Source organism: Bos grunniens, chromosome 11, assembly GCF_055505025.1.
Source record: "Bos grunniens cultivar Pamir isolate PY7600 chromosome 11, Bosgru_T2T1.0, whole genome shotgun sequence".
In the NCBI taxonomy this organism is placed as follows: Eukaryota; Metazoa; Chordata; class Mammalia; order Artiodactyla; family Bovidae; genus Bos; species Bos grunniens.
This window is the reverse complement of record NC_141175.1, coordinates 93,421,050-93,695,887: the sequence shown is the minus strand read 5'-3', so window position 1 is coordinate 93,695,887 and position 274,838 is coordinate 93,421,050. Positions and strand designations below refer to the sequence as shown.

The following is a 274,838-nucleotide window of genomic DNA, read 5'->3' as shown; positions in this document are numbered from 1 at the left end:
TAGGACTCCAATGACCTGGAGCAGGCCAGAGGGAGAATGTGGGAACCAAACCCGCCAGCCTCCTTGTCTGTAGGTAGAATCACAAATGTATGCTAAATTAGAATCCTGGATGTCTGCATCAGCTTTTGCAAATATGCCTCTTTTGAGAAAGACTAGGAGGTGGACACTTCTGTTTGCTACCTCTGTGATGACCCCTAGAGGGGAGAGCCACAGTGAGTTCTCTTGAGCCTATTAAGAACTGTTTCTTGTTTGCTATCATCAAGTGGGTTTTGTGGACACAAGCCCCAGTGGCTTTTAAAATAGGTGTTTGGGGGGCCCACCCTTCAGGTGGAAGTCTTAAAAGTTGTGGTGCTAGATTCAGAGTCAAAACCTTTTGCTCCTCCGGGTTTCCCTCCTAATTGTATGCTGATGTGATGAAGATAAGGTTTATGGCAAGAGGACTCAGTCTTTTCTACCTGTTTTGATGTATTTTCTTATTTGCTCAACACGTAGAAATCATTCAGCTGGTTTCTAGATTTTTTTTCAGAAGGAAATGATCCACGTGCAGATATAGATTTGGTGTGTCCATGGGAGGAAATGAGTTCAAGAGCTCCCTATGTCACCATCTTGGACTGGAACATTCAAGAAGAGTTCCTTGACATATGTCTTGTGTGGACAAAAAAGAATTGCCTACCATATCAGTAAACAAATGATGTTGGGACCAACAAGTCTTCAGTCACTGCAGCCACCTCCAGTAATGCACACTGAGAGGATTCAAGATGGAGAAAACAGAATACTGGACCCAGATAGTTAAGGCACATGTGAAAAGAATGATTTCAATGAGCCCAGACGTTCATCTTCCCATACATAGAACAGTACTAAGTTCATTAACTCGAGACATCTGTTCTTTCTTTAATTAGCGATAATCTTTTGATGTTCAACTACCTGTTCCTTTCTTTCTTTTCTTCTTCTTCTTCTTTTTTTTTTTTTTTTTACAAAAAGTCCTATATATCCTAGCTCCTTCCTTACCTCTTCGGAACAGCCCTTCAGAACTATCTGAGAGATGATATCCCAGACTTAAGTCCTCAGTAATAGCCCAAATAAAACATAATTCTCAACTTTTAGATTGTACATTATTTTTCAGTTGACAATTTGCAACAACTTTTTTTTTTTTGGATACGACATCAGATGCACAAGAAACAAAAGCAAAAGTAAACAAGTGGGATTACATGAAACTAAAATGCTACTGCAGAGCAAAGGAAGCCATCAACAAAATGAAAAGGCAACACACACAATGGAAGAAAATATTTGCCAATCATGTATCATTCAAAATGTATAACAAACTTCTGCAACTCCTTAACAAAACACCAGATTTTAAAATGGGCTAGGGACCTCAACAGACATTTCTAGAGAAGATTTACAAATGACCAACAAGTATATACAAAGGTGCTCAACATACCTAATCATCAGAGAAATGCAAATTAGGGCTATCATGAGATATCACCTCACTCCACTATGATGGCTTTAATTATTTTTTTTTAAAAGCTAAATGTTGTTCAGGATATGGAGAAAGGGAATCCTTATACACTGAGGGTAGGACTGCAAATTGCTATAGACATTATGGAAAACATTTGGAGGTTCCTGAAAAAATTAAAAGTAGAGCTACCATATGATCTAGCAATCCCAGTTCTGAGTATTTATCCAAAGGAATTGGAATAAAAATCTTGCAGAGATATCTGTACTCTCATGTTCATTGCAGCATTATTTACAATCATCAGGATATGGAAACAACCTAAAGGTCCATTGAAAGATGAATAGTAAAGGAAAGTGATATATGCATATTGCTATAGATCGAATGTTTGTGCCCCACCTCCACTCATATGTGGAAACTGTAACTCCCAAGGTGATGATATTAGGAAATATAGTCTTTGAGAGGTAATTAGGTTATGAGGGCTGAGTCCTCATAGATGAGTTTAGTGTCCTTATAAAAGAGACCCAAGAAATCTCCCTTTCCCCTTCTTCCATGTGAGGACCCAGTGAAAATGCACCAACTATACCAAAAAGTGGATCTTAACGAGACACTGGATCTGCCAGCATCTTGATCATAGACTTCCCAGCCTCCATAATCTGAGAAATAAATCTCTGGTGTTTATATGATACCTACTCTCTGATATTTTGTTATCGTGGGCCAAACAGACTAATACACATACAGAGGAGTATAATTCAGCTTTGTTTTTTAAAAAAGGGAAATCTTGCATTCGTGACAACAAGAGTGGCCCTGGAGGACATTATGCTAAGTGAAATAAGCCAGACATAGAAAGACAGATACTGAATGATCTCACTTATATGTGGCATGATCAATCTCATAGAAGAAGAAAGTAGGATGGTGGTTTCCAGAGGCTAGGGGTGGAGGAAATGAGGAAGTGAGGGTCAAGGGGGACAAAACTTTAGTTGTACTAAAAGATGCTGCTGCTAAAGTGCTGTACTCAATATACCAGCAAATTTGGAAAACCCAGCAGTGGCCACAGGACTGGAAAAGGTCAGTTTTCATTCCAATAGCAAAGAAGGGCAAAGAATGTTCAAACTACCACACAATTGCACTCATTTCACATGCTAGCAAGGTCATGCTCAAAATCCTTCAAGCTAGGCTTCGACAGTGTGTTAACTAAGGACTTCCAGATGTACAAGCTGGATTTAGAAAAAGGAACCAGAGATCAAATTGCCAACATTTGTTGGATCACAGAAAAAACAAGGGACAAAGAATATCACCTGTATTTCAGTAAATAAACGGTGTTGTGGCCATCAAGCCTTCAGCCACAGCAGCCACTCACAATGGTGCACCCTGAGGGAAACTCAGGATGGAGGTAAACTGGCCCTAGATATCCAAGGTACATATCAAAGGAATAATTTCAATAAACCCAGAATCTTGCACCTTCCCATACACTAAGAAAAAGCAGTAAATTCATTAACTTTAGATGTCTGGGCTTTTTTCCCCCCCTTTAATTAGCAGCAATATTTTCATGTTCGATTACCTGCTTCATTATTTATTTATTTATTTTTTGCAAAAACTCCAGGGTACTGGCTCCTCCCATATCTCTTTGGAACAGTCCCTCAGAGCTACTTGAGAGGCTGTATCATGAACTAAAGTCCTCAGTAATGCCTCAAATAAAAAATGATGCTTGGGAATTCCCCTATACTCCAGTGGTTAGGACTCTACACTCTCACTGCTGAGGGCCTGGATTCAATTCCTCATCAGGAAACTAAAACCACATAAGCCATTGGCATGATCAAACAAACAAAAAATCTCAACTTTTACAATGAGCATTTTATTTCAGTCAACAGATAAATAAGTTCTAGAGATTTACTACACAGCATGTGCCTATTACTAACAATATTGTATTGTATACTTAAAATTTGCTAAAAGAATAGATGTTATGTTAAGTGTTCTTACCACATGCACACACACGAGATAAACGGAGGAAACTTTAGGAGGTAATGAACATGTCAATGGCCTTGATGGTACTGTGCTTTCACAGGTGTATACTAATCCTCAAACTTGAGTTGTGTATATTAAATTATGTATAGCATTCTATAAGTCAGTAATACCTCAATAAAAAATTAAAAACAATGTAGTGACTTAGAATAACAACAATAATTTCATTATCTCCCTTGGTTCCTGTGGGTTAGAAAAGCAGAGAGGGCTTAACCCAGTTTCTGGGGTCTCATTCAATTGTAATTGGATGATGGCTGGAGCTGGAACATCAGGGAACTAAGGTAGCTGGGGCTAGCCTGGCATCCATATAGTTATATCTTCATACAGATTTGGGGTCTGTCTATGTGATCTCTCCACATAGGCCAGTTTGGGCTTCCTCACAGCATGACTTCCTGTGGCAACTAAAGTCTAGAAGACTCATTATTCCAGTAAATACTGGAAATGCAATGCAAATATTGACGTTGCATTGTCATTTACCCCTGCCTAGGAAGTCATATGATTACACAGTGGAAGTGAGAAATAGATTTAAGGGACTATAGCTGATAGACAGAGTGCCTGATGAACTATGGACGGAGGTTTGTGACATTGTACAGGAGACAGGGATCAAGACCATTCCCATGGAAAAGAAATGCAAAAAAGCAAAACGGCTATCTGGGGAGGTCTCACAAATAGCTGTGAAAAGTGAAGCGAAAAGCAAAGGAGAAAAGGAAAGATATAAGCATCTGAATGCAGAGTTCCAAAGAATAGCAAGGAGAGATAAGAAAGCCTTCCTCAGTGATCAATGCAAAGAAATAGAGGACAACAACAGAATGGGAAAGACTAGAGATCTCTTCAAGAAAATCAGAGATACCAAGGGAACATTTCATGCAAAGATGGGTTTGACAAAGGACAGAAATGGCATGGACCTAACAGAAGCAGAAGATATTAAGAAGACATGGCAAGAATACACAGAAGAACTGTACAAAAAAGATCTTCATGACCCGGATAATCACGATGGTGTGATCACTCATCTAGAGCCAGACATCCTGGAATGTGAAGTCAAGTGGGCCTTAGAAAGCATCACACGAACAAAGCTAGTGGAGGTGATGGAATTCCAATTGAGCTATTTCAAATCCTAAAAGATGATGCTGTGAAAGGGCTGCACTCAATGCCAGCAAATTTGGAAAACTCAGCAGTGGCAACAGGACTAGAAAAGGTCAGTTTTCACTCCAGTCCCAAAGAAAGGCAATGCCAAAGAATGCTCAAACTACCACACAATTGCACTCATCTCACATGCTAGTAAAGTAATGCTCAAAATTCTCCAAGCCAGGCTTCAGCAATATGTGAACCGTGAACTTCCAGATGTTCAAGCCGGTTTTAGGAAAGGCAGAGGAACCAGAAATCAAATTGCCAACATCTGCTGGATCATCGAAAAAGCAAGAGAGTTCCAGAAAAACATCTATTTCTGCTTTATTGAGTATGCCAAAGCCTTTTGAATGTGTGGATCACAATAAACTTTGGAAAATTCTGAAAGAGATGGGAATACCAGGCCACCTCACCTGCCTCTTGAGAAACCTATATGCAGGTCAGGAAGCAACAGTTAGAACTGGACGTGGAACAACAGACTGGTTCCAAATAGGAAAAGGAGTACATCAAGGCTGTATGTCGTCACCCTGCTTATTTAACTTCTATGCAGAGTACATCATGAGAAACGCTGGGCTGGAAGAAGCACAAGCTGGAATCAAGATTTCTGGGAGAAATATCAATAACCTCAGATATGCAGATGACACCACCCTTACGGCCGAAAGTGAAGAGGAACTCAAAAGCCTCTTGATGAAAGTGAAAGTGGAGAGTGAAAAAGTTGGCTTAAAGCTCAACATTCAGAAAACGAAGATGATGGCATCTGGTCCCATCATTTCATGGCAAATAGATGGGGAAACAGTGGAAACAGTGTCAGACTTTATCTTTTTGGGCTCCAAAATCACTGCAGATGGTGATTGCAGCCATGAAATTAAAAGACACTTACTCCTTGGAAGGGAAGTTATGACCAAGCTAGATAGCATATTCAAAAGCAGAGACATTACTTTGCCAACAAAGGTCCATTTAGTCAAGGTTATGGTTTTTCCAGTGGTCATGTATGGATATGAAAGTTGGACTGTGAAGAAAGCTGAGTGCTGAAGAATTGATGCTTTTGAACTGTCGTGTTGGAGAAGACTCTTGAGAGTCCCTTGGACTGCAAGGAGATCCAACCAGTCCATTCTAAAGGAGATCAGTCCTGGATGTTCTTTGGAAGGACTGATGCTAAAGCTGAAACTCCAATACTTTGGCCACCTCATGCAAAGAGTTGACTCATTGGAAAAGACTCTGATGCTGGTAGGGATTGGGGGTAGGAGGAGAAGGGGACGACAGAGGATGAGATGGCTGGATGGCATCACAGACTCAATGGACATGAGTTTGGGTGAACTCTGGGAGTTGGTAATGGACAGGGAGGCCTGGCGTGCTGCAATTCATGGGGTTGCAAAGACTCGGACACAATTGAGCAACTAAACTAAACTGAACTGAGGAAGTCATACAGCCAATCTAATTTCAAAGAAAAGAGAATTAGACTCCATGTATTGATAGGGAAGTGGCAAAGTCACATTGTAGAAGAGCATGTGAGATTTGGATTGGGAACACCACCCAATTTGGAGAGAATTGATATCTAAACAATGTTATGTGTTTTGACCCATGAAAATGGTATGTTTCTCCATTTAATTTGGTCTTCAGATATTATTGTTCAATATTTTATAGTTTTCAATAGCTTGAATATCTTGTTATATTTATTTCTATGTATTTGATGATTTTGATTCACTTTTTGCTTCATTTAAAATTGTTTATTGCCAGTACATAGAAATTAACTGATTTTTATATTTCCCTTGCTAAAGTCACTTATTAATTCTAGTTGTTTGTACACTTTATTGAATTTTATATGTATACAATCGTGTCATCTACAAATAATGGAAGTTTTACTCCAAGCTTTAAACGCCACCCCTCCTCCTGAGACTTTCAGTGCTATGCTGAATAGAAATGGTGACAGTGGCCATCATGGCCTTGTTCTCAATGTCAGAGGGAAAACATTCATTATTTCATCAGTTTTATAAGCTGTAGGTTTTCTGAAATACACTTTAATTCGATTAATGAAGTTCCCTTCTATTTCTAAGAGAAATTTCTATTTCTGAGAGATTTACCATGAATCTATGTTCAATTTTATCAAATTATTTTTCTTCATTTATTGAAATGTATTTTTTCTCTATTCTGTTAACCGTACATGAAACACGTCGACATTTGCCATGTTAAAACAAACTTACATCCTTGGATTAAATCCCATTTGTTCAGGATGTATTATCTTTTAAAATACCCTCTCTGGGTTCTGTTTGCAAATTTTTATTTAGAATTTTTTATTTTTATGAGGAATATTGGCTCATAACTGGGATAATTATTAATAGTGCTTCCTTTCACTCTGAATAAGTCAAATTAAATGATCACCCTAGGAAATAGTATATCTTCTTTCATTTTATTATGTATATGATTTTATTTTATTATTTACATTTTATTATTAAATTGTAACCTTCCTGAGTTTTTCTTCTGTTTCTATAACAGGTTATTTTGAACAGTCTTCTGAATTATATTCCCTTTTCTTTGTTCTGTAGGATTTTTCATACAAGCCTAGTTTCGAGGTATAAACAGTAGGATTTGGTTTTGTTCTCACCTCCAACTAAGATGAAGTCTTTCCAGACTAGATGTTGGTTATCAGTGAGTGTAACTGTGGTACCTTAGGCCACACTGCCAATCTACTGCATGATGAGCATCTTTCTTTCAGACCTGGAGTACAATTTGACATGCAGAATGTCCAGAGCAATTTTCTGTTTCTAGCAGGCATCACCTACCACGGTTTCATTCTACTGAGATAGCACATTCCTCCACCCGTTTCTCTGTTCCCCTGACCCACTGCTCACCTGCAACACTGCAATTGATACTGTGTACTGCTATTAGAGATCTTCCTGTCTCCACCCTTGCCTCTAGTGTTTGCCTTGTAAATATTGCACCTCCCAGGATATAGTACAAAATTGCTGGTTCTCCTGCCTCCTGCCCTCCCCCACATACACATACACTTCCTACCCAGTTATTTCCTAGGAGGTGCTGGCAGCAAATAGACAGCAGCGTTAGCATCCTCAAAAAGCAGCACTTCCATGGCACATGGTACCTACTTTGTGTTGTAGTTGGTTCAGACCTTGGATCTCTGGGCCTGAAACAAAACGTAGGGGCAGCTGACTTCCTATTGAGCTCAATTATTTGAGCCGTAACCTGGATCCGTTACGTGTGTGTAAAGTCTGAGTAGGACACATAAAGTCTGTGTCTGTCATCTGACGTCACCTGCTGCCTCTGGTGGGTCCTATCAGACCACCCTTTTCTTTCCACTGTGTCCCACTTTATGATTAGTGAAAATGCCTCCCAGAATCTGGTCAAGCCATTGACTGGGTTGAAGTTTCTAGTGTTCTTTTAAGTTCTTGTCTTTTTCTTTGTTTTCATAAATAACATAAGGAAAGTTGGGAGAGGCTGGCTCATACACTTCTAGCCAAATGGCATTAAAGCCATAAGTTATTTCTTTGTGGTTACCTTATTTTTTAGCTATGTATTTAGATCTGTCACTAGGGAGAGGGGAGAGGGGTCAGCAATCCTTGAAATAGGACTGTCTGGCTTGGGTTGGGCATAAATGGTGTAAAGAAATAGAATCCAGGCCTCAGAAAGTTCTATCTTGTGACCTGTAGTGAGCTGTTTACACAAGACCTGTTTTTCTGCACACACATTAGATGTCACTGCATTGATTTCAGCACAAAGAGATCCTCTTCCCTGTCTCTCCTTTCCTGGTTCCCTCTCAACAAGTCACATTTCCTAACCATTGGGCCACCGTCTTTCCCATCAGTTGAAATGTCCACTCAATAAGTTCTCTGCAAAGTGAAAACTCCAGTCTTGGCTGCTTGTTTCTCAAGTCTTCTTCCTGGGTTTATTCTTTCAAAACATTTGATCAGGCAATTAAGGCTGGAGAAATGCAAGAGAGAAGGGTGGTCTGGTAGGACCCATCAGAAGCAGAAGGTGATGAGTTAATTAAGGTTTTGTACCTCATCCACAGAAGCTTGAGGTCCACCCCTGGTGAAAGTTATTCTTACTTTTGTTGTTGCTCTTTCATTGTTAAGTTGTGTCCGACTCTTGTGTGACCCCATGAACTGTAGCCCACTAGGCACCTCTGTCCATGGGATTTTCCAGGCAAGAATACTAGAGTGGGTTGCCATTTCCTTCTCCAGGGCATCTTCCCATCCCAGGGATTACAAACCCACTCATCCTGCATTGGCAAGCAGGTTCTTTACCACTGAGCCATCAGGGAAGCCCATTCTTACTTTTATTCTTATCTTAAAAAAAACTTGTTTTTCGAAAACTGTGATTTCAAACTTGCAGGGCTAACATAAAGATCTCAAAAATAAATTGTGTGGTGATAGTTTTACAATTTCATTTTGGTAAAATTTTCCAAAAAGGGATTTGGGGATTATTGAAAGATTTAAGAATTTTTCAAAGATTAATTCACTCATTCATTAAATGAATATTTATTGATAATCAACTATGTTTGAGACTGAACTAGGTACATAAACTTCTACTGGGGAAAGAGACATAAACCCAACAATTTTGGAAGTCCTTGTATGTTGTAATTGTGGTATGGGTATAATATTTATTGTTAGGAATTTAGATGAAGGAAGAGATCTTTTACTTCTCCTAAATCAAATTAAATCCTACTGGAGAGATTGCCCAGGTTGATGAAGTTCAGCCTGATGACCCCTGATAACAAGCAGAGCAGGAAAATAGCACAGGGCCCATTCCTCAGGCTCAGTGGCTCCCACTTTGACTGACATTGTCCTGCAATAGTGATGCGTCCTTCTGGAGAATCCATTCTTTCTACGCAAGCTTGACCCATGAGCGCTTCCACCAAGGGTTCAGGTGTGCAAACTCAGTGCCTGGATTACATAGCACCTTAGCAATGGTCTCCTGGAGGTCTTAGCCCTCCAGAGAAGATGGTGTTATGTGGTCAGGCTCACAGAATCAGCAACCTTCTCCTCTAGCCCGGATACCCCCAGAGCAACAGGTATTGGTTTTTACTTTCCAGGGAATTTGCATATGTTTCCCAAATTTTAGGTTGTGTAGAATGATCTACACATGAAACATGTTCCAGAATCTCCTTTGTTCTGACTATGATTTCTTTCAAATCACTCAGCACCACCACACATGTGACAACACGCTTAGTGCTGATTTCTGTGTGTGGAAATCTACACAGGTAGAACCCCTCCCAAAGGGAGGCATACTCATCATTCCTCATCCTCTTAGTCACTGGGTTCTCTATCTAGCGCCTTTATAGCTTCTTTTGATTGCAGTGTTCTCAAACAATTTTAAAAAATCATTCTTTCTCTCTTCTTTTCACAAGTTTTAAAAAATAAAAAGGGGCAAAGTCAGATTTCTTTTCAGAATCAAAATGCAGAACAAATGGAAAAATAATGGAATTTAACCTTCCCAAGCTTGAATATACAAAAATAATACAACCAGCTCTTATATTTTCAACAGCTCTCGACATACAATCCATCTTCTTTGACTTGGTTCAAGTTCTATTCTCATTTCCAATTATGCCAATTCTCCTGTTACTCAAAAAGAAAAAGCCTTCTTGGTTATTTTCAGAAACTGCTATGTAGCCTACCCACACCAACACCCAGCAAACTACAGAAGGACAGAGTGGAATGTGGGCGAGACAGAGGCGGAGGCGATTCACCGGGATCTCTTAGTCCTTCCATAAATCTGATTGTTAACATTTCTATTATATCATGACAGTAACTACTGACTGTTTTTTTTCTGAGAGAAATGGGGGAATTCCTTTCTTTTTCATGCAGCTAGTGCATAAAACAGTGGTGTCATCAGCTGAGCTGGAAGAGAGACTCCAAAGAGGCCAAGAGAGCTCTGAGATCTGAATAGTTATTTTTATAGCAGGACGGTGTCTTCAATGCCCCTTTGCCAAGGGTCCTGGTGGTGGTAAGGTTCTATGATATTGTGGTTGGATCACACTGAATAAGATAACCAGCCATTTCAGGCACAGGAAAAGGCTAGGCTGTGGGCAGGAACCAGATTATGGTGAACTATTTATTGCTAAATTTGCAAACATGCACTCTTTCTTGGAGAGATGGCCCTGCCAGAGAGAAGCAATGACCTTTGTTTAGCTTGTGGCGGGTATAATGAGAGGGCCGAATGTTTACTGAGTCAACTCTGTGCCAGGCCCTGGATTTGAAGTTGACTGGCCAGAGTTCAAATTCTTGCTCTGACCCTATACAAATCACTTAATTTATCTGGTCTCAGTTTATACATCTGTAAAAAGATGCGAAGAGTTGACTCTTTGGAAAAGACTCTGATGCTGGGAGGTATTGGGGGCCGGAGGAGAAGGGGACGACAGAGGATGAAATGGCTGGATGGCATCACCGACTCGATGGGTGTGAGTTTGAGTGAACTCCGGGAGTTGGTGATGGACAGGGAGGCCTGGTGTGCTGCGATTCATGGGGTCACAAAGAGTCGGACACGACTGAGCGACTGAACTGAACTGAAAACGGGGATGCATTGGTAGCTTCATTACACAAGGCTGATGGAAGGATCAAATGAGATAATGATTCAGAAGCACCTTGTAAGTGGTACCAATGAGAAGGAATGGCTGGTTATCTTATTCAGTGTGATCCAACCACAGCATCATAGAACCTGCTCCACCTGGAGGTCCTGTCTGGGGGAATTCCAAGGTCTCGCCCAACTGGAGAAGCAGGTCACTTGGCAGATCCCCGTCTGGTATCTGGAGACCCATGATAGCTGGCAAGCCAGATCTCTAGTGATACGTAAGTAAAGGACTGGGGAAGAGACACCGTGGGCAGGCATGGCTGCTTTTAGAGCTGGGGTGCCATTTCAGGCACAAGAGAAGGCTGGGCTGTGGGCAGGAACCAGACTATGATGAGCTACTTCTTACTATATTTGCAAACATGAGCTCGAACGTTTATACAAATCCTCACAGGAAAAAAAAATAATAATAAAAAGTTTCAGAGAGTAAGATCCAGAGATCCAGACGGTAAGAAATAGAATGACAGGATCTTTCAGACCAGGATAGAAGGCAAAGGATTTTTGTTGCTGTTGTTAATTTAGAATGACATTCAGACTAAAAGGGCAAAAGATGTGAATCATGCGAATCACTGAATAAAGGCCAACTAAATTTAGATTTTTCAAATTAGAAAAGATAAAAGATCAACATACGCTCTTTCATTAAAATTAAATAAAAAATCATTTGACACCCATATGATATCACTTACGTGTGGAACTGAATATATGACACAAGTGAGCTTATCCACGAAACACATACAGACTCAGACACAGGGAACAGACTTGTGGTTAAGTGCGAGGCGGAAGAGGGATGGAATGGGACTTCAGAATCAGCAGATACAAACTATTACACATAGAATGGAAGAATAACAAGCTTCTGCTATATAGTGGAGGGAACTATATTCAATATCCTGGGATAAACCATAATGGAAAAGAATATGAAAAAGACTACATATCGTATGTATAACTGAATCACTTTTCTATACAGTAGAAATTGACACAACATTATATATCAACTATATTTCAATAAAATACATTTTTAAAAAATAATTTGAATGCTCAGTTTCTTTTACTGCCAGTAAAGAAAAGGAGAAATGGACAGTGAGAGATGGGCAGAATAAGGAAAAGAACAGGAAAAGCTGGCTGGGAAGGGAGGCAGGGTACGGGGCACGAAAGGGGAGCAAGGAGGGTAAGCGGAAATAGAGCCATAGAAATTGCTCTTGTTACTTGAAGCATGGACCTCCAAATAAGTTATTACTGACTTTGGTTTTCTGATTATTTTTCAGAGTCTAGAAATGGCTCATCTATCTGTATTAGGGAGAAATGTTTGTTTCCACTGGAACTCTTGAAAACTGTGATATGAGAAGCAATGGCTCAACTTTTAGGTATTTTCTTTGGGTGATGGTAGTTGTAGCTTCAGGCTTCCCTGGTAGCTCAGCCGGTAAAGAATCCTCCTGCAATGCAGGAGAGCCCAGTTTGATTCCTGGGTTGGAAGATCCCCTGGAGAAGGGATAGGCTATCCACTACAGTATTCTTGGGCTTTCCAGGTGGCTCAGATGGTAAAGAATCTGCCTGCAATGTGGGAGACCTGGGTTTGATCCCTTTGTTGGAAGATCCCCTGGAAGAGTGCATGGCAGCCCACTTCAGTATTCTTGCCTGGAGAATCCCACGGACAGAGGCGCCTGGTGCGCTACAGTCCATCGGGTCACAAAGAGTCAGACAGGACTGAGCGACTAAGCACAGCACAACACAGCTGTAACTTCGAATCTGTTGCCTTACTTTTTTTCTATGTTCCTGTTGATGGCCAATAAAAACTCATCAGAGAGAAAGAAGTGGGCATGTCCTGCCCTACTGGACAGCTATTCCATGGTTTTGTGTCAAATCTTCAGAGATTCAGCTCAGAGTAGCATCCCTAGAAGAGCTGACTAAGGAATCCTTAGGATCTGAAATGTGACAAGTACATGTCAGTTCAGATGTTTACCCCTGGTGATGTTTGTAACAGATTTGACAGGTCAGAGGAGGACAACATGGATCTAATGGTACACGTGCATGACTCACCTTTCCCTTTTCCATACCATTTATCTGCATACCACTCCCCTGCTGGGGACATCTCTCATCATGGGTGGCTATTCTCAATCTGTTCTTACTGCTAGAAGAGCAAGTCCAACTCAGAGCAGATCAGATATGAATGTAAAAGCCCATCCCCAAGGGGATTTTTTTCTATATTCACCTCCTTTACTGATATCATTGGTAGTTACTCGAGAACAAGCCAGCATCGAACAGAAAGTCACTGTGACTGCAAATGGTACTTTGCTAGTCCTGCACATGTAGCATTTTAACCTCATCTTCCAAAATCGGGCAGACACTGCACCTTTCTATCCCATACGAGGTGATAACAGTTGTCAGTCATAGCAGTGACATCCACCACGCACTGAGCGGTTTCCATGCAACTGGCTCTGATTACACCTTTAACACAGGTCATCTCATTTAATCTTCCTTAATGACTGTATGTGCTGAGTGTTAGGATCATCCCCATATTATAGGTAAGAAACCTGCCAATTGGAATGTTCAGAAAGTCGTCCTTGGGACATTAGTGCTGGAGCTAGGATTTGAACTCAGAAACTATGAAAGTCTATACGATTCCCACCATACCTCTGCGGCCTTCGAGAGCCCATGCCATACAGTCCCAGCCACAGTCTTTCAATATAGAGCCACCCTGACTTTTATGATTTAAAGACTCCTTTGATAAAATTTCTATCCCTCCATAGGTCTAATCTTCTAAGAGGTGGGGGTTTGAATGAGTATCTGAAAGGAAAGAGGATTTCACTGTGTAAGGGGTTGGGCGGAAGGAAAGGAGGAGGAGGCATGGCCATGAATATGTGGGCGCTTCCAGCCTAGAATGAGCTTATTGCAAAAGGTCAAAGGCCACCTGTTCCAGCTGACTGAGGCACTGGGAATGCCCCATTTCCTGGGAAATGAATGGACAATTCAGGGTCCTCGTCGGTCACTGCTACTTCCCAGCCTTTAAGCCATAAATCTAAAACAAATAATAAACAAGGGAAGCTCTTTAAGACTCCCTCAGCAATCTAGTCTGATTGATTTTTATTCAGAGAAGATGCCAAAAAATCCCCGACTCACTACAATTTGTTTTTTTGTAAGAAACTGAAAAGAGGGAAAACTCAAATGTTTTTGCTGTCTCTCATTTGAACGTTTCTAATCCAAAGTAAACAGGGGACCTCTGTCCTTTGTGTTGGACGGTGGCAGACACAGGGCCCTTGTTCAGGAGTGCGGTATCTGCCCATCACAAGCCCCAGTGCACACTGAGGGCCCTGTGTCTGGGCCCGCGGGATAGGCCCTCCATTCCACCACATGCTACAGCAGTGCAAACAGTTGATGCTCAAACTTCATCTCTCCCCGACCCCCGTAATCATCTCCCCTCAAGAAAAAAGAGAGACACCCTCTTATCACTCACTCTAGGCCGCTCTGAAACCCGTCAAACTGTGCTCACTGCCTTTCTTTCTAAGATAAATCAGTTTGTTTTCTTATTACAAAAGTGAAATAAATTCGCTGTGGAATGTTTAAGTCAGGAGAAGACAGAGGAATAGACAAAAAAAAAAAAATCACTCAATTTAAACACCCAGACATAAGTGTGAAACATTTAGTATATCTATAGCCATTATCTGTTTCTCTATGCATGTATAGTAATATGTTTATGGGGCAGGGGCAACATTTGGACCACACCTTACATTGCTTACAGATGTATTGTAAATTTTTACCAAAAAAATGTCAACTGGATTAAAGAATTAAATGTAAAAGGTGGTAGAGTAAATATAGATGAATATTTGTTTCAATTCTTAACCTGGATTGCATGCATAAGCTTCATTATGCACAATTTGGTATACAAATAGAGATACAGATAAGGACATGTTGTTGTTCAGTCGCTCAGTCATGTTCAACTCTTTGCGACCCCATGGACTGCAGCATGTCAGGCTTTCCTGTCCTTCACCATCTCCCAGAGCTTGCTCAAACTCATATCCATTGAGTCTGTGATGCCACCTAACTGTCTTGTCCTCTGTCATCCCCTTCTCCTCCTGCCCAGTATCAGGGTCTTTTCCAATGAGTCAGCTCTTCGCAACAGGTAGCCAAAGTATTGGAACTTCAGCTTCAGTATCGGTCCTTCCAATGAATATTCAGGACTGATTTCCTTTAGGATCAAATTTAGGTTTGATCTCCTTGCAGTCCAAGGGACCCTCAAGAGTCTTCTCCAACACCACAGCTCAAAAGCATCAATTATTCAGTGCTCAGTTTTCTTTATGGTCCAACTCTCACATCCATACATGACTACTGGAAAAAACATAGATTTGACTAGACAGACCTGTTGGCAAAGTAATGTCTCTGCTTTAATATGTTGTCTAGGTTGGTCATAGCTTTTCTTTCAAGGAGCAAGTGTTTTTTAATTTCATGGCTGCAGTCACCAACTGCAGTAATTTTGGAGTCCAAGAAAATAGTCTTTCGTTGTTTCTATTGTTTCCCCATCTATTTGCTGTGAAGTAATGGGACCGGATGCCATGATCTTCATTTTTTGAATGTTGAGTTTTAAGCCAGTTTTTTCACTCTCTTCTTTCACCTTCATCAAAAGGCTTTTTAGTTCCTATTTGCTTTCTGCCATAAGGATGGTATCATCTGCATATCTGAGGCTACTGATATTTCTCCCTGCAATCTTGATTCCAGCTTCTGCTTCATCCAGCCTGGCATTTCGCATGATGTACTCTGCATAGAAGTTAAATAAGCAGGGTGACAATATATAGCCTTGATGTACTCCTTTCCCAATTTTAAACCAGTCTGTTGTTCCATGTGCGGTTCTAACTGTTGCTTCTTGACCTCCATACAGATTTCTCAGGAGGCAGGTAAGGTGGTCTGGTATTCCCATCTCTTGAAGAATTTTCCATGGTTTGTTGTGATCTACACAGTCAAAGGCTTTAGCGTAGTCAGTGAAGCAGAAATAGATGTTTTTCTGGAATTCTCTTGCTTTTTCTATGACCCAACAGATGTTGGCAATTTGATCTCTAGTTCTTCTGCCTTTTCAAAATCCAGCTTGTACATCTGGAAGTTCTTGGTTCACGTACTGTTGAAGCCTAGCTTGGAGGATTTTGAGCATGACCTTGCTAGCATGTGAAATGAGTGCAATTGTGTGGTAATTTGAACTTTTTTTGGCATTGCCCTTCTTTGGCATTGGAATGAAAACTGACCTTGTCCAGATAAAGACATAGATAAAGACATAGTTATGGAGGGGAGCAGGGGTGATGATTCATAGTTTTCATCAGATTCTGCAAGATATATGGGCTCCAAAAATCAATAATTTATGTTAACTTAGCTTGGGGAAAAATTCCATGTAGGAAACCATCTACCACAGCTGGTAGAAACATGAATTGGTTAAATGCTTCTGTAGGGCAATTTGGGTAATCCTGTGTATGTGTGTTTGTGTGTGTGTGTGCGTCTGTGATTTAAAATATCCATAAAAACATAATAAGTTAAAATAATGCAAAGAGTATAAATTGAAGAGCCTGCCAGTCTCCTCTGTCCATGGAATTCTCCAGGCTAGAATACTGGAGTGGGTAGCCATTCCCTTCTCCAGGGGATTTTCCAGACTCAGGGATTAAACCCAGCTCTCCCGCATTGCAGGCAGATTCTTTATCTTCTGAGTCACCATGGAAGCCCAACTTGAAGAGCAGAGATAGAAAATTATTAATGCAGAATATAAAACCTGGGGTGGCTGGAGTCAGGAATATTATAAATTAGTGGTATGATAAATGTATTATTTCAATAGGGAAAGGATGGATAAAGTTAATAAGCATCAAAAACCTTAAGATTCCTCATCAGATCAAATTATGTGGAGAATGTTACAGAATAGCAGTTAGTTTAGGATCCTTGTTTGATTCCTGCCTCTAATGTTTTCATATGAAGAATTTTACTCATGCTGATTTGACATAGATACTCTTTATGTTAATGAGGTTGCCTATATCTAAGATTTTTCCTGCAACTATAGAAATTATTATGTTTTATCTTTGATTTGAAAATATAAAGAAAAGAATTTATGTATAGGATGGATGTGAGCTAAATGTATTGTAGTGATAATTCACAATATACATAAATATCTAATCATTATGTTGTACACCAGAAACTAATATGTTATATGTCAATTATACGTCAACCTTAAATGTAATTATTTATTAAAAAATACTACCTGAATTACCAGAACAAATCCTACTTGGTAATACATAGTTTTAAATGACATTTTGGATTTATTTATTTTATTTACTTTTTTCATCTTTGCTCTTAAGTCAGATTGGTCTTTACAGATTTTTTTTTTTTCTTTTTTGTTTGTGCTTGCTTCTTTTGTTAGTTTGGGGGTATTAGGGTTGCTTTAGTTTGAAAAACTGAATTGGGACACTTCTCAGTCTCCTTCATGTTCTGGAACACTTAAACAGCAAAGGCATAAACAATTCTTTGAAGTCTAAAAGAAATATAATACTTTATAACTTTGTGGAAACGGCATCTTTTATGGAGTAATTATTTTAAAACTTTTCCATTTCTTTTTCTGATTATTAGTCTTTTCCAATTTCAACTTCTTCTTGGGTTGATTTGGCAATTATTTTTCCCAGAAAATTTATTCATTTTAATGAGATTTTTCAAATTTATTGAGTTATACATACTATTTTCTTATAATTAAAAAAATCTTTTCTACATGTGTTCTATTTCACATCTCATTCCCAAAAGAATAAATTTTTTTATTTTCTCTTCACTCATGATTTGGGCTTCCCCGGTGGCACTAGTGGTAAAGACTCCATCTGCCAGTGGAGGAGACATAAGAGATGTGGGTTTGATCCCTGGGTTGGAGAGATCCCCTGGAGAAGGCCAAGGCAACCCACTCCATTATTCTTGCCTGGTTAGTCTTGCCATGCTTTTATTATTCTTTTAAAAGATTCTCTTTCATTTATCCTCTGATTTTTGTCCAGTGGTTAAAGCTCCAAGTTTTTGCTGCTGAGGGCCTGGGTTCAATACCTGGTTGGAGAACTAATCCCCCACAAGCTGTGTGGCGAGGCCAAAAAGAAGCAGGGTTGAGGGTGGGGGGGATGGAGTAGAGGGGGAAGGGATGGTGGGGGAGGGGGGCCATGCCAAGCAGATCTTAGTTCTCTAAGGAGGGATTGAATCTAGGCAACTGCAGCGCAAGTTCCAAGTCCTAACCATAGAGCCTCCAGGGAGCTCCCTGATTTTTGCCTTTTCTGATTCATTAGTTTCTGCTTCAATTGTGACACCACATTTCTGCTTTCCTTAGATTTATTTTTATTTTTTAATTTCTATTTCAGTTGTTGCTTCATTTCATTTATTTCTTAATAATAAAAGAATTTGTGTCTAAAAATTTCAGCTTTGGCTAAATTCCAAATATTTTGACTTTGTGCTTATCACTATTTTGAAGTATAATTTTAACTTTCTCTTAGATCCAAGAGAAATTTAGGAAAAAAATGTCTTCATTGTATGCTTAAGTTGTTCTTTGTCGTTAAGTTCTAATTTAATTGAATTATATTTAATGACTTAGCCTAAAAAGTTTTTCTTCATGCAGTTTATTAATGTTTCACTTGAAAATCAGCATTATGTCAATTTCTTAAAGCTCTTCTAAGGATTTTTTTAAAGGAATGTATTTAGACTTATAGAATAAAAAATCTTGCTTTGTGCAAATTAAATTAATTATATTAAGATATTAATTTCATTAAATTAATATTAATCAAGCTAATTAATTAATCTAGTCATATATTAGATAGATTATCCAAATTCATTGTAAGCCTGCTGCTGCTGCTGCTGCTAAGTCACTTCAGTTGTGTCCAACTCTGTGTGACCCCATAGACGGCAGCCCACCAGGCTCCCCCGTCCCTGGGATTCTCCAGGCAAGAACACTGGAGTGGGTTGCCATTTCCTTCTCCAATGCAGGAAAGTGAAAAGTGAAAGTGAAGTAAGCCTGCTAGGTTTCTTTTACTTTTGAGGTGCCGCAGACAGAGATGCTCCAATTTCAAAAGGATATTCCTTATCTACTGTTGCATAGCAAACCATCCCAAAATTTATGTTTCAAAACCATGACATGTAACTATTTCTTAGGACTCTGAGTTGGCGAGGCTCACTCTTAAAGCTGAATTCAACAGGTGGATCAGATAGGGACTGGGTTAGGACTTAGGGCTTGTTTCTGCTCCACGTGGCCTCTCATTCTCCAGGAGACTAGACTGGGCTTCTGCCCTCGGTGGTAGAACGATTCTAAGACAGCCAGCTCTAATGTACAAGGGTGTTTCAAGTCTCTGCTTGTAACCTCCTATTAACTAAAGTTCCATTGAACTAAGAAAGACACATGGCCAAACCTGGACTTAGTGCCGGCAGGGACAACCCAAGAGCATGGCATCGGGAAGTATGCATTGTTGGTGACCATCAGGTGACAATCTCCCACACAAAAGGATGACAATTTGTCTTTGCAGTTCTCCTTCAATTTCTAATAGTTTTGACCAAAATAATCTTGTTTATATATGAATTCATTGTTTTGCTACAAATTTTAGTTTTCTCATTACTATGTCACTAGTTTTCTTGTGGTTTGTACTTAACAGTTTTTTATTTTATATCACTGATAGGTGAGTTTCTCAGCTCTAGTTGAATTTTATATTTTAAAAGTGCAATTAAAACTATTCCTTTTAAACTGGAATATAGAGATTTGTGATTACTTCTGTCATCTGATTGTTCTCTTTTCCTTCTAACTCAGTACCTCTCTCTCTGCTCCTGGTTTTCCACTAGAAATTTGGATGTTAAACATTATATTTTAATTCTATTACTAGTTATCTTTAAAATTTTGAAAGAATTTATATGTCTAAGAAAATGATCTTATACTAGTTGTTAATTCTCTTCAATGAGCAATAACAAAATAAGCACATATTTACTTTCCCTTCTATGCCATCCTGTCCTCCCAGTTTCTATAACAATAATCTGGGGCTTCCCTGGTGGCTCAGAGGTTAAAGTGTCTGCCTGGAATGCAGGAGACCTGGGTTCAATCCCTGGGTGGGGAAGATCCCCTGGAAAAGGAAATGGCAACCCACTCCAGTACTCTTGCCTGGAGCATCCCATGGAGGGAGGAGCCTGGTAGGCTACAGTCCATGGGGTCGCAAAGAGTTGGACACGACTGAGCGACTTCACTTCACTTTCACTTTGGATCTAGATTATTACAGTTTGATCCCTATTCCTAATCCATGTATATATGTTTTTTTCAAGAATTATCTTCAGTAGTTTTATTAAATTTCCAACCATACTAGCTTTATCTGACAGTGGCTTAGACGTTAAGGACATTTAATTACACCATATAGAAAGGCAAGTGAATGGAGGCAGGTCTATGGTTGGTGCTGCTGCTGCTGCTAAGTTGCTTCAGTCGTGTCTGACTCTGTGCAACCCCACAGATGGCAGCCCACCAGGCTCCCCTGTCCCTGGGATTCTCCAGGCAAGAACACTGGAGTGGGTTGCCATTTCCTTCTCCAATTCATGAAAGTGAAAAGTGAAAGTGAAGTTGCTCAGTCATGTCCGACTCTTAACGACTCCATGGACTGCAGCCCACCAGGCTCCTCCGTCTATGGGATTTTCCAGGCAAGAGTACTGGAGTGGGGTACCATTGCCTTCTCTGATGGTTGGTGCAGTAGCTCTAAAATCTCAAGGTCCTATGTGGGTATCTCTCAGATTCTCTTGGTCATCTCCTCAGGGTCACAAAATGGATATCGCACTCCAGATACTTCATCCTTAGACAACCATCTTCAAGACAAGAAGGAGGTCAGGTTATGCCATTGTCTGTCTTAATAAAAAAGCAAATTCCTAATAAACTTAACCAAGAAGGCAAAAGACCTATACTCTGAAAACTACAAAACACTGATGAAGGAAATTGAAGATGATACAAAGAAATCAAAAGATATCCCATCCTCTCGGACTGGAAGAGTTAATGTTAAAATGGCCATACTACCCAAAGCAATCTATAGATTTACTATAATCTCTATCAAAATGACAAACCTAGACAGCATGTTAAAAAACAGAGACACTACTTTACCGACAAAGGTCTGTATAGTCAAAGCTAGGCTTTTCCAGTATGGATGTGAGTTGGACCATAAAGAAAGCTGAGCACTGAACAATTGATGGTTTTGAACTGTGGTGTTGGAGAAAACTCTTGAGAGTCCCTTGGACAGCAAGGTGATCAAACCAGTTAATCCTAAAGGAAATCAGTCCTGAATATTCATTGGAAGGACTGATGCTGAAGCTGAAGCTCCAATACTTTGGCTACCTGATTTGAAGAACTGACTCACTGGAAAAGACTCTGATGTTGGGAAAGATTGAAGGCAGGAGAAGAAGGGGACGGCAGAGGATGAGATGGTTAGATGGGATCACTGACTTGATGGACATGAGTTTGAGAAAGCTCCAGGAGTTGGTGAGGGACAGGGAAAATCTCCTGGATTTATTTTATTATAAAATAAAAAACTGGTGAGCTGCAGTCCATGGGATCACAAAGAATCAGACATGACTGAGCAACTGAACTGAACTATCAAAATACCCATGACATTTTTCACAGAACTAGAATAAATAATCTCAAAATCCATACAGAAACACAAAAGGCCCCAAACTGCCAAAACAATCTTGAGATAAAAGAACAAAGTCTGGAGGTTATACCTTCCAGACTTCAGACTATACTAAAAAGCTACAATAATGAAAACAGCATGGTGCTGGCACAAAAACAGACACATAGACCAATGGAACAGGCTAGAAAGCCCAGAAACAAACCCACACGTCTACGGTCAATTAGTCTACCGTAAAGAAGGCAAGAATATACAATGGAGAAAAGAAAGTCTCTTCAACAAGTGGTGTTGGGAAAGTTGGACAACCACACATAAAACATTTCCTCTTATCATATACAAAAATAAACTCGAAATGGTTCAAAGACCTAAAATGGAAGCCATAAAACTCCTAGAAGAGAATACAGGCAAAAATACTCTTTGACATAAACCATAGCAATATTTTGTTGAATTGGCCTCCTAAGGTAAAAGAAATAAAATAAACAAATGGGACCGAATCAAACTTAAAAAGTTTTTGCACAGCAAAGGGAACCAAAAACAAAACGAAAAGAAAATCTATGGAATGGGAGAAAATATTTGCAAATGATGTCTCTGACAAAGGGTTAATATCCAAAATACAGAGGCGTTCATACAATTCAATGCGAAAAAACAAACAACACAATCCAAAAAAAATATGCAGAAGACCTGAATAGACATTTTTCCAAAGAAGACATATAGATGGTCAATAGACACATGAAAAGATGCACAATATCACTAATTATTAGAGAATGCAACTCAAAACAACAATAATATATCACTTCACACCTGTTTGAATGGTTATCATTAAAATGACTGCAAATAACAAATGTTGGAGAGGATGTGGAAAAATGGGAACCCTCCTACACTATTGGTAGAAATGTAAATTGGTGCAGCCACTATGGAAAACAGCATGGAGGTTTCTCAGAAAACTAAAAATAGAACTACCATGTGATCCAGCAATTCCACTCCTGAGTGTTTATATGCAAAAAAACCTAAAACACTAGTTTGAAAAGATACCTGCTCTGCAGTGTTCAGATTGGATTAAGAAGTGGTGTACATACGTGTGTGTGTGTGTGTGTGTGTGTGTGTGCATGCGTAGATATATATGTTTTCCATAATGGCTGCACCAATTTACATTTCCACCAACAGTGTAAAATGGTTTCCATGTGTATATATATATAGTATGTATGTATATATATATATGCACACATACACATACATACCATATCTTGTATACACAGTCAGCAAAAACAAGACCAGGAGCTGACTGTGGCTCAGACCATGAACTCCTTATTGCCAAATTCAGACTTAAATTGAAGAAAGTAGGGAAAACCACTAGACCATTCAGGTATGACCTAAATCAAATCTCTTATGATTATACAATGGAAGTGAGAAATAGATTTAAGGGCCTAGATCTGATAGATAGAGTGCCTGATGAACTATGGACGGAGGTTCATGACATTGTACAGGAGACAGGGATCAAGACCATTCCCATAGAAAAGAAATGCAAAAAAGCAAAATGGCTATCTGGGGAGGCCTTACAAATAGCTTTGAAAAGAGGAGAAGCGAAAAGCAAAGGAGAAAAGGAAAGATATAAACATCTGAATGCAAGTTCCAAAGAATAGCAAGAAGAGATAAGAAAGCCTTCTTCAGCGATCAATGCAAAGAAATAGAGGAAAACAACAGAATGGGAAAGACTAGGGATCTCTTCAAGAAAATCAGAGATACCAAAGGAACATTTCGTGCAAAGATGAGCTCGATAAAGGACAGAAATGGTATGGACCTAACAGAAGCAGAAGATATTAAGAAGAGATGGCAAGGATACACAGAAGAACTGTACAAAAAAGATCTTCATGACCCAGATAATCACAATGGTGTGATCACTCACCTAGAGCCAAGTGAAGTCAAGTGGGCCTTAGAAAGCATCACTATGAACAAAGCTAGTGGAGGTGATGGAATTCCAGTTGAGCTATTCCAAAGCCTGAAAGATGATGCTGTGAAAGTGCTGCACTCAATATGCCAGCAAGTTTGGAAAACTCAGCAGTGGCAACAGGACTGGAAAAGGTCAGTTTTCATTCCAATCCCAAAGAAAGGCAATGCCAAAGAATGCTCAAACTACCACACAATTGCACTCATCTCACACGCTAGTCAAGTAATGCTCAAAATTCTCCAAGCCAGGCTTCAGCAATACATGAACCGTGAACTTCCTGATGTTCAAGCTGATTTTAGAAAAGGCAGAGGAACCACAGGTCAAATTGCCAACATCCGCTGGATCATAGAAAAAGCAAGAGAGTTCCAGAAAAACATCTATTTCTGCTTTATTGAGTATGCCAAAGCCTTTGACTGTGTGGATCACAATAAACTGTGGAAAATTCTGAAAGAGATGGGAATACCAGACCACCTGACCTGCCTCTTGAGAAATTTGTATGCAGGTCAGGAAGCAACAGTTAGAACTGGACATGGAACAACAGACTGGTTCCAAATAGGAAAAGGAGTTCGTCAAGGCTGTATATTGTCACCCTGTTTATTTAACTTCTATGCAGAGTACATCATGAGAAACGCTGGACTGGAAGAAACACAAACTGGAATCAAGATTGCCAGGAGAAATATCAATAACCTCAGATATGCAGATGACACCACCCTTATGGCAGAAAGTGAAGAGGAACTCAAAAGCCTCTTGATGAAAGTGAAAGTGGAGAGTGAAAAAGTTGGCTTAAAACTCAACATTCAGAAAACGAAGATCATGGCATCCAGTCCCACCACTTCATGGGAAATAGATGGGGAAACAGTGGAAACAGTGTCAGCCTTTATTTTTCTGGGCTCCAAAATCACTACAGATGGTAACTGCAGCCATGAAATTAAAAGACGCTTACTCCTTGGAAGGAAAGTTATGACCAACCTAGATAGCATATTGAAAAGCAGAGACATTACTTTGCCAACAAAGGTTCGTCTAGTCAAGGCTATGGTTTTTCCTGTGGTCATGTATGGATGTGAGAGTTGGACTGTGAAGAAGGCTGAGCGCTGAAGAATTGATGCTTTTGAACTGTGGTGTTGGAGAAGACTCTTGAGAGTCCCTTGGACTGCAAGGAGATCCAACCAGTCCATTCTGAAGGAGATCAACCCTGGGATTTCTTTGGAAGGAATGATGCTAAGGCTGAAACTCCAGTACTTTGGCCACCTCATGCAAAGAGTTGACTCATTGGAAAAGACTCTGATGCTGGGAGGGATTGGGGGTAGGAGGAGAAGGGGATGACAGAGGATGAGATGGCTGGATGACATCACTGACTCGATGGACGTGAGTCTGAGTGAACTCCGGGAGTTGGTGATGGACAGGGAGGCCTGGTGTGCTGCGATTCATGGGGTCACAGAGTGTCGGACACGACTGAGCGACTGATCTGATATATATAAACACATAGAATTGAATATTATTCATCTATAAAAAGAATGAAACTTTTCCACTTGTAGCAATGAGGATGGACCTAGAGAATATTACGCTTAGTGAAATAAGTCAGAGAAAGAAAATACTGTGATATCACTTATATGTAGAATCTTTAAAAAAATACAAATGAATGTATATGCAAAATAGAAACAAATTCATAGATACAGAAAATAAACTTGTGGTTACCAAAGAGGAAAGGGAAGAGGGGAAGGACAAATTAGGGGTATAGGATTAACAGATACACAGATAACAGATTAACAGATACACATAGGATTAACAGATTCCTATGTGTAAAGTAGATAAGCAACAAGAACATGCTACATCCATGTGTGTTAAGTTGCTTCAGTCGAGTCCAACTCTTTGTGACCCTATGGACCTTAGCCTGCCAGACTCCTCTCCGTGGGATTCTCCAGGCAAGAATACTGAAGTGAGTTGCCACGCCCTCTCCAGGGGACCTTCCGGAGCCAGGAATCACCCCGCACGTCTTATGTCTCCTGCATGGGTAGGTGGGTTCCCACTAGTGCCACCTGGGAAGCCATAGCACAGGGAATTATAAACCTATAATGGAGTATAATCTGCAAAACTACTGAATCACTAAGTTGTACACCTGAAACTAATATAATATTATAAATCAACTCTACTTCAATTAAAAAGAAAAAGAAGCAGCAGCAAATGTCTTCCCAAGAAGCCTAATAGGAGACTCTCCCTAACATTTTATTGGCCAGAACTTAGTTACATGCCCAGCCCTAAGGCAACCATCAACAGACAAGGAATTGTCTTGCTTCATCCTCTGGGTCATAGCCTGCTGTCAATCACACAAAATTGGGATTCTGTTAGTAGGAAGAAAAGAAAAATGTTCATTCTATTGGGATCTAACAGTGAGTCCACAATATATTAAAAATCAGGAGTAAGTCTCAACAATAAGTTTTGATACAGCTTTATCAGTCACTGCTTTATCATTCTTTTACATTATTTCTTATACATAACTGAGTTTATTTGCTTGACTGAATATTTTCTGTACAGTCTATTTATTTTTTCCATTAGGGTGGAACATGAATGGTTTACTTTTTTTAAATAGCTTCTTGTCTGAAATAGCTGGATAAGAAACAGAATTTTGTGTTACAATCATTCCCTGCCCCCAATGTATTTTCCAGGCCAACTGCTTTGTTGATTTTGGCATTTATGTAGCAAACATGACGATGATGTATTTCCTTCAGAGGTTACCTGATTCTTCTGCCTGCATGGCTTCACAATGAAGAGACCACTTAATTTGTCCATTGTTGAATCCTTAGTGCTTAACCCAGAGCCTGGAACATAACAGGCTTGTCATGGACATGTGTGTGGAATGAATGGGTGAAAGAAAAAAAGAACCAGTTGTCTGCGGACTCCTGAAAGAGCCCCTGCATTTCACCTGCAGGTTGAAGAGTGTGTGTGACCACGTAACACTAGCTGGGAGCCTGTGGGCTGCCCTGACCACTGCTCCCACTCGGCGATGCTCTCTCTGTGCCAGGCACCAAATGTGAGCCCCCCATTTGGATGGGTCCCTGCCCTGTGTGCGCCCCAGTACGAGGACACTTCCTGGATGCTTCAAGAGGATGGAGATTTGCCCATCCTGACTTTCCTGTGATTCTTTTTTTTTTCTTTCTACAGCCTTTGTCACAACCAACCTTGGAAGCATTGTTGGGTTCCAGCGGGGGGCCTCCCTAGAGATGCCTTTCTTTTCTGTGAGGTGAATTGAAGGTTGTCAAAGCCTTCACTCAAACTGGTCTCATCTGCGCTGTCTTAGAGAAATTCCTTGAAATGTCTGGTATGTGGGTGGAATCCTTTTTCAGTTTTGAACAATGACAGATCTCCCCCATTATTATTTGCCTTTGCCCGTTTCAGTGGGGTTTGGAAGACAGGCAGGCCAAGAAGTTCAGTGTGATGGTTCAAATGTATGTCACAGCATAGAACACTGTCCTTGCTCTTCTTATCTCAAAATCTGCGCCCCTCCTTATAGATCTATGGGATGTATACCCCCTCCTCTTACCACTGACCCCTCCTGTCCTGGGGCACAGAACAGTTTCTCCTCTATCAGCAATATGCTCCCTTTTTAGGCTCTCTATTAAAAATATTTTGGATATCCTGGCTTTGTGTTTCTCTGCCTCATATCTTATCTCTCATATTTTTTTCCCTTTTCCTCTGAGTGTGGGGAGAATTTCTTGAGTTTATCAGGCAGACTGATGCATCACTAAAAATAGTAAGCCCCCTTTGCAGTTCTCTTTGACTTTTCTTTCTTCAATTCTGTACATTTCTTTTTCCTGTCTCTCTTCTGCATCTCTTGGTCATCACTATCTTTTCCCATCACCATTAGTTTCACCTGCCTAAGGATTTCTGGTCATTTGATTTAGAACTTCCCCCCTGGCACTCCTGAGGATTTGGGGGCCAATCTTCCCAGCCTTTAGCATGTTCTGGCTATAAACGTGTAGCTCTTCTCCCTTCAACTGTGATTAATGGAATGGTTTGACATCAGCTGGGTTGATACTCTGGGTACCTCTCCTGAATGCTGGTCAGCTACACAGCTTGTGAACTGTATGAGGAGATTATTTTAGTTGTAGCAGCCATCCAGTAACTCTGAGTCTTAGATACTCTAACTAGTACCTTGACATCTTGGAGCTGCTTGGACTACCCATGGAAGCATCGACCTCCAGACTTCAATATTGGGTTTTAGAGCCATCCTGTCATATCCTTTGGGAAGGAAGGATTCAAGCTGAATATACAACTTGAATGTGAATTCCCAACGTAGATCTGAGAGCAGGGGAGTGGAAGATGTTAAGCAGAAGGTCAGACCAATCTTCAGACAACACCGGCATGAAAACCACTCAGGTAGTTGAGAACAAAGCAAACGTCTCTGATGGCTTATTACCTCCCCCATTACACTGGTGATGAAAACTGTAAAAATGGACTCAGCATAAGGTTTCCAGCTTTTTCTTTTGGCTGGAGATAAGGAATACACTAATAGCTGAGGTTTCACAGGGGGCTGGTACTGGAACAATACCTTACTTTGGATTAGATTTCTTTTCCTAAATCCCTTAACACATTAAAGTCTCATTCTGCCCAAACACAGCTCTCCAGAGTCCTTTACAAAACCTCTCTCTCTCTCATACACAGATGACGTCAGATCTTTGACATCGTACTGAGTCAGGCACCCCTTCCTTTTCCGCTTTGAGTCCCCCTGTCTACTGCTGCCACCAAGGCAGGTCCTGCAGCCACCCGAAGCCGTCTCTGCTCACTGCTTTCTGAGGCTTGTCTGCAGGAACTGTAATTCCTTCAAGGCAGTGGCCCATGACTGTGCTTCCTCCCTGAGAATGTCTGGGCTGTTTACTCACTAATATCTGGGTAATTGCCAATCTGAACAGTGGGCTCTGCTGGCCTGAATCATTCAGGGAAGACTCCAGTGCTTGTGGCCCCACAATCACTTCCACAAATGAATCCGGAAGGAGGGGGAGGCTGATTACAGTGAAGAAGGAGGCTCTTTAAACTGTCTGTAATAAGCAGGTAGAAGAAAGGACAGGGGAAACTGACAGTGGGGTGGTACTAGCCTCTGAGTAGAACGCGCTGTGGTTCTCCTGTTTGCGTGGGGAGGAGAGGCTGTGACTGGCTCATTACAGAGGGATCGTCCTTGAGCCCAAGGCCAGCCGAATCAAGTGTTCAGAGGCAGCCCAGACATCATCCTAGCAGGAAGGCCACACACTGGTCAGGCTCCACACACACAGAAATGGGACCTTCAATGGCCATGGGAGACAGCTATAGCACCTGTAGGTAAAGGACCGCAGTGGCCTATCTACGAAGATTCCAGGGGATACTGCTGGAATTCCAATCAACTTGGACTGCCATGTATTCCATACTGCTAAAATACAAAAACATCACAGCATCCTCTAGGAAAAATGACACCCTCCCTCTAAATCATATTCTGTAATTTTTTTTCTCATTCCTCTCACACCACAGGTTGAGAAACAAAGTCATAGCTTCTGATTTTGAAACTATCCTCTCTAGGAAGGTATACATGTGCACCAGCAAAGGAACTGATATGGAAATGTTTTGTTTTGGTTTTTTAAAAAAGGTAATGGTAGAACATTGAGAGAGGGGAAATTTATGTTCACTAAGAGTTTTTCTTTAAACAATAGTGATATTCGTTGATATTAAATAATGTGCTAAGCATGCAAGTAAAGTCTTCCATTTTGTCCTTGTATCAACCCAATGAGTTCAGTATTATCCTTGTTAAAAACATTGGAACTGAGGCAGCATAGCACAGAGCCCAGTACAGAGGCCCTGGAACTAGCTCAATTGTTTTCATACAAAAGGAGGATGGACTCTTACCTCATAGGGTTGTTGTAAAGATTAAATGAGATATAAGATGCCCAAGTCAGAGTGTTAATATTTTAGTATGTTGGGTTTCCTCCTAGCCCTATAAATGTTCAAAAATCATTTTTCAGTTTACAAAAAATGGTGTGGATATTTAGAAAAAAACTTCAACACTTGATTATCTGTTTGACTTGTGTGAGTTGAAAGGTTGATAAAACTACAGACATGAACTGGCTATTGAAAATATTGGGGAAGAATCAATGATTTCCAAGCATTGGAATGTCCTTTGATTTGGGTACTCTTTAGGCTGCAAGGTATCAAATTATCTCTTGACTTATAAATTTTACTGCCATGAAGGGGACAAGCTCATTGTCTTGATTCTGCTGCTACTTCCCTCAAGCCATGACTTTATGTGCAGGCAGGGGGCAGAGGAGGGGAAACTGCTGAACCTGACTCTGAACTTGAAGTGTGTGTCCCAGCAGGAAACAAGGGGCCAGGTCAATTCTCCAGCCCTAGCTGAGGGTCCTGAGGAACAGGAGAAGGATGTGGACAACACTTGATTTCTTTCCTCCTGTAGCCAAGGCAGGCTAGCCTAGGAAGGAGACAGAAGAGCCACAGGCACAGGTAAGAACAGTCTGAAGGGTGAAGACACAGATGCTGAAGGGAGTCAGGGACTGCTCACCAAAGGCAGAGTGTGTGCCCTGTGCATGCAGAGATGTGCACTTAGGAAAAGATGTACCCCAGGACTTAAACCCTCACCTCCCGTCACTGAGTTGAAAATGCAGCAAAGCAGCCTTTGACAAATGTATTACAAGGAATGGTTTCTCAAATTAAATTTACATTGTTTCCCCAGATCCTTTTCTACACTGGTATTTTCTGCTCAAACGTCAAGGCCAGTGGCCTGATGCTTCCTATTTGAAACTAGGCCCCTTATCTCCTATGCTGCTGCTGCTGCTAAGTCGCTTCAGTCGTGTCCAACTCTGTGCAACCCCATAGATGGCAGCCCACCAGGCTGCCCTGTCTCTGGGATTCTCCAGGCAAGAACACTGGAGTGGGTTGTCATTTCCTTCTCCAAAGCATGAAAGTGAAAAGTGAAAGTGAAGTCACTCAGTTGTGTCCTACTCTTAACGACCCCACGGACTGCAGCCTACCAGGCCCCTCCATCCACGGGATTTTCCAGGCAAGAGTACTAGAGTGGGTTGCCATTGCCTTCTCCTATCTCCTATGAAATAAACTTAAACATCAACTCTGAGTTTCTGAGCCTTGGGCCAAGGGAACAGCAAGCGATTTTGCCCTCTTCCCCTTCAAGGAGAGTGGGTCTACCCTGAGGAGGTAGGGTAGAGGGATTGGATATGCAGATAACATCACCCTTATGGCAGAAAGCGAAGAAAGAGCCTCTTGATGAAAGTGAAAGAGGAGAGTAAAAAAGTTGGCTTAAAGATCAACGTTCAGAAAACTAAGATCATGGCATCCAGTCCCATCACTTCATGGCAAATAGATGGGAAAACAGTGGAAACAGTGGCAGACTTTATTTTTGGGGGCTCCAAAATCACTGCAGATTGTGACTGCAGCCATGAAATTAAAAGATGCTTACTCCTTGGAAGGAAAGTTATGACCAACCTAGACAGCACATTAAAAAGCAGAGACATTACTTTGCCAACAAAGGTCCATCTAGTCAAGGTTATGTTTTTTCCAGTAGTGATGTACAGATGTGAGAGTTGGACTATAAAGAAAGTTGAGCACCAAAGAATTGATGCTTTTGAACTGTGGTGTTGGAGAAGATACTTGAGAGTCCCTTGGACTGCAAGGAGATCCAACCTGTCCATCCTAAAGGAGATCAGTCCTGGGTGTTCATCAGAAGGACTGATGTTGAAGCTACAACTCCAATACTTTGGCCACCTGATGCGAAGAGCTGACTCATGTGAAAAGACCCTGATGCTGGGAAAGATTGAGGGCAGGAGGAGAAGGGGACAACAGAGGATGAGGTGGTTGGATGGCATCACTGACTCGATGGACATGAGTTTGAGTAAACTCTGGGAGTTGGTGATGGACAGGGAGGCCTGGCGTGCTGCAGTCCATGGAATCCCAGAGTCAGACATGACTGAGCGACTGAACTGAAGTAATCCCTGAGCTGGGGGCATCTGGAGAATACACTGATCACTGCCTCTCTGGAGCACACTGTCGCCTATCCATGGTCCTCAGGGAACCTATGAGTCTTCCTTTCTCTACCCAGAAAGTCTTCCCTCTGCCTCTCTAACTTCTCCAAATTCCAGCACCTGGGGCCAGCTAAAGGCCACAAATCCTTGAAAAAACCATCCAGGTAGCTCCCGCCCATTCACCCCTCTCTCAGACACGGGGCTGCATGCCACCTTGCTCTTGGCTTCAGCTGACTGTGGCAGGATGGGGTGGGGTGGTCTGGGGTACTGGTGGTGATGGAATACCAGGTGACCCATCTTCATCATCAGCACCAGACCAGGTGCAAGAAGGTCTACTGATCTTCACAACGTGTCGGCCTGAGAACTTGGGGTGGCCGCGCTCCAGGCGGGAGGCATCCGGAGAATCCAGTGTTCTCTCGGATGGGGGCGCAGGTGGGGAATCTGGTTGAATTTGTTCGATTGTGGGGCGCACTTTCCCTGAGGCACGTCTTGGCAAGGGCAGGCGAAGCTCGCAGGTCCCCTTCCGGGCCGCGTCCCAGTTCTTGCCAGGGAGAGCCCTCGGCAGCGGCCGTCGGCGCAAATGACAGACGCCGGGGCGGCTCCTCTCCAGCGCGGAGATCCTGGAAACGGCCGCTGCGCCCGGCCGCTCGGGCTCGGATCTGAGCGGCTAGTCTGAGGGTGGTGTCTGAAATCGGGCTCTTCCTGCCTTTCCTTCGGCCTGGATGCCCGGCTGGCTCGGCGGGCTCCGAGATTCCCGCGCCGCCCCGCCCCGCCGCCCGCGCCCCGCACGGTGCGCGCCGCGTCCCCGCCCCAGCCCCACCCCACCCCGTGCCCTCAGGGGGGCACCCCCACCGGGGCGGGAGGGTGGTCTGCCGCGCCCGGTCGCCGAGTGGCGGAGGTGACGGTAACCGCCTTCCCATTTCCGCCCGGCCGGCGGCGCGGCGCGGCTAGTGCCAGCAGAGGCGCGCGGTCCTCCCTCCGCCCGCCCGCGCCGGGGGCTGGCCCTGCCTCGCCGGCGCCTTTTTCCCCCGCACCGCGGCGCCGCTTCGCCACTCGGGCACCGCAGGTAGGGCAGGAGGCTGGAGCGCCTGCCGCCCGCCGCCCGTAAAATGGTCACCTCGGCTGGACAGCTCGCCCTCTTCGCGCTGGGTACGTACGCTGCCTGTGGCGCGCCCGGCGCCACCTGCCCTCCGGGACACCCTGCTTTCCCCTCGTCCCCTCCATTTCTGTCTTGGGGGTGTTCTGCGCTCGCGTAGGAGAGGAAAGGGAGGCGAATGCTTTTCGAGGCTTGCAAGCGAGGAGGCAAGGGGAATCACTTGTGCCTACTAGGGATTTGGGGAGCCTGTTCCAAAGAGGGGGACGGTCGAGCGCTCAGCCGTTCCCCGGGAAGTGGCCGGCGGGCCGTGCGTGAGAACGCCCGCCAGGGAAGGGGGAGCGGTGTGTGAACGCGCTTGAACTTTAATCCGCCGCGGCTCGTAGACTTGCCAACACCTACCTGCTTACCTGGCTGCTTCCAAGCCAGTCTTCACCAGCGTACGGAGCGCGTAGATTCGGAGAGGGTGGCCGGGGTTCGACCCTCCGGCCAGACCTTGGCTGCTTCCTTTTCGTACTCTCTGCCTACCCCTGAGCCCCAGCGACCCGCAGATATTCATCATCAGCAGCGGCGCCTCGATCTTCTAACTTTGCGAGTTCTGAAGCTTTGGGGTGGGTTTTGGATTTTTGTGCGGATTAATTGTTCTTTTGATTAATTTAGGGAGAAGTGGTTTAAGTGTCAGCCGAGGGCAGGAGTGAAACCCTAGACGAAGTGCTGCCAGTTTCCTTTGAGTTTGTTCTTGGAAGAGAACGAGGGATGGGGGAAGGGAGGGGAAGTTAAGCCCGGCAAACCTGGGCCGGGTCTGGGGAGCCGGTGAGTTTTTCAAAGGTGAAGGTCACTGCCCGGCCAGCTCTTGCCCCTTGCGGCGCCGGGTCTCTCTGGTGTTGAGAGAACAGATTAACAGCCCAGGTGTCCTGGTCATTGCCTAGCTTCCGTGAAGTGAATTGTTCAGTCACTGTCTCCTCTGTAAAGCAAGTTGCTTGCTACAGGATGATTTATTAGAGCTCAAGAAAAGCTATGGAACCCTTCCCCTCCCCCTCTAAATGCCCAGAGCCTCAGCCCCACCCAGTTCCGTGTACAGTTTCAGGGGGTTCACAGACCCGCCCGTAATCCTGCCCATGAAACGCTGATTAAGAAGTGGAGGCATCATCTAAGGGAAATACGGGGCAGCCGTGGAACCGGATTCCATAGCAGCTCTGAGGTGTACCCTCACCTGAAACTCACCAACAGGTGGCATGACTCCGAGTGGCTTTTTTTTTTTTTCCTTTTCCCAAGCCTTTTTATATTTTTGTGTTAATAGTTCTAATTTTAGATTTTTTTAAAAGCAGTTACATTACCAATACAGTAGAAGTCTCCTGTATTCGGGTCCCTGTTATGATGTTGTTTGCAAATGCTGAAAGTAATAATAATAACCTAACACTATTTGAGCACCTACTCTGTGCCAGGCACTGTTCAGAGTACTGTATATGTATCAGCTCATTTAATTTTCACACCAACCTGATGATGAAGACGGTATTACCATCCCCAGTTTATGGAAGGGGGAAGTGAAGCATATAGGCCCTCAGTAGGTAGCTGGGTCAGAATTATGAGTGTAGAAGGAATGTTGATATTAAAAGTCAACTTACTGTGGTCACTGTAGTCCCATCTCCTGGATTTGGGACTTTTTCTCCAGTAGAGATGGATGAATACCCTGGAACTTGCTTTAAACAGGGTTTTCTTTTGGATTCACCGGATCTCAGGGCAATCTCAGGTTATTCAGTGAACAATGAAACAAGAAACAATGAAAGTAAGCAAATTCGAGGAAGCTTTGTAAAGCTGCTCCTGCCCTTCAGCATAGGACTTGCCCATGAAGACTGCATTCATTCATCATGGAATTTTTCTCTTTGCCCCAGTTCAACTTAATCTTTGTTTCTTTCCTTAACAAAAGAGTGTATAAACTTAACAAAGATTTATCAACTGGCCTATACAGTTCCAAGCAATGAGCAAATGAAAAAAGTAGAGGAGAAAGAAGGCAAGAGTAATTTACACCAGTAAGGATTCCTTCATATATATATATATATATATATATATATATATGTATATAGGCTATTAGTTCTGTGCATTGACCACAATTTCTGCCTCCCACCTCACTTTCCAATAGATTGCTGAATACCCATCAATGCCACATGCATCTTTATTCTGCACATTTCCTCCAGAGTTGCTTTCCTCTCTAATTTTTCTTAAATTAGTTGAAGGCAGTTCTAGGCGAATCAGCCAGTGTTCTGTCAGTAATCAAGATCTAGAAAAATGAGGTCTTTCCCCTTCTTCCCCCATGTCAGTGGGGACAGTCTAAGAAGGAACTATTAGGATTCCCTGTTGATTCTTCTGATTACTTGATTGGTGTTTTGGTGGTGAGAGTGTGGAGACTTAATTCAGTGCAACATTGGGAACTTGATCTGGGTTCCTGTGGTGGCTACCCTCTCATGTCAGGCTCCCCTCATTAGCTGGGCAAACTACTTAGGGTCTTGGCTCCTCCAATCCCAGGTCATCCTTAAGGGAGCAAGATGTGTAATTTTGGGCAAGTTACTTAGCTTGTACCTTGTTTTCCTCATCTAAAGAATAGTGATATTAATAGGATCATTGAATATAATTAATGAACCTCGAATGGTGCCTGGCACATAGTAAGCATTTAATCAATCATTATTGTTGTCACTTTGAACTTCATAGCATTCCAGATATGTCCATCCCATAACTGAGAGTTTGTCTTACTTATCTCCCAGTTCCTCACCCTTCCTAAGACAGAAAATACTACCTAAACTAAAAACCTTAGAGATTTTGGCAAATCTCTTTTGGCAGATGACAAATTCAAGAAAGTTTGGGAGTTCTCTTGAATCTAGTGAATTCTTTAGTTTTTGATGCAAAACATTTGTATTTCCTCCTTACTGTTCAGTGGTCGGTTGTTTATTGAAGTTAGCACTAAGTTCTAGTTTCCTTATCTGCTCTACACACCTCTACACAGTGGGTTGTTATGAGAATCAAATGAGATGGTAAATATGGAAGCTACTTATAAACTTTAAAAATAAAGGGCTACACACAAAATAACATTGATTTTGTAATATATCTTATAATCCAGAAATAAACATCATTACTTTTATGGCAGCTCCCAGAAGTAAGACTAGATGTAGACTAAAGAAGCATGTTCCTGGACACAAAATGCCATGAAGGATGGGGAGAGAGGAAGCGAGTCAGCTTCCCAGTGGATTTGGGGTAGAGGGACCAGCAGGGGGCATGAAGTAAGCTGGTTCTCTTCTCCATTACATAGAAATGATGTCTTTCAGAGTGAACAGTGGAGCTTTGCCCAGGACACATGTTTTCCTTATTGGACAGTCATAATTAGGGAAAGTTCACTTTGAACAAGGGCTGTAAAGGTGTATATGGAAGACTTAGAGGCTGAGTTTCCTGTATTTACTTTTCCAAAATTTGGTTTCCTAGGATAAAGTGAAAATCTTTCTGCAAATACTCAGTGTCCCCTGCAAAGAGGACCTTTCTTATAGGAGTAAATGATGCTTCATGTTCCGTGGTAACATATGAAAAATAGATGGTTTTTCCATTAGACCTATCTCTAAAGACCTTTTGAAAGTATACTTTGAACAGGGTCCTGCTCTTTGGGCTGCTGGCTAAAAGGGACAGGCAATGGGAAGTGGAGATTGGGCCAGCCAGAATGGAACTGGCCTAACGAACTGGGCGTCTTGTGCCTGCTTCTCCCTCAAAACCTCTGTAGTCTCTTCCACAGCAGTGCCCTCAAATCACAACCACTTGGAGGACTTGGTACCCTGTTGGCTGGGTAGGAGGCGGGCAAGTGTGCCCGTCTAATGAGAGTTCCCCCCGTGTGGCTTGTGACTGCTGCTGGTGGGGAAGAGAGGAAAAGGACCCTTTGAGAGCCATAGCTGTGCAATCAGTACGGTTAGGGAAACTTCTCACTTCACCAGTTATGTTTTGTCTGAAGTACGTTTGGTGTTATAAATGCTGCTGTGTGTTTATGAGCGTTATTGAAGGCACTTCTGCCTGTCCTGTTGACCAGAGCAGAGTTAGAAGTCATGCTGAGAACTCTTAACTGTCCTACATGTTCTTGTACTTTACCTATGGAAAATGTAATGATCAACTCAGTATTAAACTCCAGCAGACCAACGCTAATCATGCCATGCTTTTTTTTTGGTTGATCACCAAAAATTGACCATTGTTTTCCTGCCATTTCAAATGTTTTTCATCATCTCATTTAAAGTATAAACTTAATTCTATGCTAAAGCTAATATGTTTCAGATTGCATCTAGATAGAGGATTGGGGCACTTTTATGGTGACTTTTGTTTTGCTTTTTTTTTTTATCTGTGAAATGTTAAATATAAAAATCCTTTTGTAGAATCAGGAAAGGAGCCAGAAATCTAGACTACTAGAACCATTTCTTAGGAACTCTTCATTTCAAACATAAATGCATGTTTCCCTTCAGACCAATTCTAAAAATGTGGGTAAAGTCTTTTGAAGCATAATGAATTAGTTGGGATAAATATGACTTAAATAGTTATCTGGGCTTAGAAAAAGTTGGAAGTTCATTGAAATCGAATTGTATAGATTTGCTAGTACTTTCTCTTAAGTCAGAGGAAACAAACTTTTTCTTCACTGGATTCCCTGATGGCTCAGACAGTAAAGAGTCTGCCTGCAAGATGGGAGACCTGGGTTCAGTCCCTGAGTCAGGAAGATCCCCAGGAGATGGAAATGGCAATCCATTCCAGTATTCTTGCCTGGGAAATCTCATGGATGGAGGAGCCTGGCAGGCTACAGTCCCTGGGGTCGCAAAGAGTCAGACACGACTGAGCAACTAACACACACTAGCCTGCTGTATTATATACCCAGTGCTTTTGCCTTTAATAGTTTGCTGTCCTCTTACCTTGAAAATCTTTCCGTTTTCCCCACTTACATTTCTGAAGTACTTGTAGCTGGTTAGGGCTTCCTCAAGGAGGGATTTGACACATAACTCCTTTGTGTAACAAGCTTGTATAACTTTGTGGAACTCAAACCTGCTATTGCCTCTCCTCTTTTGGTTTTAATTTTTGACCTGTTGACTTTTCTGGCAGGGAACCCTGATACACCTCCATGTCCTGTCTTGAACTCATGTGGGTTGGTGCTTGCCCCCTCTTCCCTGCTGGTTTGAGGGCTTCTGGAAGGCAGAACCCCTTGGTCTTCATCTTTGCCCTTGGCACCCAGAGCACAGGCTGACCTTCCAGGGAGACCAGTGAGCACTTGATGATTCCTTGGGATGCCCTGTGCTGAATACTCCAAGTGTAGACTCAGTTGGCAAACACTTGGCTGGGCAGGTAACATTCATCCTGAAAAGCTCTTTATTATGATCATCAAGGTTGGGTTGCATATAAATGCTTGTATGCAACTTGCTTTCAGATAGTGTTTTATTGTTTTTTAGTAGATGATGCTGAGAAGGCAATGGTACCCCACTCCAGTACTCTTGCCTGGAAAATCCCATAGACGGAGGAGCCTGGTGGGCTGCAGTTCATGGGGTCGCTGAGTCGGACACGACTGAGTGACTTCCCTTTCACTTTTCACTTTCATGCATTGGAGGAGGAAATGGCAACCCACTCCAGTGTTCTTGCCTGGAGAATCCCAGGGACGGGGGAGCCTGGTGGGCTGCCGTCTCTGGGGTCGCACAGAGTTGGACACGACCGAAGCGACTTAGCAGCAGCAGCAGATGATGATTTGTTTTAGACTGCAAAGGCAATTTTTTTTCTCTAGAACATAGAAAATCTAGGAAAGCATAAAAGAAAATGTATTTTAATGGCCTGTAATTCCACCACCCAAAGATAACTATGATTAACATTCTGTTGCACAGTCTGATGGATGAAAGTGTGCGTGTGTGCACGCATGCTTAGTCGTGTCTGACTCTGCTACCCCATGGACTGCAGCCCACCAGGCTCCTCTGTCCATGGGATTTTCCAGGCAAGAATACTGGAGTGGGTTGCCATTTCCTCCTCCAGGAGATCTTCCCTACCCAGGGACCGAACTGGCATCTCCTGTGTCTCCTTGCATTGGCCGGGAGATTTTTACCACTGGGCCACCTGAGAAGCCTTCAGATGAATGTATAGATCAATAAATATTCTGTAAAAGCTAGTATGAATTCTGAGGGACTCACACTGTTTAATTTATTTGCCTTTTAACTTAAAAATCTTTCATAATAAAGCTTTTATGTTATTAAATATTCTTCCATAACATCATCCATAGTAGCTGGGAAAAATAATCCCTTGATTGTGTTTACTATAATTTTGAAATCCTTTGACCATATAGATTTTTATTTCTCACTGTTATGAATAATCCACACACTGTTATTGGGAATATAAATTGATACAACTTTTCTTGGAAGTCAACGTGGCAATTGCTATCAATTTTAAGTGGGTATAATTTGGGTCATTGATTTCACTTTTTGATATATATATTTATATTATACTTATATAAATACTTACCTGAAGGTACAGAGAAAAATGTAAATGATGGTGGTTGTTGACTTGTTTATAACAGTGACAAGTTGGCAGTACCAGTTATTTTTTTTAAGGAGATTCCTTACATAGGTATTTTTATATATGAATACAATGATTTCCTATGTTCAGTTCAGTTCAGTCTCTCAGTCGTCTCTGACTCTTTGCGACCCCATGAACCGCAGCACACCAGGCCTCCCTGTCCATCACCAACTCCTGGAGTTCACTCAGACTCACGTCCATCGAGTCAGTGATGCCATCCAGCCATCTCATCCTCTGTCATCCCTTTCTCCTCCCGCCCTCAATCTTTCCCAGCATCAGGGTCTTTTCAAATGAGTCCACTTTTTGCATCAGGTGGCCAAAGTATTGGAGTTGGAGCTTCAACATCAGTCCTTCCAATGAACACCCAGGACTGATCTTTAGGATGGACAGATTGGATCTCCTTGCAGTCCAAGGGACTCTTAAGAGTCTTCTCCAACACCACAGTTCAAAAGCACCAATTCTTCTGCACTCAGCTTTTATAGTCCAACTCTCACATCCATACATGACCACTGGAAAAACCATAGCCTTGACTAGATGGACCTTTGTTGACAAAGTAATATTGCTGCTTTTTAATATGCTGTCTAGGTTGGTCATAACTTTCCTTCCAAGGAGTAAGCGTCTTTTAATTTCATGGCTGCAATCACCATCCACAGTGATTTTGGAGCCCCCAAAAGGAAAGTCAGCCACTGTTTCCACTGTTTCCCCATCTATCTGCCATGAAGTGATAGAACCAGATGCCATGATCTTAGTTTTCTGAATGTTGATCTTTAAGCCAACTTTTTTACTCTCCTCTTTCACTTTCATCAAGAGGCTCTTTAGTTCTTTTTCACTTTCTGCCTATGTAACTATTTTCAAAAAATAAAGATTTCTTCAAAATTTTAAATTCAAAAAGGCAGGTTCTAGATATATAGTATAGGGCTACAGTTTGAATTGATTAATTTTTTATAACAATTATATATTAAATTTGTAAGGCTAAAGTCAAGGAACATAAATGATACAACAGAAATTCTTGTACATAAATGTTTGGCTCATCTTTGTTTAAGGGTAAGTTTCTAGAAATTACCCTTCTTTCCCACTAGCAGTGTGTGAATGCTCACTTTTTGGGCCCTTCTATAAGCAGACATTAGTTCTAACATTTGCCAACTTGACTGGGGGAAAAAAATCTCAGCCCAGTTTCATCTTTAATATTTGTTAGAGTAGGTTGTACATCATCTTGTTATTTGCATCTTCATCTTTTCAAAATTTTTCCTATTGATGGCTCATCCTTTTCTTAGAGCTTTATAACACACTGTATATAAAAAAGGTTATTAATACTTGGCAAGTAGTCCCCATTTATTGTCTTTTACTGTTTTGTTTGTGGTATTTTTGACATGCCTATTGTTTTTGTTTTTATGTAGCAGAAACTATATATCTTTCCCCTTAAGCTTTTTACCTTTGCTTATGTAATTAGTAAAACCTTCCCTATCTTCTAATTCTTTTGTGGTCTCATTATGTTGAACTATTCTACCTAGAATTTGTTCTAATGTGTAGTGTGAGGTCAACTCATGTTTTACTTTTTTAAAACAGTTAACCAATTAATATTCTCAGTTGTCATTTGTGGAATAATCTATTCCTTCCTACTGTGGTTTGAAATTCCATTTTTTATCATATGCTAAATCCTTCTAAGTACTTGAATTTGTGGAATTTCAGTTTGGTTCCTTTATTTTATATTTTTGTCGTTATTCTGAACTTGCTCATTCATGTAGTCTACAAATTTTCATTGAGTACCTATTCTGCACTGTAACTGCTTCTAGGTACTAGGAAATCGGCCAAGAATGATTCCTGTTTTCATGGATCTAGTGGGTGAGACTTTTTCCCCTGCTTTGGTTATTGATGATATCTAAAAGCTTTTTAGATATCTGTAAATTATATTTACAGTTGATCCCTGAACAACACAAAGGTTAGGGGGCCAACACTCCAAAAATCCACCTTTAATTCATGATTGGCCCTCACATCACAGGTTTCTCTATATCCAGGGTTCCCCACTGGCAGACTCAATCAACGCTGACCGTGTAGTTACTCTTAGCGACCCCATGGACTGTAGCCCACCAGGCTCCTCCATCCATGGGAATTTCCAGGCAAGAGTACTGGAGTGGGGTGCCATTGCCTTCTCCGAGTTCTTCGGTATTTACTGTCAAGAATTCACACATGTAAATGGACCCACACAGTTCAAAGGTGTGTTATTCAAGGATCAAATGTAATTTGTAATAGGCTTTGTTAATTTTAATATTCCTTCAGCTGATTCTCTGAGGTTCCTTGCATCACGTTATCTTCAATAGAGATAACTTTGCCTCTTTCCTTTTATATTTTCATCTCACTGCACATGTGAGTGCTCAGTCCATCCGACTCTTTGAAACCCCATGTACTGTAGCCTGCCAGGCTCCTCTGTCCATGGGATTATCCTGGCAAGGATACTAGAATGCGTTGCCATTTCCTCCTCCAGGGATCTTCTCAACTCAGAGATCGAATCCATGGGTCCTGCATTGACAGGCGGTTTCTTTACCACTGAGCCACCTGAGAAGCCCTTTCATCTCATTACTTTTTCTTATCATGCTGGCTAAAACTTCTAAGAACAACACTTTTTTTTTAAGCAGTTGGCTATCCTTGTATTTTTCCTGACGTACTGTAATGTTTGTAATGATTGCTTTTAGCAATCAAATAATAGACTGATTTTTCAGTTATTTATATATAATATACACATGTATATTATGTATATTTTTCTATGTGTATACATACATATAAACTTTCATTTTAATAAAATATGCTTCTCTTCATAAGTTACTAAAAGATTTAGTATTTTGATTTGTTTTTTAAGGCAGGGGAGATAATGTGTTGGGTTTTTTTTTTTTTCCTGAAATGTTTTGAGGATATTTGACTCAATTAAATTAAAGCCATTCTTTTAAATTCTTGGAACGAACCCTTCTTGGCCATGTGTATTATTCTCTGTATCTACTGCTAGATTTGATCTATTTGAACCCTTTTTTTCTTTTTTTAGGTTTTGATATCAGTGTTATGTCAGCTTTGTAAAATAAATATTAAATTGTTCCATCTGTTTTATTCTTGGAGTAGATGAATTATCATGGAAATCAAATGTTGGTCTGAAGGTTTGAAAGAAATTGCTTATGAAACTTCTGAGTCTGGTCTGTTTTTAGTGGTCAGTTCAAGTTTTCTACTTCTTGAATCATTTTTGGTAATTATTTATTTTCCTCACAATCTATTCAATTCAGATTTCTAAAGCTTTAGCATAGATTAATAAATGATCTCCTTTTAATTAAAATTTTTTTTTATACCTGCAACCTCAGTTAATATGGCTTTACCAAATATGAAACAAAAATAAGCACTTTGGCCCCCAACATACATTGTTAATTTGTTTTTCTTAATAATTATAAAAACTTCATTTTAGTCATTAACCAAGTTCAAGTCAAAGTTTCATATCTGATAGTTTATTTGCATAAAGGCACGTCCAGTGTTGTTATAATGATGTCATTTCTGATTTGGATGATGAATGGCACTGTAATTTCTAGCAGAGGCTGCTAACTAGCTTCCTGATGGTTTCTTAAGCTTAAAAAAATTTTTTTGTTGTTGTTCAGTTGCTCAGTTATGTCTGACTCTTTGCGACCCCACGGACTGTAGCACGCCAGGCTTCCTTGTCCTTCACCATCTCCTGGAGCTTGCTCAAACTTGTGTGCATTGAGTCGGTGATGCCATCCAACCATCTCATCCTCTGTCGTTCCCTTCTCCTCCTGCCTTCAGTCTTTCCCAGCATCAGGGTCTTTTCTAATGAGTCAACTCTTTGCACCAGGTGGCCAAAGTATTGGAGCTTCAGCTTCAACATCAGTCCTTCCAATGAATATTCAGGATTGATTTCCTTTAGGATTGAGTGGTTTGATCTCCTTGCAGGCCAAGGGACTGTCAAGAGTCTTCTCGAACACCACAGTTCAAAAGCATAAATTCTTTGGTGTTCAGCCTTCTTTGTGGTCCAACTGTCACATCCATACCTGTCTACTGGAAAAACCATAGCTTTGACTATGTTTTTAAAAGTTTTAAAAAGTTTCAAAACCTCCAAAAACACTGTTGTGTTCATTAGATGCTATTGTAGTGTTTGGAACAAGATAGGAGATTTCTATTGCTTGCTCATTTGCTTTTTGTTGATTGATTGATGATTGATTGATTGATTTGCCTTTAAGATCAGTACTTCTAGTTGAAAAATGTTGTGTTCTTACAAAGAGACCATGTCTTCATCTTGGATTTTAGGTCTTTAATCTGAGTTTGAACGAGGTTAGTAAACAATTCTCCTGGGTACTTGGAGACTAGGTGTACCTTGACGGCTTTTTCGTCATCCCTCTCCAGGGCTGAGGCCCTCTCCGTGTAATTATTATATTTCCAAGAGGTCTGGGAGATTAACTGGCCAAATGGCACACATAATGCGGTGACACAAAAGCGGCTGAAGCTGATAAACGAGAGGTTTGCAATTACACACTCTGCTTCCCTCTGCCAGGCCTTGGCAACAGGGAAAAGACAAACTTCAGATACTTTTCTTGGTTGAAAGAAACCACATAAGACCCGTAACTTTCACCGAGGCCGTGGCTCTGAGGAATTGGCACGGGAGCTGTGGAGGAACGTCACCTGGTCACTTTGTCACTGAGCCCAGCGTGAAGCTCTGGGCTCAGGAACCTGTCACCTTGGGCGGGTTTCTGGGTTACCACTGCTGCGTTGAAGGAGCACCTCAACAGGCTGGTTTGCATGCTGTACACACTCCCTGCCAGCACATTTGAACAATGACAGGTGGGTTTTTGCACATAGCAGACCTTGGGTGTTATAATTAAGGTTTTGGGTGATGACTCACAGGTCCCTGAACTAGAATGAAAGCAAGCCCTGGACCTGAGCATTTCTTTTAGGGAGATGAGGTAAACTCACAGATCATGTAGGTGGGGAATCCTTCTGGATCTGGACACTCCCTAAACCTCATCAACCACTCCTGTGTCCCTCTGCCCCCCACAAAGAAAACCCCCCAAACAAACACACCTTTTGTGCTGACCCAAGCAGACCACTTACTGTTACCGGAACACGTACAGCCTCTGGTTGCTACCTCCCCATGTGGGCCACTCAGGACACCCTCCTTCTCTGTCAACCTTGCTAAATCCTACTCATTCTTTTTCCACAGTGAAATAGAAAATCAGAATCTACAAACAAGAGTCTGGAAAATACCCTCACATTCAATTCACCAGACACATTCTTTTTCGAGGCTTAACTGTCAGGGCTCTTACCATATCGCTTTCTGTGTGTGGTTACAGATTTATTTGTATATTCACTCTTTTTCCTTAAAAAATGGCATTGGGTATTTTAAAATCTGCTTTTCACTTAACAGTATATAGGGAAAATGTTTTTGTGGCAAGGATACAAATATGTCTATTCATCTATTTTTAATGAGTAACACATTCCATTAAACAGCTCTGGCATTGTTATTTGTTCACCTGTTTTGATAGAGATGTATGCTGTTTCAACCTTTTAAATACTCAAACCTGAAATTAAAATGTTTATAGCTAAATTATTACCAGCATCTTTGAATTATTTACTATGATCAAATCCCCAGAAATGGATTGCTAGGTCAAAAGGTACACACTTTTCCACCTCTTAATATGTTTTGACAATCTGCCTTTGAGAAAAGGCTGACAAATTCATACTTCTATCCTGGGTATGAGTGCCTATTTATCAGCAAACTTGCCTTTGATGAACATTATGATTTTCAAGACTTTGCGAATCATGTTGATTAAATGATATCTCATTATTTTTAATTTATTTTTTTTATTCTTAAGAATGAAGGTTTTTTTATATTTTATTTTATTTTTATTTTTTTATTATTTTTTAAATTTTATTTTATTTTTAAACTTTACATAATTGTATTAGTTTTGCCAAATATCAAAATGAATCCGCCACAGGTATACATGTGTTCCCCATCCTAAACCCTCCTCCCTCCTCCCTCCCCATACCATCCCTCTGGGCCGTCCCAGTGCACCAGCCCCAAGCATCCAGCATCGTGCATCGAACCTGGACTGGCAACTCGTTTCTTACATGATATTTTACATGTTTCAATGTCATTCTCCCAAATCTTCCCACCCTCTCCCTCTCCCACAGAGTCCATAAGACTGTTCTATACATCAGTGTCTCTTTTGCTGTCTCGTACACCAGGTTATTGTTACCATCTTTCTAAATTCCATATATATGCATTAGTATACTGTATTTATGTTTTTCCTTCTGGCTTACTTCACTCTGTATAATAGGCTCCAGTTTCATCCACCTCATTAGAACTGATTCAAATGTATTCTTTTTAATGGCTGAGTAATACTCCATTGTGTATATGTAGCTTTCTTATCCATTCATCTGCTGATGGACATCTAGGTTGCTTCCATGTCCTGGCTATTATAAACAGTGCTGCGATGAACATTGCGGTACACGTGTCTCTTTCCCTTCTGGTTTCCTCAGTGTGTATGCCCAGCAGTGGGATTGCTGGATCATAAGGCAGACCTATATATAGAAAACTATAAAACACTGGTGAAAGAAATCAAAGAGGACACTAATAGATGGAGAAATATACCATGTTCATGGATTGGAAGAATCAATATAGTGAAAATGAGTATACTACCCAAAGCAATTTATAGATTCAACGCAATCCCTATCAAGCTACCAACAGTATTCTTCACAGAGCTAGAACAAATAATTTCACAGTTTGTATGGAAATACAAAAAACCTCGAATAGCCAAAGTGATCTTGAGAAAGAAGAATGGAACTGGAGGAATCAACCTACCTGACTTCAGGCTCTACTACAAAGCCACAGTTATCAAAAAAGTATGGTACTGGCACAAAGACAGAAATATTGATCAATGGAATAAAATAGAAAGCCCAGAGATAAATCCATGCACATATGGACACCGTATCTTTGACAAAGGAGGCAAGAATATACAATGGATTAAAAACAATCTCTTTAACAAGTGGTGCTGGGAAATCTGGTCAACCACTTGTAAAAGATTGAAACTAGACCACTTTCTAACACCATACACAAAAATAAACTCAAAATGGATTAAAGATCTAAACGTAAGACCGGAAACTATAAAACTCCTAGAGGAGAACATAGGCAAAACACTCTCTGACATACATCACAGCAGGATCCTCTATGACCCACCTCCCAGAATATTGGAAATAAAATCAAAAATAAACAAATGGGACCTAATTAACCTTAAAAGCTTCTGCACATCAAAGGAAACTATTAGCAAGGTGAAAAGACAGCCTTCAGAATGGGAGAAAATAATAGCAAATGAAGCAACTGACAAACAACTAATCTCAAAAATATACAAGCAACTCCTACAGCTCAAGTCCAGAAAAAAAAAATAAACGACCCAATCAAAAAATGGGCCAAAGAACTAAATAGACATTTCTCCAAAGAAGACATACAGATGGCTAACAAACACATGAAAAGATGCTCAACATCACTCATTATCAGAGAAATGCAAATCAAAACCACTATGAGGTACCATTTCACACCAGTCAGAATGGCTGCGATCCAAAAGTCTACAAATAATAAATGCTGGAGAGGGTGTGGAGAAAAGGGAACCCTCTTACACTGTTGGTGGGAATGCAAACTAGTACAGCCACTATGGAGAACAGTGTGGAGATTCCTTAAAAAACTGGAAATAGAACTGCCTTATGATATCTCATTTTAATTTGTACTTCTTTGGCTAAAACCAAAGTTTGCTACAATTGCATGCTTTTTCATGTTGAGTATTTGAATTTATTTTCTTGAGACTTACCCATTTCTGTCCTTAGTTCAGGTTTTGGGTAGGTGAGTTATTTTCTCATTGATTCATAAGCAGCTTTTTAAAAAAGATATATGAAATATTTTCCTTGTTGTGTCATTTTGCTATTAAATTTACATGTATATATGGTTCTGTTATGTTTTTGATTTCTAAGGACTTAAAATCATTTCATTATTTCTCTGTGACTTCTACTTTTGTCTTGGAGTAGGAAGAGATTTTCTATAACTCTCTGATCTCTCATTTCCTGTGTACTTTCATGTTGTTGCTTTGGGGATTTAAATTTCACTTCTTTGGGAGTGCATTTTGGTTTCAGATGTGAGATAGGAATCTAACTTGCCTTTTTGTCAAAATGATCTGGTTCCTCAAACACCATTTGTTGAATAATTTATTCTCTACTCACAGATTTTGAATTTTTGCCACTTGAGACTTTCTTAGGAGTACTTGAATCTGTTTTTAGAGTTTCTGTTCAGTTCCATTAATCTGAGACTTGTCCTGTAATGAACCATTCACTGGGGCTGGGAACGTGTCATTGCCCTAGGAAGCTGGGGCAGAAAAATCGTGAGAAGTAGGCAGGCATTGGGTGGACCTTGGGTCTCACTATCCTGAAAGGTGTGGTGAACTTGCCTCTGCCCTCCTGTTCTTTCTGGAACTTTGTGCTTTGCAGGAATTTGGGGTCACGAGGCAGGCCTGTGGTCCTCCATGTGACATTCAGGTTAATAAAAACCATATATTTTCAGGTCCACTTCTCAAACAAGAGTACCAGGGGGCCTGCCATGGCATACCTAGAGCCACAGACAAACCTGGCACATCTCCTAGGATATAGTAAAAGAAATAATTAAAGAATCAGAAAAGAGCTTCACTAGACAGGCATAACATTGTTTTCTATATTAAAACAAATCAAATATATTAGTGAATAGAATGCAAGATTGAAATATCAAAATTAGTTATCCAGGTATAAGTCTTCAAATAAATTGTGATTTTTTTAAAAATTTTGATTGTTTCAAGCTGTGCCCCCATACTCTAGAGGAACAGATATGAGTTCCTTCTCTTTGCCATTTTGGGGGTTTTAATGGAGAAATTTGAGAAGTACTGTCCCAAGTGGATGACTAATTTTCAGATACTTAGAGTAGGGCAGAATAGTAACTAAAATGAATAACTTCACCATTCTTCTGCTTCTGTTGGATATAATTTCCCTTTCTTTTTCTAAGTTTTCCTAAGGTAAAAACTTAATTATTGATTTTAGATCTTTTTTCTTTCCCAACATAGTCATTCGATGCTAAAAATTTCCCTGTAGACTCTGCTTTTACCTCATCCCACAAATTCTGATGAGTTGGTTGTGTTTCAGTTTTTTTACTTCAAGATACTTTTGACTTCTCTCAAGATTTCTTCTTGACCCATGTTTTATTTAGAAATGTTGTTTAATCTGCAGTGTGTGGGGATTTTCTGGCTATATTTCTGTTACCTAGTTTACCTTCTTTATTGTCTGGGAGCAGACATGGTATGATTTCTGTTCTTTTCAATGTGCGCTCAGTCATGTCTGACTCTTTATGACCCCATGGGCTGTAGCCCTCCAGGCTTGTCTGTCCATTAGATTCTCCAGCCAAGAATACTGGAGTGGGTTACCATTACCTCCTCCAGGGGATCTTCCTGACCCAGGGACTGAACCCTCCCTCTCCTGCATTAGCAGGTGGATTCTTTATCACTGAGCCATCTAGGAAGCCCTTCAATGTGTCCAAGTATGTTTTACAGCCCAGAATGTCGTCTGTCTTGGTGAATGTTCATGTGAACTTGAGAAGAATGTGTGTATTCTGCTGTTGTTGAATGAAGTAGCTCATCGGTGTCATTATATCCAGCTGGTTGATGGTGGTGTTGAGTGCAATTTTGTCCTTACTTATTTTCTGCCTGCTGGATTTGTCCATTTCTGAAAGAAGGGTGTTGAAACCTCCAGCTATAATAGTGGATTCAGTTCTGTTCGTTTTTGCCTCATGTATTTTGGCATTTTATTGGTAGGTGCATATAGGTTCTATATTGTTACATAACTTCATCATTCATTAATGCTTTTTTCATGATTCAGGATCTCCCAGCAGCTAAAGATCTTCACTAGTAAACTCTTTCTTCCCACGTGGTGCCTATGGTACAAAACTTGCATTACTACCTGTGAAATGAGGAAAGTTTTATTCCTGGCTTAGATAAGCTGGTCTCAATTTTAACTTTCCTTGTGGGGAGAAAAAAACATAAAAGGCATCGCTCCAAATTCCTGAACTAAGGCTCTGTTAGGATCCAGATAGTGGGGCCTTCTTTGATTGAGGGCATCCTTTCAAATCAGTTCTTATTTTGAATGTAGGATGTAGAAGGTTTCAGTGAATTGCTTATGTCCCTTTGAGACATCCTGTGAGAGTTAGAAATTTACACTTAGCAAAGTAGCATCATCTCACTATGTAATATGAGCTTATGCTCTTGTGAAATGCCCCTTTCCCTTACTGTGGAATAAAGGGGAAAATAAAAGCTCTTCTGACTCAATTGGATTTTTTTTTGGATTTCAGATAAAAGGCAGAACACTTTCCTTTTAACAGTGATAACAGGAGCAGTTGGAGTATCTCATCTGTCATCTCATGTAATACATCCAAGTGATCAAAGAGTTGTGATTTTTGTGAACTGGGCCTGACATAACGTTTAATCTTAATTCACCCAAGGAAGCTACTTTATTCACTTACAAAGCCAAAGGATGAGTAACAAAAAAAGATCTGATAGCTCAAAGTGAGGGATGCTGTGTGTTTGGTTAGGTTATATTATACTTGGATTGTTCACTTCAGCAAACATTTAACTGTGTATCAAACCTTGTGCTGAGTTTGGTGGTATTAATTCAGAAGAAAGCCATGACTGGCCTCGCCCCCAGCCCCTGAATTCTTTGTAGATTGCAGCAGAAGCAAACACAGGTTTTCATAATATGACATGAGATACACAGTGAACATCTTGGGCTCTTGAAGGAATTCCCTGGCTGACCAGTGGTTAGGTCTCTGCACTCTCATTGCCCAGGGCCTGGATTCAATCGCTGGTCAGGGAACTAAAATCCCACACGCTGTGCAGTGCAATCCCTGCCCACCCCCCACACCCCTACCCCCACCCCCCACCAAAGGAAAGTTCTTTGTATGACAGGGCATGGCAGTCTTCAAGAAGCTAATGGCCATCACTTAGAACAGTGATGGGTAATTTCTTTAAGTGCCTATTATTATACAAATTCCTTTAACCCATCTACTAATCCTATGAGATATTGTGATTATCTCCATTTTATAGATGAGAAAACTGATACACAAAAATGTTAAGTGAATTGCTGAGGCTCCTATAGCCAGCAAAGGGCAGAACAAGGATTTGAACCCAGGACCCTTGCCTGTTATCCTGGCCATCTCCCTGTTCTGCTTCTCCGTGTCATCCATGGAAGGCTGTGACTCCTGAGGGGCCTGGCTTCACTCCTGTGAGGGCGCCATTTTGTAGCAGACATTAGATGTAATCAGGCTTTCAGACAGCTGCTCCTCTAAATATTTACCGTGTTGACAGTCATTGCCATGAAGGCCAAAAAGAAACATTCTACTTCCAAAAGCATGAAATAGAAAGAAACAAGTGTGGTAGTTGTTCTCCCCTTCTTTAATCAGAAGTTCAGTTGTTCAGAAGACAGGAGGTGTGTGTGACACATTGTGTTGCGACCACGGAGCCTCTAATAATAAATTCGCTAATAGAGGCCTGATTGCATTTCTGCCATACATTTTTTAAAAGGTGTTTGTTTTAAAGGGCGATCTCTCTTGTTTCTGCAGGCAGCCTGTCTCCAATGGGTGGTGTGCCTGAAAGTCGCAGTGCCTGGGCACTGCAGCCTGAAGGCCTCTGCTGGGGGGCTGGCTTCACCCTCCTCACCCTCCTTTCACGCCTCCCCAGTCGACATTTCTCCCAAAGAAAGAGCAGAAGGTGGAAGAGTCTTTAACACTTTTACTTTATATTTTTAGTTCCTCTCAGTCCAACCAAAGATAGAATCTGTGTTAGCAGGTTTGCTAATAGCTGGCTCCACTTTCAGACTCTTCCTCCCAACTGCGGTGATGACATGTGCCCACAGACAACACAGGCATCTCCATGGACCTGATGGAATCTCAGATCAGAACACAAAGAGCATTTACTGTTTCAGTTGTGTATAGGAACTTCTTTCATTTCAGCTGGACTTCCCTGGTGGCTCAGACAGTAAAGTGTCTGTCTACAATGAGGGAGACCTGGGTTCGATCCCTGGGTCGGGAAGATTCCCTGGAGAAGGAAATGGCAACCCACTCTAGTACTCTTGCCTAGAAATTCCCATGGATGGAGGGACTTGGTGCAGGCTACTGTCCATGGGGTTGCAAAGAGTCGGGCGCGACTGAGCCACTTCACTTCGCTTTATTCAGCTGGCAGCATTTTCGATGGCCTTTATACCTCTGAATAGGTGGTTGAGTATCAGATGCTCAGGTGTGGACTGTCTACAAAGGTTGATTAAAGGGGATTTTTTTTTCCCCATTAGGTAAAAGTAATGTGGTCAGACTCATTGGCAATCAGTGTATTACTAAGACACAAAGCAGCCAGTAAGACACACCACTTTTGCAGTGAGTGAACTTCTGGGGAAAAATATGTATATATATCTGTATCTTGTTTGAAGGACCTTATTTGATACTCTTTTTCTAGAAACATTTCTTCTTAATTGGTTTGTAAATCCAAAGTGTTCAAAGTAGGTTGCTTCTGCTGTGGTGGCACCCCTCAAAACAACATTGACTACTTGGGAATTGTGTAAAAGCCCATCCAAGCTGGTCACGGGGGAGAAAAAGCTGATTTTTGAACTGAGTCAGGGAACTAAACTCTCTCCTGAGAGTTACCTGCACGGATAGTCACTCCTTATAAAACTCCTGCTGTTCTCAGAGCAGAAGCCCTGCTTAAATTTTCCATAGGTCTCCACACTCAGCTACAGACTTTCTTGATCTTTGTTTGTGTCATCTAATCTCTTAGTGACCCGTCATCTAACATTTCTTCCTCCGGTTGCTGCTCTTTAGTTGTGACATTCAATAGGAAAGAAAAAAGATTTAACATTTTTGGAACAGAGCAATCCTTCAGGCACAAAATGCCTTCATCTTTTCAGCTTGCAGTTCAGAATCCAAGGAACCAAAACTGCGCAGGGCTGGTGTGTGATAACAAGGCAAAGACTTTGGTGAAATAAGCCTAACTGTTTTCTAGCAGGAAGAAAATAAATCTGCTTTACCATTTACACATGTGCTTCGCTGACTAATCAGGGAGCAACACGTTGTGGCCTGAAGCAGGGAGAGGGTTCTGCTCCAGTGGGTGGCTATTCATGGGCCAAGGATGGAGAAGCAGCCCCCACTGCTGGGAGCTCCCGCAAGCCCGCCCTGTGGATGGAGTTTATCTGAGCTCCCAGGCTTGAGAAGTGAACCACTGGATTGTGTGGGGAGGCGTGTTTTTAATCCCAGAAAAGAGGCTATGATATGCAGCTTTCCTTGCAAAACACATACTTCCTTAAACGAGGCAAGTATTGGCTGCCCTGCTGAATAGGGGAGAGGGTCAGGCTTAAGGAGAGACCACCCCCCGCCAACCAGGTCTCATTCCTGAACATGTTGTAACCCCAGAGGTTAGTCTTGGTTCAACCTCAGTCTCCCCTGGGGGCTGTGACGTCATCTGACTCTACTACAAGCAGAGCAAAAATGGGCAAATGGTCTCACTGTTTGGCCTTCAAGATAAAGTAGTCAACTTTTATGAATAAGCATGTTTTGGTTCCTAGGAAGTGAATTACAAAGTTAGATCTGCATTGTTCTAACTACCTAGCTCTGTGCTTTTCTTGGTTGTCTCCACCTTAACCTCTTTTATGAATGGTTCAGTCATTGTTTTCACCTGGGATGTTTTCAGAGGCTTCACAGGCAGAAATTTTCTGAAAATCTGCAAAGGTCTGTATAGTCAAAGCAGTGGTTTTTCCAGCAGTCATGTAATGAATGTGAGAGTTGGACCATAAAGAAGGCTGAGCGCTGAAGAATGTTACTTTCTTACTGTTGTGGTGGAGAAGACTCTTGAGTATCCTTTGGACAGCAAGGAGATCAAACCAGTCAATCCTAAAGAAAATCAAGCCTGAATATTTATTGGAGGACTGATGTGGAAGCTGACGTTCCAGTACTTTGGTCACCTGATGCAAAGAGCCGACTCTTTGGAAAAGACCCTGTTGCTGGGAAAGACTGAAAGCATGAAGAGAAGTGAGCAACAGGATGAGCTGGTTGGATGACATCATCAACTCATTGAACATGAGTTTGAGCAAACTCCAGGAGATAGTGAAGGACGAGGAAGCCTGGCATGCTGCAGTCCATGGGGTTGCAAAGAGTCGGACACAACTGAGTGACTGAACAACAACAAAGGGCTTTGATTTATATTAAAACGTTTTCCTTTGAGAAGGTGGATACATTGGTATGAATAGCTATTGATGTTCTCAGGTGCTGCCCCTTATACCAACAAATGGCAGCTTACTCCTTTGACAATAATTGTGTGCAGGGGTATGAGAATGTGTGCATGTGTTTCATCTAGAGGTTTCATTTCCTACTTCTTGAGCTTTTTTTTCAGATTTCCTCTTGCCCCTATCCTCAGCTTCTGCAGTGCCTCACATAATCCTAACATTTAATGGCTGATCCTTACGTTTTTATTGATGACGAATAATCTATGCCCAGACTCTCTCTTCATTTCTCTCTTCTCTTCCTCCCTTCCCCTCTCCACCTGTCACTTTCAAAACATCATTGACAAAGCAGCAGGTTTTTTTTTGAGCTGAAGTGGGAAGTAGTTCCATCTTCTGGGCTAACCACGATCATTTGAAAGTGTTTGTTTCTAAGGATTTGGAGGTTGCATCTGAGTCCAGTTGGAAATAATGCTGTGATCAATTAGTAATGTCTGCTCTGGGTACAGGCTGGAGGTGGTCTGACATATGCAGGTATTTCCATTCCTGCTTGAGATGGTGGGTCATTTTTTCTTAAGAATGATAAAAAGACATGCATCTCTAAGGAATTACTTGAAGATGTTCTCACTTCTGTTGCTTATATTTCCTGCCTTTTAAGTAATTATTTATTTTTGGCTGCATTGTGGTCTTTGTTGCTGTGAGCGGGCTTTCTTTCTCTAGTTGTAGTGAGCAGAAGCTACGCTTCTTTGTGGTGCGTGGGCTTCTCATTGCAGTGGCTTCTCTCATTTCAGAGCATGGGCTCTAGGTGTTGGGACTAAGCAGTTGCAACTTGTGGGCTCTAGAACTCAGGCTCAGTAGTTGCGGCACATGGGCTAAGTGGCCCCACAACAGGTGGGATCTTCCTGGACCAGGGATCGAACCCATGACTCCTGCATTGGCAGGCGGATTCTTAACCATTAGACCGCTAGTGGAGTCCCTTTCCTGCCTTTTAAAAAATACAGTACTCCAAGTTTTAAAAGGTGTTCCATAAACCTCATATCATAACCATGCAAAAGTACTACTGAGTCCTGTTAGGCAGAATTAGCATCCAGCGAGGCAGAGAGCCTATGGGCATGTGGGCTGGTACGTCCTCCAGAACATGGGGTTATTTGCCTTCTTTCAGAATAAGCAGCAGAAAACCATAGGTATTGCTGGATAGCAAAACTCTGTGTTGATGTTCACATCTGCCCATCTTGGCTTGTTGGGTTATTAGCAGGAATGTTCTGGCTGCCTGCTAGTAAGAAGGGAACACTGATATCTCGCTTTCCTGGAACAAAGGACTCCTTTCCCTAGAAGATATATATATATATTTGTGTGTGTGTGTGTGTGTAGCACGTTGTGACACTCCCGCCCAGTAGCCATCAGTATCCTTAGACCCACATCAGTGGGGACAGCCATCCCTGTTCAGTTGTCCCCCACAGATAAGAAGGAAAGTAGAGAGAAGGGCTGTGTTCACAATGGGCATAGAGGTTGCGGCAGAGGCAGGATGTGTAGGCAGAGAAGCCCAGAGCAGACAACAGTTTCTGGGTCTGTAACTTTGCAGCTGGACATGCCCTGGTCTGTTCACTTTGCTCCTTGTGTGTCCTTCACTCCTGAGTCTGGGATGCTATAGGCCAGCCCATGGTGGCATCAGAGGGGAGTGTGGTGAGCAGGATTAGATGCTGTGTGAGCCTCTAGAAAGCCTACCTAGGGCACACTGTTGTTGTCTGTGTGCTAACTTATCCTGGGTGTTGAATGTGAATCTCACAGGAAAGCCATGGACTGGGATTCCTAGGCCCTGTCTGGGGATGAGCAGGGCCAGAACCTTCATGCCAGCCTGTAGCATCCTGGAGGATCTTGGGGGTAGTGGGCAGACCCCAGACAGGAACCGTTAATGAACACTCTTTAGAGAAATGCGAGAACATCACGACCAAAATGAGACTGACTTGTGTGGCTTTGGTGCTTGTGAGCACTGAGCTTGCTAATGGGTTTCTTCAGACCTCTGTCCTTGTTGACTCATTGACTTGGTATTTTAATTTTGGGGCAGGGGGTGGGGTGGGGTTGGAGGTGGGATACTCCCTCTGAGGTGGTCAGGAAAGGTTTGTGAAGACACTGGTGTTTGAGCTGGCCTTGAAGGTAAAGAAGGAAGGGAAATAGTGGAGGCAGAGATGAGGTGGGGAGAGGAGGTCCCACACTCAGCCTTCCTGCGTTCCCAAGTCCTGCTGGCTGCTTCTGCTCTCCACCTGACCACTCCTCACACCCTGTCCCATCAGGACTCTGCGGTAGCCTTGTCCCCACTCCGCTAGCTTCCGGCCTTGCCTCTATAAGTTCTTCCGTTCTCAGCACCCCGTGTGATGTCTCTAATCAGACGCTGTGGCTCCTCTTCTCAAAACCTTGCAGAGGCTGCCCAGCTTGGAGTAAAATTCAGGTTCCTACGCTCCCCTGAGAGACAGCACCCTCCAGCCTTGTTTCCCACCCCTGTCTTCTTTTAGCCGCACCAGCCTTCTTGCCGTTTCTTGAACATACAAAGTTCAGTCCTGCCTCAGGAGCTGTGCACTTGCCTTCCTTCACTTTGACTGCTCTTCTTCCACATACTTGCAGGACTGCTTCCCTCACTTAATTTAGGTGTTTGTTAGACGTCACCTGTTCAGAAAGGACATCTGTGATGACTTTATCCTTCTATGCACACACCTGTGATGAAGAAAATGCCCCAGTGTCTGCATCATTTCTTGCAGAACTGTCATCACAGCAAAGTTCTGATGGTGTCTTCTTATTCTGGAATGAAAGAACCTAAATTCCACAAAGTCCTTCGAAAGTGCTTCTGCTTAAATAGGAGTTCAAGTCTCACCTCCTTTGATTCACGATTGCCAGAGATCTCTGTTGCACTGTCTCCCAGGTTTGGCTTAAAAAAGACCTGAGTTCATTCCGGAGGTTCAGAGCCGTCTATATGTCAGGCACTGTTCTAGGCACTGGAAATACAGTGAACCAAAAAAATCATCTCTCGCCCACCCCCGCTTGGTGCCAAAATAGGCAAACAAGCCTGCAGGAAGATGTCAGGCTGTGGCAGCGGAAGGGATGGGTGGGGAGCTCCGTTACCTTGCAGGTCGTCATCACAGAAGGATGCTTTCAGGCTGTGGAAATGCCTCCATTTCTCTTATTCCTTTCCTGCCTGAAGTGTGAGAAAGGAAGTATGAGGAAGGGGAGGATGGACCAGCTCTCTGTGGTGGTAGCTGAGTTTCGTTATGATGAAGGCTGCGCTTGGTACCCGCATGGGAACCCCCATCTTGGATGTAGCTGGAGGGTCCAGAAGCAGAATTAAACCATCCTTCAACAACTCTTGAATTCTGCCCCCTCCATCTCGGAGCTGACTGCTGGCTGGCAACAGATTGAAAGCTGTATTTGTCACTTGTCGTCATCTGAGGGAACATCTAGAACGCATCTGGTTTACGTCAGAAACCACAGAAGCAAGGCCGGCTGCTGGAAGCCGGGACACTGGATTTCCTTGGTTGTTTCAAAAGCTGCTCGGATTCCTGGCAGTGCCTGTCAGCCTCTCTACTGAAAGACTTCTCTGAAGACTCTTCACCCATTGTTCCTCCCTTTCCTCCCCTCCAGGTTCCTATCTGCCTTATCCATGGCCTATTTCCAGAGGGTTTCTCCCTCTTCCTCCCATCCTGACATGCCCCCCAGTACGAGAGTGAGACGTGGGGTCCAGGTGGCTCAGCCTAGTCAGATCAGCTGCTGAGCAAAGCTGCTCCCTGGAAGCCACTATCAATACACAGTTGTCTAAGAGACGTATTGGCTGTGCCAGGTCTTAGTTATGTTGCAGCATACAGGGTCTCTGACCTTCACTGTGGTGCGTGGGATATAGTTTCCTAACCAGGGATAGAACCCGGGCCCCCTGCCTTGGGAGCATGGGGTCTTAGCCATTGGACCACCAGAGAAGTCCCTAGACTGTGTTTTTTAGAGCAGTTTCAGGCTTGCAGAAAAGTTGAGCATAAAGTACAGAGTTCTCATCTACTTCCCCTGTTACTAACATCTTGCTTGAGTGTGGCACATTGGTTGTAATCAATGAGCTGATATTGGAACATTATTTTTAATGAAAGTTAATGTTTTTTTAACTAGAGTACAGACTAAAGTCCCTCATTTACAATAGGGTGTATTCTTTGTGTTATGCATTCTATGAATGGTGACAAATGTGTGATGCTGTGTATCCACCATTGTATCACACACGACAGTTTCACTTCGCTCAGATGCTCTGTGCTCCCTTGTTCCTCCCTTCTTCTCTCTCTCTCATCCCAAACCCCTGACAGCGAGTGATCTTTTTCCACTGTCTCCATAGTTAGGTCTTTTCCGGAATGTCATGTAGTTGGAATCACACAGTCACAGTACATAGTCCTTTCTGATTGGCTCATTTCACTTAGGAACATGCATTTAAGGTTACTTCATGCCTTTTTCCAGTTTGAGAGTTCATTTTTCATTGTTGCATAATATTCCATTGTCTGAATATACCATAGTTTATCCATTTGCCTGCTGAAGGATATTTTGGTTACTTCCCCACTCCAGTACTCTTGCCTGGAAAATCCCATGGATGGAGGAGCCTGGTAGGCTGCAGTCCATGGGGTCACGAAGAGTTGGACACGACTGAGCGACGTCACTTTCACTTTTCACTTTCATGCATTGGAGAAGGAAATGGCAACCCACTCCAGTGTTCTTGCCTGGAGAACCCCGGGGGAGCCTGGTGGGCTGCCGTCTATGGGGTCGCACAAAGTCAGACACGACTGAAGTGACTTAGCAGCAGCAGCAGCATGATTGAGTAATTGTGAATAAAGCTGCTATAAATATTTGTGTGTGCAGCTTTCTGTGTGTGTGTGTACACATAAATTTTCAATCATTTGGGTAAATACCAACGAGCTTGATTGTCAAACCAAATGGTAAGACTATGTCTGGTTTTGCAAGAAACCACCAAGCTGTCCTCCAGAGTGGCTATACCATTCTATCAGCTGGTTCTGGTTCCTGCCCTACTTTGACTTGGACGAGTGATTTTTCTGGGCAGTGCTTTGGAAACACACTGAATATTCCAGGGATGCTGTCCACCTTCTTCTTCCTGTCATTTTCCTCTTCTTGCTAGAGCTAAACCATCTGAGCAGAAAACTTCCTCTTCCCTCCCTCTTTTCTTTTGCTTCCTATCTCTACCATCCTCCCACCCCAAAGTTAACAAGGTAGATGGGGACAGGCAGGAGCAGGCTTGGTAGGGGAATGCTACCATGCTTCCCCAGGGTGGTTTTTTTTTTCTTTCTTTAAAATGATTTAAGTTGACACCACTGAGAGGTACATGGTGCTCTTCACCCCGAAACTGTGGGGTCAGGCGTGCCTTGTTCCTCACTGATGTGTCTCCAATCAGCAAAAGAAACTCTTCCTATAAGACTAAGTGCACTGGGGGCATTCACCGAGCAGCTTTGTATTGTGTGGCCGAAAGAACATCCATTGGCCAGAGGGAAATACTTCAGGGGCTCTGAAGTCAGGCAGTGGACTGAGAGGCAGTTGCCCTCCTCGCCACACCTCCCCTCCTTCCCTCTCCAGGCCCCCAGGAGTCAGTCTGGAGCCCTGAGACTATAAATCATTGGGTGCACGCTTGTTGGCAGCTCGTTGGTCTTGTTACTTTATAGCCTGGCTTCCTATTGTGCAACCCAGATGCTCTGGGTTATTATAGAGAAGCATACAGATGAACACAGAATGGAGGGAATTACTGAATGTCAGGGAAGGAAGCAGCCCAGTTACCTAAAGGTAGGCTGATCCTGCAGTCCGCTGAGAGCTCCCCCAGGCCGCTGGCAAGGCTTTCCTGAGCCACCCTGTCCATTCATGTACCGCCGGCTTATTCTGTCTCCCTTGAGTTTTGGGTGCTTCTGCGCACATGCAGTTGGAGGCTGAATGACCTATAGTTGAGAGACTTTCCATGCCTGGGTCCATAATTTCTCGACAGGGTGCACTGTTAGCCTCTTAAGGAGGACAAGCTCCTGTGCATCACAGCAATTTACCATCCCTGCTCTTAACCACTAAATACCAGGAGAGCCCCCATGTCATTGTTGACAGTCAAAACCTACCCCACCAGTTACCAACTGCCCCCAGGACGCACTGCCGGTGGGCAGAAGCCCTGGGCTAGGGGTGGGCTGGTCAGGCTCTCCTAGTGAAAGAGGATTCCCTGAGTGCCTCTTACCCACTTCTCATCTGGGCCCTTCTCACAGCTGGCACCTGCTCTTCTCCTCCGTGCCCTTCTTCATCTCCTCTCTTCTCTTCCTCCTCCTCCCCCTCACTTTCAGGGGAGGAGGACTTAGACTTCTCCCCAGCCTGCTTTATGATGCAGGGCTCCAAGAACTTCAGGGTGTTTCCCCTTTAATTCTTGAAAATGCATCTTCTGGGGATTTGTGTCCTCATTTGAGCTCTGCTTCTCAATCAGCGGTCTTTATGCAGTCAGGTGAGTTCTCCTAAGGGGTTTTCTGGAGTCAGCCCCGAGAACCCAGAAGGTGACAGAGGCCTGATGGCAGTGAGCATTGGTGCAGGGCTCTCCCCTCTGTCCAGCCCTCCCCCAGCCCCCAAGGCCAACGCTACACTGATCTGAAATGTGGCCAAGTCCCACTGGTGTTTATCTTGGCTCAAACCCCAGCCTCGCCGTGCCTCCTGCAGGGTGGTTCTGAGGGTGTTCGAGCCGAGTGGTGGGAAGGATGAGTTTGTCATCATCACGTGGAGGAAATAGGGCAGAGTTCAAGGATTGCTTATGTTTTCACCTCCTCCCCTCTCGTAGCCTACTTCTAAGCCACTGGTGATGAGTGGTGTGCACTCATGGCCTTGACAGAGCTGAGGGATGGGTCCGCCTTTGTTGGGGCTGCCAACAGGCTACCTCTGCTGGGCTGAGGTCTGCACGGGCAGAGCCTCTGCTGACCCTGGGCCCCGAGGATGGCCATTTGGGTGCCACCACAAGGCCAGGGGAAGCTGGGACAGGGCCAGTGGGCCTCCGTGGAGGGGGCGGGGCTTGGTGTTTGATTCCTGAATTTGCTGGCAGCTGTGGGACCCTGGCCCTGCAGGGAGTGTCACTGCGCCTCCCACAGGATCCCAGCCCTGTGTCTGGTCCACTCTCCCATCCCTTCTTTCCTCAGGGACTCTGGGAAAGTCAAGCATGGCCCTCTGCACTGACATCTTGATGCCTCACATGAGGGTCAGTCGGCTGGAACAGGGTGTGAGCACCTCAGCTTGTCACAGCTTCCTGCAGCCTCAGAGCTCAGCGCTGGGAGAGTGAGTTGGTGATTCAGCAGCCAGGAAACTCCAGGAGAGCTCAGTCATACTCGCCCAGCTGCTCTGCAGTCCCCGTCGAGGCCCTTGGCCTGCTAGGACTGGAACAGGGCCTGTGCAAGAGGAAGTTTGCCTCAGTCCCCAGCCCTGGTCCAGGATCATTGATGAACCTTCCACTCTGCTTCCTCCTAATAAGAAAGAGCGGGGCATGGATGGGAGTGGGCACAGGGCCTGTTTCACCCAGAGGAGATGCTTGGTGCATCCTGGTTAACTGTTTTACAGAGATATTTTGCTCCTGTGTGCTGTCTGCTTTGCAGGGTGTGGGGGTGGGGGTCCTCTCAGACCACCATATTAGCAGGTAGCCCTGTGCTGTAAGGCTTTGACCTGGGTGCGGGTTGTGGGGAGCAGAGAGGAAGATGTGTGTGTAGCAGTGTGAGGCATTGCATCACACCTACCGGGCCTTAAGAAACAAAGGTTTCTCAACAATGCAGCACCCACCTGGTCCTACCGTGGTCTCTACGGCTTTCTCGTTTAGTCATTTCTTTTTCTTTTTAATTTATTTATCTTTAATTGAAGGATAATTATAATATTGTGTTGGTTTCTGCTATACATCAACATGAATCAGCCATAGGTATACATACGTCCCCTCCATCTTGAGCGTCCTTCCCACCTCCTAGCCCATCCCACCCATCTCAGTTCAGTTCAGTCACTCAGTGGTGTCCGACTCTTTGTGACCCCATGGACTGCAGCACCTCAGGCTTCCCTGTCCATCACCATCTCCTGGAGCTTGCTCAGACTCATGTCCATTGAGTCGGTGATGGCATCCAACCATCTCATCCTGTGTCATCCCCGTCTCCTCCTGCCTTCAATCTTTCCCAGCAGCAAGGTCTTTTCTAATGAGTCAGTTCTTTGCATCAGGTGGCCAAAGTATGGGAGCTTCAGCTTCAGTCCTTCTAATGAATATTCAGGGTTGATTTCCTTTAGGATTGACTGGTTTGATCTCCTTGCAGTCCAAGGGACTCTCAAGAGTCTCCTCCAGCACCACAGTTCGAAAGCATCAATTCTTCAGTGCTCAGCCTTCTTTATGGTCCAGCTCTCACATCCGTACACAATTACTGGAAAAACCATAGCTTTGACTAGATGGACCTTTGTCAGCAAAGTGATGTCTCTGCTTTTTATTACACTGTCTAGGTTTGTCATAGCTTTTCTTCCAAGGATCAAGCGTCTTTTAATTTCATGGCTGCAGTGACAGTCTACTGTGATTCTGGAGCCTAAGAAAATAAAGTCAGCCACTGTTTCCACTGTTTCCCCATCTATCTGCCCTGAAGTGATGGGACTGGATGTCATGATCTTAGTTTTTTGAATGTTGAGTTTTAAGCCAGCTTTTTCACTCTCCTCTTTCACCCTCATCAAGAGCCACCCCATGTACTACCTGTTTATCCTGAGTCCCTGCAGTCATTCTTTACAATAATCCCGTGTGGGAGATGGATATCTTTCTCTCTTTTTCATAGTGAAGGAGACCGAGATGCTGGCAACAGGCCAAGGTTGCATAACTGCAAGGACTCAAGTTAGGACCTTAGTGGCGTGAGTCTGAGACACTGAGCTGAGTGAGGACAAGTCGTGTGCAGGGAAGGTGGCTGGTGCCTGCCAGGAATGGGTGGGCGGAGCCAAATAGAAAGGGGGTTTAGGACTAGGTTATGCGCCTAAAGTCTCTGGGCAGGACTTCAGATGGGCCTCTGTGAACAGAGTTTAGAGGGAAGGGGTCTGGTGGTCCAAGTGCTCTAGAAGCTCACTGGCAGAGGAGCAGAGGTGAAAATGCTTTGGTCAGAAAAACCAGTCAGGCAACTATTGTGAAGACCCAGAAGAGATGATGAGGCCTGAGTTTTGGCAATGGCAGTAGGGATGTAGAGGGATGGATAAGATGGGTGAGATGGAGGCAAGACTTGTGGGAGGTTTTGTGGCTTGGTGATGGGGCAAAGAAGAGGGAGGGGCCAATGATGGTATCTGGTCTTCAGCCCCACCTAGAACCAGAGAGGAGGAGTGGAGAAGGGCAGGAGACATGAGGTCTGAGGTCCAAGCCTTTGGAGAAGGTCAGGGTTGGAAACAGTGCTTGGGCCTGGAAGTGGGAAAGTGTCAATGGGAATGTGGGATTGTGGGCTGGCTTTAGCAGCCCATACTCATCTGCCTTCCATGTAGTATGGGAGAGTCCATTTTCCTCTGACTTTGTATACTTTATTTCATTTTATTTAATCCTTTCAAGTCATGCGAGGAAGTGTTGTCCTTGTTTATGGATGAGGACACAGAGGCAAAGTGAGGTTAGATAACACAGCTAAGGTCTCACAGTTAAGGAGCGGCAGAGCTAGGGTTCGAACCCAGTCCTGACAGCAGGGCTCCTTTTTTCTCTGCCATAATAGACCCTAAGTTGGGATTAGAAAGTGGTACAGGGTTTCAGTGCAGACACCCATCTGCCTGTCTCTTCTACCTCCCTGATCCTGAAGGTTCAACCTGAACACTTTGGGTTTTCCCACCCACAGATATACAAACAGACATGGAAAATACCATGAGCATGCAAGTAACACTGGCTTATTTTCTAGGAGGTCGTAGTCATAAAGTATTGCCTTAGACTCATCAAGTTAGACTTTGCTGCTTCTGGCTACCCACGAGTCATTAGGAAGGGCAGCTGAGGGTCCCAAGCTCCTGGACTGTAAGCTTCGAATATATCTTCAAGCCCACGTCAAGACTGCATTGAAAATGTAGAAATGGAAAGTGCCCTTTTAGGTTCTAGTTTCGGATCTCTCCCATCTTCTGATATTCGATGGACATGCTAAATCGAAAGACAAAATTATAACAAACTGCGCACACTCGCTGAGGCAAGCACGCGCAGCCTTTTGCCTGATCCTGGTTCAAGGCAAGCGATCCACCTGCACACAGAGTATCAGAATGAGGCCAAGTATGTCCATACCCCTCTTCCCCAGACAGATGGTTTAGAAAGATGCCAGCCCCATATCATCCCAGAAGTTAGGGACAGGGCTGACGCAACTCTGTCATTTAAACATAAAGAACCTGAGATTGAGAGCCGTGAAGGGACTTGCTAAAGGTGACACCACTCACGGACGACCCTAGCCTCTGGACTTATCTCCGTATCACAGCACATCTGGCTTAGATCCAGGAGAAGACTTTTCTAGAGTGTCTGTGTCCTTTGGCTGTGCTCCACAGGATAGGGGGAAGCAGAGGGTGGCTGGCTGGGCCCTGTAACATGAGCTGCCATGTCTGTCACTTACAAGCTGGGTGACCTTGGGCAAGTGACTTAATCTCCTACATCTGGACTTTCTCATCTCCAAACTGGGAGCTTGAACAGTACCTGCTCCTAGGACTGGCTTTGCGTACTGAATGAGACGATGCAGGGCATGTCGTAAGTGCTGAAATGTTGCTGCTATTACTGTTAATAACGCTCTTGGCCGCTAGTCAGACGCCTGTGGTCTTCCCGCCCACTGCTGCGTACAGGTGTGTACTGGTTCACATACTGGTTCACATGTCTGTGGAGCTGTTTGGGTGCAGGGTCAGAACCTCACTTGGATGGGTTTGTCACAAGAGCTACCCACTTCCCTGCAGAGTTACCACCTGAAACCCAGCACTAACCATTTCAAGTAATTTCTCGATAAGACTCTCCTGGGGTAGCAAAGTTTAGTCCGTGTTTTGAAGGCAGAGTTCCAGATGCTGGGATGGAGAGAGAAAGAGCCCTCTGTCCCGTGAGCTGTTCGGCCCAAAGTGATTCATTCTGTGTCACATATTTCTAAACCCTCCTCGCCTTCCCCTGAGCTCTCCTGATCCCGTCCGGCCAGTTACTCCACACATTCCTCTGCTGCTTTGCCTGCCGTCCTCTGAAGCCTGTGTCACCGGTGTCTCTGTAAGCAGGGGCACTTGTGAACTGTCACCTTTTCCTTGGGGAGAAACTCTGCACTGGGGTGATTAAGGATGCCGCGTGGCTGCTTTCGATGTGACATTTATGGCCGTTCTCGCAGGAGGGTCAGGCACGGGTTTCCTGGTCTTACTGGTCCTGCCAGCTTCCCTCCTTGCCCCTGCCTGCTGTGTGTTCCCTTTTTCATCCTAATCACTTCTGACCCTGAAGCTAGCATCTGTACCTGGCTATCAAACCTCTTGCGTTGAAAAATACTAAGTCACACAATATTGCAGGTTTTGCAGTTAAAAATCCTGCCATATTTGTAGATAAATTTCAGGTGTTGGAATATAATTCATAAGAGAAAATACCCTAGAACCTGTTACCAAAAGTTACCTTAGTACCAGCAGACCCTGGGTTCCCTGTGACCCATTTCCACATATTTTTGTCCCGTACATGGCTGTTCATGGGTGTCACCTGAAGACCTCGAGCTGTAGGTACCATCCTCACTTCCTGAGCTTCTGCTTTGAGCCTCATGGCCCCGCAGTCCCAAGCATGGCAGGAGAGGAAGTGAGATCCTGGCTGCCCTCCACATGGCCACACTCGCTTTTGCCTGTCTCTCCACTGGTTCCTGCCCCTCCGCCTGCATTAGGTCATTCCCCGCGGGCCTTTCCTCACCAGCTCCACTAAAGCTAAGATATCTTTCATCCAAAAGGACCTGCTGCAACCTCTCTCCACCCTCCCCACATCTCCCTGATGCCAAAACCTCACCCTCATTCCTTTGCTCAGGAAGCCTGGCTTAGGGGATTTGAAAGTGGATGAGCTGTGGAGCCTTGATTTTTCTAGGGCAAGCAGCTGATCTACACAGTAGAGTAGGTGGGAGCCTGGAAGCAAATACCAGCTGTAGTGGAGGTGAGAGCAGGGCATGGTCACCTCTGCCGGGGTGGCCGGGGGCCTGACGATGCCTCTTCCAGGTCAGGGCCTTAGAGCTGAGTGTCTGCAGAGGAGGTGAAGTGGTCACCAGGCCGACAGGTAGAAGAGGATGGAGGGTGTCCCGTGCTCAAGGTACAGCCAGGTCCCAACCCCGTGCATGCATGTGGAGCTGCACAGACGGGGCATCCTGCTCTGTGGTCGGGTGTCCAGCATCCATCGGCAACATTTCCCCTTGGCCCTGACCTGTGAGCTCCCAGGTAAGTAGGATGTCCTCTCTCTGGCCATTCTTCCTGTTGGAAGCAGCCATCTGCATCCCGAAAGCTGAAGCGAAAGCTCTGTGGACCTTGTCCTTCCTGGAGGGCCGCCTGGGTTCCCTCTACCTCGAGGCTGGGGTCCGTCTTTCACAAGGTCTTTCTTCCATTACGTGTAGATTTTCCCCTCGCCGCCACCTCCCTTTACTGAGTTCACAATCTTGAGAGTTCCCTCGTTGGAGCTATTTAGACAAAATGGGATGGCAGGAGCAACCCAGAAGGGATTCCTGCCTGGAGGGAGGCTGGCTGGATGGCCTCGGGGCAGGCAAGGCCCGGCTTTGAACCTCAGGTGAGAGGCACCTGTAGCCTCTGAGTCTCCGTCTGAACTGTGCGTTGTCTCCCCAGGGCCACTGGCGGCGGTCATGCCTATGTCTGAACCCAAGCAGGTGCTCCAGGGAGGATTCCTGTGCCTCTGATGAGTCTCAGAGCCTGCCAAGGCCATGTGTTTCTGGCCTTCACATGGTCCAGCTGTTCCAAGCAAAGCCCAGGGGCCTGGAAGTCTGGGCAGCTGGGCTTATGGAGGTTATGCTGTGGGGAGTCTGGACGTTCACACCCTTGCTCCTTCTCGGTAGACCTTGCTCATAGTGGGGGGATTGGAGGCAGTGGAAATATCACAAGAGGCAACAGATGGAGCCTCTGGAAGAGATGGATCAACCTGGTGCCTAGGCCCCCTGAATCTGTTGTCTGGACTCTTTTGGTGGTCATAGCTGGTACCTTTCAGTGTGTCATGACAGCCCATGACAGAAGGACTGGTGTGTGGGGTGGTCATTAAACACTGTCTCAGGCATAGGAGTTGGATAGACTTGAGTCTGAATTGGGCTGCAGGGACTTGGGCAGATTTCTCAACCTGTCTAAGCCTCAGTTTCCTCATCTGTAAAATGGGGGTGTTTCCATAGACTGGACCAGAAGGCAGGGAGGCTGGGAGGAGCCCTGTGTCATGGGTATGCTGCTGCTAAGTCACTTCAGTTGTGTCCGACTCTGTGCGGCCCTGGAGATGGCAGCCCACCAGGCTCCCCTGTCCCTGGGATTCTCCAGGAAAGAACACTGGAGTGGGTTGCCATTTGCTTCTCCAATGCATGAAAGTGAAAAGTGAAAGAGAAGTCGCTTAGTCGTGTCCGACTCCTAGCGACCCCATGGAGTGCAGCCTACCAGGCTCCTCGGTCCATGGGATTTTCCAGGCAAAAGTACTGGAGTGGGTTGCCATTACCTTCTCCAATAAGTAATAAGTGTCATGGGTATGGTGAGGGCTAAATAAGATAAAGCATGTAAAAGCCAAGTCGTGGGCCTGGGACTGCCACCTGCCCAGTAAGTGGCACCTGTGCCCCCGTGAGACGTGACAGAGGTCAGACCCTGTCTTTTGGATCTGGGACCCTCCTAGGGAGCCCACCACATGGTGAAGGAGAAGCAAAGGGCTCATCTCCCATCACAGGGCCCCTGCTGCAGTTGTGTCTAAACAGAAATTGCAGAGAGAGCCCAGGGCACCGAAGAGTTTTTCCATGGGACCGTGGCGGGTAACAGAAAGGAACTGTTCTTGTACTGCTCAACTTATGATTAAAAACCCAGTGTCCTTCCTCTGTGGAACATGGTGGTTTTGTAACCCCTAATTAGTTCCCGAAACATCTTTGCAAGTTCAGCAGCTGAGAGCTCCCAGGTAAGGAACCCAGGGGGTGGGATGGCAAATGGACTCGCCCCAAGGCTGAGGGAACACCTCTCCACACGCCCTGGATGCTGGGGAGCACCTCCGCTCTCTCCTGGCTGAGGTTGGACAGTGTTTGCTGTCTAGTCCAGGTTTTGCTTAAGCAGAGGTCAGCGTGCAGCCCAGGAACTGTACTGACTGACGGACGGACGGATGGATACGGGGCTGGGACGGAAAGGGGAAGGAGATGCATTTGTTCATACACTGTTTGTGACAGGCCAGTGGCGCTTCCTTTCAAGAGGTTTGTTTACAGAGCATCTGTGAGTCTTTCCTTTCGGTTCCACAGGTCACTGGCCACCTTTGGCCCCGAGTGGTTTGTGGTGATGCCAGTAAAATCAGCTTGTGACAGGTCCCCAGCTGACTGGGAGAAACCTCTGAGACTTTTCCTTGCTTTGGTAGGAAACCCTCAGTTTAGTGCTTGGTGTGTCGATTACACACTCGGCCTTTTAGGTAATGCCCAGGGGGGCCCTGAGACCTTGCTTCCAAAGGTAGTGTCTATTGGGCAGCAAGAAGGAATTACACAGGCCAACATGTGATTTCACTTTCTGTCCTCGTCATCGTCTGCCACTGCCTCCTGGTCTCCCCCCACCCAACTCCAGCACCAAGTGTCAGGTTCGGGACTCTGTAGGAGTATTTGGGAAATTCATGCCAGGCCAGCAGTGAGAGCAGCCTGAAGCTTTTAGATATTTCTCAGGTCAAAGGCTTAAAAGGAAGTCCTGAGCAGATTGCCTTATCTGTTCTAAGCATGTTTCTCCCTTGAGAGTCAAGGGCTGGTGTGTCTACACCCTGAGAGATGGGGGAAAGGAGCTCTCACAGCCTGCATGGCAAGGGGTGTACTGTTCCTGAGCCTTGGGGTGGGGTCACAGCACAGAGGTTTGCCTCTTTCTGTGCTGCCTCTGGGCTAGCCTGCAGGCAGCCCGGCCTCATTGCGTGACCACCACGGCATGTTTTTGCAGTTCAGTTTTAGGGAATCATTCTTAGTTCATGCTGATTGCATAACTCCTAGAGGTTCCTTCTTCGACAGAATTGTGCTGCTCTGCTTCCTCTGGGGCTGTAACGTGCGGGCGCAGAAGGTCATCTGCTGGCCGGGGGTGGCTTTGGAAATATGCGACCCCTGTGGTCCCAGAGCCTCCTGCTCAAGTGGGCCCTGGGCTTGGGGGCTCATGCCCACACAGTCGCAGTCTGGACATACTTAATGGTTTTCCTTTCACATTATAAATGTGAAAGGAAAATGAAGTTCAATGGGACAGTGGGGTGTGTGCAGGGCCCTGGGGCCTTGGCTCCTGTGATCCCACCTACTGCCACCTCCCTGCCTCCCCTGGGTGGGTTCTCACCCCTGCCACCTGGGACCTGGACACCAGAAAGGCTGGAATGAGATGTGTGCCCCTCCTGGGTAGGGCATGGTGGCAGCTGCCGCATCGAGGCTGGTAGCCCAGCTGCGTCTCTGTGGAAGACGGACATGGGCGAGCCTCTCCTCTCCCCTAATCCACGTACCCCCGGGTAGATGTTGTGACACCCTCAAGGTCACCTGCCCACGGTGGGTTGGGGCAACTGGTTTCTGGGAAGAAGAAACCTCTGCCTGGCTTCCCTGCCCCCAGCTGGGTCTCTTACATCCGCACATCCATCCCTCTTTTGGCGGACCCAGCTGTCTGGGATCCCGTGCACGCCTGGGTACTGTTGCTGGGGCCCAGGGTGCCTCTGGGGAGCTGGGCTCACCCTGCAAGTCTCCTCACACCCCAGAGAGAGCAAGACCAGAAAGAACACGTAACAAGTATCATGACATGCTCAACATCATGTACATACTTAAAGCCACTGAACTATGCGCTTAAAGAGAGTTAAGATAGTAACTTCTGTGTATATTTTATCACAATAAAACATATCTATAAGGTGTTTTAAAACAAGAAACATCATGACAAGTGGAGAGAGAGAGACCAGGAAAGAAAAAGGTTGAGATTTTAGTAATGCTAATAGGCACTTTTTTCCTGCTTTTTGCACAAAGGGTCCCACTTACTCATTTTGTACTGAGCTTCCCTGGTGGCTCAAGATGGTGAAGAATCTGCCTGCAATGTGGTAGACTAGGGTTTTATCCCTGGGTTAGGAAGATCCCCCGGAGAAGGGAATGGCAACCCACTTGCCTGGAGAATCCTCATGGACAGAGGAGCCTGGTGGTCTACAATCCATGGGGTTGCAAAGAGCTGGACACAATTTAGTGACTAAACCACCACCACTCTGTATTATGTTGCTTCGACTGCCTGTTGGCCACTTTGTAAAACTATCAACTCTTTCCCTTGAGAAGGACCCATCCTTGAAGGCTGAGAAGTTGGCTGCTGGCCAGACTCTCACCTGTCTTCTTTTCTTCCTCTTCACAGGTATTTTCTTGGCCGTGTGCCAGGCCCTGGAGAACAGCACATCCGCCCTGAGTGGTGAGTCCCATCCCATCCCCTCCACGTGGGGTGGTGTATGGAGAACGGATGGGAGCAGCCCCTGGCTGCTTTGTGGAGCCTCTGCTACAAGCTTCCCCCCGGCCTCCTGCCTGCTGAGCTCCCATGCATCTGCCTCCTGCACGTTGTCCCAGGGCCTGGGGAGTGCTCCTGGGAGGTCTTAACCGCCGGCCCACAGCGACCGTTCCCTGCTCGCCGAGGGTGCGCCCTCTCCCAGCTCTGATCCCAGCACAGTCCCTGTAGGCAAGGGTGCTGGCAAGCTGAGCCTCATAATCCATCTAAAGAAGAACCCAGAATCCTAAACCCTCTTGTCTCCTTCTGCCTGGGAATCTTTGTTTAGTTATTAATACTTTCCAGTTTCTCCTTGGACATTTGTAGTTGCATTTCCTTTTTTGCATTTTGAGATCCTGGGTCAACAGATTGGAAAGTTGGGAAACGTTGGTGGCAAACTACTCGTGGGCAGAGGCTGACAAAAGCGTCCCCTTCGACGTTTGCTCACAGCTCTTAGCATTTGTCCATGTGCACTTTTTTATACAATTAGTCGTGGTGAAGAAGTGATTTGGGTACCTGCTTTTTAAATTCAGGGTTTGGAGTTGTGCTTTTTTCCATGTGGCTAGAATGTCTTGAAATGTATCCTTTTAAAATGTCATAATGTTTCATTCAAGTGGACACGTGTTACAATTAGGCTTTTCCCATGGGATATTTTTGTTGTCTTCAGTTTAAATTATAATGCTCCTTCTTGATGCCTAGAAACTATTTCCTTCTTTTGGATTCTTTCCTTGGGACATAGCTCTAGGAGCAAGAGTGTATATTTACGTCTCTTGTAACAAACTGCTAAGTAGCTTTCCAAATGAATTGAGCTGGTTTTTATGTCAGCAGTGTACCAGTCTGCCAGTTTCTCTGTTCGCTCGTTGCCATAATGTTCCCATCTGTTACTGCAGTGGCCCCCACTGCGTCTCCCTAGTTATTTCAGGGAGGTGCCAGGGCAGGAGGTGGTGCTCTGTATTCATACATCCTCAGACCACCACACAGTGTTCCTGGTACTTAGCTCTTCTCCAAAGCTTTCCATCCAAACATAGTAGATGCTGCTGCTGCTCCCACTGGATACTAGCGCTTCTGCAACCCCACAGTCTCCGCCCGGAGCTGTTCTCCTTGATGCACTTGAACTCTTAAGGTGTCTGATGCCACAGAAGAAACTGCCTCTTGCCCTGTGTGTTATACTTCGTTGGGACTGGGGGTGGAAGCGCCCGTCCGTTCCAAAGCAGTGTGTTGGCAGTCCAGGGTCTACTCGAGTTTCCATGAAGTAGTTCTTTCACTTTTTAACTACTTCCCCCATCACAAACGGCTCAGATGTGCATATACAGGGGGGAGGGGATAGCTTTGTGACCCTTGCTAGTTTCACAATTGACCCAGCCCTCATCCTGGGATGCATTTACCCTCCGGGTGCACCCCCAGCCCATCGTGGTCCTCACTGTAGGACCTGGTGGGCCAACAGCCGGGTTCTCCTCTGAGTCACTTGTAGGTGACAGTTTGTGGTGATGCAGAGGCTGATGCTGCCCCCAGGGAGACGGTTATCTTACCCCCTACTCCCATTCCATCCATCACACAGGAAAGCTAGGGGATGTTGTACCTGAGCCAGTCCCCTTAGGGGCCTGCCATGGCTCCTGCTGAGGCCCCTTAGGGTTCCCTAGGCTCTTCTGGGCAGACGTGGGAAACCTGTGATGTTTATCCAGAAAATGATATTTATCCAGAAAATGCTTGCTGCGGTCATGACCGACCTCTGCTCCGTGTTTCTTTTCTGGCCTTGCTTCTGTGAGACGGTCTCAGGTTGATATCGGACATACTCTCCCCCTGAGGACTTAGGTTCAGAAAACAGTAGGTGGGCCTGCCCGTTTGCACACAACCCTGTAACTGGCTGAGTGCTGCTCTGTGGCCCAATGTGGTGGGTGAGAGCTGGGGTAGAGCCACACCTTCTAGTGTGCAAGGGGCATTGAGATCTTGGTATTGGTTGGTGACATGTGGGAGCGGGCAGGGGGCCCGCCAGTCTGGCCTCTTGCACTGCTCTCTGATGGGTCACTTAGCTGTGGTACTTGTGCCCCAGAGAGGTTAATGGAATAGTTCTTTCCATGTTCGCTTGCTCTCTGCCCTGCCCTGCTGGACCAAGATATGAATCCAGAGAGAGCTGGGTTAGTTAGTAGACAAGTCCAAATGGTGATGGCCATGTCAGAGCCACTTGTCCAGGAGCTAGGGCTTTGTGACTAAATCAGGCTTGTTTGCTCAACTTTCTTTCCCTTTAGGGTGACCTTCCCATTTTCTGGAAGACTCCCCAGGCCCTTGTAGGCCTTGCCCACCCTACCCGAACTCTGTCCTCTCCGGACATGGCTGAAATCTTGTTGTGGGTACAGCTCAAACTGGAGACCCCACCAGTCACACCCACTACACTAGCATTGAAATATATGTGTGTTTACCTCTTGGCTAATTCAGCAAGCAAAACTAATTGTTAATGTTTATAATATAAATCTTCATACATAGAAAAGAAGAAATAATAGCAACATCAATCCCCATGTATCCATCACCCAACTTCAACAACTAGCATCTCTCTGCCATTTTTCCTTCATCTATTTTCTCACCTTTTTGAGTTTGCTCTTTGTTGGTGTAGTTTGGTCTAACTAAATAGCGAGATCTCTCTCTCTCCACACACACACGCACCCACACACACATATATGTGTGTGGATTCTCATGCAGGCTAAAGTTTGAGAACCACTGTGCTACTATAATTTAAATTTTTTTTGGATTGGAACCTGTAGTGATAAATGCATTTAAAACAGTATCCCACTACCATCCATATTACATTCTCTCTATTTATATGACTGCAACCAAATTTCCATGAAACAATAGTAACCCTGAATATAGGTTACTGTGATGTTTTCTTAGATTAGAAAACTGTTATGTTTTCTAATCTGTACCATCTCATTCCATTTCATTGAGAAATATGAGTCATAACTCCTTAAATTAATTTTACAATCCACTAATGTGCTATGACCTGCAGTATGAAGAACACTGATCTCATGTCCTGTCCTGTGCTACAGAGGCTGGGATATTAAAATCTATGTTCTGAAGACTCCCTTGCAAACTGTGACACTGAAAAACAGGCTAAAAAATTTATTCAAAATTTAGAAATAGACAAAAGGATGACTACATATCTTTGCAAAGTCATACTGGGATATTGGCAATATACTTATTGCCTGAAGGTCAATTCTTTTTAAAATTAATTTATTTACTTATTTATTACTAATTCTTTAGGTCAGTGGTTCTCAAACTTTCATTAAGCATCAGAATGCCCTGGAGGGCTTTTAAACCCATAATGCTGCATCTTATCCCAGAGTTTCTGATTCAGTAGGTCTTGAGTGCGGCTTAAGTAATTGTATGTCTAACAGGATCCCAGTGATGCTGGTGCTGTTGGTCTGGGGAGCACACTAGAATCATTGCTCTAGAGTAACATACCTGCGCCCTGCCACGAGTTGGGACTGGGTGCAGAGTGCCCTTCTTCGTAGGACATGGGCACGGCCTGAAAGGCGGCCGCCCCCTCGTGGGTCACGCACCACACATTCGTGGGGAACGTGGTGCTAAACCATTGATAGATGACCTGCTTCTGGGTGGCGTTTCATACTAGTGAAAGTCAGCCCTGGACACAATGGTTTGAAAAATAAAGAGAAGAAGAGTATTTTAAAAAGGATTATTTTTCTTTAATAAAAATTTTTAAAAATAAAAAAATAGAGTAACATGCCATTGCCTGATTTACTATTTATTAAGGTGAGGATTCTGCACAGTTGCAAGTTAACTTGTAGAAGTTGCCAGTGATTTCTGTCAGTAGAAATACAAATAATTGCTGTCCCATGAAAAAGATAATTTCAGTAGTTTTATTCTCTTGTAAGACATTCACCTGTTTTATATTTCAGCAATTTAGCGATCTTATTTCAGCATTCTTCCTTTCAGTGACAGTATATACTAGTCTCTCAGATCCTTCTTTGAGCTAGCATTAATACATACTTTCATTAACAAGTTAAATAAATCTCTGTGTTAAAATAAACTTTTACATGCATAACAACAACAAAAAAACAACATAATCCATTTCTCTTGTGACTATTACTTGTGTCTAACAGATAAGAACTTTTAAAATGGAACCATAGTTCAGTTACACCAACAAAAGCAATAGTAATTCTTTTTTATTAGATTCTTAAATATGGAGGGTAGATGATGCTGAACTCAAATTTGTGGCATTTTATTTAATTCACATTGCCTTTGATGTTTTCATATTTTGCTTTCTAGTTATATTTCCTTTCAGGTCAACACTGCTTTTATAAAATGTACTCATTTGTATACTGGGTGACTGACTTTCACATCTAGGAGTGAAGGCAGTGAAGGGAGTCCCTCCTAACCCTTATGCTCTGGAGGTTGGTGGGCTCATTTACGGAAACTATCTAGGTGTGAAGATGGGTAATTTTAGGATAGAAGCTACGAGAGCTTCACCACATGCAGATCTCTTCACTCTGAGAGTTAATTGCAATGAGAAATAGTAATGAACACAAGAAGGTTTTCGTACATTCCTGATTGATGGTGCTGGAACAAAGGACTGCAGACTTACTCAGAATTAAGCTCTAACATTTTGATGGAGCAGCATAGACAGAAAATTGCAAACTCCATATGCCAATCAAAAGTGGAATATGAACTTGAAGGAACAGGGGCTGATCCCATGTGGCATTCTTGTGCTTTCCCCCCAAAAAAGTCCCGTGGCCTCATGACTTCATAGTTGCTCTTGGCTTTCTTGTTTGAGATTTCATTGGCTTCTTTCAATCCTCCTTTTTATAACCCCCCAAATGTGGAGGGTAGATGATGCCAGAGGCATGGAAACTGGCATTATTATCATCAGAAATGCTTCTCAGACATTTGCTTCGGGTGGGACATTGGAGGGATACATGCCTCAGGCTGGAGGTTGGGAGCCCTGCGTGTTAGACCCATCTGGTCTCAGTTCTGCCGTGTCCTCAGACAAGTTATCATCTGGTTCCTGTTTGGATGTTGGCCTTGACTTAGGAATGACCTGTGAAGTTTTTCACATGACCACTCTGATGGACTGATGGAGACTGCTTAGAAAGCTTTGATGAGGATTTTGAAGGCAGCCTTCAAAGTATCATTTCAGTTCAGTTGCTCAGTCATGTCCGATTCTTTGTGACCTCATGGGCTGCAGCACACAAGGCTTCCCTGTCCATCACCAACTCTCGGAGCTTACTCAAACTCATGTCCATCAAGTCGGTGATCCTATCCAACCATCTCATCCTCTGTTGTCCCCTTCTCCTCCTGCCTTCAGTCTTTCCCAGCATCAGGGTCTTTTCCAATGAGTCAGTTCTTTGCATCAGGTGGCCAAAGTATTGGAGTTTCAGCTTTGGCATCAGTCCTTCCAATGAATATTCAGGATTGATTTCCTTTAGGATTGACTGGTTGGCTCTCCTTGCAGTCCAAGGGACTCTCAAGAGTCTTCTCCAACACCACAGTTCAAAAGCATCAATTCTTTGGCGCTCAGCTTTCTTTATAGTCCAACTCTCACATCCATACATGACCACTGGAAAAACCATAGCCTTGACTAGACGGACCTTTGTTGGCAAAGTAATGTTCGGAATGTATGGCGGTGGTCAAACTTGCCATGACCCTCAGATACGCTGGTGGTGGTGTGACTGCCCTGTGTCTCGTTCTCTTGGAGCCAGATGCTACTTTACATTTCAGGTTCTAACATTACGGGCTTTTCAGGTGGTGCGGTGGTAAAAAAATCCACCTGCTAATGCAGGAGACGCAAGAAACTTGTGTTCAGTCCCTGGATTGGGAAGATCCTCTGGAGTAGGAAATGGCAACCTACTCCAGTACTGTCACCTGGAAAATTCCACAGACAGAGGAGTCTGGTGAGCCTCAGTCCGTGGGGTTGCAAAGAGTCAGATGTGACTGAGTAACTGAGTGTGTGTGCACGCATGCATACACACACACACAGGCTACGTTGTAGTTGCTGGACAACTTCTCTGTCCTTGTCTCCAGCACAAAGGTGACCCCACAGTGAGAGCCTCACAGTGACAGACGGCAACCACAGCTGACTGCTTAGTGTGTGATTTAGAAAATCATTGCTCTAAGAAGTCGGTGGTCTGCGGGCCAGGACAGAAAATTTGTATCTGGTTGGTTGTCAGTTTGTAAAGCTTGCAGAGGAACATTAGCTGGAGGCGAGGTGAGGATGCCAGCACCTGCAGCTTAGAACCTCACACCTTCGTGAGGAAAGAGTCACGGCCTGTCTTCAAAGGCAGCTTTTCATGCCCCTGACTGGGGACAGAATGCACCCTGGTTAAGTTGTTGGGTGGCTGCTTGCTTAACCCTGCACCATGTTGCCTCGTTCCCAGGCTGCCCATCTGGTTCTCATATTTTCATGAGACTCATTCTAATGATTCAGGGGTGTGGTGAGGGCCTTGCTCAGACACCTGGGAGCCAAGCTCCTACTGTTCTTTGCCTAATTCCTGGTTGATTCAGGGTGGTTCTCTAAACCTCTGAATTTCTGCTCCTTCCTCTAGCCTGTGTCTACTGACACCCACTTGGAACCAGGCAATGTTGGAAACCTTACTTAATTTAGCATCTGGGAGACTTTTCAAAGGTGATGATGAAAGACCATGGAACATTCATGGTGGCGTCATTCAGAGGGATGGTCCCTCTTATCAGCTTGCATGGGGAGACAGTGGTCGGATTTGGTGGGGGCTTTGGGTTTAACTGTTAAGGGCAAGTTTGGGCTGGGGGTGTGGAGGGAGGGCAAATCAGATTATAGGGAGCAGTCTTTGAAGACACTACTTTGTTTGGAAAACAGGTAGAACACAGGTCAGCCAGCAAGCCAGGGATCTGGTTATTGCTCACCTCGCCTAATAAAAGCTTTTCAGAACTGCAACCTGCTTCCCCGTTCCATTGTCTGGAGTTTTCCCACGTGGGGCTGAAGTCATTCTAAAATTAGCAAGCTCACGTGTTCTGCCCAGGTACAAGGTTCACAGTTCCAAATATGTGTCTGTAGCACAAGAGACTTGGTATGATTTCATTAGGGGCTAAAAACACAGACAGCCGGTGTGGGGACTAGCTCACTGTGGAGGACGCTTAGAGGAGCATGGAGCCTCAGGAGAGAAAGAGGGTGTGTTTCTCCTTTCCTTTCTAGGATTTCTGCTTGTCACACAATTCCTCATTTTACCTTCTACTTTTTGCAGAGGAAACTGTGCTGGGTCAGAAGGCAGGTTGCTCAGAGTAGTAGACACACCACAGAATGTGGAATCCAGGATCATAATTCTGACTCACTAGCTGGGTGACATTTGTAGTGCTCTTAACCCCAGTTCCCCCCTGGATAAAGTTAAGGACTTGGATTAAGGCAGTGTCTTTTCAAACCGTGAGTCACAAAATCGCTCTAGTGGGTCACAACCAACATTTTTTTAAAATGCGATTGAAGAAATTAGACTAGAGAATTTCAGAGTGCATTACGTGAAGGAAAGTCAGATAATGTCTCATAATACTCTCAGTTAGTCATGGATTTATATATTGGCATTCTGCATTTGTTTACTTGTGTAAGCCGCACCCATATTGCATCCTTTATAATTTCCATATTTGGTTTCTTCAGTGTAATAATTCAGATACTTGCAGAGTAAGCACCTTAAAACTTTGCAGACCTGTACATTCCCCTCCACACCTAGTCTTTCATAGCTATCTTATTCACCCCTAAATTGACAGCAATACTTTTCACCTTTATCAACTGTTTCCAAAACACTGCACTTGAAATAAAAACAACAGCTCTTTCCTTATGCATAGATATTTCATTAGTATATGTAATATGTAGTTATGTAAATACAGTAATGAGTGTGATTGACATGAGCAGGTTTGGGAACAAACACATGTGTTGTCTTGGTAAATAAATATCTTCACTGTTAAAAACAGAAAAGGGTGGTAAACTAGTGTAGCCAACTGATTGAGCTTTTGTGTGCTGAGGACACTGGTATAGATGTTTTAACAAAGGAATGGAGAGGATGGATGGGGTAAATCAAGGCCATGGTTTAAGGTGAGCTCAGATAAGTGAACATCTACCAGCTTTGAAAAACCAGAGTGAGTGACACAACTCCTGGATTTCTAAAAATCAAGGCCTGTAGGAGCTTACTGTTCTCCTACTCTTTAGCTCTTGACTTTTACTTAGCATCCACTTATTAAGTACTACCTTCTACCAGGCATTGTGCTGGGCCCTGGAGATATACATGAGAAGTCAATATGAGCCCTGCCATCAGAGGGCATAGAGTCAGGCCAGTGATGTTGATGATTTTTACATCTCAAAGAAAATCATGAACACAGAACAGGTGATCCACCATATGGATTTCTTTGAAGAAAACACCCGCCTCTACTATATTCAGACTTCCCAGTTTTAATCCAAGTGCCAAACTGTGTACTTTTTCTTTTCTTCAATAAATTGCTTCTTGCTGAGTTTGGCTTGTGATGCCGAGCTGGTTTTCCATCTGATTGATCACTCTTCTGGGCTATGGTTGTCCTCTATGAAGCTGGCATAAAGGGCATCTTCTGGCAGGCACCTTATATAGTAGGAGCAGAATCTAACCACACCTCAGCCGAAAGAGTCAGCCTGCAGAGAACCACAGTAGCAGTAGTAGTCGGGCCCCGTGGTCTGTGGCCATTTACTCTGTACCTACAGTGAAGATTATCCTAACACCAGCTCGTTCCATCTCTGTACCTCTTAACTCAGAGTCTCAAGAGAGAGAATTGCACCGGTGTGTCCCCTTTGGTCCGAGTGGTCGCCCAGCAGCTGTGGCAGGGTTGGGGGTGGGGGTGGGGGGAAGGCTGCAGGTAACAAGATGCCAAAGAGCAGGGTAGGCCTTGTACAGGGCAGAGTCCCTCAGGGGACCTGGAGGGGGCAAAGACCAGCATTCCTGGTCCAGACCAATTCTTTGAGTCATTCATTCAGTCAGCAAAGGTTTATTGAGCACTTACTATGTGCCAGACCTTGATGAGAACAAAATCTCTGTTCTCAAGACCTTATACTCTACTGGGAAAGATAGACATACTATTATATTTTAATCTACCAAATTGGCATATTTTTGAGCATGGCAACTCTGAGTGCTGGTGTGTGTGAGGTGAGACAACTATGTATATTGCTTATGGGTATGCCTGTTGGCTTTCTGGGAAAGAGTTTAATATTAATTGGGAACTTGATTCCTTAGTATTTGTAAGAACCTTATAATTGTCCATGCCATGTGATCCAACAATTACACTTTTAGCCATCTGTTTTACAGAAATAACCAAGGATGTTAGGTTATTATCCACTGTAGTAAAATACAGCCAGTTTAAATGTCAGCAAGAGGGAAATAGTTATGGGACAGGTGATTAGATTTTAAATAAAAGCCCTTTAAAATCATGCTGATGAAAAATATTTAATGATATGGGAGAAAAGGTTCTATATAAAATTGAATATAATATCTCATGTAAATAAATAGAAAAAGGTGTATATAAAATTGAATAGAACATCTCAATTTTATACACTGTACACACAGATGCAAAAATAAAAGGCAAGCATCATATAGTATTAACATTAATTATCTCTGATGCCTCTTCATGAAAGTGAAAGAGGAGAATGAAAAAGCTGGCTTAAAACTCAACATTCAGAAAATGAAGATCATGGCATCTGGTCCCATCACTTCATGGCAAATAGATGGGGAAGCAATGGAAACAGTGACAGACTTTATTTTCTTGGGCTCCAAAATCACTGCACATGGTGACTGCAGCCATGAAATTAAAAGACTCTTGCTCCTTGGAAGAAAAGCTATGACCAACCTAGACAGCATATTAAAAAGCAGACATATTACTTTGCCAACAAAGGTCCATCTAGTCAAAGCTATGTTTTTTCCAGTATCCATGTATGGATGTGAGAGTTGGAGTATAAATAAAGCTGAGCGCCAAAGAATTGCTGCTTTTGAACTGTGGTATTGGAGAAGACTCTTGAGAGTCCCTTGGACTGCAAGGAGATCCAACCAGTCCATCCTAAAGGAAATCAGTCCTGGGTGTTCATCAGAAGGAGTGATGCTGAAGCTGAAACTGCAATACTTTGGCCACTTGATGCGAAGAACTACTACTATTACTACTAAGTCGCTTCAGTTGTGTCCGATTCTGTGTGACCCCATAGACGGCAGCCCACCAGGCTCCCCCGTCCCTGGGATTCTCCAGGCAAGAACTAACTCATTGGAAAAGACCCTGGATGCTGGGAAAAATTGAGGGCAGGAGGAGGGGACAACAGAGGATGAGATGGTTGGGTGGCATCACTGACTCGATGAACATGAGTTTGAGCAAGCTCCGGGAGTTGGTGATATAAAGAGAAGCCTGACATGCTGCAGTCCATGGGGTTGCAGAGTCGGATACGAGTGAGCAGCTGAACTGAACTGCATGGGAATATAGCTGATTGTAATTTCCTCTGTACTTTCCTGTTTTTTCCTATCCTGTCTACAGTGAGCATTTTTAATACTATAGTCAGAAATAAAAGGAGCTACCTTTTTAAAAAGACAGAAAAGGCCGTGGCTGACGTCCTGCCCTGCAGGTCTGTTGGCCCGTGTGAGCTGACTGCAGGCCGTCACGAGGCGCAGGCAGTGCTGCTGTTTGTGGAGCAGAGGGACCTGCCACTCTGGCCTGCATGCTTGGCGCCCACCTCCAGGGACCTTGCTGTCTGCGGAGGTTGACCCCAACAGAATACTTGCCAGTTCACCTCCAAGTTCTAGGGATACTCATCCAAACTCTCCTTTGGTGGCCCTTTGGCTCCTAAATGCTGATCCATTCTTTTTTTTTTTTTTAAGCTGTTAATTTTATTTATTTTTACTTTTTTATCTTTAATTGAAGTATAATTGCTTTACAATGTTGTGTTGGTTTCTACTGTACAACAATGTGAATCAGCTCTAAGTATACATATATCCCCTCCCTCTTGAGCCTCAGTCTCATGCCCCCCAAAATACCTCCCCTCTAGGTCATCACAGAGCCCTGAGCTGAACTCCCTGTGCTAAACAGCAGCTTCCCACTAGCTCTGTGTTTTACACATGATAGTTTATATATGTCAGTGCTGCTCTTGCAATTCCGTTCACTTTTATCTCTGGGTTTCAGTGGAGAGGTTGGGCTTTTCTGGGCCCCCGGCCCTAGAGTCAGTCTCCAGATAGAATGTGAGCACTGTGGAATTGGACAGAGTTCAGACTCTCCCCCTGCCCCTTACTAGCTGTGAGACCTTAAGCAAATTGCCTAACCTCTGTGTACCTCAGCTTCCTTATCTATGAAAGAGGAATAATGATGGGACCTGCTCTTAGGGTTGTTGTGAGCATTAAAAGGTGACATGTTAAACACCTGCAGCTGTGTGCACACACACTTGGGTACTGTGCTGCTCCTCTTATTGTATCATTGGTGATGCATGGATCCCGACGCATGTCTGTGTCTTCATGGTGCTTTTATCCCCGGCAATCTGGTTGTCAGGCAGTGGTTCTCATGTTCCAATGAGCAGAAGAGTCATCCTGCTGATTGTTAAAATGCAGATTCCTGGACTTTCATCAGCCTGTGGCCCAGAAATCGGCACTTCTGATTTTCAGCAAAATGTGGTTAAGGCCCAAGGGAAAGAAGCTGAGTGGTAGATACATGCCCTTGTAGGCTGAGAGGCTTTCTCCTTAAGGCAGCAACCTCATCCCATCCCTGGAATTCTTAATCCACTTTGCTGGACAGAGCTGGTTTATGGGAGTCTGTGAAATGTTTGTGTTCCAGGACTAACTTTCTAGCATCCACCCAGAAGCTTGGTAAGATGATCCAACACCTCAGAACTTGGGCCATCACCTCAAAGCATCCCCTTTCTCTTTATCCTAAGCTTCCCCTTTCTCTTTATCCTTGCTGTGATGAAATGATGAACACAGTGGCTGTGGGGTAAGGCTTCAGCTTTGTTTTCTGAGAGCCTGACCCAAACTGCCTGCTTCTGAGTTTGGGTAACAGCCTTGAGTGTCTAGTTATTTACTAATGGAGGACCTTTAGCTGTTTCACACCCCTTTCTCCACCTTTCCTATCATGTAGGATTCATTTATGCAGGACTCAACCTCTCTCCCTGGTGGGTTTCCCTGGTGGCCTTCCCTGGTGGCTCAGAGGATAAAGCATCTGCCTGCAATGCAGGAGACCCGGGTTCAATCCCTGGGTTGGGAAGATCCCCTGGAGAAGGAAATGGCAACCCACTCCAGTATTCTTGCCTGGAGAATCCCATGGACAGAGGAGCCTGGCGGGCTACAGTCCACAGGGTCGCAGAGAGTCGGACAGGACTGAGCGACTTCACTTTTTTTTTTAGCTGTTTTGATGGAGCCAGGTTCAGATGTCCTCCTTAGCAGTGCAGTAACTGTTCGTTCTGAATCTCTTTTCTCTCTAAGTATAACAGAAGGTGATTTCACATGTCTGATCATTGTATTGTTAGGCTGCATTGACTAAAGTGTTTCTTAAATACCGAAACGTGCTAGTACAAATCAAGGGGGAAAATGGATAAACAAAATAGAATGGGGGGGCTCAGTTTCACTCACATCGATGCCATAGAGCTGGGGTTCAAAGAGGGATGCTTTTCTTCCCAGTTGTCATTTAGCAGCCTGGCTGGGAAGCTCTCTTTCTAGGCCTTTTTTGTCCCAACTACTGGGGGCTTGGGGCTTCCCTGGGAGCTCAACTGGTAAAGAATCCACCTGCAATGCAGGAAACCCCAGGTCGATTCCTGAGTCGGAAAGATCCCCTAGAGAAGGGATGGGCTACCCACTCCGGTATTCTTGGACTTCCCTGGTCATTCAGACGGTAAAGAATCCCCCCTGCCGTGCGGGAGGATTGAACCCAAGGTTCAATCCCTTGGGTTCCATCCCTGGGTTGGGAAGAGCCCCTGGAGGAGACAGTTCACTCCAGTATCCTTGCCTGAAGAATCCCCATGGACAGAGGAGCCTGATGTGTTGCAGTCCCTGGGGTTGCAAAGAGTCGGACACGACTGAGTGACTAAGCACGCACTGGGGGCTTGGGATATAATAAACATCTCTCCCTGCCTTATACAGTAGACCTAGAAAGGCACTTTTGGAATCTTGAAAGTGAAAAATGTTAGATCTTATTCAGAAATCTGCCACTAATGAGTCTCTCAGGTGCTCTGGGGCATGACAAATGGAAATATAATTATGAATCACATGACCGTCAACAGGAGCCTCTATAACAATCTGGATGTAGCAGACTGTCCACCTAATATTCCCTTAAATAACCACAGCCCAGCGCAGTGAGAGGCTCTGGAAATCTAGATGTACATCTAACCAAAAGATAATCACTTCATCATTGTCGTTATAGGCAGTTTCCTAAGGATTTAACCCTAGGTCAGTGCTTCACAACCTTTTTCAGAATAAAGATCCAATCTGAACGTCAAAAATCTGTGATGCACCACAGACAGTAGTTGTTCCTTTAATATTAAATTCGTATATACAAGTTGCTATGAGAACTCAGGAACTCTTTAAATTTGTATTTCATTGATCACGATAGAATTCATGTAGTAACATGACCTGACCTAGCACTTTCAGAATTCTCAGCATATGCTGGATACTGTTCTGCCTATCCTCATTTAATACCTACAACTCTAGGGAAAAGGTACTACTCTTAGTCCCATTTTACAGTTGGCAAAACTGAGGCAGAGAGAAGTAACTTACCCAAGGTCACACAGAAAGTGGCAGGGCTGAGCTTTGAATCCAGGAACGGAGGGGGAGAGGGAACCCCAGCATGCTCTTTGGGAGGCATCAGGGAAGGCTTCTCACAAGAAGTGATTTTTGAACTGAGTTTTGAAGGAAGAGATGGAGTTAGGCAGGCAGACTTTGGGGTGAGGACGTGCTTGCAGGTGTGTGGAGGTGAGGTTGGGAGAAAGTGGTAGCTAGTTAAGCAAAACCGCACGTGGACTTTGTTCTCAGGTGTATAGATTATTAGTACTGTCGGTGTTTCGCCTGGATCTAATCACAGAGAGGTGCTTCCTAAAGGAAGCTTTTCACGGATTTACCTAAGATGGCTGTCAGTAGGCTTTTGCAACACAAAGGATTAAATCTTTAGGGCTCCAAGGTCACAAAGTCCATGGGGATAATAACACAGCCCTCCCACCCTTCAGCTTTAGCACAAGTGGTGGCCCTGTCTGCTCGCTGCCTTGGGTGTATATGCAGTGGGAGAGGTTTCTAGGCTAGACATTCTCAGTTATTCTTGGAGCTTCAGTTTTACTTGATTTTAGCTTCTCATTTGCAGGTGAGAGAATTATGCCTTTTCACCTGTTTAAGTGTGGCTTGATGCAAAGGTGCCTAAAAATAAAGATCATAAGGCTGATAACACAGTAATTACAGTAGTCTCTAGAGTCAGCCTGGGTTCAAGACTGAACTGCGCCCCTTGGGAACTCTGACCTTAGGCAAGTTACTTAATTGCTCTGTGCCTCAGTTTCCCCATCTGTAAAGTAGAGGTAACAGCAGAGTGTCCTTCATAAGGTCATTGTGAGGATTAAAGAGTTGGCATGTAACATGTTCAAACAGTGCATAGTAAGGCCTGTGTATTAGTCACATAGATCTTTTCAAAAACATTGAGAAAGCAGTGATATACATGTGAGAAATGATACCTGAAATACCAAGATGCCCTTAGCCAGTTGGTAGCCAGGATGTGCAGAGAAGGCAATGGCACCCCACTCTAGTACTCTTGCCTGGAAAATCCCATGGATGGAGGAGCCTGGTAGGCTGCAGTGCATGGGGTTGCTAAGAGTTGGACACGACTGAGCGACTTCACTTTCACTTTTCACTTTCATGTGCAGGAGAAGGAAATGGCAACCCACTCCAGTGTTGTTGCCTGGAGAATCCCAGGGACGGGGGAGCCTGGTGGGCTTCCGTCTATGGGGTCGCACAGAGTCAGACATGACTGAAGTGACTTAGCAGTAACAGCAGTAGCCAGGATGTGAGTTGAGTTTAAAGTTGTAAAGGACCACGCTGGGGGTGAGCCACATATTCCACACCCAGGGGCTTGCCCTTGAAACTCAGAGGACAGGTCAGAGGGAAGCCCCCCCTTGGCTTGTTGGGAAGTGGTACTATAGAACCTGCCACTCGAGGATGCCCCACCGTGAAATTCTCCTTTTAGAATTGTGGTACCCAACACAGAGGAAACACAGCCTGACCCTTCAGTGGCAGTGATGGGAGGCGTGGGATGTTGTGCTCTATCCTGAGCCATGAGATTTAGGAGGGACATAGTAGTAGTAGTAGTAGTAGTAGTAGTAGTAAAGCTCAAGAAACTGAACCACCACAAGAAGTTGAGGCACAAGTGGGCTGAAAAGTGAGGTGAAATTCTCACCTCCCTGTTTGGGGTGCCTGGCACAGACCCCAGGAGCACAGAGTTGGAAACGCTCAGTCACATGCTTGAGGGAGTCACATGGACAGCCTTTGACACTGTTGTTTAAAATAAAGTGAGAATGGGCTGCCCTCCCTTCTTGTGAAGGCCTCAGGAAGAGGCTGGTGATCCCACGTGGGAGCTATTTGTAGTGATTTTAAGAGAAGCATTCACTCCTAATTCCTCTTTAGATTTGAATGATTTTAGAATCTGAGTGGAAGCCCAGGTTGCTGTTGCTGCTACTGCTGCTGCTAAGTTGCTTCAGTCATGTCTGGCTCTGTGCAACCCCAGAGAGGGCAGCCCACCAGGCTCCCCCGTCCCTGGGATTCTCCAGGCAAGAACACTGGAGTGGGTTGCCATTTCCTTCTCCTGCACATGAAAGTGAAAAGTGAAAGTGAAGTCGCTTAGCTGTGTCCGACTCTTATCGACCCCATGGACTGCAGCCTACCAGGCTCCTCCGTCCATGAGATTTTCCAGGGAAGAGTACTGGAGTAGGGTGCCATTGCCTTCTCCGGAAGCCCAGGTTAAAAATGTATGAGGATGGAGAAATAATTAGATGGTTAAACAGAGAGCATACCTAATTAAGGAACAAGAGCTACTGGGATTAAATGACTTTTGGATTAACCATCCAGGTAACAACATGGAAGAAAATAATATTTCAAAATTAAAAAAAAGTTCTTTGGTACCCTTGAGAAAGAGGATATGATACGGACAGGATCTTTAGCCCAATTTGAGTTGACTTTATTTCTTTTGTTAGTTTTTTAAAATTCTTGATTTCATTAGTTATTGTTTTTGGCTGTTCTGGGTCTTTGTTGCTGCACGAGGTTTTCTGTAGTTGTGGTGAGCGGGGGCCACTCTCTAGTTGCGGTGGCTTCTCTTGTTGCGGAGTACAGGCTCTAGGCACTCAGGCTTCAATAACTGCATTTCCCAGGCATTAGGGCACAGGCTCAATAGTTGTAGCCACAGGCTTAGTTGTGCCATGGCATTTGGGATTTTCCTGGACCAGGGGTCGAGCCAATGTCTCCTGCATTGGCAGGTGGATTCTTCACCACTGAGCTATGAGGGAATCCCCCTGTTATTAATTTTTTTCTAAAAAAAGATTCTTAGGATTGACTGTGAGGGTTTACTACAGACAGTTGTGCTGAGCATCAGAGATGGGCAAGGGATAGTCCCTGCCCTCCGGGCCCTTTTACTGGGAAAAATGAGGAGTAAAGCTTCAAATCTTCTTGGAGTTAAATGACTTTGCCCACCAGAATTATAAATAAATCCATGTCAGGAAGGGCCAGGTGCAGACTGTCCTCTGCCTAAGGGACTGAAGAAGGTGCCTTAAAGGAGTGAATTCCATGGACAGCCTTCTCAGCTTGGAATCAGCTTCAGTTACAACAGGAGGCTTGAAAATGTGTGTCTGGAGGATCCTGAGAGGTTTCGAGTCCAGAATCTCTTTTCTGTGAACCATGGAAAAGGATATGGCCTCCAGACCATTTTTCAGCAAATGCAATGTATTATTTGTTAGGAATTCTGAAATAAGGTGCAGTCTAGGCCTTCTGTTCCCCGTGTGCACCATGGTGTGCCTTGTGCTGGTCATGCCCGCCGTTGGCTCCTTTAGAAAGGGGCACCTTCGATTAGTACACAGTGGAGGAGTCATACACAGCCTGTCTTCACTGTACATGAGGCAGGAGGTCAGCTGAGCTGGCCTTGTTTCCTTCTGGTCAATTTCTAATTAAAATATCAATCTTGGTAATGAGTGTTGATGTGCTGTGTGCTTAGGCGTGTCCAACTCTTCGAGACTGTCTGGACTGTAGACCATGGGATTTTTCAGGCAGGAATACTGGAATGGGTTGCCATGCCTTCCTCCAGAGGATCTTCCCAACCCAGGGATCGAACCCGTTTCTCTTGCATTGCAGGCAGCTTTTTTTTTTACCCACATCAGAGAAGCCCAAAGAGTGTTGGTACTACAGAGCTATCCAAATCGTCACTCTGGTAAAAACTCACATTGGCTAATTAAGTCAAAGGAATTCTTCAAAGGTACATTTTTACCACTAATGCTACAGAAAGTTGACTTCTTTCTTAAAATTGGTTTAAGTAGTATAACTTTGTGAGTAAATATAATCCCCTGAGCCAGGATGTTGTTTGGGGAGAGGCTTTGACAATGTCAGTATTTTTAAATATCAGTGTATTTGTATTGGTCTTCAAAGGCTTATGTAATCAAAACTCTGGCTTATGGAGCATGCTCAGTTCATGGTTTGCCTTTAAGTGGATGAGTGATCAATGCTCAGTGTATCCCCCTTGAAGAGAGTGTGTCTTTAGAAGCCTCTGGCAGTTATTGAGAACTTCACTGTCCAATGCAACAGCCACCAGTGGCTACGGAGCCAAGTTGAGATGTGTTAAAATACAAACACCAGATTTTGAAGACTTCTTATTCCTTTTATGTACTATCTTATAACTGCATGTTAATACTTGTCATTTATTGAAATGACACTCTTTTGATTATATTGGGTAAAATAAAATATTCAAATCAATTTCACTTTTTTTTTCCAAAAGGTGATTTTTTTTTTTCAGTTCAGTCACTTAGTCATGTCCGACTCTTTGCAACCCCATGGACTGCAGCACACCAGGCCTCCCGGTCCATCACCAACTCCTGGAGTTTACTCAAACTCATGTCCATCGAGTCAGTGATCCCATCCAACCATCTCATCCTCTGTCGTCCCCTTCTCCTCCTGCCTTCACCCTTTCTCAGCATCAGGGTCTTTTCCAATGAGTCAGTTCTTTGCATCAGGTGGACAAAATATTGCAGTTTCAGCTTCAGCATCAGTCCTTCCAATGAATATTCAGGACCGATTTCCTTTAGAAGAGAGTGGTTGGATCTCCTTGCAGTTCAAGGGACTCTCAAGAGTCTTCTCCAACACCACAGTTCAAAAGTATCAATTATTCAGTGCTCAGCTTCCTTTATAGTCCAATTCTCACATCTATACATGACTACTGGAAAAAACAGCCTTGACTGCTGCTGCTGCTGCTAAGTCACTTCAGTCTTGACTAGGCGGACCTTTGTTGGCAAAGTAATGTCTCTGCTTTTTAGTATGCTGTCTAGGTTGCTCATAGCTTTTCTTCTAAGGAGCAAGCGTCTTTTAATTTCATGGCTGCAGTCACCATGTGCAGTGATTTTGGAGCCCCCCAAAATAAAGTCTGTCACTGTTTCCATTGTTTCTCCATCCATTTGCCATGAAGTGGCAATGAAGTTTTTTTTTTGGTTAGTTTTTTTAGAAAATGTCAAATCACCTCATTGGCTCACCATACTTGCTACTGGACAGCACGCCCCCAGGGCCTAACAGCACATTTGTTCCCGCTCACATCACTTCTCCCATCCTGGATCTTCCCCTAAAAGCCAGCCCCTTAGAACATCTCTCGTCAACCTCATCCCAAGATCTTGCTCCAGCCCACATGTCTAGTGCTTTCTCGTGTACCTGAACGTGTGACAGTGATCTGCTTAGGGAATGGTGACTTGCCCTTTAAGCTCTAGGTCTTACATCTCTTCCTTTAGAGCTCCCCTACCATCTTTGAAGAAAATTAATTTGTCCTTCCTCTGTCCCATTCCTTTGTTTTGAAATACTTGGGGTTTGGGGGGAAATATTTTCCCCCCCTGCTGCCTCCTCTCTTCTGGTAGTTCCTTGGGGACAAGGGACTGTGTATTTTGTTAAAACTTCTTATTTTATATCAGAGTGTAGCCAATTAAGAATTTACAGTAGTTTCAGGCGAACAGAAAAGGGACTCAGTCATACGTGTATCCATTCTCCCCCAAGCTCCCCTCCCATCCAGGCTGCCACAGAACATTGAGCAGAGTTAAGGGACTGTGTCTTGTTCATCTCTGTATAAGAGGAACGCTTTATTCCATGCCTGACACAATGGGAGCACAGTAGAGGTTGAATGAGTAACGAACACTAGCTCTAGAACACCAGTGTCCCTATAAAGACATGAAACACAGAAAATTAGCATAGCATTGTGTTCACTTCTAAAAGTAGAGACTACAGGCTGCTAACATAAGAATCAACCAGATGCTTATAAAAATATAATATTCCTAGGCTTCACTCTTAACTAGCAGGTTCGGTCAGGAGAAGTTACGTCATGTTGCAGTAACAAAATTTCATTACCTTCATAGAAAAATTCTCTCATGAATTTGAAGTCCACTGTGGGCCCTTGGATGACTCTCCTGGGTGGTTCAGGTTAAACCTGCAGTGCAATGTGAGGTCTGTTCCCTCCAGTTGAATGCTCTCACCACATATGGGTCAATTTTCAGTGCCCCATTTCATTGCCTGAAGTAATTCATATGGCACCTTGTACAAGGGCGTGGAGAAACCAAGCCTGTGTGCCCAGAATGTGTGTGCCAGGTAATCCACATTTTTAGCTCCTTGCTGGTCTGTATTCACACTGACATTAGGGGGCCATTGGGTAGGACAGAACTTTTCAACTTTGGCTGCACATTGAAATTACCTGGGGAGTTTCAAAAACACCAGTGCCCTGGGCCTACCCTCAGAGATCCTCATTCGCAGAGGCCGGGGGAGAGGTGCAAGCGTTAGCATTTATTTAGTCTTCCTGGGGGATTCTCCTATGGGGCCAGAGTAGAAAACCACAGGTGCAGGGAAAAGAGCAAGGGCCTTTGGATCCTGACTCTAGCGCAGACTGAACCTTGGTTTGCATGCCTGTCGGCAGCAGTCAAGATCAAACAAATGTGAAAGTATTTGTCGGCTGCAGTATTGAACAAATATCAGCTATATTTATTCACTGGCAGGTGCGGACTTTTTATAAGCTGGAGTCGGGCACATTCCTACGTGCACACGTGGTTTCTGTCCCTCCTCGTCCCCTGCCCCCGGCACCCCCAAAGCCAGGAGGGGAAGGAAAGCATCCTCCACACCTTTGCCTCTGCCAGCTTTTCAGTCAGTAACCTGGGGGTGGCAAGGCCCCTTCTGCTTATCTTCATGATAAAAGGAAGAGAAAGGAGGGAAAAAATGCTTCCCCACTTCTTTTTCCTCTCCCTCTCTGTTCCAGAACCCTTAGCCTAGGCCAGTTGTGCCTTCACCTTTCCCAGGCCCCTCCCTTCACTGACCCGTCACTCCGTACCTTATGCCTCTAATCTCCTACAACCCTATCTCCAACCTCTCCCTAAAGCTCTTCCCTCTGACACCCTAGTCCCGTGCCAGGGCATGCAGCAAGCACCCTGGCTCTGGGGAGGCCCCTTCCCTGCTTTCTGATGAGTTGAGCAGCATTAGACATCTATACTCTGAGGATATTCAAATTCAAGGCATTGTCACATAGCCGTATTGTTAGGACTGGCTGACTCAGCCGCACTCTGAGAGATGAGATGTGCTATTGGTTAGGCCAACGGGCCTAGCACTCTCACCCACTCTTTAGAATATCTTGTTTCCTGTGGTTTAATATTTTGTTTCATGTTAGATCCTGAGTTTGCAAACAACCTCTTGTAATGCTACTGTTCTGTAACCTGGGATTGGTCTCCAAAGTCAGTTTTCTTTAGTTTCAGAAGTACCACATTGGCTTTCTTCCACTGACAGAGTTGAGCGTTTAGGCTGGAATAAGCTGTTTTTAATTATTTTTCCTCTCATGTCTAACAACTTCCAAAGCAGAACAATGCCAAGGGTACCTTTGGTTGTTGTTCAGTCGCCAAGTCGTGTCTGACTCTTTGCAACCTCATGGACTGCAGCACACCAGCCTTCCTTGTCCCTCACCATCTCCTGGAGTTTACCCAAGTTCATGTCCATTGAATCGGTGATGCCATCCAGCCATCTCATTCTCTCTTGCCCTCTTCCCCTTCTTCCCTCAATCTTTCCCAGCATCAGGCTCTTTTCCAGTGAGTCCACTCTGCATCAGGTGGCCAAAGTACTGGAGCTTCAGCTTCAGCATCAGTCCTTCCAATGAATATTCAGGATTGATTTCTTTTATAATTGACTGGTTTGATCTCCTTGCTGTCCAAGGGACTCTCAAGAGTCTTCTCCAGCACCGCAGTTTGAAAGCATCAATTCTTTGGAGTACCTTGCAGGAAATAAATGCCATACTACGTATGAAAATATAGACCTGTGCTTTTATATGAATTGTTGGCTTTGTAGAAGGATTGAAAGCATCCATCAGCCTAGACAGCTGTGAACAGATCCTTTGAAATTATTCTTACTGGTCCAGCAAATACAGCTGAGGAACTTGGCAATGGAGGTTTTATGTCAGGCATCAGATTGTAGGCCACCCCAACCTTCCCAAAAGTTGGAGCCCACTTCTGTCCTGCTTATCTGCCAGAACGTTCTCTTCACCTTAGTTCTTTCTGAGGTCAGCCGGGCTGGAGTGAGACGTTCCCAAAGGGAAAGAGCTCCAGGACTCATCTCCTTGTCGGCAGGGTCTGTGCGTGCAGCTTCTCCTTATTTCCAGCATCTCCCACGTGGTAGGTGCAGTTGGTATTTTCCCTTGATATGTGCATGGTGTTAGGTCTCCTACAGACATCAGCTGCTGCTACTGCTGCTGCTAAGTTGCTTCAGTCGTGTCCGACTCTGTGCGACCCCATAGACGGCAGCCCACCAGGCTCCCCCGTCCCTGGGATTCTCCAGGCAAGAACACTGGGGTGGGTTGCCATTTCCTTCTCCAATGCATGAAAGTGAAAAGTGAAAGTGAAGTCGCTCAGAGATTCGCTGAATTAAACAGAAACACTTAGCAAACTGAAGATAAGCCTCCTTCAATCAGATCTCCTTGGTATGCTTTCTTGCAAACGAAGATAGTTGAATAACTATTTGAGCTCTGGTTTGAACTGCAACCCAATGCAGCATCTCCCGTGTCACCATCAGCTGCAAGAACAGCAGCCACAGTAGCAGCAGCAATAGACCCAGATCACTCCTACCCTTCGAGGCCCTGCTGCACAAATCCAGGGGGCAGTCCCCCACCTCCCTCTCCAGCTGCAGATCATACCCCTTTCCTCCTTAACCCCTGTGCTTCAATCTCTGGCCTCCTTTCATTTTCTTAGATATGTCGGACCCTTCTTCATTGCTAGGCTTTTGCACTTGCTCTTCCTTTTGCCTGCAGTGCTCTTTCCACAGTTTTCCCATAACTCTTGTCTCTGTCCTTTGGGTCTCAAATCTTCTTCCCCTTCTCCATGCGCTCTTCCCTGGACGGTGACCTCCAACAGCAGCTCTCCATCACACCTCTGTTCCTTTTCTTCATAGCACTCACCGCTGCCTGTAATGATTTCATGTTTTTATTTGCTTGTCCTTTGCCTGCCTCCCCCAGCCTCCCTAAGTTCCCTGAGGGCAGGGATCTTGTCTGGCTAGTTCAGTAATGGTTCCCTGTGCCCAGCACAATGCTTGGCACATTCGTTGTTGTTTAGTCACCAGGCTGTGTCTGACTCTTTTGCGACTCCATGGACTGTGGCCTGCCAGGCTCCTATGTCCATGGCATTTTTCAGGCAAGAACAGTAGAGTGGGTAGCCATCCCTTCTCCAGGGGATCTTCCCAACCCAGGGTTGGAACCCGCATCTCTTGCGTCTCCTGCATTGGCAGGTCGATTCTTTATGACAGATCCACCAGAGAAATCTGCTTGGCACATAAAAGGCACTTGATATTTATATGAGTGAGCGAATGAAGAAATGAATGAATCTGCCCTTTACATCACCACTGCATCTTTACAACACTCATTATTGATGCTCGGGGAACCTCAGGCCCAGAGTCCCCAGAGTGTTTTTGGGACTTGCTCAAGGTCAAAATTAGTAACAGAGAGCTGAGATTTGATCTCAGTTTGCCTGCCTGCTGATGTTATGGTTCAATTTTTTGCCTTATTCTCTTCTTTCATGGGTTTATGAATAGGAAGTATTTTGTTTGTTCCTGTGGCTCAAAACTTCTTGTCCATGGTCCTTGAAATAGATCATTTCCCATCCTTTTGTGCAAAAGAACCTGGTGGCAACCAGGAAGTGTTGCAGCAGAAGCATATTTTGGAGGGAGTTACAGACATTCGCCTGAGCCTGAGGATTGTGGGTGAGTCTTTTTTGAGATGTAACACACATCTTAAAGGCTAATTTTTAGAAATAAGAAAATAATCAGAGGTTTTCCCGGTGGCTCAGTGGTCAAGAATCTGGTTGCAATACAGGAGACACAGGAGACGCAGGAGACTTGGGTTCGATTCCTGGATTAGGAAGATCCATCTGAGGAGGGCATGGGAACCCACTCCAGTATTCTTGTCTGGAGAATCCCATGAACTGAATCCCTCCAGAGGAGCCTGGAGGGCTACAGTCCATAGGGTAGCAAATAATCGGACACGACTAAAGTGACTGAGCACAGCACACAGCTCTGCAAGGAAATAATCAGTGGTTTCCTAATATCCAATTAAAAGTGTACTGAGGAAGGCCACTTTCAAAATAGTTACAAAACATAAACTATAGACTATGTAGGAATAAACTCTAAAAGCTGTGCTCAGTCTGAAGAATACTGCAAAGCTTTCATTTTGAGGTAATTGATTTGACTAAAGAGAACCATGTCTCCATAGCAAAGCACGATGATATGAACTGTAAGTTCTGCTCGTTATTACTTTATAAACCCAAGTAGTCCTAGTTAGTCACTTTTTTTTTGGCTGTGCTGGGTTTTCATTGCTGCTCACAGGCTTTCTCTAGTTGCGGCAAGTGGGAGCTACTCTAGTCATGGCTCATGGGCTTCTCATTGCTGTGGCTTCTCTTGTTGCAGAGCAAGGGCTCTGGAGTGTGTGGGCTCAGTAGCTGTGGCACATGGGCTTAGTTGCCTAAAGGCATGTGGCTGTTTCCTGGAGCAGGGATCGAACCTGTGTCCCCTGCACTGGCAGATTCCTGTCCTCTGGGCCACCAGGGGAAGGCCCTAGTTAGTCTTTACACGGGATCAGAATGGGGAACGGGGAATTTGAGTAAATGATTCTAAAGTTTAGCTTTAAGAATAAAGCATGAGAAAATGTTGATTTAAAAGGTGGAGGGATTTGTACCATCAAATGTTAACAATTAATATAAAGCTGCACTAATTAAAACATTATGATCCTGGCACACGAATAGATACATTCATGAGCCAGCCTGGAAAGCTCCAGAAGAGAGCCAATTACATGTAACAGGTTGATGTGATGCAAAGTGGCATTTCATAGCCCTAAGGAAAGAGAGGATGATGTCACAAATGATTCTGGGATCTTAGGCTAAACACTGAAAAAGAAACACAACTGGATATGAAAACTTAATGATATTCTAAAGTAAGTTCTAGCTGATTGGAATATTTTTAAACGGAAACAGAGTTTATCTAAAAAATATTAATAAAGGTGAATATATAATTTATATAAAAGGAAAACTAATCAGAACATTGAGGACTGAAACCATAAAGTAAAATAGATATATAAAAACTATAATTTTCTGAATATCATAGAAAGAACATTGTAAAGAAAAGTCATAGATATTTACCAATATTTGAATCCTAAAAAGAAGTCATGTCTTTAATACATAAAGCACTCTTACAAAATTAACAGAAATTTTGATATGCCAGTAAGAACACAAGCAAATTATTTGAATAGAGAAGTCACAAAATAATCAGTACCTATGGCCAATAAACATAGAAAAGATATCCAGCCTTGCTAGTAATCAAAGAAATGCAGATTAACTCAAGATAGCATTTTCATTGGTCAAATTAGCTAAGATAAAAATAAGTATTGTGTGCAAAGTAGATAAGGTTGGACACTTGTACTGTTGGGTGTGTAAGTTCTCTCACCTGCACAAGAATACTTTGGAAATACTTATCATAAAATTTTTAAATGGCCTGCTTACCCATTGATCCAGAAATACCACTTCTAAAAATTTATCCTAAGGAAATAAGCATGAGTTGATTTGTGTGACCTAGCTATGATGCGGTTCACTGCAGCAAGATATTTATCAGGAGAACTGCAAATGTCGAGATGGTAGGAGGTGCTGGGGAGGATTTCAGGTTGTTTGAAGTGCATGGGGAGAGCCTGTGTCTGTTTTGCTGGACGATACGGAAAAGTTAGTGCTTAGGTCACCATCTGAGCGGCCAACGAAGCAGACAGGTAATGCAGTGGTACATTCGATGGCCTATGTTTAGAGTTTTATTTTTCTGTTTTGATGGAAGTGTTTCAGGCTTGTATCTTTCAGGTTACTGTGAATTAGGGTCCAAATTTCTCATTTACGGTTTTGAACTGTTGAACACTTGCTTACGTTAGTTCAGTACATGTGGACATAGTCATTTGATTGAATTTCTAACTATGTTGGCTCTCAGATTATGATTGTAAAAACAAAAAGTATAGGTTTCCCTTTCCTCCTGCTCTACCCATTTTTACATTTTAAAGTGAAGTCACTCAGTCGTTTCGGACTCTTTGCGACCTCGTGGACTGTAGTCCACCAGGCTCCTCCGTCTACGGGATTCTCCAGGCAAGAATACTGGAGTGGATTGCCATTTCCTTCTCCAGGGGATCTTCCCAACCCAGGGATCGAACCTGGGTCTCCAGCATTGCAGGCAGATGCTTTAACTGCTGAGCTACCAGCGAAGCCCATCAAACTTGCAAATATTTTTCTGCAGACAATAGATTACTGGGAAGATAGAATTCTTTTGTTAGGTGTGGTAGGCTGAATAATGGTCCCCCGAGGACGTCCACATCCTGAACCCCAGAACTTGTGAATATTCGACCTTGCATGGAAAAAGGGACTTTGCAAATTAACTAAATTAAGGGCCTTGAAATGGGGAGATTATCTTGGACTACCTGGGTAAACCCAGTGTCATCAAAAGAGCCCCTACAAGAGGAAGGTATGAGCCCCAAGTTAGAGCAGGAGAGGAGATGAAGGAAGCAGATATTGAAGTGATGCTGTCTCCAGTCAAAGACTGGTTCTGGCTGACTCTGCTGCTGCTGCTGTTGCTGCTAAGTCGCTTCAGTCATGTCCGACTCTGTGCGACCCCATAGACGGCAGCCCAGCAGGCTCCCCCGTCCCTGGGATTCTCCAGGCAAGAACACTGGAGTGGGTTGCCATTTCCTCCTCTAATGCAGGAAAGTGGAAAGTGAAAGGGAAGTCACTCAGTCGTGTCCGACTCTTCGCGACCCCATGAACTGCAGCCTACCAGGCTCCTCTGTCCATGGGATTTTCCAGGCAAAAGTGCTGGAGTGGGTTGCCATTGCCTTCTCCTCTGGCTGACTCTAGAAGCTGGGAAAGGCAAGGAAACAGATCTCCTTAGAGTCTTTAGAAGGAACCAGTCCTGGTGACACCTGGATCGTAGCTCCGTAAGACTAATTGCAGACTTCTGACCCACAAAACAATAAAATGATAAATTTGTGTTGTTTTAAGAGCCATGTGGTTTGTGGTAATTTGGCATAGCAGCAGTAGAAAAAAATACATTTAGAAAAGGAGGAAATATCAAACTTTTACTTGAGCCGTAGTTATACATTAGCTTTACTACGTTATACATTAGTTATGCTATGGGTGAGTTCAGAGATGTAGATTCTGGTCATGAACTTGGGAAGTCGCCTCTCTAGGTCTCTGGTTCTTCATCCTTAAGGTTCACTTCTTGCTCTAAAGTCCTGGTCCTCCTTCAGCATTTGTTTACCGTCATTAGGTGACAAATGTGTTGACACTGGTAAGTTGGGTGAGGCTAGTGAGTAGATTCCAGTTGATTTGTTTTGGAGGCTGGTTACACTGTTGTTAGCATTGTGCTTTTTGGGGTGTGTGCCTGGGTGTGTGGTGCGTCCTCATATGCAGATCTTGGGATATCACAGTAAGTGCTGAGAGTCAAGTGGGTCAGAGGCCATTAGAACTACAACAAACGGATTGCAAAATGTCAAAGATGGGGCATGCAGGCCTGATGGACTCTCCTGTGGTGATCTGAGATCTTTCTAGAAGGATTTTCTATATCTCTCCTGCTCAGACCCCCTATTCCAAATTGCGGCAAAGTTTTGCACATACAGAATGAGAAGTTTGAGATTATAATGTCACATCAAAGTCCTGCCATAGAGCAGCCCAAGTGTCCATAGTTACTTGTCCAGCAGACCCATGGGACCTGCCAAGGAGGGAGAGTGGGTCTGCATTTTGGCTCCCAGAAGGTGCACAGTAAATGTTGCTGAAGAAAACAGTTCAAAACCTTAGCAGTGAGAGTTGTCACTTGATACCACAGAGTGTATGCATGTTTAATAATGTGGTACATGGGCCTTTGGGGCTTCCCTGGTGGCTCAGATGGTAAAGAATCTGCCTGCAATGCAGGAGACCTGGGTTTGATCCCTGGGTCAGGAATATCCCCTGGAGAAGGGAAAGGCTACCTACTTCACTATTCTTGCCTGGAGAATTCCAAGGACAGAGGAGCTTGACAGGCTACAGTCCATGGGGTCGGGTCACAAAGAGTCGGACACGACTGAGCGGCTAACACCACCACCACCACCACATGGGTATTTTGGGGTTTTATCACATACATTATTTCCTCTGCATATAAGCACAAGAACCACAAGCAATATCTATTTATATTTAAGTTTGACTGTGTTAAAGATAAATATATACATGTAGTTTTCAAATTGGAAGGCAATGGCACCCCACTCCAGTACTCTTGCCTGGAAAATCCCACGGACGGAGGAGCCTGGTAGGCTGCCGTCTATGGGGTCGCACAGAGTCGGACATGACTGAAGCGACTTAGCAGCAGCAGCAGCAGCAGTTTTCAAATTGAAGTTTGTGCCTCTAAGAAATCAGTGCTACATTTTAAAATGGGAATGAATTCATCTTATTGCCATTGGGCACATTCACACCAAAAGTAAAGTCGTGTTTATCAGGGAATGACATGAAAGACACCCTTGTTTTTCAGAGCACATTGGAAGCACAATTGGTGATTGAGAGGCATGCCAGGGGGTCGTCGTTACAACTTGTTATCCCAACGTGTGGAAACATTGTGAAATGGAGCTGAGGTTTTGAAGTTAAACATGGGGATATGGAAAACCCCTACTTTACACAGAGTCAGTTCGATAATCAAAAGGGATATCAACGAACACTGAGGTGAACAAAACACCCTTGCATAGTGAGAAAGGAAGAAAAAATTCAGGGCTTGATTAACCAGTCATGGCTCTGGGGCCAACCAGCAGAGCAACCTTGGGCGAGTCACTTAACCTCTTGGGTCTGTTTCCTTGTCTGTTAAATGGGGAAAAATACTTGCTTGTCTGGTGGGGAGTGAGAAATAGGGATGATGGCTTACACATGCACCCACTCACCTTATTTGTGCCTGACCTCAGCAGATGTACAGTTCAGCTAAGAAGATGCCAGAGCCATGCTCAACTGACTGCAGTCCAAGATGGAGCTCATTAATATCTGCTCTAGAGTCCTCTCCCCTTAGCCCTACCTTGGCCAGCTGTGGAGAAGGAAGTGCCACATTTGAGTACCTGTCAAGGCCCAAGGTGGCTGTGGAAGGCTCCCTCAGTATGAGAACCTCTGGCGCTCTTCTTGCCTTTCTTCTATCCCTTACTGAGTTGAGGCCCAGGTTTTTTCTGTAGGCTTTCCTCCTTTCCTCTCAGCCCTCTATATACCTTTATTTTTGTTTGCTTTGTATCAGCACAAATTGGGAGTGAGGGTGGTAACCTCAACTGAGCATAAGATCCTTGAAAGTAGGCCAGGTTTTTCTCTTCTGTAGTGAGTTTTCTGCACAGATAAATAGCTCAGTTAATATTTGTTTCTTTAAAAAAAATTGTAGAATTGGCAGTGTCACCTCCAGGACACTGGAGATATACCTTTGTGCAACTCATTTCCTGGGCTGTGTAAGCTCTTAGTCCAGGTTATGTGGATTGGTGCCCCAGGAGTCCCTAAGGGTCAGATACAGACAGAGTCATGGTATCTTCCACATGGCAAGGAAGCTAAATATGAGCCTTTTCGCAGGGGACATTGTTGTTGTTGTTCAGTCGCTCAGTCATGTCCAACTCTTTGTGATCCCATGGACTGCAGCACAACAGGCTTCCCTGTCCTCCACTGTCTCACGGAGTTTGCTCAGATTCATGTTTATTGAGTTGGTGATGCCATCCAACCATCTCATCCTCTGTCGTCCCCTTCTCCTCTGCCCTCAATCTTTCCCAGCATCAGGGTCTTTTCCAGTGAAGTCAGTTCTTCGCATCAGGTGGCCAAAGTATTAGAGCTTCAGCTTCAGCATCAGTCCTTCCAATGAATATTCAGGACTGATTTCCTTTAGGATTGACTGGTTTGATCTTCTTGCAGTCCAAGGGACTCTCAAGAGTCTTCTCCAGCACCACAGTTCAAGAGCATCAGTTCTTCAGCACTCAGCCTTCTTTATGGTCCAACTCAGGGGACAAGAGGGGAGTAAAGAAAGCCTTTCACTTGTCAGAATAGAGCCCTTCTGGGAAGGAACAGTCCTGTGCATAAAACGCTGTTAGGCCACTGTCTCCAGGAAGGAGGCCTGGCTGGCTGGGGCCTGGTGAAAGGGAGACATCTCACAGTATACACATGTTCCTTATGAATTCTCAAGACGATGAAGGAAATGAATGTCTTTAAAAACCAGCTGTCTTATAGGTCATTCCGCAGGCCAGGGAGACTCACGGAAGTGCAAGTGGGCCCTCTTGAGTAGAGCAGTGTTCCTCTGCATGGTGGTGTGACTTCTGGACTGTGCCACGCTGAAAAGTCTGATTTGGCCTGGAAGGTTATTGGCTCCCCCACACACCGTAAGCCGCCGCTCCTGACCAACCTGCCGACACCTCATTGTTCCCTGCCTCAACATGGGTGTGTCCTTGGGTCCCCATTGCAGCGCCAGTGCTGACGCTGCACACCTGGGGCTGAACAGCCCAGGAGAAGCACCATCCAGCAGCTCCGGCCCTTGTCCTCAGCCCAACTCTCAGAGAACATGCTGGGCTTCTGACGGGGCGTGGGAGCTAACAGTACCTTCTTTAGGAGTTAAATTAAAGATGGGTGGGTAGGTGGTGAACTCTGTGTGGCCCCTGGGCTTGACATACTGAATACTGGCCATTTTTTCCACTGTCGGTTCCCACTGAATATGGTCATGTCATATGTCAAACCTGCCATGGTTGGAGAAACCCGAGCCAGGAGTCACTTTTTATTTTCCTGAGTCACTTTTATGAATGGCTTGAATTGAAGGGAAAGGCGCTCACTGGTACACAGATATGTCCACGCCGTGTCATGTTGGCTCCTGGGCCAGGTAAACGTGTGAAGTGCAGGAAGCCCTGTAAGCCGAGACTTGGCTTTGAGGCTGATGTCCTGCCTAGGTGGCTGGAACGCAAGGGCAGATGTCTTTTCATAGCTCACATATGAGTTTAAAGCAAAATAAGGCAGGAAGTCAGAGAGAGACCAATTCATCCCTCCTTGATTATTTACCCAACATGATGCTGAAAGACATTTGTGTTTTTTGGAAGTTCTGTTCCCTGGCAATGAAATAAAACCTCCTTTCTAGGCTAGAAAGATTGATGTCCAACTACATTAAAGGAGTATGTGAGTAAAAGGAAACTCTGTATTCTACAAGTGAACACAAGAACTTCCACTGTGCTTATGGGACCGAAGTGCAGAGCGTGTTATCAGACCCAAAATTTGTGACACAGAAGTAAAATTGTTTTAATAAGACTGGAGCACAAAAATAGTCCCACTTCCCATGGTTTGAAAATTGTTATACGAAGAAGGTTTGATTTTACTAGGAGATGAGAGAGAGGCAAAGAGTAGGATTCAACTTTGTTTTTATTTTTCTCTGCTTAAGGACATCACTGATTGGCACCATATAGCAAGGCACATCACATCAGTGGCTATATGTCCAATTTCTTTTCAGTGAATTTTGTTTAGTTGTTTGCAAAGATTTCTATGGTTCTGTATATAGTCTAGGAATGCCAAAAGGAATTTCTTAATTTTTTTCTTTTAAATTACTTATATATATGAGACCAGTGGTTTTAAATCTTTGCTGCATATTAGAACCACTAGGAGAGTCTTAAAAAAAATCCCATGGTCCCAGCAGCACCCAAGAACAATTAAATGGTCCTCTCTGGGGGTGGACCCAGGCATAGGTACTTTTGCAAGGTGATTCCAGTGTGTGGCCAAGATTGAGAAGTGCTGGTCCAGAGCAGCACTTAGCAAACTGCAGTGTGTATACAATGCTCCCTCCATGGGGGATGTAGTGGGCGGGGAGTCTGGTTAAAATGCAGGTTCTGTTTCAGCAGCTCCAGGTGGGACCGGCACTCTGCATTCTAACAAGCTCCTGGGCAGTGCCAATGCTGCTGGTCTATGGACCACACTGAACAGTGAGGTCCCAGACTATAGAAGAGACCCTACAGCTAGATGCCGGATGGCAGACACAGTCATGATGACATGCTGCCCAGGTTCTCGCTGCTCCCCTGACTGCTGTCCCCCGCCATGTAAACAAACAGCAAAGCTACCAGAATTCATCTTCCTTTTCCTCTGAGGTTTTTTAATGATTGTTTGCAAACCCCAAAGGAAAAGCCCTTCTTTCTCAGACCTTGCTTGACGGTTTGTCCGTGAGAACGTGAGTCACTCCAAGGTGGAGATTGGGGTCCATCTCCCCTGAGTGGGTGGCCGAGGGCCTCTGTCGACGGGGTGGCGACCTGTGTCTGCACTCTGGCGGCTCGCCTGGCTGTGGGAACATTCCCTATGCAGCCCTGGGAACCCTGGTCTCGTGCTTCGTCAGTGGGGAGGAGAGATCTTGGTAAACACTGTGTGGGAAGAGGAATGAAATGGGCTGAGAATGAGGCTAAGGGATGGGTGTGTGAAATGCCAGGTTGAGTGAGGCCGGGGTGCCTCAGAGCAGCATTCCAACGCCCACCTCCCCAGCAGCTGGTGGGAGAAGATGCTCACCTGCCCGGGGAGGCAGGCAGTGTGAAGCAGCATGGTGCAGGGCCCCAGCCGAGCTCTGCGGGATGGCCTGTCTGTGCTTCACTCTAGGGCCCAGCTGTGGGCTAGAGGGGCAGCTCCTGCCCTGGCCTCCCATGCTGGGGACCCCATCAACGGTCCCCTGGCCCCGTCCTGTCTCCTATGAAAGGTCATTGTGTTCTGTGTTCCCCATGCCCTCTCAGTGCCTAGAAAGGTCTGATTCAAGGCCAAGACCCCTAAACTAATTTACCTGGATGTTTTGGCCATCTTTGGACCAAGGAAATCTTAGTAACGAACTGGAATTTCTGGACTAGGCCTTCTCTGTAGAGTGGGTGAGTTCTGTAGAACAGCTGCTCAAGACTGAGCTAAAAGTAACAGACATATGAAAACTCAGTCCACTGTGGTTCCCACTCTCTGGTCACATCAGTTCAGTTCAGTTCAGTCGCTCAGTCATGTCCAACTCTTTTCGACCCCATGAACTGCAGCACGCCAGGCCTCCCTGTCCGTCACCAACTCCCGGAGTCCACCCAAACCTATGTCCATTGTGTCAGTGATGCCATCCAACCATCTCATCCTCTGTCATCCCCTTCTCCTCCTGCCCCCAATCCCTCCCAGCATCAGGGTCTTTTCCAATGAGTCAAGTCTTTGCATGAGGTGGCCAAAGTATTGGAGTTTCAGCTTTAGCATCAGTCCTTCCAATGAACACCCAGGACTGATCTCCTTTAGGATGGACTGGTTGGATCTCCTTGCAGTCCAAGGGACTCTCAAGAGTCTTCTCCAACACCACAGTTCAAAAGCATCAATTCTTCTGTGCTCAGCTTTCTTTATAGTCCAACTCTCACATCCATACATGACTACTGGAAAAACCATAGCCTTGACTAGATGGACCTTTGTTGGCAAAGTAATGTCTCTGCCTTTTAATATTCTGTCTAGGTTTTGGTCATAACTTTCCTTCCAAGGAGCAAGTATCTTTTAATTTCATGGCTGCAGTCACCATCTGCAGTGCTTTTGGAGCCCAGAAAAATAAGGTCAGCCACTGTTTACACTGTTTCTCCATCTATTTCCCATGAAGTGATGGTCACATCAGATCAAGTCAACTCTGCCTCCCCTGCCCGCTTCCTCGACCTCTTGCCTCTGCACATTTGCACATCGCTCCACACTGGGGGACTGACTGCACCTATTTGCTGTGCCCTTATGGAGATCCCGTGTTCAAGCTCACTTTTCTCCAGAAAGCTTTCTCAGATTAAACTAGCTGCATTTTAAGATAATCATCCTTTATTTGTTACTCCTTCAGCACCTACTGCTGCTGCTGCTGCTGCTAAGGTGCTTCAGTTGTGTCCGACTCTGTGTGACCCCATAGACGGCAGTCCACCAGGCTCCGCCATCCCTGGGATTCTCCAGGCAAGAACACTGGAGTGGGTTGCCATTTCCTTCTCCAATGCATGAAAGTGAAAAGTGAAAGTGAAGTTGCTCAGTTGTGTCCGACTCTTTGTGACCCCATGGACTGCAGCCTACCAGGCTCTCCTGTCCATGGGATTTTCCAGGCAAGAGTACTGGAGTGGGTTGCCATTGCCATCTCTGCTTCAGCACCTAAGCTTACCATTAATAATAGACATTTCTATGAGAGTCCATGATCCTTAAAGGGCTCCCTCATCCACCACCTCACTTTTGATAGAATCAGAATTTTAATATGAAAGGAACCTTGGAAATCACTTTTACAGAGGAGTAAACTGAGACCTGTGGGCCTCCCAAGTGGTGCTAGTGGTAAAGAGCCTGTCTGCCAATGCAGGAGATGCAAGAGATGTGGTTTCAATCCTGGGTCAGAAAGATCCCCTGGAGGAGGCGTGGCAGCCCACTCCAGTATTCTTGCCTGGAGAGTCCCATGGACAAAGGAGACTGACAGGCTACAGTCCATAGGGGTGCACAGAGTTGGGCACAACTGAAGTGACTTAGCACGCACACACAAACCACAAACTGAGACCCAGGGAAGGGAGTGGCTTGGCCAAAGTCTAGTGAGTGTCCTAGTCACCAGTGGGACCCAGGCTGCCAACTCAGTGTTTTGTGTTGCCATCCTTCCAGCCTCTTGTGCACAGTGCTGCTGCAGGCCAGTGAGGCTGGAGGCCTTTGCAGATCGTATCAGGGATGGTTCACACCAAGCCAAGGGCATTACACAACAGCGATGGTTGTTGAGTGCAGAGTTCCTTGGAACTTGATTGCAGGATGCATGAAGAAAATTTGAATAAATGGAAAATCACAGCATGTTTGTGACTAGGAAATTTTCATATTTAAATGGGCCAGTTATCTCTAATTTCTAATGTCAGTCTCTAAAAGATTTGGATATTTTAGGAAGGGAACTTGTCAATGATTCTGAAGTTCAACTGGAATAAATAAACAGATGAAAATATCTGTTTTTTAAAAATGAGTGATGGGGGCAAGAGAGAGTGGTAAATTTGTACTGTCACATATTAAACCATATTACACCATTACAATAAGTAAAGTGATTTGGTACTGATATAGAAATGGAATCTCAGTGGAACTAAATAGAAAGACCAAAAAATAAGTATAGTTATGATAAAGGTAACATTTCAGATCAATAGGAAAATTATGAACTATTCAATAAATGGCATTGGGAAAACTGTTTAGAAAATAATAAAGTACATACTATAAAATAAATGATAGATTATTTAGAATTAAATGTAAACAATGAAACAGTAGAAAGAAATTTAGGTAAATATTTTTATAATCTTAAGAAAGGGAAGGCATCTCATCACAATGCTGAGGTTATTTCTGCATTGACAAGATGAAGACACAAAACACAGATTATTGGCAATATGTGTATATAACAGGATTCTGAGTTATTATTCCTATTATTTTAAGTAACTTTTACAAATGAACAGGAAAGAACATATCAGCACAAAAATGGATGAAAGATAAAAGCAGCTTATTCACCAAAGTTGAAATACAAATGCTACTAATCATATGAGAAAAACATTCAGCATCCTAAGTAATCAAGAAAATGCAAATTTTTATGAGATTCCAATATGCCTCCATGAAATTGACAAAGAGGGAAAGGGAAAATAATATTCAGTGTTGGGAAGGAATAGAAATATTCATCTCCTTCTTAAGAAGTCTGCTGCTGCTGCTACTGCTAAGTCGATTCAGTCATGTCCGACTCTGTGTGACCCCATAGACGGCAGCCCACCAGGCTCCCCCGTCCCTGGGATTCTCCAGGCAAGAACACTGGGGTGGGTTGCCATTTCCTTCTCCAGTGCATGAAAGTGAAAAGTGAAAGTGAAGTTGCTCAGTCGTGTCTGACTCTTCGCGACCCCATGGACTGCAGCCTACCAGGCTCCTTCGTCCATGGGATTTTCCAACAAGAGTACTGGAGTGGGGTGCCATTGCCTTCTCCAATGGCTTCTTAAGAAGCCTAAGTTGTTACAAATGTCCTGGAATGCAGCTTGACAGAATGTCTCACGTCTTAGAAATGAGAACTCCTTTGTCATGCTAATTTTGCTCCCAGGAAAGTAATCATAAGTGTGCATAAACAAAGATCTATGTAGAAGGATATTCAGTTCTGTATTATTTACAAGAGTGAGTTACTAGGAAGCTATCAAAATGTCCAACAAGAGGAGATTGGTTAAAGAAAATGTGTCAAAGAATTCAGCCATTAAAGATTACCCTGTACAATAATATTACTGGGTTGGACTGCAATGTTCAAAATGGATAACCAACAAGAACCAATTGAATAGCACATGAAACTCTACTCAATATTATGTGCCAGCCTGGATGGGAGGAGGGTTTCAGGGATAGTGGATAATGGATATATGTATGGCTGAGTCCCTTCACTGTTCAGCTGAAACTACCACAACATTGTTAATTGGCTATACCCCAATACAAAATAAAAAATTTAAAGATTGAAATAAAATATTACTGGGTTGGAGAAATGTTCATGAGAGCATTGTTTGATTCCTGTTGGGGACAGAACGAAGACAAAGGATATCCTCCAAAGTGCTGATACGGGTTATCCCTGAGTGATGGGCTAGTAGTGGTTATTTATGAGTGATGGGCTTAAAGGTGACTTGGTTTTTTTCCTTTCTTTGGGCTTTTTATATTCTCTCAAGTTTTCTGCCTTGAACATATGTTGCTTTTGGAAATTTCAAAAGTTATCACAACAAAGGAAAAAAGAAGGGCAGGAGGTAGAGTTGTAAGAATCTGGGTGGGCTTTGCTCAGCTGTCTTTGAGAGTCCATGTACGTGGCCTCTAGTGCACTGGGAGGAGTGCTCCCTAGAGCTGCCCAAACCAGGATCAGGGGACTTAAAACGTCCTGCCCTTGTTTCCCAGGCCCTCCTTCCCATAAGGGCGCTGTGGAATAGATCAGGATGTTCGTGGTTTCACCATCTAGGTCTACAGAAGGCATTTCTGCTGCGTTGCCAGAGGCAAACATAGGCCTTCCCCATTCACAAAAAGTGTCTTGCAAGTGGCTGCATGCAGGACACCTGCACTCCAGCGGGTAGTAGAAAGCAATGACTTCTTGACTTGGAGGGTGAGGAAAAATATCCTCAGGACAGGTTAATGGAGACTTACGTGGGCTTTTGTCTTTCCAATACCAACCGTCACCTCCACACCACCTGGAAGAGTAGAAGACCCTCAGAGTCCTCAGTTCCAGGAAAGGCGGTACAGATGTGAGGTGTTACTTCCTGTTGAAGAGTGCAGTGTAGCTGACCCTCGTGTAGCTGACCCTCGTGTAGCTAATTGGTAGGTATCTGGTCTTTCTTGACCATCCATCTGAGACATGATAGAGAAGGGCCAACACAACCAGCAAAATTAGATTGTTGCCTGTATAGACTTTATATATCTATATGACCATAGCCTATAAAGATTTGTCAAGAGATGGACTGTAGCATGTATAAACAGGGAAATAAGCAAGTGTTTGGCAAAAGAGGCCCCCAGCTAGTCAGTATGTCCTTAAACAGAAATTTTGGGGTAAGAAAGATGAAGATTCAAATAAAAATATAAAGCCAGATGCTATGGAGGGGGTGGCAGGTATAGTTTGAAAATTAAGCTGCACTAAGCCCCTTTGAGTTGATTCTCAGTTCTGTTATAATATTGTATTTATTTTTAAATTTCTCAACACATTAAAGGAGACCGTGAAGTTATATTTATCAATTTAGAAAGGGAAAGCTTAACAAAGGACAGGAATAATGCAGAACACAGCACTATATAAACAATACCTAAAATCTTGGGTAACTATAGTCTTAGAGTTTGCTTGGGGGCAATGAATAAATTAAACTTCACATTTTAATCCAGTTTATGCCATTTGGGCTCAGTAGGGAAATGTTTCTGAAACACAAATAGATGGATGAGTCCAGTGAATTGAATGGGTGATTCCAAGATGCTGTGGGCATTAGAGACTGGGTGGAAAGAACATCATGGGAATAAGTCATTGGAGAATATGCCTTGTCCTGGAGTATATCAACTAGGGTTTTTATGGTTGCAGTGATCAGTTCTGGCTACTGTAAACAAATGCAACCTTGTTGGAAGGCTGTTAAGCCCCCAAAACAGCAAGAAAGCTAGAGAATCATACTTGGAAATAGATGCCTCCAGGAAGCCAGGCATCTCAGGACAGAACTGTGTTCAACACGCTGCAGTTGTGTTATATGAACTCTACCTGCATTATCTCTGTGTCTTCTCAAGATGCAAATTCCATAAGGGAGGGTAGGTGCCTGGGTGTTTCCATAAACCTGTTTAAGCCCATCATGGAAAAGAAAATCTGGGTGCTGCTTGAAAGTGGAGAAATATTTGTCAGTCAGCCCTAAATTTGTTGACCATAAGCTTAACAGAGGCGTGGATGTTTGATTCACGTGTGTTTTTTTTTAAAGGAATATCAAGAGTAATATCATCATGGATCAATTCTACAGATAGATGGTTTATCCAAATAATTAATATTGCATGGATCCTGATTACAAAGTAGTCATAGGGATAGAATGTGGTTTGACAGCAAATGTCAGATTGATGCATTTTCTGGAAATCTCTGTATGCCACAAATGGAACACCCGGAAGATTCTTTGCATACCTGTTGGATTACTCAGAAGCTGGAGAAGACAGAAACACCTGCTTCTTTGGATGCAGCCTTGACCAGAAAGCATAACAGGCTAGCATGTCTCTGTGTCAGTTCAAAGTTTCCAACAGGAAACAAGGAAACACTAGGTATAGTGCAGCTTCAGAAAGGCAGAGTCTCCAAAAATTCAGAGAAAAACCAAAAGTGATCCAATGACTAGGATTCTAGAAGGGAATGTGGCCTGGGGAGGTTGGAAGGCTTGTGATAATTCTGAGTTCATAGTCAGAGGGTACATGAGAAAAACAAGGAATAAACATTTAAAGAAGACCTGAGTGTATCTGCCGAGGGTGAGCTCTGTAATAAGTTGTGGAGAGAAGATAAAAAGAAAGACATGTCCCAAGACATATGACAAAGAACAGTACTAAATGGCACTTTGTTGAGTGAACAAGCACATTGGTGCCTCCTGGGTGGCAGGTGTTACCCTGGGTGCTGGCAGGTGACTACAAGAATGTCAGGAAAACTGAAAGATGTGAGAAATAGAGGCCTGCCCACCTGCCTGGAAAATCCCATGGACAGAGGAGCCTTGTAGGCTGCAGTCCATGGGGTCGCTGAGGGTCGGACACGACTTGAGCGACTTCACGTTCACTTTTCACTTTCATGCATTGGGGAAGGAAATGGCAACCCACTCCAGTGTTCTTGCCTGGAGAATCCCAGGGATGGGGGAGCCTGGTGGGCTGCTGTCTATGGGGTCGCACAGAGTCGGACACGACTGAAGTGACTTAGCAGCAGCAGCACATGGCTGTTGGCCACATGAAAAAAGGGATTTTAAAGCTCTGTTTTGGAGCAGACAGGTAAAAAAGGAAGGAATGTATCCATTCCTTGGGGCAGTTGGAATGAGGTTAGTGCAGAACCAAGAAAAAACTACTACTGACTGTAATTTTGTTTTCCTCTTTTCTGTCAAGGAGAGAGCTCTTCAAACTAGAGAAGATAAAACAAACTTCACAAATAAGAAATAGTCTAGAGAGGATCCTAGTAAAAGACCACCTAGTGCCGTAAATGACTTTATGTTCAGGGTTACAAGTGAATTACATCTCAGTGTACTAAGGAAACTTGTAGAAAAATCATTCCATCCCTGTTGGGGATTTTTAAGTAGTAGACTTTTAAGAAGTAGTTACTGTTGTTGTTCAGTCACTAAGTCATGTCCAACTCTTTGTGACCTCATGGACTGCAGCACACCAGGCTTCCCTGTCCTCTACTATCTCCCGGATTTTGCTCAGACTCATATCTACTGATTTAGTGATACTATCCAACCATCTCATTTTCTGTCGCCCCCTTCTCCTCTTACCCTCAATCTTTTCCAGCATCAGAGTCTTTTCCAATGAGTCTGATCTTGGCATCAGGGGGCCAAAATATTAGAGCTTTAGCATCAGTCCTTCCTGTGAATATTCAGGGTTGATTTCCTTTAGGACTGACTGGTTTGATCTCCTCGCTGTCCAAGGGACTCTGAAGAGTCTTCTTCAGCACCACAGTTCAAAAGCATCAATTTTTTGGCACTCAGCCTTCTTTATGGTCCAACTCTCACATTCATACATGGCTATAGTCAAACCATAGCTTTCGCTATATGGGCATTTGTTTGCAAAGCAATGTATCTGCTTTTTAATAGGCTGTCTAGGTTTGTCATAGCTTTTCTTCCAAGGAGCAAGCATCTTTTCATTTCATGGCTGCAGTTACCATTCACAGTGATTTTTGGAGCCCAAGAAAATAAAATCTGCCACTGTTTCCATTTTTCCCCCATCTGTTTGTCATAAAGTGGTGGGATTGGATGCCATGATCTTAGTTTTTTCAATGTTGAGTTTTAAGCCAGCTTTTTCACTTTTCTCTTTCACTTTCATCAAAAGGCTTCTTAGTTCCTCTTTGCTTTCTGCCTTTAGGGTGGTATCATCTGCATATATGAGGTTTTTGATATTTTTTTCTGGAAATCTTGATTCCAGCTTATAATTCATCCAGCCCAGCATTTCACATGATGTACTCTGCATATAAGTTAAATAAGCAGGTGACAATATACAGCCTTGACATACTCCTTGCCAATTTTAAACCAGTCCTTTGTTCCATGTCCAGTTCTAATTGTTGCTTCTTGGCCTGCATACAAGTTTCACAGGAGGCAGGGTAAGGTGGTCTGGGTATTCTCATCTCTTGAAAAATTTTGCAGTTTGTTGTGATCCACACAGTCAGAGGCTTTAGTGTAGTCAATGAGGAAGTTTTTCTGGAATTCCCTTGGTTTCTCTACGATCCAACGGCTGTTGGAAATTTGATCTCTGGTTGCTCTATCTTTTCTAAATCCAGTTTGTACTTCTGGAAGTTCTCATTTCATGTACTGTTGAAGCCTAACTTGAAGGATTTTGAGCATAACCTTGCTAGCATGTGTAATGAGTGGAATAGTACAGTAGTTTGAACATTCTTTGGCATTGCCTTTCTTTGGGATTGGAATGAAAACTGACCTTTTCCAGGCCTGTGGCCTCTGCTGAGTTTAAATGGTTAGAGTCCTAGAACTGTGTCCCAGGGCTTTTTAAGAATTAGCTCAGATGATGCATGGAAACCCAAAGTATTTGGTGAAGTCGTTTTTGTAATAGTAGTTTTTGTTGTTATCATGCAGGCCTATTTTAAGAAGGGCACTAAAAAAAGTCAGGATCTGTCCTGAGGTAAAAAGTTTACAGACTTTCCCACTTAAAGAACATTGATAGGAATTGGAGTGATTAGTTATGCAATTGCACCCCACTCCAGTACTCTTGCCTGGAAAGTCCCATGGACGGAGGAGCCTGGTGGGCTGCAGTCCATGGCGTCACTAAGAGTTGGACACGACTGAGTGACTTCCCTTTCTTTCCAGTACTCTTGCCTGGAAAATCCCATGGACGGAGGGGCCTGGTGGGCTGTAGTCCATGGGGTCACTAAGAGTTGGACACGTCTGAGCGACTTCACTTTCACTTTTCACTTTCATGCTTTGGAAAAGGAAATGGCAACCCACTCCAGTGTTCTTGCCTGGAGAATCCCAGGGACAGGGGAGCCTGGTGGGTCGCACAGAGTCAGACACGACTGAAGCGACTTAGCAGCAGCAGCAGCAGCAGTTATGTATTGCTGTATAACAAATTACCCCAAAGTTTAGCAGCTTAATCAGTAAACATTTATCCCACACAGATTCTGAGACTCAGGAATTATGAAACAGCTTACCTGAGAGGTTTTGGCTCAGGGTCTCTTACAGAGGTTGCTTTCAAGATGTCAACTGGGGCTGAACTGTCATCTGGCGGCTTGACTGGGGGCTGAGAAATGGCTCCTTTACATAACTCTTGGGTGAAGACTTCAGTTTCTTGCCATGTGGACCTCTCCATTGAGTGTCCTGATGACTTGGCAACTAGCTTCCCCCAGGGTAAATGATCAGAGAGAAAGCAAGGCAGAAGTTACGGTGCCTTTTGTGACCTAGCCTTTGAAGTCCCATACCATCTGTATTCTATTGGTCACCCCTGACATAGTATGGGAGGCAAATTCACAAGGCCATGGATACCAGGAGCTGGGGATCACTGGGACCCATCTTGAAGGCCAGCTTTGCTGAGAGTTATCACCTCAGAGTCTCAGACATTTGGAAGCTGACTGCAAATACATGAAAGGACTGTTTTCTGGAAGAGGGAGACATTTTGTGTGGCTTCCGAGGACAGAGTCAAACTGATAATCAGAGAGTTTTCAGGGAGGCATAAGTCAACTTGGTTTGAGGCAGAACCTCATTGCAATAAGCTGACCCAAGTAGAAGGAGTTGCCTTAGAGGGTAGTGAGTGTGTATAAGAAGAGTCAAGCACAGCTGGATGCCCCCCTCAGGGAAGCCATATGGAGGGATGGGCTCTGGGCTAGCCATAAATTTAGATATGAGCACCTCCATCTCTGTAATATTTCATTTCTGGGTTAGGGGAGAATCTGGGGACATGGGACCCTTTACAGCCTTATTTCTATTATTTTGCTTTTGGTGGAAAAGAACTTTCATCAAAAGATAAGATCTTTGTTTCTGAACCAGTGTGGCTTAGAAAAACTACTAACAGGTAAAATTACCTTGGTATTTCTGGAATCCCCTAACATTTCTCCTTTTAAGAACAGAGTTCTGATGTGGTTGGTTTACACTTAGTCTGTGGTGTTGAGAAGACTCTTGAGAGTCTGTTGGACTGCAAGGAGATCAAGCCAGTCAATCCTAAAGGAAATGAGTCCTGAATATTCATTGGAAGGACTGATGCTGAAGCTGAAGCTCCAATACTTTGGCCACCTGATCTGAAGACCTGACTCATTGGAAAAGACCCTGATGCTGGGAAAGATTGAAGGCAGGAGGAGAAGGGGAAGGCAGAGGATGAGATGGTTGGATGGCATCACCAGCCTGATGGACATGAGTTTGAGCAAGCTCCAGGAGTTGGTGATGGACAGGGAAGCCTGGCGTGCTGCAGTCCATGGGGTTGCAAAGAGTTGGACACAGCTGAGCGACTGAACTGAACTGTGGGGTTTAAACCAGGAATTCTCAACTTTTTATGAGACAAAGGCTTTAGATCTTGGAAGGGGCAGGACTGAGTTTTTCTCTTTGGGAATCCTAGCAGACCTTGGAGAGAGGGGTGAGGATACAGTTCTGGGGGTACTGGCTGGTTCAGACATCTACCAGGGGGAAACCAATCCACTCTGAGCCTGCGGAAAGTACTCGCTGACACTTCACTGGGGATTCCATAGGGAGAACTGAGAATGCACTCATGGTAAAAATAGCTTCCTGGAAAAACTTAAGTAGTTGATGGGGGTGGTGAGACAGTGTTACACTGGTCACCCTGTGTGCACATAATGTAGGAAATGCCGTTTCCTACAGGAAGGGAGGCTTGAGCATACCATTTTCATTCCTTCTTCCTCCCATCTGCCCTTGGACGCTCACTGAAATGAGTGATCAACAGAACATGAAATTATTTCTAAACTTTCAGCAGTACTAGAAGCTCTGAAAAATTTCTGCCAGTGAATGTACAGATGGGATCCATCCTGCCCCAGAGCAGCATCCCCCCCCCAACCCCCGCTCCAGGAGGTGAGGGGATTATCAGGAGCAGAATCAACACCTTGGAAGACCCGGGTATGTGGGTGAGAGCTGGCTATGTGCAGTGGGTTGAGGGGAGGTCCGTCTGTCTGGATCCTCTCTAAACCTCAAGAAAGGACACTAGTCTGAGTGATGAGCTTGGTCAGCTCTTACTCTTGCCATGGCATGGGTGCCTAGTAACCAAGAGAAGAAAAAACTGGCACAAAGATAAAACCCTCTGCTGTACTTGCTCTGCCTCCTACTGAACAGATTCCTCAGATATTTAATACCAGTACTTAAACTTTGCCTTTTCTATCTTTATCTGGGCCCAAAGTGTTGAACAGGGCCACACAGTCTCTAATGGAACCTATCTTAACTCTCCATCACACTCTACAAGGTAGGCCTTTGTCTGTAAAGATGATGATGCAAGACTTTACTGGCCGCATGAAAAGATTTATTATATGAGAAGAATATTCTTGAGGAATTTCAGTAAGTGTCTCTATGCTAGGGCTATGCTAAGTCACTTCAGTCGTGTCCGACTCTCTGTGACCCTGTGGACTGTAGCCTGCCAGGCTCCTCTGTCCATGGGATTCTCCAGGCAGGAATACTGGAGTGGGTTGCCATTCCCTTTTCCAGGGGATCTTCCTGACCCAGGGATCGAACCTGCAGGAGATTCTTTTTCATGGAGAAGATGTTGAATTACCTCTAATTTGTGTCTTTGAGACTGCAGCTGACATTGCATCTATGAAACCACAGCAGGGAGCTATTAGTAAACACACACACACACACACACACACATACACACAACTGCAAGGAGATGAAAAAACATGGCAACCAATTTTGAATCCACAATGGACCAATGAGCAACAGGTTGGATATGACTGTAAATCAAATCACTGGATTTTTTTTTTTTTAATAACCTGAGAAATAGCACTAGGCGTTCAGGGACACAAAGATAAAATTACTGAGGAGAAAAATGTGAAAAACAGAACTAAGTGATCCAATATACAGATAATAATATTTCCAAATGAAGAAAGAAAAGAGCAAACTAAGGTTGACACAGTCATGGATGAATTAATTAAAGAGAACTTTTCCCCTGATAGCTCAGTTGGTAAAGAATCCGCCTGCAACTCAGGAGACCCCAGTTTGATTCCTGGGTCGGGAAGATCCACTGGAGAAGGGATAGGCTACCCACTTACCCACTCCAGTATTCTTGGGCTTCTCTTGTGGCTCAGCTGGTAAAGAATCCGCCTGCAACGCAGGAGACCTGGGTTGGGAAGATCCTCTGGAGAAGGGAATGGCTATCCACTCCAGTATTCTGGCCTGGAGAATTGCATGGACTGTATAGTCCATGGGGTCGCAGAGAGTCGGACACGACTGAGCAACTTTCACTCACTCAAGCTGAAAAAGATGTGTCTTTAAGAATGAAAGCATTAACTTTCAATGTAACTTGACAAGTTTTCGTTACAAAGGAAAAAGTCTCATAAGCATCCAGGTGAAAACAAAAAACAGGTTTCTTAGAAAGAATACTACAATGAAGCCAGCTTCCAGGCCCCTCATCAACTACAAGCCGCAAGTCAGTGGTAGGCGGCCTTACAGGGGCTACAGATTGTGACCCAAGTGTTATTCACATACAAAGCCATAAACATGGGTTAGTAAACAGAAAGATGTTCTCTGACACATAATATTTCACAATGTAGACATACCCTCACAGGCTTTTCCTGAAAATGTTCAAATATCCTCTACGGCTAGATAGCACGTGTATCAGGATTAAAAGCCCCCAAATGGGGACGATGTGGTGTAGAAAAAGCAGTGATGATGTGTGTCCAAGTAACGGTTGTTGATTTAGTTACCCTACTACAGATGTCAAAATTAATTCTTAAAGTTACATATGTAAATAATTAAAAGGGACATGAAATCAGACTGTGAAGTGAAGTGAGGTCACTCAGTCATGTCCGACTCTTTGCGACCCCGTGGACTGTAGCCCACCAGGCTCCTCCGTCCATGGGATTCACCAGGCAAGAATACCGGAGTGGGCTGCCATTTCTTTCTCCAGGGGATCTTCCCGACCCAGGGATCGGACCCAGGTCTCCCACATTGCAGGCAGATGCTTTAACCTCTGAGCCACCAGGGACTGTAGTAACTGGTAACTGGGGACAAGAGAAAGGGGGAAGTAAAAGCACACTACATTTCTTATCTAAAAGAATGTCTAGTTTCATTCTTAACTTTGATAATTAGGGAAAATAAATATTTTAAATTTAAAGATGACCATCAATAGATTAAAAGAGAATATGTATATTCTAGATCATTAAAAGAGAACAGTCAAAGAAACATAGTTCTTGATGCAAAAGGATAGCTGCTGCTGCTGCCGCTGCTAAGTCACTTCAGTCATGTCCGACTCTGTGCGACCCCATAGATGGCAGCCCACCAGGCTCCCCTGTCCCTGGGATTCTCCAGGCAAGAATACTGGAGTGGGTTGCCATTTCCTTCTCCAATGCATGAAAGTGAAGTCGCTCAGTGGTGACCGGCTCATAGCGACCCCTTGGACTGCAGCCTACCAGGCTCTTCCATCCATTGGATTTTCCAGGCAAGAGTACTGGAGTGGGGTGCCATTGCCTTCTCTGAAAAGGACAGCAACAACAGAAAAAAGAAAACTACTAGAAAAAATAAGCATTTGTAAAATATTTTAGAAAGTAGTGGTTATTTCTCAGCAAAGGCAATTAATTTTCTTAGCACTTTTAGATTTTCTAAAATTTCTACAATGAACATGTGTTACTTTTTAAATAACAAATTATAAAGCTCTTTCTAGCACTGTTATAAAAGTTGTCTTATAGTAACACACTACCAGTAAAACTAAAGGCTGCGTGGAAAGCCCCCAGTGATATTGATATTATCGAGATCCTTTGATGTAGATGGTCATGTTTGTTTTTTTTTTTTTCTGGTGATTTAAGATTTTATGACTGGTGAGATACAAGAGGTAGCAATTTGGAGAAATTGTAGGGCACCACCTTCTGTATCAGGAGGACTGAAGATATGGTAGACACGGTGCTATCCTGCCTTGGTGATTTTTTGTCCAGAGAGATTTGATAACCTGGTATTGACACATATCATTTGTGTCATTTCAGTCAAAACAGCTGGACCTTGGCTGCTGTAAAGTTGTGGCAGCAGTGCTTTATATTTTGTCGTGTTCTCAGACTTCCACTTGAAGGAGTAGCCTTTGCTCAGTTACAAATGCTGGTCTCATAAACATTCTGTAAGGACAGGTCCTTCCTGGCCCCCCAAAGACTATCACCAACCCTGCAAAGGGGTGTGAGCATTGATCTGACCCTTGTAGGTTGAAGAGGGGACAGAACATACCTTAAGGTGAGGAGCAAAGGGTTCAAACTGGAGGCTTCCAATAAGAGTCAGGTGGACTTGAGATTCTAAGTGTAAGATATGTTAGTATTTGAATGAGGTTCCCAGAAAGGACTATGGGAAAAAAGGAGAAAAGGAAGTGATTTATTAAGAGGATTTTTCCCTCATCAGAAATTCACTAACCCCCAAACACTGTCCATACTTCAGACTTAGCACTTGAGTTACACTCCCTGCTGCAACAGACAAGCCCTGAATGCTGTTTGCTGCTGCTGCTAAGTTGCTTCAGTCGTGTCCGACTCTGTGCGACCCCATAGACGGCAGCCTACCAGGCTCCTCCATCCTTGGGATTCTCCAAGCTGTTTACTTCCTGCGTATTTCAAAGTCTGTGCAGGTGTTCCTGGCCCTTCAAACTTCTTCCCTTGCAGTCATCCAAAGACCCAGGCTCTGTGCCCCTGGAAGGACATCTAGCCAGCAGCTGGAAAAAGAAAAAGGGAGATCCCCCTGCAGAGGCTTCTGTGGACCAAAGTGGTGCATATAACTTCTGCTCACATCCATTGGCCATAACGTGGTCACACTTACCTGCAAGGGAGTCCAAGAAGTGTAGTCTGTGTGTCTAGGAAGGAAAGTAACACAGGTTTGGAGGAACTCGTGGGAGTTTCTGCTGCAGATTTTTTCCTTCTCATTCCCGGGCTCCTTCACAGAATGGTTTCCTTACTGTCCTCTTTCAGTTAAAAAAAAAAAGACATGAGTGTAGGAGTTGGAAGTGGAGTAGATGGTGGAAGCATGTGAGGTTTACGTGCCTAAGAGGCCAAGCCTGAGGTCAGCTTTTATTAAACGTCTTTCATCTGAGCATCATCTGTCTTCTCTAAACATTTATTTTGTGTCTCCCTCCTCCTCGTCCTTTATAATGATAAAACACAAGGCAGGAACATGCCGTGCAGATTCAAATCTAAATTTCTAAAGGTTGGTCTTCTATATAAAAATTGTTTAAACTTTACCTTTTTAATATTGTGCAATTTTAATGTTAAATTATGTTTATTTTCAAACTCTAAATGTTCACTTTATAAAATTCGAAAAATTATTTAAAAAAAATGATTGCCCATAATCCCACCACTCTCTGAACATCTCATGGTTTTCCTTCTGGAATATAATCTTGATTAAAGGACTCTTATCTAAGGACAGCTAAAAACCATCAATATAACACCCAGGTTGAAAAGGACAAGTAATGTATTTGTTATGGGACAAAGTCCCAGCCACAAAAATCACATCTGAGTTTTTAAAGCTGTTGAGCTTTGCCTTAAATTTATCTCTGGATACCTCTGTTTCCTCACTTTACAATGAGGAGTGTCCTTCATCTACCCAGACTGCATCTGCAGACTGTAAAAGAAAAAGGCATCTGTCAAAAGTTCTGAGGGCATAGAATGTTCTAGAAAAACAGTCATCCCAATAGTGCTTACATATACTCAATGTGGAGGGTTTGAAGGGATTATGCTTCAAAGACTCAACAAGAGGAAGCATTTTTTCCTAAGGGGGAATTGAGGGTTTCCTGCCAACCTCTTCACCTAACAATTTTGATATTAATAAAGAGAACAGAAACACACAGAGACTGCAAACCCAGGTAGCCCCAGGCTCCAACGGGGCTGCTCCTTCAACAAAGTCAAAAGAGAATTCCCCATCTAGCAGGGCTCAGCTGTGGTTCCCAGAGCCGTTCACATCTGGATTCAGAGCTGGCTGATGAGAGCCAAAGGTAGACATCCTTGTTTACTTTGTAAACGGAAGTTTGAAATGAAATCTTTTCAAAATGCTGGTTGACACCCAAGAGGATGTAATTAGAACAAGGGGCTTTCTGGTTTGGAGATGTAGAATAAAGAAATGATCTGTCTCTTTGAAATCAAATTATTAAATTGTAACAGAGGTGGGAGGTTTGACTTTCAGTCTTCAAAGCAGAGTCATGACTGGCAATTTTCTTAGTTTGGTTTTTTGCTTTAAATCATGAAGGCCAAGGTAGAGAAGAAGCAATCAGGGGGCTAGAGAACGGGGTCTGCAAGAGAAAGAAGAGATGACTGGGGATGGGTGATCTTCTGTGTCCTGTGTATTTCCATTCTTTTTCCAACTCATGGACTTAAAATGCAGTTTGGGGGCTACTTGGGGGCATCTCACGCATGCCTCTCGCTCCCTTCCCCATGAACTTTAGGGGAGGAGGTGGTATTACTGGTGGAAGCTGGACACATGTAAGAGGCCAAGTTGAAATTCATAATGCTGCGCATCTTTAGATGAGTAGCCCACACTTCACATGATGTCAATGAAATTGTATTTTAGATTCCTAAAGCCTCTTTGCTAATTAAAACCATTTTGCCTTGGGACTTTTAGCTCTTTTAATTCTAAAATAGCCCTGAGAATTTCATGGTAATTCCTAATTAGTTTACTCGTCAAATGAAAGCGTTGTCTTAACTGCAGAAGGTGCCCATGAGGGTTTAACCCTCACCTCACTCTTTGGCTCTTTCTCCCTCTCCCCAACCCCGTCTCTCTGTCTCCCTCTTTTTTCTCCCTTTCTCTCTCTCTCACACACACACACCCTCTCTGAAGTGACACACCCTCAGGAGCTTTAGATTCTGCCAACCCATGAGTTCTAGTTTTAGCTCTACCATTTGCTAACTTAGCAACATTGAACATCCTTAACCTCCCTTGGCTTTACTTTCCTCATCTGTAGACTGGGGTAGTAATGAGCACCTCACAGGACTTTGGTGGGGATTAAACAGAATTCTCTGTATAAAATGCTGGGTATTGTGCTTGCATTTAGTAGACAGTGTATTACTGGTATTGTTGTTCAGTCACTCAGTCGTGTCCGACTCTGCAACCCCATGGACTGCAGCACACCAGGCTTCCCTGTCCTTCACCATCTCCCAGAGTTTGCTCAAACTCATGTCCGTTGAGTAGGTGATGCCATCCGACCATCTCATCCTCTGTCGTCTCCTTCTCCTGCCTTCAATCTTTCCCAGCATCAGGGTCTTTTCCAGTGAGTTGGCTTGTCACATCAGGTGGCCAAAGTGTTAGAGCTTCAGCTTCAGCATCAGTCCTTCCAATGAATATTCAGGGTGATTTCCTTTAGGATGGACTAGTTTGATTTCTTTGCTGTCCGAGGGACAACTACTACTATAACTACTATTAATAATAACAGTAATCATCATTATTAGCATCACCACAGTCCAACTTCAGAAAACCCATATTGGGTTAAAAAATTTAAGTCCAAGTACTTTGTTTTTTAGGAATAGAATGGTGCTTTAATTTCAAGGAGAGTATTGGTCAAAAAAAAATTGCTGCAAACACCAAACTTACTGGGAAACTTTAGATGAACTTGCTTCCTATTTCACTCAGAAAATTTAAGCCATCAGAAGAGAACTCCTCCAGACTCCTACAACTCTATCTACCAATTTGCCAGCACCCATTCAATTATATGCTACCTTCCTCTTGACTCTTATAAATACATTATCTGAGCTTCTATTCTAAGGCAACCAACCTCATATACACTGGACCTCATCTCCTTATATTTTACCTAAGGACAATGGTCAAAAATCTTTTTTATCTACATGTCCCTTTTTCAGAATCATTTTACATCATAAACCCAGGTACTTTAGATCAGTAGTCCCCAATCTTTTTGGCACCAGGGACCAGTTTCGTGGAAGACAGCTTTTCCATGGACCGGGATTGGTTGGGGGGGTGGGGAGTGGGGGTGGTGGTTTGGGGATGATTCAAGGTGTTACATTTATTGTTTCGTTTATCTCTATTATTATTATACCAGCTCATTAGATGAGCTGAGGTTAGATGCTGGAGGTTGGGGAGCCCTGCCTTAGATGGGACATGAAGCAGTCAAATTGTTTTTATATTCATGTTATCTGATTCTCTTCTGTTGCATTAGAAAAAGGTACCGAAAGTAATGCAAGTTCTGCCTTTGCCTTAGAAATAACCACAAGCAGGATGAACCCCATTGGTGTCAAATACCACCAATGAGTGATTTTTTTCTCTGAATATGTATCTGTTTTCTTTTCTGTCTTTCCTCTCCCCTCCCTCTCTCTCTGTCTCTTTCACATGCACACAGGTGTTGTGTTATTTAAAGCCAATATCTTTGTAGGAAATATGTTGTCTGTTTCTTCACCGATACCTTTCTTTAAATTTGGTTCCATCACATCTGATTCCCCTTGAGTCTTATCCTAAAGAGAGAAATGCTCAGAGGGGATTAAATGAGCTCAGATGCTCCCTTAGGTTCCCCTCCCACCCCCACCCAGCATCTTGTTTAAAGCTGCAAAAGCAATTCAGAGTCCAGTTTAGCCCTGCTCTGAGCCAGAAGCTCCCAATTTCTTGGACATGAGCATCATGTAGCCCAGAGGTTGGGCTCTGGGGAGGGCAGGCTTTGTGAGATCCTTGGTAGTATCCTGTGGGCCAGCCCCCACCCTCTTTGCAACTACTCCTCAATTAACCATCATCTGTGGACAGAAATCTCTTTTTCATCTATGTTTTGCAGTCACTGCTCCCTCATGGGAATAATAAGTTTCACATGTACCATCCCCCACTCCTCCCCCAGATAAAGAAATACTTCCTCTTGCTTCTCGTAAAAGTGCCCCTTTCTGATTACTAGAAAGTCATCTAGTTTCCTGACTGCCTAAGAAACTAAGTATTCGCCTTCCTCACAGCCACATGACTTGCAGAGTCTGATTGAGTTTGATTATGTGCCTTCTCAGCATCTGTCTCCTGGACTGAATAGTGTTCTAATCTTCTATAGCCCTTAACTCTCTTAAAATCAAAGAGAACTGAGATAAAAGTCTAGTTCCAGTACTTTCTAGCTGCACTGGCAAGTTTACCTAAGCTTTAGTTCTGTTTCCTCATCTGAAAAATAGAGAATAGTGATGTTGACCCCACAGGTGGTTTGAGGTCTAAGGAGATAACATGGTCTCCATGCTCTTAAATGGGGGTGGAGCAGTGGGCAGGGTGTAAAAGTCAGATTAAGACCAGGGGAAGGTAAAGATCAACTAGGGTCAAAATTAGCCAGTGTTGGAAAAAAATTGCTTAAAACTGAGTAAATCTGTATTCGGGGATCATGTAATAGGAAAAGTATATTATCTTTGATGTATAAGATTTGCTCTCAGAAAATTGCGAGTCTTAGTGTAGGGGTGGTAGTGACAAAAACGGTGAATCAGTGACATCAGCGGGATGGCAGGAGGTGGCAGAGCTTCTAGAGTTACTTTTCTCCCATTGCTTAACAGTGACAAAGGATCATCGCCCCTTAAATGATGGTCCTGTGAAGCCAGACTACGTTCAGATTGCTTTATATCTGTCCTTTTTAAAGTGTTCACTGCCCTTGGTTTGTGAATGAGTTGAGTGAGTATATCACACCACCACCACACACATCCCAAACTCAGCAGAATTGAGCTCCCCTCAATTGACTAGTTCCGTTCAGTTCAGTCGCTCAGTCGTGTCCGACTCTTTGCGACCCCATGAATCGCAGCACGCCAGGCCTCCCTGTCCATCACCAACTCCCGGAGTTCACTCAGACTCACGTCCATCGAGTCAGTGATCCATCCAGCCATCTCATCCTCTGTCGTCCCCTTCTTTTCCTGCCCCCAGTCCCTCCCGGCATCAGAGTCTTTTCCAATGAGTCAACTCTTCGCATGAGGTGGCCAAAGTACTGGAGTTTCAGCTTCGGCATCATTCCTTCCAAAGAACACCCAGGGCTGATCTCCTTTAGAATGGACTAGTTGGATCTCATTGCAGTCCAAGGGACTCTCAAGAGTCTTCTCCAACACCACAGTTAAAAGCATCAATTCTTCAGTGCTCAGCTTTCTTCATAGTCCAACTCTCACATCCATACATGACCACTGGAAAAACCATAGCCTTGACTAGACAGACCTTTGTTGGCAAAGTAATGTCTCTGCTTTTGCATATGCTATCTAGGTTGGTCATAACTTTCCTTCCAAGGAGTAAGTGTCTTTTAATTTCATGGCTGCAGTCACCATCTGCAGTGATTTTGGAGCCCAAAAAAATAAAGTCTGTCACTATTTCCACTGTTTCCCCATCTATTTCCCATGAAGTGATGACTAGTAGCCCTTAGGAATGAGATGTATCTTCTTACTCCTGTGAATGTAACTGAGACTACTCTCCTGTACTCTGCTGACGCCCACTGTTGGCTTGAAACCACGCCCTGTTCAGCTGCCCCTCACACTGGCACAGGAAATGCCCTCACTGATTGCCTTCCTCTCTGTGGTAAAGGTCAGAAGCATTAGCACACTCAGTGCTGACAGTGCTCTTCCTCGTCAGGATCACTTCTAAAATTTGTGATAGTTCTTTTTCTCACTCCCCTATTGCCCGGGGGAACCAGGGTCCCTGCTCACCAGTCTCTATCTGCACCACCCCTTTCTCTAAGCCCTGGCTTAGCACTTCTGCCGCCCAGGTGTAAGCCTCTGTACCAGCCTTCCCTTCACATGCTGGCTAATTCTGCAGGTTCATGTGTTGGCTCATGTAAGCCTGGAGTTCCATCCCTGTAAAATGGGCTCACTGGGAGCCTAAAGCGACCCTTCTCCACCCAGGAACAGAGCCCCAGAGGAGTTTGTGCCGCTGGCCTTGGCCCTGGGAGCACCAGCAAGCTGATCTCAGATGCACTCAGCTCCATCCGCTCCCCTAACTTTACAGGGGCTGCTGACCAACTCCCATCTTCATAAAATTCATCTATTGCCTTTTCTCCTAGACATTCCAGAAGCATTACTTGGCTTTAGACACTTTAGTGTCTGAAGAGAAAATACTCAGCCCCAGGTGAAAAACCTGTCTGAAAGTTCCTACTAAAAAAACAGGTGTCATTCTTAAACTGTCAGAAAGTTAGCCATATTTGAGGAAGTAATGAAATGGCTGTAAATGATGTAAGCTTCACAACAGGCAAACGTGTTTGCAACTGCTGATGTCTGGAGAAGAGAGTTGAGGAGTCAGCTTCGAGGGACCAGCCCCGCAGAAAGTCCAATTAGGGCTGCTTTTCAAGGGGGTGATTGTCCTCAGCGGTGTGGACGCCCCCTCCCCACACCCCTCGGGGAGCAGCGGTGTTAGAAGGCGGTGTTCAGACGGCTGCCTCCGACCCTTCTGACTGCAGAGACCCCTGCTTGAGTTGAATCTGCGGTTTCCACACCCCCTAGATTGCTATTCCAGACCTTCTTCCTGTGAGTGGGGCAAGGGTTCCAGGCCCTATTAGTGGGTCTGTGGTCTCTAGGCAAAGCTTTCATAGCTTCATGAGAGAACAGCGGTGTCTGTGAGATATGCGTTTGGTTAACAAGCTGCAGAGGCCTCTCATAAATTTCAGAGCAACAGGAACTGAAGGGCTTCAAAACTCCAACTGCAGATGGGCTTGGTATGAGGTCTGTTCCGCAAACCAGAGCATTTGATTTTCCAATCAGCACAATCACATGTGCATCAGACCCAATGCATGGAGGAGAGGAGGGCAGGGTCTGGAGCCCAAGGGAGGGGCAGCCTACTCACTCCTCCCTGCCTGGACCCCCCAGGGGCTCCTTGGAGTTTCTATTGGCCTCACCTTTCTTTTCCAAGTGAGGCGGGATTTTCTGTTTTAAGTGTCTAGACCTTTCCTTCCTTCACTTTGATATTTACTGGAGTTTCCAGAAAGAAGAGAAAGAAAAACTAAGAGGGAGAAAGTAGAGGAGGGTAGAGCAAAAACAAGGACAGAGAAGAGGGGGAAGGGAAACAGAGGGACAGAGGCAGGCTGAAAGACTCCTTCTCTGGGAAGATGCTGGGAGTCGGGGAGTTTCCTTGTATGGCTCATAGTTATGTGTGAAAATGAAGTTGCTCAGTCGTGTCCAACTCTTTGCAACCCCATGGGCCATGGAATTCTCCAGGCCAGAATACTGGAGTGGGTAGCTGTTCCCTTCTCCAGGGGATCTTCCCAACCCAGGGATCAAACCCAGGTCTCCCTCATTGCAGGCGGTTTCTTTACCAGCTGAGCCACAAGGGAAGCCCAGGAATACTGGAGTGGGCAGCCTATCCCTTCTCCAGTGGATCTTCCCGACCCAGGAATCAAACCGGGGTCTCCTGCATTGCAGGTGGATTGTTTACCAACTGAGCTATCAGGGAAGCCCCTCATAGTTATGTAAGTGAAAGAAAGAAAGTGAAGTCGCTCAGTCGTGCCCCACTCTCTGCGACCCCATGGATAGTAGTCTGCACCAAGCTTCTCCGTCCATGGAGTTTTCAAGGCAAGAGGACTGGAGTGGGTTGCCATTTCCTTCTCCAGGGAATCTTCCCAACCCAGGGATCGAACCCAGGTCTCTCACATTGTAGACAGATGCTTTACCATCTGAGCCACCAGGGAAGTCCCATAGTTATGTAAGTCACCAGCAAATCCTCCACCTGATGTGACCGCCCACCCTGCCTGGCCTGGCCAGCAACCAGCATGTAAGGCACACTCAGAAAGCAAAGCCATCTTCTCCCCTCCCAGCCACGCCCAGAGCCCCTTTTCTCCACAGCATCCCTGGAGCTTGTGTTCGCATCAGTAGGACAGGTCTCGTCTGTGAGCATACCATGCTGCGGTGTTGGGGTTTTCAGTGCAGATTCTAGTGGTACCTGAGGCAAATACCTATAAAAGCCCCAAAACAGGAATAAAATCTCCCCCTGACCTGTAGGGAACTTCGCATGCTGCATAGGGCTTTTAGGTTTCTCAGCCCAGGAGGCTTAGCCAGGCTGCCCCCTGAGGTTGCTGCAAGTGCAGAGGGCCAGGAGGTGGCCCAGCCTCGGACCATGTCTGGTCTCGTCCTCTCCATCCATTTCCCCAGCACAGGTCACACACCCCCAGAACCATTGGACTGGAAACAGGACCCACCCTCACTGCACACATTGAGCTGCTCGGGGTTAAGCACCAGGATGGCACCCGATGCAGACCTTGAACTAAATGCTCACTCTTAAAATGTTTGGGATGTCACGTGAGGTCAAGCTCATGTGACAGAATAGAAATAAAAAGTTTTCATGAGTATGTCTGTGTGTGTGTGTGTGTGTGTGTGTGTGTGCGTGCAGGCGCACAGGCAATGTGGGACTGTAGCCCACCAGGCTCCTCTGTCCATGGAATTCTCCAAGCAAGAATACTGGAGTGGATTGTCATTTCCTTCTCCAGGGGATCTTCCCAACCCAGGGATCAACCCGGGGTCTCCTGCATTGCAGGCAGATTCTTTAACAACGACGCCACCAGGCAAGCCCAGTTCTCCCAAAGTGGTGGATTAAGGATGAGTTTTATTCTCGAAAATGTTTTTTATTTTACATTGGCACTTACAAAAGGTTTCCACAGTGATGTATCATTTTTGTAGTCAGGAAAAGGGGGTTTAAAATAAACAATATTTTAGTGATCATGATCATCACCTAGCATCCCTTGATCCCCTCAGCACTGGGGGTTGAGTCAGAACAGTGGGTTGTGGAAGACCAGGAGGCTACCTTCTAAGCATCAGATTCCCCACCTCATCCTGCTCTCTGACTGCAGGGAGCAAACCAGCAGGTGTTCGTCTTCATCACTGTGACAAGGGCAGAGAGTTTCCCCATCGCCTGGGCTCTTTGGCTCTTAGCTGTTGAACAGCAGACGGTGACATTGGCAAGTGTCTCTGCCCTGTCTTCCTGGAAGATGTCATTCCCCATAACACCTGAAGTCCCCTTCGAAAGCAGCTGTAGAAATTATCCTCTGACCATAGACTTGGGCAAAGCTGACCCTGTCCTGCGTATGCAAAATGGGTGCTGCTGCTGCTGCTGCTAAGTCGCTTCAGTTGTGTCCGACTCTGTGCAACCCCATAGACGGCAGCTCACCAGGCTCCTCTGTCCCTGGGATTCTCCAGGCAAGAATACTGGAGTGGGTTGCCATTTCCTTCTCCAGTGCATGAAAGTGAAAAGTGAAAGTGAAGTAGCTCAGTCGTGTCCTACTCTTCGAGACGCTATGGAGTGGGTTGCCATTTCCTTCTCCAGCAAAATGGGTGCATTTCTATCTAATGGACTGTATGCATCCTTGCTTAGATGGCCTGGAGGCATGGAACATCAGCACTTGCTCAGGACTCTGATGTGTCTTCATGTGTAACCTGATGCCTGACTTCCTGGTTCTTTTAGACCCCTGCCCTTGTATTCCTTTGTCTGCTCTGCCCTTCCCATTCTCACTGCCAGTCTCTGTCTCTTTCTGTTTCTTCCTCTTTCCCCCACCTCCCTCCTCCGCCCCCCATCTCCATCTCTGTCTCTCCTTCCCTCTGTCCTTTCCGTGTATCTTCTCTCCTCCCCCCGACCCACCCAATAGTCCCTCCCTCCCTCTCCATCTCTCTCTCTCTCTTTCTCTCTCATACACACACACACCTTTCCCACTTGCATCTCCTTTCTGTGGTACCTATTTTTATAAAGCCTCAAGTCATTTAAGAGATGAGGCAAAATATCCATAAATACAGGTTAAACAAGATCGCCACACCGAGTCTCCTCCTGCCCCATCAGCTCTGGGGAGTAGTGTTCCCACAGACAGATTCCAAGTGTTCCTTTTAATATGTTTCTGTTGACCTGACACTTCACCACCAAGACCGTCAGTGGATTCTAGGCTTTAGTATCACAGAGGAGCTTGGAGAGCTGGAAGATGATCGGCTCCAACAAGTGTCCCTTTCAGGAGCCCTGTTGTTTTACTCTTCTGAGAGGCCTCTTGTCTCTCTCCATTGTTTCCTGTGATACTAGCTTGGTTCTGGTGATGAGTGCCCATCAGAATCACCTGGAGGGCAAAAGGTACTGTATGTCAATTCTGTCTCAATAAACCTGACTTTAAAAAAAAATCACTTGGGCTGGGCAGCTTGTCACACAAATTCCTAGGCCCCACCCCAAGGATCCTAATCCCGTAGTCTAGGGTGGGGCCCAGCAACTTGGCTTTCTGACAAGCTGCAGGGATATGAAGCTGTCGGCCCACAGATCACACGTGAAGGAGCCTGGCTGTGAGCCCTGACAAGGGACTCGCAATAGCCACTTGGAGAGGGTTGTCTAAAAGGCCTTTTATAGAGCTTATCAAAAGCCTTTTTCGACATCTAATCAAATTAGATCCACTGGTCTCCAGTCCCTTCTTCTCTCTATATTTGCCCCTTGACGAGTTTAGTGAGCACAGAAGTGCTGGTTATGTGACCTGCAGCAGACACTTTCAGCCTCAACTTATCATCCCAGTGTCTGCTGTCAGCAAGTGGCCAAGCCACTCATGAACCACCTGGGCCCAGGACTTGCAGGTAACTGTAATCAGCCCTCGTGTCCTAGAGGTGACTGCTGGGCAGGGACGTGCTGCGGGCAGGAGCAGGGCTGGCCACCTGTCCTGGGTTGCCACCTTCACCTGGCTTTGGGCTTCTCTGCTGGTCTTCACATGTGAAAATCACTATCTTCAGTGAATGAAAGGCACCCCTGGACTTTTAGTTGCACTGCAGTGAACTTATGGGGAGAGGAGGAGATTATATACTAGAGTGGTCTGGTCACATGTGGGACTCATTAGCATCATGGGATTGTGGATGCTGATAGCAGAAGAGCTAACAGTGAGCACAGTACTTAATACGCTTGGCCTCGCTCAACCTCAGAGCCACCATGAGGCAGAGGACTCGCCGTCTCACAGAGGTGGAAGCTCAGAACGGCATCCAGGCAGCAGAGGTAGGACCCTAATCCATGTCTTTCTGCCTCCTCAGCCCAAGGTCATGACCTCTAAGGGCTCTGCATCAAGGATTCTGATGTTTTTTTTGTTGTTGTTGTTCAATCGCTAAGTCATGTCCAACTCTTTGTGACGCCATGGACTGCAGCACGCCAGGCTTACCTGTCCTTCACTATCTCCTGGAGTTTGTTCAATTTCATGTCCATTGAGGTGGTGACGCTATCTAACCATCTCATCCTCTGCCTCCCCGTTCTCCTTTTGCCTTTCATCTTTCCCAGCATCAGGCTCTTTTCCATTGAATCAGCTCTTCACATCAGGTGGCCAAAGTATTGGAGCTTCAGCGTCAGTCCTTCCAATGAATATTCAGGGTTGATTTTCTTTAGGATTGACTGGTTTATTCTCCTTGTAGTCCAAGAGATTCTCAAGAATCTCCTTCAGCACCATAATTTGAAAGCATCAAAGCTGTGCTTTTTAGGCTCTGTTTTTTCCATTAGAATTACGAGTTTTCCAAAATTGTGATACTTCTAGAAGCAAATCATAAATAGATAGCAACATGAGTTTACTATTTCATGATGGTTGAAAATCTTACAATATGAAAGTGGAGTTTAATTCACTCAAAAACACAAGAGCTCATGCACATATATTCCACCCCCCCAAAATATATGAAAACGACCTACTCCCTAAATGCCCAAACATAAATATAAGAGAACCTTTTGAAAGATGCAACAAAAACATCTGTCATGCCATCTTGAAATAGCTACCTACTGTGTCTGAAGGGTTATTTGGACAAAACAGGGCTACTGGAGCCTAATAAATCCCTTTGGGCTGGTCAGTAGGTGACGTGTGGTTCCTTACAGTGCTTCTGAGCAGCCTGAGAAGTCTCATGATGGCCCAAGCTCCTGAGAGTGACAGAGCTCCGAGTGGACCTGACTCTGTTACCTCTCCCTACCGCCACCCTGGCTTTCCCAGCCCTGCCTGTGCTACTCCCAGGTGGACTTGGATGCATTAAGTCATCTTCATGTCATGATCACAACTGATCCCACCACCCCAGAGAGACCCGGCCACCATGTTTCTGTAAATCCTTCCCAGACTTCTTCAGTGTGTTTCTGTGTGTTTGCATAGACTCATACTATATAGACCACACTGGAAATGCACTGCTTCTCTTACAGTTATATATCATGAACATCTTTTTGCATCATAATTCTTAGCATCAACTGAATGGTTAAATAGTACTCTTTTGTAACTTTCTTCAGTTTCTTGCCTTTAAAACAGATTTTTATGGAGGCTGTCTTTTAAAAAAACGATCTCTGTCATTTTCCAAAAGTAAAATTAGGTCATTCTTGGGGAATAGGCTTTAAATAGTAAAATTGCTGTGATATATCTGAATTACACTGAGGCTTTGGGGGAGACTGTTTTGTTTCATACAAAGCTAAGTAAGTAAAGCCCCCTGGAAAGCTCACAAGCAGGTTCTGGACTGGCCGTTAGATAATTCATGAGAGCTGAGGAGGAGATGCTGGTAGGGACTAGAAACCCCAGCCATCCGGGCTCCTTCTCCAGGGGGGTGGGACCTGTGGGATGTCTTGCTGTGCCTTGAATCTGAGCCGAATGTCTTCTCTCTCCCCAGCAGACCCGCCCGTGGCTGCAGCTGTGGTGTCCCATTTTAATGACTGCCCAGATTCCCACAGTCAGTTCTGCTTCCATGGAACCTGCAGGTTTTTGGTGCAGGAGGAGAAGCCAGCGTGTGTGTAAGTGTCCCCTACGGTCTGCAGTGCTGGGGCTGCAGGCATCCCAGCCACCACTTAAAACAGCATTTACCTCCACAAGCCATGCCAGAGCCGCCTGAGAACCCTGGACCCAAACATAATGGAGAATCAGAACAGTGGGCTGAGGGACACCTTGCTTCAACCCTGCTGGCCCCGGCCCAGAGGCACTGAGGCTGGATTCCTAGGACGTGGAGCCTGGGGGTCTGCATTTTTAACAAGCATCTCAGGTGGCTCCTGGGTTCAGCAAAGTCTAAAACTTCCTGGATTCAAGTGAGGTTTTTCCTTTTTTTTTTTTTAATTGAAGTAAAGTTGACTTGGGCTTCCCAGGTGGCTCAGTGGTAAAGAACCTGCCTGCTAATGCAGGAGACACCAGAGATGAGGGTTCCATTTCTGGGTGGGGAAGATCCCCTGAAGGAGGGAATGGCAACCCATTCTAGTATTCTTACCTGAAAAATCCCAGGGACAAAGGAGCCTGGTAGGCTACAGTCCGTGGGGTTGCAGAAGAGTCAGATATGACTGAGTGCACCTGAATAGTTGATTCACAGTGTTGTGTTAGTATCAGGCGTGTAGCAAAGCAATTCAGTTATATACTTATATATATAATACATGTATTCTTCTTGAGATTCTTTTCCATGATAGGTTATTATAAGATATTTAATATTGTTCCCTGGGCTATTCAGTACGTCCCTATTATTTACCCATTTTATATATAGTAGTATATATCTGTTAATCCCAAACTCCTAATCTTGAATTCAAGTTTAATTCACTACTTAGAATTTTTGGAGAGCAAGACACTGGGTTGGATCCCTCTGAGTGGCCAGTATCTCTGAGATGAAGTCTGTGTCCTCCAGCATCTTTACCGCACAGCTAATAAAGTAAGCCAGAAGGGCACACAAAGGGTTGGTATGCCTGATTGGCAACAGGACAGAACAACTTGGGAACAAAGATGGGCATAGCAGGCCCAGCATGAGGCGGGGCGGGGGTGGAGGGGTGGGGGGCGGGGTGCAGGGAGGCTTGGTTCTTAAAATATAGCTGAGCCCACCCACACCCACTGAATCAGAATCTCTAGGAATGGGACCCAGGAGTCACATTAGTTAAAAGCCACCAGTGATTGCAATCAGAGAAGGCAATGGCACCCCACTCCAGTACTCTTGCCTGGAAAATCGCATGGATGGAGGAGCCTGGAAGGCTGCAGTCCATGGGGTCTCTGAGGGTCGGACATGAGCGACTTCACTTTCACTTTTCACTTTCATGCATTGGAGAAGGAAATGGCAGCCCACTCCAGTGTTCTTGCCTGGAGAATCCCAGGGACGGGGGAGCCTGGTGGGCTGCCTTCTATGGGGTCACACAGAGTCAGACACGACTGAAGTGACTTAGCAGCAGCAGCAGTGATTGCAGTGGTCGGCCCAACTGGGCAAGAAAGGCACATAAGTAAAGGCTTCTAGAGCAGGTGTTGGACTTAGGCTGACGGGGAAAGCAGAGAAGTTACTCCAGGCCTGGACACTCATGCATCCCAACCCTTTGCATGCACTTCCAGCTTATTTTATTAGCTGTACTATACTGTTATGGGTCAGTGTGGCCACAGTAGGGAGGAGACAAACCTGCAGGTGAGTTGGAGGCCAGGGCCTGTTGGAAGTGAGCCTTTATTCTCTAGCCAGTGGGAGCCATCAGTTTGGGAAAGGGATGTTTCAAGAAAGTTAACCTGTACATGGGGGAATACTGTAAGTTGGCCCTGTACTCAGCCTTGGCACTGTGGACATTTGGGGCTGGGTAACCCTTTGTTGTGTGGGCACGCCTGTGTGGCTGAAGGATGTTAGCATCCCTGGCCTCTACCCCCCAGGTGCCAGTACAACTTCCCCCAACAGTCGTGGCAATCAAAAATGTCTCCAGCCATTACCAAATGTACCCTGGGGTGGGGGGCTTTGTGGAGGAGGCAAAATTGTCCTTCACCCCTTTAAGAACCATCCATCTCTACGAAAATGCCATTTTTATAGGTGGAAAATGGAAGTCAGCAATTTCATATGATCCAACCTAATAGTACCAGTGTGTGTGCTAAGTCACTTTAGTCATGTCCAACTCTTTGTGACCCTATGGACCATGGCCTGCCAGGCTCCTCTGTCCATGGGGATTCTCCAGGCAAGAATACTGGAGTAGCTTGTCATGCCCTCCTCCAGGGGATCTTCCCAACCTGGGGGATCAAACACACATCTCTGGCATTGGCAGGTGGGTTCTTTACCACCAGTGCCGCCTGGGAAGCCACTGGTACTGGTAAATAATACTAAATGTTAATAAAAAGCCAGTGTTTATTGAGCTTTGCTTCATGCCAGTCACTGTTCTAAGCACGATCCACATGTTAACTCATATAATTCTCATGATGACCCGAGGGCATGGAGAGGTTGTGCCCTGATCACAGAGGAGAGTGCACATTCAGACCTGGCTGGTCTGACTCCTAAAGCTGCTTTCTTATCCACGATGCTGAAGGATATCAGGAGTAGCCGAGGGGACTCGGAGAGCCTGCCACAGTAAGGGGTGGTGGGTAGGACTCTCCTTTTCCTGAGGTGCAGCTATGTGAGACTGTGCAGTGGCCCCTGGGGGTGCCTCTGGGCCTCACTTGGAGGGGCACACTGGCCACCTTCCTCCAGGAGAACTGGATAAAGCCCCAGGTCACATCTGCAGAGCCAAGAGCCCTCCTGCCCACCCCATAAATACAAAGGACACTGATGACAAGAGTTACTGTCATTCATGATTACCACTCTTATGAAAATACACATGGGAACCTTGGGGACTGATAGGATTGTTTTTGTTACTTGCCTGATCATTGTGGAAAAACACTGGCCCTGAAGGAAGCGCGACTTTTTAGCCCAGATCTCAGGAAGTCTCCAGTGCAGCAGGTGGAGGGTCTTCTTCCTTCCAGTCACGTCTAGTGACAAGACCTCAGGCTACCCCCGGCTATGCGATGAGGGTCTTCTTTGGAGAGAGAGGACAGTTCTGGCCAAAATTGTGTCAGAAGGTTAGTGTTTCCAGCAGATCAGGGGCTGTTCTAAAGGTTGAGAGCTGGCAGCCTTGAGCCTGGGTCAGCAGAGACCCAGAGCGATAACCCAACCTGTGGCTGAGCCCCATTGGCTGGTGGAAGCCTTCTGAGAGTGGGGCGTGGGGGGCGCTCTTGTTCTCCTCAGTCTGGGTGCCAAGCTCTGCTTTTGGCTCAAGGAGATCATTGTCCATCACATTTACACGCCATCAATGTTGGTTTTCTGGACAGCTGGCCGCCTCTCTCCCCACTCACACTGTAACTATTACTATAAATGATAATAGTGAGCTCTGGGTAAAAACTGTGGCTGTGTGCCAGCCCCAGCTCCGCATACAGTGACGCATGCCGTTCTCTCATCCTTCCTCTCAAGTAGAGATTCTCGCCCTTATTGTGTAAATCAGAAGACTAAAGCTCAGAGAAATTAGGCAACTTGCCCAGAGTCCCGGAGCCCATATACAGTGGAGCTGGGATTCAGTCCCATCAGTTCTAGCCCCCCAAACCCATGTTCTGTTTTGTTGCCCCGGAGGGCACTCTTTCTGCCTCAGCCTCACAGAGTTCGCCTCAAAAAGCTAAGCTTTTGTTTCCAGGAAAGGTATTGGCACTGCCCCTTTGCAGGCAAACCTTCCTCCAGGGGAACGTCAGGGTCATTCCCAACCTTGTTGCCCTGAGCACAGACTCTCAAGGATTCCTTCCTCTGGGTCAAGGGCAGAGTCTATAGAATCCACTTTTGCAGTTTGGGGAAGCTGACCGTCTCTGGGGAGGCATGGCCATGCAAGATTTTACCTCGTCTTTACCTCAGTTTCCCCATTGGGTCTTGGCGCGCAGACGTGTTTCATGTAGCGGTAGATGAACCTGAATTATTCTTTGGTGGTTTTAATTAATTGCTTGCATTTTGGAAGTCAGGTTTACAACTCCAAGCAGATACCCAGCTTCTCTGGAGCACAGCCTGCCCTCTCCAGTTCCCCAGTTTCTACCTCTGCCCACTGCTCCCTGACACGGAAGCTGCGGCCAGTCCATCATCCTGTCGCCCTTCTTTTCTGCTCATAACTGCCAGCTTTGATCATTTCTGTCGCGACATGAGCCTCTAAGCTCGGTGAGGGCAGGACCATACCTTATACCTTTTTGTACTTTCAGTACTTAGAAGAGTGTTCTAATTCATTCATTGCCACTAGATCAGAAATTCTGTGTCTGTGCAGAGAAAGCAAAGCCTGCTGTTCCTGCTCTTAAGAACCGCCCTAGCTCTGGGGGAACTGACACACTCATCCTATCAGTAAAACTCACAAACCTTGAGGTTAAGGGCATGTCAGTCATGGATTTACAAGGAAAACCCACAGGGGCCAAAGATTATAGTCTGAAAAGAGGGAGTTCTTTCTAAAATACTGTAGGCTCTTAAGCTTTGTTTTCCATAAGAACACTAGTCTTTGGGTCTCCAGAGTTAAAATGGCATCTCACACTAAAATATGAAATTAAGAAAAAAAGTTAAATAACTAGTCAGAAATTGCCAAAGGTAGTGAACATCATCCTGAAATATTTATGCTCCACATGAACCCTAGATTGCATTTTTTGGTCTCTCTTTAATAAATCCCTGCTAGGCACCAACCACTTTAGAAAACAAATACGCGAAGAATTTCCAAAGGCAGTTAGTAAAACCAGAGAAATGCAAGGTTAGGACTCAAGCACCATTTTTTTCCCCTGAGGCAATTTCTGCAAAGTGTTGGTCTGCTGCTTGCAGGAACCTTCAAACAAAGGAAAACAGTTGAAGAAAGCCACCCAGGTGACAGGTTTTCAGGGTTCCAGTGTTGGGAGCCCGTGGCAATTTGCTGAAGTGTCTCACAGCCCAAATTGCCCCTCGGTGACTGAACTCCCTGACTTTCCCACAGCAAAGTGTGAAAGCACATTGCTGTCGGCCAAGGAAAATATTCCACCTGGCTCTGGCCACAGAGCCATCCACTGGGATCTGAACAGTCGAACACCCAGAGAGGGGTGACCGCCTTCAGTAAGCCCGCAGGCTGCCTGTGCAAACGGGAACATGCCTCCCGAGAGACCGGGGTTGGGGGCGGTTTTCCTGCTGGTGCTTAAGCCACTTCATGTAGATCTTTCACCTCAACAACCAGCAGGTGGTGGGGTTCGGTGGGGTTTGGTGGAGAAGTTAGGACATCACCCAACCACAGATCTTGAGGAAGTGCACGCCTTCTCTCTGCCCTCACCGGAAGCAGATACTGAGGGTCACACAGCAGTTAAAGGCATAAATTTCAAGGTCAGACAGACCCAAGTGACCTAGCACCATTAAGCCTCGGTTTCTTTGTGTATACCTGTGGCGGATTCATTTTGATATTTGGCAAAACTAATACAATTTTGTAAAGTTTAAAAATAAAATAAAATTTAAAATTAAAAAAAAAAAATGGGGAGATGAGTATTTCTCAGGATTGTTAAGGAGGCCCCAGTGACCATAACGCATGTAGAGTTTTTGCTGTCCAAGATAGGAGCCACTAGCCATGTGAGGCTATTTAACTTATTTAATTAAAATTTCATCTTTCAGTCTCGCTAGCCACATTTCAGGAACTTAGTACTTCTGGGCAGCGAGTGGCTACTATATTAGATGCCACACATACAGACACTATTTGCATCATCACAGAAAGTTATTTTTAAATTTATTGTTTATTGAAGTAGAGTTGACTTATAGTATTGTGTTAATTTCTGCTCTACAGCAGAGTAGCAGTTATATACATGTTTGTATTCTTTTTATATTCTTTTCCATTATGGTTTATCCCAGGATATTGGATAGAGCTCCCTGTGCTATACAGTAGGACTTGTCTGTCTATTCTTTGTGTAATAGTTTGCCTCTACTAACCCCAAACTCCCAGTCCATCCCTCTCCCACCCGCTGATCTTTGGCAACAGACAAGTCTGTTCTGTCTCTGAGTCTGTTACTGTTTTGTAGATAAATTCATTTGTGCCGTATTTTAGATTCCACATATAAGGGATATCATATGGTATTTGCCTTTTCTCCTTCTGACTTACTTCACTTAGTATGATAACCTCTAGTTGCATCCATGTTCCTGCAAATGACTTATTTATTTCTTTGTTATGGCTGAGTAGTGTTCTGTTGTATATATGTGCCACATCTTCATCTGTTCATCTGTTGAATTACTACATAAGATGCTGTTAGAGCATCGGAGAATATTCAAGCCCAGTTCCCAGCAGAGTATAAGAGCAGCCTTCATCAGCACCATCACCATTGTGATCAGTACATTGTTAACCATGACCACAGCTGAAGGATTCAGGTCCTGCTGAAGGGACAGTGAAAGTCAAGTAGACCATGTGCCATGAGGAAGCCCCTACCCCTCCAGTACACTCCTCCCCAAGTGCCCCAAGCAGAGAGGCTATAGGTCATGGCAAATCTTGTTCTTGAGGCCAAGAATGTGTGCTTAGTCACTCAGCCGTGTCCAACTGTTTGCGACCCCTTGGACTGTAGCCCGCCAGGCTTCTCTGTCCATGGGGATTCTCCAGGCAAGAACACTGGAGTGGTTTGCCATGCCCTCCTCCAGGGGATCTTCCCAACCCAGGGATGGAACCCAGGTCTCCTACATTGCAGGTGGATTCTTTGCCATCTGAGACACCAGGGAAGCCCATGAATACTGGAGTGGGTAGCCTATCCCTTCTCCAGGGGATCTTCCCAACCCAATAATCAAACCAGGGTCTCCTGCATTGCAAGAGGATTCTTTACCAGCTGAGCTAGCAGGGAAACCCCAAGGCCAAGGATGGGTAAACCCAGTACAAGTGTCCTGCGGCTCAGTGTCCCCACTCCTACCGCAACCCTGTGGATTTTCTCCACGGTTAAGGCAAGTTGGTATAAATATTTTTCTAAAACCTTAGTCCCTAACTGTTGGTCAACTTTGTCCTTGGCCCCCATATTAAAGACTTTATCTTAGGGTCCATGCCAAAAGCCTTGACTGAAATTCAGAACACTAGCCTCCAGCCAGAGAGTACATCATTGTTTATGAAGACAGTGTCTCTCAAGAGCCTTTAAAATGCTCTCTTTCTTTTATTTACATTTTTAGCACTCATACAGCCCTTCCTTTGTGTCAGGCACTTCACAAGATGTTAACTCGTTTAATGCTCATAACTCTATGAGGTAAGTTTTGTTACTCTGTGTTTTACTGACACAGAATCAGTGGCACAGAGAGGTTAAGTAACTTGCTCAAGGTCACACAGGCATTAAGTGGGGAATGGGATTCAAACCCATGACAATTTGGCTCCAAGTCTATATACCATGCTGTGCCCACTTATGGGATCCTATCCTGAGGAAGTAATCTCAAACGCAAGCAAAGTGTGTACACAAAGATAAGCCATTGGCATTATGAAATCAAAATTGGATGCAGTCTAAATTGTAAGGGTTCAGTGAAGCAAACTCTGTATAAATTACTTTACAACCATTTCAAACAACTCCTGCATGTTTCTAATGACATAGTAAAATGGTAAAGAGATGTCAAATGAAAAATTGATACAAAATAATATTTTTAAAAAATCTTAACTATGTTAAGAAAACTATATAGAAAAAGTACTTACTTGTCAGACTTTGAGGTGGTCGGATGTGCAGTAATATGGACTTTCTTTTTCTCTCCACTCTCTTATAATTTATGTACCTTCCAATTTGCTTAGAACCATTATTTTTCTAATTAGAGGATATTTTCCTTAAGAAGAAAAAAAATTGTAAGAACACAGCTTACATGCATTATCACCATTTCTTTAAAATTTTGAAAGGCATTGTGAACCAGGTGCAAAGGGGACTTAGGGGGAAAAACTGGGCAACTGGACAGGGCTAGAAATGGCACCCCACTCCAGTACTCCTGCCTGGAAAATCCCATGGATGGAAGAGCCTGGTAGGCTGCAGTCCATGGGGTCGCTAAGAGTTGGACACGACTGAGCGACTTGACTTTCACTTTTCACTTTCATGCATTGGAGAAGGAAATGGCAACCCACTCCAGTGTTCTTGCCTGGAGAATCCCAGGGACGGGGGAGCCTGGTGGGCTGCCATCTATGGGGTCGCACGGAGTCGGACACGACTGAAGCGACTTAGCAGAAGATCTGAAAGCCTTGAGCAGAGGAGAAAGAGAGGCATATTGTTCATCATTTAATTATTGTCGTTTGCTCCTAAGAAAGCACCAAAGCCACCTCCAGACTGAATCAGCACACAGCAGAGAAGGTCCCAGGGACCCCCTGGTTGGAGCACATTGCCCCTCATCTTCAGCCACCATGGCTTCTCAGCTCAGACAGGATCCTTGCCCCTCCTGTGCTGCACTTTGCCCTGTCTTTTTTGGGGCATTACTTTCTTTTCGGTTCTTATTTGGGGAAAACAGCCTGTATATGATTCCAGAGGCTCATTTTCAAAATTATGAAGACAAACTCAGCATTCCTTGTGTTTGACAATACCCACTCTCAACAGATGAAATTGAATAATCAAATGGTATAAAAAAATGTTCAGGCTTACACATTTGCCATTCCCCGTGGTGACAGAATAATTCCTATTTTATTCAGATTCCTTTCTTAAACAGAGGTGCCGCATCTTGGGTTTCTCCTGCACCTGAATGAGAAGACCCATTGTACAGCTCCCACCCTGAGGAAATGCCCAGAGAGAGAGGAAGAGGGGAGAGGGGGAAAGGGGCAGACTTTGGAGTGTTGCTCTCGAGTCTATAGCTTAAATGACCGTTCTGCCTCAGTGGTTCTCAGGCCTGGCCACACGTTAGAGTCACTTGGGTGCCCAGACCAATTGGTCAGGGGCATCTCCAAGGGTGTGGCCATGGTCTTGGCATTTTCCAAAGCTTCCCAGGTGATTCTGATGTGCAGCCAGGTGGGATCTGGTGCCTACCTGAGGTCGAGACAGCAGCTGAGTCAAGCGTGAGTCATTTGTGACCAGGTGAGGTGATGCTTCCCCTCACTGTGTGATTTATGCTACAATAATTGGCATAATTAAGCCTAATATTAGTAGAAGCTTAGGAAATTTTAAAAAAATGTTTGTCACCAAACCTTTTCTTGCCCCCCCCTCCCCCAGTAAAGAGCAACTGAGAAGGCTGCCTATATTCCAAATGAGTGATGGGGAAAAAAAAGGACCTCTGTCCATCCCCAAACCAGCAAGTCTAAATTGCCTTAGAAAGTCTAACCCTGGCTGCCCAATGGAATCATCTGGGAGCTTTAAAAATACTGATGCCAGTCCTTACTCCCAGGGACTCTGACTTAGTTGGTCTGGGGTGTGGCCTGGACATCAAGATTTTTTTTTTTTCCAAGCTCCCCAGGCCATTCCAATGTGCAGCTAGAGTTGATTTCACTGGTCAGCCTTCATGGTGGCTTTCAACTTTGGCTTCATCAGAATACCTTCAGCCTTTTCTTTAAGACACCCAGGCCCTGTTTTCAGAGGCTTTGATCTTTGAGGTCCTGGGAAGAGCTCGAGTATCTAGGCCACAGGCTATTCTGCCTCCCACTGCAGTTGGGCTGCTTGGTGCTAAGACTCGCCACTCTAAGAGCTCACCTAGGCCGTGACCTAGAGTCTCATGTACTGGGTTGGCCAAAAGGTCTTACAGAAAAATCCAAATGAACTTTTTTGCCAACCCAATATTTGGCAACAACTCATGTAATTCTTGTGCCTCACCAGGGAAGGTTTCATTCATAAACACGCTGAGCACCCTATTTCAATGAGACTGGGGTTTGAATGTTTGCAGCTGTGACCCTAAGGGGACAAAGAGGCTCAGACCTCCACTGGAGCAGTTCTGAAGCAAGGCTGGTTGTGAAGGGCCCAGCACTCACATGTTAGGAAGAACAAGAAAGTCAGCAAAGTGTGACTCAGTCTGGGGGCTGTCTTTCCTGATGAGTTAAGATGGCATTGTTTGGGGGCATCTTTGCAATTTGCTATACCCACAGCAGAAAGACCTCTTTACAGGGCAGTCAGCAGCCCATCTTCCCTTTTGCTATGTGGTTTGTGAGTTTGCCATTGAATCAATATCCCAGAGTATCTTCCAAATCAATTTGCATTACACCAGAAAGGTCTCCTTCACAGTTAAGATCCTTAGTTTTTAAACTCTAGAATCCACTCCCCACCCTCTTTCCCCATGCAGTTGTTATTGTTGGGATTAACAGAGATGATTCATGTAGGAGTTTAGCATAGCCTTCAATAAGCTAATGTTGTAATTAGCACTAGGCTCCCACTCTTTTATTTAAATAGGATTTCTTGGAGTCCCCAGCATTGATTTGTTAGTTCATAGGGTTTCCAGCAGAGAAGGCAGTGGCAACCCACTCCAGTACTCTTGCCTGGAAAATCCCATGGATGGAGGAGCCTGGTGGGCTGCAGTCCATGGGGTCACTAGGAGTCAGACACGACTGAGTGACTTCACTTTCACGCATTGGAGAAGGAGATGGCAACCCACTCCAGTGTTCTTGCCTGGAGAATCCCAGGGACGGGGGAGCCTGGTGGGCTGCCATCTATGGGGTCGCACAGAGTCAGACACGACTGGAGTGACTTAGCAGCAGCAGCAGCAGCAGCAGCAGGGTTTCCAGAACTAAGCAGTTGAGGCAATTGAGGAGATGTTTGAATCCTCCTTTCCACAGCCTGTGGATTAAAGGAGTTTAAGCTGGGTGAAATTGCCTCTCCTATGGCCTGGATCTTTATAATGGCTGTGCAAATTGTCATCACACTCTCCTCCCTAGGAGGAAACAACACCAACACCCAACTACAGAGACGTCTCATTGACTTGGCCACAATTCCTGGTTAGACATCTAACAAAGCCCAGGCTCCCCAACCCTCTTCTGTTCAGTGGTTCACCAGAAATTTTGTAGAGCTCGGTCTTGCCTGTAGGAGCCTAGATGCTGGCTTCCAGTGAAGCTGGCAGGAAGGGCAGTCACAGAGGTGGGCATAGTCCTGAGGGCCTTTAGGGAAAGACAGGCTATAGAGATCCATGGAAAGAGCTTTGGAAAATGGATGGATGGATGAATGAATGAGTCTTCAAATTATATCTTCGTGGAGAATGTGGTCTTTGAGATGGAGTTTGAGGAAGGAAGTGAGGAATAATGTTGCAGGCAGAGAAGGTAGCAGTAGCTGAGATGGACAAGGGGAAGGTAATCATTCATTCACTCATTCATTCACAAACAGGTGTGTGTCCTGAGTGTCTATGTGCTGGCACTAGTTTAGTTGACACTGGGGGGTGGAGGACTGATGGGTTGGCTGAAATCTAAGTGACAGAAGATAAAGTAGAGGGGGTAGATCAGGGTCCTGCAGATATGGGGTGTTGGATGCTAAATGAAAGGAGGAGGAAGCCCACAACCCGGGTGAGAGCCACCAGGGTGCAGAGTGAAAACTCACAATAGCTGGAGGTGGCACCCTTTGCAAGATTCTCTGTAGACACTCACAGCTTCATTTGTGCATTACCTGTGCCTACTGTTTATCGCCTCTCAGTCTCAAGTTCAGTCCACACTTTAGCTTTCTCCTGGTGGGAAGGGACCAGTGCCTTTGTTTTCTCCCCTGCGTACAGGGTGAGCTGTTTCCTGACTTTGGCCTTCACGTGATCCTGTTATTAAAACCAACCAAAAAAAAAAAAAAAACTTGCCCCTGTTTCATAATCCCCACCCCCCAGTCATCTCCCTCCTAGCCTGAGCCTGTGAGAGTCTGTGCTGTTATTCACACATCCATGGTCCAGATCCTTTTTCAAGCAAAGTCTTCTTGCCAGAGCTCCCGCATCTTCCTCCTCCCCAGAGCCTGCTCCCTCCTTAGGTCTGCGGAGAACCCTGCATTGTTGGCCCTAGAACCTCAAGTCTCCTTTACTGTTTTAAGATCAAGAGCTTAATCTGCAGTGTTTTTATCCCAATCCTGGATAGTATACAGGGGCAGCAGCTGCTGAGTGAGCCGGAACCCAGACCCTGGGGTCCACAGATCTGGGAATATGTTTCTCTCTCTTCCTTGGCAGAGTCTGGCTCTTTGCAACCCTATGTAGCCCACTAGGTTCCTCTGTCCAAGGAATTCTCCAGGCAAGAATACTGGAGTGAGTGGCCATTCCCTTCTCCAGGAGATCTCTTTGACCCAAGGATTGAACCAGGATCTCCCACATTGCAGGCAGATTCTTTACCTCCTGAGCCTCCCTGGCATGGTGGTCACAAGCAAATGACTTGACTTTTCTGTGCAAACTAAATGAGAAAACATGGGTCAAATGTAAATTAATCTTTAACTGAAAGCAAGTACCTGAATTCAAACTAAAAATGCCTTTAAATGAGGTACATAACGTTTGAGCTTTGGAATAAAGAGCACCAGTGGGAAACTTTACCATTAAGCAGTCTTAGAGACTGAAGCTGTATGCTCCAGTATCCCAGGCTGTGGCCTTAGGCAGCCATTTTTGCAACATCTCCTGTTTGCCTTAATTTTAAACCCATACAGTACTTGTTCTTTTAACATTAAAATGATTAAGATTTTGTTAACATGGAGCAAAAGCTATCCTCCAGGAAATACCCTGTATTTATCCTGTGACTCCTGGCATCTGGGGTCTGGAAGCCCCCAGATTAAGGGAATCACAAATGTAAGACCCCTGGGGCTTTTCAGGCCCTACAATTACGAGACAGTGCTGCTGGTTCTACTCCAGTACATGCCCCTGTGCGCTGGATCACCTGGTAAATGCTTGCAGGACTAATTAACCCTGACAAAGAATATAAAAATCAAGCCAGTCTTTGTCTCCTGATGGTTTAGCGTGTTTTCTTTCTCTCATCACTGGGAATTCTGAATACACACATTTAGTTTAAAAATAACCTGGTTTTTTATGAACTGCCAAAATGAGCTTCACGTCCTAGACACATTTGCTGCCTTCCTCACTCCCCCAGGATCTGGCATAGTAACCATGATAACAGAGTGCTTCAGCAGCACCTTGCCTCCGCAGATAAGCTGATGAGTTACCTCGTTCTCCAAGCAAGAGAAGCCTATGCAGGGGAGTCGGGGCGATTTTACCGACACCTTTGCCTCCAATAGCCAGGGCTGGAGGGGCCCCTTTGGGCTTTTTTGTAGGGCTTGGGTCTCTCCAGTCCAGTCCTCCTGGGGAGTACGGCGAATGAGACCTCTGCCCGGAGAGCGTGCTGATGTCCCTGTCTTCCTCAGCTGCCACTCTGGGTACGTCGGTGCACGCTGTGAACACGCAGACCTCCTGGCCGTGGTGGCTGCCAGCCAGAAGAAGCAGGCCATCACCGCCTTGGTGGTGGTCTCCATCGTGGCCCTGGCTGTCCTCATCGTCACATGTGTGCTGATACAGTAAGTCTTCACTGCCCCCAAGGCCGGGTCCCCCACCTGCCTGCCTTCCCGGGGCTATCTGCAGCGCTCCCAGATAGCAGGGCCACCTCGGCAGTTTACCACTGTGATGTCTGATTGGTGTTAACAAAGCGAAGAAGGATTTTGGTGAAAGCTGAGCAGTATGAAGGGCACACAGCCTGGGAGATCTCCAGCAAGTGTGCCTTGACTGGAAGCAGAGCCAAAGGCTTGGAGTCTTCACCATTGTGGTAGGGGTGTGCAGGGGTTCCAGAGGGAACTGGAAAGGCTCCAAGCCTCCTGTGTGCAGTTAACAGCCACACTTCCCCTCTGCAAATCCTAAAGCCACTGTTGCTGTTACTCCCTCTGCTCTTCCTCCAGACCTCAGTTGCTGCCTGGCATCTTCCAGGAAGCCTTCCTGAGCCCCTTTCCGGGTGTTCTTAGCCTCATTTGCTTGCCTATATCTCCCAATTGGATTGCTCTGCAAAGGGACAGACCCGAGGGTTGTATTTCCAGTATTGGGCCAGAATACTGGCCCAATATTCCCTGGAAATATGGGTAGCAGGTGCTCTGAGAGGATGAGTTTGCCATGACCAGAGAGTGTTAGTCTTAAGAAAAAGATCTGAAGCCATGGAGTTGCTTGGCTTATTCTTTCATTCTTTCCGTGGGTCCATACAGTGTACCTACAGTCCCTGCTTTACTGCTTGCTGGCTGCTCCTGATGGATGACCCCGTCCTGAACCCACGCAGCCCTGCCAGCCTAAAGTGGTTGTTTTGGCCCAGTCCTGACAGTGGTTCTAAGTGACCCAACTGCTGCTTTATGGAGCAAACAGCTGGGCCACCGGGGTGGGGATGGGGGCTGCGGAATGACTGGTCCCCTCTGTCAACTGGAGCCTATTTGGCCAACCCAGAGAGGAGCGGCCACATAGAGCTGGTCTTTTGGGGGTGGCCAACAGATCCTTCCGCAAGTGGCCCCAAAGGCTACCTCCTTGCAAAGCCCTCAGCCCTGTGCTGTGATTGTCCCTCTGGAAGCTCCAGGGGAAGGATAGGTAGAGCCCGGAGCTGCCCAGCAGGCCCCTCCGGCAGCCACTGCCCCAGCTGGGCACTCCTGCCAGGCTCCTACCCAGCCCATGTTCTCTGCACCTTTGCAGCTGCTGCGAGGTCCGAAAACACTGTGAGTGGTGCCGGGCGCTCATCTGCCGGCATGAGAAGCCCAGTGCCCTCCTGAAGGGAAGGACTGCTTGCTGCCACTCAGAAACAGGTAAGGAGGCTGCCTCGAGGGAGGACTTTTCCCTCGGGAGACACTGTTGGGTAGAGGAAAGGACCGCCTGTTTCAAGTCAGGGCAGAAGTTCTTGGAGGGTGAAGCAGAAAGAAGGGAGAAAAAGAAGAGGACATTTATCCTACCAAGTCAGATTCAGTTTATTCCAATGTGTCTTTTCCTCAGAAGGTGGCTCTGTTATCCTTACCTGTGACTGTGTGACCTTTAACAAGTAACTTAACATCTCTGAGCCTTGGTTTTCTCATTAAAAAGATGTCGTGCAAATTAAATAAGTACTGAGATGAAGAACCTGGTGTATCACAGACTGGAGACACACAACAGATGTTCTTTCTCTTTCTCTTGAGAAATCATCTTCCCTTTCCCAGCAGTGAAATGATAGATGCGGCTTCCAAAAGGTCTTGAAGGACTCTGAACTCTTAGAATCTTGTGATCATCATTCAGCTTACCATTGTTCCATGAATATTTTCTCCAACATCCGTGAAAAAGATTGGACATCTGGCTAGGATGCCAGACTCACATCTCCAGAGCCTTCTCCAAGCATCCCTAGCTCCGGGCTCCTGGAGTCAAATAGCAAATTAATCCAGACAGGCTCTGAAAAGTCACACATGAGTGAGTTTCTGGAATGCTTGTTTGACCAAAAAGACTGTCATAAACTTAGCGTTCCTTTTTAGGAAGTGGTTCGTCAAGAGACGGTCACCCCAGCCTCATCCACCTGAGGGTGGCTTCTCTACTAAATAGTCAGCTCAAGGTTGTGTGGAAAGGGCAGGGAGAAAGTGCCTGCTGCACTCCTTAGGCCTCCCGGTGGTCTGACCTGGAGGGAACTGAAGGCAAGGGGCCGCTGTTACTTGATCTTCATTTCAAGAGCCATAGTAATTGTGCATGAGCGGTTCGTTTGGTTTAGGAATGTGCTAATTCATTGATCCTCGAAGTAGTCTTGAAGAGGGTGTGGGTAAACTGAGTCTGCCAAAGACCTGTGTGGAAGGTCTGAGTCCCTGGGGGAGCTAGGATGAGACCCAGGGCCTCTGAAGTCCCCACTCCCGTTTCCTCCACTACCTCGCGGTACCATGCATTGAGCTAATGAAGATAAACATTTTTGTTTGGTCTTTTAACACCAATAGAAAAAAATTGTGTATGGCTTTTTAAGAAAATTGATAGTATTTTTGTACCCTCAGTCTGCACCTTGGCAGAGTCATTTAGGGTGGAGTAAATTTCTTGTTAATGTCACTTCTTCTCTACCTACATTTTGAGAGAATGTTGGCTTTAAACCCAGCAATGGGTCTGACCTTGCAGAGATGGCCAAGGCTAAAGCCCCTCTTCTTAAGACAATGGGTACGCTCCACCTCCAGGGAACCCGGGAGAGACCAGTGCAGGAAGATGTCCAGGCTGGACTGGACTCAGGAGCTGCTGGGGACTGGGTGCACCCTGCTTCCCCATGACAGGCACAGAGGATACCCTCAGGACCCTGCTGCTGCTGCTGCTAAGTCGCTTCAGTCGTGTCCGACTCCGTGCGACCCATAGACGGCAGCCCACCAGGCTTCCCGTCCCTGGGATTCTCCAGGCAAGAACACTGGAGTGGGTTGCCATTTCCTTCTCCAATGCATGAAAGTGAAAAGTGAAACTGAAGTCGCTCAGTCATGTCTGACTCTTAGCAACCCCATGGACTGCAGCTTACCAGGCTCCTCCGTCCATGGGATTTTCTAGGCAAAAGTACTGGAGTGGGGTGACCCTCAGGGCCCACCCATTGAGAAATAAGGGGGTCTATTCTTCCATGGCCTTAGAGGAAGCCATTCTGCTGCCAGAGCCCTTGACTAGCTCATGAGCTGCCCACTAAGCCACTGCTGATGAGGAAACTGGCAGCAGATGGGCTGAATCACCTCCAGTTGAATGAAGGCCTTCAACAGTGTGTGTCCCCGTTCCCTTCTTTCCTTTGGTGCTGAAAGCACAGATTCAGGAGCTACTGCCCCTGTGGTCGAACCAGCAGAATGTGGACTTGACTGCCCGAGAGAACCCAGTGACTTGGGCTGGTGCATCCCCAAGTTTCTGTCCCATGCCAGTTTTCCCAGCCTGGCTGGAGTGTGGCCTGCAGAGCTTAACCTGTTTTTCCTTCCTTCCAGTGGTCTGAAGAGCCCAGAGGAGGAGTTCTGCCAGGTGGCCTGGAGCAGCCAGAGGGAAAAAGGGCTTCTTGAGTTCGGCACAGCAAGGGCTGCCAGGCTTGGGCCAGCAGGCCTTTCCTTCTCTGCCTGCCATCACCTGTGCAGGCTTTTTGTCTTACGTGGGCCTTCCTTCAAAATTCTGTCCAGAACTCTGTCTGCTTGGGGTTATCCAGTGTGACCTGGAGAAGAAATCGGTGGACCACAGTTTAAAGACTGGTCAGAAATGAATGGCACGGGGTGGACCTCCTATTTACCTAATGACCTATGTGCTTCGTCATCTGCATCCAGGTGTGTGTAGGTGTGTTCTGCCAGTTACGGATACCAGACCCGTCTCCCCAGAATAGTCTCCATCGTGCCCGACACTGGAGTTCCTATAATTGTTACAGGTTTTTTTTTCTTATCTGCTTCTTGGGGAAAATGGTGGAAAAAAGCATCACTGCTTTTTGCTACATGAAGATGCCAGTGGAGGAGGAGTCATGCCAGTCCTCTGTCATGAAACCCTCAAGCAGCCCAGTGTCTTCCATGGACACATGACGTTGAAGACCTTCCTGAGCTGTTGCCGTCCTCAGAGATAATTTCTTATTTATTAGATGGATGATGATTTATTTTAATCTAAGTCAGTGTAAAAAGTGTAAAAGCCTTTCAGACATCTACATCAATGATCCATGTATTGCTTGCCAAAAAACTAGACTGATTCGAAATGCCTGGTCTCTTTGGGACAGCTAAAACTTGGGGCGGTGGTGGGGGAAGCACCAGGATGGGTGGAGATGGAAGAAGAGGAGGAGTTACTGATGGGAGCAAAGATTGGGGTTCAGAGATCATGCCATTTAATACACAAAACTGGTAAATGCCCTACGATACATTCCTGCTGAAAAGTTAGCAGAGCTTACAGTGGAGGCCTGGCACCTTATTGAGGAAGAGGAAGAGAGTCTGTGTGTGTATCTACAAGGAGGAAACACGACAGTGACTACACTGCTCTTATTAAACCTGTTAACCTTCTGGTGGGCCGTCCGAGAATCTGTTTAGACATAGAGCTTTAGCAGAGAGCAACAGGCATTTGGAGTTGCACCCATGAAAGGGGACCAGTCACTTATTTTCCATGTTGCTACTTGGTTGATTTGTTGCTTTATTTTGAAAAGGACAAATTGAACTTTCCTATTTATTTTTAAGCACTAGGAGAAATATTCCAGTAATTTTATTTTTCTTTTCCATTCAGGATGCTAGGTTTTTGTTTTTTGTTTTAAAACAAAAACTCTTAATAAGCTGCCTCCATCACGTGGGTCTTGCTTTTCCCTCAGAGAAGGAGAAGTTGTTCTCCTGGGTACTCTCCAACCCAATGGGCCTGCTTGTGGGAAACCCCAGTTCACTCCAACTTCATGGTGGAGCTCATCCCTAGGAATTGTTATTAAAATTTGCAAACAGGGAAACAATGAAATAATTTGTAAACTCCTTATGTGAGGGAACTCTTATTCACCAATATTTGAAAAATGGGAGATCTCTACCTATTAACCCTTCAGTGCCTGTAGCTCCTTACTTCATGAAAGGGACTTTTAAAATATGTCAAGTGAGCTTGAAATTCCTACCAGGTCATTTTGTCCTGCTGGAATTCTTCTGCCCAGCACGTCTATTTCAATGCATTTTCTCTGTGTTTCTCACAGTTAAGAAAATTATATGACCTGTGTTGCAATTCTGGCACTTGTATTGAATGACGCTGCACCCAAAGCACCGAGATTAGAAATGGGATCTGTTCGCCAGCAGCGTAACTGACATAGCTTCTGGGGTCTGGTCATGAGAGAACATACGCTTAAGTTCGCATTCCTTACACAGGTCCTACAGCAGCGGATCTGCGGGCTGGGGCTTCACCCCCAGAGATGCAGTTGACACTGGTTTGTGGACCCCAGCTTGGCCCCCCCCCTTTTTCATCGGGCTCTCCTGAAAGTCTGATTCCGGTATAGAGAGACTAATAGAAGTGGAGTGGCATCATTGGTTTTTACCTTGAAATCACATATTTACTTTAGAACAGTCTTTCCTCAGTCTTTTAGAGACTGTTTGAGGTCTGGTTGCCTTTAAAGAGCAAGAACTGATATTGGGAATGTCTTGTGGGGTTTTCTCCACCTACTGAGGAAGGATCAGTGTCCAGTCTGTAGGCACCTAAGGGCCTTTGCAGAAGGGTGAGGAGGTGAGAACCAAGAACCTTCTTGGTTTCCCGTGGGGACTTCATACTTAGTGTCTGTGAATGCTCCAGTCACAGCTGCCGGTGCCCCCCGCTTCCAGTGCTGATATAGCCATGCAGTGCACAGGCCCAAATGTGTGCCACCCTGGGAGAGTTGGAGGCAGAGGCTGGGATCAAGGCAGACCTTTGTCCATGTCCAGGTTATGAGAACCTTGCTTCTTTAGTGATTTCTCTCTCAGAAATCAGAATGGCCACTAAGCATTGGATTCCTATGCCATTTGTGGCATTGGTACTTCTTTGGTTAGATATAAAAATGCCCCCTTTTCAGGTTAAAAATCGTCTTCTAATCCAACTCTGTAGGTTCCCTGTGTTTCCTTGCTTTTTACAAAGCCAAGTTCATTATGATTAGGGACTTGTTCCCAAGATCTGACCTGGTGAGCAGCTGCAAACCAGGGGATGGGGAACACAGCTGTTTCCAATATCTGTCTCAGGAGAAATGCAAAACCCCCATTTAAAAGGGGCAGGGGAAGAGAGAGACTGCTTCCAAATCTTCAGTGGAGCCTGGATTTTCCCACTGCTGTACAGGCTGTGACTTCTTTAAGCATGCTGGCAGGAAACATCTTCTTCTAGATGGAAGGATATACAGCAGCCAATCCTGATTGGGAAGACACATCTGAACACGTGGTAAACAAGCAAGACTTGTGTGCCAGCAGAGGAGAGGGGCAGAATGTCCCCAGACTCTATTTTCCCATGAAAGGAGATGGTAGAATTGACATTACCCCCACCCGCATTGGTGAGGGAGGAGGTGCACCTCCAGAGCTTTGGGGAGCCTGGTCTATGCAGGTGGAGCACGTGTCTGCATCTTCAGGTTTCCCGGGTCCAGGCTGCTTCAGTGCACGTGGACCGCTGGCTGGTCTTCCAGGCCATTTTGACAGGAACAGTTCAAAGAGGCTCCAACACTGTTCGGGAGATCCTGATCCCATAGTGGGATCTGGGCTTTGATTTCTCCCAACCTGCTCAGCTGAGGAAGGGGCAGGGGGGTGATTCAAAAGCCCAGGACAAAGGAGGACATCACAAAAACAAGAAGAACACATATGTTTGTTCTTAATGTTCCAATAGAAGACCTGTTCTCTAGCCACTGATTTTATCAGGCTTTCTAAAAGGTCTCATGGTAAACACACACAGTACTGAACACAACGCCTCTTCCTAGTGTAATAATACTGAAGTGTTCAACTTTTCACTATCTTATTATAACAAACCTGATGCTTTTTTTTTTTTTAGAACTTGTTACTCTGACTTCTGTATATGTTGCACTGAAAAGGTTAATATTTAATGTTTTAATTTATTTTGTGTGGTAAGTTAATTTTGATTTCTGTAATGCATTAATGTGATTAGCAGTTCCTTTCTTTAATATCTGGATTATACTTATTTAAAGAGTAGTGAGCAATATAAAATGCCGTTGTGTTTTTCAGTAATGTGTATTGTTGTCAGTTGTACTGTACCTTGTTTGGAAGGATGAAGGAATGAACTCTTTTTTTTTTCCTAAATCAAGACTGAAGCTTTTCTTTCATGAGGTTGGGAGATGGCTGAAGTACATTAAGATTTTTCTCTGCAAATGTGAATGGTGCGAAAAAAAAAAATAGATGCTCTTTTGCAAAATGTGGGAATCCTAAAATTAACTTTAGTTGATCCCTATATGCTTGTAAAAACCAAATTCTCTGAAGTTCTTCTCAATATATATTTCATTTACTGTATGTCCAACAATACGCTAACTAGTGTGGAAGACGAAACAGACAACCCCTGCCCCAAGGAATCAGAATCTGCCTGAGATCAACTGACGTGCAGAAAATAATTCCAGACTCATTCCAGACAAAATACAAATAAAGCCTGAAATTGTGATGTAGAGGAGTGTGTGTGTTAATAGCTGTAATTCTCCACATGTGGTCCCCAGACCAGCACCATCGCATCACCTGGGAGCTTCTAAGAAAGGCACATTTTCAGGACCCACCCCAGACCTATTAAACTCTCAAGATGCCATGCACTCTCTACCTTCCAGATGAGTCTGATACATACTCGAGTTTGAGAACCATGGTGCTATAGGATTCCAGGAAGGGCAAATTCATGTGGGCCTAGAGTTTTTAGGAACGGTTTTCTAGAGGATGTTCAGGGGAAGTGAAACTTAACACAATTTACCCCATAGCGTTCAAGGTTAACGGCCATCAGGTAGTACAGTCTTGAGGTAAGGCTTGCATTTATTTGGATCTTCTCAGCCTAGTTGAAAAAAAAGAACAGGCCTGTCCATCTCCTTCCACACCACTGCTCACACCCACCCCCACTCCCCTCTGCTCAGTTTCTGACTGTAAGCACTTGTTCTAAAACTGTCAACCCAGTTCTTACAAGCCTCACTGCACTTAAATTCCCATACAAGCCTCTGCCATTCTAACCCATGCATGGGCCGCTGGTGTGCAAGGTGAAGCAGGGGAAAGTGAAACCGTCGCTGTGAGAAGCAAGAGCTAGGTCGCAAGGCAAATCCAGCTCTCTGAAGTGAAGGAGGTGCCTGCGGAGCCCACTGTCCAGGCCTCAAAGGTCTTAGCATTGGCTTCATGGGAAGACAGCCACCCAGGCAACTCCTTGTTCTGAGTGTCCTGTCTGGTATCTGTCCCTCAGGAGAGCCTTTACCCACCTCTGAGGGGAGGGAGGGACAGACCTCTACCTGAACTCGGTGTCCCCCTCATGACCTTAATCAGTCTTCGGGGACATCTCCAGGCCCGCTTTCTAAACCACTGAATTTTCTAGTTGGCCCCTTTCTTCTCCCTAATTTCCAAGCCTTCCTGCCAAGGCTCCCTCTTCCATTTCTGGTGTCTGGTATGCTGGACTATCTAGGGTGGTGGGGAAGGACCTATCCCAGGAAAAAGCTCCCTTGAACTTGGAATCAACCAGACCTTCCCTCATTTATCTAGGTGATGTGCGGATGCCCACTCGCATCCATGCTGTGCATAGTTGGGGCCTGGTCTTTGTGGATGCTGTCGGCCCACACTTCAGACCCCTGCTTTGCCTGGTTGCTCTGTGTCCTGCCTTCTGCCTGGCCAGTTTTGGGTGCTGAAGTGTGGCCTAGCCTTGCCCTCCCTAGCTTGGAGCTCCCTGCCCAGCAGCAGCCTGGAATTCTAACCCCAACTCTCTTTCCCCATCTCTTGAAATTCCGTCTTCCAGTTTGCTCTCCCCAGGACTAGGTTCCAAGGTCTTGAGCCTTATGCCTCTGCCTTTTATCCTCAGAAATAGGAAATGACATGCCCATGGTCACACAACTTTGGGTCTAGCAATGCCTGTTCTACTAGGCTAGCATCTCTCTCCCCAAATCAATTGAATCCTAGAATCTGTTGGGGTGGAGCTTGAACATCTTTTAAAATCTCTCCCCATGATTCTAATCCTATCCCTACTGACTTCTGGAATACACCAAGCCCCAGGGAGCCTTTAGCATAAGAGAGCGTTGATGCCCAGAGCTGAGATATCCTCCCAGGGCTTGCCACCCTAGTCCCTGCTTAAGAATCCCTTAATACCCAGCAGATGTTAGCCCTGGGGAAACATGGAGGCTGGGCCCTCCTTTCAAGGGAGATGATCTAAAGCAAGCAACAGAGAGAACACCTGTGGGAACAGGGGCCCCTGAGGAGTACTGCAGGGTACTTGAGGTCATGCAAGCCTGGACAATGGCTTTTCAGGAGCCAGATTTCAGATGTGAGATTAAAATGTGGTGACATTTATCCTGAAAATAAAAAGGAGATTGGGGAGAAGGAAAAAAAAACAAAACCTCTCTCCAGGCACATTTACTCAATGGAAGCTTCAGGCCCTGAGGCGCAGCAGCACGAAGTGCCCCAGGACAGGAGGAGCCCCGCTGCCATGAGGCCCTCTAGGGCAAGTCCAAGCCTGCCACTGGAGCCCCTCTCAGGGTCAGGGGAGTGGGGTTGAGAACTGGGCAGGAGAAGAGCTCCACTCCGGGGCTTAACTGCCCTGCATATTCCAGGGAAGGACTCTCCCCAGGTCTAGAAATGTGACGTCCCAGAAGGACTGTGCTGTGACAAGCTGGCATCATTTAAACCTTGTCCCATCAGAACAGAACAAACAGTGGTGCCCCAGCCCTCCAGCGTGGTCTCCCCCTGCCTTTGTACAAGAAGCTCCCCAGACAGAGCCCAGGGGCTCTGGGTCCCTGTGGTGGAAGGAGGCCTGGAGCTGCAGACCGGGGCATGGTTACAGCCTCACTTCTGGGCTGTGTCACCTGGGGTGGTGTTGAGTCTTTCTGAGCCTCCAGTCCCTGCCTGTTTAGCTCAGGGAGCTGTTGAGATAAAACTTATAAACACCCACTTGCTCAGCCTGATTCTTGAAATAAAACTAATGCCATTGATAAACTGTCCAGCTCAAGGGAGGCCTCCTCCATTCTCTAGTGACATTCAATTCAAGGTAAAAGCAGGCATAGGGGAGGAGCGTAGGAGAAATATTTCCAGAGAGCCGATGGCGAAAGGGGCCACATTCAGAGGGTCGTGGTCCCAGGGCAGCACCTTGAGAGATGGTTAAGGACCCAGAGGAGTGAGAAAGAGTGTCCTTGGACATAGGAAGGTATTCAATGTGCCCTCAAGTTGCCGGGCCAGAGACAAAGAGGTTGACTTCAGCTCAGCAGCGGGTCTTTCTCATGGTTAGAGCCATCCCCTGGACTACTGTGCTCCCTAACACCTAAGTGATCAAGCAGAGACTGGGTCACCAGCAGGGACATAGTGGGTGCCCTGGTGAGCTACAACGTGAGCCAGAAGACCTCTGGGGGCCATCTTCCTCCAGCATCCTGACCACCATCTCCAGCCCAAGAGTTCCTGTGTTATCCCAGCACTCCAAACCTTCACCTACCACAGCACCCTTCTAGAATAATCTTTGGGAACCCAGACCTAAGCCTCTGTTTTCCCCTTGTTTTTCTGTGGGTCTTGTAGCGTCCTGGAGCTTCTTGGTGATGGAGGGGCATCTCAGGCCCTGCCCGGTCCCCTTCCCTCCCACCTGCTGACTTCAGGTGGAGGTGGTGGTGGTTTAGTCACTAAGTTATGTCTGACTCTTGGAATCCCAGGGACTGTAAGCCCGCCAGGCACCTCTGTCCATGGGATTCTCCAGGCAAGAATACTGGAGTGGGTTGCTATTTCCTTCTCCAGATTCCCTTCGTAGTACAGCAGAAACTAACACAACTTTGTAAAGCAGTTATACTCCAATAAAAAAAAATAGAAAAAAATAAGACTGGTTTTCAGACACTAAACAGCAATGCAATACAGGAGAATGATGCTCTTATAGATGAGAAGGAGATAAAGGAAATCTACAGTTGCATCTTCAGGCAGAAGTTCAGGGAGGAGAAACCTAAACAGAGCACAGTAGTCACCTTGAGATGTGAGGAGAGAGTTGAGAATTTAGGGAAGTCAAGGTAGGAAGAAAGTGCAAAGCAGAGAATCCGAGAGGTGAGGGCTGCAGCAATTTCCCTGTTAGCTTAGTTGATTACCAATAGGCATGTGAAGAAAATTCCCGAGGGCAAGGAAAAGAAACACTGGGAAAGAGCAGGAGGAATAATTCCCAAGCCTCACAGAGGGCTGGGGACAGTTTCCTTTCTCCACAACCAGAGCTGAGAAACATTGGGATAACAGGGCTTGAGCACTCAGAAGAGTACTGCCTTGGTCCTCAGAAGGACCATTTCGCCTGTGCTGGTCTCACCTGATAAAGATGAACGGCAGATCTGGAAAGAGTGAACATTTCTTCATAACTCTATCCCAGAACAAGGCTTAGACTCTCAACAAAATAAAACTTACAATGTCTAACCTCCAGTTCAATATTACCAGGCATGTGAGGGAGAAAAATATTACTTATCGTTAGGAGAAAAATGAATCATAGAAAAAGACCTAGCAATGATATAGATCAGATAACAGAACAAATCCCAGTTAACTGAAAAAGATTCAAATTATAACAAAACATGTTCTTTGACTACAATGGAGTTAAATTAAAACTCAGTAACAAAGACATTTAGAAAACCGCGAGATATTGGGTTTCCCAAGTGGCGCTAGTGGTAAAGAGACACAGGTTTGACCCACAGCACCCGTCTAGAATAGTCTTTGGGAATCCAGACCTAAGCCTCTGTCTTCCCCCTGTTTTGCTGTGCGTCTTGTAGCCTCCAGGAGCTTCTTGGTGATGGAGGGGCATCTCAGGCCCTGTCCAGCCCTCTTCCCTTCTGCCTGCTGGCTTCAGAGTCTGGGGCTTAACCATATTCAGGAGGGCCCCTATGCAGGGATCACAGGAGAGGGCCTTTCCTGGCTCTTCTCCATCCCCACATGCCTAGATATACTGGTGCCTTCCCAAGCCACTCTCCACCCCTCTCTCCCTGTGCCTGGCTGTGGACAGCCTTTGTAGGGCTCTCTTGCCCTCTGGCTTCCGGTTCAGCTTGTGGGAGGCTCTGAAGGAGAGATCAAGGTTATTTGCTTGTTTTTATGGTGCAATTCTCATCTGTTTTATTAAACTTGCCTATAGTTGATTTACAACATTATACTAGTTTTAGGTGTACAGCATAGTGATTTAATATTTTTATACATCATATTCCATTTAATCTAGATAGCATATTAAAAAGCAGAGACATTACTTGGCCAACAAAGGTCTGTCTAGTCAAGGCTATGGTTTTTCCAGTGGTCATGTATGGATGTGAGAGTTGGACTATGAAGAAAGCTGAGCACCGAAGAATTGATGCTTTTGAACTGTGATGTTGGAGAAGACTCTTGAAAGTCCCTTGGACTACAAGGAGATCCAACCAGTCCATCCTGAAGGAAATCAGTCCTGAACATTCATTGGAAGGACTGATGCTGAAGCTGAAACTCTAATACTTTGGCCACCTGACGTGAACAACTGACTCTTGGAAAAGACCCTGATGCTGGGAAAGATTGACGGCAGGAGGAGAAGGGGATGACAGAGGATGACATGGTTGGATGGCATCACCGACTTGATGGACGTGAGTTTGAGCAAGCTCCGGGAGTTGGGGATGGCCAGGGAAACCTGGTGTGCTCTGTGGTCCATGGGGTCGCAAAGAGTTGGACACGACTGAGCGACTGAACTGACTATCAGGGACTTCCTCAGTGGTCCAGTGGTTGAGACTTCTCCTTCCAACGCAGAGGGGTATGGGTTTAATCCCTGCTCAGGGAGCTAAGATCCCACAGGCCTCACAGCAAAAAAAAAAAAAAAAAAACAACCAAAAACCCAAAACCGAAACATAAAACAGAAACAATATTGTAACAAATTCAATAAAGCCTTTAAAAGTCCACATTAAAAAAAACTTATAAAAAACTCCTACAAAATAATGGCTGTATTTCCTTGTGCTGTACAATATATTCTTATTGCTTATCTGAGACAGGTATTTTATCCCCACTCCCTTCTAGGGCTTTCCTGGTGGCTCAGTGGGTAAAGAATTTGCCTGTAATCCAGGAGACTTGGTTTTAATCCCTGGGTTGGGAAGATCCCCGGGCGAAGGAAATGGCAACCCACTCCAGTATTCTTGCCTGGGAAATCGTATGGACAGAGGAGCCTCTGGACTACAGTCCACAGGGTCACAAAGAGTCAGACATGAGTGTCTCAACCACCCCCCTTCCAGTTCCAAGGCTGTGTTTCCAATAATTACACCCCAAGCCCTGGGCTTCCAGGGCCCTTCCTCCTCCCAGCTCTCATCACACTTCATTTACACAACTTCCTCCCCTTGTCCCTTCGGCTTTGAGTGGTAATGGCTCCCCACAGTTGCTAGTTTTAATTCTGCCAATCTTGGTCCCCTCAACCTCCACCTTGCTCTGTAATTTCTAGGAGTGCTTAACGAGAGGCTAAAAATTCAAATGCCACCAGGAGTGACGCTGTTAATCTGAATTAGGGCAATTGCTAGGTGGCAGCACAAATGCCCATGAGTAGATTGAACTTGGCGTGGGAGGTGGACATTGGGATAAACTGGGGTGCACAGGCCTCTTCTGAAGGGGGTGATCATGTTGCAGTTCCAGCCCATGATGAGTATCCAGCAAGGTGGTCTGATTTTCTATTTTTTTTTTTTCAAAAGAAGCAGAAAATCTGTATTTTTCATGAAATATTTCCATTTCTAAATATGGCTCAAATTCATAAACCACCCTGGGGCCCCAGTGAAATCTGTCTGCGGGTCACCATCCGTTTGCAGCCTTCATTCTCAAGCTGTTCGCTTGTCTGCCAGGCCCCTTCGCACCTCTCTTCATTTGCGGCTCTCTTTGCTAGGAATGGCTTTTTCTGCTTCTTGGCCTGAGCGAACTTGTGGTCCTTCAAGAACAAACTCACACCTCACTTTCTCTCTGGAGCCTTCTTGAAGCCGCCATGCAGCGCCTTCCCTAGGCACCCAGAATACTTTGTACGTGTTAATATTCATGTTAAGACAGTCCTCTCACTTTGCTGCCACTGTTTGTTAGCAAATTCTCCACAAGTTGTCCTGTACCCAGGATCATCTTGTGTCCCAGGTCATGAGCTTCTCAAGGTCAACAACCTCTTTCCTATACGTCTTTGTAGCCTGAGCATTTAGCCTGATGGCTGAAGCAAGGTGATGCAATAACTTTTTGTTAAGAAAGATCCTCAGCTATACAGGGCTTTAGTTGGACCAATGTCTGTCTCTGGAGGCAGGAGACCAATGTCATGTGGGCTCACTGGGTCCTGTGGGGCTAGGTTATCCAGACCTGGATGCTATGCTACCATTAGACACCTCACAGGTCAGACAGGTCTTTGGGATTCTCCCTGGTTTCCTATCTATCATAAGAGCTTTGATTCCAGGCAGAAATACATTTTCTGACCAGTATCTTACTATGAACTTTGTCACAATCCAGGTGAATTTGACAGAAATATTTCCCCCCAGGTTTATAGAGATAAAAATGAGATATGACATAAGTTTAAGGTACACAATGCAATGATTTGATACACGTATCTATTGCAAAATGATTACCACAGTAGAGAAATGAACACTTCCACTCCCTCACATGGATACCATTTTTTTGTGTGTGCAGTGAAGACATTCAATATCTAATCTCTTAGCAAGTTTTAAGTATACAATACAGTATTTTTAACTATAGTCACAATGCTGTGTACATTTGTATCCCCAGAACTCATTCATCTTACAACTGTGAGTTTGTATCCTTTGACAAACTTCTCCCTCTTCTCCCCCGACTCCACCCCAAGCCCTGGGCAGCCCTACTCTGCTCTGTTTCTCTGAATTTAACTTTTTTAGATTCCACATAGAAGTGAGAGCATGCAGTCTTTGTCTTTCTCTGACTTATTTCACTTAGCATAATGCTCTCGAGGCTTATCCATCTTGTCACAAATGACAGGGCTCCCTTCTTTCTCATGGCTGAACAATATTCCATTGTGTGTACAGGGTACCTCTTTATTCATTCATTCATTCATTCATTGGTGGACACTTGGGTTGTCTCCATAGCTTGGCTATTGTGAATAATGCTGCAATGCACAAGAAAGACAACCAGACTTCATTTTCTTTAGTTATAGACCAAGAAATGGGATTGCTAAAATAAATGGGTGTTCTGCTTTTAATTTTTTTAGAAAAAAAATTTTTTTAAATTTGCATTTCCCTGATGATTAGGGATATCGAGTGTATTTTCGGGTACCTATTGGCTGTTTGCATGTCTTCTTTGGAAAAAATATCTATTCAAATCCCCTGCCCATTTTTGAATCTGATCGCATTGCGTGGCATGAGTTCCTTATGTGTTTTGGGAATCTACCCCTTATTAGATAGATGGTCTGCAGATGTTTCCTCCTGTTCCATGGGTTGCCTTTTCATTTTATTCTTCTTTTACTGTGTGGAAGCTTTTTAGTTTAATATACTCCCACTTATTTACTTTTGGTTTTGTTGCTTTGCTTTTGGGTCATATCCAAAAAATTATTGCCAAAAGCAATTCAAAGACCTTTCTCCCTATGGTTTCTTCTGAAAGTTTTACAGTCTCAGATCTTACATTTAAGCTGTTAATCCATTTCAAGTTAATTTTTGAGTGTAATAAGATAGGGGTCCAATTTCCTTCTTCTACATGTTTTTATCCAGTTTTCTAAAAAATATTTGTTGAAGAAACTATCCTTTCTCCATTGAGTATTCATGGTTCCCTTGTGAAATAGTAGTTGACTGTATAGGCAGACTTTAGTTCTGAGCTCTAAATTCTGTTCCGTTGGTCTATGTGTCTACCTAATGTGACAGGAATTTTTTAATCCTGTACCATTCTACTCTCTAGGTTAGTCCCATACAAAAGAGTAGAGCCTTTGGAGAATGTTCACTCTCTCCATGGCTCCATTTATTTTCTCACTGATAGTCCGTATCCAGTAAACTTCCTTTAGTCCAGTAAATTAACTACTAGGCCCGGAGCCCTGTGAGCATCTTCTGACTGGGAATGAGAAGATATGTATAGATGAGAGGAGAATGATGGGAGGGGTTTTATCCTAGGGCTTTAGTCATTCTTGAGTTTGTCTGTAATAGGGATGGAGCAGGCTTGCAGCATGAAATGAATGGTATGAGACACTTAGCCACTCAGCCGGTTGTCAGCCTCACCATGGTCCTGACAGAAGGTTCAGTGAGAGGTGGGTTTCAACCTTCTCCCCAGGGCCCTCCAGGCTGCACGGCCTCAGGCCAGTGAGTGAGCTGGGGGCCCCGGGGACAGGCTGAGGGCTGTGTCCAGCAGAGCTCCAGAGCCCTGGCCATGGCTGTCCATTGGCTGGGCCCAGACCTCAAAGCAGCTGAATCTCTCCCTTATCCCCACCACTTCGACCTGATGGTGGTGATAGTATCCAGGAGTGGCAGTTTGCAGGATCCAGCCCCTGTTTGGGTTGCCTAAGGAGCCTGAGGGCCAGCTCAGTCCTGGGCGCCTGGCTCCCTCAGTGAAGATTGCCCGAGGGTATCTGGGGAACCTGGCCTTGAGATCTGCCTCCTCAGCCAGGCCTCAGCACTGGCAGGAAGATCCAGACTGGGTGCTGGGTGAATGTTCTTGGGCAAGGTAACCAGCCTGTGCAGGGACCCCTCCTCTTAGCCAAGACATGGACCTCAGAGGGTGAAAGTCGAGTCTTGGGACCTTGCCCGTTTTTGTCAGAACACAGAATAACATTTGTTTTGGTGAGGTTTACAGGACCATTGTAACCTCAGCTTGACCTGAACTCAAGAATAAAGGATCTGACACAAAGAAGTTTGCAACAACTAACTATGCTCCGCCCCCAAACCTTTCCTATAAACGTGCTTTGCTGAAAGTTTTTGAGGGAGTTCAGGGATTTTAAGGCATGAGCCCTGCAATAAACCTTTCTCTGCTCCAAACTCTGACGCTTGGGTATTATTTGCTTCACTGTGCGTAGGGCATGTAGACTTGCATTCAGTAATAATTTCTATGGATTCCTATATATTCCTAGGGAGACCTCAAATCAAAACAGGCAATGATGTGAATTACACTCTTATTTCAATTGAAACATTTTTTATATGTTGGAAATAGGCAGCAGAGCAAGTACAGGAGCAATCTAGCAACTGACCACTAAAAAATTATATCTCCCTTCCATAATGCCAAACTTTAAAATTTGTCCACTTTAAAATGTGGATTCCCCCAAAAGCAAGGTCTGAGATGAAAACTTGAAGATAAATAATTTGTTTTGGAGGTAATCCCAGGAAGCAGGAGCGAAGGGCCAAAAAGAGTGAGGAAAAGAATGAGAAAAAGCCAGTGACAGGTACCTTGAACTAGTTACCACAGTGTGAAATTGGCGTTCAGTCTTACTGGGCTCCCACTGAAGAACCACATAATGTCACCACTGAGGAACAATATAATGTCACCTCCGAATTGAGCCTCTGAAGATCTGGGGCACTTATCTATCAACTCCCATCATCCTCTGGTTGGAAGTTGCCATAGGATCATTCATTTCTACCCTCCATCATCTGGACACAGACACACACACACAAATCTTAGCGACCTGTGTAGTGCTAACAGTGGAACAATCTTCCAAAGCTACAGCTGAAACTACATGGTTCAACAGCATATGATGTGACCAAAAAAAAGGCATGTGCTATAATTAATTAAATATTTTTAATTAATAGAGGTAATAAAAATCAAGTTTTTTCATGAAATTTGGATTTTTTTCTTGTAACCAGAAGTTCCCATTTTGCCTTTTGAAGATATTCCAGTTTAGTACACTACTGAGTCTAAAAACAGCCATTTAGCATTCAGCCAAATGTGTACTCTATTATGCCTCTAACACATTTCAAGATGCCTGTCAGAGAGCATCCTTTCTTATAAGATAGCACATCTTATTGCCCCAGACTGTGACAGCCCTGAGTACTCTGAGAAGCCAAATAATTTTGATAAGTTGCTGTTTAGTCCATGAATTACCAGGAAGGAGAAAGACCATGGTGGGTAAAATGGGGTTGGGGAAATGGGGCCATCTATGATGGGTTTTGAGCAAACTGATAACAAAACTGAGGAAAAGGTTGCAAAAATAATTCATAGAAGAGAAAAAAAAGCATGCCACATCTAATGGAGGGAGATAAAGTCATTCCCATTCCTAAGCACTGTCTAATTTAGTCTCCGATGGTACCTGGCTATACAGCAGTTTCTGCTATATTGAGCCCCTGAACTTTTACAATAATTCTCTTTTCACTTGAGCCAGTTTGAATACACTTTTATCTCCTAAAATCAAAAGACCCTGGACTAGATCAAATGCCTCTTTAGCATCTCTTGAGGTTGTTATCTCGGTTTTTCTCCTTTTATTTGTAAGATAATAAGCTATATTAATAGTTCTCAAAATTGAACCATCCTTGCTTTCCTAGAAAGCTTTCTCATTCCAACTCTTCTGTAGCCAGCTCCTTCTCATCCCTTATTCTCAGTTAAATGTCATCCCAACAAAGAGGCCCTTACTTTCCACTCAATCTATCTTGACTAGCCCTCTCACTACAATTATTCTTCATCATTGAATTATGTCCACTAGGAAAATAGTTGCACTCATCACGGTTTTTAATTATATATGTATTTTTTGACTAGATTAATGTCTGTCTCCCGCACTAGATAATAGCTCCAGGAATTATGTCTGTTTTCTTCACCACTAAATATTTAACATCAGACTTATTAATATGACATATAGCAGTTATCTAAATTAATTGAAGGGATGAATGAATAGGTGGATGATGGCTAAATTCCTAGATAAATTGAATGGATAAATTAACTAGATAGTGAGTTATTATTTTGTTATATTGCAGGGGTCTATTCACTGATCTTAAGGACATTTGCATCTAAATCCTATATCCACTAAAAATATCTTCAATTAGGACAAAATAGTTTTGCAGTCAAACAAAAGGTGAGATAATTCAGTAGCAACAGCTTCACACTATAAGTCATACTAATGAGTACTCTATAGAGGTGAACACTATGTTATTTTCATTCTGGAAAAGAAAGTACAGATGATGTAACTCTAGTAAAAGTGTACTGAGAACCCAGTGCCAATGGTATGGTTTTTAAGTTGAACTTTGAGAAGTCATAAACACTCTCAAAAGCATTCAATCTGTGACTGGGGTGTTTACTTGAGTATTTGAAATACTGACATAGGGTAAAGGGCATATATAAAGTAAGTTGGAAACAATCTTTTTTTCATAAAGCCATGCACTTTGAATTAGAGAAAACTTTAAGGTTGACCCAGAAAGTGTATGATTTACATTCTCTAAAGACAATATGCTAAAATTATAAATTGATCATATAATTTGAACATCTACAAGAATAATAACAACTTACTCTTTTCATTAAGAAAAGACTCAAATAAGGTCTTCCCCAGCAGTCCAGTGGTTAAGACTCCACACTTCCAATGCAGGGAGCACAGGTTTGATTCCTGGTCAAAACTAAGATCAAAGCTGTGCAGTGCAGTCAAAAGATAAAAAAAGAAAAAGGAAAAAAAAAAAAGCCTCAAATAATTTTGGCCAGGAGACAGATGGATAAATACAAAATTGAAAACCAACTACAAAATAACAGAAAAACATTACATATCAAAATGTATAAGCTGTAGTCAATTGATTCAGAAGTAAAATAATCTCTATTAAGTTAACCAAAGAACAAACAAAATAAATGCTCACCTCATTAATTTACAAAAGAGTCGATTAAATGCCTGAAGAAAATAAAGATAAAACCAGGAATACATAAATCAACAGTGAAAAAAGCATTCAGTTCAATGAATAAATTCAAGACTGTTTTCTTAGAACAAACCTCAAGCAAGTTCAAACAAGAAAAAAGTGGTAGATAACTCCAAAATTTAAAGTAATAAAGCATTATAATAATAGATAGTGAATAATTTTATTTTCAAAGAAAGCTAATCATTATGCTAATGACTTTTAAACCTCCATAAATTGATCAATTTCTTGCTAAAAATGTAAGTCACCAGCAGAAAATTTAAATAGGCAGATCACTCTATTTAGGGAAAATTCTGAGAAATGTATTTAATGTATCCCCCAGCACAGCCAAAATTTAAAAAATAAAATTCATATGAAATTGCAAGTGATCTAGAATAGCTAAAACAAAGGAGAACAAAAAGAACTCATTGTTCCTGATTTCAAAACTTACAACAAAGCAATGGTAATCAAGGCAGTGTGGCATAGGCACAAGGGTGAACAAAATTGACCTAAAAATAGATTAAAGGAATATAATTGAAAGTCCATAAATAAAACCATACATCTATGGCTAACTGGTTTTTGACAAGGGTGCCAAGACAATTCAATGAAGAAAGAACAGTCTTTTGACAAATGGTGCTAGGACAAATGGATGTCCACCAGCAAAAAATGAAATTGGACCCTATCTCACACCACGTATGACAACTAACTCAAAACAGTGGCTTGTTGTTGCTGTTCAGCAACTAAGCCATGTCTGACTCTTTGTGACCCCATGGACTGCAACACACTAGGCTTCCCTCTCCTTCGGTATCTCCCAGAGTTTGCTCAAATCCATGTCCATTGAGTTGATGATGCTATCCAACCATCTCATCCTCTGCCACCCCCTTGTTCTTTTGCCTTCGGTCTTTCCCTACATCAGGGTCTTTTCCAATAAGTTGACTCTTAAAAGGTGGCCAAAGTATTGAAGCTTCAGCTTCAGCATCAGTCCTCCCAATGAATATTCAGGATTGATTTCCTTTAGGATAGACTGGTTTGATCTCCTTACAGTCCAAGGGACTCTCAAGAGTCTTCTCCAGCACAACAGTTCAAAAGTCCCAATTCTTCAGCACTCAGCCTTCTTTATAGTCCAACTCTCACATCCATACATGACTACTGGAAAAACTACAGCTTTGGCTATACAGACTTTGTTAGAAAAATGATGTCTCTGCTTTTTAATATGTTGTCTAGGTTGGTCATAGCTTTTCTTCAAAGGAGCAAGCATCTTTTAATTTTATAGCTGCAGTCACCAGCCACAGTGATTTGGGGCCCAAGAAAATAAAATTTGTTACTCTTTCCATTTTTTTCCCCTTCTATTTCACATGAAGTGATGGGAGTGGGTGTCTTGATCTTAGTTTTTTTTAAATTTTGAGTTGTAAGCCAACGTTTTCACCCTCCTCTTTCACCCTCACAAAGAGGGTCTTTAGTTCCTCTTCACTTTCTGCCATTAGAGTGGTATTATCTGGATATCTGATGTTGTTGATATTTCTCCTGGCAATCTTGATTCCAGTTTGTGATTCATCCAGCCCAGCATTTTACATTATGTACTCTGTATAGAAGTTAAATAAGCAGGATGACAATATACAGCATTAATGTACTCCTTTCCCAATTTGGAACCAATCTGTTGTTCCATGTCTGGTTCTAACTGTTGCCTCTTGGCCCTAATATAAGAACTAAAACTATAAAACTCTTAGAAGAAAACATAGGAGTAAATCTTTGACCTTGGGCTAGGCAAAGTTCTTAGACAAGACATCAAAAGCACAAGCAATAAAGGAAAAATTAGATAAATTGGATTTTATCATAATTAAAATCTTTGTGTTTAAAAGGACACCATCCAGAGAGTGAAAGGACAGTCCACAGAAGGAAAGAATTTTCAAATATACTGTAACATATGAAGAACTTACAACTCAACAAAAAAATAGCCCAATTTTAAAATAGGCAAAGGATTTGCATAGACATCACTCCAAAGATATACAAATGGCCAACACACACGAAAATATGCTCAGCATCATTAATCATTAGAATTTGTATCCTACTGTTGTGTGAAAATTGTATAAACCTTAATTATGTTGAATTGGTTCACAGAGTTTTCAGGTCTATTATATCCTTTTACTTCTCTGTATATTCATTCTATTAATTTTCAAGAGTTTGATATTGAAATTCCAACTAAAGTCTTAATTTATCTACTTTAAAAAAATGTAATATATAGTGGAACTATATGTAATCTTGCTCTGTATTTTTCAAGTCTCCTGTAAATGTGTTATCGTACTTTTGTAATTAAAAAAAATAAAAATTAAAAAAAGAAATGCAAATCAAAACTTTATTATCAAGAAGTCAGATAATAACAAGTGTTGATGAGGGTGTAGAGGAATTAAAACCTACATACATAGCTGGTGGAAATGTACAACGACACAACCACTCTGGAAACAGTTTAGCAATTCCTGAAATGATTAACCATGGAATTACTAAATGGCTCAGAAATTTGGCTCCTAAGTATAAACTCAGAGAACTGAAAATATATGTCAGCATAAAAACTTGTGCATGAATATTCATAGAAGCATTATACATAACAGCTAAAAAGTAGAAAAACCCAATGTCAATCAACGAATGAATAGATTTTTTTAAAGTGATATATTCATACTGAAAGTATTAGTCAGTTGCCCAGTCATGTCCTACTGTTGGCAACCCTGTGGACTGTAGCCCACCAGGCTGCTCATGGAATTCTGAGCATGGAATTCTCCAGGCAAGAATACTGGAGTGGATTGCCATTTCCTTTTCTAGGGGAATTTCCTGACCAAGGGATCAAGCCCAGGGCCTCCTGTACTGCAGGCAGATTTTTTACCACCTGAGCCACCATAAAAGAAATAGAGGACTGATATATTCTACAACATAAATGAATCCTAAAAACACAATACTAAGAGGCCAGTCACAGTAGACACACGCTGGTATGATTCTATATACATGAAATGCTTAATATGTAAAATAGATAACTGTAGATTAGTGGTTATCAGGATCTGAGGAGGGGAAAGTGTCTGCTCATGGGCACAGGGCTTCTTTGTGGAGGAAGGTAGATAGGTAGGTACTAAAGCAACAGTCATGGTACATTGGCACATTTTGTGAGTATACTAAAAACTGCTAATGGTACACTTAGAATGGGGGGAAATTCAGGGTATAGCAAATACATCTCAATAAAGCTATTACTAAACAAAAGAGATAACTAAAAACCCCATTGTGTAGAAAAGGAAAAACAGATGAAAAAAATCACCGAACTGAAGAAATGCACTATTTCCATTGTTTTTGTCTCAACTATACATAAATACACATTTACTGAAAATACTATTGCTCAGCATGATGAAGATAGGGTTTAAAACATTCAGGACAAGTGGGTGAAAACAATTTGATAATTTGTGATTTTTTTTTTCTTGTAACTGATAAGAGCATAAATATAATTAATATACATTTAAGTGAACCTATTCATGGAATCCAAAGGTATCGTTTGCTTTGGTCTTTAGGTGGGAGCGGGGGCAGTTAGCATGAGCAAAGAGTGTTTGGACATATCACCATATTAGCACAAAGTTGAGAAATAAATTATTTTGCATTGAGAACATTCTTGAACAGTTTGATGTGCAAATGTCAAAATTAGTCAGCATAACTACAGACAGTGCTGTTGCGATGTTGCTGTTAAGCTGGCATTTCGTATGAAGCAATTTGATGGAGGCCTCATTCAGTATGGAAAGAGAATTTAAGTTTGTTGTGTCATTCACCAGGAATCTCTTTGTTGCTAAAAAAATTACTGTTTGCTAAAAAAATTACTGTAGTCATCAGTAATTTTGATGACTGATGACTACAGTAATTAACTCTGTATACTAGATTCCCACTCTGGCTTAACCCAGACATTTCAATACACAATGAATTGGCAGCACAATATGGCGGGCTGCAGCACTACACAGAAGTTATGTAACTAACTAGTGTCTTAATATGAATGGAATTTTTTTAACTGTGAGGGGGGAAAAATTGCACTGCGCACGTCATCTGAAGGAAGGTGCCTACCTCTGCTCACTAATTAAAATAGGATTAAGCCTTGGCATTTTCCTTTGTCAAGATAATATCTCCAAAACGACTTTGAAGGGCATTCACAAGTACTGTAGTTCCTCAAATGTGTGATTTGATTTTTTCATTCTAGACAAAGTGTGTCTTTGGGAAATTTATTTGACAAGAAAGCTTTGAAAAAAAAGAAATAATGGCTCACTTTCCTACACAAAAATCAGCTTTCTAGTAATAAAAGTGATGATCTGAAATTCGTTAATTTGTTCATGTATATTTATATCACATTAGATGTTTTTCTTCACAGTTCAATAAAAATAAAGTTTGATAACTTAAGGCAGATTATTTTTTCTACTGGGTTTTTTTCACTCAATTGTGTTACTTCCCTCATTCCTGTAGGCATTTTTATCCCTTTATCTTTTTATCATTTTATCTTTTCTGTGCTGTTTAGACATACACAAACATTTATACACTTGTACAGTTTTTTCACAAATAATAGGTTATACTATAAGTATTAACTATTCAATTTGCTCTTTTTCACAGAATATGCATTATGAACACCCCTCAAGGTGAATAGATATCAGTTCAAATCATTCTAATAGTTATACATTTTATTGTACGAATATACTAAATACATTTTATTGAGCTTATGGCTTTTGATAGACATTCCATTTGTTCTTAGTACTTTGCTTCCAAAAATCAATATTACGCATAAATTTCTATATACTGGTATGTTAATTTCTTTAGGATGGAATCTCACATGGGAATGGCTAGGTCAAAATTTTGCATGTGTCTGCTTAGAAGTATATTTAGCTACCAGTAACAGAAATCCTACTAACAAAGGCTTAAACAAATAAGGATTTGTTTTTCCTCCTATAACAAGGGTCTGGAGGTAAGTAACATTAGGTATTGTTTGAGAAACCCAAGCTCTTATATGTTTTTCTGCTGATATCCTTAGTGTGAACAAAAAGAACAGAGTGTTGCTCATTATCCAGTTATACAAAGGCTTAAGTTGCAACCCACTGTAGTCGCCCACCTAGAGTGAGCCTTCAGGGAAATTCCGGATTGAGGAAACAGGATAAAGCATTCCGTGAAAAAAGCTGTGGATGCTGGATACACAACTAACAGTGTCTGCCATCAGTTCAGTTCAGTCACTCAGTCGTGTCCAACTCTTTGCGACCCCATGGACTGCAGCACGCCATCACCAACTCCCAGAGCTTGCTCAAGCTCATGTCCGTCGAGTCGGTGATGCCATCCAACCATCTCATCCTCTGTCATTCCCTCCTCCTCCTGTGTTCAATCTTTCCCAGCATCAGGGTCTTTTCCAATGAATCAGTTCTTCACATTGGGTGGCCAAAGGAACTTGGCGGACCACAGTCCATAGGGTCACGCAGAGTCGGTCAGAACTTAAGTAACTTAGCAGTACAGCACACGTGCTAGGATTGGTTCTAAATAAATTATAATAATTCACATATCTATCTTTAGATTGAGTGCCTATTTTTTGCAACCTCTATGCTGCTGCTGCTAAGTCGCTTCAGTCGTGTCCGACTCTGTGCGACCCCAGAGATGGCAGCCCACCAGGCTTCCCCGTCCCTGGGATTCTCCAGGCAAGAACACTGGAGTGGGTTGCCATTTCCTTCTCCAATGCATGAAAGTGAAAAGTGAAAGTGAAGTTGCTCAGTCGTTCCCGACTCTTAGCGACCCCATGGACTGCAGCCTACCAGGCTCCTCTGTCCATGGATTTTCCAGGCAAGAGTACTGGAGTGGGGTGCCATTGCCTTCTCCGGCAACCTCTATATATTGTTTAAAAAAAAAAACCTTTCCCATTTTAACTGATCTAATTGATCTAAGTTGGCCTTGGCCTGCAGTGGCTTGAAGCAGGATTTCGGTTCCTGGCCAGGGATTGAAGTCAGGCCACAGCCGAGAGACTGCTGAGTTCTGGACACTAGAAGTGGCCAGTGACAAGGCCTTGGCCTGTACAGTTTTGCAGAAAATGAATATCCACAAAGAAATGGACAGTAGTGAAACAAGTGTTTATTAGGAGGGAAAAGAGTACGTGTGGATAGACACAGGCAGGCTCAGAGAGAGAGCCACAGCCTTGTGGTAATTTGAATAGCTTTTATGGAGTTTTGAGTCCCTTTGGCCAATCATCTTGCTTTGCCTGGTCCTGAGTCTGCAGTTGGTATATCAGGAACCTCCCATGTGTGTGCTCTCTCATCTCTTAGCCAAGCTGAATTCCAGTCAAGAGACCTATGGCTAGCTTGACATCACTCCACTTTGGACCTCCAAGGAGCTTTATCATAGGGAAGTGTTCCTTGAATTTGAGAATGAGAAATATGTGATCTCTTCTCTTTTACCTGGGGAGGGTCCAGCCTCCTCTCTTGCTCCTGCTATTTTGGAGTTTCTGTCTACTGGGAACGAATTCCAGCTGCTTACCCTGGGGCCCATCTATTTCCTGCCTCATAATATGTGAAAAAGTGTATCAGTGATGTTTTAACTTACATTTTCTGACAATTAATGACATTGGACATCTTGTTATATGATAATTGGCCATTTAGATTTTCTCTTCTTTGAATTATTATTCAAATTCTTTATTTTTAATCAACTGTTTTTCTTTTCCTTATAATTTGAAACTTTTTGTGTGATAGTAACTATTTTTCTGTCATTTGTATTATAAATGTTTTCCCAACATGTTTATCTCTTGACTTCATGGTGTATTGTGCTGTGGTAGAGCTTCCCAGGTGGTTCAGTGGGTAAAGAATCCACCTGCAATACAGGAGATGCAGGTTTGATCACGGGATCGAGAAGATCCCCTGGAGGAGGGCATGTCAACCCACTCCATTATTTTTGCCTAGAGAATCCCATGGACAGAGGAACCTGGTGGGCTATAGGTTGCAAAGAGTCAGATACAAAGCAAATGAGCATGCACGCATACTGCATTAAAAATGTTATGTATGTAGTCAATTTTGTCTATTTTTTCCTTAATTGCTTCTGGGTTTCTTGTCTTGCTTAGGAAAGTCTTCCTTTTCTCCTTCAATGAATTTGAATCATTCTAGAGCTTAGAGAACTGTTCATTTCAAATTCAAAGCAAAAATAACAAGATGTTCAAAAACAACTTAGGGAAGGAGAAACAGAGAACTATAGCTCAGTCTCATTTATAGATGAACACTGAAAAATTCTAAATGAAATTTTAGATTTTTTAACTTGAAGTCCATTTAAAGAAAAAATACCACAACCAATAGGGTTGTAGGGCAACAAAATTTGCCACCCCAAAATGTCTCTTTGTCATGCAGATTATTTCAAGCTGAAGACAATCAAGGCCAAAAAAACTCAAGAAGAAACTTTGATCTTCCCTCTAACTGCCTGAAATAGATAGAGGAGCTTTCTAGGAAGGAAGCCATCACCATAGAAAACTATAGTTTGAACCAGGTGTGTAGGCAGGGAGGAACCTAGCAAAGTCTATTAATTAAAATTCTGTGTCCCATTGTCTCTGCATGGTCCATCAACCATTTATTTACCAAACACTTGCTTTTTCATCTCCATGTGAATGGCCTTTGCTTTTGAAGCCCCAAACCACCACCTCCTTTGTCTTCAGCTGAAGATGGTATGATGGTATGTCTTAAGCTGAAGACGGTGAGAGCTTCAGCCATTTCAGTGAGTTGCTTAGTTTTCCAGATCTCTCCCGTGTATAACCCACCTGTCAATGCAGAAAACATAAGAAATGTGGGTGTGAACCCTGGGTTGAGATGATCCCCTGGACAAGGAAATGGCAATCCACTCCAGTATTCTTTGTCTGGAAAATTCCATGGACATAGAAGCCTGGCGGACTATAGTCCATGGTGACTCAGCAGTAAAGAATACACGTGCCAATGCAGGAGACACAGGTTCAATCACTGGGGTGGGAAAATCTCCTGGGGAAGAAAATGACAACCCACTCCACTATTCTTTCCTGGAAATCCCATGGGCAGAGAAGCCTGGAAGGCTACAGTTCATGAGATCGCAGAAGAGTCGGACATGACTTCTGAGTCATCCAGCCCCCCATTAAGCATAATGTACAAAATATAAGTTAAATAAGCAGGGTGACAATATACAGCTTTGATATACTCCTTTCCCAATTTTGAATCAGTCCATTGTTTCATGTTCAGTTCTAACTGTTGCTTCTTGTCCTTAATTAGAAATATAAATATTTTTTAAAGAAGAAATATTACAAGTGGTTAAACTGTACAGTTAGCAAACCATAGCAAAGCAACTAAAAACTCTATTGCAATTAATTTAAAGAATTCAGTTTGTTGACCAAATATAAGCTTTACAAAAACTGGTAACGTTTCAGCTCTTAGCTCGTGTCCTTTGCTTGGGAAGCTCTCCTTCAGCCCTCCTGGCCTGCTGGAGGTGTTTTGTTTTGGTTGTTTGTTGTATGCTCTCATGGGCCTCCGTTTTCTCATTATTAAAACTCAGAGCGGTTTCACGAAGCTTAAATGAGTTAATACATAAAAGCCCTTAGCCCAAAGACTGGCACATAGCAAATGCTCAATAAATAACTATTGTATTCATTACTATTAGCAGTACAAACAATCTGCCCTGCACATCAGTTTGGTTGGTTTCACCCTCACTGATCCCTGGGAATTGTGTTACATGCACACAAAGCAAGATCTCAGTGTAGGTGTGTTGTGAAGGATCTTTGAAGCTGGTTTCCTCTACCAGGTCAGGTGTCTGTCAAGGGAACATGGTAGAGACGAGGGGAGCCAAGTGTTCACTGGGGAACTGGCCCAGCCAGGTTTCATCACGCCAGCTGCCTGGGAAATGCATGCAGACCTGTGCCCAGCCACTCAGCGTCATTGCACAAGGCACAGGAACATACCCTCGGGGAGACTCACATAATAACAAACAGGTATAGTGTGTCTGCCAGGGCCCCCCACCCCTGAACCAGAGGGCAGTGAGAGGTGACAGACACAAAGACGAGACTCAGAGGCCATGTAACCACCTGATTCCTCAGGGACTCCTGTAGGCCCTCCTTGCTCGCACCCCTTCCAGCCCGCCCCAGGGCACCTGCCCGGGAGGGGACAGCTAGAGGACCTCACTCGCTGACTAACTGTGGGAAATTGCTCCTCAGCAAGACTTTTTAAACCATTTTTAAAAATTGCAGTATAGTTAATTCTCAATGTTGTGTTAGTTTCAAGTGTACAGCAAAGTGACTCAGTTATATATATATTTTTTTCCAGATTCTTTTCCATTATAGGTTTTTACAAGATATTGAACACAGTTTCTTGTGCTATATAGTAGGTCCTTGTTGTTTATCTATTTTCTATATAGTACTGTGTATATGTTAATTCCAGACTTCTAATTTATCTCTCCCTGTCCTTACCCACACTATCCCCTTTAGTATCCATAAGTTTGTTTTCTGTGTCTGTGAGTCTATTTCTGTTTTGTAAATACATCTATCTGTATTTTTTTAGATTCCGCTTATAAGTGATATTTGTCTTTCTCTGACTTATTTCACTAAGTATGATCATCTCTAGGTCCATTTGTATTGCTGCAAATAGCATTATTTCATTCTTTTTATGGCTGAGTTAATATCCCATTGTATATATGTACCGTATTTCCTTTGTCCATTCATCTGTTGATGAACATTTAGGTTGCTTCTATGCCTTGCTACTGCTACTACTGCTAAGTCACTTGTCATGTCCGACTCTGTGCGACCCCATAGATGGCAGCCCATCGGGCTCCCTCGTCCCTGGGATTCTCCAGGCAAGAACACTGGAGTGGGTTGCCATTTCCTTCTCCAGTGCATGAAAGTGAAAAGTGAAAGTCAAGTCGCTGAGTCGTGTGAACACTATGGGGTACTAGGGTACATGTATCTTTTCAAATTAGAGTTTTCTCTGAATATATGCCCAGGAGTGAGATTTCTGGATCATATGGTAATTCTGCTTTTATTTTTTTAAGAAACCTCCATATTTTTCTCCATAATGACTGCACCAATTTATATTCCCACCCACAATGTAGGGTGAACACACCCTGTCCAGCGTTCATTATTTGCAGACTTTTTAAATGCTGGCCATTCTGACTGGTATGAGTTGATATCTCATTGTAGTCTTGGTTTGCATTTCTCTAATCATTAACGATATTGAGCATCTCTTCATGCGCCTGTTGGCCATCTGTGAGTACTTTCAGTTGACCAGGAATGGATTTGCTGGTACCCTTTCTTCCACTCTTAACCTGGTGATCTGAGAGTAACATTAGCAGAATGAATATGTACACACTTCCCACCCACTCCCAGAGCCCCTAAGGAGCCCAGAAGCCTGTGCAATTTACACCAGGATGTTTATTTAGTTAAACTTTCATAGAGGGAATCCCACTTTGGCATTTAAATTCCACTTAAAGATCTCCGGTGACTGGCTTAGTCTTGGTCCTCTCCTTAGATTTCTCGGCCAGATTTTATTCTTTCCTATCACCCCACTTCTTTGCTCCCAAGCGTGGGATGCAGGCATCCTACTGACCAGTGACACTTGTAGTGAACACAGCAACCAGCCAAGATTCAAGAAGTTTTTTTTGTTGTTTTTCTGACAGAATTAGAATATTTGGGGTTACATGAGACATGGCCTTAGTATTAGATTTAAATTCAGTTTAGTTCAGCCCAATTCTTTGTGACCCTATGGACTGAAGCATGCCAGGCTTCCCTGTCCATCAGCAACTCCCGGAGCTTGCTCAAACTCATGTCCATCGAGTTGGTGATGCCATCCAACCATGTCATCCTCCGTCATCCCTTTCTCCTCCTGCCTTCAATCTTTCCCAGCATCAGGGTCTTTTCCAATGAGTCAGTTCTTTGCATCAGGTGGCCAAAGTACTGGAGTTTCAGCTTCAGCATCAGTCCTTCCAATGAATATTCAGGACTGATTTCCTTTAGGATTGACTGGTTTGAATTCTTCGCAGTCCAAGGGACTCACAAAAATGTTCTCCAACACCACAGTTCAAAAGCATCAATTCTTTGGCATTCGGCTTTCTTTATGGTCCAACTCTCACATTCATACATGATTACTGGAAAAATCATAGCTTTGACTAGATGGACCTTTGTCGGCAAAGTAATGTCTCTGCTCTTTATTATGCTGTCTAGGTTGGTCATAACTTTTCATAGATTTAAGTTATTGCCATTCATAGATTTAAATTATTTATAGATTTAAATTGTACATTTAATAGATTTAAATTATTGCCATTCAAAAGTAAGTGTGCCAAAAGCTTTAATGATGCTCACAATCTAAAGTCAGGAAAGAAGACTGCAAGAGAAAAAGAAAAAAAAAAAAACCATAAAAGAAAAAATTAAAAAGTAGTGTTTCTTTATATAGCAGAGTTGTGAGTGGTTTTCTTCTTCAGGCTTTTCTTTCCTATAGTGTGCTTTTTAAGCTCATTTTCATGTTTACCACCTAGACAAGAATTCAGCATCTCTCCCTCAAAAGCCCAAGATCCTGTCTCTATCTCTCCCACCAACTTTTCACTCTTAACCCCAAATGCCTCTGTCCCTAGGTTCTGCTTCAAGATGTTTCTGCCTAGAATGCACGTGCTCACCACACAACAGGATATATCCCCCGGCAACACACACACATTTTTAAATCAGATTTCAGGTTTCTCTTGAGAGGTCAGCAGACCTATCATATTGCTCCAGGATTTTCATGTGGCAGCAATCACTTGATACCACCCACACATTTCACCTTTAGATGGGCACTCTCTCCAGTCCACTGTATTTCCCCAGACTATGTCTCCCCACCAACCTGGAGGCTGAGTTTACTTTTCAATAGAACAAGTCTTCATTTTTCCATTCCCGTAAAAACAATGAAAGATAAACCAAAAGATCCATCTGCACTAAGAAAAATTAAAGAGGGCATCTTTATTCATGAAATAAGGCTATTTCTACATGTTTAATAAGCAAACACCAGCCTGTGCATTCATTTAAATTGCCTGCCCTCTGACCCAGATGATAGCCAAGATGCCTTTCCAGACTATGGTTTCTGGGTGTGCTGGGCACTGGCATAAGATAAGAGTATAAGAGAGCCTCTCTAACAGACTGGTGGTGCCGAGGGGGAGGCAGTTGGCAGAAGAATGGAGTAGAAGGTTGGGGTTAGCAGATGTGAGCTTTTATATGCATGCATGAGTGCTCTGTCATATCCGACTCTTTGCTACCCCATGGACTGTAGCCTGCCAGGCTCCTCTGTCCATGGGATTTCCCCGGCAAGAATACTGGAGTGGGTTGCCATTTCCTCTTCTGGGAATCTTCCCAACCCAGGGATCAAACCTGCATCTCCTGCTTGGCAGGTGGATTTTTTACCACTGCGCCACCTGGGAAGCCCAAGCTTTTATATACAGAATGGATAAACAACAAGGTCCTACTGTATAGCACAGAGAATTATATTCAATATTCTATAAGCCATAGCGGGAAACAATACTTTAAAAAATAATATGTATGTATATTTATTTATTTATAAAACTGAATCAGTTTGCTGTACAGCATAAATTAACACAACATTGTAAACCAACTAAAACTTCAATTTAAAAAACATGGAGGAACACATACCAATAAAAAGAAACTAAAGCCTTATAAATTCTAATTTGTGTATAGTTCACTCAGTAGCCATTTCTTTATGCTTGTGGATAGCATATCATGATGTTCCTGTATTACATCAGTACATGGTCACCCCTGTACTGGATTCACCTCCTTGCAACAAAGACTGTGCCTTTTTCTCTGGTCACCACAGCACCTAGAATAGTGCCAGACAGGTACTAGGTGCTTAAGAATGTTTGCTGAATAAATAAACAATGCTTAAATGTTAAAAAAAAAAAAGATGGGGGTCTCTCTGACCCCTGTTCTAGCCCCTGTTCCCCCACATCTCCATCAGGCCAGGCTACAGAGTCAGTATTCAATAATACATCCTGCAGTCTGCAAGCCTGACTTTGGGGAAATCAGGAAAATGAACAGTGCCCACAGTAACCCCAGGACCCAAACCAGGAAATCCCATCGGACTGTGTCTTACCTGAATAATACTTTGGGCTGCAAGTAACTGAAGATCCAACTAAAGGAAACTTAAATAAACATGGGAGTTTGGGGTGGGTAGTTTCCAGAGTTAGTTAATTCACATGCTTGCGACCTTAAAGAATCCAAATGCTTTCCACCTTTCCACCAACCTCAGCATGTTGACAATCTCTCTCCTCACAGTTGCAAGCTGGCTGCTGTGGTTTCAGGAATCACATACATGTATGGTAACCACTGTGAGGAAGAGGAGCTTTTCTTCCCATACATTTGTTCTCATGAGGGAAGGAAACCTTTACCAGAAGCCTTCCCAGACATCTTCTCCTCAGGTCCTAATGGCCTGAGCTAATGGCTGAAAGGGGAATCACCGTGACTTGTATGAACCAGTCAGGATTTCCCTGCTGTGGCTGGAGTCAGAAGTAGCTTGCCCGAGCACATGAAACTATGAAACACTGTGGCAAGAAAGAATGAGGAATGACTGCTGGATGAACAACTCATGGCATTTTCTACCTACTCATACCTCAAGGCCCACCTCAAGTTCATCTGCCTCTCGAACCCCACCCCACAAAGCACCCCAGCTCCTTTAAACTAAGAGGGTTGATTGCCTCCATGTCTTCTTTGTAATTAATAACTCAGTTTTGTGGCATTTATTGAATGTGCATGGCACAAAGACCAGTCAGTTCTCACAGAATGGCAGATGAGTGAACGAATGAATCAGTGGTTATATGGTTAAGTGGTCTGGAGGGTGGTGTGACAGGAGGAAACCAGCAGGCCAATGCATTCATTCAGGAAAGGGAGAAAGGACTGAACCAGGGATGATAAGGATGAGAAAATAGAGCAAAATTTAGACAGATTTGATAAGAGCCAGTCACTAATGGAATGGGGAGGGGAAGGTTTGGGAGGAGTAGGTGATGCCTCAGTTTTCTAGCTTGGACTCTGTAATTCTATACGTAGGAAAGAGAAGTCAGGGGCTCCCAGGGCCTTGACTGTACCTTCCTCTTACTGCATTGCTCACTAACGCTTTGGGTACAAGAGGATACCTTCTGGGGAACAGAGAAAGGAGCCCAGTAATGAGATTGGAGTCAAGCTCGCTGCAGTGAGGCAGCAGCAGAGAGAGAGCACAGGGGAAGGCTGACCTCTGGGTTGTATTCGATCACTGAAAACTCCCTGAATGCATAACACTGGCTCAGGTCCCGTGGGAAAAAGGGACCCCTCAGCTGCCGAGCTGGGCTACTGCCATGCTGACTCTGGTGCCAGAGTCAGAATCCAGGCAGAGGACATAACTCGTAAATGAGCCATCTTAGTGCTGAAAGCACACACTGCTGGGGAGGAGGGAGGGACACTTTCAAATACCATGGCAGTCTGTGGGTTGAAAAGAGCCCCAAACTTTTAATTAAATGAGATCAGATTGACCTAACCACTGTATCTTAAATTTCTCTAACTTAAAAAAAGGAACACAGAGCTATTTGGAAGATCATGCTCTGTGATTTGAGTGTAGGAGGGACTGCACCAAAATTATCTCCAATTGAGTTGAAATGTCTCTAAGAATAGAATATTCAGAAAGACCTTCCTCACACCGAATAAAGCCTGCCTCTGAGACCTGAAGTTGGTTCCCAGCAGAAGGAGTACATATCAGCCACCAAAAGACAGACCTACCATTCAGAAATGGGGAGTCCGGGCTTCCCTGGTGGTTCAGTGGTAAAGCATCTTGACTGCTGATACAGGGGACATGGGTTCGATCCCTGGTCCAGAAAGATCCCACATGCTGTGGAGCAACAAAGCCCACTGCCCACAACTGCTGAGCCCAGGTGCCGCCACCACTGAGACTGTGCCCTAGGGCTGTGCTCCACAGCAAGAGGAGCCACTGCAATGAGAAGCTCACGCAACTATTAATAGAGAGCAGACCTGCTCACCACACTAGAGAAAAAGCCATACAGCAACAAAGACCCAGTGCAGCCGAAATTAAATAAATTGATTAAATTATTATTGAAAAAAGGCAATGGTGAGTCCTTCCAACTGTCCCTTCCCATTTCTGTTCTCTTCCCCAAACAATCTTTATTTATTTTGCTTTTCTAAACTCACTCCTTTAATCATTTTTGCTCATTTCTGTGGCTTGTTTCCTGTTCCTCCTCTGTAGCACCTCCAAATCGCTTCAGTGGGGAGTCAGGAGCCCAAGCCACACACAGTACAATGAGGAAGCTGCCATGAATTTTTCTGCCATTCTGAATTTCTTTTCTGAAAAATAGGCAAAGGATATAAGCAGGCACACAGCTGAGATGAAATATAAGTGGTTAGTAACATAGGCCCAACTTCATTAATAAAGACATACAAATCAAAATAGAACAGATATAGAACAGATTTCACCTATCAGATAAGCAAAGATAAAAATGATTCTTGGAACTTCCTTGGCCATCCAGTGGTTAAGACTCTCCGCTTCCACTGCAAGAGGGCACAGATTCCACCCCTTGTCAGAGAACAGTGCATGCTGTGTGGTGCTGCTAGAAAAGACAGATAGTGAATAAAAATTATTCTTAATATTCAGTATTGAGAAAATTTTCAAATTCTACTGATAGGAATGTAATTTGGAACAAACTTCATGAGGGTAGGGCATAACTTGCCAGTTTTAAAATGTTTTATTTATTTTATATTTGGCTGTGCTGGGTCTCTGTTGCTGCATGACGGCTTTCTCCAGTTGCAGAGAGCGGGACCACCCTCTAATTGCGGCACTCGGACGTGGTTTCTCTTCTTGTGGAGCACAGGCTTCAGGCATGTGGGTTCAGCAGTTGCAGCCTGCAGACTCAAGAGCCCGGTAGTTGTGGCACACAGGCTTAGTTGCTCTGCAGCATGTGGTGTCTTCCTGGGCCAGGGCTCAAACTAGTGTTTTCTGTATCAAAAGGCAAATTCCTAACCATTGGACCACCAGGGAAGCCCTTGTATGTAATTTTAAGAGTAATCACTATCACCCATCTGAATCCCACTTTTGTAAATTTATCCTTCAGAAATGTTAGCATTAATGTATAAAGATCCACAAAAAGTCAGCAGTATTGTTCATAGTAGGAAAAAAATGGAAACAATCTGAACATTCAGTAATCAGTTCAGTTCAGTCACTCAGTCGCGTCCGACTCTTTGGGACACCATGGACTGCAGCACGCCAGGCCTCCCTGTCCGTCACCAACTCCCAGAGTTTACTCAAACTCATGTTCATTGAGTCGGGGATGCCATCCAGTCATCTCATTCTCTGTCGTCCCCTTCTCCTCCCACCTTCAATCTTTCCCAGCATCAGGGTCTTTTCAAATGAGTCAGTTCTTCCCATCAGGTGGCCAAAGTATTGGAGTTTCAGCTTCAACATCAGTCCTTCCAATGAATATTCAGGATTGATTTCCTTTAGGATTGACTGGTTGGATCTCCTTGCAGTCAAAGGGACTCTCAAGAGTCTTCTCCAACACCACAGTTCAAAAGCATCAATTCTTTGGTGCTCAGCTTTCTTTGTAATAGAAACTGGTTAAATAAGTCATGATAAGACATACAATGGATTCCTATGCAGCCATTTAAAAGAATGATCCCAGGATGGATTGGGAGTTTGGGACTAGCAGATGCAAACTCCTATATATAGAATGCATGAACAACAAGGTCCTGCTGTATAGCACAAGGAGCTATATTTTATATCTTGTGATTAAACCATAATGGAAAAGAATATGTAAAAGAATATATATATATATATGCATAACTGAATCACTTTGCTGCAAAGCAGAAATTAACACTGTAAATCACCTATACTTCAACAAAATAAATTTTTTAAAAAAGAATGATGATTCTAATCTACAGAGTTGGAATGCTGCCTGTTAAATGAAAACAAACAAATTTTAAAATTGTAAGGAAAGCATGGGTCCATTTTTAATCATCTGTGCATATGCAGAGCTATAGAGATATATACTTGTGTACACGTAGAAAGAAAACACTATAAAAGTGGTTTTTTAAAATGAGTTCCAAGTACCAGCAGCCTCAGCATCACTAGGGAATTTATTAGAAATGCTAATTCTCAGGCCCCTTCCCAGACCAGCTGAGTCAGAGTCTCCAGGGGTGAGGCCCAGTCATCTGGTTTACAAGCCCTCCAGGTGATTCTGATGCTCAGTGAAATTTGAGAGTCACTGTTCTAGAAAGAGCATTTATCCAGAGGTGGAGACAGAAGAGACCTAGCTTAGGGGGAAATTTCTACTTGTTTATTCACTTCTGTACTGTTGAGAAATGTAATTATGTTCATAAAAAAGGCTCCTCAAAGTCATGTACACATCTTACTAGGCTGTGCTAACTGATCAGTTGAATCGACTTCTGTGCTCTACTGGAAGAAAATCCAACGTGGAAAAATTCAGATTCCTCTGTACAGCAGAAATCAACACAACATTGTACAGCAACTATGCTTCAAAAAAATTGTTTTTAAAAATTCAGATTCATGACACCAATAACACTGGGAAATTACTGAATGGCTTCCAGCATCACCAGAGTAAAGTAAAACGTATGCACACATTAGGAATTTAACTTGGCTCTGCTATGTAAGCTGAGGAACTCAGTCTCTGGGCCTCGGTTCCGCCTCTGTAGCTGATGATGACAACAGCCACCTCAGGTCACAGGGAGGAGCAGGTGACACATGGAAAGCCCCACTACTCATTGTCAGATATTAGTACCATGATTTCTTAAACATCAAAATTCCCTCAACAACTTGATTGACTCCCTTGGTTTTATAAAAACATCATCATTGCATAAAATCATCTGAGAATGGTCCTCTTAGTAGAAAGGGTTCTGCCAGAGAGATTTGACACATACCTGCCCAGATCACTTTTCCTACTGAAACCTGTAAAACTTGGACGAGCCGGTGAATGTGTGCAAATGATTTCTTTCCACCATTCCCAAGGCCTCCCGCCCATTCGCCCCAAGCCTGCTTTGTGTGGTGCGTCTCTTTTATGGTCTGTGAAAGGCCTTCGTCTTGTCTCTCTTACCTCCCTGTCCTCAGACAACAAAGCCGGCTTTTCTGTTTGCACAAAGTGCTTGTTGCTGTCTTGAGCCATGAGAAAACATGGAGCAGAAGAGTAATAATGTGCTCCTTCTTTCTGCTCCAATAAAAAGTTATGAAACAGAAGCCTGGGGCCAAGGCAGGCTCACTGTTGTGTGTGTTGACAAAGAAATAATTTCTGTAAGCACAGTCCCGGGGCAGATGGCGGTAAACTAGCCTGTGGCCCAGATCACATAATGGAGAGGCTCCTATCCTGTCCATGAGATCCTGGTCTCTGGACCCAGTCGGTGCCAGAGCAGCAGACAGGATCCTGACCTTCCATTCAGAAGCCCCTGTCTCCACTCAGGGAAGAGGAGTGGAGGGGGCTGCCCTCCACTGCAAGAGATTGAAGGCCCCTGGGGCTGGCCCCAATTGCCAGCCCTTCAGGGATCTCCATCTGGTCACAGGGACAGTTATTGGGACAAATACAGGCATATTCTCAGTTTTCCCCACTGCGGTACTAAATTGATCGGTCTGAGAAAGAGTTCAGGAATCAGTGTTGTTTTGTTTTTAACATCTTCAGTTGTTCCTGATGAGCAGCCAAATTTAGGAAGCTGTTTTAGAGTCATCTCCAATGTTTCCCTGTCTGAAACGTTGATTCTCCCAGGCAGAACTGGACTCTGGACACATCTTGGCCTTCCCTCATTTTTCACACAGGCTGCCTAAGGGAGACCATGCCAGTATGAGATCAATTACTCCCTTGATATGTCTCTCTTATCCTCCAAAGGTAAGTAGAGATCTGCTTAACTGGGTCCCACTCCAAGCTTTTCTCTTACCAGCCGATGTCCCTGGGGAACTGACTCAAGCATTTGAACATGTTTCCTCAGCTATAAAATGAAAATCATAAATACTGCAAAGAGTAGTTGGGTTGAAAGGGATCAGATAGAGTCAAAGCTATGGTTTTTCCAGTAGTCATGTATGAATGTGAGAGCTGAACAATAAAAAAGGCTGAGCACCGAAGAATTGATGCCTTCAAGCTGTGGTGGTGGAGAAGACTCTCGAGAGTCCCTTGGACTGCAAGGAGATCAAACCACTCAATCCTAAAGAAAATTGGTCCTGAATATTCATTGAAAGGACTGACGCTGAAGCTCCAATACTTTGGCCACCTGATGTGAAGACTTGACTCATTGGAAAAGATCTTATAACTGGGAAAGATTGACGTCAGGAGGAGAAGGGGATGACAGAGGATGAGATGGTTGGATGGCATCACTGACTCAATGAACATGAGTTTGAGCAAACTCTGGGAGATGGTGAAAGACAGGGAAGCCTGGCATGCTGCAGTCCATGGGGTTACAAAGAGTCAGACATGACTCAGCGACTGAATAACAACAAATGGGAAAGCAATGGGCACTTACTTTTAAGGCATCAGCTAAAGCTAACGTCGTTGTTCATAGGCCTTGGTTCAGAGCTCTCTTCCCAGCTGGTGGTCCTCCAACGGGTTCCTGGCCTTTTAGACACTCCACAATGAGCAGCATCTTTAGTTGATATCTAACCATTCTCCTGTGGTGGAGGAGAGAAGGGTGATGAGATCCAGCAGGCAGGACCCTGGATGTATCTGTACCCTGCTTGGACTGAGAAACTCTGCTTTGAGCAGTGTCTTCAGCCCCATAAGAGTTCCTTCAGAGAAAAACATACCTACACTGAAATAGATATAGCCAGGCAGGGATGAGTGTGTGGGTGATATATGTGGAAGGATTGGTCCCCTATGTTCCAGAAACTCTATTTATTATTGGGGACATAAGGAAAATGATAACAGCACAACTCCTTCACTCGATTTCCAAAAGGAAATCTTTTCCCTTGGCTTGCTCGTCTTGATCCATCACTGAATTTTCCCATGTGATGGCCCCCCAAGTCCCTGAGGCTCTTCATGGTGGCTCTAAAAGCCCTTCAACAGTATTGAAAAGTGTCCCTATGTCCTGTGTATGTACCACTCCCAACTTCCTTCCACCACAATACTGCAGGGCCTGACGTTCAGGAACTTCACGTAATTCACGTCTTCTCTCCTTCCCTCCTCTTCTTCCCTCCACTCTGATCCCCACACCTTTCCCCTCCTTTGCCAGAAACAGCACTGGACTGAGGGCAGGTGTCCTTGTTCTAGTCCTGGCTCTACAGCTAACCAGTGGTGTGACCTCAGGTCTTCTATTTCAGGATTCTGGCCCTCATTGTTCCAAATAGTAAAATGAAGAGGTCCAGATAGACATTGGTCTGTATTTCCTCTAGCCTCTGACCTGTCTCTTCTCCATTATGGACATTTATAATAGACTTTGCTCTAAAAGTCTAAGTAAGACTTGACCATGCCTACTGATTCAGGACAGAAATGAGGAAATAATGCTAAGGTATCTGAATCTTCCCTGTAGGTGATTTTTAGAAAGAGGGGATATAGCTCAAAGAAACCCCCAATGTTGGGTGAGCTAAGGGTGGACTTGTTTGATGTTTCCAATCAATAGAGTGGATTTGTCTGTTCCTTCTTTTCATTCCATCAGCATTTGCTTTATGTGTTTTGAAGCTCTTTCATTAAGTGTGTGTACATTTAGAGTTGTTACTGCTGCTACTAAATTGCTTCAGTCATGTGCAACTCTTTGCAACCCTATGGAGTATAGCCCAGCAGGCTCCTCTGTCCATGGGATTCTCCAGGCAAGAATACTGGAGTGGGTTGCCATGCCCTCCCTCCTTTGGCGGATCTTCCTGATCCAGGGATCGAACCTGCATCTTTTACAGTGTGTTCTTTACTAGTGACACCTGGAAAACCCTTAGAGCTGTTGAAAGTGAAAGTGTGAAAATGTTAGTTGCTCAGTCATACCTGACTCCTTGTAACCCCATGGACTGTAGCCCCCCAGCTCCTACGTCCATGGGATTCTCCAGGCAAGAATAAAGGAGTGGGTAGCCATTTTCTTCTCCAGGGGATCTTCCCGACCCAGGGATCAAACCTGGATCTCCTACATAGCAGGGGGATTCTTTACAGTCTGAGCCACCAGAGAACCCCCTTAGAGTTGTTATGTCTTCTTAATGAACTCACTCCTTTATTGCTATGTAATATCCCTCTTTTGGCAACCCCTTCCAGTACTCTTGCCTAGAAAATTCCATGGATGGAAGAGCCTGGTGGGCTACAGTCCATGGGTTCACAAAGAGTCGGACACGACTGAGCGACTTCACCTCGCCTTAACTGATAACAGTCCTTGTTCTGAAGTCTATTTTGTCTAGTATTCATATAGACATTCTACCTTTTTAAAAATTACTGCTTACATGACGTATCTCTTTCAATTTTTTTTACTTTTAACCTATCTATGTCTTTTTATTTAAAATAGGGTTTTTTTGTGTGTGTGGAAAAGATAATCAGGCCTGCTTTTTTTTTTTTTCCCAATCTGAAACTTTCTGCCTTTTATTTGAACTATTTAGAGATTTACATCTAATGTAACTATAAATATGATTGGATTTAAATCTGCCATTTGATCATTTGCCCCATCTTTGTTTTTTCTCTTTTCCTGCCTTCTTTTTGATTAATGAGAATTTTTATATAATTCCATTTAAGCTCGAATACTAGCTTAATGGGCTTCCCAGGAGGCACAGTGGTAAAGAATCCACCTGCCAGTGCAGGAGATGTAGCAGAGGTGGGTTTGATCCCTGGGTTGGGAAGATCCCCTGGAGGAGGAAATGGCAACCCACTGTAGTATTCTTGCCTGGAGAATCCCATGGACAGAGGAGCCTGGTGGGCTACAGTCCACGGGGTCACAAAGAGTTGGACACAACTGAACACACACACACACACAAATACACTGACTTAATGGTTATACCTCTTTATTTTACTTTTTGATGATTACTCTGCAGTTTACAAGATGTAGTTTGCTGTCAAATACAAGTATAGTCGTAAAATGTGACAACAGTAACCTTCCATCCCTCTCGCTCATCCTTCATGCTACTTTGACTAACATTTAGATTCTACATATGTTCTAAACCCCCACGCAGATTTCCTCCCCTAGCGGATGGTTTTACTTATACCTCTAGTCCAGTGGTAGCAGCTTTTTGCCTATGGCCAAGGGTCTACAGATTTTCCTTCCCATCCTCACTCCAGAAGCATGTGGCTTTTGCATCACACGAAAGAAGAATCTGGGGAGCAAATGAGGTTCCCGTGCCTCTGCAAAACAGAGGAGAGGGCTTTCTCAGGTCTCCATCCCCAGTCTTCTCCATGAGAACTTGGTAGAAACTCAGACAAAACAGCTGGCAAGGAATTGTGGGTTCCCCTTGGGTCTAGGCCTTCTGAGGATTCTAAATTGTCCTCCCGGAACCAAAGTTGACTCCTAAGAATTCATTAAGATTTCAACTGTTTTCTTCTTACCTGTCTGCTCTTTGGGCAACTTCTTTTTTCCTCCATACTCTAGCAAAGATGAGTATGGAAGCTCTCCTTAGAAGAGCTTCTCACCCCTTTGGAATTTGATTTGAGACCTCAGGTCTCTAATGGATGTAAAAACACTTAATGACTTTCTAAAATCTTTATCCAGCTTTTTCTCATTACTAGTGTGTTTACTCACTTTTCACTTTCATGCATTGGAGAAGGAAATGGCAACCCACTCCAGTATTCTTGCCTGGAGAATCCTAGGGACGGGGGAGCCTGGCAGACTGCCATCTATGGGGTCGCACAGAGTCGGACACGACTGAAGCGACTTAGCAGCAGTAGCAGTGTGTTTACTACAAGCTCTTATGGCTTTTTATATTCTAAAAAGAAGCAAAATGTTCATGTAATTTCTTTATTGAAATAGAATTTAGGAATTACCATAAGGTGAAACATGTTAGATGTAGCACTACTTCTATCCAAATGTTCCACTTCTATCTTTCACTGAGAAATCTAGTGAAAATGAAAGTGGTGTCAGTCACGTCTAACTTTTTGTGACCCTATGGGCTTGTAGTGCACCAGGCTCCCCTGTCCATGGAACTCTCCAGGCAAGAATACTGGAGTAGATAGCCACGCCCTTCTCCTTGGGATCTTCTCAACCTAGGGATTGAACCCAGGTCTCCTGCATTCCAGGCAGCTTCTTTACCATCTGAGCCACCAGGGAAGCCTGAGAAATTTAGTGCTTTATGCTAATACTTCTTGCTTCAAATCTTAAGCAATGTTTTTTTTAACATCATTCAACAATTTTTAATATTCTCTTTGTGAAAGGTGAATACATCGTAGTTTTTCGCCATATTGTTTTCTGTGTGTTTCAGCCAGGAAGTTAGGATGTGCTTCTCCAATAGTGTGTGACTTTGTCTTTTCCTCTTGCCTGGAGAACTCCATGGACAGAGGAGCCTGGTGGGCTACAGCCCATGGGGTTGCAAAGAGTTGGACACGACTGAGCGACTAACACTCTATTGCATTAGAAACTTCAAAAGAGACTTTAAACTTGTATTATTAAGTTTAATAAAATTTCCTTACAAACAGGGTTGATTTTTCATGACTTTAAACATTTCTGAAAAGCTATAGAGATGCCTTCATGTTTTTCGTGCCTAGTTTTTTTAATACATTGCTAAATGTAATGGCTTTATATCATCCTTAGCTATTATCTCAAAACAGGCTGTAAACTCAGAGGGAGGGTCCCCATAGAGATAGTGGATGCAAATTCAGAGTTCAAATACTCTTCTTTACCAGTTTTTTCCTTTGTTACCAGCATCTTGTCAGATCTGATTGGATTGCCATTGTTTTTGTTTTGAAGCATGATACAGTTCATTCTGAAAGTAGAAATGTTTCTCTACTATCTTTGTTTGTTTATATTCAAATTTTAGTATTATTTTCAACCTGTGGAAACAGTGACAGACTTTATTTTGGGGGGCTTCAAAATCATTGCAGATGGTGACTGCAGCCATGAAATTAAAAGATGCTTGCTCCTTGAAAGAAAAGTTACGACCATCCTAGACAGTATATTAAAAAGCAGAGACATTACTTTGCCAACAAAGGTCCACATAGTCAAAGCTATGGTTTTTCCAGTAGTCACGTATGAATATGAAAGTTGGACTGTAAAGAAAGCTGAGCGCCGAAGAACTGATGCTTTTGAACTATGGGGTTAGAGAAGACTCTTGGTAGTCTCTTGGACTGCAAGAAGATCCAACCAGTCCATTGTAAAGGAAATGAATCCTGAATATTCATTGGAAGGACTGATCTTGAAGTTGAAACTCCTATACTTCGGCCACCCGATGCAAAGAACTGACTCATTTGAAAAGATCCTGATGCTGGGAAGATTGAAGGCAGGAGGAGAAGGGGACGACAGAGGATGAGATGGTTGGATGACATCACTGACTCAATGGACATGAGTTTGAGTAAACTCTGGGAGTTGGTGATGGACAGGGAGGCCTGGCGTGCTGTGATTCATGGGGTCGCAAAGAGTCAGACACGACTGAGCAACTGAACTGAAGTGAACTCAACCTGTGGCCTCTGTTTAAGCCATTTGTTCACTTTGTGAGGATTATTTTAAAATCCATAAATCCATTAATGTTCACCACAGTTTGTCTCAATACACAAAAATGAGCAAACAAAAACCTGGGGCTGCCACGTCAGCTTTTGCATGACTGTAACCACCCCCCACACACCCCCAAGATACCTCATGAACTGGGCATGTAGGTGCTAGTTTCCATTAAACACAACTTTACTTAATTTCGGGGCTTCCCTGGTAGCTCAGCTGGTAAAGAATTTGCCTGCAATGCAGGAGACCCTGGTTCAATTCGTGGGTCAGAAAGATCCCCTGGAGAGGGGATAGGCTACCCTCTCCAGTATTCTTGGGCTTCCCTGGTGGCTCAGAAGGTAAAGAATCCTCCTGCAATGCAGGAGACTTGGATTTGATCCCTGGGTTGGGAAGATCCCCTGGAGAAGGAAATGGCAACCCATTCCAATATTCTTGCCTGAAGAATCCTCATGGACAGAGGAGCCTGGTGGGCTACAGTCTGTGGGGTCCCAAAGAGTTGGACATAACTAAGCATAGCACAGCACACACTTAATTTCTTTCTTATTTATTGGATTAGAATATACATGTAAATAGAAATCTGAGTGTGCTCTTCTTACTCCCCAGTGGGTCGTCCTTGAGGATCGCACACCCCACCCTGGAAAGAATTAGTGTAAAACACATAGTGGGTGCCTCACACATAGTGGGTGCCTCACACATAGTTGATGCCTAGTTAATGCAAATTCTCTTCCCTGGGGGAAATGTGTTGGGAAAAAGACACTTGGGATGGCTCTCTGGTGAGTCCTAGAGGTTTCTCTCTGTAGACAGGACTCAGGGAAGAACAAGCAAGGAGATCAAGTAGCGAGGGCACTTGAGGACTCCTGAGTATGGCTTGGTGAGACCAGAGCCTGAGTGGGGTTAAGGGGTGAGAGTCGCTGAGTCACCGCCTGGGAGTCCTCACCAAGGCCATAATCTTTGGGATGGCCCTCAGCAGAAAGAGCTCAGCCAGATATTCTTGAAGGCGGACTCTTCAGAAATGGCGGGGAGACTCTACTGGGAGAGCCCAAGCCCCAGCCAGGGCAATCTGACCCGCTGAACAGCTGCCTTTAGCTGACAGGAGCCACAGAAGTTCCTGCAGACAAGGAGCCTCCATCTGATTCCCAGCAAGAGATAATGTCCCTGACTTTAGAATGCAACTCTTCTCTCTTCTAGGTATTCTCTTCAAAACAAAGTAGATGGAAACTGCAGCCAAAGTCACCAGCCTGAGGCGCCAGCATCCATAGATGTGCCCATGAATACTCGTCTTGCCTGCTACTTCTGGGATCTGGACAAACCCCATAGGCCTCCCTCTCAAACTTTATCCTCCTCCCTACAGAGGAGATGGAAACCAGCCCTGTGGCTCCTCTGAGGGGCAGCCCGACAAGGACGCTCTGTGCCCACACAGGAGCAGCTCTGTGTGCCCAGCGGCCAGCCCGCGGCCTTTGATAAAGCCACACAGGGGAAGCCTCTTCCAGGCGGCAGGCATAGTTGGCAGAGCATGTACTGGCCCACAGCAGCCCTGTGATGGTAGGCTGCTGCCTCCCTGCTCCAACCCTCTTCAGAAGCACAACTTAAATAACAGCTTTCATGTTAAGCTCTGAAGTGAGCCAAGGTTTGTGAAGCTCCTGGCTTTTAAGATGTGGCTTTTCCTCCTGTTTTGAATGGTCTCCTTTGACTAACCCTAAACCTAGCTATCAATCAACAAAAATTTATTGAGAATTTACTACTTTTCATTTCATTTGAACAAACATTTTTTTTTAAAACACATTCTCTTGTAACCAGCTACAATCAAAGCTACAAATAAAGAGAGATCAGGTAGAAAATAGATGCATGGTCTTGGGGATGTAATGTACAGCATGGTGACTATGGCTAATAATACTGTATTTTATATTTGAAAGTTGCTAAGAGCCTTAAAAGTTCTCATCATAAGACAAAATAAGTGTAACTGTGTGTGGTATTGGATGCTAACTAAACTTATGCAGTATCCTCTTATCCACAGGAGATACTATCCAAGACCCCAGTAGATGCCTGAAACCTTGGCTAGTACTGAACCTTATATACATTTTCCGCTATACATACATACCTGTGATAAAGCTAATTTATAAAGTAGGTACAGTAAGAGATTAACAATAACTATTATAATAATAAAGTGCAATTGTAACAATATCAGATCAGATCAGTCACTCAGTCATGTCCGACTCTTTGCGACCCCATGAATCGCAGCACGCCAGGCCTCCCTGTCCATCACCAACTCCCAGAGTTTACTCAGACTCACGTCCATTGAGTCAGTGATGCCATCCAGCCATCTCATCCTCTGTCGTCCCCTTCTCCTCTTGCCCCCAATCCCTCCCAGCATCAGAGTCTTTTCCAATGAGTCAACCCATCACATGAGCTGGCCAAAGTACTGGAGTTTCAGCTTTAGCATCATTCCTTCCAAAGAAATCCCAGGGCTGATCTCCTTCAGAATGGACTGGTTGGATCTCCTTGCAGTCCAAGGGACTCTCAAGAGTCTTCTCCAACACCACAGTTCAAAAGCATCAATTCTTCAGCGCTCAGCCTTCTTCACAGTCCAACTCTCACATCCATACATGACTACAGGAAAAACCATAGCCTTGACTAGACGAACCTTTGTTGGCAAAGTAATGTCTCTGCTTTTGAATATGCTATCTAGGTTGGTCATAACTTTCCTTCCAAGGAGTAAGCGTCTTTTAATTTCATGGCTGCAGTCACCATCTGTAGTGATTTTGGAGCCCAAAAAAATAAAGTCTGACACTGTTTCCACTGTTTCCCCATCTATTTCCCATGAAGTGGTGGGACCAGATGCCACAATATACTGTAATAGAAATTATGTGAATATGGTCTCTCCCCCTCTCAAGTGTCTTAAATTCAATGCCTTTTCCATCTTAGCTAAACGCTGATCATACTCTGTGGCTGCATCTTCTGCCGTTCGAGGTGCAGCAACAAAGCTAGCATGAATTTCTTTTTCCTTCCTTACAATTTTTTAGATAGAAAAATCTTTCTCACTGTCAGTCTTAGCAATCTCAACAGACAATTTTATTTTCTTTCCTGATTAAGCTGAGAACTCTCACCTTTTCACTGAAATGAAGCACTTTATACCTTGTCTTCGCCGTATCTGAATTGCCAGCATCACTACGCTTTGGGGCCATTGTTAAATAAAATAAGGGTCACTTTAACACAAGTATTGCAATACGGTGACAGTCAATCTGATCTGGTGACCAAGATGGCTACTAAGTGGTAAGTGGGCAGGATATGCTGGACAAAGGGATGATCCATGTCCCTGGAGGATACAAGATTTCACCACGCTGCTCAGAATGGCACACGATTTAAAAGCTATGAACTATTTACCTCTGGAATTTTCCATTTAATATTTTCAGACCATGGTTGGCCAAGGGTAACTGAGACCACAGAAAGCAAGACCACAGATAAGGGTTACCACTGTGTCACGGAAATCATCTCACACTAGACACACATATCAAACCACTATGTTGTTCACCTAAACTAATACAATGTTATATGACACTTATAGCTCATGTCTCAAATTTTTAACATTTGCAAAAATTAAGAAACACATGGGATTTCAAAGCCAGAAGGGACTGTAGCTTAACTTCTGTTTTAAAGATGACAAAATGGAGGCCCCAAAGGTTTAACAACATGCCCAAGGGCCTTCAGCTAATCCCAGCTAATGAACAGCATTAGAATTTGAATCATAGGCTCTTAGAGTGAGGAAGGACCTCCTAGGTTTCATCCAGCTGGACTTCAAGGTCAGTGTGCTGACTCCTGGCTCCTTCCCCGAGGTATGCTGATGCAGGAGGTCTGGGGAATGTCCAGCTGTGTGTGCTCAGTCATGTCTCTTTGTGACCCCATAGACTGCAGCCTGCCAGGCTCCTCTGTCCATGGGATGTCCAGGCAAGAATACTGAAGTGGGTTGTCATTTCCACCTCTGGGGGAATCTTCCTGGTCCAGGGATCAGTCTTGGGGCCAGGTCACGGTTCCCCATCAATGGATACACAAAAAGATCTTTCGGTCTCTGTAAGACTGTTTAGGTGGGAAGGATTAAGGATTTATGATGATAAGCTGCCCACAAACACAGAGACCCCAGGTCAGTTGAAACCTAAAGACTAATGATGCTGGCTCCTACTTACCTCACCACCAGCCCATCAGAAGAATTCAAGTCTGTCACTGCCTTGACCCTTACCACCTATCCCCCTGACCAGGAACCCTGTCTACAAGATCTCTTCCTATTCCTCAGGGAGAGTTTGTAGTTTCCAAGGCATTCGCCTGCTGTGTTCCCTCTTTGCCTGGCAAAGAAATAAAGTCACTCTTTCCTTCTTCATAACTCTGTCTCCATATTTCTGTTTGGCATCAGTGCATAGAGTGCTAAGATTTCAGAATCAAATTTCACATCAGAGTCATTGTTTCAGCACTGGAGATATAATGATTGAGAGACTACAGAAAAAGTCTTTGCTCTCATGAGTTTACATTCCAATACAGGGAATAGGCAATAAGAAACAAATATACAATACAAGGTTGATACAATGTAAGTGCTAGAGAAAAAAATAAAGCAGGATCAGGTGACAAAGAGCTACGGAGATGAGTGATTAGATAGAAAGGTCAGGGAAGTTTCCACTGATAATTTAAAAAAAAATTATTGGAGGATAATTGCTTTACAGTATTGTGCTGGTTCCTGCCATACATCAGCATGAATCAGCCATAGGCATACATATGTCCCCTTCCTCCTAAACCTCCCTCCCATCTCCTATCCCATCCCACCCCTCTAGGTTGTCACAGAGCCCTGGATTGAAGTGCCCTGTGTTACACAGCAGATTCCCATCAGCTGTCTGTTTTCCATATGGTAATGTAAACGTATCCATGCTCCTCTCTCAGTTCATCCCACCCGCTCCCTCCCCCGCTGTGTCCGCAGGTCTGCTCTCAGTGTCTGTGTCTCCACTGCTGCCCTGCAGATAAGCTCATCAGTACCATCTTTCTAGATTTCATAAACATGCATTCATACACAATATTTGTCTTTCTCCTTCTGACTTACTTCACCCTGTATTAATGACTATAGCTTTGTAATATAGTCTGAAGTCAAGAAGGTTGATTCCTCCAGTTCCATTCTTCTTTCTCAAGATGGCTTTGGCTATTTGGGGTCCTCTGTGTCTCCATGCAAATTGTGAAAATTTTTGTTCTAGTTCTGTGAAAAGTACCATTGGTAGTTTGATAGGGATTGCATTGAATTTGTAGATCACATTGGGTAGTATAGTCCTTTTCACAATATTGATTCTTCCAATCCAAGAGAATGGTATATCTCTCCATCTGTCTGTGTCATGATAAGTTAATTCTTAAGACCTGATTGAAGTGAGGTCATCAGACATGAGACAGTATAGGGCAGTGTATTGCAGACAGAAAATACAGCCCACGTAAAGACCCCACAGAAGGAAAGCTTAGGTTTAAGGAAGCAATGAAGCCAGTGGATCAGAGGGCAGAGAGAAGGAGATAAGATCAGAGAGACTTGGGGGTTGGATTTGGTAGGGTTGGTGAAATTTGGATTTTATTTCAAATGTGATGAGAAGGCACTGGAGAATCTTGAGCAGAAGAATACTGCATACTTTAAAGTATGGTTTATGTTTTAAAAGATAATTATTAGTTAATACATGGAAAATCGGTCATAGAGGAACAGGAAGGGAAGAAGAGAGACAAATCAGGAGGCTCTTGCAATCGTCTAAGCAAGAATGTTGGATCAAGATGGGATTGGTGGAAGAGGTGGGAAGTGGTCAGGTTGGGGATGAATATTTCTAGAGTCAGCAGAACCTGTCAGTAGTTCGGATTGTGTGGTATGAGGAAAACAGAGGAATCAGAGATGGTTAATTCACCCAAGCCAGTGAATAGGAGAATAGTGAATAATGACAAGCAGAGTCATTTCCTGAGATGGGGATGACTAGGAAAGGAATGGGCTGAGGGAACAGTTTTAGACATGTTAGGCTTGAGATGTTTTTAGTTGTTAAGTAAACAATTGTATCTATGAGTCTATTGTTCAGAATAGAGATCAGACTGAAAATATAAACTGGGGAGTCATCACCACAAAGATGGTATTTAACACCATGGGATGAATAAGGTCACCCTGTGCTCAGACACTCAGGCATGCCTGACTCTTTGCAACCTCATGGACTGTATCCTATCAGGCTCCTCTGTCCATGCGATTTTCCAGGCAAGAATACTGGAGTGGGTTGCCATTTCCTGCTCCAGGAGAATCTTCCCAATCCAGGGATCAAACCCATGCTTGACACAAGAGGTGTCTCCTGCACTGGCAGGCAGATTCTTTACCACTAGCACCACCTGGGAAGCCCACCTGAGAACAATAAATAGTCAAGAACAGAACCAAGACCTCCAACGTCTAGAGGCCTAAAAGAGAGTGAGCCAGCCAAGGAGACCGAGAAAAGCCTTCCAGCAAGGAAGGAGGAAAGCCAGGAGAGGGTAGTACAGAAGCTGCTTCAAGAAGAAGAGGATGATTAACTGTGTCCAAAGATGCCAAGAAGCTAGTCGAATGTGGACGGAAAAACTAAACTTAGGATTTGAAAGAATGGAAGGCACTGGTGATGTTGAGAAGAGTCCTTTCGGTGGAGTTATGCAGATAAAAGCTGGACTAAAGTGGTTTAGGGTGAAAGAGGGAGGTGAGAAAACAGAGACAATATATAAATAGCTTTTTGACACTGGGTCAAAAAGAAGGGTGGAGAGGGGGCAATAGCAAGAGGGGATTTGAAGATGATGAAAGGTTTTGTTTAATTTGGGAGATATCCTGGTATGTTTATTTTTTGATAAGAATAATCCAGTAGCTCAATAAAAATTTTAAAAAGTAATCCAAGGAATTCCCTGGCAGTCCAGTGGTTAGGTCTCAGCGCTTTCAATGCTAGGGCCTGGGTTCAATCCCTGGGCAGGGAACTAAAATCCCACAAGCTGCAGGGTGAGGTCCAAAAAATAAAAGAAAGAAAGAATAATCCAGTAGAGAAGGTAACATTTTAATGATGAAGGAGCAATAACGGACAATTACGGGAGGCCAGGAGGGTGGGCTCCAGGGCACGAGTGAAATTAGCCTTAGACAGGAAAACAAGATAATGCCTCCGCCGCACCAAAAACAAAAGCAGAGTATATGGGGACACATGTAAGTAGGCTGGTTAACTGGACACATGTAAGTAGGCTGGTTAACTGGATGGTAAGATGAGATATTATTCTTTTTCATCACTGAAGTAAAGATGAGGTTGCCAGCTGAGAATAAGAAGGAGGAGGAAATGTTGGACTTTATGGAGACAGTGAGGTGGGCAAAGAAAAGTCCTCTTGGAGATAAAAAACAAATGAACAGAAAAGCAAACTGTGGCAGTACATCAGGGTAACAAGCACCAAGAGACCTCTTGAGATTTATGGTCATAGGTGAAGATCAAGAGCATTCAGCGTGGTGATGAGACTTTTCTTCAGCCATGTTTTTTGCTCAGGAGTGGAGCAGATAGAGAGATGAGTTTATCCAGGGTCGTGTTTATCTGTTTTGCTTGGGGAATACTAGGGAGCAACTGAAGAACAAAGGAATTGTGTTTGCAAGAGTATCGGCCTTGGAATGTATGTTGAATGAGGAAATAAATGAGACTATGAAGAAGAAGAGTGGCAGTCAATGGACTGGAGGTTTCTATGGAATTGAGGAATCATTGGAGTAATCAGGCTAAACGATCTGGAAAGACAGGTGGCCATAGTAACCAGAGATTAGGATGCTGAAATCTAGACTTTGGACATGGTCCAGTTACTAGTGACAAGGCTTCAAATAAGGCCATGGAAAGAAACTGACGGACCAGGGGTGAGATGAATCATCTACGTAGACTTTGAAGTCACCTAGAATGCTGGTGGGAGCAGTGCTGGAGAGGAAGACAGTGAAAAAGCTGCTAAAATCCTACTAGAGAAGATGTGACAGAGACTTTAACAAGGAAGGACAGCTTGTGAGTAGAGTCTGACGGCACATATTTCACAGAAACTGGGGGTTTTGAAGAAGAAAGAGGGAGAAACTTCCTGGAGTACCACAAGGAGCAAAGACCACAAGACCCAGCCTCTTATCTTGTTGTTGTTCAGTCACTGAAGTTGTGTCCGACTCTGAGACCCCAGGGACTGCAGCACAGCAGGCTTCCCCGTACTTCACTATCTCTCTCAGTCTGCTCAAAGTCATGTTCTTTGAGTCAGTGATGCCATCCAACCATCTCATCCTCTGTCGCCCGCTTCTCCTCTTGCCCTCAATCTGCCCAGAATCAGGGTCTTTTCCAATGAGTTGGCTCTTCACATCAGGCGGCCAAAGTGTTGGGCCTTGAGAAAGATATAAAAAGAGCACTGTGAAAACAGTCAGGTTTCCATTAAACAAGCTCGCTCAAAGCAGAGGTTGAAGACTCGGGCAATTTTTCTGGTGACAAACTGAGTTCCAGAAGGCACAGTAGGAGGACTGGAGACAGAAAAGGATGTGAGGACAGTCAGATTGGAATCAGCCCACTGCTTTGCGGAAGCAGGTTTTCTGGGTGGGGATACCCTGGGAGTCTTAGGTTTCTGGTGGTGCATGTGTACTCAGGGGCTTCCCAGGCGGCACTAGTGGTAAAGAACCTGCCTGCCAATGCAGGGGACATAAGAGACTTGGGTTTGATCCCTGGGTCAGGAAGATCCCCTGGAGTAAGGCATGGAAACCCACTCCATGCTGGAAGTCTTGGACTTAGGTAGGGACTGCCGTAAATGGGAAGGCAGGCTGACTGGACTGATCCTGGTATGCTTGAGGGAAGGTGAGCCTCCAGCTTGGGGCTGGTCTCCCACAGACTTTGTAGCAGGGAAGCAGGCTTGCGAGGCTCGTCAGGTGGAGAACAGTGGTCTTCCAAATGACCAGGAGCGCGTCATTCCATCAGCCTCCCTCAAATCACCTCATTTAATAAGACTTTTGCCCCTTGCGAGCTGGATGGGCTTGTGTACAACTATGAGGCTCCAGCTATGTGCCTAAGACCCAGTTTTAAAACCAAATGGATCTGATTCCCAAAACCCACATGTTAAACTCAGTCTATTCCAGACAGAAAGGAAAAGTGAGGGCTCTCTTGTAAGATCAAAGCAGAACTGACCCACCTCAGGCTTCCCAGGTTCCCAGACTGGCAGCAGCTGCTGGAGCATGTTTTCTCACAGACCTCACAAAAGAAGAACAAGACTCATTCAGAGTCCTACCAGGAGGGCCCTGTGACTTCTTTGCCTCTGAGCCACATCCTGGGGGAATGTCTAGTGGGAGAGGGAATCTTGAGCATGCCCTAGAGGGACAAACGCATTTCCATTTGCTTGCATACTTAAAACCCAGGCCCCTGGAGCAAAATACAGTGTCTGGTGCCGAGGACCACGGGCTACCTCAGAGCTGCTGCTGTCAGTTCAGTCCAACCTTAGGAGCTGTGGGTACCTCAGTGGCCAAATTCTAATGTGCAAAAAGTATCCCTTTCTCTATTTTTTGTAACTCAGTTTCTGATTCCATGTCTTCTCCTTCCCAACAGGATGGCAGGAAATTGGATAACTTGGTTATCCCTGGTGCGTTCTTCCCCAGGATTACATCAGTACTCCAGGATTCTATGCGATCAGTGCCTTGGTATTGTTGGGGTAGGAGTGGAGGGTCCCGTTGGTCATCAGCCAACTGTCCTCACAGGTTTCTCCTGAAAGGCTCATGGACCTCTGTTCCCAGGGTCCATTGGGTCCAGGGACTCCCTGCTGGGACTGTGTCCCATGAAAGGCAAGTGATCTTTTTTGAGGCCATCTAAAGGCCTGTGTGCCTGGAGTCCTTACAAGTCATTCTCTGGAATCTGAACATTTCCAGTTGAATACCATCAAGAGAGAGTCCACCTCCAACCTCTCTCTCCCTCTTCTGCCCCCATCAGTTTGGAAAAAATTGCTAGCTTGGGGAAGATTAACAACCTTCTGTGACTGCACTGAATTCCCCTTCTCCCTTTGAGCTCCTTAGACTGAGTTCTCCTAAAGGATTAGGGTTTTCTGGAAAACTGCTTGCCTAAATGTAAACAAGAGAAAAGGAAATGCACAGAGTGAAACAAAAATTAATATATGAAAATATTAGCCTGCTACTATCCATTACATTAGATAGCTCACCTTGAACTTGATGTTGTCAAAATCCCTCAGTCTTTTTTCAAGTGCACTATTGCTGAGTTATCCTCCACATCATACTGATTTTTTTTAATGAAGTGCATAACTTAACATTTTACCTTAGTAAACATTTTTACTTTACCTTTAAGTACCTTTGTTAACTTTTAAAAAAAATTACCTTAACCTTTTACCTTAGTAAATTTACCTTATCTTAGTACCTTAGTAACATTTTACCTTAGCATCCTATTACTTTCAGTCATTTACTATTAAGATGGACTTTAAGCTTAATTCTGTGTCCCAACATAGTATTATATAAATCACCATTCTGTTTTACTACCTCTATTTTAAAACGAAGAATTTTTCACATTTTAATGTTGTAGAAATCAAGATATGTCTTACTATCAATGTCAAGAGAAACTTAACCAGCTACCAGGCACAGAAATAAATTAAAATGCTGTGGTTATTAGCCATGCATGTGGGAAATACTCCGTACATAGAATTTGTTCATCTGACTCCTGTTTAAGTTGTGTATTTACACTTTTATAGTCCAATTTACTCTTTTAACTTGAATCTGTATCCCTAATTACCGATTTATGTAACTTTGAAAAAAGATTACATTATGATGAAACTCTGAAGCAGAAAGTTGAGTTACACAGAACTTTTCCTGTCATGTACAAAGCAGCTCAGTTAAACAGTCCCTCAGAATTGACTCAAAGTTTTCAAGGCTAGGAGAGTTTGGAGGGATCAAGTCACCCTGAGGTGAAGAATTATCCATGAGGTGCTGAAAGTCTATCTGTCAAAAGCTCCCAGGGAATTTCCTGGTTGTTAGGACTAAGTTCTTACCCCAGAGTGTCTGGGAATTAAGATCTCTGAATCTGCCCAGTGTAGAAAAAAAAAAAAACAAAACGAAAAAACCTCCCAGCTGATTTTCAGAACACATTTTTAACTTCCAATAGTATTGATTTGGCCAAAAAGTTTGTTTTTCTGTCAAGATGGTACAGAAAAACCTGAAGGAACTTTCTGGCCAACCCAATATTAACTCAACAAAACAAAGTTTAACTAAATCAAGCAAGTTAACTCACAGGCAGGTATTTTTTGTTGTCGCTCACATTTATTTTCTTTGTCATCAAGGTCCAAGATCTCCAGTTATGAACAGCCACCACCATCACCTCTAGGGTACATTCTGCTGCTGCTACTGCTGCTGCTAAGTCGCTTTAGTCGTGTCCGACTCCGTGCGACCCATAGACGGCAGCCCACCAGGCTTCCCGTCCCTGGGATTCTCCAGGCAAGAACACTGGAGTGGGTTGCCATTTCCTTCTCCAATGCATGAAAGTGAAAAGTGAAAGTGAAGTCGCTCAGTCGTATCCGACTCTTAGCGACCCCATGGACTGCGGCCCACCAGGCTCCTGCGTCCATGGGGTTTTCCAGGCAAGAGTGCTGGAGTGGGGTGCCATTGCCTTCTCCGTCTATTTGGAGGGTACATTCTATTTGGCCTTAAACAATTATGGTGCCAATCAGAGACCATCAGCCACCACCATCTCCAGTCAGAGATTGGTTTCAGACTGGGCTGGTGACCCTATTCTTGCAACAAGGGAAAAAAAGCCTTGGGGCTTCTAGTAAGAGTCCTCATTCCTAAGAAAAAAAGTGGCACCCCTTTCTTTTCGGAGATGCAGTGCTGGAAACGCTTCATCCAGCAGCCTGAAGGGGGCGCCAGTCCAATCAGAAAGGCAGAGCAGAAAAAGGGACCCACGCTGCAACCTTGATGACATTGTTGACCAGCTGAATCACGTTGAAGCTTGTTTGACCTCAGAACTTCCAAATATGTAAGATGATAAATTTCCTGATTGCTTAAGCTGGGGAGTTGAGAGGGAGGGATCCTGTCACTGTGATTACTGTCCATGGATAAGAGTGACTTAGAAGAATCATTAAATTCTGAATAGAACATAGTGTTTGGCTTTCAAAAATCTGTTATCAGATTAATGATGCGGCTCATACTTGGTGATGTCTTAGAATCAAGGAAATACAGCATACTGGAAGTGCTTCTCAGAATGAGAAGGTGCATTTTTGGAAGGATGTCAGTCCCTTCAAAATAATTTGTAAGTTTGTTTGGACACCAACTGAAATGCAAATTGAATTTTCTTGAAACTTGACGTCATGATTTGGAAGTTCAGATGGAAAATAACAGAGATAAATAGCAAAGAAATATCTGAAAGTGAGATTCATTAACTATCCACTGATTGGGCATTAAAATGGACCACAACACTGAAAGGTTGAAAACAGTGTGGTATGGTAGAGAAACAGACAAACAAATCAACAAAACAGAAAGTCCAGAGATAGACCCAAGTACATACAAAAATTAGACATGTGAGCATAAGTCATCTCAAGGCAATCGTGTGAAGCGCCTGGAGAAACCGCTAGGGGGAGGGGAAAACTATCCCCATACCTGACACCATGCATCAACATAAACATTTAAAGGCATAAAATGAACTGATGAAATGAAAAGTAGGTACACATTTATGTAATCTTGGTGAAGAAAAAAGCTTTATTACCATGATACCAAAGGCAGAAACCGTAAAGGGTAAAAGATTGATAAATTTAACTACACTAGTATTTAATGTATGGGTGTGAGAGTTGGACCATAAAGAAAGCCGAGCACTGAAGAATTGATGCTTTTGAACTGTGGTGTTGGAGAAGACTCTTGAGAGTCTCTTGGACTACAAGGTGATCCAACCTGTCCATCCTAAAGGAAATCAGTCCTGAATATCCATTGGAAAGACTGATGTTGAAGCTGAAACTCCAATACTTTGGCCACCTGATGGGAAGAACTGATGCATTTGAAAAGACCCTGATGCTGGGAAAGATTGAAGGCCTGAGGAGAAGGGGACGACGGAAGATGAAATGGTTAGATGGTATCACTGACATGAGCAAGCTCCGAGAGTTGGTGATGGACAGGGAAGCCTGGAGTGCTGCAGTCCCTGGGGTGGCAAAGAGTCAGATATGAATGAGTGACTGAACTGAACTGAATATTTAAAATCTCTTCATAGGGGAAAAAACACCTTAACTAAAGTTGAACATTGCATAACAAACTGAAGGAAATATTTTCAACATAAATGGCAGTCAATATATATATATATATAAATGTCTGTACCAGTCAATGAGAAAAAATAGAAAGGAGCAAAGAAAATTAGCATATAACTGACAAAAGGAAAAACATGCAAATAGGCAATAAATGACATTCAACCTCATAAATAATTAATAAGATGCCCTGTAGGGCCAGGACCAGGAGTGGGATGCAGCAGGTGTAACCAATCAAGTCATACTCTCTGTTCAAGCAGCATGATACCTCCAGACTGGCTAATAAAGAGCGGCTACCCAGAGTCCCTAGGTTCTCCACTCCACCAGCTGCTATGGCACCTGCTTCATACCTCCATGTCCAGCAACTAAAGGAGTGTATAACACACTGAGGTACTCCAGTACCCTGCACCCGGTTAGGGCTGACATCTGTTCCCCGATATTCCCACCTCTGGTTATGACATACTGTGTAACTGAATCTGTAAACACATAAAAGCAACAACAACAATAATACCGGATGTTGGTTACAGTGTGGGGAAATGAATAATCTACTCTACCAGAGAAAGTAATTTGGCACAACCTTCTTGGAGGAGCAATATGCCACCATAATAAAAACCATAAAATAGGTGTTCCTTTGACTCAGTAACCTCACTTCCAAGAATATATCCTAAGGAAGTCGCATGAGAGTCACATGAAAATATAATTGCCAAGTGAAGATCAACTCAAGTGAAGAGGGGCTTCTCCAAAAACTGAAGAAATATACATTAATATGACAGGCAGACACATTTTCCACCATCAAATTCACAATTTGGGGCAGAAGGCTGCTCATGGTGTGAGAGTGGAGGGTGGGAAGCACGAGAATCCTCTGCACCCAAACTGCTGGTAGAAACAGAAATACAAACAGGCTTGCCTGAAAGTCACGTGTGTGTGTGTGTGTGTGTGTGTGATATCACCTCAGTCATGTCCAACTCTTTGCGACCCTATGGACTGTATGTAGCCCACCAGTTTCCTCTGTCCATGGGATTCTCCAGGCAAAGGCATAGACATTGTTTAAAATGCATATGCAGCTATTCCACTTCTAGAAAGTTCTTCTGAGGAAACCATCATGAACATGAGAGAAATATTAACCATTAGGTTGTTCATCAAAATGATTATGGTAGATGAAAGCTGGAAACTACATGTATGTCCATGAAAAGGGAACTGGTTGAATACATTATGATATCAGCTTTATGGCATTCTAAGAAGTCATTAAAATGATAAGTGATAAGAACATTGAATGACACAGACAGAATGTCCCAGCTGTTTTATTCAACGAAGTTGTTTTATTTAATGTAATTTAAAATGACAAAATAATACATACTGTACAATTCTACTTTCAAAAAATAAATATTTCTTTACACATACAAACAAAATATTTAAATGAGTTTATTCATATGAAGCACTTGGAATAATAACTGCCATGTGGTAAGAAGTCAGAAAAGTCAATAAATGGTAGCCATTACTTTTTAATCCTCATATCCATCCTGTAAGGGAGCTACTATTACTGCTCCCATTATACAGATGTAGATACAGAGGCACAAGGGGATGAAGTAACTTGCTCAAGGTCTCACAGCTTGTACACAGTGGAGAGTTAACATATGGGAAGCATAGGGAAAACCTGCTGGAACATATTCAGCACTTTATTACTTTATATTATTGGAATTCTGTAAAAAAATACATATATAAAGATGTAATTGGGTATTACCCTTTTGTGGGAATTTATTTAAAAAATTATTTTAAATCATCCCTACACTTGACAACAGAGAAACCTACTAATACCTCCTTTGTTTATTCCTGAGCCTTGTGTCCTCTCTCTAAGCTCTCCCGAGAATCAAGGTGACATTTAGTTTTCACAGGACAGAACCTTATAGTTTCATATTTGAGGGCCCAGAGCCAGGCACTGGCCTACTCCAGTGGCAGATCATCTTCTCCTCCTGTCCATGGAGCCAGGACTGCTTTCTACGGACAGTTGAGGACCCACCGGTGTTTCTTTTCACTCATTGCTGCCTTCTCTGAAGCACTCAGTGGGAAAAGGATCTTAGAAGTTTCTCAGTCATCAAAAATCTCCTTCACATTTTAAAATCAAATATGGATCGTTTAGAGCTTCCCTGGTGGCTCAAACGATAATCTGCCTGCAATGCAGAAGACCTCCGTTCGATCCCTAGGTCAGGAAGATTCCCTGGAGAAGGGAATGGCTTCCCACTCCAGTATTCTTGCCTGGAGAATTCCCTGGACAGAGGAGCCTGATGGGCTACAGTCCATGGGGTTGCAAAGAGTTGGACACGACAGGGCAACTAACACTTCCACTTCCACTTCCATGGATCATTTAAATAGAAAGGCAATTAGAAACACTCAAATGAAGTAAACCAAATTAGAATGTTTTAGAGAGAAGATTTGCTCAGCATTAACCAGTGAAACTGTCAGGATGGCTGAGTGGTCTAATGCACCAGACTCAAGCTCAAATACTAAACAGTGTTTAATTTTTATAGTGGAGGTCTTAAAAGATGGGGAGCAGGGAGACATTTGGAAACTTTGGATTTCTCACACTGACACTGAGTTTCATCAGACAAGACCTTAAAGAGTAAAAGCCTGAAACTTCCTAGTAGGATGTTCACAATGATATAGGGCAGGGCACACACAAGATACCTCACTGCCTTCTCGACCCCTGCAGCTAAAGCACAGGGTGTTGTGAGCACACTGTTGCCTAACACTTTCCCTGCACTCAGAAAGAAATTGCCTAGAATTACATATATCAATAACTATATGTGCATTCACACAAATCAATGAAAAAAGTGTATAATTTGGTCCACATTTTTCAAGCCATTCCAGCTTGAGATCACAATTCTATAATGGAGATGAACCACCCTCCTAACCAGACAATCACTTACCCCTCCTTAGCTTCCTTTCTGGTTCAAGACAAGCCTTTTTCTCCTACAGAGCTCCCAATGGTCACTTATTTCCCAGGGACCATCACTGTACCCAAGGCGGCATCACTTTTCTTCTTCTGAGTTCCTTGGGATGAGTTCCTTGGGATCAGCCATCCTGACTGAAGAAGACGTTCATGGCTTCCCTAGTGGCTCAGTGGTAAAGAATCTATCTGCAATTCAGGAGCCGTAGGAGACACAGGTTAGATCCCTGGGTCAGGAAGATCCCCAGGAGGAGGAAATAGCAACCCACTTCAGTATTTTTGCCTGGAGAATCCCATAAACAGAGGAGCTTGGTGGGCTACAGTCCATGGGGTTGCAAAGAATCAGACACGACTGAAGCAACTCAGCAGCAGCTGCAGCAGCAAGTATATCAGGGTTTGCACCCCAACCTAAGGTACCAAAATCCAGAGAAATACCCTCCTGTCCTCTGGGTAGATTCTGGGTGACCATGGGCCCAAGCCTATGGCTCACTGGCTCTTCCTATTTCAGGACTTCAGTCCCAGGGGCCTAGTCCTTGGCTCTCACAGGAGACTAGTTCTGCGAGTCTTGAAAGGATACATTCCTTCAAATTCTCTGAGCAAATTCAGTTCACCTCCTCATTTAAGGACCCTTCCTATTCAACACATCTTAAACAGTGCCTCTGAACACTGGGCTAGACATTGGTTTCCAAAACCTACTAGACAAGTTTGCTGCTGCTGCTGCTGCTAAGTCGCTTCAGTCGTGTCCGACTCTATGAGACCCCATAGACGGCAGCGCATCAGATTCCCCCATCCCTGGGATTCTCTAGACAAGAATACTGGAGTGGGTTGCCGTTTCCTTCTCCAATGCATGAAAGTTAAAAGTGAAAGTGAAGTCTCTCAGTCGTATCCGACTCTTAGCGACCCCATGGGCTGCAGCCTACCAGGCTCCTCCATCCATGGGATTTTCCAGGCAAGAGTACTGGAGTGGGGTGCCATTGCCTTCTCCACCTAGACAAGCTTACTCTCCCATTTAGCTGAGGCCAAGCACCAATCCTTCTTGAGACTTCCAGATTAAGTTGATTTATTTACCTTTCCACATTTAGGAATTCACTCTCCATCCATAGTGCTGGTTTCTTTTCTTTTTTTCCAGTATTGTCATTCCCAGAGACATGGAAAACTTTCTTGTTACCAGTCCGTGATTAGGGGTGATGCTGGTTTCACTGCAGCAATGCTTAAGCTGTCAGAAAAGGATTTGGATTTCTGCAGTTAAGGGATGCCGATAAAAGGAACATTCCTCCTCCTCTTTACTCAAGATACACAGCTCTTTGACTCTAGGATCTGGTCTTGACTCAGTGTAATCTGTTTGCATTTCTGCTCTCTGCTCCCTGTGGGAAGCAGGGTCAGGGTGCACAGCCGCCTCCTAAGAGCACGCTGGGGAAGCTCCCGCCTTCTCCCATCCCTAACGTCTCTGTTCCAGTCCCACCCCCACTGAGCATCCCCACCACCACTCAGCATCCTCCACTTGGCAGTTCTCTCTTCCTCTCATCTCTCTGTACATCTAGTAACTGATTGTTTGCTTACTGAGCTGAAATGAACTTCAAATGCTTGTTTAAAATGTCAATAAAACATGTAGTTTGAAGTGCTTCTCAGACTCTAAAAATTCAGGCACAGGCATCATCAGCCTATTGATTCATTTTTCAGTCTCTTAACAACCGCTCAAATCTGTGGCAGCAGTTTAAAGGTAAGAAGACTACAGTTACCAAGCATCAAGGTTTCCTCTGAATCTGACTCCAGGCTGAGCTGTCTTGGAGTCATACAGATCTGCACCCTTTTCTCTGAGGCAGAAATCCTAACGGAGTTATCAGGGACCCATCCGAGCTCCTTTGGAACAAGCCAACCTAAGGGCAGCATTATCAATATTTTACACGTGATGGGCACCCCTGGCAGGGGTTTCAGCTTCAGGGCAGACCAATTTCGTATCTGTTGGCCTTCACATCCTAGAATCCCTACAGGCCCTAGAGAGATGGTGAAGGTTTAGGCTGGAGCATGAACCAGTTCATACCCCATCCCACCTATTCTTCTTATAATGTAATGTAATATAAAGTGTTGTGGCCACTCCTTCATCAAGAGGTAGAATCTGTATTCCCTCCCCTTGGACGTGGGCAGAATTTTGTACTCTTGAAGCAATAGAATAGGGAGATGTGATGTTGCATAACTTTTGAGGCTGGGTCATAAAAGTCAATGTGATTTCCATCTAGCTGTCTTTCTCCAGATCTGCACCTGAGGAGTCCTAAGCCAACATGTAAGAAGTCCAGATACCCTGAAGCTGTCATTAAAAGACCACATAGAAAGACTATATATAGAGAGAAATTATAGAACCCTTGGATCTTCCAATCTATCTGGCATCAACAACCAGACCTGTGAATGACTGATGTTTCAAATGATTCTAGTCCCAGGCTTCAAGCTGCCCCACCGAGGTAAGGCTTTCCCACTGTGCTCTATCTGAACCCCTGACTCACAGCACTTGGGAGCATAATCAATGATTGTTTTACATCACTAGGTTTCAGAGTAATCTGTTAAGTAGCCAAAGTAATTGGAACAGGAAAGGAGGACATTATTTGCATTACAAACTATGAGATAGAACCCAGAGTTACAAAGGCAACTTTGCAAATATCTGACTGACTCATTACATGTTGATTTTATTAGTCCTTCTCTCTGATTATGAGATGCACAGAAGATGCTAGCTTCATAATCAAAGTTATGGTCACCAGCCTGGTTGGGAAGTCAGTTCCTGGGCTGCATGCTCTTCAGATGAAAGGGACCTTGGGCCTCCTGATTACTGTTACATGTCAATGAGTCTTTAAGTAATATACAGAAAGCTACCCTGCCAGAAACACTGGAAGAGGCAACACTTTTTACAAGGGAGCTTCTTTATAAGTCTCTTTGCTAGATAATAATTGGATGTGTGCATTTTAAATGATTCCTTTAGTTAATCAACAAGGAATTTATTACATGTCCAGTATTGGATTTGTGGAGGATATATCTTTCCAGACCTCTGTATGAGTTTTAATGTTTTCAGTTTCAATGCTTAATGTAAGAGACAGAAACTCAAACTTGAAATGACTTTCAACAATAGAGATATTTAGGCACATAACTAGGAATGCAGAGGAGGGAAGCTCCAGAGTTGGTTCATCCAGTGGCTCAACAATGTCATCAGGGATCCAACTTGCTTCCCTCTTTCTGCTCACCATCCTCGGTGCATCCTGGCCAGACTAACCCTCCTCATGATCCCAATATAGCTGCCACAGCTCCAGGCATCAACATGCAGGCATCAACAGGCACACGAGACAATGGCCCAGAAGGAGAAGAGGAGCTACCTTTTCTGCATCTATTTCTTGACTTAGACCATTCATGATTTACCCTGTGGAGTTGGACGTGGGGCCTCTCAGAGAACACGGAAGGTGAGCCAGCAGGAAGTATGGCCAGGACATGGGCAGCTTCCAAGAGTATCTGTTCCAAACTTTAAATTCGTGAGGGAAGTAGGGTTAACTAAATGAGACAACAGCTCTCCAGTCACTCCCTCGTAGAGTATTTAAGTGTCTCTCTTGCTGCTTCCTCCTTCCTCATTCTGAGGATGCCATAAGGAAAGGTGTTTGTTCACAGTCATGCTACGGAGCCCTCAGCAACTTGGAGAATATCTGTGACTCAAAGAGCTAAAAACCTAAGGTTTATCTTTACCTTTTGTTCCGGATGAAGTGCAGCAGTAACTGAAGTAGCATTCCCATCCGATTGACACTCCTTGTCCTGAGAGCTGGCTGCTGATCATTATCAATGGAAAGATAGGAAGGCCTAGGGACGGGAAAGGGTGGGGAGGGATTTGCCATCCATCAAGCTGTGAAGAGTGGCTGCCACTCATCTCTTGGAGCAGGGGGCTGGCAGGCCAAATCCATACCACCACTTTTTGTATCTAGTGCATGAGCTAAGAATGGTTTTCATATTTTTAAATGGCTGGAAAAAAGAATCAAACAAGAAAATTTTATGAAATTCACATTTCAGTTCCGTAGATGAAGTTCCTTTGGAACACAGCTGTGCTCATTCATTTACACATTGTCTGTGGCTGCTTTTCCACTTCAGCAGCAGAGTTAAAGTAGCTCTGACACACACCAGATGGATGGTCCATGAAACCTAACATATTTACTACCTGGCCCTTCGCAGTTTAAGTTGACTCTTGTCTTGCAGTAAAAGTCCTGCTGGGGCCTTCAGGCATTGGGCGGGGCCTGGAGCTTCAGGAGGAGCCAGCTCTCAGCCCCTTCCAGACAAGGCTCTTCTCCCATCTGAGCAAGAAAGGAACATTCTGTCCAATCCATTTACAACAGGGTTCTCAGGCTGCCTGCACACTAGAATCACCTGAGGAGCTTTTTTAAAATACCAGTCTTGGTCTCCACCCAGACCAATTAAAGGAAAATCTCCAGGGATGGGCCCAGGCATCTGTGTCTTTCAAAAGCTCCCAGGTGATTGCCCAGTACAGTCAAGTTTGAGAACCCCTGCTAGAGGCTTGTTTGCCAAAGTCAGGCCGGTTTCTGGAGCTTTCTCTAAGCAAACACCATCACCCACCCTCAGGCAGGTGTTTTGGGTACAGGGCATGAGCACCGTGCTGGGGTGGAGCAGGGCAAGAAGAGGTGGAAAGCCAGCTGTGGTTAACCCCTACCGTTCATTTTCACAGGTGTACAGTCAAATGACCTCACCTGTGTACAGGTGAGTGCCTGAGGTTTCCCAGGCTGAGTTCCTCATCACCAGAGCTCTCCCATATCTCCTGCCAACTGTTGACAGAGAAAACACAGTGTCTCACCCTAACTGCCTTGCACTGGCTTGCTTTCCTTTACCTGAGACATTGCAAACAGCAGTCCGGTGTCTGCCTCACTCAGGGTTGGTGTAGACACCATCATCCTCCCCAGCACCAGAGACATCGCTTCTCCTTGGCATGTAGTTGAGAAAGGCAAAGCACAAGCTTTCTTTCCTTCAATCACTCACTCAGAGTATACTTACTAAGCACCAACACTACCACGCACTACAGACTTTAAGAATACAATGATAAGGGAGGGATAAATGAGGAGTTTGGGAGTAACATAACACTTTGGTCATGGTGATGGGTTAGTCACTAAGTCGTGTCTGACTCTTGAGACTCCACGGACTGTAGCCTACCAGGCTCTTCTAGGATTTTCCAAGCAAGAATACTGGAGTAGGTTGCCATTTCCTTCTCCATAACATAACATATTCAGTTTAGTTCAGTTCAGTCGCTCAGTCGTGTCCAACTGTTTGTGACCCCATGAATCGCAGCACGCCAGGCCTCCCTGTCCATCACCAACTCCCGGAGTTCACTCAGACTCATGTCCATCGAGTCAGTGATGCCATCCAGCCATCTCATCCTCTGTCGTCCCCTTCTCCTCCTGCCCCCAATCCCTCCCAGCATCAGAGTCTTTTCCAATGAGTCAACTCTTCTCATGAGGTGGCCAAAGTACTGGAGTTTCAGCTTTAGCATCATTCCCTCCAAAGAAATCCCAGGGCTGATCTCCTTCAGAATGGACTGGTTGGATCTCCTTGCAGTCCAAGGGACTCTCAAGAGTCTTCTCCAACACCACACTTCAAAAGCATCAATTCTTCGGTGCTCAGCCTTCTTCACAGTCCAACTCTCTCATCCGTACATGACCACTGGAAAAACCATAGCCTTGACTAGGCGGACCTTTGTTGGCAAAGTAATGTCTCTGCTTTTGAATATGCTATCTTACTCCTTTCAAGGAGTAAGCGTCTTTTAATTTCATGGCTGCAGTCACCATCTGCAGTGATTTTGGAGCCCCCAAAAATAAAGTCTGACACTGTTTCCACTGTTTCTCCATCTATTTCCCATGAAGTGATGGGACCAGATGCCATGATCTTCGTTTTCTGAATGTTGAGCTTTAAGCCAACTTTTTCACTCTCCACTTTCACTTTCATCAGGAGGCTTTTTAGTTCCTCTTCACTTTCTACCATAAGGGTGGTGTCATCTGCATATTTGAGGTTATTGATATTTCTCCCGGCAATCTTGATTCCAGCTTGTGCTTCTTCCCGTCCAGCGTTTCTCATGATGTACTCTGCATATAAGTTAAATAAGCAGGGTGACAATATACAGCCTTGACGTTCTCCTTTTCCTATTTGGAACCAGTCTGTTGTTCCATGTCCAGTTCTAACTGTTGCTTCCTGACCTGCATACAAATTTCTCAAGAGGCAGGTCAGGTGGTCTGGTATTCCCATCTCTTTCAGAATTTTCCACAGTTTGTTGTGATCCACACAGTCAAAGGCTTTGGCATAGTCAATAAAGCAGAAATAGATGTTTTTCTGGAACTCTCTTGCTTTTTCCATGATCCAGCGGATGCTGGCAATTTGATCTCTGGTTCCTCTGCCTTTTCTAAAACCAGCTTGAACATCTGGAAGTTCATGGTTCACATATTGCTGAAGCCTGGCTTGGAGAATTTTGAGCATTACTTTACTAGCATGTGAGATGAGTGCAATTGTGTGGTAGTTTGAGCATTCTTTGACATTGCCTTTCTTTGGGATTGGAATGAAAACTGACTTTTTCCAGTCCTGTGGCCACTGTTGATTTTTCCAAATTTGCTGGCATATTGAGTGCAGCACTTTCACAGCATCATCTTTCAGGATTCGAAATAGCTCAACTCCTGGAATTCCATCACCTCCACTAGCTTTGTTCGTAGTGATGCTTTCTAAGGCCCACTTGACTTCACATTCTAGGATGTCTGGTTCTAGGCAAGTGATCACACCATCATGATTATCTTGGTCGTAAAGATCTTTTTTGTATAGTTCTTCTGTGTATTCTTGCCACCTCTTCTTAATATCTTCTGCTTCTGTTAGGTTCATATCACTTCTGTCCTTTATAGAGCCCATCTTTGCATGAAACGTTCCCTTGGTATCTCTAATTTTCTTGAAGAGATCTCTAGTCTTTCCCATTCTGTTGTTTTCCTCTATTTCTTTGTATTGATTGCTGAGGAAGGCTTTCTTATCTCTTCTTGCTATTCTTTAGAATCTGCATTCAGATGTTTATATCTTTCCTTTTCTCCTTTGCTTTTTGCTTCTCTTCTTCTCACAGCTATTTGTAAGGCCTCCCCAGACAGCCATTTTGCTTTTTTGCATTTCTTTTCCATGGGGATGGTCTTGATCCCTGTCTCCTGTACAATGTCACGAACCTCATTCCATAGTTCATCAGGCACTCTTATCTATCAGATCTAGGCCCTTAAATCTATTTCTCACTTCCACTGTATAATCATAAGGGATTTGATTTAGGTCATACCTAAATGGTCTAGTGGTTTTCCCTACTTTTTTCAATTTAAGTCTGAATTTGGCAATAAGGCCGTCATGATCTGAGCCACAGTCAGCTCCTGGTCTTGTTTTTGCTGACTGTATAGAGCTTCTCCATCTTTGGCTGCAAAGAATATAATCAATCTGATTTTGGTGTTGACCATCTGGTGATGTCCATGTGTAGAGTCTTCTCTTGTGTTGTTGGAAGAGGGTGTTTGCTATGACCAGTGCATTTTCTTGGCAAAACTCTATTAGTCTTTGCCCTGCTTCATTCCATATTCCAAGGCCAAATTTGAATAACATATTACTGTATATAAAATAGATAATCAACAGGGACCTACTGTACAGCACAGGGAACTCTACTTACTACTCTGTAATAACCTATATGGGAAAAGAATCTGAAAAAGAATGGATGTGTACATATGTACCTGAATCACTTGGCTGTACACCTTAAACTAACACAACTTTGTAAATCAACTACACTCCAATGTAAAATAAAAATTTTAGAAAAAATAATACAGCAAAGAATTAGCACCCCAAAGGAGCCCATATACTGGGGAAAGTGAAAGTCGCTCAGTCATGTCCGACTCTTTGCGACCCCATGGACTATAAAGTCCAGGGAATTCTCCAGGCCAGAATACTGGAGTGGGTAGCCTTTCCCTTCTCCAGGGGATCTTCCGAATCTAGGGATTGAACCCAAGTCTCCCACACTGCAGGCAGATTATTTACCAACTGAGCCACAAGGGAAACCCATAGACTGGGGAAGAGGCAGCCAAATTAAGCCAGGGCCCTACAACACTCATGGAGAAGGCAATGGCAACCCACTCCAGTACTCTTGCCTGGAAAATCCCATGGGTGGAGGAGCCTGGTAGGCTGCAGCCCATGGGGTCGCTAAGAATCGGACACGACTGAGTGACTTCATTTTCATTTTTCACTTTCATGCATTGGAAAAGGAAATGGCAACCCACTCCAGTGTTCTTGCCTGGAGAATCCCAGGGACAGGGGAGCCTGGTGGGCTGCTGTCTATGGGGTCGCACAGAGTCAGACATGACTGAAGTGACTTTGCAGCAGCAGCGGCTACAACACTCAAGGGCTGCTCTGCGAGAGGTCTCCAGGACTCTGAGTGCTAATCTTAGAGAATTCCTTCTCAGCTGATAGAAGGCATTTTGTGCAGAGGATGGAGCATTTATAAAGGTACAGTGACTGAAAAGAGAATAAGATGGATGTGATGAATCCGGAAGAGGGATGCCCAGGACAGGCAGGAGTGGAGGCTTAAGAAGGGAACTGGAGCCTCTTGGGAATGGTGGGTCACCAGGACCAGAGGAAACCATCAGGGCTTTTCAGGTGTACTTCAGAAGAAAGCCTTGGCTGGGTGTGATGCTGAATTCTAGAAGGAGGCAGGAACAAGGAGCACTGTTCAGAATGAGATGTGATATATGGGTTGTTATATATATGGGTTCTTCACAGAGGAGAAGCTAGATTCGAGAAAAACTTTAGAAATATAGGCTATAGAATTTAGACAGCAATGTCATGGGTGGGGCCAGATAATCCCTGCTACAACCACCCCTATCCCTCAACAACTCCCCAAGGCTTCCATCTCTCCTGCCCTCCTCTGCCACTCTGCTCCCATCCCCAGCCAGGCCAGCCAGAGAGAACACCAGAAGGGGAAATAAAAATTGCTGTTGGGGAGGGGGGGTTGTTTTTGTTTATCTGTGTTCTTTTTAATACCTGTTATTGTGGGCTTCCCTGGTGCTTCAGACAGTAAAGAATCTGCCTGCAGTGCAGGAGACCTGGTTTAATCGCTGGGTTGTTAAGATCCCCTGGAGAAGGGAATGGCTACCCACTCCAGTATTCTTGCCTGGGAAATCCCATGGACAGAGGAGCCTGGCAGTCTGCGGTCCATGGGGTCTCAAAGAGTTGGACATGACTGAACTAATATTTTCACTTTCACATTTTCACTGCTGTTGAGTTCCCCCAAAAGTTCCCCTGGCTACCCCTCAAAGAGGATTTTCTGAAATTGGCCCCATGTGTGTCTCCTACCAGCCATGATTAGAGTATGAATCTCAGGGGTGCTGCTGACAGGCAGTGCTTGTGAGCCCGGGAGCCAGAAAGGTCTGAGTTTGAACCCTGGACCTGCCACTAAACAGCAGGAAAGCCTGGTCAAGTCATGTAACTTCTTGAAGTCAGTCTCCTCATCTGTTAAATGCATATGATAGCAGCTCCCACCTCATAGGGTTGTAGCGAGGATTTAATGCAAAAGAAAGAATGCACAGAGCCTGGCACATAAAAGAGGCTGATAGACTTGAATTGATATCATTACGATCTTTATTTGAGACCCCAACGCAATTCATATATTCACTCATTCAAATGAATCTTAATGAATATTTACTGAGAGCCTCCCATGCTCCAGTCATAATCCTGGATGTTGGGGAAAAACAGAAGTGAGCAGAAACTAAAGATCCTTGCCCACTTGGAGCATCTATTTTCGGAGAAGAGAAATGAACCCAAAACAAGTAAACAAAGCAATAAATACAATAAGTGGAGATTGAGAAAGGTGAAAACAGGAAGACATCAGCAATGCACTAAGACCCTGACATGATAACAATGGAATGTTCAAGAAGCTAAGAGAAGGGAATTCCCTGGTGGTCCTGTGGTTAAGAAGAGAACTCCCTGTCAGTCCAGTGGTTAAGACTCTGTGTTTTCACTGCAGGGAGCACGGTCCGATCTCTGATAGGAGAATTAAGATTCCACTTGTGGCAAAAAAAATTTTTTTAATTGAACAAAAGTTTAAAAAAAAGTAAATTAAGGGACTTCCCTGGTAGTACAGTGGATAAGAGTCTGCCTTGCAATGCAAGGGACACTGGTTCAATCCCTGGTCTGGGAGGATTCCTCATGCCACTGGCAACGAAGCCGGTGAGCCACAACTACTAGAGCCTTCGTGCTCTAGGACCTACGAGCTGCGACTACTGAACCGCCGTGCCTCAACTACTGAAGCCCGTGTGCCTAGAGCCTCTGCTCTGCAGCCAGAGAAGCCACCACAATGAGAGGCCCGTGCACCACAACTATACAATAGCCCCCGCTCAGTCCAACCAGAGAAAGCCCGTACACAGGCAGTGAAGACTCAGCACAACCAAAAATAGATTAGTCAATTTTTTAAAAAATGAACGAAGAGAAGAAAAGATGGATGTAGCAGCAGCATGGCGGTGGGGGTGGGGACATTGGTACAGGATACAGAATAGGAGAGGCTTGGCAGGCAGAGGTCAGTTGGTATCAGGTCTTACAGCCCCTACTGGACTTTGGATTTTATTCTAAGTCAATGGGAAAATATTAAGAGATTTCAGGAAGTGGAATGACATGATGATTTACACTAAAAAAAGTACTCTGACAGTTGTAAAAAGATTGAAGGAAAATAAGATTAGAAAATGCTAGTAGAAATCCACAGCAGATGTCCATGTGAGGGATGATGGCTAGACAAAGATGATGCAGGAGAGGCAGAGCTCAGGGCCGTACCTGAAACTGTGCCATAGATTTACTGACAGTTTATAGATAGAGGGATGCGGGGAAGGGAGGAATCCAGAATGATGCCTCGATTTTCAGCTTGAGCTGAAAGGAGGAAAAGTAGGAAACACTGGAGAAGACTTGGCTTGGGGAGGAGTCCTTCGTTCTGTTTGGGAAAGTTAACATGCTCTATGAGTTATAGATATCTTGGTGAGGACATCTTTTATGTGTTTGTATATTTGAATCTAGAGTTCTGTGATGAGGTCAAAGCTGAAGACATAAATTAGGGAGCCAAGAGCCTATTGGTGACAGTGGGTAATATGCGGATGAGACCAACGGGGCTGGGAAGGGATTGCCTGCAGGTTTGAAAGCACACCAATAGTGAGCAGATCTTGGAAAGCTAAAAGGGGCGACTGTTTCTAGCAGGAGGAGGGAGAATAAACTTGTTGGATGCTGATGAGCCATCCAATTAGAGAAGGACAGGGAAGTAGCCACGGCATTGGTAGCATAACCAACCACCCGAAACTTAGTATTTTAAAACATTTTTTAAAGAGATAAGAGGATTCTCTGGCAGTCCAGTGGTTAGGACTTCATGATTTCACTGCCATGGACCAGGTCGGGAAACTAAGATGCTACAAGCCATGTGGAGCAGACAAAAATAAAAAAAGAAAATAGATTAACAGGGTCCTACTGTTTAGCATGGGAACCTACACTCAATATTCAGTAATAAACTATAATAAAGAAGAATAGATACAAGTATATGTATAATTAAATCTTTGCTGTATACCTGAAACTAATACAACATTGTTAATCAACTATGTCTTTGTGTGTGTGTGTGAAGTTGCTTCAGTTGTGTCCGACTTCACAATCCTGTGAACTGGAGCCCGCCAGGCTCCACTGTCCATTGGATTCTCCAGGCAAGGATACTGGAGTGGGTTGCCACGCCGTCCTCCGGAGATCGTCTTGACCCGGAGATCAAACCTGAACCTCATGTCTTATGTCTTCCGCACTGGCAGGTGGGTTCTTTACCACTAGCGCCACCTGGGAAGCCCTAATCAACTATACCCCAATATAAAAAGTTAAAAAAAAACCACATATGTATGTGTGTGTATAACTGAATCACTTTGCTGTACACCAAAAGCTAACATTACTACACTATAAATCAACTATACTTCAGTTAAATTAAAAAAAATTTTTTTTCCTAAAATATACATATATTTTACTTATTTTGCTCACAAGTCTGCAGCATGGGCAGAGTTCAGCAAAGAGCATTCTCTGCTCTACTCAGTGTCAGCTGCGATGGTTCAAAGCCCGGAGGCTGGGATAATCTGGAGGCGTGGCCACGCGCATGTCTGGCACTTGCCGCCAGCTGGGTCTTTCGGTGTGGCTGTGACCAGAGCACTTGGGACCACGGTTTCTTCTGTGGCAGTTGGGCTTCCTCACAACTTGGTGGCTGGGTTCCCAGCAAGAGTATCCCGAGAAAGGCAGGAAAATCTATATCAATATTACGACTGACTTAGCCTTGGTAATCATATAGTCTCACTAGGTGGCTCCGTGGTATAGAATCTGCAGGAGACCTAGGTTTGATCCCTGAGTCGGGAAGATGCCCTGAAGAAGGAAAGGGCAACCCAGTTCAACCTTCCTGCTGGGAAAATCCCATGGACAGAGGAGCCTGGCTACAGTCCATGGGGTCGCAAAGAGTGGGACTTAGTGACTAAACACACCACCAGCCACCCTAGTCACAGGCCCACACAGACTCGAGGGGATGAAGCAGAGACCCCACCCCTCAATGGAGAAGTGTCAAGTTCACGTTGTACTGGGTGCTTACAAAGTGAAGCGGAATAGCATAGTGCTCCCTCTGGAAAATATGATCTATTGTAGTGACTTCTATTTTTTTTTCTACTTTCACCTTGTAGTAGGATAGTGCCCAGTGAATTCAGACTTTAATGTACCCGTTTTTAATCAGAAACTTGATCATTTAAAAGCTATTAAATCTTCTCTGTTTGTAACAATGAAAACCACAAGAAATCTTCAAGCAGACATCCATTTGCAGAAGTCTTGAATGGCCTCTCTCTGTTCTGTAGCTATAAATCAAGAAGGCACACGTGGCTCTGGAGAGAAAAAGGACAAAGATTTTAATCTATTTGTACATCTGATTACTTTTATTTTTTGCTTAGCAAAGTCCTGGATTAATTCTATAAGCAGTTAGAATTAGGTTGACCATCCCCCAGTTCAGTTCAGTTGCTCAGTCATGTCTGACTCTTTGCGACCCCACGGACTACAGCACACCAGGCTTCCTTGTCCATCACCAGCTCCTGGAGCTTTCTCAAACTCATGTCCATTGAGTTGGTAATGCCATCCAACCATCTCATCCTCTGTCATACTCTTCTCCTCCTTAAGAAAGGAACCTAAAATTTAAGAGAGATTAAATGGGCAAACTTGACAAAAGGTCAAGGAGCTTTCTGAAAAGAAGGATATCAATACCTTGACCATTTTCTTTTAACATTCAAAGTTAGGACAACAGTTTAATTGATTGGAGGGTCCCAACTGCTAAGAGATGCCAACATGGTCACCTGCCCCGTGAGGGAGAGAGGTGTGTGCACTGGTTCCTTGGGCACAAGACCAGAGCCAAGTCATCTGAGAAGATGGCTCGTGCTGAGAATAGCCCAGGCTGCTGTTAGCATCCTTTCCCAGTGAGCTTGGTGCTTCGGACTTGCTTTGAGAAGAGAGCTTTGCATCTGGGTGGGTGTTTATGGACTGAGTGTCTGTGCCACTAGTGAACGGGAACACTGGAAGCCCTGATGTGTGGAGGCAGTGCTCACAGTTGACACTGGTCCTGAGAGACCAGCACCTTTCCCTCTCACAGTGCGGGGGACCACGGCCACACTAGTGTCATTAGTGGTAACTGTTCCCCACTGCTTTGACTTCCCATGTGTGTCATACATGAAAAGCAAAAATACAATTGAAGGTTCGAGGGCTTCCTACTTCATTTACTGAGTTACTGGTATTTCCATTTGCTTCATTTTTATCACTTTGTAACATTTAATGTATATTTACCTCTTTTTATGAGTTTTTATTATATAAAAAATTTAAGAATTTATCTTCATTTTTTTTGGACGGAAACTATCTTGGTGCCCAGCATTGGTTTATAATTTTTACCGTTCATTCATGGATGTTTTATTTACTACATTATATAATGAATACCCAGAGTACACCATCCAACTCTAAGACCTAAAACGTTACTAATAACTTGTGTATACCTACATGCTCTTTCTCATCCCAAAACCCTGCCTCCCCTACCCTGCTCCCAAGAGCAAACACTAGTTTCAGTTTGTTTTTATCATCCTTTTATTGACATGTATATAATTTACCATAGAGCTGTGCTGTGCTTAGTCGCTCAGTCATGTCTGACTCTTGCGACCTCATGGACTGTAGCCTACAAGCTCCTCTGTCCATGGGGATTCTCCAGGCAAGAACACTGGAGTGGGTTGCCATGCCCTCCTCCAAGGGATCCTCCCAACCCAGGGATCGAACCCAGGTCTCCTGCATTGCAGGCAGATTCTTTACCATCTGAGCCACCAGGGAAGCTCAAGAATACTGGCATGGGTAACCTATCCCTTCTCTAGGGGATCTTCCTGACTCAGGAATCGAACTGAGGTCTCCTGCATTACAGGTGGATTCTTTAACAGCTGAGCTACTAGGGAAGCCTATCTTAGAGCTATTTAGACCAAAACAATATATTGTCTAATTTTGCTTACTCTTCACCTTTAGAATTGTGAGGAGTGCTTAGTCGCTCAGTCAAGTCTGACTCTATGCAGCCGCATGGACTGTAGCCTGCCAGGTTCCTCTAGCCATGGGATTTTCCAGGCAAGAATACTGAAGTGAATTGCCATTTCCTACTCCAGGGGATCTTATTGACGCAGAGACTGAACCCACATCTCCTGTGTCTCCTGCATTGGTAGATGGATTCTTTACCACTAGTGCCACCTGGAAAACTCAGGGGGGCGGCAAAGGGCAGCAGAGGATGAGATGGTTGGATAACATCACCGATTCAATGGACCTGAATTTGAGCAAACTCCAGGAGATGGTGAAGGACAGGGAAGCCTGGCATGCTGCAGTCCATGAGGCTGCAGAGTTGGACATGACTTAGCGACACAACAGCAAGACCTTGAGAAAAAACTCATATTGTATATAAAGTCTTCATGACTTTCTTTTTATCCCAACATATTTTACTAATATGTATACACGGGGACTGCAGTCCATCCATTTTCACTGCTGAGTGACAGCCCATCATGTGAACACAGCACTAATTATCTGCCCATTTTCTCCATGATGGTTGCCAGGTTGTCTCCAGTTCTTTGCTATCATACCTAGTGCTGCTGTGAACTATCTTGTGCCTCCCGGTGACTATGTACCAAGAGTTTCTCTCAGATGTATGTCTGGAGGTGGAGCTGATGGGACATGCAAATATTCAGCTTTGCAAAAAATGTCAAATAATTATTTTCCAATACTAGGCATTGTCAGATTTCTTAATTTTTGCCCATCTGCATGCTAAGTCACTTCAGTCGTGTCTGACTCTGTGCGACACCATGGACTGTAGACCACCAGGCTCCTCTGTCCATGGGATTTTCCAGGCAAGAATACTGGGGTGGGTTGCCACACCCTTTTCCAGGGGCTCTTCCTGACCCAGGGAAGGAAACTGTGTCCTTTTAGTCTCCTGAATTGGCAGGCAGATTTTTTACCACTGGAGTCACCTGGGAAGCCCTCTTGGCCATCTAGTGGAGGTTCAAATCCATGGTAGAGTGGCTTTACACGTCCCCCAATACTGGTGATGCTGAGCCTTACTTTGTATTTATTAGTTATATGTATATTTCCTCTTCCATGCGATAGCTGTGCATGTCTTCAGATACTGTGCTTTCACATTCCCTTTTCCTTAAATAAACCTTATTTCTTAGAATAGTTTTAGGCTTACAGAAAAATTGCAATGATAGTTCAAAGATTCCCCTATGCCCTCACCTAGTGCTCACTCAAAGAATTTTATGCTCCTTACAGACAAGTGTTTCCTTGTTCTCAGCAGAAGTCTCTCCTGCTTTAATTTCAACTTTCAGCCTGAGAGAGAGAGTGTGTGTTTTCCAAGTTTTCCAATGCCCAATTAGGTAGCAGGCAAGGAGGGTCACAAAGGCAGTGGTCCTCAAGGGAAGGGTGAAAAGGAAAAGAATCTTTGTCTTAGGATGAGACACGCAAGCCTTTCATTTCCTGTGTGCCATTAGTTTGGTGTGAACATGCTTGTCACGTCAAGAATACATTTGTCAAGGAATGATGAAATCACAGTCCAGGCCCCAGGGGCTGAGGAGACAACCTGAGGTTTAGGACAACCCTGGGTTTTAGTTTGGTCTGTACCTCTTACTGCTGTGTGACCTTTGGCAAGTTAACTCTCTGGGTCCCATTTTTCTCATCTGTAGAATAGAGACTCCATCGATGTCACCAGTCATGTGAGGACCAGATGGAATCAATGCTTACACAGAACACAGCGGAGCACTAAAATCACTGCTGCTACTATTATTGTGGTGATTTTTGTTATTATTTGTTATTATCACTTAGTAAAATCAAAATAAGAGCACAGGCTCTGGAATAAGAGAAAGTTGGTTTCAAATCCCAGCTCCACCCCTACAACCCTGAGGCAAGTTATTTAACTTTTTTGTGCCTCAATTTCTCCATCTGCAAACTGGGGGATATCTCACAGGATTAGTAGGAAGATTAAAATTAAATACAATTTTAATCAGCTGATGCATATAAGGCATATGCATATAAAACATAGTGCTCAGCACATTGAATGAACTCAGTAATGTAAACTACTATTACCATATTCGTGTCATGTCCCCCACATCTCATTATTCAACGTGCCTTGGTCCCCGGTTGGCCACAGTTCCTAAAGGCCTGTGAGCATAGCCTCAGGTCCTGAGCTGATTTAACCAGACCTGGGGTATATTGGGCTTCCCAGGTGGCTCAGTGGTAAAGAATCTGTCTGCCAATGCAGGAACTACAGGAGATGCAATTTCGATCAGTGGGTCAGTAAGATCTGCTGGAGGAGGAGATGGCAACCCACTCCAGCATTCTTGCCTGGGAAATCCCATAGTCAGAAGAGCCTGGCAGGCTACAGTCCACAGGGTCACTGCAATCTTCCCTGTAATCTTCCCTCAGGCCAACAATCCACTTTCTGCTTTGGGTTTCTGAGTATCGCCTTGAGGAGGATAAAACAGAGCCCCAACACGCATCACCTGGGCCCTGACTCCTTGCCTATCATGCACCACTCCCCGCCTTCAGGAGCCTGGCACATTCTGCCTTTACCCTCAGCTGCTGGTTCATGCCCTGCTTTTGTCTTCTGCACTCTAGAACTAAGCCCTAGAACTGGGGTTCTGCTCAGAAACCTCCATGGCCTCACCCGGTGGATACTGGCAGAGGCTGGCTCATACTGAAGGTCACTGTGCCCTCTAAGATACAGACATCCCAGACACCACCCACCTCTCCATTCCTCCAGCCTAGCCCATGCCTCCAGCTGATCCCTTGTCTGTCACTAGCCTGCTGGCTTCACAGCTGAGGCACTGGGGGTTAGCCATTACCTCGTTTTACCCCCACAGCAACTCTTGGACTGACTTATTTCAAAGATAAGTAGCCCCAGGGATGCTCAGAAATTTGCCTGGTGTAAGGTGACTAATAACTTCCAAAGAACTTGAGCTCCTCTGACCTCTAGTTCAGGGCCCGCTCAGTTTCCTGTGTCACAGATCCAAAGCTGAGGAAAGCCAGCTCCCTAATTTTCACTTTGGATAAAAACCCAACTTTAAAGTCTTGGCAGGTATCACTCTTCCTGACTCCCAGGCATTTGGCATCAGTTGGTATATGTTTCCAGAGATATTTTTCTGCCTGGAGGAGAAAAAGAAGGAACATATTTCTGTTTGACTAAGAAACATGTAATCCCAAGGACTCCACACATTTTTAAGCCTTCAAATAGCACAGAGACCCGAGCAACTGGGAGAGACAGGATAGTACTGAGTTGGGTGGAAACATATAAATTTCATTGCAAAGGAGCCCTTTAGGATATAAGTGCTGTTAATATGATCCCAAGAGGAGGGGAAAGGATTTTCCAAGGTTCTCCCACACTCAGTGGTGCTCTGTATTTCAGAGGATCTGGGAGCCTTTGGGGCTCAGAGGTCAGAAGTTTTGCCCCGGAGTCCCACGTGTGCATAAGTAGGCACAATGGAATTAGCCCCAGTGGCCTTAAAAGCCACTTTCAACATTATCAGGAGTCTTTGTTATGTCTTCACAGCCCTCATCACCACTAGAAATGACCTTGTTCATTTGATTGTTGCAGGTACTTCCAGGTATGTTCACAAGGAATTGATTAATCATGGCTAGATTCCAGCTCCTACAGTAGTGTCCGGCATATGGCAGTTGATCAGTAAATATTCTTTGCATATATTATAATCTCCAGTTTGGACCTTCGAGTTAGCTACCAGCAAGGCAAAGGGCACTGTACTCTTATTGGTCATGAGGTGGGGAAAGCCAGATAGCCAGACTCAGTCAGCTAGACTGACCACTGGGCAGTCAGAGGTTATTGCCAGGTGTGGCCAGCATGGAGGTGGGCCGGGGGCGGGGAGTTCAAGGGCATCTCCTTACTCATATATCTACTAGTGTTTTTGATTTTCGTTTGGTCTTGGTTGTGGCATGCGAGATCTCCCACTGAAGCACGCAGGACTCTCTAGTTGTGGCACACAGGTTCCGGAGCGTGGGGGCTCAGTTGTTATGGTATGTGGGCTTAACTGCCCTGGGACTTGTGGGCTCTTCTTATGGACTTCCCAGGTGGCACAGTGGTAGAGAACCTGCCTGCCAATGCAGTAGATACAGGAGAAGCAGGTTTGATCCCTAGGTCGGGAAGATCAGTAGATGCAGGAGAAGCAGGTTCGATCCCTAGGTCAGGAAGATTCCCTGGAGGAAGAAATGGCAACCAGTCCAGTATTCTTGCCTAGAAAATTCCATGGACAGAGAAGCCTGGCAGTCTACAGTCCATGGGGTCACAGAGAGTTGGACATGACTGAGCAAAAGAACACACACACAGACAGACACGCTGGGATCTGAGTTCCCTGACCAGGGATCAAACCCTCATTCCCTGCATTGCAAGGCAGATTGTTAACCACTGGACCACCAGGTAAGTCCCTATTTGTTCACTTTTAGTAACAAGTATTAGGAAAGTGAAAGTGAAAGTCGCTCATTCATGTCCAACTCTGCAACCCCATGGACTATACAGTCCATGGAATTTTCTAGGCCAGAATACTGGAGTGGGTAGCCTTTCCCTTCTTCAGGGGATCTTCCCAACCCAGGTATCAAACCCAGGTCTCCCTCATTGCAGGTGGATTCTTGACTAACTGAGCTATCAGGGAAGCCCCCAATAAGTATTATAATGAATTTCTTTGCCAAATGGCCCATCTCATTAAATCTATCAAATATCTTTTTTATCCAAATCTTAGCTATAAGCAATAACAGTTACTATTGGCTATATCATTTACTGATTGACCACCATGCATATGCCATGCATATATCGCATCATCAAGTTTTTAAAGTTTGTGTTAGATTTGGAGTATTATTCTTATTTTCTTGATGAAGGAACTGAGGCTTGAAGAAGCTGTGTGGCCTAGAGCATACAACTGTTAAGCAAGGGGCACAGATGTGAATCAGGTGTGCTAAAAGCTCCTGTTCTTGACCCCCAAGTCATCCTGCCTCCACAAGCTCACAAAATAAGTGAACTGCTTTTTTTCCCTATTTCAAAACTCTACCAGGAAGACATCCAGCCCAAATTCTCCTGTCACTTCTGCATTGTTCAGTGATTTGCTAATAAGCAACAAAACTGACTCTTTGAGTTGACTGGTTCACGGAGGTCCTCTTTTCTTGGTGTACAATCAGAGTCAGATCAGAACAACTAAAGTGGGGACCAGCCTTAGCAAACCTCAACCTGCCAAGAATAATGCAGGTAGAAGCAGCATAATGGGAGGAAATCATGTTTTTAATCAACTTGTGCTCATCCCTCTATGGGCCTGCCCTCCCCTTCTCTCATCTATCTTTGGAAGACATGAGCATAGGTGAAATAATTTTCAAGAGTGTTCCAGAGCTCTGGGAAGTACCATTTCTAAGGCCCCTGAGATAATCATTAATCATCTTAATGAAACTCTTATTGGGTCATGTGTCCATTACTCCACTCAGGAAGGATCAAGGCCCACCCAGATTTCTTCCTGATGATATTTTAAATGACAGTGGTACCATAGCTCTTGCCATCTTTCAAAGAAATGGTTCTCCTGTACGGGTAAAAAGAAAATCTGCTGTCTGCCATTAGAAATCCAGTTTCCTATATTAGCTTGCAGGAAGCTGTTGCCCCATCCAGCCCCCCTCTCTTCCCTCAATCCTCAGACCTCACCAGGTCAACCATCACACTAACTCACTCCCAGAACAGTGCCATCCCTGCCCTGCTGGAGGGGAATGATCCTGGGGTTCCATCTAAAGGGGTCATGGTCCTGACTGAGTCATGAAGGAATGAGGCCTACCCGTGTCCATTTTCTAGAGAAGGGTTTTCCAGGCATCCAAATTCCACCCTCTCAGAAGAGCCTTCTCACACTATTTTCTGGTGGCTGCCTCAGTTCCCCGAGGCACGCAGTAGCCCTCCGCTTTCCCTCTGGGCTGACAGTCCCAAATCAGTCTCTCATCTGCTCCACTGGCAGTGCACTCCATTTTGGGTGCCAAGAAAGTGGTGCTTTAGCAGAGGGAGGTCAGGCGGAAAGGAAAAGATACATAACTGCAGCTGCACTGAGGCATGACGTCAGAGTCTGGAAACCGAAAAAGGCCTGAGATGGAGAGACGAGGGGAGGGATGTTTGTTTGGAAACCATCTCACACAGTCCAAATCAAACAAGCTGTTCTTTCAAGTCCACTTTCCATCTCTGCCCCATCTCTCTATTAATTCTTACCTCTTCTAAGAGCTCTCTCCCTCAACCCAAGGTCTCACTTCTATCAGAGTCTCGGGAATTCTTCCTGATCCTCCAGGGCTTGAAATACGCCCAGAGAAACCTGTATCACCTGTCCCACCTAAAAATACCAAGGACAGATCAAGGCCCACATCTTCTCTCTGAAGTCCTTCCTGAATATTGCAGCCACCTCAGATTTCTTTCCATCCTCACCAGTCTTGGAATTTACCGATTGATCACCTACATGAGAAATGGAGCCTCTATTCAGCCCCCCAAAAGACTATAGCTCTTACATCTTGACTGTTCTGATTGTTTCATGTAAGTATCTTATCCTCCCAGGAAAACTGTAAGCTCCTTGGAGTCTTGGACTGGGTCATGTAATCCTTTTGTATGTGGCTCTGTGTACCCTCATGGTTCTGAATACATAGGAAGTCTTTACATATGTGAAGCTGCATTAACTAAAGAGAATTCAAGGAAGGCACACAGGAAAACAGAAAGCCACTAGGCACTCATGAGGAAAATGGTTAGTGGCCTCCGATTTCAGGTGAGTAATGCCTAGGATGAGCCCAAGGTATGTGCCACAATGACACACACAGGGTCCAGTACGTGTTACAACAGGTAAGCTGACAAAGCACTCTGAGGTTGAACTGAGCAGCCCACACATGGAGAGGGGAAAGGGAGCAAGGTCCATACTTCCTTTGGATCAAGACTCAACACCAAACCATAGGCTAAGTCAGGCTACCAAAATGGTCAAAGCTACCCTAGAATAGGTGCCAAGTTCACAGGACTTGTATCTCATTAGTCCAGTTCTGCACAATTTTCATCCCCATGGTCATCTCATTTTCAAACAACATCTGATTTTACCTCAACCATTGCCTATGTTGAAGCAGAGAGGAATTCATCAACTTGCCTCATTGAAGAAAGCAAGTCAGAGGTGGCCCTGAGAATTTAACTTACAGCTCTAGAATTTCAGATCTAATCTCTGGAATCAAAACTGTTCTTCCTTGTTCACTCATGAGCACATGTGGACTCTAATTATGATGGCCTCCCCAGCAGATATTAGCAGGAATGCATTTTCTAGCCACTTTATGAATGAAAGCAATGGGCAACCTGAAAAGAGATAGAGCTCACTCCCATGACCAGTGTGAGGTAAATGGTGCACTCTTTGTAGTGCCTGGCAGAGCTGGGAGCAACTTCAGTTTTATGGGCCAGGAGTGCAAGGCCCTAGGAGACAGCATAAAACCAACAAGGTCACACAATTTGATCACCATTTTCCAGGAGCTGGTGCTTTAGTCTCCTAACTCCCAGTCCCAGATTTTCCCAGTAAACCAAGAGGAAAAGATTTCAAGGAATAAAATAGTGAAATACAAAGTCTATGGTAAGACTTGATGGGGGAGAAGGACAATATCCTTCAAATCCTCACTAAAAACTGCACACGTGCACACACACACACACAATGTCCATAGAACACCCAGGGTTAGTCAAGCAGCTCACACCTGCCAGAAGAATAAGGAGCACAAGACCCAGTGTATTGATTACTTGGTTGTTGTTCAGTCACTATGTCCAGCTCTTTTGAGACTCCACGGACTGTAGCCTGCCAGGCTTCTCTGGCATGGGATTCCCAGGTAACAATACTGGAGTGGGTTGCCATTTCCTGCTCCAGGGGATCTCCCCAAGCCCAGGATTGAACCCGTGTCACCAGCATTGGCAGGCAGATTCTTTACCTGGAAAGAATTGGTTTATAGGGCACCATAACAAACACCACCAACTGGGAGGCTTAAACAATGGAAACTATTTCCTCACAGTTCTGGGGGCTAGAAGTCTGAGACCAAGGGGTTAGAAGGCTGGCTTCTTTGGGGGCCTCTCCCCTTGACTTGTGGATGGCTGCCTCCTGTCCATGTCTTCCTGTGGCCCTCCCTCTGTGTGCCTTTATCCTAATCTCTTCTCATAAGGACAGTCATATCAGATTAGAACCCACCCCAGTAGCCTTACTTAAATTTCATTCCCTCTTTTAAGTTCCTATCTCCAAATACAGTCTCATTGTGAGGTATTGGGAGCTATGACTTCAACATTTGAATTTGAGGGGGACATGATTCCATAATATGAACAAAAATCCATAACACCCACCAACATTTTATTCTGAAGATACAAGTGGAGTGTTGTTCAAATTTTCCTCCTCTTGCTGACCAGATTTGAGCAAGTCTGGTAGAACCTGGACCTAGAAGCTATGCTGAGGCTGGGGACCCTCAGTTCAGCCACCAGGGAAAGACAGAGAGACTCTCTGAAAAGGCACTCACCAACCTTTTAGGAGCTCCTCCTCTGAATCACTCCAATCACTCCTGTCAGACACTCCCACTCCTGTCAGACTCTCCTCACCCATCTCCACAGATCTCCACTTCAAATACAGAATTAACAGAAGACTTTCTGAAAGAAATGGGGTCCTGCCTCTAGTCCATTCACATGGAACAAAACTTTGGGGTTACGGAGTGAGAGGCAAATGCAAATGAGATGAAGACTCTGCTGTGGCCCTGGCCTGGGCCCAAACGAGCAGGGCTCTGCAGTCGCTCAGGCCGCAGCCAACACAGCCAGCCTGCACGGAGCAGGCAAGCGGGGCGGGGCCGCACCTCCCTCCTCTGGCTTCACACTTTCTTCATAGCCTTCCCACATCTGCAGCCACTTCCTGCAGGCAAATCTGTTGGTGCCTGCCTATGTTTGGAAAGCCACCAAAGCCAAGATCAAAACAGCAATCCAAACTGGTAAAAAATGCCGTTTCAAGTCTTGAAAATAGTTGGTCTTCTGATTCCGTAAGAAACGGCCATAAAGATAGCACAGAAACTGTAGCACTCAGGGCAAAGTATGTGGTGATTGAAAAAAAAAAAAAAAGCAGCAGTGGGAGCTATGCTATTAATTATACCCCATATTTGGGGCACTGGGACAACACAGTTCAAAGTAAAATCAAATGCTCCACTCACCTGGCCTGGACACACTTGACCTTTGCAAATAAGGTCTTGTGGACCTACAAATGTGCAAGTTGCTATGAATAAGAGGAAACTTTGGTTACTTGTACCTTGGCCCACATTTGTCAGAGGGACTAGATACTACTGGACACAAAGCAAAATGTCAAAACCCACCCACGTCCTTTGTGTTCACACTGCCTCGCCGTCACAGGGCTTTCCTTAACAAAGTTGGTGGGCAGGCCGGTCACACAAGATGCCCTCCCATTTGTTAAGATGCCTCAGCAGAGCTTAATGCCCCCTTGCTTCCTGATGATGAGTCAGCATAAGCCAGTCCCTGGGACTTTTTACGGGCCTGGCACCAAGCACTGCCTTCATGGAAAGTGTGACATGTTCAAATGGTTCACCATGCTTGGCACCTTAAGTGTCTTTTGCTTCATAAAAAGCATTTTGCTTTTTCCCTCAATGTCCAACTGCAAATGAACTCCAAAGAGAGCTGATTAACCAGGTGCACAGTATGTAGGAATTTATAAAGGAGAAAAGCCAGAGTTCAGGGACTTCCCTGGTGGCGCAGAGGTGAAGAACCCACTTCTCAGTGCAGGAGATGTGGGTGTGATCCCCAGTCACTAGCCACTAAGCCCTCAAACTGCAACTAAAGGAGAGCTTACGAGCTATACCAAAAGATCCTGCATGCTGCCATGAAGATTCCAAGCACTGCAACCAAGACCGAAGGCAGCCAAAATAAATAAATAAATTTTGTTTTTAAAAAAGAAAGAATAAAAACCAGAGTTCATGTGTGAAAAACAAAACATAAATATATAAGCCAGAAATATTGTGCTCTCATTTGCAAAGACTCAGCAGGAGCACAGTAAAACGTGAGTGAATGAATGGTCCTGAGTAACTGGCCCCACACTGGTCCCCATCCTCAGTGGGAGGGAGGGATGCCCAAGGGGACTTTCTCTCCTTGCAGCTGGGTTCCTAGAGGCCACTCCACAGGCTGCCCAGGTGAGTGTTGGGAGTGAACCCCTATTTCTTGAATGTGAGGGTTTTTTTCTGCTAGAATGTCAATAATAATAAAATTAATATCCACATTGCTTTAATTTTTTAAAAGTTAGCTTCTACTCCCTGCCCTCACATACAATCAAAATGAAATTTGGCACCAGAAGAGAGAATAAAAGGCACTCTTGTACATAAACATGATTAGACATCCCCGTGATACTGGTGGCTTTCATAGCCACAGAATGCTAATTGTTCTGCAAAAGAGAACAAGGCAGATAAGCAGTCTTTGGGGGTGACCTTACAGCTCATTTTTCATTCATTAAGGAAAGGCCACCCACTGGCCAAACACTGGTTTATCATCCTAATTAGGGAAAAGCTCCAACCCTGATACTCAGTGTGCTGTGCTGTGCTTAGTCGCTCAGTCATGTCTGACTCTTTGCGACCCTATGGACTGTAGCCCGCCAGGCCCCTCTGTCTATGGGGGTTCTCCAGGCAAGAACACTGGAGTGGGTTGTCATGCCCTCCTCCAGGGATGCTCAATAGCCTTAAGGAATAAACATGGCAGGATGAATCAACCCAACCTGCCAGGATAACAAATTGGAGAAGAGATCAGTATGTGGGAGAGGTTTAAATGTAACCTCCACAGATGATATGAGGATGGGAAGTCCCAGCCCTGTACTGGAACTGGCCAGCGGCAGGTGAGGAGAACATTCTAGCAGGGTGGCACTTCCTGCTGCACCCAGCCCAGGTGCCCAGAATATACAGAAGATGTAGACAGCACAGCTCCAGACCTGCCCTTGTGGAAGTGACAGTCCTGGGAAGAGGACACTAATATCCCTGGAACTATCAGAAAACAATTCAGATTGTGTTAAAGGAAGTACAGGCCCATGTATTCCACACAAGAAATGCTGAAAAGGGAGAAACTGGATGTCCGAGTGAGCCTGAGGAGGGGGAAGACTTAAGTTCGGTTCTTAAGGGATCAGATAGGGACTTCCTGTAGCAAGGAAGAGCATATAGAATCAGGGAAGGAGAAAAAAGGAGAGAAAAAGATTTTTCAGAAAATGGAGTCACTTTTAATGAGTGGGAAGGAGTTACTATGCCATCGGTTATTACTTCAAGAAATCTCTTGTGGCCATGACTTTCTCCCTCCCTCCCTGTCCCTCCTTCTCAAGTGCTCATGCAAGCACAAACATGTGCATGCATTGAGGTGGATTTTGTCCAGTTATGAAACCAGAAGGTATCATTCTGCAATCAGCACTTCCAGGAGAACAGAGACAGACTTTTGAGGTAGCTTGGAGTCATTTAAAATTTATCATTAGTCAATAAGGGAGACTGTCCTCATCTCTTCGTAGGCGGGAAGATCAGGTGGGAGAGGATGGTGATTCACCCTCCCTCACACCAAAACCAGGCTCCCTGTCAGATGGGACGCAGCCTCCGACTTCCCCAGAGCCATTGACCAAGACTTTCAGGTGGGTTTGATGGGCTTACTCAGCCCGCCCTCTCCTAGAGGCTCATGGGACTTACTGTAAAGGGTGCAGCTCAGGAAGGGAGTGCCCCGTCATCCCTGGGGAATTTGAGAATGAGGCATCAAGCCAGAATCCACGGTACCCTTCACCCACCTTCCACAGAGCTTCTTTCCCTGAGTGTCTCATAGTTTCAAAATGTAGGTCCCAGAAGGCTGGCCATACGAAGGGGCCTTATCACCTCACCTGCTTGTTTCAGAACATAAGTCCTGAGGAGTTGAGTGATCTGCCCAAGATGACAGAGCTAATGCCTATCAGACTGGAGAGAGGGGAAACAGAGAAAGAGCAGCTGGGGCCAACCAGGAAGCAGAAACATAACTTCCTCTTGGCCTCTTGAGAGAAATTACTCATCCTTGTTATCCTTTTCCCAGCAACCTTCTTCCCCAGGGCTGTCTGTCATGGGACTTTGTTCTCCAGAGCTCTGCCCCACTCAGGACAAAGGGCCTCCATTCAAATCCTGCCTTAGGAAGTCACAGGTGTCTGCTCTACTTCATCCAGTTGAGCAGGCCCCAAATGCACCATCACAATGTCAGATTGTTGGGTGACCAGCCATTCCAGTTTGAGATGATCCCAATTTTAGCAAGGAAAGTTCTGCATCCTGGAAAACCCCTCAGTCCCAAGCAAACCGGAATGCTTGATCACCCTCTCAGTATACAGTTCTCTAAACAGGAGCAATCTTCAAAGGGGTTTTTTTGTCAAACCTCTAAAACCAAAGGTTTAATATGTGTGGGAGAGATGGTCTACTGTTGACTAGATAAAACACAGGAGTTAAAATTTTAAGACCTAGAATAGACTTTCAGCTCTGCCAGTTTCAGTTTCCTGATTTTGAACCAGTTATCCACAGTCTTCTGAGGACTCCTGCTGAGGGGTCTACACACTCCAACTTGCACAGAAGCCACATAAGAAAAGAGAAATCACTAGGGAATTGATCTGTGGTCAAGGGCCACTTGACATGTGCTTGAAATACATTTGGGGCCCCCATCTGCTTTTCAAGATGTCCCAATCCAGTCTGCTGTCTGGACTGGAAGTTGTTCCCCTTTTTCCTCCCCCAATTTCCCCTCTTCTCTGCTCCCATAGCTCTCTCTACATCACTTGCATAGACTGTGTTGTGTTCATGGGCATATAATTATCAACTTGGCTTGTCTATCTGTCTCTAAGCCTTCTGCTCAGTACTGACTAATCCTGTTCAACACCATGTGCTTCCTGCCTGGAAACAGCATGCCAAAAAGAAGTCCTGGATGAGTGTCCATTGAAAAAGAAATGTAGTAGTTCAAGAGAAGGAGAAGGGCATTCTCATTAGACTTTAGGACACAATGAACGTTCTCTCTGAATAATTTTTTTCTCTTTTCTTTCTTTCTTCATTTTAGATAAATGGATGCATATGTGATCACTCAGAAGGACTCTGACCGTACAGTGGGTACACTTCTGAGTTCCTTTCCAGAGGTTGTTCCAGTATATTTTGATCTTTCTAGACTCTTAGGACTTGCTCCTTGGAAGAAAAGTTATGACCAACTAGACAGCATATTAAAACGCAGAGACATTACTTTGCCAACAAAGGTCCGTCTAGTCAAAGCTACGGTTTTTCCAGTAGTCATGTATGGATGTGAGAGTTGGACTATAAAGAAAGCTAAGCGCCGAAGAATGGATGCTTTTGAACTGCAGCATTGAAGAAGACTCTTGAGAGTCCTTTGGACAGCAAGGAGATCCAGTCAATCCACCCTAAAGGAAATCAGTCCTGAATATTCATTGGAAGGACTGATGCTAAAGCTGAAACTCCTATACTTTGGCCACCTGATGTGAAGAACTGACTCATTTGAAAAGATGCTGATGCTGGGAAAGATTGAAGGTGGAAGGAAAAGGGGATGACAGAGGATGAGATGGTTAGATGGCATCACCGACTCAATGAACATGAGTTTGAGTAAACTCCGGGAGTTGGTGATGGACAGGGAGGCCTGGCATGCTGCAGTCCATGGGGTTGCAAAGAGTCGGACATGACTGAGTGACTGAACGAAACTGAGACTTTTAAGGTATCATTCCTCAGGACAGTTGGATAAGGAAAAGACATAAAAGTCCTCCAGATTGGAAAAGAAGAAATAAAACTATCTCTATTCAGATGACCTCTTGTATAGAAAATACTAAGAAATTCACTAAAAACTGTAAGAACTAATAAATGCAGCAAGGTTGCAGGATATGAGAGGTACAAAAATCAATTGTATTTCTTTACACTTGCAATGAATAATATTAAAATTAAATTAAGAAAATAATCCCATTTACAAGTACAAAAAGAATAAAATTTAGGAATAAATTTAACAAAAGAATGCAAAACTTGGGACTTCCCTGGTGGTCCAGTGGTTAAGAATCCTTCTGCCAATGCAGGGGACATGGGTTCAGTCCCTGGTCTGTGGATTGGTAGACTTAACATTGGTAAGATGGCAAAACTCCCCAAACTGATCTACAGATTCAACAAAAAACCTATCAGAATCCCTGCTAGCTTCTTTAAAGAAACTGACCAGATAATTGTAAAAGTCATATGGAGTTTTATGGGATCAAAATAGCCAGAACAATCCTGAAAAAGAACAAAAGAGGACTCACACTTCCCCATTTCAAAATTTACTGCAAATCAACATGTTCATTGGAAGGACTGATGCTAAAGCTAAAACTCCAATACTTTGGCCTCCTGGTGGGAAGAACTGACTCATTGGAAAAGACCCTGATGCTGGGAAAGACTGAAGGTAGGAGGAGAAGGGGATGACAGAGGATGAGATGGTTGGATGGTATCACTGACTCGATGGACACGAGTTTGAGCAAGCTCTGGGAGTTATTGATGGACAGGGAAGCCTGGCATGCTGCAGTCCATGAGGTCACAAAGAGTCAGACATGACTGAGTGACTGAACTGAACTGAACATAATCAAGACAGTGTGATACTAACACAAAGATAGACATACAGATTGATGGAATAAAATTAAGAGTCCCAGAAAAGAGCCCATGCATATATGGTCAATTATGGTCAACTGATTTTCAGCAAGAGTACCAAGACCATTCAACAGGGAATGAACAGTCTTTTCATCAAATGATACTAGGTAACTATAAACAAAAGAACGAAGAGAAACTGTTACCCCACATTCTATGAGAAAATTAAATCAACTGGTCATTAAGAAAATTCAAATCCAATTACAATGAGATAACACTTCATAATCACATGATGGCTATAATCAAAAAAAAAAAGGAAAACCACAAGCCTTGTTAGGATGTGGGTAAATTGAAATTCTTGTGTATTACTGGTGGGAATATAAAATGATGCAGCTTCTGTGGAAAAAAAGTTTGGTAGTTTCTCAAGAAGATTACCACTTACCATCTGACTCATCAATTTTACTTCTGGATATATACTCAAGAGAATTAAAAACATAAGTCCACATAGGAACTTGTACACGGATGTTTATGGCAGTCTTATTCATAACAGTCAAAAGGTAAAAACAACCCATACGTCTGTAAACTGATGAGTGGGTAAACAAAAAGGTAGCATCCACATACAACAGAATATTATCCAACCATAAAAACAAATTAAATACTGATACACGCTACAACATAGATGAACCTGGAAAACATTATGCTAAATGAGAGAAGACCATCACAAAAGGCCGTGTATTACAAGATTCCATTAATATGAAAGTCCAGCATAGGAAGAGTTTCCCCCAGTGATCCGGCAATAAAGAATCTGCTGGAGAGGTGGATTCAATCCCTGGGTCAGGAAGATCCCCTGGAGAAGAAAATGGAAACCCAGTTCAGTATTGTTGTCTGGGAAATCCCATGGACAGAGGAACCTGGTGGTCTGGGTTGCTAAAGGATATGGATTTCTTCTTGAGATTATAAACTGTTCTAAAATTCACTGTGATGATGGTTGTACAACTGTGTGTATATAAAGACCAGTGAATGTACACCAGTAAACAGGTAAATTATATGTATGTGAATTTTTTCTCGATATTGCTCTTTTTTTAAAAATAAAAGACTCCATTACTCCTCCACACTTCATATACCCACACAAAGCCATGCTTTCTCCAGCTCTACACCTGGAACTTTTTAAAATTGGGCCAGTTCATTCCCTGACTGTGGTGAACTGACCCTTGTTCAAGCCTTCTGGGCCCTTTTGACAGTTTGAGGTAATTGGCCATTTACACACAAGGGCAGAGTAGTACTTGGATAATTACTAAAGCCACAGTCCTGAATCATGGGAGCTTAGAGTTTGGAAAAAAACACATCAACCAACCCCAACAGCCAGGATTTCATGAAAGGAGGCCTCTGCTTCTGATAAATTTCAAGCACATTCTTAGCACACTCCACTCTTCTCCAGCTCCTCTTTTCCCATTTTGGCCAATATCCTTGCCACCCCCTGAACCCCACTCCAACAAATTCTTCACTCTAGGAAAAGTGAGCACATTCCTGCCATTCCCTTCTCAACCAAACTCAACTGACTTCAGCCCCTCCGCTCACACAGAAGGACCAACAACCAAACTCTCTGATCTGAGTTAAAAGCTTTGTGTTTTGTGTGCTAACCAGCTAGGGGGAAGGGGTGCCTTTTTCCCTCCAGCTCAGATTACCTGGTTTTCAAGTAGGCCAACTCTGGGAGACCCCCTCCCAATCAATGCCTTCAGCTGGAAGTCTAAACGTCCATGCCTCTTACTCCAGCGGAATAAGAAACAGACCAGAGGAAAAACATGTTGCAACACAGTCATTACATTATTTCTTTATAACCAAGTTCCCCAGGTTGGGGGGGTGGGGCGGGGTAGAGTGGGAGTTGAAAGACTTTTGTACTTAATGAATAAATGCCTTGTAGTCTTCTTTGGCTCCTCTTTAAAGAATTTTGAGCACCTTGCAAATGTTTTCCCAATTTCCCACGTGCCATGAGGAGAGAGTCAGAGAAGTAACACCCATTTCCCAGATTCAGAAGTGAAGGCAGCAGGTAACCTGGTAGGTAATTTTCCTGATCCCCAACCAAGCTACTCTTTTCACCATCAAATTTACACCCCACATTTTTGGAATGTTCCTCCTAGACTCCCGCTACTTGCTTTCCCAGGCCAAACCCTATCACCACTCAGACACCCTTCCATGATGTGACTACCAAAACCCAACCCACAGGACACTTGCTTCTCTGGAACACACAAAACCAAGTTAACTAATGATATTACATCATGCGGACGGAGTGTCTAAGCAGAGTGGTGCCCTGCCAGAGATGAAATTTGTGAGGTTTTTCTTTTGTTTGTTTTTCTTTTCTGTAGAGGGAGAATTTATCTTTTTCTTCAAGGTATGGAGCATGATGTCAGGTGAAACAGCCTAGAAAAATCTTATATAAAATAAACATAAGATGTTTAAAAGGAAGAGCATCTGCCGAGGTAAAACTAAGCAAAATTGAAACCCACATCAATGGAATTGGAAAAGAATTATCAATATAAAGTGTGGGGATAATTGGCTGGCTATTTGTAAAATAAATCAATTTAGATTTTGATAAGGACCTTACACCATGTATCAAAATCAATTCCAGAAAGACTAAAGAACTAAATGGAAAAAAAAAAAAAAACATACCTACCATGATGGTTAACTTGACTAGGCCCTGAGGTTCCCGGATATTTGGACAACATTATTATTATTTTTTCTTTTTTGCTGTGCCGGGTCTTTGTTGTGGCATACAGCCTTTCTCTAGTGGCAGCGAGTCAGGGCTGCACTCTAACTGCAGTTGGTGAGTTTCTCCTGGCAGTGGCTTCTCTTGTTACAGAGCATGAGCTCTATGCGTGCAGGCTTCAGCAGTTGCAGCACGGAGGATCAGTCGTTTCAGCCCAAGGGCTCTAAAGTGTGGGCTCAGTAGTTGTGGCACACGGGCTTAGTTGCTCCGGAGCATGTGAGATCTTCCCAGACCAGGGATCAAACCTGTGTCTCCTGCGTTACCAGGCGGATTCTTAACCACTGGACCGCCAGAGAAGTCTACAAACATTATTGTTGGTGTTACTGTGAGGGTGTTTTGGAATAAGACTGACATTTAAATTGGCAGACTGAGTAAAGCAGATTGCTCTCCCTAATGTGCATGCTGCTGCTGCTGCTAAGTCGCTTCAGTCGTGTCCGACTCCGTGCGACCCCATAGACGGCAGCCCACCAGGCTCCCTCGTCCCTGGGATTCTCCAGGCAAGAACACTGGAGTGGGTTGCCATTTCCTTCTCCAATGCATGAAAATGAAAAGGGAAAGTGAAATCGCTCAGTCATGTCCGACTCTTCGCGACCCCATGGACTGCAGCCTACCAGGCTCCTCCATCCATGGGATTTTCCAGGCAAGAGTACTGGAGTGGGCATAGGCCATATCCAATCAGGTGAAGACCTGAATAGAACTGAAAGGTTGACCCTCCCCCAAGTAAAAAGGAATTCTCTAGCCCAGCAGATTTTTGAACTGGAACACTAGCTCTTCCTGGCTCTACAGAAATCTGTCAGCCTTCAAACTCAAACTGGAACACCAGTGCTAAAGACTTTGGATTCACCAGCCCCCATAATCATGTGAGCAACTCCTTATAATAAACCCCCTTCTCTCTCCCTCTCTTTCTATTATTCCATTCTAGCCACTCTTTCTCTGGAGAATCCTGGGTACAAAAGAATACACCTGAGGGAGAAAAGACAGGAGATTTATAAACCTTTGGTTTAGAAAAGTCTTTCCAGGCTCAAAAAAATGATGGTGTGAAGAACCTTATGGTAGAAATCTTAAGCCTCAGCCCAATCTGAATTAATCTGAATTAATCTGTGACGAGGCTAAAGCAATGGTATTTTTTTAGAGCTTCCCTGTGATTCTCATACACAGCCAGATTGAGAACCATGGCAATAAGGGAAAACATGAACATCTTTAACTACATAAAATAAAAGCTTAGAAGACTTTCAGATTTAAGTGAGTGGACTAAAGGCATTCCTTCCTCCAGAAATCATCTGAAAACAATGGGAATGAAAGACAAACTCCAATTATGATGCAATTAAGAGCCACCTATAACCTAGATGATAATAGAGTAAGTAGAAGGAAAAAAACTGCTGAGGCCAAGCAGAAGCATGAGTACCTGAAGAAAGAGTACCAATTAGAATCGAGATCTTTTCTAAGCAGAACTCCAAATGCTCAGAGATGCGAGGCACCTTGTACCACAGAACGAGGAATAAACGATGGTGCTATATCAGACAGAGTGATGGAAAGTCCATAAATGGAACCCTTTGAACCTGCACTGATCCCTTCCTTGAGTAAGCAAACAGATGACAACCCCTTTCCCACCTCCAGGAAGAGTAGTCTCTAGAGAAAGAGAACCGGATAAACTCCAAACCCCTGGAATCCGAAGAAAGGGGTGGTTGAAATACAGACCCAAACCAGCGGCTAAACCAAAGTCTGCACGTTGAGCCATAGTAAGAATCTTGGCCCCTGGCCCTTGCCCAACTGCCAGGGGGGCTACAGCCTGATTTGTAACCCAAGGCAGGGAACTGACTGCTTGGTAAAGTGTCTAACTTGGGGTACTGAAGTGGGAAGAGCCACATGCTCTTTGATAGAAAAGTAATTCGGGAGAAAGACTAGCATGGGTACGACTTCTGCCTATGAAGACTTAGGAGTGGTAGGATGAACTCCTTTCCTTGCTTGACAAGAGGTTGCTGGGAGAGGGAGAAGCCTCCACCAAACTTACCGAGAAGAGATTTTATGCTGGAACAACTGTCAGTGTAGACATAGGTGGCCTTAAGGGAAGAAAGTGAAAGTGAAAGTTGCTCAGTCGTGTCTGACTGTTTATGACCCCATGGACTATACAGTCCATGGAATTCTCCAGGCCAGAATACTGAAGTAGGTAGCCTTTCCCTTCTTCAAGGGATCTTCCCAAACCAGGGGTTGAACCCAGGTCTAAAGCATTGCAGGTGGATTCTTTACCAGCTGAGCCACAAACACCTTCTTAAATGTTCTTGTGTCCAGGAAGGAAAATAAGGCATCAAAATGGCTCACTTTGGTCTTAGGATAAAGTAGTCAAACCTTGAAGCTCTTCTGTGCTCGGATCCTTCAGCGCACCTCTCACCCCAGGACCCTCACAAACTCTAACACCAACCCAGCTGAAATCTTTTCAGGTCTTCCCACATACCAATCTCTCTCTTGCCTCTGGTCTTCAGCCCTTCTTCTCTGTCTCTGGAACTATCTCTCCATCCCCACTTCCTACTTGTTCAAAGTGGTCCAGAAGCAAGAACTATGGCTCCTGTGGTAGAAATGCAGAGAAGGTTTAAGCAACAGTTTTCAGAAAATAGAACTTTGCATGTATAATTTCTAAATACCTTGCAGGGCTCAGCCCCTGAGAAACTTTGTCTTTTCTCCCTCACCCCTCAGAGCACCTTCTCTGAGGTATCTCCTAGCAACTTCTCATCATGCAAGGAAAGGGTCTCCTCTCACTGCACCTGAGGCCCTCATGGGGGAGTTGTATGGGCTCTTGTCTTTATCCCTGAATTGTGAATACCTCTGTGCTCTAATGTACATGTATGAAGATGTCAGGAAATGGGAAAAGGACTTGAAGTGATGGCTCAGGCTCTGGAAGATGGAGTTATCCACCTCAGAGACTTCTGGGGCCTGCATTAGAAACGCTGGTAAAGGCCTCAAGACTGATTGCCCATCTCATTGAATGGATCCACAGAAGCCATTGCAAGGATGGGAGTGGCTCCATAACAGCAGCGGGGGAGAACTTCGGGTGTCTGGTTCACTGCAGGCCTCACTGTTAAGTCCTGGGATTCACTAAGACAAAAAGCAACAGACGGTAAGTTGCAGGCTCCAATCACCAAGAAACTCAATACTGAGAAAAAAAAAAATTTACTGGGCTTCCCTGGTGGCTCAGTGATGAAGAACCTACCTACCAATGCAGGAGACAAGGATTCAATCCCTGATTTGGGAAGGTCCTATCTGCCTCAGAGCAGCTAAGCCCGTGGGCCACAATACAGCACAACTATTGAGCCTGTGCTCTGGAGCCTGGGAGCCGCAACTACTGAACCCACAAGACACAAATACTGAAGCCCGCTCACCCTAGAGCCCATGTTCTGCAACGAGACGACACTGCAATGAGAAGCCTGAGCACTGCAACTACAGAGTAGCCCCCTGCTTGCCGCAACTAAAGAAAAGCCTGTGCAGCAATACCCAGCACAGCCAAAATTGAATAAATAAATTAAATTGTTTAAAAAATTTTACCAATATAATTTTCATTTTCTCTATTTTACAACTCAGATGTTTTAAAAATATTTTCAACAAGTATTACTTTGATGGCAATGATTTAAAAAAAATTTTATTGTAGCAAAATACACATAGCATGAAATTTATGATTTTAACCATTTTATAAAGTCCAGGAGATGGTGATGAACAGGGAGGCCTGGTGTGCTGCAGTTCATGGGGTTGCAAAGAGTCTGACATGACTGAACGACTGAAGTGAACTGAACTGAACTGACTCATACAGCTTAGTAACATTTAATATATTCACAGTGTTGGGCATCACAACTATCTAATTCCAAAACATTTTCATTATCCTAAAGGAAATCTCACATTTATTAAGCAGGCACTTCTCATTCACCACTCCTCCTAGCCCTTGGCAATCACTCATCTGTTTTCTGTCTCTATAACTTTGCCTATTCTGGATTTAAATTAAATATGAATCAAATCATACAATATGTGACCTTTTGTGTCTGGCTTCTTTCACTCAGCATGTTTTGTAGGTTCATCCACATTGCAGCTTAACCCTTTTTATGACCAAATAATATTCCATATTTGTGATCAGGAAAAAATAGTAAAGTTTTGGATTGTTGTTTGTTATGTTTTATTTGGATTACCCAATAGATTGATGGAAGTTCATGTTCTAGTTCTTTCTTCATCCACTAACCAAAGGCGAATGTCTTATTTTTTCAATTCTAAGGCTTCTAGATTTTGTTTGTTGTCTTGGTTTAGATTTTTTTTAACATTTTTGAAATGTTAATTCATCTAGTGATCTGTTTACTTTTATAGGGCTTCTTTTTCCTTTCTGTAAAGCTAGTGTATACTTCATCAATTTGAAAGCATCATCAATCACTACTTTTTTATGTACCATGATATAAAACAATAGCCATTCACCTATGAAAATGCGTTCAGTTCAGCTCAGTTCAGTCGTCCAGTCGTGTCCGACTCTTTGCAACCCCATGGACTGCAACACGCCAGGCCTCCCTGTCCATCACCAACTCCTAGAGCTTACTCAAACTCATGTCCATTGAGTCAGTGATGCCATCTAACCATCTCATCCTCTGTCGTCCCCTTTTCGTCCCACCTTCAATCTTTCCCAGTATCAGGGTCTTTTCAAATGAGTCAGTTCTTCAAATCAGGTGGCCAGAGTATTGGAGCTTCAGCTTCAACATCAGTCCTTCCAATGAATACTCAGGACTGATTTCCCTTAGGATGGACTAGTTGGATTTCCTTGCTGTTCAAGGGACTCTCAAGAATCTTCTCCAACACCACAGTTCAAAAGCATCATTTCTTCGGCACTCAGCTTTCTTTATAGACCAACTCTCACATCAACACATGACTACTGGAAAAACCACAGCTTTGACTAGATGGACCTTTGTTGGCAAAGTAATGTCTCTGCTTTTCAATATGCTATCTAGGTTGGTCATTCTTCCAAGGAGCAAGTGTCTTTTAATTTCATGGCTACAGTCACCATATGTAGTGATTTTGGAGCCCCAAAAAGCAAAGTCTGTCACTGTTTCCATTGTTTCCCCATCTGTTTGCCATGAAGGGATGGGACCGGATGCCATGATCTTTGTTTTCTGAATGTTGAGTTTTAAGCCAACTTTTTCACTCTCCTCTTTCACTTTCATCAAGAGGCTCTTTAGTTCTTCTTCACTTTCTGCCATAAGGGTCTGCATATCTGAGGTTATTGATATTTCTTCTGGCAATCTTGATTCCAGCTTGTGCTTCATCCAACCCAGCATTTCGCATGATGTACTCTGCATATAAGTTAGATAAGCAGGGTGACAATATACAGCCTTGACGTACTCCTTTCCAGATTTGAAACCAGTCTGTTGTTCCATGTCCAGTTCTAACTGTTCCTTCTTGACCTGCATACAGATTTCTCAGGAGGCAGGTCAGGTGGTCTGGTATTCCCATCTCTTTCAAAATTTTCCACAGTTTGTGTTGATCCACACAGTCAAAGGCTTTGGCATATCAATAAAGCAGAAGTAGATGTTTTTCTGGAACTCTCTTGCTTTTTCCATGATCCAATGGATGTTTGCTACCCCTCAATTAAAAATATTTTTTTAATCTCACAATCCATTAAATATGACTTTAATATGAGAACTTAGAATCAACTATTTTACCTGTATAATCTTGCTAAAAGGAAGAATGAGTAGAGCTAGGGAAAGAAATAGCTAAGCGTCCTGTGTGGACCTTTGCCTCTAGGTAATTAGAGAAGTTGTGGACATCAGAACTTTTGGAAAGGTTTTAAGAAACCATCTAAGCTATCCTTACTCTACAAATGAGGACCTGTGAGCCCCAGATCTTCAGCAATTTGCTGCATCTCTCTCAACCAAGGAGATGTCCGGACATCGCATGGCACACATGTTCACACAGATGCACTACATATACAGTCCTAAAGGCTAAGTAAAATCCTATTACACATCACAGGGAAAATTGTAAAAGACTTCCAAATGATCAGAAAGGACTACTTGGTTATAATTGCGTTTCATTGTCTTTGAGCTATTCTACAATTGGTGGGCTACAGTCCATAGGGTCGAAAAGAGTCAGACACGACTGAGTGACTGAGCACCCAGCTATGTAAATTGTAGAAACTGATCGTAATGCAAATTCCCTCTATCCACAGAAATGCGAACAAACTGAATCCAGTGGGATGCGACTGATTATTGCCCTCTAGACAGGCCAGTTTTGTATCTATTCATAAATGTATTTCAGCATTCGTTATGGTGCAGTTCTTTAAATTCCCCTTTGAACCAAGTGTAGCATCTTACTGTTCCCTCATTCATTAGTGATTTAAATAAAATCTTTGACACATGTTCACTTTATATTTGTATTAAAGTCATAAGTTTACCTTTGAAAAATTATTCATCAGCTATATGCAAAATAGACACACATTTGTGTTTAGTTGCTGTGTTTAGTCACTCAGTCATATCTGACTGTTTGCGACCCCATGAACTGTAGCCTACCAGGCTCCTCTGTCTATGGGGATTCTTCAAGCAAGAACACTGGAGTTGGTTGCCATGCCCTCCTCCAGGGGATCTTTCCAACCCAGAGATTGAACCCAGGTCTCCCATATTGCAGGCGAATTCTTCACTGTCTGAGCCACCAGGAAGGCCCTAGAAAACTGGAGTGGGCCTATGCCTTCTCTAGGGTATCTTCCTGACCCAGGAATTGAACTGAGGTCTCCTACATTGCAGGCAGATTTTTACCAGCTGACTATGATGGAAGCTCAAACCACTGCAGATGGTGACTGCTGCCACGAAATTAAAAGACGCTTGCTCCTTGGAAGAAAAGCTACGACAAACCTAGAAAGCATAGTAAAAAGCAGAGAGATTACTTTGCTGACAAAAGTCTGTATAGTCAAAGTTATGGTTTTTCCAGTAGTCATGTATAGATGTGAGAGTTGGACCATAAAGAAGGCTGAATGCAGAAGAATGGACGCTTTTGAACTACGGTGTTGGAGAAGACTCTGAAGAGTCCCTTGGACTGCAAGGAGATCAAACCAGTCACTCCTAAAGGAAATCAACTCTGAATATACACTCGAAGGACTGATGTTGAACTTGAAGCTCGAATACTTTCACTATGTGATGCAAAGAGCCAGCTTATTAGAAAAGACCCTGATGCTGGGAAATATTGAAGGCAGGAGGAGAAGGGGATGACAGAGGATGACATGCAACCATGGCATCACTGACTCAATGGACATGAGTTTGAGCAAGCTCCAGGAGATGGTGAAGGACAGGGGAGCCTGGTGTGCTGTAGTCCATGAAGTCACAAAGAGTCAGACATGACTGAGCGACTGAACAACAGCGACATGCAAAATAGAATGTAGTCAGCCATTAAAAATTAGGTTCACTCTCAAAGTTCTAAAAACAGAACTACCACATGAGCCTGCAATTCCACTCCTGAGTATATATTCAAGACAAACAAAAACACTAATTTGAAAAGATATATGCACTCCAATGTTCATAATAGCGTTATTTACAATTGCCAAGATATGGAAGCAAACTAAGTGTCCATCAACAGGTGAATTGGTAGAGAAGATGCGATACACACACAAATACACACACATGCAATGGAATACTACTGAGCCATAAAGGAGAAGGAAACTGTTCCATTTGCAACAATAAAGATGGACTTCTATTTTTCTAAATGAAATAAGTCAGACAGAGAAAGAAAAATACTGTATGATACCACTTATATGTGGAATCTAAAAAATAAAACAAACTAGTGAATATAATAAAAAAAAAATAACAAAAACTCATAAAGAATAAACCAGTGGTTACCAATAGAGAGAGGGAAGAGAGGAGGGGCAAGGTGGGGTTGGGGGTTAAGAGATGTGACTATTAGTGTAAAATTAGCAAGCTACAAGGAAATATAGTCAATATTTTATAATACCTATAAATGGAATAAAACCTTTAAAAAATATGAATCATTATATTGTATACCTGTGACATATATTATACATCAACTATATATTTATGTAATATATATAAACTATATATTATACCTCAATAAAGTAAAAAAGAAATAAAGAAATAAAAATAATTCTGTTTACAAAGTTTTTTGCTTAAATTTTTGGTTAAATTTTTTGAAAATTGCTTAAGAAGTAGTGTCAGATGAAGAAAACAAGATACAATATTGAAAATTGAAAATATTGAAAAATGTTGAAAAATGACATCTACAATATATATGTCAAAAATATAAAGGAAATCAAATGGAAAGGAACAAGACAAAATAGTGATTGCCTGTAGGTGCTGAATATGAGTAGGGTTTTTTGGTTTCTGCATCTTTATATCATTCTGTACTTGGCTCATTTTTACAGTTAACGTGAATTGCTTTCATAGTCCAAAGAAAATCTTTGAAGAGGAAAGAATAAAAGATGTTCTATGCTCAAAACAAGACCTACGACATGGAGAAACAGGTAGAGCAGGGATTAGGAAACACACAGCCCTTGCAAGATAATAAGTGACCAAAGGCCTCCCCACAGGATACGGAACTGACAGCTTGCCAGGAGCTGAAGGGCCGCCTGCATTTCATGGATATTTTATATTTCCTTTTTACAATGAAAATATGCATGGCTCAGTGTTTGCACCTAAGAAAACAGCTTCTAGACAAATCAGTGTAAAATAAATAAAGATTTAAATTTAAATTATATGTATAGGCTAGAAAAACACCTACCCAGCCTTTAATCTCCACCAAGATGCTCATTAGTTGGTTCAGTGAATGCTTATTACCTGTCCTGTCAGAGATAGTACCAGGACCTTTTTTTAAATCGAGAGCCCTACCAGGACCTCATTCCAGAACTTTCCAGAATTAAACAAACCAGAACAACATTCCAAAACTTTGGGCTTAACAGATGTCAGTCACTGACCCAAAAAGACAAGCCACATAAAAGATGAAGTTTAATACTCAAACAGGTAATCAGATGATTTCATCTGACTCGGGGAGCTTATAGTCCAGTGAGAAATCTGCACAGGCACAGAATTACACAACAAAATGATAATTGCCATAACTGAGAGGTACTGAAGGAGGCTGGGGATTGCAGAGGAAGACACTCATGACTTTACCTGGCAAAAGTCTTTTGGGAGTTGCAGACACCTAAGCTGAATCAACACAAATGGTTCTTCCACTCCCAGAAAAAGACAAGAACTTTCTAAGACAGGATATATCTTGAGCACTTGCTTGGAAGAAAAAGACCAAACTTGTGGACCCTGCAGCTCTGTATGGCTGAAGTATAAGAGGCAAATGGCCAAATAACCAGATGTGTGGCTGGAAAGAAAGGCAGGAGCCAGATCATCAGGTCACAGCCCCCAAAATTCAGGGGCTCCATCCCAGCTGCGGGCTTGGCACCATTCTGCATCTCAGTCATTCCCAACTGCCACCCACCACACACTACCTTCCTCCCCCATGGACATCCTCCTTCTCCTGTCGGACAGATTTGTGGCAGACAGTCCTGGGTTTTCTTCTCCATCTCCTACTCCTACTCCATTTCCCACCCTCTCCCTCAAAGACCCTTCTAGATGCCAAAATGTTCTGACCCTGAGCAGACCCTGATGATCCATTAGTCATCTCACTTTCCAGCCCTCACTGGCACTGTCAGCCTCTCTCTTTCACCCAGTCACCCTTCATCCCCCAGTAAGGGGAAATCTAGGCTCTGGGCACTGCAACTGCCTCTGTTAAAGGGACAGATTTAAATGAGTAGTGTTGAAAGAGGGAAAGTGCATGACCAGATACCCTAGAAGGAACCAACATGAGCCTTGAACGAAGAGGACCAGTCTTCTCAGGCAGGGGCTAACACCTGGATCCTGGGTTGTGCCAGCCAAAGCCTGGGAGCAAGAACTTAGCAAACTGAGTGTTGATCATTCTGCTCCAATAAAGTCGGGGCAGCCCAGTGAGTTTCTACTGGCAGGTTTAGGAGATGAAAAGTCTAGGATCAAAGGAAAGGGCAGTCAGTTCAATTCAGTTCAGTTCAGTCACTCAGTCGTGTCCGACTCTTTGCGACCCCATGAATTGCAGTACGCCAGGCCTCCATGTCCATCACCAACTCCCAGAGTTTACTCAAACTCATGTGCATCGAGTGGGTGATGCCATCCAGCCATCTCATCCTCTGTCATCCCCTTCTCCTGCCCCCAATCCCTCCCAGCATCAGGGTCTTTTCCAATGAGTCAACTCTTTGCATGAGATGGCCAAAGTATTGGAGGTTCAGCCTCAGCATGAGTACTTCCAATGAACATCTAGGACTGATCTCCTTTAGGATGGACTGGTTGGATCTCCTTGCAGTCCAAGGGACTCTCAAGAGTCTTCTTCAACACCACACTTCAAAAGCATCAATTCTTCGGCACTCAGCTTTCTTCACAGTCCAACTCTTACATCCATACATGACCAATGGAAAAACCATAGCCTTGACTAGACGGACCTCTGTTGGCAAAGTAACATCTCTGCTTTTTAATATGCTATCTAGGTTGGTCATCAGAGAAAGCAATGGCACCCCACTCCAGTACTCTTGCCTGGAAAGTCCCATGGACGGAGAGTCGGACACGACTGAGCGACTTCACTTTCACTTTTCACTTTCATGCATTGGAGAAGGAAATGGCAACCCACTCCAGTGTTCTTGCCTGGAGAATCCCAGGGACGGGGGAGCCATGGGGCTGCCATCTATGGGGTCACACAGAGTCAGACACAACTGAAGCGACTTAGCAGCAGCAGCAGGTTGGTCATAACTTTCCTTCCAAGGAGTAAGCGTCTTTTAATCTCATGGCTGCAGTCACCATCTGCAGTGATTTTGGAGCCCAAAAAAATAAAGTTTGACATTGTTTCCACTGTTTCCCCATCTATTTGCCATGAAGGGATGGGACCAGATGCCATGATCTTAGTTTTCTGAATGTTGAGCTTTAAGCCAACTTTTTCACTCTCCTCTTTCACTTTCATCAAGAGGCTTTTGAGTTCCTCTTCACTTTCTGCCATAAGGGTGGTGTCATCTGCATATCTGAGGTTATTGATATTTCTCCCGGCAATCTTGATTCCAGCTTGTGCTTCTTCCCGTCCAGCATTTCTCATGATGCACTCTGCGTATAAGTTAAATAAGTAGGGTGACAATATACAGCCTTGACATACTCATTTGCCTATTTGGAACCAGTCTGTTGTTCCATGTCCAGTTCTAACTGTTGCTTCCTGACCTGCATACAAATTTCTCAAGAGGCAGGTCAGGTGGTCTGGTATTCCCATCTCTTTCAGAATTTTCCACAGTTTGTTGTGATCCACACAGTCAAAGGCTTTGGCATAGTCAATAAAGCAGAAATAGATGTTTTTCTGGAACTCTCTTGCTTTTTCCATGATCCAGAGGATGTTGGCAATTTGATCTCTGGTTCCTCTGCCTTTTCTAAAACCAGCTTGAACATCTGGAAGTTCATGGTTCACATATTGCTGAAGCTTGGCTTGGAGAATTTTGAGCATCACTTTACTAGCATGTGAGATGAGTGCAATTGTGCGGTAGTTTAAGCATTCCTTGGCATTCCCTTTCTTTGGGATTGGAATGAAAACTGACCTTTTCCAGTCCTGTGGCCACTGCTGAGTTTTCCAAATTTGCTGGCATATTGCGTGTAGCACTTTCACAGTATCATCCTCCAGGATTTGAAAGAACTCCACTGGAATTCCATTACCTCCACTAACTTTGTTCGTAGTGATGCTTTCTAAGGCCCACTTGACTTCACATTCCAGGATGTCTGGCTCTAGGTCAGTGATCACACCATCGTGATTATCTTCGTTGTGAAGATCTTTTTTGTACAGTTCTTCTGTGTATTCTTGCCACCTCTTCTTAATATCTTCTGTTTCTGTTAGGTCCAAACAATTTCTGTCCTTTATTGAGCCCATCTTTGCATGAAATGTTCCCTTGGTATCTCTAATTTTCTTGAAGAGATCTCTAGTCTTTCCCATTCTGTTGTTTTCCTCTATTTCTTTGCATTGATTGCTGAGGAAGGCTTTCTTATCTCTCCTTGCTATTCTTTGGAACTTTGCGTTCAGATGCTTATATCTTTCCTTTTCTTCTTTGCTTTTCACCTCTCTTCTTTTCACAGCTATTTGTAAGGCCTCCCCAGACAGCCATTTTGTCTTTTTGCATTTCTTTTCCATGGGGATGGTCTTGATCCCTGTCTCCTGTACAATGTCATAAACCTCCGTCCGTAGTTCATCAGGCACTCTGTCTATCAGATCTAGTCCCTTAAATCTATTTCTCACTTCCTCTGTATAATCATAAGGGATTTGATTTAGGTCATACCTGAATGGTCTAGTGGTTTGCCCTGCTTTCTTCAATTTAAGTCTGAATTTGGCATTCAGTGACCGTCAAAGATTCTGAAAACCTTTCTTCGTATGCATCCACTCTTCATGGATACCTGCGCCCCTGCGCATATGTGGACCCATTCATACCAAACCCACACCCTTTTCACCCCCAGCATCTTCTGGTTCAGCCCATCTCAAGATGCTAACTGTGCCCAGAAGCACATCCCTAGGATTTTTTAAGCCTCGTTTGCATTTCAAGAGAAAGTCAAGTTGCATTCCGTGACTTACTTTATATGTACCTCTTCCCCTGGCAGGTGCCAAAACTGCTACGACCTCTCTACAATAAGCCTCTCTTCTTTGAAACAGGAAATGCCGTTTGGCCCAGCCTGAAAGGAGTAATCCTTCTAGTCCCCTGGAGGAGAGCCACCTAGGATTGGCTCTGGTGCTGAAGGGGCTACAGGGTGGGATCTGGCAGTCCCCCGAGGAAACAGAAGTTGGGACCAGGAGAGTAACATTTGCTTAAAACTTCTCTGGAGCCAGAACTGACAGAGCTGGGTCATGTTTGCTGGGGAAGGGCCAGGGTCCTGGGCTCTATCACCTCTAGCCTAAAATAGATTAAATGTCCTCTGCAGAGCAAACCGGAGAAGTGGCTATGGGCTCATTGTGAGTGCTGCTGGCCTGGGAGGAGTAAGCTTGGAGTGGCGAGGGGCAGGAGGGCCCCATCTCTCTTTGCCTTAATGACAGCAGGAGTTTACAGACCCATGTCGGCAGCAGCTGGTCGAGACTCTTCCCTTGTCCCTGTCACTGCTCAGTTGCCAAAGGTACAGTCCAGGTTGGAGAAAGCTTTGCCCGGCTAGCCCGTCATGTGATGTGAAGGCAGGCCAAGGGCACTTTGTGAAATTCCAGGCTGGCCTGTGGTCACCATGTCCCCAATCCTATGCTCCCTTCCTCTGACTACACCAGACTCAAATTCCCCTGAAGCGTGTAAAGCTCAGACTCCCCCAAACAATGGCAGGCTTTCCAGTGGGCACAGGGGCACAGGAGGGCCTCCCCTTTTTTCTTCCAGGACAACAGCTGCCTATTGCTAAGGGGGTTTATCTTGTTTGTGAAGCTCCCACTGCTCCTGGGTTGTAAGCGTGGCCAGAGAGCAGCTCTGTGTGGGAAGGGCCTGAGGCTGCGGTGCAGTGAGGCTCAGCCTGCCACCCTGGGGACAGGCAGGCAGGAAGCTCCACCCGCTTGGGGAAAACCTGTCCTTTATCTGGTCTACTCCATCTCACCTTCTCACCAGGCACAAAGCGCAAACAGGGAATCTGGATTTCAAGCAGGCAGTCTGAGACCACTATCAGGTTCGTGTCAGTGGGAATTAAACAGAGATGATATCACCAGTGCAGACACTCTGCTTCTGACCCCAGGGCTCCCACATACTTGCTTTGATCTTTGTGGTCAGTCTTTTCAGTAAAGGCCCAAGCCCTCTTTGCAACAGGATGTTACCTCTCCTCCTATTAAGAGATGGACTCTATGTCTCCATCCACGTGAACTTGGGCAGTCCTTGCAACAAAGTTTGGTCAACAGAATGTGGAAGAAGTGATGCTGTGTAAGTTTCAGAGCCTAGGCCTTAAATGACCTGGCAGCTTCCTACTTTGCTCTCATGAGATGATGTCCTCCAGTTGGTAGAGTTTACTCCTGGATGAGAGGAGGAGTAAACTCCTATACGGAGAACGGAGGCACCCCAGCTGACAGCCAGCACCCACTGTCACTGTGAATGAGACCGACGTGGCCCTTCCAGCTGCTGTAAGATGCCCTCTGACTGTTTACTGCACGAGTGATCCCAAGTGAGATCAAAGAAAAACTGCCTGGCAACTGACAAATCATCAGAAATAATAAACTGTTGTCTTAAGATACTCAGTCGTGGGGTTGTTTATCACCCCAAGCCTCTGCTGTCAAGATGCTAGGCCCAAATGCCCATCCCGAGTTTTCTCCCTTGCCCCAGTGTGCACCATTCCCCAAGCATGGCCTGCCAGTCCCATTCTACTGATCCCACCTTGGTTTCATGGACCCTTCCTTGAGTCCTAAAGTCAAACTCACTAAATTATCCCTTGACAAGCCCACTCCCACTCATTAATCACCAAGACCACCTATCCCAGATTTCCTGCTATGAAAGCAGAAAGACAAGATGGATGGGTGGAAGGAAGGAAGAAAGGGAGGGCTCAGTAGGGCATTGTCTTCCATTATCTTCGCCCCTGGGTTTCCCAGGTGGTGCTAGTGGTAGAGAGCCCACCGTAAGAGAAGCAGATTTGATGCTTTGGTCAGGAAGATGTCCTGGAGGAGGGCATGGCAACCCACTCCAGTATTCTTGCTTGGAGAATCTCATGGACAGAGGAGCCTGGCAGGCTACACTCTGTAGGGTCACAGAGAGTCAGACATGACTGAAGCAATTGAGCATGCACACACACCTTCACCACCATCCACTTCTTCAAGTAATAATTTTTTATTATTAATATAATAGGTTAAGAGTTTAGGCATCGTCTATCTATTCCTGGTTTCACAATGATGCCCTGGGACATACATGCAAAGTTGGGCGCAAAGTAACTTGGCTAAAGTATAGAATATTTGGAAATAGTACAAGGTGAGGCATGGCTAGAGCCGAACTGAGAGGAAGAGATTCAGAGGGAGACCGCGAAGCTGTAGTCCCCATTGCTGTTAGTTTGCTCCTGGGAATCAATTTGACAGGAAAAGATCAGGGAGGTTAGCTTTGTTTCATCAAATAACCTGCTCGGTCAAAAGAGACTATTTCCCAAAGAATAGTCGAATTACATTTTCAGTGAACCTCCTAAGACCTATTCAGGCAGCCCAGTTTGCCTTCTGTCTTGGGGAAGAGAAGTAGTGCTCTATAAAAATTTAAGCTAATGAATTTTTCTCTTACACTATAGAGAAGACTAGAGAGCATGCTCAGCATAAAATAGTAGTTTTCAGTAACTGTCTTTGAAGTCACACAGACCTTGGATTTGAATCCAAGTCCTAGTCAATAGGACCCTCAGCTACTGAATTTCTATGAGCTTTAATTTCCTCATCTGTAAAATGATTTCACAGATGGTGAAATCACAGAGGCAGCACATGTCAAGCTGCTAACAGAGCACCTTGCCCAGAGTAACTCCTCAAAAACATCAGCTACCATTAGAAATAAAAACATAGTAAATATTAGCTAATACTATTGTAATCACAATCTGTTACAAAGAAGGAAGTTAAACTCTCTTCAGGAAAATAAGATGCTTAATCCTTTCACCCATTTCTGCTTTATTGACTATGCTAAAGTCTTTGACTGTGTGGATCACAACGAACTGTGGAAAATTCTGAAAGAGATGGGAATACCAGACTACCTGACTGGCCTCTTGAGAAACCTATATGCAGGTCAGAAAGCAACAGTTAGAACTGGACGTGGAATAACAGACTGGTTCCAAATAGGAAAAGGAGTACTTCAAGGCTGTATATTGTCACCCTGCTTATTTAACTTATATGCAGAGTACATCATGAGACACAATGGGTTGGATGAAGCACAAGCTGGAATCAAGGTTGCCAGGAGAAATATCAATAGCCTCAGATATGCAGATGACACCACCTTTATGTCAGAAAGTGAAGAAGAACTAAAGAGCCTCTTGATGAAAGTGAAAGAGGAGAGTGAAAAAGTTGGCTTAAAGCTCAACATTCAGAAAACTAAGATCATGGCATCTGGTCCCATCCCTTCATGGCAAATAGATGGGGAAACAGTGGAAACAGTGACAGACTTTATTTTTTTGGGCTCCAAAATCACTGCAGATGGTGATTGTAGCCACGATATTAAAAGATACTTGCTCCTTGGAGGGAAAGTTATGACTAACCTAGACAGCATATTAAAAAGCAGAGACATTACTTTGCCAACAAAGGTCCCTGTAGTCAGGGCTATGGTTTTTCCAGTAGTTATGTGTGGAGGTGAGAATTGAACTTAAAGAAAGCTGAGCACTGAAGAATTGATGCTTTTGAACTGTGGTGTTGGAGAAGACTCTTGAGAGTCCCTTGGACTTCAAGGAGATCCAACCAGTCCATCCTAAAGGAAATGAACCCTGAATTTCATTGGAAGGACTGATGCTGAAGCTCCAATAACTTGGCCACCTGGTGTGAAGAGCCGAGTCATTGGAAAGGACCTTGATACTGGCCATGGCAATGACAGGCTCAACACCTTGCTTGTCCATGAGTAATCACACAAAGGAAAGGGTGACAATGATCAAAGTGACACTGGAGAATTTTTATAGCAACCTTATTGCTCAACATGAAGAACAAGAAATGAGACAAAAGAAGTTAGAAAAAGTGATGGAAGAAGAAGGCCTCAAGGCTGAAGAGAAACGACTCCAGAGATCAGCACGTGCTCGGAAGGAAACAGAGTTTCTTACTTTGAAGAGAGCAAGACTTGGACTGGAAGATTTTGAGTCCTTAAAAGTAATAGGCAGAGGAGCCTTTGGTGAGGTGTGGCTTGTTCAGAAGAAAGATACCGGGCATGTGTATGCAATGAAAATACTTCATAAAGCACATATGCTTGAAAAAGAGCAGGTTGGCCACAATCGTGCGGAGCGCGACATTCTAGTGGAGGCAGACAGTTTGTGGGTTGTGAAAATGTTCTATAGTTTTCAGGATAAGCTAAACCTCTACCTAATCATGGAGTTCCTGCCTGGAGGGGACATGATGACCCTGTTGATAAAAAAAGACAGGCTGAGAGAAGAAGAGACTCAGTTTTACGTAGCAGAAACCGTGTTAGCCTTAGACTCTATTCACCAACTTGGGTTCATCCACAGAGACGTCAAACAAGACAACCTTCTCCTGGACTGCAAGGGCCATGTGAAGCTTTCTGACTTTGGCCTTTACACAGGACTGAAAAAAGCACATAGGACAGAATTTTATAGGAATCTGAACCACAGCCTCCCCAGTGATTTCACTTTTCAGAGCATGAATTCCAAAAGGAAAGCAGAAACCTGGAAAAGAAATAGACGTTAGCTAGCCTTCTCCAGGGTAGGCACAGACCGGGTACAACAAGCTCTGTGATTGGTGGTCACTGGGGGTGATCATGTATGATATGCTCATTGGCTACCCACCTTTCTGTTCTGAGACCCCTCCAGAGACATACAAGAAGGTGATGAACTGGAAAGAAACTTTGACTTTTCCTCCAGAGGTTCCTATTTCTGAGAAAGCCAAGGATCTAATTTTGAGATTCTGCTGTGAATGGGAACATAGAATTGGAGCCCCTGGAGTTGAGGAAATAAAAAATAATTCTTTTTTTGAAGGTGTTGACTGGGAACATATCAGAGAGAGACCTGCTGCAATATCTATTGAAATCAAAAGCATTGATGATACCTCAAACTTTCATGAGTTTCCAGAATCTGATATTCTTAAGCCAACAGTGGCAACAAGTAATCACCCTGAGACAGACTACGAGAACAAAGACTGGATCTTCATCAATTACACCTACAAGCACTTCGAGGGCCTGACTGCACGGGGGAGCGATCCCTTCCTACATGAAAGCAGCAAAATCATTTTCCTTGAAATGGGATCCTAAATCGAGTTCTTTGTACAACATCATGGTTTTCTTCTCATAAACTCTTTTGGAAAGAGTTTCCAGGAAGTTCACGGAACCCACCAACGTGGTGAACATGGTGATAGTAAGTGGATTCCCTTCCGTAACACATCTGATGACTGGTAGAACAAAAACAACTGTTTCTACCATGTTGGGCACGAAAGGCTGTCCTGCTTCTTTAGAAGCATCATGAGCCAATCTGGTGTTTTAAAAAAACCTCAAATTTTCCTAAGTTCATCAAAACGAAGGGGGAAAAACAGCCATCATCCAGCTTTAACACTGTAACATAAACTTATTATCAGCCAATTCTGTGTTTCTGTGACATGCTTCCTGTCAAGCCCACCAAGTTTTTTTGTTTTTGTTTTTTTCTTTACAGCCAGAAGTTCATAGTACTAAAGGAAATAAAGCAATAAAGAGCATTGGCAGCCAGCATTCTGGCTGAAGAAAATGATCCGCCATTCTGAATGGATGGTTATGGTGGTTTCTCCCCAGACCTCAGCCTCTGGCAAGTGGCTTTTCATAGCCTCCATTCTTTTCAAAAAAAGAATTATTTTTTATTTCCTCAACTCCAGGGGCTCCAATTCTATGTTCCCATTCACAGCAGAATCTCAAAATTAGGTTGAAGCTAATTTTGGTGCACTTTATTTATGGTCCTGGGATAAAGACCCTCAATCCATTTTGATTTATTTGCTCCTGCCCACCTAAAATACTCATGCTGCTCTTCTGAGTGCTGATGGAGGAGGCCAGCTTGATCCATCGTTGCTCTTAGAAGACCCAAAGGCTGCTGGGCATTGCCAAGGAGTCTCAGATCACGTGGAAAATCCTCACCTTCTCTTCACGATTGTATCAGAAAATCCCTTTGGATATCACCTTGGACCAGCAATACCCACAACTGCTGCCAACAGGACCTCGGCTCCTTCCTGGAAACACAGCAAGGAGAGCCTGGGCGGAAGCAGGCGGCCTGGAACACTCTTGGCGAAGGTGCTGCTCCTGTTCTGTCTCCAGGACCTGCCTGCCAGCGGTGAGGGAACCAGCCCAGGACACAGTGCAGAGCCCACCTGCAGACGCTTGTACAGTTCACGCCTCAGTCCCTGGTGTGGCCATATTTGTATTCCCAGTGTTTCTCCTCTCCCAACTTTAAGAAACCATTTTGCCTTGGAATCATGATTACAAATTTTTCCTTTGCAGATGCCTTCCTGGGGGATGGTCCTCTCCACCCTAAAGGGTCACCTGCAGGTCTGGGCTGACCAGGCCTCTCTGCTCGGGTGGTCTCTGGAAACCCTCTGAATTTTAGCATGAAGTGCATTTTCTTTCACAGCTGCCACCACCTTTAGAGAACTTTTGCTGCATCAGAAAAATGTGGAGGCTCTATATCAATGCATTATTGCTTTAAAAAATTTTGATGACTCTTACAGCATCATTTGCACCTATGTGGTAACTGCGTATTGCAGAGTGTGTGGCCAAGTCACAACTGGGATACTGCTTCCTGCCAGTCTTGAGGTTGTAAACATCAGCTATGAAAAGAAAGTATGTCCCAGCTTAGCCATTCAGGAAAAAAAAAAGGAATATCAAAGTGATAGTAGTAAGTGAAGCTGCTTTGGTTTTTAATGACTTAGAGGAAGGAAAAAGAATTTTAGGGAAATATTAACTCTGGATGAAGATCATGTGTTTGCCCCTTATTCTTTCATTCATGGTTTGCTGGTGAAAAGGAAGTGAGAGTTTTTTGTGTAACTATATAGTTTCTTTGGATTACCAAATAGTTGGGGTCTTGACCCCCGTGTGTTTTGCAAGAGTAATGTTTAAGCATGTTTAATGAGGAGGGTGATAGTCTGTATGTTGGAAAGTGGCATGGGATGATTTGGGTGGGGGGAGGGTGGATGCCCACATTTTATCTTCTAAACTTCTGAATAAACTGTGTGAAAACAAACAAACAAAAAATAATAAAGGAGATCAGTCCTGGGTGTTCATTGGAAGGACTGATGTTGAAGCTGAAACTCCAATACTTTGGCCACCTGATGCAAAGAGCTGACTCATTTGAAAAGACCCGGATGCTGGGAAAGATTGAGGGTGGGAGGAGAAGGGGATGACAGAGGATGAGATGGTTGGATGGCATCACTGACTCAATGGACATGAGTGTGAGTAAGCTCTGGGAGTTGGTGATGCACAGGGAGGCCTGGCGTGCTGCAGTCCATGGGGTCACCAAGAGTCAGACATGACTGAGTGACTGAACTGAACTGAACTGAATCCTTCCACCCAGACAAACTAGGAGCTCTGGTGCTAAACAAGTTGCCGCTTTGGGTTCTCCCAGGGAACCTCTTAGGGAGAGTTAGCAGCCAAAGGAATGGGCAAAGGTGGGGGGATTCTGAGTTTGAGGCAGTCAGATGGATACCATGGGAACCAGATGAACTTAAAAGGTTCCAAGTAAAAGGTGGGAGAAGGAGACTAAGGAAATGCAAGAGCCCGAAAGGAAGGCTGCATTCTGCCTTTCTGGGCGCTGGCGGCCTCATGTTAACTGTGGCCAGGAATCCCAAAGGACACCTCCAAGACCTGGCTGTCTTCCCTATCTTTCTCTAACTCAGTGTGGTACTGGGAAACGTCCAATAACCAGTTTGAATGAGGTGGCCTGCTTGCATATACATTTTACTGATAGAAACGATGGGTAGTACACAATTTACAAATAGTAATAAAATACTCTTTATTGTAAAGTCTGTGTAGCCAATTAGTAAGTCAAGAAGGCTTTCACTGAGTTTTAGCAACCTCTTGTATGGATAGGTAGCAATTATCAGATGAGTATAGTTCTGAGTGTTGGATGATATTTCATTTATAGCTGACTTTCTCACTATAATACTAGAAGAATATTTTTAAATTTTTATTCTATTCACAATGTAATACCCACAGATACGGTACACATGTAAGTTCATCTCAATTATTAATATTTCCTCCATCACTTTAGCCTAGTCAACAAATTTTTTTTAATTTTAAAAAATTAAAAAATAATATAAAGCAAGCCCTGATCTGTAGCCTTTGCTAGTTTCTGTGAGATAAATATTAACACCAAATAAATACCAACACCTTAGTCAGTTTTCAAGTTACTAACATTAAGTCGCTACACAATGAGTTGGAAGATTTTCAGTAGTATATGTCTATGTAGTATTTCCACCATACAGAAAAGCAAAAGTAAATACCCTCAAAAACATGGTATAGTAAAAAAAATAAGAAAATAAGTAAGTGATGTGCTTGTGCTTATTATAGTTATATAATTTATTAATTGCAAATTTATATAAATTTATATTTAATAATGCCTATGTGTGAGTCTGAGTGAACTCTGGGAGTTGGTGATGGATAGGGAGGCCTGGCGTGCTGCGATTCATGGGGTCACAAAGAGTCGGACACGACTGAGCGACTGATCTGGTCTGATGTTTAATAACCAGTTCACAAAATTCCTGAGAATTTAGGAACTGGCTCTTGTAAGTCAATTTGAGCCATTCCTGGGTGGTAGTAGCAATACTCATTAGCTTCCAGATGGTACTACTGGTAAAGATTCCACCTGTCAATGCAGGAGCATAAAAGACACAGGTTCAATCCCTGGGTCAGGAAGATCCCCTGGAGGAAGAAATGGCAACCCACTCCAGTATTCTTGCCAGGAAAATTCCATGGACAGAGGAGACTAGCAGGCTTCAGTCCATGGGATCACAAAGTTTTGGACAAGACTGAGAGTCTGAGCACATAATACCAATACTCATACTATTAGCTCTTCCTAATTCAAGAGATGGTGATTGCAGTCATGAAATTAAAAGATGCTTACTCCTTGGGAGGAAAGTTATGACCAACCTAGATAGCATATTCAAAAGCAGAGACATTACTTTGCCAAAAAAGGTCCATCTAGTTAAGGCTATGGTTTTTCCAGTGGTCATGTATGGATGTGAAAGTTGGACTGTGAAGAAAGCTGAGTGCTGAAGAATTGATGCTTTTGAAGTGTGGTGTTGGAGAAGACTCTTGAGAGTCCCTTGGACTGCAAGGAGATCCAACCAGTCCATTCTGAAGGAGATCAGTCCTGGGTGTTCTTTGGAAGGACTGATGCTAAAGCTGAAATTTTGGCCACCTCATGTGGAGGTGGAAAAGACCCTGATGCTGGGAGGGATTAGGGGCAGGAGGAGAAGGGGATGAAAGAGGATGAGATGGCTGGATGGCATTACTGACTCGATGGACATGAGTTTGGGTGAACTCTGGGAGTTGGTGATGGACAGGGAGGCCCGGTGTGCTGCAATTCATGGGGTTGCAAAGAGTCGGACACGATTGAGTGACTGAACTGAACTGAGATCAAGGATTTTCAACTCTGACGATAGATCAGAATTCCCCAGAGCAGGGGATATTTTTTGTTTTGTTTCATTTAACCTGAATGCCTAGGCCACATCCAAGACCAAGAAAATCCAAATCTCTGGAGGTAGCACCAGGCATCAGTATTTTTCAAACCTCCCAGATAATTTCAGCATGCAGCCAAGGTTGAGAATCACTGGCACAGAACCTCGCTACTCAAAATGAGGTCCTGATACCAGCAACTCAGGTAACATGCAAAAGCCCTTTAGAAATGCAGAATCTTGGGCCCCACTCCAAAGCAAGATGTCCAAGAGATTGGAACTCAAGTTGAAGTCCTGAGCGCTGCACCCACCTCACATCAGCTGCCTAACTCATACTCACCCCTTCACTCTTGCTTTTTCACTGAAGCCTTCCCTAACAGTCCATTGATTCATCAAGTCCCAGAGTGCTTCCATCGCACCCTGTACCTCTTCCTGGCTTTTATCATCATCTAGTTTCAGTCATTATGTATTGATTCTGCTGATGTCTAAATCTCCGAGCAAAGTGAAGAGGTAATAGGGGAAGCTCACTTGCTGTGTAGAAGAGCTCTGGTGATGTGAGAAGCCACTTGGCAGCCCCTGGAGACTGAAAATCTCAGTGATAAGCAGGTTGGGCCAGAGTCTGAAGAACATGAGTACTGTAAGGGATACAATGTACCACTTGGATGAGGGCAACCTCCTCTGGCAGGATAGAATTGGGTATAGGAGAAAAGAGATGAAATCTGGAAAGCTCAGGGTGTTCAATGATCAAATGAGGATGCAGCACAGACAGATAGCAGGGGATGTTAGGTGGGTTGGACTCCCTTCTCAGTAGATTTATTAAGCTCAGAACTTTATTCTCTTTTTCTCCCTGTCTCTGTCTGTCACACACACACACATACACGTCCTCAATTCTCTCAGAAGAAAATGTTCCAGTTTTAGCAAATCCTCAGTCCAACTGCAGAAGCACACAACCGTGGGTCAGAGAAGACACTTCTCTGTAGTGAAGAACTGGAAGGGGCACGCCGCTGCTCTCAGTCCATATGGAGGACCGAGTTCCTCAGCCCAGAGGCCCCTGCTCCTTGGATGCTGGCAAAGTGGTGGGTGCAGGGACTGAGCCAAAGTATAACCGAAAGTGGGGTCCAGCTGCTCACTGCTCAAAAGCCAGTAAAGAGACAAGATTGGTGAAAAGGAAAGTTTGCTTAATTTTCTATGCCGGCAACCGGGGTGGGAGTGAAGGGTGTGGACACCTGTCCAAAGACCTACTCTCCCTCACTGGCGATCAGTGGGCAAGAGCTTTTATAGACAGAGGGAGGGGGCTACATTCAGAATCAGCGCAGTCAGCTCTGACAGTCATCTTGAAGTTGGTCATGTCGTGGTCTGACCAGCATCATCTTGATTGTTTTGAGTACATTACAAGTGTACTAAATATACATTTAGTACATTTAGTTTTGAGCACAGTTTCGGGGTTGGTTTGTTTCCATCTCCTTGAGGCCAGTTCTTGGAACTGTTACAGCACTCTGGCCATCATGTAATTAACTTCTTCCCAGGACTCAGAGTCTAGCAGTGATGGGTTTTAGACATTACTAAGAAAAACCATAAATCACATGGCTCAGGGCTCAAGAGGCCCAAGCTGTCTCTTTTCAAATAAAGTTTTAGGTTTTTCCCTTTATAAAATTATGTGTGTTTTTTTAATTTTAAAATACAGAAAAAGAGGAGACAGAGAAGCACCTATTGTCAAATGACAAGCAGACTACCATATCTATATATACATATGACATTTTGGTTTATATATATAGCTGTGATCATACTTTATGCACAAATATAGTTTATTTTTCACTTACTGTTATTATATCATACTGTACATTTTCCTTGTTTTTTTCTAAATTTTAATGAACTTCAACCCAATATGCCATAGAATTTGTTGTTGTTTGGTTGCTTAGTTGTTTACAACCCCATGGACTGCAGCACATCAAGCTTCCCTGTCTTTCGCTATCTCTCAGAATTTGTTCAAACTCATGTCCATTGAGTCAATGATGCCATCCAACCATCTCATATTCTGTCACCCCTTTCTCATCCTGCCCTCAATCTTTCCCAGCATCAGGGTCTTTTCCAATGAGTCGGCTCTTCACATCAGGTGGCCAAAGTATTGGGGCTTCGACTTCAGCATCAATCCTTCCAATGAATATTCAGGGTTGATTTCCTTTAGGATGGACTGGTTGGATCTCCTTGCTGTCCAAGAGACTCTCAAGGGTCTTTTCCAGCACCACATTTCGAAAGCATCAATTTTTCGGCGCCCAGCCATCTTTATGGTCCAACTTTCACATTCATACCTGACTACTGGAAAAACCATAGCTTTGACTATTGAATGTACATATTTTATTTAGCCATCCTTTGAGTACAAGGCATTTTGCCCATTTCAAGTTATCAGTATCATATATATGACTTACAAAACATCTTTGTGCAAAAAGAATAAACTTAGTTTAGATTTCCAGAATTGGGGTTTTGGGCCCAGGGTAGGAGGAAGGGAAAGGAAATGTGTATTCTTCCTGACACTGTTGTTCAGTCGCTAAGTTGTGTCCAGGTCTTTGTGACCGCAAGGACTGCAGCACACCAGGCTTTCCTGTCCTTCACTATTGGTAGACAGTTTTTCCACAGATGTTGGGGTAGGGGGGTGGGGGGTGGGGGGTGGGTGGGGTTACAGGATGATTGAAGCAAATTACATATTATGCCACTGTTGATCTGACCGGAGGTGGCACTTGGGAGGTAATGGGAGTGATAGAGGGTGGCTGTAAATGCAGATGAAACCTCAGTAGCTTGCCTGCTGCTCACCTCCTGCTGTGCAGGCTGGATTTCTAACAGGGGGCTGGGGACCCCTAGGCTGAGCCATCTCTCCTGAGAACCAAATGATAGGAAGGTACACCTCGAATTAAATTTGGATTTTATCCCTTTCATTTCCCATTGCCAGGAACAACAGTGTAGTTAACCTATCAATGGTTTGAAGGATGTTTCTTTGTTGGCTTATTAAGCAACATTATCCTGTATGCTATTGGCTTGTAAAATTATTATAATTCCTACAGTGAATCTATGTTAAATAAATATTGGGGGACTTCCCTGGTGGTCCAGGGATGGAGTCTACCTTTCAGTGGAGGGGATGTGGGTTTGAGCCCTGGTTGGAAAACTAAGATCCCACATGTAGCAGGGCAACTAGCCCGTGAGCCACAACTAGAGAGCCTGTGTGCCGCAATGGACAATCCTGCTGCCAACCCTGCATGCTGCAACTAAGACTGGATGTAGCCAAAAATAAATAAATAAAATAAAATATTGGCCAAGACAATCTCAGTCTCAAAAAATAATTCACCTGGAAACAAAACAGTAGCCCAGCTCTATTACCTGCCCTGTGTTCTGGTAGATACCACCTACTTCCTCCCCAACCCCCAAATAAATCCAGTTTATCACTTGATCTGGCTTGAGTAGATCTCTGTTGTTTTCAACAAAAAGATCATGGATTCAATGAACAGAATTTCAGTACCTCTTAGAGTCAGAGAATATCAGGACTGAAAGGGTCCCGGCACAAACAGACCCCTCCTCTGCTCAGCCATGGCCACAAGGACTTGAGGTTGAGCCCCTCCCCAGCTGCAGGAGTGCAGTGCAAGCCAATCAGGGGAACTCACTCACCTCCCCACAGCAATAGGCTGTCCTGCCTCCTAACACTGATGGTGCCAGAAATGGGCATTTGACTTAAGCCATCAGAGCAGAGTCATCTATATGGCTTGTGGCTATTTTAACAACAACAAGGAGGAAAAAGAGGAGAATAAGAAAAACAGTACTCCTTTCAATAGTATGAAAGTAGCATGTGTTTCCTGAGGAAAAATTTAAATACAGGAAAGGATGAATACATAAATAAAAATAGCCTCCCTTGAGATCAGGGAAATGCCAAAGAAAACCAATGAGACATCATATTCATTAGACTGGCAATATTTTTCCTTATGATCAAGTGTTAACAAAGTTGTGGGAAAGGAATTCTTTCATACTGCTATGGGCATGTCAATTATTACAGCTCCTATTGAGGGCAAGTTGCCAGTATCTATTAAAATTTAAAATCTTAGGACCCACTGTTCCTCTCTATCTGCCTTGAGGAAGACCTTTGTACACATGTCCAGCTAACTGGGATCAAAGATGTTGACTAAAGCATTGCTTGCATTAGTGCAAAATCAAAAACAACCTAAATGTCTATGAAAAAGGGAAGAGCTAAATCAATCTAATAAAGCCATACTAGAGGTCCAAAGAATAGCAAGAAGAGATAAGAAAGCCTTCCTCAGCAACCAATGCAAAGAAATAGAGGAAAACAACAGAATGGGCAAGACTAGAGATCTCTTCAAGAAAATTAGAGATACCGAGGGAACATTTCATGCAAAGATGGGCTCGATAAAGGACAGAAATGATATGGACCTAACAGAAGCAGAAGATATCAAGAAGAGGTGGCAAGAATACACAGAAGAACTGTACAAAAAAGATCTTCACAACCAAGATAACCATGATGGTGTGATCACTCATCTAGAGCCAGACATCCTGGAATGTGAGTCAAGTGGGCTTTAGAAAGCATCACTACGAACAAAGCTAGTGGAGGTGATGGAATTCCAATTGAGCTATTTCAAATCCTGAAAGATGATGCTGTGAAAGTGCTACACTCAATATGCCAGCAAATTTGGAAAACTCAGCAGTGGCCACAGGACTGGAAAAGGTCAGTTTTCACTCCAATCCCAAAGAAAGGCAATGCCAAAGAATGCTCAAACTACCACACAATTGCACTCATCTCACATGCTAGTAAAGTGATGCTCAAAATTCTCCAAGCCAGGCTTCAGCAATACATGAACTGTGAACCTCCTGATGTTCAAGCTGGTTTTAGAAAAGGCAGAGATCAAATTGCCAACATCTGCTGGATCATTGAAAAAGCAAGAGAGTTCCAGAAAAACATCTATTTCTGCTTTATTGACTATGCCAAAGCCTTTGACTGTGTGGATCACAACAAACTGTGGGAAATTCTGAAAGAGATGGGAATACCAGACCACCTGACCTGCCTCTTGAGAAATCTGTATGCAGGTCAGGAAGCAACAGTTAGAACTGGACATGGAACAACAGACTGGTTCCAAATAGGAAAAGGAGTACGTCAAGGCTGTATATTGTCACCCTGCTTATTTAACTTATATGCAGAGTGCATCATGAGAAATGCTGGACTGGAAGAAACACAAGCTGGAATCAAGATTGCCAGGAGAAATATCAATAACCTCAGATATGCAGATGACACCACCCTTATGGCAGAAAGTGAAGAGGAACTCAAAAGCCTCTTGATGAAAGTGAAAGAGGAGAGTGAAGAAGATCATGGCATCTGGTCCCATCACTTCATGGAAAATAGATGGGGAAACAGTGGAAACAGTGTCAGACTTTATTTTTGGGGGCTCCAAAATCACTGCAGATAGTGATTGCAGCCATGAAATTAAAAGAGGCTTACTCCTTGGAAGGAAAGTTATGACCAACCTAGATGGCATATTCAAAAGCAGAGACATTACTTTGCCAACAAGCCGTCTAGTCAAGGCTATGGTTTTTCCTGTGGTCATGTATGGATGTGAGAGTTGGACTGTGAAGGAAGCTGAGTGCCGAAAAATTGATGCTTTTGAAGTGTGGTGTTGGAGAAGACTCTTGAGAGTCCCTTGGACTGCAAGGAGATCCAACCAGTCCATTCTGAAGGAGATCAGCCCTGGGATTTCTTTGGAAGGAATGATGCTAAAGCTGAAACTCCAGTACTTTGGCCACCTCATGCGAAGAGTTGACTCATTGGAAAAGACTCTGATGCTGGGAGGGATTGGGGGCAAGAGGAGAAGGGGACGACAGAGGATGAGATGGCTGGATGGCATCACTGACTCGATGGGTGTGAGTCTGGGTGAACTCCGGGAGCTGGTGATGGACAGGGAGGCCTGGCGTGGTGCGATTCATGGGGTCGCAAAGAGTCGGACACGACTGAGCAACTGAACTGAACTGAACTGAACTAAACTGATAAACTAGCATGCTGCAGTTAGAAGAGTGAAAAAGATCAATGTGTCATAATATCCAACAAGACATGCTGTTGAGTGAAAGATCCAAGTTGAAGAAAGAAAGGTACAGTCCAATGTCATTTCAGTTTTTTGAAAGCCACACAAAACAATCAGATTGTCATCTGTGTGTTTCTATATATTTGTGTATGAATGCAGAGAAAAAAAAACACTCCAAAAGTAGTGAAGGTCATTCTTACTATAAATCATAATTATGCTCAGGAAGAACTCAATAACATACTGTGTGATCTTACTTTAACAAAATTGTTTTCAAATATACATATACACAGGAGAAAATTTAGAGAATACACAAAGAATAAAGACACAAATAAAATAACCTCTAATCCCACCTCAACTGCTCACCCTCTAGAATCCTTTGGGAAAGAGTCAGGGTTCTACTCAGGGGCTCAGGCATGTCCATCAGGCTCTCGCTGCCCTTCTGCCCACAAGGGAGTCTGGCACCATTCAACCCAGAAAAGCTCCTAATCTAAATAGCACCCTAAACTCTGCAAAGGTCATGGTGTTCACCCACCATTTGTGATTCTAAACAAAGTTCTGAATTTTCCCAGGACTACTTCGGTGCTTCTTTAAAGCAATGAATATCAAATCTTTTCAAACAAGTGCTCCCCCCTCCCTTTCTTTGTCTGGGTGTATGTTTTGTTTTGCTTTATTCCATCAGGGTTTTTTGTGTCCCTGCTTCTTGGTGCCCTAAACCCACATGCAATCTGCCTGTTGACCAATCCTGCACTGCTCCTCTCCCCACCACTACTCCACCCCCCAGAAGGCTGTGTTTTCAGACACACCCCAGGGTGCCTGCCCCCACCCCACCCCACATCTATGCCTCCTGTTTCAGGCTTGCCATTGTGTCCCAGGCAAGCTGCCTAACAATGAATTCTTAGCAGATGATGGTATTGCCCTGTCTCCACGTTCTGAGCCAACCCCAGTTATGCCTGGCATTCGGGAGTCAGCAATTTGTAAGCTTCTGTGACATTTGAGAGCTCACATCCCACTTCTCCCAGCATTTGGAAAAAAGAAAGAAGGACAGAGAACTGCTCTTGTCACCACCAATGAGCTCATCCTTCTCAGAGAGGCCATAAGAAAGCTAAATCTCACCCCATGAATCAGGAAGCCTGAACTCACAAAAAAGCATGCATTCCTCAGCTGCCTGACCCACCCGGCTGACCTTTCTATAAAAAGGAGAATTACACTGAAGCCTCCTCCCTAGAATGAGTTAACTAATTAAACGAAGACAGACATCTTTTAGGGAAACAAGTCCTTCGCACCATCCACCAGAACCCTTTGATTTCTACACATCTTTTCCTTCAGGCCTCCTGTGACTGAAGTCACACATGTTTGGGAGCCACGCCCAGCTTGAACACTTGGGACAGTTTTACCAGGAGCAGGTCACTTAACCTCTCTCGGTTTCAGTTTCTCAGTCTGCAAACTGGAAATACTAATTCTTATCTTTTTCCCATTGTGATTCTAGGACAATATGCCCTTGGGCATGACTCACAGCCTCAAAACAGTGGTGCCGTGGGATTCAGTTTGCCTTCTCATCCATATTCACACCAGACCAAAGCCATCTCCAGACTTACAGGACACTGGCCTGATTCTCCTACCTCTGGCTCCTCAGAATGCAGAAGTCTCTGTGTAGTTAGCCATGTGGTCTTTCCAACTCAGCTGACCTTCCAGTCAATTTCCTCTGTATCTTCCAACTATGGGGTCAGTCCGCCTCATAGACCTCATAGGGGCCCTTGTTCTCCCTCAGAACTACTGCTTTACCTTTATCCTTAAGCACATTTCTTTCTTTTTACTTCCCTCCATGGAAATTTTGCAGACTTCCGCACCAGTCTTCAGAGATTTTCTTCCTCCCTGAGCTGGCAGCTATGGTCCTTCCCTCTCTGCAAGGTATCCGATTCACCTTTTCACTCTCTAGTCTTTTGTGAGTCTGCCATAAAGATTATGCACTGATTCAGAATCTGAGTTTGGTTTAGGCTTAGAGTTTGCTCACCTGAGTGCAACAGTGTCTTCACATCTTTGTAATAAATAGTATCTGTTGTAAAGCATATTACACATTAGTTCTAAATTATCCTATAGTGCTTGTATGGGCTGGTGGTGATTATTCTAGATTTCCTTTAGGATTGACTGGTTTGATCTCCTTGCAGTCCAAGGGACTCTTAAGAGTCTTCTCCAACACCACAGTTCAAAAGCATCAATTCTTCAGTGCTCAGCTCTCACATCCATACATGACTACTGGAAAAAACCATAGGTTTGACTAGACAGACCTTTGTTGGCAAAACAATATCTCTACTGTTTAATATGCTGTCTAGGTTGGTCATAGGTTGCTGTCTAGGTTGCTTCCAAGGAGCAAGCATCTTTTAATTTCATGGCTGCAGTCACCATCTGCAATCATTTTGGAGCCCAAGAAAATAAAGCCTGTCACTGTTTGCATTGTTTTCCCATCTATTTGCCATAAGTGATGGGACTGGATGCCATGATCTTAGTTTTCTGAATGTTGCTTTAAGCCAGCTTTTTCACTCTCTTCTTTCACTTTCATTCAGAGGCTCTTCAGTTCCTCTTCACTTTCTGCCATAAGGGTGGTGTCATCTGCATATGTGAGGTTTTTGGTATTTCTCCCAGCAATCTTGTTTCCAGCTTGTGAACACTTTAGACAGGTGAGTTCGATGGTATGTGAATTATATCTCACTTAATAAAGCTGATATGCTTTTGTGTGCTGACCTGCCGGTGGCCTTGTTTCCTCCCACTCTTAGAACCAGCTTCAGAGGCTTCTGTACCTGTTCCTCATAGAGGCACTGGCCCTGCTTGTGCTTCTTGCTGTGCTGATCCCAGTCCTGGGGCCCTCTACCACATTCACGCCACCGGATCCAGAGAGAAAGGGAGATTAAAAACAAAGCAAAAACAAAAAAGTGGCATGCACCTACTGAAGGCCATTTAGATTGTTTCCACTTTCTCCCTTAGCAAAGGAACTGCAGTGGCCATTTTTACTCACATGGACTTGTGCACTTACTGTGGGTTTTTCTAGAGGATACACTAGAGTGAAATTGCTGGGTCATAAGTCATATATTCATCTCCCCCAAGACTTTGACCAATTATTCTTCAAAACAGTTGAAACACTTTACATTCCTACCGGCAATGTGGGAGAGTTCCCATTTACCAGCTGCTCTCCAGCTCTCAGCCTATCAGAGTTGATTATTTTTTTCTTTTTCAGCATGTCCATTGTAGAATGTTGTCTTGTTTTAGTGGGCATTTCTCTGATTACCAGTTGAGCATCCATTAGTTTATGAATACTCAGTTTGTTCTCTGTGAGTCACTGATTTTTATCCAAACAGCAATTTTCTACTGGGTTATTTGTTTTTTATTTCTTGGTGTGTATTCTGGGTACTAATTATTATATACATGGTAGATATCTTCACTCAGTCTATTAGCTTGTCTTTTCACTTTGGTTATGATTTGTTTTAGTATTTGCAAGGTTTTAATTTTTATGGCAACAGAGAATGAGATGGTTGGATGGCATTGCTGACTTGATGGACACGAGTTTAAGCAAGCTCTGGGAGTTGGTGATGGACAGGGAAACTGGTGTGCTGCAGTCCATGGGGTCACAAACAGTCGGACACAACTGAGCAACTGAACTGAACTGACTGAATTTTAATGTTGTCTAATTTTCCTCTATGGGCTTCCCTGGTGGCTCAGTGGTAAAGAATCCACCAGCCAACGTGGGAGTTGCAAATTTGACCCCTGAGTCAGGAAGATCCCTTGGAGAAGGAAATGGCAACTCACTCCAGGGTTCTTGCCTGGGAAATCCCATGGATGGAGGACCCTGGTAGACCATAGTCCACAGGGTGGCAAAGAGTTGGGCACAGCAACAACACAATTTTCCTCAATAGTTCATAGGAGCTTTTTGTTTTGTTTCAGAAATCTCTCTCTACTCCATAAAAATAATGTTTGTTTTAATGCTTTTCTTTCACAGTTGGCCTTTAATCTAACTGAGACTTCTTTTCTGTGTGATGTGAGGTGGGGATTTTATTTTTCTCACAGAGAGCCAGCAAATTTATGGAATAGTTTACCTCTCCCTATAATCCACAGTGCCTCTGCCATTAAATTCAAGTCCCCATAACAAATGGAGACCTCAGAAATTCATACGTCTGCAAAATTCAGTTGTAACGTCTACAGTTTTATGATGTCTTAATAACTTAAAGGAAAATACTCTCAACACATTCTTCAAAATTGTCTTAGCTCTTCTTGACCCTTTACCCTTTTTGTGTTGACAACAACAACAAAAAAAATGCACAGTATGAGAATTGCAAGTTAAATTTATTTGCGGCAAAATGAGGACTGCATTTCAGATAACTCTGAGAAACTGCTCCAAAGAGGCAGGGAGCAGTTGTGGGGAGGTCAGTATATATGAGATTTTGGTGAAGGGGAGATACAGGCAATCAAGCATATATTTTTTTAGGCAGGTTTCTGCTAGTCATGAGGAGCAGTCATCACTATGAAGGATTTTAGTGCTTTGAGGAGATACAAACAAGAATTGGACTCATACAATCAGCTCCTGGGATTTCCCTGGTGGCGCAGAGGATAAGAATCTGCCTGCCAAAGCAGGAGACACGGATTCTATCCCTGGTCTGGGAAGATTCCACGTGCTGCAGAGCAACTAAGCCCCTGTCGGGTTCTAGAGCCTGGGAGCTCCAAATACCGAGCCTGTATCCCAACTACTGGAGCCCCTGCGCCTAGCGTTTGTGCTCCGCAACAAGAGAAGCCACCACAATGAGAGGCTCGCGCGTGCCAACGAGGAGTCCCTGCTCACTGCAGCCAGAGAAAGCCCTCACAAAGCAACCATGACCTAGCACAGCCATAACAAAATGAATAAGATTTTTTAAAAATCGGCTCCTAGGGGCTTCCCTGGTGGTCCAATGATTAAACACTCACCTTGCAATGCAGGGGACACCAGTTCAATCTCTGGTCTGGGAGGATCCCACGTGCCGCGGGGCAACTAAGCCCAAGCCATGCACCGTGTGTCACAGCTGCTGAAGCCCACTTGCCTCGAAGAGCAGCAGGAGAAGCCACCGCAATGAGAAGCCACAACTGGAGAAAGCCCGCGCGTAGCAATGGAGACCCACAACGGTCAACAAATACATAGATAAATCCAACAAAATCAAAACAGGGCTCTTTGAGTGGACTGTCCAGCAACTGTTCTGTTATGGACTAATCCTGATTTCCAAATCACAAGAGGACTAACCAAGATGCTTATAAGCAATTCTGTGTACCATAATCTTAATATTTCTGAAATAAAAAGTTAAAAAAAAAATCAGCTCCTGAAAATATCTAACTATTGGAAGACCTGTTTTGTCAGTTCCCTTCTCCTCCCGACCCCCACCCATTTCCACCCCCTCCACCCCACTCCCATCCCCCTACCCCACCTCTGACCTCAAGCACAGAGTGTCTCATTTCTGCTGTTCACCCTGAACTCCTTTCAAGGGGCATTAAAAATCAGCAGCTGCAGAAGCACATGATTTAATCCTTGTAGAGGGGTAGATGGCAAGTGACTATGGTAAGTGTCAATTTGTAGTTGACACCTTTAATATTATTTTTGTTAAATTCCATGAAAATCCTTCTCAAAGTTTCACCTTGTCAGGAAGGAAGACATTTTCCTTTACCCTCTAGGTTATTCTGGCTGGTCTAAGAATTAAATTAACAAGAGGCAGATTTACAGCAGGAAATCACACAAAAGTTTAATAACATGTACACATGGAAGAGGCCCAGAAAAACTGAGTAACAAGCCAAAATGGCTGAAACCTTAGTTTAAATACTCCCTTCAGCTAAAGACAAAAGAGAATATTGAGGGTGGTGATTTGGGACTTCAGAAGGGAGGAAGGCCATTGACATAGAGATGGAAAAGCAAATGTTTGGTAAATAAATGTTTGCTGGGCCATGCAGAGACAGTGGGACACAGAGGAATTTCCGCAAAAGAGACTTTGCTAGATTCCTCCCTGTGCACAAGTGTACATATGTGCTTGGTTGTGTCTGACTCTTTGCCCCTCCATGGACTGTAGCCCACCAGGCTCCTCTGTCCATGGCATTATCCAGGCAAGCATACTGGAGTGGGTTGCCATTTCCTTCTGTAGGGGATCTTCCCAACCCAGGGATCAAACCCACATCTCTTGTGTCTCCTGCATTTCTCTATCTATACACCTAATTCATACTATAGTTATCTATGGTGATAACTTCTTTCTTGGGATATATTCTCTGTCTGCATTCTTTTAGACAGTTAGGGAGAAGGTCAAAGCTTTTTCGTGAGTCTTTAGGGCCTTGATTGTTTCCAGCCCAAAATAATCTGCATGCAAAAGAGACATTTTGGAGTGGCAAGATTTGATCCCCTACAACTTAAATTACATTAAATTTATAATTTTTTTATTTGGGAACTGGCATCACCAGTTTCTTGCAAAAGGGGAGCCAGTGGCAGGGCTAAGGAGTGAGTGAGCAAGGCTCAAACCTTCCCTCTAAAATCTCATCAACACCCCATTCTCACTACTGCTCCCTACAAGCCTCCTCATAAAATGCCGAGTCTCCAGCAAAACCCTGCAGTGGCAGTTTCAAGGAAAGCTGAACCTAAGTCTTCTCAACCTTCTTCCAACCAGACCTCACTGCCCCTACACACCCTGTGGTATAAAAAGTCTGGAGTCTCCACTAAGAGGGAAAAGCAGGGGAATGGAGGCAATGGATAAAGTTGTTACTGAATTGGTCAACCAGACCCATGCCTGGGTCCTGGCCTGGGCCAAGACCTCTTGTCCCAGCCAGGAAGTTCTTTTCCCAGTCAGATTCATAGCCAATAACAAAACCAGTGATGAGACTGGAACAATACAAGCTTTATTCAATGGCCAAAGCATGGAGAAGCAGGCACCTAGTTCACAAATCAACTTTTCAACCCAGTTTGGGTGGAGACACCAAATACATAGAAGGGTTGAGGTAAAGGGGACAGAATTAGAAAGGGTGGGAGGAATGAATATTCATCAGTGATCTGATAACAGGGGTGTGGTTTGAATCCAGAACTGATGCAACTCTTTTTTTCAGTCTTGGTATAGGCTTTTCCAGTTGTTGTCATGGCAATTATCAACTGTCGTGGCAGCGGTGGGTCATTTAGCATGCTAAAATATTATAATGAGTGTGTAGCGAGGTTCAAGGTCTGCTGGAAGTCAAGTCTTCTGGTATCTTGGGCCTAGTTGGTTCTAAGCAGTTTTTGTTCTTTTTTCTATTTTCAGCTTCCTCTTGAAACTTAGGTAAGAGTAATTGTTTTCTATTCAAGAGAAGGGCCAGGGTTTGGTTCTAGGGAAACAGTCTTGGTAACAAAAGGCCAGGTCCCAGGCATTATCCTATTCTGATTCCTGTTCTAAAGGGCCTTGAGCCCCCCAAATAGACTAGAAGACCTAGTCATCATCTGTTCATTCCAGAGCATCCTTGGGCTTCTTCAGGGTTTTAGGGCCTGTGGGGGAAATGGAGGAGAGGCAGGGAGAATGAGGGGCCTGCATGATTGCTTACAAAGCCTCCTTCTTCTACCCTCACAGCCCCAAGTTCCCCGGGGAAGGGCCTCAGGGAAGCAACATCTGAAAGGCTCACTGGGACTCCTAAAGCTGGGCAAGACTTTCATAAAACTACGACCAGGGCACAAATGACTCAAGAAAGAGTGAGGTGAAAAGAAAGGGCACACCCAGCAGCGAGTTAATTGAGGAGAATGAGATCAAGAGGCTTTATTTTCTTGGGCTCCAAAATCACTGCAGTTGGTGACTGAAACCATGAAATTAAAAGACGCACCCTGGAGAAGGAAATGGCAACCCACTCCAGTATTGTTGCTGGGAAATCCCATGGACAGAAGAGCTTTGTGGGCGATAGTTCACAGTGTTAGAAAGAGGTGGACAGGACTTAGCACCTAAACCACCACCATCATTAAAAAAATAAAATAAAATAAAATAAAAGACGCTTGCTCATTGGAAGAAAAGCTATGACAAACCTAGAGAGCATATTAAAAAGCAAAGACATTACTTTGCTGACAAATGTCCATCTAGTCAAAGCTATGGTTTTTCCAGTAATCATGTATGGATGTGAGACTTGGACTGTAAAGAAAGCTGAGCATCAAAGAATCGATGTTTCTGAACTGTGGTGTTGGAGAAGACTCTTGAGAGTCCCTTGGACTGCAAGAAGATCAAACCAGTCAATCCAAAAGGAAATCAGCCCTGAACATTCACCAGATGGACTGATGCTAAAGCTGAAATTCCAATACTTTGGCTACCTGATGCAAAGTACTGACTCATTGGAAAAGACCCTGATGCTGGGAAAGATTGAAGGCAGGAGGAGAAGGGGACAACAAAGGATGAGATGGTTGGATGGCATCACCAGCTCTATGAACATGAGTTTGAGCAAGCTCCAGGAGTTGCTGATGGACAGGGAAGCCTGGTGTGCTGCAGTCCATAGGGTTGCAAAGAGTCAGACACTACTGAGAGACTGAACTGAACTGACTGAGATAAAGTGTTGAGTTATAGCAATGTGGACAGGCTTCAGTTCAGTTTAGCCGCTCAGTCGTGTCCGACTCTTTGCGACCCCATGAACTGCAGCACGTCAGGCCTCCCTGTCCATCACCAACTCCCGGAGTTCACCCAAACTCATGTGCATCGAGTCAGTGACGCCATCCAACCATCTCATCCTCTGTCATCCCCTTCTCCTCCTGCCCCCAATCCCTCTCAGCATCAGAGTCTTTTCCAATGAGTCAACTCTTCGCATGAGGTAGCCAAAGTATTGGAGTTTCAGCTTAAGCATCAGTCCTTCCAAAGAACACCCAGGACTGATCTTTGGAACGGACTGGTTGGATCTCCTTGCAGTCCAGGGGACTTTCCAGAGTCTTCTCCAACACCACAGTTCAAAAGCATCAATTCTTCGGTGCTCAGCTTTCTTCACAGTCCAACTTACACATCCATACATGACCACTGGAAAAACCATAGCCTTGACTAGAAGGACCTTTGTTGGCAAAGTAATGTCTCTGCTTTTGAATATGCTATCTAAGTTGGTCATAACTTTCCTTCCAAGGAGTAAGTGTCTTTTAATTTCATGGCCGCAATCACCATCTGCAATGATTTTGGAGCCCAGAAAAATAAAGTCTGACACTGTTTCCACTGTTTCCCCATCTATTTCCCATGAAGGGATGGGACCAGATGCCATGATCTTAGTTTTCTGAATGTTGAGCTTTAAGCCAACTTTTTCACTCTCCTTTCACTTTCATCAAGAGGCTTTTTAGTTTCTCTTCACTTTCTGCCATAGGGTGGTGTCATCTGCATATCTGAGGTTATTGATATTTCTCCCAGCAATCTTGATTCCAGCTTGTGCTTCTTCCAGCCCAGTGTTTCTCATGATGTACTCTGCATATAAGTTAAATAAGCAGGGTGACAATATACAGCCTTGACGTACTCCTTTTCCTATCTGGAACCAGTCTGTTGTTCCATGTCCAGTTCTAACTGTTGCTCCCTGACCTGCATATAGGTTTCTCAAGAGGCAGGTCAGGTAGTCTGGTATTCCCATCTCTTTCAGAATTTTCCACAGTTTACTGTGATCCACACAGTCAAAGGCTTTGGCATAGTCAATAAAGCAGAAATAGATGTTTTTCTGGAACTCTCTTGTTTTTTCGATGATCCAGCAGATGTTGGCAATTTGGTCTGTGGTTCCTCTGCCTTTTCTAAAACCAGCTTGAACATCAGGAAGTTCACCATTCATGTATTGCTGAAGCCTGGCTTGGAGAATTTTGAGCATTACTTTACTAGTTAGGTACATAAATCAAGGCAAATCGGAAGTGGTCAAACAGGAGATGGAAGAGTGAACGTTGACATTTTAGGAATCAGCGAACTGAAATGGACTGGAATGAGTGAATTTAACTCAGATGACCATTATATCTACTACTGCAGGCAGGAATCCCTTAGAAGAAATGGAGTAACTATCATGGTCAACAAAAGAGTCTGAAATGCAGTACTTGGATGCAATCTCAAAAACGACAGGATGATCTCTGTTCCTTTCCAAGGCAAACCATTCAATACCACAGTAATCCAAGTCTATGCTCCAACCAGTAACGCTGAAGAAGCTGAAGTTGAACAGTTCTATGAAGACCTACAAGACCTTTTAGAACTAACACCCAAAAAAGATGT

General features: G+C 44.1%; 1 protein-coding gene and 1 pseudogene across 3 annotated transcripts; both read left to right on the top strand.

Annotated features, from left to right (window-relative positions):
- Positions 1 to 32,571: 32,571 nt before the first annotated feature.
- TGFA (transforming growth factor alpha) lies at positions 32,572 to 151,282 on the top strand. 3 transcript variants are annotated; one of them, XM_086323798.1, is made up of 6 exons: positions 32,572 to 32,892; positions 70,202 to 70,255; positions 130,342 to 130,462; positions 143,631 to 143,780; positions 144,925 to 145,034; positions 147,168 to 151,282. In XM_086323798.1, exons 1-6 carry the CDS (start codon positions 32,853 to 32,855, stop codon positions 147,173 to 147,175), a joined length of 483 nt encoding a protein of 160 aa, XP_086179924.1. In that variant the 5' UTR covers positions 32,572 to 32,852; the 3' UTR covers positions 147,176 to 151,282. The 3 variants fall into 3 exon arrangements, with proteins under 3 accessions (XP_086179924.1, XP_086179925.1, XP_086179926.1); XM_086323799.1 differs by having other exon boundaries at positions 32,574 to 32,892; positions 130,345 to 130,462; XM_086323800.1 differs by lacking the exon at positions 70,202 to 70,255 and having other exon boundaries at positions 32,704 to 32,892; positions 130,345 to 130,462.
- A 101,520-nt stretch (positions 151,283 to 252,802) lies between these two features.
- LOC147363554 (serine/threonine-protein kinase 38 pseudogene) lies at positions 252,803 to 254,238 on the top strand (annotated as a pseudogene).
- Positions 254,239 to 274,838: the final 20,600 nt, after the last annotated feature.

Bases quoted from the DNA above. Each gene is read 5' to 3' on its own strand.
- TGFA (XM_086323798.1), top strand. From the start codon at position 32,853: ATGGTCACCTCGGCTGGACAGCTCGCCCTCTTCGCGCTGG. The intron at 70,256-130,341 runs GTGAGTCCCATC...CTCTCTCCCCAG, and splicing joins CAGCACATCCGCCCTGAGTG to CAGACCCGCCCGTGGCTGCA. The intron at 130,463-143,630 runs GTAAGTGTCCCC...TGTCTTCCTCAG, and splicing joins GAGGAGAAGCCAGCGTGTGT to CTGCCACTCTGGGTACGTCG.